At 45.3% G+C, this 288,358-nt stretch overlaps 3 protein-coding genes, 1 non-coding gene and 1 pseudogene across 4 annotated transcripts; 3 read left to right on the top strand and 2 right to left on the bottom strand.

Moving 5' to 3' along the window:
• The first annotated feature begins 29,352 nt into the window (after positions 1-29,352).
• Positions 29,353-69,959, top strand: SOX30 (SRY-box transcription factor 30). Its single transcript, XM_075543176.1, has 5 exons — positions 29,353-30,364; positions 32,355-32,594; positions 34,252-34,431; positions 40,850-41,342; positions 69,578-69,959. Exons 1-5 carry the CDS (start codon positions 29,353-29,355, stop codon positions 69,957-69,959), a joined length of 2,307 nt encoding a protein of 768 aa, XP_075399291.1.
• A 17,409-nt stretch (positions 69,960-87,368) lies between these two features.
• Positions 87,369-87,502, bottom strand: LOC142441564 (small nucleolar RNA SNORA22). The gene has a single exon (XR_012782933.1). It is a non-coding gene; the product is annotated as a small nucleolar RNA SNORA22 (small nucleolar RNA).
• A 25,536-nt stretch (positions 87,503-113,038) lies between these two features.
• Positions 113,039-231,599, top strand: ADAM19 (ADAM metallopeptidase domain 19). The gene is made up of 23 exons (XM_075541894.1): positions 113,039-113,245; positions 118,731-118,816; positions 127,395-127,465; positions 159,693-159,771; positions 173,760-173,836; positions 184,402-184,594; positions 185,433-185,498; positions 191,010-191,081; positions 194,639-194,805; positions 196,667-196,751; positions 197,976-198,115; positions 200,160-200,337; positions 203,460-203,549; positions 208,504-208,699; positions 211,093-211,201; positions 213,089-213,293; positions 214,920-214,997; positions 215,128-215,236; positions 216,241-216,388; positions 217,827-217,911; positions 218,223-218,450; positions 226,420-226,572; positions 227,500-231,599. The coding sequence occupies exons 1-23, from the start codon at positions 113,149-113,151 to the stop codon at positions 227,551-227,553; spliced, it is 2,766 nt and encodes a 921-aa protein (XP_075398009.1). The 5' UTR covers positions 113,039-113,148; the 3' UTR covers positions 227,554-231,599.
• LOC142438905 (proline-rich nuclear receptor coactivator 1 pseudogene) lies at positions 120,963-122,191 on the top strand (annotated as a pseudogene).
• A 10,304-nt stretch (positions 231,600-241,903) lies between the features above and the next one.
• NIPAL4 (NIPA like domain containing 4) lies at positions 241,904-255,641 on the bottom strand. Its single transcript, XM_075541890.1, has 6 exons — positions 255,345-255,641; positions 252,317-252,556; positions 248,498-248,554; positions 247,218-247,308; positions 244,977-245,137; positions 241,904-244,258 (listed from the first exon to the last, which is right to left on the bottom strand). Exons 1-6 carry the CDS (start codon positions 255,379-255,381, stop codon positions 243,624-243,626), a joined length of 1,221 nt encoding a protein of 406 aa, XP_075398005.1. The 5' UTR covers positions 255,382-255,641; the 3' UTR covers positions 241,904-243,623.
• Positions 255,642-288,358: the final 32,717 nt, after the last annotated feature.

The following is a 288,358-nucleotide window of genomic DNA, read 5'->3' as shown; positions in this document are numbered from 1 at the left end:
TTCTGGGTATATGCCCAGTAGGGGGATTGCTGGGTCATATGGTAACTCTATTTCCATCTGTTTTAGTTATCGCCAGATTGATTTCCATAGTGGCTGTACGTACTTACAGTCCCACCAGCAGTGGATGAGAGTTCCTGTCTCCCCACAGCCCCTCCAACACTTGTTGCTTTCTGATTTTTTGAATTGGGCTACCTTTGAGGGTGTCAGGTGGTACCTCATTGTTGTTTTAATTTGCATTTCTCTTATGGCTAAAGATCGGGAACATTTTCTCATATGTTTGTTGGCCATTCGGGTTTCTGTCCCTGTAAAATTTCTGTTCAAGTCCTTTTCCCACCTTTCAAGTGGGCTACTGGTTTTTTTCTTTTTGGAAGCTATCAGAGTATTGTAGATTTTAGTAATAAGACCTTTGTCTGATGTGTCATTGCTAAAGATGTTTTCCAAGTCTGTGGACTCTCTTATTACTCTCTTGGTGAATTCTTTAGATGTACACAAGTGATTTATCTTCAGTATATCCCATTTGTCAATTTGTGCCTCCTCTGTTTGTGTCCTTCCCTATTTCTGATAGCCTGTGTATTCCCTGCGCCAAAGTTCTCAAGTTGGTCCCAATTCCCTCATTGATGGCCCTAATAGTTTGGGGTTTAACTTCAAGGTCTGTGATCTACCTTGAGTTTATTCTTGTGCATGGAGTGAGATAAGGGTCTCGCTTCATTTTTCTGCATATTGATATCCATTTTTTCCAGCACCACTTGTTAAAGAGGGCATCGGCTTCCCATTTGATATTTTTGGGGCCCTTGTCAAAGATCAGCTGTGTGTATGCTGATGCTTTTATTTCTGGGTTTTCAATTCTTTTCCATTGGTCTGAGTATCTGTCATTGTACCAATACCATGCAGTTTTGAGAACTGCGGCTGCATAGTATGTGCCAAAGTCAGGTAAAGCAAGCCCTCCCACGGTGTCCTTTTCTTGAGGAGTTCTCTGCTAATTCTGGGCTTCTTCCCTCTCCATATCAAGTTGGTAATCAGTTTTTCCATTTCTTTGAAGAAAGATGATGGTAATTGTATCGGGATAGCATTAAACTTATATAGTGCTTTTGGCAGAACTGACATCTTAACTATATTAAGTCTCCCAATCCAAGCGCATGGAATATTCTTCCATTTGTTGAGGTCACTCTTGGTTTCTTGTAATAGTGTTCTATAGTTTTCCCTATATAGAGCTTTTGTTTTTTCAGTCAGGTGTATCCCTACATATTTCAATTTGTGTTTGGCTATTGTGAAGGGTACCACCTTTTTGATCTCCTCTTCTATGGTCTTATCTGATGTGTATAATAGTCCAATGGACTTCTGTTTGTTGATCTTGTATCCTGCCACTCTGCCAAACTCCTCTATTGCTTCCAGTACTCCCCTTGTGGAACTTCTGGGATTTTCCATATATAAAATCATGTCATCGGCAAATAACGATATTTTCACCTCTTCCTTCCCCAGATGAATACCTTTGATGTCACTTCTTTGCCTTATGCTGTTAGCTAAAACCTCCAGCACGATATTAAATAGGAGTGAAGACAAGGGGCATCCTTGTCTGGTCCCCCTTTTCAGTGGGATTGTGTTAGTCTTTTCTCCATTGACTACGACTTTGGCTGTTGGTTTTTCATATATAGCTTGTATTGTCTTGAGGAACTTTCCTTCCATTCCTATCTTCGCTAGTGTCTTAAACAGGAATTGGTGTTGAATGTCGTCGAATGCTTTTTCTGCATCTATTGATATTATCATGTGATTCTTATACTTTTTCATGTCAATGTGACGAATAATACTAATGGTCTTTCGTATGTTGAACCATCCCTGCATCCCTGGTATGAATCCCACTTGGTCATGGTGAATTATTTGTTTTATATACTTTTGTATTCTGTTGGCTAGTATTTTGTTAAGGATTTTTGCATCGATGTTCATTAGGGATACTGGTCTGTAGTTCTGGATTCTTGTGGGATCCTTGCCCGGTTTGGGTATCAGAGTTATACTAGCTTCATAGAAGTAGTTTGGGAGTTTGCCATCTTTTTCTATGTTCTGGAAAAGTTTGTGTAGGATTGGTATTAGTTCTTCCCTGAATGCTTGGTAGAATACTCCAGGGTAGCCATCTGGTCCAGGGGATATTTTTGTTGGTAATCCCTTGATAACCTTTTCTATTTCTTCTATTGCTATGGGTCTGTTGAGATCCTTGATGTCTGCCGAGGATAGTCTAGGGAGAGATTGTTTTTCCAGGAATTTGTCCATGTCTTCCAAATTGTTGAATTCATTGGAGTACAATCCTTCATAGTATTGTGTAACTATCCTTTTGATTTCATTAGGGTCTGTTGTAATATCCCCTCTTTCATCCTTTATTCTTGCTATTGAGATTTGTTCCCTCCTTTCTTTGGTTAGGTTTGCCAATGGTCTATCGATCCTGTTTATCCTTTCAAAGAACCAACTTTTAGCGATATTAATTTTTTCCATAGTTTTTTTATTTTCCCTCTCCTGAATCTCAGCCCTGATTTTTATAATTTCTTCTCTTTTGCTATTAGTAGGGTTGTCCTGCTGACTCTGCTCTAGTTTTTGTAAATTTTGTGTCAGCATATCCATCATGAGTCTCTCTTCCTTTCTTAGGTGTGCTTGTATTGCTATGAACCTTCCTCTGATGACTGCCTTTGCTGTGTCCCACAAGTTTTGGTACGTCCTGTGCTCATTTTTGTTAGTTTCTAGAAATTTCCTGATTTCGTCTCTGATCTGCACCAGTATGCAATCCTTTTGCAGTAGAGAGTTATTCATCCTCCAATTATTTGTTCTTATTTTCTTTGTCTTCCTTTTGTTGATTTCCAGTCTTATGGCACAGTGGTCAGAGAGAGAGGTCTGTATTATTTCAATGTGCTTAAATTTATGTAGATTTGCCTTATGCCCCAGCATGTGGTCTATCTTCGAATATGTGCCATGGGGACTTGAAAAGAATGTGAAATTTTTTATATTTGGATGAAAAGCTCTGTAAATATCTATTAGGTCAGATTGTCTAATTGTGGAGTTTAGCTCTCTAGTCTCCTTGCTGAGTTTCTTTCCCTGTTATCTATCTTTCTCAGTGAGTGGTGTGTTGAAGTCGCCCACTATAATTGTCAAGTCTGTGATTTCTTTCTTAATCTTTTGGAGTGTTGGGTTGACATATTGAGCTGGTCTCTCATTCGGGGAATATATGTTTACAATGCTTAGTGGTTCATTGTCTATCATTCCCTTGAACATTATATAGTGTCCCTCCTTATGTCTTTTTATGGTTTGCACTTTGAGGTCAATTTTATCCGAGATAAGGATTGCAACCCCTGCTTTTTTTGTATTGCTGTTTGCTTGGTAGGTCCTTCTCCAGCCTTTGATTCTCAGCCTATTTTTGTCTGTAGCCTTGAGATGTGTCTCCTGTAGGCAGCAAATTGATGGGTTGTGTTTTCTAAGCCATTCTGCTAGTCTCAGTCTTTTAATGCCAGCGTTCAGGCCATTGATATTCAGGGTTATTATCTCCATGTGCGGACTCTGTGATGCCATTTTATACCTTTTGTGTTGGGAGTTTTCCTACTTTCCTTTCTCATTAGTGTGTGTTTTGTGTGTGTATCATTCTTGACTTCTTTCCATCCTTGAGCCATTGCTATCTTGGGGTCTGTTTTCTCTTTGTTGTGCTCTGGGTGAGGTTGTTTTTTGTGTTGGTCTCTTATTTGTGCTTGGTGAGTGTTGTTCTTCTGCCCATACTGAGTCGGCGAGGATCTTTTGTAAGGCTGGGTTTGTTGTAATGTATTTTTTGAGTTTTTCCTTGTCTGGGAAGACTTTTACTTCTCCATCAATCTTGATCGATAATTTGGCTGGGTAGAGTATTCTTGGATTTGCGTTGTTTTCTTTCAATTTTTGGAATATGTTACTCCACTCTCTCCTTTTTTTCATAGTTTCTGCTGATAGGTCTGAGCATAACCTTATGTGGGAACCTTTATATGTGATTGCTTGCTTTTCCCTAGCTGCTCTCATGATTTTCTCCTTTTCCTCAGAGTTGGATAGTTTAACTATTATGTGCCTTGGTGATTTCTTCTTGGGGTCCCGTCGTGCTGGTGTTCTTTCAGCCTCCTGGATGGTTGCTTTGTTTTCATTCATTAGGCTGGGGAAGTTTTCCTCCAAGAATTCTCTCGCTATTGTTGCAGATGACTTCTTTGTTGTGTCTTCCTCCGGTAGGTCAATAATTCTAATGTTGCTCCGCTTCATAGCATCACACATAGCTCTTAGGTTTTCTTCTGCTTCTCTGATGCTCTTATTAGATTTTTGTTCACGTTTATTAAAGTCTGCTTGGCTGTCCACCAAGACACTGATGCGGTTCTCTGATTCCTCCAATCGATTCTCAAGGAACATGATTCTGCTATTGTTTTTCATAATCTCCTCCTTAAGCTCCTGTATTTCCCTTTGGTGTATGTCTTTTATCTCCTCTATCATTTCATCCTTTTTCTGTATTGTTTCCCTCATATCCTGCATGGCTTCAAGCAGCATTCTGAGAGTTCCTTTGTATGGTATCTCAATGTCTGCTTCTTCTATGTATGTTGCTATGTTCAGCACATCTTCTGCCTTTGTCTTTTGTTTCTCCTGTTTTTTCGTTGAGGTCGTTGGGGCTGATGGCTGTTTGCGTTGAATTGTTTTTGAGGGACCAGGTGCCATTTTCTAGTCTCTCTCTGGAAGACTTATAGGAATGCTTCTTCGAACTGCCTACAGCTGATTTTGCTACGGGATTAACCTACCACTTTTTCCTGTGGTTTCCCTATCACGGGAGTGCCCCAGATGGCAGGTCGACTGCCTGCCCCAGTGTTGCAGAGGCTGGGCTGAAGTTCCTGCTATTGGTTTGAATATTGATAAGTGTTGGCTGAGCTGCCTTATGTCCCCAGGTACACAGGCAGGAACTCCCTGGTGAGAAGTCTGAGGAGTATCCCCTGGAGAGCAAGCAGGCCTTACCCTAGCCTTGGGCTATCTATGCAGGGTGGAGCTCACCTAGCTGGGAGTAACCCAGGCGCAAATGCCCTAGGGCAATGGGAGTGCCCCGTAAGTCCGCAATGGAGTGTGAGAGAGCAGGGCAGGAACAACAGGGGGAGAAAAATTAAAAAGTGAGACTAGACTGTGCAGGGGTACAGGGAAGCGAGGGAAGCAAAAGAAACTATGTAGCTGAGTCCCACTCCCTGCCTGTGGACCTGCTAGAGCTTACTCCCTGCGCCAATCCCCAGCGGTAGTCCGCAGCTAAGCCCCAAGAAGAGTCGCAAGAAAGCTGCTGAGCAGCCCCCAGAGAAGTGGGGGGACAGAGAGCAGTGATGTTAACAGACGCCGCAGTGTAGCTGAAGCTTGATCCCTGCCTATGGAGCTGTGGGGGTTTGGGTTTAGTCCCTGCTCAGACCACGCGGCGCGGCTGTGGCTGTGCCTTGAAAAAGCCCCTGCGCAGCCCTCCAAGGCTGTGTGGGAATATAGAGCAGAGACACGAACAGAAGCAACATTGTAGCTGAACCCCGATCCCTGCCAGTGGAGCCGCAAGCGTCCTGTCCCTGCCCTGAGGCAGGTAGGGGGAAACTGTGGCTGTGCTGAGACCAAGCCCTTCTACAGGCTCCAAATGATCCGGCTTGGGCAGATCCAGCAGCTGGGCTAGGATCGAGCCCCAGCCGGCTTCCACCGAGGTAAGCCAAAAGCCCCCAGCCCCTCAAAACCCCGTGGATCTGTGCCTTCTTATCTTTATGATGCACCTCCTGCGATCCAGTGGCGTTGAATTTCACTCTGAGCAACTCTCCTGGGCTGGATTCTGCGGAGTCCCTCTGGTATGTGTCACTCCGTCATCATCTTCCCGGAAGTCTCCCATAAAATTATTTTTGTTGCTACTTCATAACTGTAAGTTTCCTACTGTTATGAATCATAATGTAAATATCTGATAGGCAGGATGTATTTTCATTGTTACAAATTGAACATAATTAAAGCATAGTGATTAATTACATAAACAGTATGTAATTATATATTGTGAAATATTTATTTCTAATTACAAATAAATGAAATTTTGTCTTGAAGCATGGTGTCCCATGGGTAACAGTCTTCATGCCGGGTACTTGTATGTGGGCATATCTGTGACACACAGTTTGAGAACCACTGCACTAGACTATGGCAAGGAAACTGAGCTACAGAGCAAAAGGAGCAGCGCTGAGCCTGGGACTGTGAGATAGAGCAATAGACCAGTTTCTTAGTCCGTGGAGGCAGAGGCCAAGGAACCACATAATTAAGAGGCTGAGTACCAGACAGAGACTTGATTGCTAGCTGAGAAGAGGTGTTGCTGTGGATTAATAAATGTACCTTTATTGTTTACTGGTCCTGAGTTGTGGTAACCTATTAACTTCCTTAATAAATCACTATAATTGGACATATTCTCTGTGAATTCTGTGGCCAGTGCAACAAATTACTGGCTGATAAATAGTTTGGTGCCTCAAATGTTGACTTGTTTCTGGGTACATTTGACCTGCTAATACCATAAAAGGCACCAATTTCCCTCTACTACGTATCTTTGAGATGCATAACATATGCTACAGGCCACTCTTCACTCTGCTCACTCATAAAAAAGTCAGGATATTTTAATGTATTGTTAGCTAACCTGAGACAGAGGACATGCATGCTGGCTTTATTTAAAGTACTTTGTGTTGGTTGAGGTCAAATTATATTTCACATGGTGTCTTTGATCCAAAGACATATTTGAACAGTGCAAATTACATAAACTTGGAAGTTTCCCAAGGATAATTTTATTAGTAACTGAATAGCAGGCAGTCCAATTTGTTATCTTAAAAGGGGACCAACAATACGAGGTACTGTACAGTCAATAAGGAGCCATGGAGATGTAGTGGGTTATGTGTTTGCCTGCTAACCACAAGCACAGCTATTCTAGCCCACTGGTTACTTTTTGTAAGAAAACGACGGGCTTTTCTACTCCCATAAAGATTAACAGTCTCAGAAACCCAAAGGAGTAATTCTATTCCATTTTATAGGGTCGCTATGGGTCATAATCTACTGACTGGTATTGAGTTTGGTAAAATAAACAGAGATTCAAATATTCTGAAACCCAAAATGGGTCTGTCAAGAGTTCAAACTTATTTATTAATATTAAAATGTTCCAGTCTTCTTATAAAGTAGCACAAATTCTCCACCAGTACACAAAAACTCTTAAAGTTAGAATTTTTCTTATCAAGAGGCTTAGAGTCAACCTTACCTCTGATACATTTAACATGAATTATCCATTGACTTCCATATATTAAAATGTTCTGAAATGTTTTTTGCAGAATTTGAAGAAGAAAAATTCAGATCTTCAAAATATTTATGAAACTCACTATGAAATCTTAAATTTCCAACACTCTGAATTGCCCTCAGAGTTTCCATATACCGTATATACTTGTCAAGGCACCTAATTTTACCATAAAATCTGCATTAAAATGTGGTGAAAAACTCGGCTTATACATGAGTATATACTGTATGTGCCTTTTCAATTTTATTTTTAAATTTTCCCTCATCTAAAGCTGTGTCTTGGCTTTACAGTATCCATTTTGTAGTCTCTGTATATACTACACAGCTTCCTGTACCACAAAGAAAAACTCACTGTCATTTAATTGATTTTAACTTATATAGTGTGGCCCAACAGGACAAAGAAGAATTTCCCCATGGGTTTCCAAACCTTTAAAGGCTACATAATGGCTGACTGGTTGATTTAAATCACTAACCTTATGTTGCAGCTCAATGTGCAACCAACTAGCCACCATGGGTCCAAATCCAGCCTCCTTTGTAAACCCTTCAATACCTAATTCCTTTTCAAATACTCCTTACCTTTTTTTGTCTTATTCCTGTAATTTGTAAATCTGAATTCTTTTCATATTTGAAACTAGAATGATAAATTAATAATCAGTATAGCTTAATAGCTAAAATATACAATTCCATGTTCAATACTCTAAAGCTGATGTGGTTTATCCAATGAAGTTTTCTGAATGGACACCCAAAGAACCCCAGGAAGAGGTCTAAAAACCAAGAAAACAAATTGTTACCAGGCTGTGTTATTGAACTCAGCATAGAAGTAGAGTACCAGGGGAGGAATGATTGATTTAAGAATAGATAAAGAAGGATGGAGCATGGAGGCAGGTCTGACCCCTACTTCTTGGTAGGAAGGAAACCAAAGGAGGTCAGACACAACCTCTTATACGGTTTATTGCAGGCTTATTACATTGATTGTTGCAGGGTTTTCTAATGTTGAACCATCTTGCATACCTGGTATGAATCCCATTTGATCATGATGTATTTTGCTTGTTTGTTTAATTTGGTTGGATTCTATTGGCTAGTGTTTTGTAGAGAACTCTTGCATCTATGTTCTGGAGAGTTGATGGTAAGTTTCTATTCTGGTCATGTTTTTGCCTAGTTTGGTGTCAGGGTTATGTTTGCTTCATAAAATGAGTTTGAGAGTTTGTTGTGCTTTTCAATATTCTGGAACAGTTTGTATAGAACTGGTGTCAAGTGTTCTCTCAATGTTTGCTGAAGTTCTCCAGTAATGCCATCTTATCCTAGGCATTTTGTTTGTTGGGCAGTTTTTGATGATCTATCTTTTCATTTGTTATGAGTCTCCTGAGGTTTTCTATTGCAGTCTATGTTAATTTAGGTAGGTAGTGGGTTTCTAAACATTTGTCTATTTCTTTTAGGTCTTCAAATTTATTGGATTATAGTATTTCATAATATTGTTACTATCTTTTCTAATTTCACTTGGTTTTGTTGTGGTGTCCTCTATTTAATTTCTTATTCTTGATATCGGCATCTTTTTCTTTTCCTTTAAGTTTACCATTGCTTTGCTGATTTTGTAAATTCTTTCAAAGGACCAACTTCTTCATTTGATGACCTTTCTACTGTTTTGCTGTTTTCAAATTTAATTTTAACAGCTTTCAATTTTATTTCTTATCTTAAGGGGGGGCAAAATTTTAATTTGTGGCTCTTGTTCTAACTGTTGAAGATATTAGGTTAATGCATTGATTTTTGTCTCTCTTGTTTTTTTGATGTGTGCATTGTTGCTATGTTTGCCTTTGACTACTGATTTTACCATGCCCAAAGGTTTTGGTATGTTGTATTTTGATTCTCATTTGTTTCAATGAATTTTAAAATTTTAATTCCATTATTCATTAATTACCCAGTAGTTTTAAAGCTGTGTTCCCCACCCCTGTTCTTTCTATTGTTGATTTCAAATTGTAGTCTGGAAAAATGGCTTATAATAATGACATTTCAGGAGGGGGGCAAGATGGTGACCAGGTAGGTAGCTCATGCCTGGGGCTCTATTGGAGATCAGTGAGTGGGGAGATCTGGGGGATAAGTAGGGGTTTTGAGGCTGTCTGTCCATCCCTGCAACAGCCCAGAGCAATTCTCTGAACCAGAAGCTGACTTCAACCCCATCGCCTGTACTCCCTGGGGACTCCCAAGTACCCAAGTGCACCAGCTGCCTCTTTTGCAGCACTCCAGCAGCCACCCTGCCTCAGCGTTCCTCGCAGACCCTCCAGCCTGCCCCCCACAAGAGGTTCCCACTGTACTTCGATGCTTCTCACAGACCCACCAGCCTGCCCTCCCCCCACTGCAAGGTTCCCACTCCATCGTGATGCTCCTGGCCTGCCAGGCGTCAGTCTCAAGTCCAGCAGAAGCTCAAGCCTGTGGGGCTCTCCCACTGCATTCTTCCTTCTTCCTTTTCTCGGTGCAATCCCCCATGCCCCCAAGCAGTGGAGCTGTGCACTAACAGAAGTAGCTGGGCCCTCCTTCCCACTAGCCATCCTGTCTGAAGTGGCCCTAGCCAGGAACAGACCACAAAACCCACACCTTGTCCCCATCCCCAAACTCCATGACTCCATGCCTGGGTCAACACTTTCCTTCACACCACAGAGTGCACAGCTGCCAACAGTCCCTTTGGAGGGTTGAGGGTGGCTGGAGCACAAAGCATAGGATAAGGTGAGAGGGAAACCCCAGCCGGACAAAGGTGAAATGCAACCTCTCAAGGCAGTTGTCAACAGGCAGCCTGCCGAAGTACCAACACCAACCTCCCAGAGAGAGAGAGCCCAGGGCTCTGTGACTCCTGGGAAATGGCACCTAGTTCCAATAAATCGACAAAAAAGCAACAAACTGCTTCCATAGCTTCAACAAGTATGGGATATAAAAAGACTTTTACCCAGGTTTGTCTTCCCCAAAGAAATGCCAAACATTAGAGACTGTTTGCCAACATATAGTTGGTGGTCAGATGCTTAATTATTCTCCCTGAAGGCATTCAGCCATCAGACTACCATCTGGGTCACTGTAGGTGGGGCACACACCCTACTGATAAGGATAGTAATTGTTTCCACAGAGAGCCAGAGAAGTGGTCAAACCTGCTCTATGACATCCAGTTAGGCTGCCATCCTGAATCTAGGATCTGCCCATCTTGTCACGTGTACCCCAATCCCTCCCCTTCCTATTGCGTGTATACCCCTATTGTCCCCCTCTCATTATTGTATTGCCTATATATAGTACAACCCCTTCCTGTGACGTATGTCTTTACCTATAATTTAGGGAGCTTGGATACCCCCAAAGGTACATAAGCCTTGGTTAGAAATAAACAGCTCTCGCTCTCCCGTCCTTTCTCCCCCGGTTCCTTTTCCCCTAGTGAATCTCTCCCCTGTTCCCTCTCCCCCTGTCCTTCCCTGCCCTCTCGTTGGCTCCTGCAATTTCCACTTTCCACATCCTCACATGGACCACCGAGCAGGGCTGAGGTGACCATGCTACCATGAGATGTGTCTGACTTCTTTATTTAATTCTCTCTTCTATCTCTCTTATTCTCTATGATTTTATTATAATATTTACTTATTATCACTGTACAATTGTGCCTTCTGGGCCTGTGATGATTTGTTAGGGTCTGACTTTCCTGACACAACAAAAAGAGAAACAAAATCCATTATCAGTGGACGACTTGGACCTAATGGCAATCATAGAAAAGGCAGACGTTGACCTCCCACAGAAAGAAATCTTCCAAATGTGGGTTAAAATCATACAGGATTTCAGTGAAACAGTACAGAAAAAGGATGAAATGATAGTGGAGATCAAGGCCATACACCCAGGGAAATACATGTGCTAAAGGGGAGAGATAACAAAAACTAATAGCAAATTCATGGAATTTGCCCACCAACTGAAAGAGGCATCAGTGACCTAGAGGACTGCTAAGCAGACATTGATAAATTTGAAAAAAGTCAAATAAGTCCATCAGAGAAGCTGAAGAAAACCTCAGAGCTATGTCTAATGCTACGAAGAGGAACATCAAAATAATTTGATTACCGTAGGATAACACAACAAAGAAATCAACATCCAAAATAGCGATGGACTTTTTTGAGGAAAACTGATCCAGCTTAATGAATGAAAACCAGGCAACCATCCAAGGAGGTTGAAAGAACACCAACTACACTAAATTCCAAGAAAAAGTCACTAAGACATATAATTGTTAAACTGTCCAACTGTGAGGAAAAGGAGAAAATCATGAGAGCATCTAGGGAAAAAGAAGCAGTCACATATAAAGGCAAGCAGATAAGAATATGCTTAGACTTATTAGCAGACACTGTGAAGAAAAGAGGTGTTGTAACATATTCTAAAACTGAAAATAACACAAACCTAAGAATACTCTATCCAGCCAAATTATCTATCAAAGTTGATGGTGCTATATTTTATTGTGCCAGCCTGGCCGATAAACACAAGTAGGATTACCTGAAGGGCAGAGGGATAAATGGCTCGGTGAGCCTCACCTTGGTTGTTCTGTGCTTCAGTTTAAAGGGGTACACTACCTGTGGGATGCTTAGCCTGTGGACTGTGTCACTGTAAGTTGAGGTCCCTTTAAGCCCACACGATTGGAATGTTCATCTCTGGAGCTGGGGAGAGACAGTTGATGACAGTTGGGGACCTGCCTTGCAGTTTGCTGCCTGGGTATATATAGCCCAACTCTCTCTACAGAAGGGGACTAGCACCTGGCAGCTCTCAAAACCTGAAGGACTGCTAGTGTCTCACTGCTTTATAATTTAACTGTTAATTTCTTGTATTATCTATCTGTATATTATTTAATGGTTTATTTCTCAAATTATATATCTATCTTTATAAATATATTTGTATATAATTACTAGCAATCTGGTTTGTCTCTCTAGAGAACCCTGTCTAATACATTTTTGTACCAGGAGTGCTTCTAGAGAAATAAACTATAAATATGGATTTCTTAAATTGGTTTTCCAACCTATTTAGTCTTGAAGGGGATACATCTACTACCCGTACTAATCCATGGTGTGAAATAGCAAAGATAATACCTAAAGTAGCACCTAAAGTCGATGACGTGCTGAATAAAGGAGATGCTCTAGGCAATCGTACATTTGATATTTTCCAGGAGTTTTGTGATAATGACAAGTATAGGGAAGCTGCTTGGCTGGTCCTTCGTACAATGGAAAGTATTATTAAGGAGAGGGATGATCTCAGAGCCTCAAAAGCACGCCTCAGGTGCAGACTAACAGATTTGAAAACTTCCATCTGGGCTACAAAGGAGAGCCTTCTCTCCTCTAGTAAAAGAGCTGACATTGCTGAGAACCAGGTCCTGAGTCTCATTATATGAGTGGCTGAATTACAAAGGCAGCTGAATTGCAGATCTAGAGTAGTGTCTGAAACCAAAGTAAGGGCATTAATTGGGAAAAGTTGGGACCCTGAAACATTGGCATGGGAACATATGGGCTGATAATCCAGAGGAAGAGGATATTGAGCCCTTAGAAACACCTGAGCAGATTAACCAAACTATTCAAGTTGATATGCCAGGTGGGGCTGCATCAGTAGCATTACCTGAGGAAGATGCCTCACAAGATATTGCTGAGAACACTCAGGAAACACCCTCACCACCCATTATTTCCACTAGACCTGTCACTAAAATTAAGTCTCAGAAACCTCCTAAAGGTGAGGTTGAGAGGATTATCCATGAAGAAGTGCGCTACACACATAAAGACCTGCTCGAGTTCTCAAATACGTACAAGCAAAAGCCTGGAGAATACCCCTGGGAATGGTTACTCAGGGTGTGGGATACTGGTGCACGAAATGTAATATTAGACCGGTCTGAGTTTCTGGATATGGGACCCCTAAGCACAGACTCTTCTTTCAATGTCTCTGCGAGACAGGCTAAAAAAGGATCTAAGTCTTTATTTGGTTGGTTCAATGAAGCATGGACTGCCAGATGGCCTAGATTAGACCAACTTGAAGTACCTGACCTACCTTGGTACACTGTAGAGGAAGGCATCCAGAAGCTTAGAGAAATTGGTATGTTAGAATGGATCTATCAAGATATTCCCATAGATCCAAAATGGGGGTATCCTAAAGACATACCCTTTACCACAACCATAAGGAACAAGTTTGTGAAGTGGGCCCCAGCATCTCTTAAGACTCCTGTAATTGCTATTCTATGTGCACCAGGATTAACAGTGGGCACTGCCCTAAGCGAACTCCGACATTTGCCCACAATGGGGCTGATTGGTCCCCGTGATGATAGGGGCAGGTGTCAGCACTGAATCAACAGAGACAGGGTGGGCATGGTTATAATAGACAACAGGTTTTCAATAATAATCAAAGCAACCTGTCTCATGTGGAATTATGGCATTGTCTACTTAGCCACGGTGTCCCTAGGAATGAAATAGATGGGAAGCCTACTAAATATTTACATGACCTGTACAGGCAAAAGAATGGTAAATCAGGTGAACAGCAGAATAGACAGTCACGATCGCTCAATCAATTCCCAGACCTGAGCCAGTTTACAGACCCACAACCCCTTGAATGAAGGGGAGGCCGGGTCCCTTGTAAGGAGGATCCTGCTACATCACTGAAGGTTTATACTGTTAGTCTTTCTTCTAGCCTTCCCCAAAGGGACCTGCGGCCTTTCACAAGAGTGACTGTTCATTGGGGGAAAGGAAATAATCAAACTTTTCGGGGATTACTAGACACCGGCTCAGAACTGACACTAATTCCAGGAGACCCAAAATGTTTCGAAGGCCCACCAATCAGAGTGGGGGCTTATGGAGGTCAAGTTAGTTATCAATGGAGTTTTAGCTCAAGTACGCCTCACTGTGGGTCCAGTGGGCCCCCGGACCCATCCCATGGTTATTTCCCCAGTTCCAGAATGCATCATTGGAATAGACATACTTAGTAACTGGCAGAACCCCCATATCGGATCCCTAAAATGTGGAATAAGGGCTATCATGGTAGGAAAGGCCAAGTGGACACCATTAGAATTGCCATTACCTAGGAAAACAGTAAACCAAAAGCAATACCGCATTCCTGGAGGGATTGCAGAGATTAGTGCCACCATCAAAGACTTGAAAGATGCAGGGGTGGTGATTCCTACTACATCCCCATTTAATTCACCGATTTTGCCTGTAAAGAAGACAGATGGATCCTGGAGAATGACAGTGGATTATTGTAAACTTAACCAGGTGGTGACTCCAATTGCAGCTGCTGTACCAGATGTGATTACATTGCTTGAGCAAATTAATACTTCTCCTGGTACATGGTAGGCAGCTATTGATCTGGCTAATGCCTTCTTCTCCATACCAGTCTCAAAGGGCCACCAGAAGCAGTTTGGCTTCACCTGGCAGGGGCAACAATATACTTTCACAACTCTCCCCCAGGGGTACATCAACTCTTCTGCCCTGTGCCATAATTTAGTCCGAAGGGCCCTTGACCACCTGTCTATTCCACAAAATGTCACACTGGTCCATTATATTGATGACATTATGCTGATTGGACCCACTAAGGAGGATGTATCAAAGACTCTAGATTCATTGGTACAATATCTGCGTACAAGGGGTTGGGAAATTAACCCAACAAAGATTCAGATACCCTCAACATCAGTAAAATTTCTAGGGGTCCAGTGGTATGGGGCATGTTGAGATATTCCTACTAAAGTGAATGATAAGCTATTACATTTAGCTCCCCCAACGACTAAAAAGGAGGCACAATGCCTAGTGGGCCTCTTCGGATTTTGGAGGCAACATATTCCTCACTTGGGTGTTCTACTTCGACCTATTTATCAAGTGACACGAAAAGCCTCCATTTTTGAGTGGGGCCCAGAACAAGAAAAGGCTCTTCAACAAGTTCAGGCTGCCGTGCAAGCTGCTTTGCCACTGGGACCATATGATCCAGCTGACTCAATGGTAGGAGAGGTGTCAGTTGTAGATAAAGATGCAGTGTGGAGTCTTTGGCAGACCCCTATTGGCGAATCACAGCGTAGACCATTGGGATTTTGGAGTAAAGTCTTGCCATCCTCTGCAAACAACTACTCCCCCTTTGAAAAACAGCTGTTGGCCTGTTACTGGGCCTTGGTGGAGACTGAACGCCTCACCATGGGCCACCAAGTCACCATGAGGCCTGAATTACCTATCATGACCTGGGTATTGTCTGACCCACGGAATCATAAAGTTGGACGTGCACAGCAACACTCCATTGTTAAATGGAACTGGTATATATGAGATCGGGCCAAAGCTGGACCTGAAGGAACAAGTAAGATGCATGAAGAAGTGGCCCAAATGCCAACAGTCTCCACTCCTGTCACATTGCCTCCTTTCTCCCAGTGTGCACCTATGGCCTCCTGGGGAGTTCCTTACCATACTTTAAGTGAAGACCAAAAAAGTCATGCTTGGTTTATGGATGGCTCTGCACGATATGCAGGTGCCACTTGCAAGTAGACAGCAGCAGCACTACAGCCCCTTTCTGGGATCTCCCTAAAGGACAGTGGTGAAGGGAAATCTTCCCAATGGGCAGAACTTTGAGCAGTGCACCTGGCCATTCAGTTTGCATATAAGGAAAAATGGCCAGATGTGAGATTATATACTGATTCATGGGCTGTGGCTAATGGCTTGGCTGGATGGTCAGGGAACTGGAAGGACCATGATTGGAAAATTGGTGACAAGGAGGTGTGGGGAAGAGGTATGTGGATAGACCTCTCTGAATGGGCCAAGAAAGTAAAGTTAATTGTATCTCACATGAATGCTCACCAAAGGGTTACCTCTGAAGAGGAGGACTTTAATAAGCAAGTGGATAAATGACACGCACTGTGGAGACTGGTTCTCCTCTTTCCTCTGCCATTCCTGTTATCGCCCAATGGGCACGTGAACAAAGTGGACATGGCGGCAGGGATGGAGGTTATGCATGGGCACAGCAACATGGACTTCCTCTTGGCCACTGCCACTGCTGAGTGTCCCATTTGCCAGCAACAGAAACCAACATTAAGTCCAAGATATGGGACAATTCCTCGGGGAGATCAACCAGCAACTTGGTGGCAGGTTGATTACATAGGACCACTTCCATCATGGAGGGGACAGCGTTTTGTTCTTACTGGAATAGACACCTACTCTGGATATGGATTTGCCTTCCCTGCACGTGATGCTTCTGCCAAAACTACTATTCGTGGACTTACAGAATGCCTCATCCACTGGCATGGCATCCCACATAGCACTGCTTTAGATCAAGGAACTCACTTTACAGCAAATACAGTGCGGCAATGGGCCCATTCCCATGGAATCCACTGGTCGTATCATGTTCCTCATCATCCTGAAGCTCCCGGCTTGATAGAACGATGGAATGGGCTCCTAAAGACACAATTACAGCGCCAACTAGGTGGCAACAACTTGCGGGGCTGGGGCAATGTTCTCCAGGAAGCTGTATATGCTCTAAACCAGCAGCTAATATATGGTGCTGTGTCCCCGATAGCCAGAATTCATAGGTCCAGGAACCAAGGGGTGGAAGCTGGAGTGGCACCACTCACTATTACTCCTAGTGATCCCCTTGCAGCATTTTTGCTTCCTGTCCCAGCAACCCTGTGTTCCTCAGGCCTGGAGGTCCTGGTCCCGAAGAAAGGAACTCTACCACCTGGAAACACAGCACGGATTCCACTGAACTGGCAGCTGAGAATGCCCCCTGGGCACTTTGGACTTCTCATGCCTTTGGATCAACAGGTCAGGAAGAGTGTCACCATACTAAGTGGTGTGACTGATCCTGATTACCAAGGAGAAATTGGACTGGTACTACATAATGGAGGTAAAGAAGAATATGTCTGGAATCCAGGAGATCCCATAGGCCGACTCTTAGTGTTACCATGCCCTGTTATTAATGTAAATGGTAAGTTGCAGCAACCCAATCCTAACAGGACTTATAATGACCCAGACCCCTCAGGAATGAAGGTCTGGGTCACCCCATCAGGCCAAAAACCACAGCCAGCTGAGGTGCTTGCTGAGGGCAAAGGTAATACAGAATGGGTAGCAGTAGAAGGCAGTTCTACCTATCAATTACGACCACGTGATCAATTGCAAAAGCGAGGCTTGTAATTGTCAATGCATTTTCTTTGTATGTGATTATTGTGTATATTTTCTTTGTTCAAGTATGTTATATCAGATATAATTTGACTCAGTGTGTTTTCATTTATATGTATGATAGATGATTGATAAGTATAAGTGTGATTTCATTAATATCTGGAAATTATATAAGCATGTATTGGTAAAGAATTGTGTACAGGTGCCAGGCTGGCAAGAGGTGGATTGCTGTAGTTTATTGTGCCAGTCTGGCCAATAAACACAAGTAGGATTAACTGAAGGGCAGAGGGATAAATGGCTCGGTGAGCCTCACCTTGGTTGTTCTGTGCTTCAGTTTAAAGGGGTACACTACCTGTGGAATGCCTAGCCTGTGGACTGTGTCTCTGTAAGTTGAGGTCCTTTTAAGTCCACATGATTGGAATGTTCATCTCTGGAGCTGGGGACTGACAGTTGATGACACTTGGGGACCTGCCTTGCTGTTTGCCGCCTGGGTATATATAGCCCAGCTCTCTCTACAGAAGGGGACTGGCACCTGGCAGCTCTCAAAACCTGAAGGACTGCTAGTGTCTCACTGCTTTATAATTTAACTGTTAATTTCTTGTATTATCTATCTGTATATTATTTAATGGTTTACTTCTCAAATTATGTATCTATCTTTATAAATATATTTATATATAATTACTAGCAATCTGGTTTGTCTCTCTAAAGAACCCTGTCCAATACAGATGGAGAAGTGAGAGTCTTTCAGGACAAAGAAAAACTCAAGGAATATGTTAAAAGAAACCCAGCACTACAAAAGAGCCTTGCCTGCCCAGTATAGGCAGAGGAACAACACTCACCAAGCACAAATAAGAGACCACCACACAGAACAACTCCACCCAGATAGCAACAAAGGGAAAACAGCCAAGATAACAATGGCTTAACAAAAGAAGGCAGGCAAGAATGAACCACACACACACTCATACACAGCCCATGGATAAGAAATGGAGGTAGGAAAACACCCAACACAAAAGGTGTATAATGGCATCACAGAGTCCACAGATAGATGTAATAACCCTGAATATGAAATAAATTCAGGCCTTAAGATACAGAGGCTAGCAGACTGGTTTAGAGTACACAAACTCTTGATCTGCTGCCTCCAGGAGACACATCTCAAGATTACAGACAAAAATAGGATGAAAATCAAAGGCTGGAGAAAAATACAACAAGCAAATAGCAACTAAAAAAAAAAAGCTGGGGTTGCAATGCTAATTACAGTTAAAATTGATCTCAAAGTGTAAACCATAAAAAGAAATAAGGAGGGACACTATATAATGCTCAAGGGAACCATAGACCAAGAACCACTAAGCAATTTAAGTATGTACTTCCCTAACAATAGACCCATGGAATAGGTCAATTAAAATGTTCCAAAAGAGGAACAAATAAATCACAGGCTCAACAATTATAATAGGTGACTTTAATACACTACTCTGAGAAAGGTAGATCTCAGGGAAAGAAACTCGACAAAGAGGCTACAGATCTAAACACTACAATTAGACATTTTGAACGGATAGATATTTACAGAGCTCTCCACCCAAATACAAGCCCACATGGCACATATTCAAAGATAGACCATATGTTGGAGATAAGTCGAATCTGCATAAATTTAAGCACATTGATATAATACAGGCCACTATCTCTGACCACTGTGCCATACAGCTAAAAAATCAACCAAAGGGAGATGAAGAAAACAAGAGCAAACGATTGGAGGATGAATAACTATTGCAAAAGGAGTGCCTACTGGCCCAGATCAGAAATGAAATGAGACAATTTCCAGAAACCAATGAGAATGAGGACATGACTGAGATAGTTAGTTTATTGTGCCAGCGTGGCCGATAAACACAAATGGGATATCAATTGAAGGGTAGAGAGATAAATGGTTCGGCGAGCCCCGCCTTTCTTGTCTCTCGCTCTATCTTTATAAATATATATATTTATTGATGATAATTATATATATATAGAATTAACAGCAATCTGGTTTTATTTCTCTAGAGAACCCTGTCTAACACATTGACTCACTCGCAATACCAAATTATATACAGAGAGATAGATATATAATACAGGAAATGAACAGTAAAATTATAAAGCTGTACAAATGGCTCGGCGCAACTCACTCCGGTGAGAGAGTTGTGAGACACTGGCAGTCCTTCAAGTCTTGAGGGCCACCAGATAGTCCTCTGTAGAGAGAGCTAGGCTATCCCAGCATCGGCAGTAAACAGCCAGGCAGGTCACCAACTGTCAGCCAGGTCATCAACTGTCAGTCCCCAGCTCAAGAGATGTAAATTTCAATTGTGTAGTCTTAAAGGGACCTCAACTTACAGCGACACAGTCCACAGACTAGGCGTCCCACAGGTAGTGTAGCCTGTAAATTGAGGCACAGAAAAAGCAAGGCAGCCACACACTGGTCCAATGATCAAAGAACAAGAGACAAGAAAGACGAGGCTCACTGAGCCATTTATCTGTCTACCCTTCAGTTAATCCCACATGTGTTTATCGGCCAGGCTGGCACAATAAACTATTTCAATGACGTATCAAAATTTATGAGACACAGCAAAGACAGTTTATCAAGGGAAGTTTCATACCAATACATGCACCCATGAAAAAGGAAAAGAGACTTCTGATTATATGCTGACACAAAATCCGCAGCAACTAAAATAGAGTCAATAGGACAATCCTACTAATAGAAAAAAAAGAAAAGAAATAATAAAAATCAGGGCTGAGATTAAGGAGCGGGATAATAAACTATGTAAAAAAATTAATGCTAAAAGTTGGTTCTTTGAGAGGATAAACTGAATCGACAGACCACTGCCAAAACGAACCAAATAAAGGGAGGAATAAATTTCAATAGCAAGGATGGGGGGTGAAAGAGGGCACATTACAATGGATCCTAATGAAATAAAAAGGATAATTACACAGTACTATGAAGGACTGTACTCCAATGAATACAACTTGGAAGACATGGACAGATTCTTGGAAAAACAATCCCTCCCTAGATTATTTCATATGGATGTCAGGAATCTCAACAGATCCATAGCAATAGGTGAAACAGACAAGGTTATCAAAGGATTACCAGCAGAAAAATCTCCTGGACTAGATGGCTTCAAAGGAGAATTTTACTAAGCATTCAGTGAAGAATTGACTCTAATCCTACAAAAACTGTTCCAGAACATAGAAAAAGATGGCTAACCCCCGAACTCTATGAAACTAGTATAACTCCAATACCTAAACTGGGAAAGGTTCCACAAGAATTGAGAACTACAGACCAATTTCCCTAATGAACATCGATGCAAAAATCCTTAACAAATACTGGCCAACAGAATACAAAAGTATATAAAACAAATAATTCACCATGACCAAGTGGGATTCATACCAGAGATGCTGGGATGGTTCAACATAATAAAAGACCATTAGTATCATTTGCCACCTTGACATGAAAAAGGATAAGAACCACATGATAGTATCAATAGATGCAGAAAAAGCATTCGACAACATCCAACACTAATTCCTGTTTAAGACATTCAAGAAGATAGGAACAGAAGGAAAATTCCTCAATATTACACAAGCAATATATGAAAAGCCAACAGCCAATGTGGTAGTAAGTGGAGAAAAGACAAAAATAATCCCTCTGAAAGAGGGGACCAGACAAGGGTGGCCTTTGTCCTCACTCCTATTGTAACATCTTATTGGAGGTCCTAGCTAACAATATAATGCAAAGAAAAGACACCAAAGGTATTCATCTCAGGAAGGAAGTGATTAAACTGATTATTCAAAGATGATATGATTTTATATATGCAAAAGCTCCACAAGGGGAGTGATAGAAGCAATAAAGCAGTGATTCACACCCTGGGGGGGGGGTGTCGAAAAACCCTTTATAGGGATCGCCCATATTTCTGATGGTCTTGGGAACCAAGACACTGCTCCTGTATCTGTCTCCAGGCAGATCCGCCCACATGCAGATACACCCATATATGGGGTCACCACAACATGAGAAACTGTACAAAAGGGTCACAGCATTAGGAAGGTTGAGAACCACTGCGATAGAGGAATATGGCAGAGTGGCAGGATACAAGACCTATAGACAGAAGTATTAGACTGCATTATACATTGGGCAAAACCACATAAGAGGGGATCAAAAAGGTAGTACCCTTCACAATAAACAGGCACAAATTAAAATATCTAGGGATATACCTTACTGAAAAACCTAAAGATATGTATGAGGAAAACTACAGAACACTATTAAAAAACCAAGAGTGACCTCAACAAATAGAAGGATATCCCATGCTCATGGATCAGAAGATTCAATATATTAAAGATGTCAGTTCTACCAAAAGCAGTATATAAGTTCAATGCTATCCTGATACAAATACCATCATCTTTCTTCAAAGAATTGTAAAAATGATTACCAATTTCATATGGGGAGGGAAGAAACCTAGCAGAGAACACAGTTGGAAGGCTTGCTTTACCTGACTTTAGCACTGATTATACAGTCACAGTGGTCAAAACAGTGGTATTGGTATAATGATAGATACTCAGACCAATGGAAAAGAACCGAAAACCCAGAAATAAAATTAACAGCATACCAACAACTGATCTTTGATAAGGGCCCAAAATATATCAATTGGGAAGATGTGCCCTTCAATATGTGGTGCTGAGAAAAATAGAAATATACCTGCAGAAAAAATGAATCAAGACCCTTACCTCACTCCATGCACAAGAATAAACAAGGTGGATCATAGATATAGAGGTAAAACCCCAAACTATTAGGACCATCAATGATGGAATTGGAACAAACCTGAGAACTTTGACTCAGGAAATACAAAGGCTATCAGAAATAGGGAAGGACACAAACACAGAGGAGGCACAAACTGACAAGTGGGATATACTGAAGGTAAAACACTTGTGTACATTGAATGAATTCACCAAGCGAGTAAAAAGAGCCCACAAACTGGGAAGACATCTTTAGCAATGACACATCAGACAAAGGCCTCATTACGAAAAGCTGCAATACTCTGCTAGCTTACAACAAGACAAAATACCAATTGTCCACTGAGGAGATGGGCAAAGGACCTGAACAGAAGTATCACAAGGACAGAAATCCAAATGGCCAATAAACTTAGGACAAAATGTCCCTGATCTTTATCCATAAGAGAAATGCAAATTAAAACAACTATGTGATACCACCTAACACCCTCAAAGACAGCCCAATTCAAAAAACCAGAAAGTAAGTAATGCTGTGGAGAGATAGGAACTTTTGTCCACTGCTGGTGGACCTGTAGGTATATAGAGCCATTATGGAAATTGATTTGGTGATATCTAAAACAGAGGGAAATTGAGATACCATACGACCCAACAGTCCCCCTACTGGGCATATACCCAAAAGAGACAAGAAACAAACCACAGCCAGACATTTGTGCTCCAGTGTTCATTGTGGCACAGTTCACAATTGCAAGGAGTTGTAAACAACCCAAATTAGGGGAGTGGGGCAACAAACCCAGTGACAAGAGAAGAATAAGTGATATAAAACTGATGGCAAGGAGGGCATAGGATGCTTGGAGGAGCTTGATCAAAGGCAATGTAGCTGAGAGGAATTACCAGAACCTGAATGAAGGTCGAACATAATACTGGGATGGGAGAAAAGCAAAAGGAAATAGAGTAAAGAACTGGGAGGCAAATGGGAATTTATAGAAGTCTAAATACAAGCATGCATACATGTAAATACACTAATGTACAATGATAGGAATAGAGCTATGTACATATATTTATTATAAAGTATTACAGTAGCAGATAGACATTGGGCCTCCACTCAAGTACTCCCTCAACGCAATAACAATTTGTTCTACTAACATGGCACTTTGTGATGTTCTCCTTCCCTGACATGATCACTAAAGACAAAATGAGTGCATAAGTAAATATGGTGAAGAAGGCTAATGGTGCCTGGCTATCAAAAGATATAGTGTCTGGAGTTGTAAAGATGGAAGGTAAACAAGCTGCCATCTAGTTTAGAAGCAACAAAGACCACATGGAAGATGCACACCAGTCTTTGTAATCATGCGTTGCCAATGAGATCACGTCTCAGGCATCAAAGAAAAAACCCAAAACAAAACAAAAAGCATTATCAATGGGAATGAGGGGGAGGGCAGAGTAGAAACCCAAAGCCCATCAGTAGTCAATTGGACACCCAGTCAGAATGGCCACAAGGAAGAGAAGAGCCACTCAGGGTGCAGTATAGTACCAATGAAATACACAACCCTCCTCTAGTTCTTAAATGCCCCCCCCCAACTATCATGACCCCAATTCTATCTTACAAATCTGACTAGACCAGAACATGTATACTGGTACAGATACGAGCTCGCAACACAGGGAATCCAGAGCAGATAAACCCCTCAGGCCCAATAAGGGGAGCAGCGATACTAGGAGGTAAAGTGTAGGTATCGGGTAGTAAGGGGGAACCAATCACAATGATCGACGCAAAACCCCCATTCCAGTGGGATGAACAGAAGAAAAGCGGGTGAAATGAGACAGCAGTCAGTATAAGACATGAAAAAATAGTAACAATAATTTATAAATTATTAAGGGGGCATGGGGGAGGGAGGAGGGGAAATGAGAGTTGATGCCAGGGCCTCAAGTAGAAAGAAAATGTCTTGAAAAAGATGATGACAACATACGTACAGATGTGTTTGACAAAATGGATATGTATGAATTGTGATAAGAGCTGTAAGAGCCCCCAGTAAAATGAAATAAATCATGACATTTCCTAATTTATTTAGGTTTGCTTTGTGGCCTTCACATTTGATCTATTCTGAGGCATTAGCCACTGAAAACCTTATGAATATTAGTAAATCTGTAAGTAGTTATTATTACTGTTTTATTGCTAGACTGATTGTGTATTACGGTTCTCTAAAGAAGGAAAACCAGGACACTTATGTGTATATGTGTGTGTGTGTGTGTGTTACAAAGTCTATTCTGAACTTGAACAAAGGGGTGTAGTCTAGCCTGTCAATCAAGTCATAGCCAAGAGACCTCTATGTGGGCATGGCCTTCTCCTAAGGATTCTGGGAACTCCTGTCTTCCTCCCTGGAGGCAGGACCCTCTCTCTGCTTTCCCTTTCCTGCTGCTGAGACACTCAGAGAGCAGGAGGAGACAGATGGAGACCTGTGCCAGCACTGAGATACTCCCTCTGCCACTGAATCCACAAGACCTTCTTTCTACCCACTGGCCTGCGATTTTCCTGCATTCGGCATCATTGTACGTGTTGTGTGATACTAACGAGGAATTTAGTATCAGACTAGTATCTGACATATGGGCTAATATCAAACTTATGGACAAGATCTGAGCTGGACTGGGATGTTTTCTCAATATACAATTGCTCTTTTATATAAAGCTCTTTCTTAAACATATGAGTGTCTATGAATTTTTTCTTAACCCAGAGTAATATATATATATATAGTTTATATCGCAAAAAATATATAACAGCAAATGACACCACACAGCAGTACACAGAGGCCAGTCCAACTCAGTTTTGTGGGTCAGTTACTATACTGAAGGCCCTTCTAACTCATGACCACTAGCCCAAGGCCAAGGCAGCAGAGGCTAGTAGCGCAGCATGGCTAAGCAGGTGGTGGTAGAGCATCACAGTGTAGCAATGCAAAGTGGCAGGCTGGAAATGCGGTGTCTGGTGGTGGCAAGATGAGCAGAGTGAACCCATGGGCAGCAGACACAGCAGGGTGGGACAGTATTGCCGCGTGGAACAATGACACGGTCCATGAGTTGCCTTGGCCAGGTGGAGCAGAGCACTGCACAGCCCACAAGTAACACAGCCCACATGAGGAGGCAGGGTAGCTAGATCAGGCAGGATGCTGGCCCGACCATCAGGGAGTGTGAGAGAGGCACTGGCCTCCAGATAGCCATTTATTTCAGTTGCATCTCCAATGAGGTCATCAAGCTGCAACCTGACAGGCTAAACTCCACCCATATCTTCTTACAGGTACCATGTTGGCACAAAACCGCTCCCTAACTATCACAGATGGTATTGATTCATTTTTTCATTCAAAAAGTATTTATTGAATGCCTGCTCTATGGCATGTTGATGGCTTAATATTGGAGAGTCATTGATGAACAAAATACAAACAGTTCTGTCCTCAAGGAGTTTATAATCAAGTAGAGGAGGCAGTAGACTTATCACACACAGAGAAGTATATCATTGTCTTGAGGGACACTAACGTCAACAGACATAACATAGTTCACAAAGACAATGTTCCACATTCTACTTTGGTGGGTGGCATCTGGGACCTTACACTCTTCCAAGATGCAACTGTTAGTCTCTCCCTGTTTGAGGGAAATAAGAATGAAGAAAATAGAAAGATAAATGGAGATAATTAGTCCAGTGGACTGATGGACCAATAAACACCAGTCTCTACAACCCTGAGACCAGAAGAACTAGATTTGACCCAGCAGCCACTACCAACTATTCTGAAACTAGAAGGTCTTGGATAGAGAGGGAGAAAAACATGGACCCGAACTAGCAACTGCTTAAAAAGACCAGGATTCCTGGCTGGAATAAAGACGTGTGATCTCCTAGACCAATGCCCTTAGTCACACTTCATGTCTGTAACTGAACTCACCCCCATGGCTCAATTTAGAGTCAAACAAAAGACAAGCCTATAAGGGGAACAATAACATGTATAACATTTTATAATCATGTATAATCAACCACTTAATATAAAGAGAGCAGCATTTACCCAAGGACAAAGTTCAGAAATGTTATTAAAGAAGTGATGGTATATTAAAGGGATTTCAATGACATTGAACAAAATATGTATGAATTTGTGAATGTAAAACTGATGATCTCCTCTGTGAACCTTCACTCACTTCACAATAAAAATTATCGAACAGAGAAGCACATATTTACAAATTTTGGTAAGTACTTTAGGAGAAGTTAGGGAGGTATACACATTGCAGTGCATGAAATTATTTAACATGGCTCTTTTAGTCAGTCTCTTTAACTCTCACGAAATAACATTTTTCCTGATGGCTTGAGTAGGAGAACATGGAGGAAGATACTCATAAAATTTGGTTTTCAGTGACTGTTAACAGGGTTACTTTTGATTGTTATCCTGAAGAATATAAATTGAGCCACCTCAGAAGCAGAAAGTGGGACTCTCAGTACCAGCAAGAGAGAAAGCTAGGAGTGAAACGGCATCCTTTTGCTTCCAAAGAACCCTGCACACTGAGCCTTCTTTATCCACGAGGAAGAGGTAATATGCTGTAACACTGGAGGAGCGGGAGAGGAGCAGCAGCACCACAGCTAAGAGCAGAGCATGGAAAGCAGTGGACTTCTCAGCCCAGAGAGCAAATAAAATCCGAGTATCTTCAGGCAGGAGGCTGGCTTGTGGAGTAGGATACCTCTAGGCACTTAAGTGGGGGAGCTAGGCTTGCTTACCCACAATACTAAAGCTGAGTACCTTCGGACTGAGGCTTATGACATATGGCATACTCTTTGGACATTTATTGGCTGCCCCAAAAGAGCATTGGAGCGAAGTATTGGCTGATGAGCTGTGTGACTGAAAGGACAAAAGAAGGCTGCCTCTGGGCACAGTTGAGAAGAGGCTGTTCTGTATGACTAAATATATCCTATGATAGTTGGGTTTTGTGTCAACTTGGCTTGTCCAGAATTCTCAATGGTCCTACTATGTAACCTAATAATGTATGCCTAGCAATTTCAGGGAGCCCAAGCTGTGACCTAACAGTGTAGGTAATTCCATGATTGGATCCACAGTGGGTAGGAAAATGGTTTTAAGAGGATTAGGGAGGAGTACAACTTCCTTATTCTGGTCCTTGCCCTCATGCAACTGAAAAGAAGTCTCCTTGAGGCTGTGGCATACTACTACTTAAGCAGTCTCTGGGGAAAGGCTTGGTTCTTCTGGTTGGTATAGACCTTGCATTTCTCATTGACCTCAGGTTTTTGGGACTTGAAACAATGGCTCACCATATTGCCTACCTCCCTTTGGGAGCAATCAGTGCCTTGTCATATTGCCTACTGGCCTTGGATTAAGGTAACCCTGCCATGAATTTGACATTGGATTCATCTGCCTCTGCCTTTACCAGCCTATGGCATTCAAACTGCTTTCTGGTTTATCAACCACAATAGCTACATGAGTCAGGAAAAGACTCCAGGTCAACATCTGACCCACAGGATTGAACCAGTTTGGATTTAACTGCTTTTATAACTGTGTGAGACTCTTTCTCAATACCTATCTATCTATCTAGATAGATGCTACTATTTTTGTCTCTAGACAAAAAATGCAAGCCTAATAGAAACCCCACAATCATGAGAATTGTCTATACATTCTATGTAGTCACTGGGATGAATGATCAAACCTAGCTGAAAAGTGAGTTCTATGGTAGGGATAATTAGTGTCAGAATTGATAGGAAGGTTGCCTTGTATGTCATGTCAGATCACTCATCAAAATTTTGGGCAGATGATGCTGATGATGGTGATTTTTCTTCTCTGTTGTGCTGCTGGAGGAGGTTAGATAAGACATCCAGACAGTCTTTTACACAAGTGAACCAGACTTGATCTGATTTTTAAAGTAGATGACTGTTGAGTTGCAATTTGGAAAATGAGGCATTGTCAAAGAGAAGGGAGTCCTGATGATGCAGTGGGGTAAGAGTTGGTTCACACCCACCAGCCCCCCCTGCTGGAGAAAGATGAGGCAGTATGCTTTCATAAAGATGTACAGCCTCAGCAATATTATGGGTCAGTTCTATTCTGAGAGTGTTGCTATAAAAAAAGAATCAACTCAATGGCAGTGGGCAAATTAAGGAGACAAAAAGAGAGGTGTAGTGCTCCAGGCGTTTTCAAGGCCCTATGATAGGTAAGGGAATGAAGCAAGCCATTGTGGCTCAAGCAAAGAGAGTCATAGGTAGATTACTAAGTCTGGGTGGCAGGTATGGTGCATGTAACTCAGGACTTGATAAGCTTTGCTATAGTTTTAGACTTTTATCATGGGGTCACTGGGAGACATGGGAATATTTAAGACAATCAATATGGCATGACCTACGGTTTTTTTTAAACATCATTGGCAATTAGGACCATAGGGGCACAATGATAAAAAGGAAAATATTTATAGGGCTACAGCAGTACCTGGCAAAAGATGGGGAAGGCTTAAAAGAGGGAGGCAGTGATAGAGACTCAAATAAGGAAGAATTTAGGATGTACTCGGAAGTAGAGTCTACAGGACCTGGTGATTTAAGCTTAGCTAGCACAGTACCTATGAATCCGCATAGACTTGATGGTAGAGTTGGGTTTTTGTTTTTAGCACAGGAGCGACACAAGGTCAACTATATTCCCAACAAGATGGACCAATGACATTTAAGAAATTTCCCCTTCATCGCTGACAAAGGTCCAAAGGTCCCAGTGGTGTGAACTACCAATAGTATTTTCTGTGGCCCAGCGCACCTGTTCAAACCCAGGTTCCCCAGCCCTCTCCCAGCAGGTAAGTGGCTTGGAATCCTCACAGTTTCCTGGCAACGCCATTGTGGGGCTCTGTGGGCGGGGGAGGGGTAACTAAGGGCAACTGCCAGAAGAGAACTCCGGAAGAGAGGGAGAGTCAGAGGAGAAAATGGGCAACACGTGCTGTAGCCCCAGCCACCGTGGGTGATTCGAGGGCCTGGCTCGAGGCGACAGCTGAGGGCGGGTGGGACAGGAGAGCGCGCCTGTGATTGGTGGGCTGGAGATACTTGGGCCGTTGTGATTGGGCGCGGCCAGGACCCAGGGCAGCATTTTGAACCGCCTAGGGTTCTGGGTAGCAAAAGCCTTGGAAGGATCTTAACTGAAAGGGGGAGGGGAAAGTCGCCAACAAACGGCTGAGCTCACAATCTGGGCCGACACCAGGCCGGGTGTCCCCTCCCCCCACCATGGAGAGAGCAAGGCCTGAGCCCCTGCCTTCACAGCGCCAACTGCCGCGGGCGACCCTGCCACGCCCGTTGCGCCCCACTCCGTCCTTGCTGCCCGTAGAGGGGGCCTCCTTTCGGGCAGCAGCCGTCGAGGCGCCTCCGTCGCCACCCACCTCGTGCGAGGCCGCCATTGCGACCTTGGCCTCGTCGTGCGGGGAGGCCCCAGCATCGGGCATACCGCCCGTGGCACGGCGGCTGCTGCAGGTGAAACCGGACCAAGTGTTTTTGCTGCCTCCAGCGTCACCACTGCCCCAGGCCCGAGACGAAGCGGTTGCCGCCCCTTCCGCGCAGGCGCGACTTCTGCAGTTGAGGCCAGAGTTGCTGCTGCTGCCCCCGCCGCCGCCCGCGTCCGATGGCGCCCCCTGCAGGCCGGACGCGCACCTAGCGCAGCCCCGAGCGCTGCACGTCAAGGCGGAGAAGCCGGAGCCCAGACTGGGCTCGGAGCCGTCCGTGGGGCCCCGCAGAGCCGTCGAGACCGGTCCCAGGGCTTCTAGAGTGGCCAAAGTGGAAGGACCCGGGCCAGCCCTCGACAGCCGCCGAGGGGAAGAGAAAAAGGTCAAGTTGGAGGCAAAAGAGGTCATGAAGGACCTAGGGATTGGTGGTGAAGGCAAAGGCCTGGTGACTCTCCGAGAAGGGGTCATCAAAACCGAGGAGCCCGAGAGACTCCGTGAGGACTGCAGGCTCAGTGCAGAGCCCGAGCACAATGACTTGATCCACGGCAGCAAGGAGGTCATCCTAGCCCAGCCGGCCAGTGCCTTTGGTCCCCACCAACAAGATCTCAGGATCCCTTTGACCCTCCACACCGTCCTCCCTGGGGCCCGGATTCAGTTTCAGGGACCTCCACCGTCAGAGCTGATACGCTTGACCAAGGTCCCCCTGACCTCAGTGCCTATTAAAATGCAGTCCTTACTGGAGCCTTCTGTAAAAATTGAAACTAAAGATGTCCCGCTCACGGTGCTTCCCTCAGATGCAGGTATTAGACGGCAGGGCCTTCTGGTTTTCCTATCTTCATCTGTGTTGCCCCATAGCTGACATGTCAGCAGTTCTGAAGTCTAAAAACTAGACAACTAAACTCCTGGAACTGATTCTTTTCAGGGCAAAGGCTGCACCGGTATCACTTCTAACTGGCTTGTACCCAAAACTCTGAACATTACAAGGCTGGGATCTGACTGAGTATATACACAAAAATGGAAATATTCTTGCTAAATAACACAAAGCCTTAGGTATATATGCTACAACGATTTCATAGGAAAATATTGTCTTAGTGTAGCTTAGAATTTGTATCAAGAAACAGGAAAGTTAATATTAATTATAGGAGTTATTCATCTCTAAATTGAACAATAATCACTTTTATAGAATAGAACCTGATTAAATATAGTACTTTAATATTTTAAAGCCCCAAAGTTAGATATTGAACATGAAATTGCTATAATAAGCTGGAAAAAATCTTTTTAAAAAACTGACTATAGTTACAGCAGTAACAACTACAAATAGATTTTTTTTTTATTCCTGTCCAGTCTTTCCAAAGATGTTCTTAGCTAATTCTTATTTTTAGATTAGTTCAGACAGAACTAATTCACAGTGCCTTGGAATACCTTGGAAAGTCATAATAATCAACAGTCCCTATTAACTTTTATATCGTGTTTGGTCTTGTTTTATAGTTATAGAGTTCTTTCCATTCCTTTGCTTTTGTCTTTGGTTTTAAGCTTTTTCATTTTCTAAAGGAAAGAATGGGAATGCGTGGATTATACTAATGTCATTCTTTGCACTGTAACCAAAGTTATGTATCCAGTAACTCTACAATCGATCCCAGGTAGTGCACTGGTGAAGGTTTTCAGCTGCTAACTGGGGAGTCAGTGGTTCAAATCTCCCAGCCCCTCAAAAGGAGAAAGAAAAGTAGTATCTGTTCCCAAACATATTAGCAGCTGTACTCTATTCTACAGGCTCCCTATGCATCAGAGTCATAATCAATAGCAGTGCGAACTTGATAATGAACATAGACTAGGAAGTTTACAGACAATTTTTGTTGATGAAATGCAAAAAGATGGGAATTTAGCCACCTTATTGTAAATTCAGCAGCCTCTGTGACTCTAAACAAGTCATGTTCATTAATTTTTGTATTTTTTTCTATTAGCACATGAACCCCTCCTTGACAGGAGCTTCATCCTCACAGTGAAATACAACTAAGATAGTAAAATATTGTGCATATTTTTGCTAGAGTGGCATGTGAGTGAGTTTCTTTAGGCATTTAGGGACCCCTGGAGGCTCAGTGTTGGGCTAACAAAAGGGTCAACAGTTTGAATTCACCGAAAACTCTGTGGGAGAAAGATGAAGAAGTCTACTTCCATAAAGACTTGTAGCCTAGGAAACCCCTGGAAGAAATTCCACTCTGCCCTGTGGAGTGGCTATGAGTTGGAATGGCTTCTTCTACAGCCATAGATGGGTTAACTGCATACTAGGGAATCCTGGTGGCTCAGTGCTTAAGCTTTAGTTGCTAACCTAAAGGTACAGTGGTTCAAGCCTCTCAGCCAGACAGAAATATAAAGATAATGGTATTGGAAGACTTTGGGGCAGTTTTCCTCTGTTCTAAAGGGTAACTATGAGTCAGAATCGACAACTATTGGTTGAGTGGGGTTTAACTCATGCTAGGATTATAGCCATGGATAAGCCATAGTTCCTGTGCCATAGAAATAGAATATTTTAATGGGAAGTAAATAAAATGGTCACCATTTTTCAAAGTATTCTTACAACTTAAATAAAAAGTAATCCAGCAATGTACTGTGTCTTTGTTCAGTGCATTATTCTCTTGGAGAAAAAGGAGTCATTCTAAGCTACAGGTATTCTGGAATATTGGCAGTTCTCTTAAGATACTTTAAAAATAAACATGGATGGACATGCAGGTCACTCTAAAATTGTGTGTGAGTGTACCACATTAATTTAGTCTCTCAATTTTTGTCATGTAGGAATACCAGATACTCCCTTCAGTAAGGACAGAAATGGTCATGTGAAGCGACCCATGAACGCATTCATGGTTTGGGCAAGGATCCACCGGCCAGCACTAGCCAAGGCTAACCCAGCAGCCAACAATGCAGAAATCAGTGTCCAGCTCGGGTTAGAGTGGAACAAACTTAGTGAAGAACAAAAGAAACCCTATTATGATGAAGCACAAAAGATTAAAGAAAAGCACAGAGAGGAATTTCCTGGTAAAATAAACAAAGCCTTTTCCTAACTTCTTTTAAATTAGTGTATTTTGGTAAGGATTAGGTTGAGATTGAAAAGCAAAATACATCCTTTTCCCTCTATTCTGATATATGCATAGCGAGATGTATGGCTAACATTATAGTCATGATTGGATCAGTACTGAATATAAGTTCATAACTTAACAACAGACTATCTGGTCTCATTTATCAACGCATATGAACGAGTACAGTAATACTGTGGTTTTGATTAAATTTAGAGAGATCTAAAGGTAGTTAAGATAAAGTTCCAGAGATTTTGCTTAGCTCTACTTTCTGAGTTTCTGCTTTTACAGAATTAAGGGAATACATCTGAGTGTTTATATTGTTCATTTGGGTGGCTTAGGAAAGCTGAAATTTATTTCTAAGTCATAATTTTGCAAGCATTCTCAAAAATTTAGTGTTAAAATCATAGCAATAGAACAAAAAACCTGAAGTATACCCTAAAAGATAATGAGAATGCAGGAATGATCATGTTCCATTTAATAATGCATAGTTATCAGAACACAGTCCTGCCTTCTGATTGATATGTTATCCTCATTATGACATAGTTTTGAATAAGTCTAGTTCCTATGCACCAGGGAGGACACAGATTAGTAAACTTGGGTAAATAGAATGTACAGTATATGGCCAGAATTACTGTGAATGGTGGGGCAATAAGGAAAACATTCCCCTGAAATATGACAATAAGGTTCTAAGGAAGGGCAGATGCAGCAGCTCAGGGAACCAGGGAATCTTCTGGTTACACCATGGTGACAGCTGACCTTGCTCCATTCTTCTGCTCTTGAAAGAAAATTAATTGTAGACTTGGAAACTGCCAACTCTAAAAAAGTGACTTAACCAGTTTAAAAATTATTGACATATAAACCACCTACTATGCAGTTCAATAGTTTAAATATTAAAAGTTGTGCAGTTATTACCACAATACATTTTTAGAACATTTGCTTCCATCTTGTATTCTTATTACCAGCTCCTCGTTACTCAGAAAACTCCCCTGCTATTTCCCTAAGAACCTATTATTATAATTACTTTCTCTATAGATTTGCCTAACCTAGCATTCATGTAAAGAAAATTATACCAAAAAGAAATCCAACATCAAAACCAGAACAAACTTCAAACTAAAGCAGAAAATAATACTTTTTGAGTCCAACATAAAAATATGAGTGATGAGTCATTAGTGACCATTAATTGCATTGTAAGATGTAGATATAAGGAAGCAGGAAATGAACTATGTCTTAGGAAGGCATTGTTTCATGGGTAGAGCAACGGCTTTTAGATTCAAGCATACTGAAGCTAATGTTGATTTTACTACAGATTCAATATGTGTCTTGGAATATAAGAAAATTGGCCTTGCTCTCTTTTGAATTATGGATTAAGGTATTGGAAGTTGGCACTATATGGTTATGTATGTGACAGTGTGCAGTGAGGGGAGTCACGCATAGAAATTTCTATGCATGATTGGAGCTGGAAAATATACTTTAGACCAATGCTGTCTTCTTTTTCTTCTTCTTCTTTTTTTTTTTTAAGAATAATGAAGCTGAAGTACTTTGGATTTTAATGTGAAGTGAATTATTTAGAAGGAGTCTACATCTTTTAATTAAAAGTAGTTTGTCTTCTTCTATAGGTTGGGTTTATCAGCCTCGCCCAGGGAAGCGGAAACGCTTCCCTCTGAGTGTCTCCAACGTATTTTCTGGTACCACACAGAGCATCATCTCAACAAACCCTACAGCAATTTATCCTTATCGGTCACCTACCTACTCTGTGGTTATTCCCAGCCTACAGAATACCATCACTCATCCAGTTGGTGAGTTAGCTTTATTATAGACTTCTGCTTTTTTAATAGTTGTCTGGAATTTTTACTTCTGATGATGAAATGTTGCTTCTGTTAGAAAAGAATTTAAAGCCATAATGTTAATTTAAAAATAAATAAAAGACTATAGAGAAAGTGAGAAAATTAAATTGGCGAAGGAAAAGTTACAGTAGACAAAGTCTTTTCTTTGCAAGACTAGGAGTTATTTCATGTACAGGGTCACTGACCTTTAAAGCAAATCAGGATGAGCCCGTAGATTAGGCAGATAATGTATGAAGTGTCTGACGTAATTCAATAGGAAGTAGGTGTGTATTTTTGCTATCAACCCCAAAGGACTGGCTAATAGGGGTCAGGCGCAGCACTCACATCCTGGAACTAAGGAACAATGACTGACCTGTTAGGCTCATTCTCTTCCTGTTATAGAAAAACAATGAAGCTAATCTATTTTCTATCAACTCTTTCTTTGGTTCACTACACGGTCTTTTCCGAAATCTCTACTTTAAAGCATCCATGCATGTTTGGTGCTTTTAAGAGCCCCAATTGAGAAGCTAATGCTCTAACAAGGTATTAGAGTACTATTCATCATTGGTTTGTTCTTCCTGAGCCTATTTTAAACAACTGCTAAAAACAACAAACCGATTGCTGTCCCACTCACGTTAACCCCATGTGTTACCGTGTAGACGGCTCCATAGGGCTGTCTTCACCAAATTTTTTAGGAACCAGTTATCAGCCACTTCTTCCTGTACACTGCTTCCTGGATTCATGCGACCAATGTTTAGGTCTCTTCAAGTACAAACCATTGGTACCATATAGGGAGTTCTGAGGGCACAATGTTGGGCTGCTGACCCAAAGGTTGGTGGTTCGAATCCGCCACCTGTTGTGCAGGAGACAAGATGAGGCTTTTGTAAAGGTTTGCAGCTTCAGAAACCCTAGGAGCAGTTCTACTGTGTCCTGTCTCATCACTGCCATTTAGTCGATTCTGATTCATAGCGAACCTCTGGAACAGCAGTTCTCCACCTTCCTAATGCCATTCCCGTTTAATACCATTCCTCATTTTTTGGTGACCCTCAACTATAAAATTATTTTTGTGCTCTTTCATAACTGTAATTTTGCTACTGTTATGAACCATAATGTAAATGATGTATTTTCATGGTTACAAATTGAACATAATGAAAGCATAGTGATTAATCACAAAATAATATGTAATTATATATTGTGAAATATTTATTTCCTTTACAAAAAAAATAAGTTTTGTCTTGAAGCATGGTGTAGCATGGGTAACAGTCTTCACATCCAGTACTCATATGTGGGCGCATCTGCATGTGGTGGGACCCTCCTGGAGATGGACAGAGGAGCAGTGTCTCAGTTCCTAAGACCATGGGAAATATGTGTTTTCCGATGGTCTTAGGTGACCCCTGTGAAATGGTCATTCAATCCCCAAAGGGGTCGCAACCCACAGGTTGAGAAGCGCTGCTCTAGAACATGGCAAAACTGCACTTGTTGGTTTCTGAGATTGTAATTCTTCCTGAACCCACTGCTGATGAGTCGATTCCCACTTATAATGACCCTGTAGGCTAGAGTCCCTGTAAGCAGGAAATGACTCAACAGTAGTGAATTTTAGCCCCTTAGTTATCCCTGTGTTATTGGTTGCTCAGTGTCTTTGAGCCAATTGCAACTCCCTCTAACTCCTTGTTGTTGTTAGGTGCTGTGAAGTTGGTTCCAACTCATAGCAGCCCTATGAGTTGGAACGAAGCACCACCCAGTCCTGTGTCGTCATCACCACACTTGTCCTTGTGTTGGAGTCCATTGTCGCACTCAGTGTGTTAGTCCATCTTCTCAAGGGGCTTCCTGTTTTCACTGCCCTCTCACACTTCTTAAAATAATGTTTTGCCCTTATCATTTCTAAGGTACTTTCTGGTTGTGCTTCTAAGATAGATTTGTTTGTTTTGGCAGTCCATGGTACCTTCAACATTCTTCACCAGGAACATGATTCAAATACATAGATTCTTCTTCTGTCTTCCATATTCAATGTCCAACTTTCACATATATGGAGTAATTGAAAATACCATAATTGAAAATACCTCCAGACAGATCACTGTCAAATGTACTATTGCAACGGTTGTTGGATGATCTTCAGCCAAATTTTACTTGCATGTGATATCAGTGATATTGTTTTATGGTTTGAGCATTCTTTTGGGTCACCTTTCTTTGGAATGGATGCAAAAATGGCCAGGTAGTGGCCTTCCACATTTCCTGGTGTAGACGAGTGCATGAGTTTCCTTTCCTTCTTGTCTTTTTAGTGACCTTTTGACTTCTCGTGGATGCTATTCTTGATGTCCTCTCAGATCTCAGCAGAAAAAGCATTGTACTTCAAGATTGATTTTGAGATGTCTTTCTGGACAATGAATGTCAAGTCATTCTTCTTGATTGTGTTATTTCTGATATAGTAAATCACATGATTTTCTGATTCAAAATAGCCAAATACCAGTCCATTACTCACTAATCAACCTTTATGGATTCGGTATAACAACCTTTATCAATCTTTATGGATTCAGTTTCCTTTACCATGACTTCATTTTTCTAGATTCATCCATCACACATCCCAAGTTCAGATCATTAGCAGATTTTTGCAGCTGGTTTCTTAACTTTGAGTGGGTTCCTACCAGCAAATGAAGATCCCAAAGGATCCACTCCCACACGCTTCACCCTACTCATTCACCATGATCGACTCCACTCCAAAAAACCAGCTCCTTCTCAGTCACATTTTGTGTACCTTCGGACTCAAGGGCCCTGTGCTCCGGCACCATCTCATAATGTTCTGCTTCCATTCATAACTCTTTCAGTATCTGATGATGTTTCAGACATAGGCATTTTCAGGGACTACTTACTCTGAAGTGGGCAGCTGATTCCTCCTTCGTTGTCCTAATGTCTGGAAGCTCCTCTGAAACCTGTTCCCTTTGGGTGACCCTGCTGGCTTTTGAAACACCAGTGACATAGCTCCCAGCATCACAGCACCACCCAACCCCCCACAGTATGACACTGTGACACACTTGTGGTGGAGTGATGAGCTGTAGGTGCTGTCTTTCTAACTGCCTTTCAGTTGTCCATCTTTTGCTATCAGTTATCAACCAGTTCTGTTCTAGATATGAGGAGCCCTGGTGCTGTAGTGCTTACAGGTTGGACTGTGATCCTCAAGGTCAGAATTGACCTGATGACAGTGAGTTTGAGTTTAGTTCGGTGCTAGACACTAGGGATAAAAGAGTTACCTGTTCTCAAGCTGCCTATGTGAGGGTGGTGTGCTAGACATGCAAACAATTCCAAAGATTTACTCTGTTTCATGATGAGTATGACTGATTTACACCATACTGATGGAACATGAGGGAGAGAAATACTTTTGCTTGATATGATAAATTAGGAAAGATCCTGTAGTCTATGTAACCTCATTAGTAGAATCAAGCCAGTTTCCTTTAGATTTGACTTCTGTTTGCCTCAACTTCACTGGGTCAGAGGCCATCTAGAAACAGATGAATAAATCTCTTAATTCCCTACTTCTAGGGTTAGATGAGGCATTATCTGCTTTATCTAGAGAGAGGGAAGGAGGACAGAGTATTACCAGAGAAAGGCCCAGAGAAGATCCCCATTTCCTTCAGCTTCTATCAGATATTTTCAACCATAGAGTCTATTCTTAGACTATCTTCTTTCTTAACAGAAACCTAACTGCTTCTTAATAGAAGCCTAGACTGGATTATGACACACTTACATTAGTATTCTAGCATTGGTGTATCTGTTCTTTTAGTCACTCAACCAATTAATAAGTCTACTCACCTACCATATATACTCGAATATAAGCTGACCTGAGTATAAAGCGAGATACCTAATTATTACCTGGGAAACCAGAAAAACTGATTGACTTGAGTATAAGCCTAGGGTGGAAAATGCAGGAGCTATTGGTGAGTTTCAATAGTCAAAACAAATGAAAACAAAATTACTAAAAATTGAGACATCAGTGGGGTAATTATTTAAATATTTATTCTAAATAAAAAATATAAATAAAAGTACAAGTCATCCAACATTACTAAACCAGTAAAATAAGTGGAAAATAGGCTCAACAAAAACAATAAGGTATCAACAATGATTCCTTAAGAGTACTATTCCCTGAGCTCAATCAGCAACCAAGCTAAAATGTAGAGTTAAAATCCTTCAAAACTGGATTCCTCATCATCATCCGTATCCCAATGCAGAGCTTCAGCTGGTGTGAGGTCATCATAGACGCTGTCCTCACTGAGATCGCTGTCATCACCATCACTGCTGTCATTTTCATACAAAGCGCAGTCTTCACTGCCATCCATAGCATTACTAATACTACATTTCTGGAAGGCACGTCACACCATGTCTTCTGCAATGTCTCCCATGCATCTCGAACCCACTTTGCTATTAACTCTATGTCAGGCTTCATGAGATCTCCTCCTTTTGTTAGTTGGGCTTGACCAGATGTCTTCCATTCATGCCACATCCTTTGCACACGGTCTTTAAAAGCCTTATTCAAAGATACACCCAGAGGCTGCAGTATAGATATAAGCCCACCTGGAATAACAGCTAAAGTAACTTTACTAGATTTTGCCAATTTTTTTATATCATCCGATAGGTGGGCTCTGAACATATCCCAAACAAGTAACGATGGCTTTTTCTTTACGGCTGCTCCTGGTCGTCGGTTCCAAATTTCTTCCAGCCATTTTTTTGTTCCATCTTCATCCATCCAGCCTTTAACATGTGCACGTACAGTAATTATTGGTGGGAAATTGATATTTTTAGGCAAGATCTTTCTTTTAAAAATAATGACAGGGCACAGCTTAGTTCCATTAGGCAAACATGATAGAACAACTGTAAAGTGTTTTTTTTTCATTTCCTGTGGTTTTGAGAAAAATGTTTTTTTCTCCTAAACTTGCCACAGTTCTGTTGCTTGGAAGATCAAAAGTCATGTCAGCTTCATCCATATTCCCAGTATCTGCCAGGTCATAATTATAAATCCTTCTTAGTTTTATAAAAAATACTGGAATGACATAATTTTTACATCAAGGTTTTGTGGAAATTCTGGGAAATCTTTGTTCTTTGTCTCAAACATAGTAGGGCAAACCTATTCATGAAGCGAGTACACCATCCTGTTGACACAGCAAATTTTTCAATGCCAGGTGCTTTATATTTGTCATCCTTAGCCAATTGTAGAGCACGTATGCGGATTCCCATGCGTGTTACGCAGTAACCATTTTGACGACACTCCGTAACCCATTTATGCAATTCACTCTCTAGAGCCCCATAAAAAGACATTAAACCACGATGAGCTTTTTTAACTTTTGGAATCTGTTCCAAGTCAGCCTTCATTTTCCGCTACTCCCTCACTTGCTTTACGTCAACACAGAATCCCCTACTTGTGATACTGTTATTGCTCTCTTCTGCTCTTGATACAACCTTCATTTTGAAACCAGCCTCATATGACCGGTGTTTTTTGTTTTGGTTCAAGAGTATCCATTTCTAATAGAATTAAAAAACAAGACTTTGAAAAAGAGCTTTCATGGTAATGCCCCCCACCCCACCCCCATGATGTGTTAGCCTGGAGGAGAAGGGGGGAGTCTGTGTGGGCGGGGGAGGGGGGGATGCAGGATGTGAATTAACACAGAGACCACAGGGGAGCCACAGACACATCCTTAGCTGGCGGAAGAAAGTCACTACTGGGCGCTTCTGCAAATTGGAGCCGCATAGGATGGCTCTGATTGGTTAGATGTGCGAAAACAAACATTCAAAGCCCTGCAGTGTCAGCAGGGCTTTGAATCACCGGCAAGATAATAGGCACTCATCCAGTTACCTGGGGGACCCAGGGAGCTGTTATACCTCTCTGGGGTACCACTGACCCATGTATAAGCCGAACCCCAGTTTTTCAGCACATTTTTTGTGCTGAAAAACTTGGCTTATACATGAGTATATACGGTATTTATTTTCCAAAAAATACTTGTTGATGACCTATTTTATGCAGGTGACTTAAACCCAATGGGACAATTCCACTCCACTCTACTAGCTCTCTTGCAGTCAGAATTGACTTGGCAGCAAGAGGGATATTGGGCCAGGCAGAATTTTGTGCCCTGGGATTTATCAGTGATCAGAACATGATACTTGTACTCTAACTGACAAAGAGAAACAGAAATAAATACATAAATGAGATAAGGCGAGCTTGTTATAAATATTATAAACAAATAGAGTACTAATAAACAGGGAAATAAATAGAATGATTGGATGTAGTGAAGCTGTTAGATAAGCTTATTAGTGGAGACCTCTGACTACCATTTATTAAATTCTACTAACAAATAAAAACATGGTGTGACTCAAATAGTGGCTGATCCATTCTGTCTTATTTCTAAAGGTGAAACGACACCTGCCACCCAGCTACCTACACCTGCAGTCCAGCGCCCAAGCCCCATCACACTTTTCCAGCCCAGTGTCTCCAGTACTGCCCAGGTGGCCGTCCAGACTCCAAGCCTGCCCCTCCGCCCAGCTCTCCCAGCCCAGCGCTTTGCGGGGCCCTCCCAGACAGACACTCATGGGCTGCATTCTGAAGCCAGTCGGTCTGTGAAGAGACCCACCCCTGTCTCTCTGGAGAGCACCACCAGGATCCCAACCAGCGCGAGTACTGCCCATGTCAGATTTGCAACCTCAACCATCCAGCCACCCAAGGAGTATCCTAGCGTTTCCTCTTGTCCCAGAAGTGCTCCAATTCCTCAGACTCCGCCCATTCCACATTCGCACGTCTACCAACCCACTCCCCTGGGCCACCCAGCCACACTGTTTGGGACATCACCGCGATTCTCTTTTCATCACCCCTACTTCTTACCTGGACCACACTACTTCCCATCAAGGTAAAAAAAATGAACAACTTTTTTCCTCTTCTCTGGAAATACAAATATGATTTTTATTTTTTTAAAATTCTCTCAAGGCATCTCTCTTTCACAGAAAAGACTTTTCAGTCAAATTTAGTGGCTGAATAGTTAACCCGAATAAATGTAGTGGGCTAGAATAAATGTAAGGCGCTAGAGAGAGTACCTGTCCCATCTCAATGCCACTACTACATAGCTCCAGGCAACTGTTGCCACCCGAGAACACATGCGCAAATGCTGTCTGCTCTGGTTTTTCATGACAGGGTCTGGAGGTCATTTACTCAGATTTCCTTATTGTGTGGAGCTGTGCTTCTCAAGCCTTAATGTGCATAGGAATTGCTTAGAATCTCGTGAAGATGCAGATTCTGATCAGCTCATCTATTAATGTGTAGTAGACCTGATAGTTCAGCATTTCTCAGAAGTTCCCAATGGGGGCCGGTCCTGCTGGATCATGAGCTACAGTCTCGACAACGACAGCGAAGGCATTGAGGAGGGCCTTTGCTATAAGGGGGGTTAACAACTCTGATGTTGTTTTCCCTCTCGGCGCTTTTCTTAGCAGACCAGAACGCTTCCCATGGAAATTTCCAATAAAGGAATTGATTTTCATGAGGAGTATCTAGGGAAAACAAACTTGTCACTTTTCATTTTGTGGGGGTGATTAACATTTAACTTGAACGTATCCTGATGAGTGATATTGATCTCAACTTTCTGATTGCCGTTGAATATGTAGACAGATATGTCCTGTGTTGAGACCAGAGTACTAAATGTGTAGGCTAAATAAATTTTCTATTTTTACTTATTTGGAAACTAAAACTACTCCCCACCCATTCCTCAAAGGAAAGGTCTTTTGAGGGCTACATTATATCGATGTGATTTATAATAGGGTTTCAAGCCTTTATTTCAGAGTTGGAGGAAACGGGATGAAGGAATCAGCTCAGGATGACAGGAGATATTGCTGTCTGGTCTCTTTGCGTTTTCACTGTTGGTGCTTTAAGTGTCACCGTTCTGAGGGTGCACCAGGTGACACGATCTGAGGGAGGGACACCAAGATGACTGTCTATATTATTTCTTGCAGTGTTTCAGCAGAAAAGTAATATATTTAATCAAAATATCCTCAAAATTAATCATAACAAAAACTTTTTGTAAGACCAGTTTACATATGTCATTGTACTTACAACACTAAAACTCCATATGAATATGATTTTTGTGTGCTCCACTCAATGGAACACACATTACTTCCCAATTAGAATGGTGCTTTGACTCATGTGGTTTCGTTGGCGTGCATTAAAAGCATGTGCAGTTGTTTTATTGCTGCTAGCGTTTATATAGTCACTGGTTTTGTCAAATTTCAGATGTTTTAGATACAATATTGTGGCAATTAGTATTTGTGATCCTATATAAATAATTTTAGGAGCGAGCATAAAGTAGTAATTAAAGAACAAGAGGAAAAATTAAGGCTTCCACTCCCCCACTAACCATAATGTAACTAATGTTGTAATTCGATGTAGAAAGATTTTACAGACAATTTTGTTGTTAGCATTCCTAAAGTCTAAGAAATATTATGCTAGACCAGCTTATAACTCTATTTGTCATCAATTCAAATGGATGATAAACATTACTAAGGATTCTGTATGATCTGGTGTGGGATTAGGTCCGTGGGAGTGAGGCGATGACACCCTGAGGTGCTAGCCCCCAGATGACATCAACTGTAGTGACATTGTTGGCTTCTGTTTCTCTTTAGTGACTTTCAGTTTTTAAGTTCAAGGGATCAAACCTCAAAAGAATCCAAATCTAGAGATTGATGATCTATCCTCACTTGTATTTGCTAGGATCTAGAATCTTGTATTAGAATTTTAGAAAATGTATGGTATTTTCCGTAGTTAAGAAGAGTGCTAAGAAAATTGAATAACTCCTGAAGACTTGACTTTAGTTCGACAAACTAAAATGATGAATAATTTGTTGTCTGTGTCACATAACTCATTTATAATAAAGGGAAACCAAACCAAACCGACTGCCGTTGAGTGATTCTGAAATGATAGTGGTCCTATGAGACAGGATCTTTATGAAAGAGACCGCTCTCTCTTTTCTCGTAAAGTGTCTGGTAGTTTCCAACCAGCAACCTTTGGGTTTTTAGCACGACACTTACTCACCTGTGGGGGTTACCCACGAGGGCTTCTTTCAGGGAAGGTTTAAATCGCTTACGGCCAGGAAAGAGTGTGTTCTACAATAGCACTCTAGTTGTCATTTTGTTTATTATTATTACTTCTAATGTTTTCAGAGTGAGACATTTCTATATGCGATTTGAATAACAATTCTGTGACCTGGGTATAATACCCTCTGTTTTCTGAGATAAACCGAGACACGAACAAGTAGCTGGCAGAGTGAGGATGAAGATTTAGCTTTGCTTGCTTTTGAATTTCATGTTTGTTTCTCACTGGATCAGTCACTGTCAACATAACAGCTCCTCTTGATCAGTGGCTGTTCGTTGCTAACAAAGAATCATGGAAAATACATGTACTTTTCAGGAAAAGCTCATGTACTCAAGTGGACTTTGGGGCAGGTAATATGTACTTACATATTACTGTTATTGCGAGATATCTTTGAGCCAGTTCCAACTCATAGCAGCCCTGTATCTACAGCATAAGGAAGCACTCTCCAGTCTTGTGCCATCCTCATAATTGTTTTTTTAGTCCATTATTGTAGCCCCTGTGTTATTCCAATAAGTGGACCTTCTTTGTTATCGCCGACTATTTTACCAAGCATGATGTCATACTTCAGGAGGAGGTCTCACCTGATAACATGTCCAAAGTTTGTGATGAGACAGTGTCTCAGCATCCTTGCTTCTGTAGAGCATTCTTCCTCTAAGACAGATTTGTCCGTTCTTCTGGAAATCCTTGCTATATTTATTATTCTTTATCAGTGTCATAATTTTAATGCATCAGCACTCGTTTCATTTTCCTTGTTCATTGCCAGCTTCAAATGCATATGAGGCGATGGAAAATACCTAAGTCATGGACATCTCAGTCTTCTTTGCTCTTCAACAATTTCAATAGGTATAGTGCAGCAGATTTGACCCGTGTAAAATATCCTTTTATTTCTTGACTGCTGCTCCCATGGGCGTTCAATGTGGACCCAAGTAAAAATGACATCCTTGACATCATCCATTGTTTCTGGATTTATCATGATGTTGTTTATTAGTCCAGTTCTGAGGATTTTTTTTGTTGTCTTTACATTGAGTTGTAATCCACACTGAGAGTTGTATTCTTTGAACATTTTTGTAGATTCTTCTAGTCTTCTTCACTTTCAGCCAGCAAGATTGTATGAACTGCCATCAATGGTTGTTAATGAGTCATCCTCCAATCCTCCAGCTACATTCTTCTTCACATGTTGTCTAGATTCTCAGATTATTTGTTCATCATACAACCCTGATGCATACCTTTTCTGAATGTAAGCTGTACAAGATCATATTGTTCTTTTCAGAAGACTGCTTCTTCATGTGTGCAGGTATTGCATGAGTAAAATCAAATGTTCTGGAATACCCATTCTTCACCATGTTATCCTTAAACTGCCATGAGCTACACAGCCTTTTTGTAGTCCATCAGCTAAGGTACATCTGACATTGGCACTGACAATCTTTATGCCACATCCTCTTCTGAAGACAGCTTGAACTTCGGCAGCTCCCTGTCAAGGTAATGCGGCAACTGCTTCTGTATCTTCTGCAAACTTTTACTTGCATGTGATATTGTTCAATAATTTCTGTATTTTGTTGGGTCACTTTTTTTTAAGAATGGGCACAGATATTCATCTTTTCCAGTCAGTCAGGTAATTGCCTTCCAAATTTCATGGCATATATGAATAAGTGCTTCCAGTGTTAACAGTCCCTTGTTGAAGTACCTCAATTGCCATTTTGTCAAGTCCTAGAGCTTGGTTTTGGCCCAATATCTTGAACTTCTTCCTTCAATACTGTTGGTTCTTGATCTTATAACCTCCTAAAAGTGGTTGAACATTGACTCACAGAGTATGTCATTTATAAGCAGTCAGCTACATGGAGTTCTCCAAAGCAAGAATGCAAGTCTTTTCTATAATACTACTGTCCCACTGCTTTTCTGGTTTCTATCTGTATGTGCCTGATGATCATTTCCCTACAGAAATGGATAATGCTTATTTAAGTATTTTTCAGTAAAACCTAGTGTAGCTAAATGACAAAATTAATTAAATTAATTCATCTATTTTTTCTATTGTGTCTTCTCACAGCCGATAATGGAATCTCCTGCGAAGAATATTTATTTATTCTTCAACTTAATTAATTCATGTGTGGAACTATTTAACAGGTTTAATAAGATAATTGTAATGTACATTTGATATCTATGATACACACATATTTTAGAATCAAGGCAGTTCCGTAGGTTCATCAAAGCGTTATTTTATAAAACAGGTGGACACTCAGAAGTGCTGATTCCTGTGTCTGAGAACTGACATCTTGCATTCATATCTGCAGCATCTCTGAACTCTGCCTGTTGAAACTCTCTTTTTAGGCAATCAGCTCATTAAAGCCATTGTCATATTCTTCTCCCACTTTTCCCCTGTACAGCCCTGCTGGCATAACAGCTGGGCTGCTAACTGCAAGTTCAGCAACTTGAAACCACCAGCTGCTCCACGGGAGAAGGATGGGGCTTTGTGCCTGTAAACGGTTACAGTCTTGGAAACTCACAAGGGCAGTTTTACTCTGTCCTATAGGCTTGCTGTGAGTCAGTATTGACTTTGGTTTCCTTCCTCCTGGAGCTCATTCTTGCAATATATTTAGACTTTCATATTCAAAGAAGATCTCTAGGATCTTCATTCTGTTGATCACTGAATAAAATATTTAAAGAATTTCTTGTAATTAGGGACATAAAAAGAATATAAAAGGCAAACGGAGATGTATTACCTGGAAATACCTAGAAAATACAATCAAATATAACTTCTGTAGTAGGGAAGGAAGGCCAAGAACTCCTGAATTTGTTGGGATATAGTCTTTTAGTTGTGTGAAGCAAACAAAGGATCACTGCATGATTTAAAATCAGGAAAGATGTGCAACAAGGTTGTATCCTCTCACCATATTCATTCAACCTGGACGCTGATCAAATCATCAGAGAAGCTGGATTGTATTAAGAGAAATGTGGCATCAGTGTTGGAGGAAGGCTTATTAACAACTTGAGGAATGTAGATGTCACAACCTTGCTTGCTGAAAGTGAGGTGCACTTGGAGCACTTGCTGATGAAGATCAAGGATGGCAGCCTTCAGTATGGGTTACGACTCAATGTAAAGAAGACCACAGTCCTCACAACTGGATCAATAAGTAATATCATGATCAATGGAGAAAAGATTGAAGGTGGTGTCAAGGCTTTTACCTTGCGTGGATCCACAATCGCTGTTCATGGAAGCAGCAGTCAAGAGATCAAAAGATGTGTTGCATTAGGTAAACTTGCTGCACAAGACCTCTTTATAGAGTATTGAAAAGCAAGTTACTTTGAGGACCTGACTCATGCCGCAATATTTTCTTTCTGTTGCCTCCTATGCATGTGAAGGTTGGATATTGAACAAGGGAGACCACAGAAGAATTGGTGCATTTGCATTGTGGTGCTGTAGAATAATATGGAAAATACCATGGACTGTTGAAAGCACAACCCGATCTGTATTAGAAGAAGTACACCCAGAGTAATCCCATATTTTCAAGGGAGACCAGTCTCTGAAGAAGGGCATCATGCTTGGTAAAGCAGAGGGCGAGAGGAGGAGAGGAAGGCCCTTGAGGAAACGGATGGACACTGTGGCTGCAACAATGGGCTCAGGCATAGGAACAATGGTCCAGATGGTGCAGCACCGATGGAATAGTTTCACACGGCTATATATGGGGTTGCTATCCATCGTAGCACCTAACCACAAGTCTTATAGTTATAAAATACTAGGCAAACAGATCACATGTTTAAAATAAGTCTTCTTAAACTCTGGACAGTTTCTTATTGAAGTTATAGAACCTCCCCCTCATAATGATGGGCAGCTCTCTATGAACCAGGGGCCTTCAAAACATTTATGGGAAAAGAGTAACTTTTATTTCCACTTTCCCATGGGCTTTTGGAAGTCTCCTCAAATATAAACATTAAACTTTCACAAATGGGAGAAGTAAGTTATAGTCCCCTAAACATGATAAATTGAGATAATATGGAATATACTTTCTGTTATAAATAGAACATTGAATTTTAAAATATGTACATGGAGCTAAACTACCCAGAAAGAAAAATAAATCACTGTGTACCAAAATGACCAATAAGCTAAAAGTTTGTTGCAGTGTCCGTATGGTTGTCTTTCAGATTTAGAAATAGACTCAGTGCTCATAAACTTTGGTTTCAATGCCTAAGTAAGGACAGGAGATGAAGTCTTGACCCTTTTAAGGTTTGCTGGAAATTGAAACGAAAACCTTTCCATAAAGTTAGGACCCTGGAAGAACTATTCAGCCATGATGGGAGGAATAAAAATATTCTGCTACACACCCAGAGAAAGAGCAAAGAAAACCTTTTTTTTTTATCCAGGACGTTGGGAGTAAAATAAAAATCTTTCATTAGAAATAAAACCCCAAAGTTGTACCACATGCTGGGTTAGACTTTAAAAGCACCCTATCATCTTGACACAGAAATTCACAAGCTGAGAGGTATTAACATAAATGGTGCTTGGAATGCTGATCACCCACGTCTACTATCTAAGACCAATTAGGAGTTCCAAAAGGATAAAGTTGACATTAATTATAATCTTTCAAAATATAAGGAATATGACAAAAGGGTACATTAAAAACAAGAATCAACACTGTCTATAAACAGGAGGAATTAATCTCCCTCCAATTTGAGAAAATTGAAAATGAAAAACGAGACTTAAAATCATGAAAGAGAACTTCTGTTCCAACCAAGATACAGTAATAGGGGCTGGCTTTGCCCTCCCATTTGAAACAAGCAAACCCAAAACAAAAAAACAAGAAATCCCTATGAAGCAAGGTTTTTAAGACATTGGACATTGAACAGCGGATAGCGATACCCGAAAAACTATGAGTGAATGAGGTGAGCCTTATAATTTGGCTAAATTACTGACGTGAGAGAGTTTGCAGGACATGGAGCAGAAAGGAGGAATTCAGGCAGAATGTGGCAGACTCTTTGAGTTAAGGAGATAGAGTTTTCAGGATATGATCTTGGGGAGTACAGAGCTGTACACAGAACTAGAGATCTGCACATTGCTCCCTTGACTATTCAGCTGAATCAGTGCATGATGGTGAGGAAACTGCCCAAAGGTAATGGAAAGAATCACTAGAAAGGATTAGCGGTGATGATAATCTAGCATTATCATTGGACTTTCCCCTGTGCCTGCTCCCTTCAACCATACTGAAAATCCTTCATGGGACATTGAGTGGAGTATTCAGAAAGGTCTTGCTTTACATCACCATAGACTAGATTCTTCATTACCATGTTAAAAACAAAAGAAAACAAAACACTTAAAAAGCAAGCCCTGAATGGATCAAATAACTACATTGCCTAACAAAACTGGAAGAGCTGGTGTAAAATTGGTCTCAGCTCTTCCATGAATGCTTGGTAAAATTCTGTGAAGCCTTCTGAGCCAGGTCTTATTTCAGTTGTTCCTTGATAACCTTATCTATTACTTCTCTTGCTATGGGCCTTTTCAGGTTCTTGACATCTATATGGGATAATTTGGGGAAGGTTTGATTTTCTAAGTTATTAGCCCATGTCTTCCAGGTTGTTGTATTCATTGGAGTACAAACATTTGCAGTACTGTGCAATTAATCTTTTAATTTCATTATGATCCATTATAATTTCCCGTTTCATCCTTCATCCTGGATATTGATGTCTGCTCCTTTCTGCTTTGGGTTAGGTTTGCCAATGGTCTGTCGATTCTGTTCATTCTTTTGAATAACCAGTTTTTTACTGCATTGATTTTTTGCAATGTTTTCTTATTTTCCCAATTGTTTATCCCCACTGTAATTTTTATTATTTCTTTTCTTTTGCTATTAGAGGGATAATTCTGTTGACTCTATTCTAATTCCTGGAGGTTTTGTGATAGATTATCAAGTATAAGTCACTCTTCCTTTTTCATATGTGGATTTATCACTATCAAACATCCTCTGACTACTTTGATGTATCACACAGGTTTGGGTATTTATATTCTCATTCTCATTACTTAAAAAAAATTGTTTTATCGGGAGCTCTTACAGCTCTTATCACAATCCATACATATATCTATTGTGTCAAATACATATGTTACCATCATCATTTTCAAAACATTTTTTTCTACTTGAGCCCTTGGTATCAGTTCCTAATTTTTTCACTCCCTCCACCACTCTCCATCCCTCATGAGCCCTTACCTGTTCCCTTCCCTCTTGGTATTGCTACTCTCATTATTGGTCCTGAGGGGTTTATCTTTCCTGGATACCCTGGTTTGTGAGCTCTTACCTGTACCAGTATACATACTCAGGTCTAGCCAGATTTATAGAATAGAATTAGAGTCATGATACTGCAGGGTAGGGGTGGGGTAAAGGAAGCATTAAAGACCTAGAGGAAAGTTGTGTGATTCATTGGTGGAATACTGTACCCTGACAGGCTCATTTCTTCCTTGTGACCCTTCTGTAAGAGTATGTCCAAGATTTGCGTCTCAACTCTGCCTTCCCCCTCATTCACATTGATATAATTTTTTGTGTGGGGTTGTTGATGCCCAATACCAGGTCCCATCAACACCTCATGATAACACAGGCTGGTGCGCTTCTTCCATGTGGGCTTTGTTGCTTCTCAGCTAGGTGGCAGCTTGTTTCTCTTCAAGTCTTTAAGACCGTAGATGCTATACCTTTTGATAGCCGGGCACCATAAGCTTTCTTCACCATATTTGCTTATGCACGCATTTTTGTCTCCAGCGATTGAGTCAGGGAAGGTGAACATCATCAGTGTGCCAGGTTATTAGAGCAAAGTATTCTTGTGTTGAATGAGTACTTGAATGGAGGCCCAATGTCTGTCTGCTGCCTTGATATTTAACAAATAAATATATGTACATAGATCTATTTCCCTGTCATTATATATATAAGTTCATTTACATATGTACCTGCCTGTATTTAGACCTCTATAAATGTCTTTTGCCTCCTAGTTTTTTCCTCTATTTCCTTTTACTTTTCTCTTGTCCCATTATTATGTTTGGCCTTCATTTGGGTTTTGGTAATTTCTCTCGGCTACATTACCCTTGATGAAGGTCCCCAGGCATCCTATGCCCTCCTCACCATCAATTTTAGATCACTTGTTCCCTTGTTCTGAGTTTGTTGGCACCCCTCAACCCCTTCTCCCCCTCCCCCTCCCTTGTGGCCCCCCAGAACCATCAGTCCCATTGTTTTCTCCTCTGGATTGTTTATCCCACCTATCTTATTTAGGTAGACATGACAGCAAGAAGCAGAAAAACATGACAAAGCAAAATATAACAACAACAACAAGAAAAACCCAACAGCACAAAAAGAAAAGCCTATTAATAATTGCAGGTCTGTCTGTTGACCTTTATGAGTATTTTCCAGTCGAGTCTGATGGGGTGCCATACCTTGGCCCCAAAGTCTATTTTTGGTATTCCCCGGGGACTTCATTACTTTGCTCCCAATGCTGCTCTGTTGTACATTGTTAGTGTTTCTCCTCGGTGTGGTGGGCTCAAATCAGGCACAGTTCCCACACTGTGTCTCCAATTTTTTCCCCTGTAGAGCTATGGCTTAGTGAGGGATGTCATGTCTCATGGTGGGGCCAGCCCTATGGTCCTCCCTGTGCATTGGCTGTTCCAAGCCAAAATATCATCCTCGGGGCTTGGTGGGCTGGGATGTGTTCCACTCTCTTTCCTTCCCTTTTCATTTGTTCCTGATCATAAGCACTTCTTTCTCTGAATTGCAACTTCAGTGCTGTCCCCTGAAGTGCAATCGTCTGTGGTGGTGGGGCCACATAGTTGGGATTGGAGCCCCTAACCCCCCAGACCTCTCTGTTGGTTCCCTTCTTCATGCCAGGAGGTTGTATTCATGTCTTGGCACACTGGATTGAAGCCTGGTCCTTCTCTCACACTCCTCTAAATAATACCATCCTCTTGGGTGGGTTATTGCCCCATTCCCCCAGTATCCCCCTGTCTTTATTTTCCCAATTTTTTTTTAGTTGGCTGCCATATATATATACCTGGATTGGTTTGGGCCCCTGCAATAGAACCCAGACCTCACCCTAGGAATGTATGTATGTATATAGTAGCTTTCCCCCTATTCCCCTTTTGCATTTTAAAGCTTACCTCAGTGGACTCATGTTGTTCTTGCCCTTTTTTACTTGACTTACTTCACTTAGCATAATTTCCTCCAGTACTTCCCATGCAGCAAAATGTGTCATGTGTTCATCACTGCTTTTTACAGATACATAGTACTCCACTGTATGTATATACTACAGTTTTTTAATCCACTCATCGTTGATGGAAATTTGCGTTGTTTCCAAATACTTGTGATTGTGAACTGTGCTGCCATGAACATTGGAGCACAGAAGTCTGCCCTTGGTTTGTTTCTTGCCTCTTCTGGGTATATGCCTAGTAGGAGGATTGCTGGGTCATATAGTATCTCAATTTCCATATGTTTTATGTATCGCTATATTGATTTCCATAATGGCTATTCATACCTACAGGTCCACCAGCAGTGGACTAGAGTTCCTATATTGCCATAGCCCCTCCAACACTTGCTACTTTTTGGGTTTTTGAATCGGGCTTTTGTTGAGGGTGTTAGGTAGAATCTCATAGCTGTTTTCATTTGCATTTCTCTTATAGCTAATGATTGAGAACATTTTCTCATATGTTTATTTTTCTTACTTGGCATAGTATTGTAGATTTTATTAATTAAGGCCTTTTTCTGATGTCTCATTGCTAAGATGTTTTCCCAGTCTGTGGACTCTCTTATTACTCTCCTTGCGCATTCTTTTGATGTACACAGGTGTTTTATCTTTAGTATATCCCACTCATCAATCTGTGCCTCCTCTGTGTTTGTGTCATTCCCTATTTCCAATAGCGTATGTATTCCCTGAGCCAAAGTTCTCAAGTTTGTCCAAACTCTCTCATTGATGGCCCTAATAGTTTGGGGTTTTACCTCTAGGTCTAAGATCTACCTTGAGTTTATTCTTATGCATGGAGTGAGGTAAGGATCTTGCTTCATTTTTCTGCAAGTAGATATTCATTTTTTTCTAGCACCACTTGTTGAAGAGAGAATATGCTTCCCATTTGATATTTCTTGGGCCCTTATTGAAGACGAGTTGTCAGTATGCTTATGATTTTATTTCTAGGTTTTAAGTTTTTTCCCCATTGGTCTGAGTATCTATCATTATACCAATACCACACTCTTTTGACCATTGTGGCTATATATTAGGTGCTAAAGTCAGGTAAAACAAATTCTCCCATTTTGCCCTTTTTCATGAGGAGTTCTCTGCTAATTCTGGGCTTTTCCCTCTCCATATGAAATTGGTATTGGATTTTTCCAATTTTTTGAAGAAAGATGATGCTATTTGAATTGGATTGCATCGAACTTATATAGTGCCTTGGGCAGAGCTGACATCTTTACTATATTGAGTTTTCCAATCCATGAGCGTGGGATATTCTACAATTTGCTAAGGTTCTTATAATAGTTCTGTAGTTTTGTCTGATGTATATAGCAGTCCAATAGATTTCTGTTTATCTTGTATCTTGCCACATCACCATATTCCTCTATCACTTCCAGCACTCCCCTTGTGGAACTTTTGGGATTTTCCATGTGTAAAATCATATAATCTGAAAATAATGATAGTTTCACCTCTTCCTTCCACACAGATGAATAATACTATTGATGTCTTTTCTTTGCCTTATATTGTTAGCTAGGATCTCCAGTACGATTTTAAATAAGAGTGGGGACAAGGGGCATCCTTGTCTGGTCCCTTTTTTCAGAGGGATTGTTTTAGTCTTTTATCCATTGACTACTACATTGGGTGTTAGTTTTTCATAAATAGCTTTACATTATAGTGAGGAATTTTTCTTCCATTCCTATCTTCCTGGGTGTCTTAAACAGGAATGGGTGTAAGATGTTGTTGAATGCTTTTTTTCACATCTATCAATATCATCATGTGGTTCTTATAACTTTCCATGTCAATATGGTGAATAATACTAATAATCTTTCATATGTTGAACTATCCCTGCATCCCAGGTATGAATCCCACTTGGTCATGGTGAATTATTTGTTTTATTTATTTTTGTATTCTATTGATCAGTATATTCTTAAAGATTTTTTTCATTGATATTCATTAGGGATATTGGCATGTAGTTATCAATTCTTGTGGGATCCTTGCCCGCTTTAGGTATCAGAGTTATATTAATTTCATCTCTGATCTGGGCCAGTACCCACTTTTTTTGCACTAGAGAATTATTCATCCTCCAATTATTTCCCCTTCTTGTCTTCTTGATACATTTGTCATTTTCTAGCCTTATGGCATAATAGTTGGAGAAAAAGCTCTATATGATCTCAAAGTGCTTGAATTTACACAGATTTGACTTGTGTCCCAGAATGTGGTCTATCTTTCAGTATGTGCCATGTGGGCTTGAAAATAATGATTTCTTTTGCATTTGGCTGGAGATCTCTGTAAATATCAGGACAAGTCATCTAATTGTAATGTTTAGATCTGTAGCTGCCTTGTTAGGCTTCTTTCCTTGTGATCTATCTTTCTCAGAGAATAGTATATTAAAGTTACATACTTTAATTATTGAACCTATGATTTCTTTTTTCATCTTTTGGAGTATTTGATTGACAAATTTGACGGGTCTCTCATTGGGTGCAAATATATTTATTATGCTCACTGTTTCTTGGTCTACTGTTCCCTTCAGCATTATATAGTGCCCCACCTTATCTCTTGTTATGGCTTGCATCTTGAGATCAATCTTGTCTGAGGTTAAGTTTGCAGCTCCCACTTTTAAAAATTGCTATTTGCTTGGTGTGTTTTTCTCCAGACTTTGATTCTCAGTCTATTTTTGTCTCTTGTAGGCAGCAGATGGAGGGGTTGTGTTTTCTAAACATGTCAGCTAGCCTCTGCCTTTTAATGCCTGAGATCAGCCCATTGATATTCAGGGTAATTAGATCCATCTGTGAACTCTGTGATGTCATCTTGTACCTTTTGTGTTGAGTTTTCTCCTACCTCCCTTTCTTATCCATGCATTGTGTGTATGTGTGTGTGTGTGTTTTCCATGCATTACTTCTTTCCACCATTGAGCCAATGCTATTTTGGGGACTGCTTTTTCTTTGTTAACTTCTGGGTGGAGTTGTTCTATGTGGCAGTCACTAATTTGTGCTTGGTGAGTGTTGTTCTTCTGCCCATAGTGGTTCTGAAATGATATTTTGTAGGGCTGGGCTTCTTTTACCTCATTGTTTGAGTTTTCCCTTATCTAGGAAGACTCTTACTTCTCCATCTAGCCTGATAGATCATTTGAGTGGAGGGAGTATTCTTGGCTTTGCATTATTTACTTCAATTTTTGGAAAATGTTACTCCATAGTGTTCGCTGATTGGTCTAGGTATATCCTAATTTGGGTGCTTTTATAGATGACAGCATTTTTTCCCTTAGCTGATATTAAGATTTTTCTCCTTTACCTCAAAGTTGGATCATTTAATTATTATATGCCTTAGTTACTTCTTCTTGGGAATTGAGTCTAGCTGGTGTCCTTTCATCCTCCTGAATGGATGCCTAGTTTTCATTTATTAAGCTGGGCAAGTTTGCCTCTTAGAATTCCCCATTTTTGCCATTGACTTCTTCATTTTGTCTTGTTCCAGTAATCCAATTATTCTGATATTGTTGCTCTTCATAGCATCAGACATAGCTCTTAGACTGTGGTTCTCAACCTTCCTAATGTGACGACCCTTTAATACAGTTAGTTCCTCATGTTGTGGTGACCCCCAACTATAAAACTATTTTCATTGATACTTCATAACTTTAATTTTTTACTGTTATGAATCATAATGTAAATATCTGATATTCATGATGTATTTTCATTGTTACAAATTGAACATAATTAAAGCATAGTGATTGATCACAAAACAATATGTAATTATATATTGTGAAATATTTATTTCTAATTACATATAAATGAAATTTTGTTTTGAAACATGGTGTAGCATGGGTAAGTCTTCACGTGGGGTACTTATATGTGGGCGTATCTGTATGTGGGTGGACTCGTCTTGAGACAGATAGAGGAGTGGTGTCTCAATAACTAAAACCATGGGAAATATGTGTTTTCTGATGGTCGTAGGTGAACCCTGTGAAAGGGTCATTCGATCCCAAAAGGAGTCACGACTCACAAATTGAGAACTGCTACTCTAAGTTTTCTTCAGCTTCTCTGATTATTTTATTTTACTTTTTGTCCCATTTACTAAAGTCTACCTGGTTGTCCTCTAGGTCCCTGATGAGATTCTCTGCCTCCTCCAGTCAGTTGGTGACATCTGTGAATTTGCTACTGGTTTTTGTTATCTTATCCCTTAGGTGTTGTATTTACTTTGATGTGTGGCCCTCAACCCCACAAACATTTAATACTTTTTCTGTATTGCTTCCCTCATATCCTGCATGACTCCAAGTAGCATTCTGATGATTTATTTCTGTGTCAGGTCAATTTCTACCTCTTCTATGACTGCCATTATGTTTAGGTCATCCTCCGACATTGAATTTTTTCCTCTTGAGGCTGTTGAGGTAGCTTTCTGTTTCTGTGTCAATTTAGAGGAACTAATTGCCATTTTCCTGGGAGTCAAGGAGCCCTGGACTCTCTCTTTGAGAGGTTGTTATTGATGCTTCTGAAGACTTCCTATAGCCAATTGCCCTGAGGGCTTGCATTTCACCTTTGTCCCACTGGGATTTACCTCTCCGCCTCGCCTATTGGGAATCTTGTTTAGAGGGTAGGCTGTGTGGCTCTTTCAGTAAACAGACTCTGAGATCAGCCTGTCTCATACTCCAGCAACCTTTCACTGTAGGGCTGTTTGTGGCTTTGTATTCAGCTCAGAGAGTGGGGATGGGACAGTGATGCGGGTCCCTTACTCTCAGCTAGTGGCAGCTGCATCTGGGAGTTGCAGGGAACTCCAGGCAGAACAGAGATATGGTAGGACAGAAAGTGGTGTCTTTGAGGAGGGATCCACTAATGGATAATGGGAGTACCCTGTTTGGGTTATGAAAACATGGCTACAGGAGCCTCTGCTGGATCACTGACACTCAGGAAGCTGTGGCCATCTGAGATGCAGTGGTCTGCAGCCATGCAGCGTCTGGTGCTAGACTACTTCCTGGGGGTGTAGGAGAATTAACTAACTGTCTAATGAATTAGCCGACATCTTCAGAACCGCCAGATCTCCCAACTCACCAATCTCCACAGAACTCCTAGCGTGAGCTGCCTACCTGGTCACTATTTTGCCCCATCCTCCTTATTAGTTTCTGAAAACTAACTTTCTAATTTGGACCATTACCCACTCATTTTGAAGAAGAATGTTACTCATCCTCCATGTATTTGCCCTTGCTTGGGGGCTTTCTTTTGTTGGTTTCCAGCGTTATGATGTAGTGGTTAGAGAAGGAAGTCTGAGTGACTTTTATATGTTTTAGTTTACTGAAGCTTGTCTAGTGTCCCTCGCATGTGGTCTATTTTCAAATATATGCCATGTGCACTTGAAAACAATGTATATATTTTTTGCATTTGGTTGGAGAGGTCTAAATATGTCTATCAGGTCGAGTTGTCTAATTGTAGAATTTAGTTCTGACTCTCTTTATTGAGCTTCTTTCTCAGAGAGAGGTGTATAGACATCACTAACTATGATTGTTAAACCTATGATTTCCTTTTTCATCTTTTGAAGGATTTGATTGATGTATTTCATGGGTCTGCATATTTATTATGCTCACTGTTCTTGATCTACTGATCCCTTGAGCATTATATAGTGCCCATGTTTATCTCTTGTTATATCCTGCACCTTGTGATCAATTTGTCAAACATTAGGATTGCTACTCCTGCTTTTTTTTAATTGCCAATTACTTGGTATACTTTTTGGCAGTCTTAGATTCTCACCTTGGGTGTGTCTGTGAGCTTAAGATATGTCCCTTTTAGACCACGCATTGATGGATTTTGTTACCTAATCTAGTCTGTTACCCTTTGTATTTTAATGGGTGAATTCAGACCATTTACATTCAAAGTTATTACACCCATCTGTATATTATTTGCTGTCATCTCATTCCTTTTGTGTTGGGTACTTTTCCTCCCTCCCTCCATGGCTATGTGTTGTGTGGGGGGGGCAGGTGGATGGGGATTCATTTTTGCCTTCTCACCATTGGGTCAATAACATTGTTTGTTTGTTTGTTTTCAGTGCATTGACCTCTGGATAGTGTTGTGCTAGTGGTGATCTCATGTTTATGCTCCGTTCATGTTAGTTTTCTGTCTGAAATGAGTTGGCAAGAATTTTTTGTACTGCTGGGTTTTCTTTTAACGTATGTTTTGAAATTTTCCTTGTCCAGGAAGACACTTATCTCTCCATCTATTGTGATGAATAGTTTGGCAGGATAAAAATTCATGGGTTGATGTTGTTCTCTTTCAGGTTCTGAAAGAGAAATTTCTCTCCATTCTACTCCACTCTCTCCTCTTCTTGATGTCTGTTTATAAGTTTGGCATACTTTTGCTTGAGTACCCTATAGGTGACTAGTTTTCTTTAGCTGCTATTTTGATTTTCTCCTTCTCCTCAATGTTGGATAATTTTGGCTATTATATGCCTTGAGGTAGTCTTATTGGGTTTAATACATTGGGGTCTTCTGTGCTTCCTGGATGATTTTCTGGTTCTTATTCATTAAATTGGGGAGGTTTTTTTCCCCAGGAATTCCTGACATATTTTTGCTGTGGATTTCTTCATTATGTCTTGGTCTGGAATCTCAATTATTTGAACATTGCTCCTCTACATACCATCACTCATTGTTCATAGGTATTCTTCAACTTCTTTAATTATCTTGTTGGATTGACTTTCTCATTTGTTGAAATCTAGTTGGCTGTCATTGAGCTCACTGATATGGTTCTTCACCTCTTCTAGCCTGTTGGTGAGGTCTCTTACTTTATTTTTTATTTTGTTGCCTCATCCCTTATTTCTTTTAAAAAATCATTTTATTGGGGCTCATGTAACTCTTATCACAATCCATACATACATCAATTGTGTAAAGCACACTTATACATTCACTTCCATCATCATTCTCAAAATTCTCTTTCCACTTGGGTTCCTGGAATCAGCTCCTCATTTTCCTTTTTCCCATCCCAATCCCAATCACTCCCCGCTCCCCCCTCCCTCATGAATCCTCAATAATTTATAAATTATTATTTTATCTTATCTTAAACTGCCTGGCGTCTCCCTTTACCCACTTTTCTGTTGCCCACCACCCAGAGAGGAGGTTATATGTAGATCCTTGTGATTGGTTCCCTCTTTCTACCCCCCCCCCTCTTCCCTCCTGGTATCGCCACTCTCACCACTGGTCCTGAGGGGTTCACCTGTCCTGGATTCCCTGTCTTTCCAATTCACATGTGTACCACTGTGCATCCTCTGGTCTAACCAGGTTTGCAAAGTAGAATTGGGATCATGATAGTTAGGGAGAGGAAGCGTTTAAGAACTAGAAGGTTGTGAGTTTCATTATTGCTACACTGAACCCTGAGTGACTCATCTCTTCCCCATGACCCTTCTGCAAGGGCATGTCCAGTTGTCTACAGATGAGCATTGGGTTCCCATCATGCTCTCCCCTCATTCATGATGATATGATTCCGCCCCCCCACCCCCCTTTTGGTGCTTGAAATCTGGTCCTCTTGTCCCTTCATTATCACACATGTTGGTGTGCTGCTTCTGTGTGGGCTTTGTTGCTTCTGGACTTGATGGCCGCTTGTTTACTTTCAAGCCTTTAAAATCCCTGACGCTATATCTCTCAATAGCTGTCACCATCAGCCTTCTTCACAACACTTACTTATGCACACATTTGTCTTCAGCATTTAAGGGGGGGAGGTGATCACACAACAATGGTTTTTGTCCTTTGGTGTCTGCTACCTGATCCCTTCAACACCTCATGCATGTTCACACAGACTTGTGTGCTTCTTCTCTGTGGGCTTTGTTGCTTCTGAGCTAGAGGGCCGCTTGTTTGCCTTCAAGCCTTTAAGATCCCAATCTTTTGATAGCCAGGCACCATCTGCTTTCTTCACCACATTTGCTTATGCACACGTCTGTCTTCAGCGATCATGTCGGGAAGGTGGGTATAATGAAATGAACATTTAGTTGATCAAGGTGCTCTTGTATTGAGAGAATGTGTGAGAGGAGGCCCAATGTCCACATGCTACACTACTACTAAACTTATAAATATATGGACATAGGTCTATTTCCCCCATAATCATAAATATATTTACATATATACATGTCTATATTTAGGCTTCTTTGTATGCCCTGTGCCTCTTACTCCTTTCCTCTATTTCCTTACACTTTCCTTCTGTCCCACTACCATGTTGAGCCTTCACTCTGGTTTCAGTAGGTCCTCTGTTACCTTGCCCTTGGTCACTCCCTACCAGTTCTCCCATCACCTCCCTCCACTGGTTTTGAACCACTCCTTGTTCCCTCGTCCCTGGGTTGGCCAACACCTCCTCCCTTCCCCTACCTCCCACATTGTCATGTCCCTCTGGGACCATTGATCCCATTATTTTCTTCTCAGATTATTTGTCCAAACTATCTTATCTAGGTGGACCTGCAGATATAGTAATATGTGGATAAAAATCCGGATAGCTTTGACAGCACCAAAGTGGCACATAAGAACATGGCAGCAACACTAACAAGCTAACAAACACAAAAGCCACTGGCATACAAATTTTAAAAGAAGAGAGAAACACAAAAAATAAAACAGACAGGAAAAAAGGAAAGAAAAAAAGCCTGTTAGTAGTTTAAGGTCTGTTTGTTGACCTTTAGGAGTGTTTTCTGGATGATTCTGATGGGGTGTCACATCCTGGCCCCAAAGTCCATCCTTTATCCTCCTTTGGGGCCTCCTTGCTCTGCTTCCCATGCCGCTCCATTACACGCCCCCAGTATTTTGCCTCAGTGTGGTAGGGTCAGCTCAGTTGTGCATCCCACACTGTGTCTCCAGTGATGTCCGTGTAAGGTTATGGGTCAGTGCTGGATGTCACATCTTGCCGTGGGGCCGGCTATATGATCCTCTCTACATTGGGCCCTCCAAGCAGGGCTATCGTCCTCTGAGCTTGGTGGGCCCAGGTTTGCTCCGCTCCGTTCTTCCTCCTACCGTTGCTTCAGCTTTCTCCTGGGTGTGGTGTGGTAGGTCAATTCCTTTCCCACAGCAGACGATCTATTTCACTTTTTGTGGCACTCCCTTCCATGGTGTCGGGCTAATTCTGGTTAAGTCTGGTGTATGGCCCATTCACTTTGTGGATTCCTCCATGCATTACATTGCCCTACTCGTTTGGCGTGTCATGGTGGGGTCTGTGGGGACACAACCAATACTCTCCCCCTGGGTGGGTTAGTGCCCTGTTCCCTCTGTGCCATCAACTCAGTTTCTCCCCACCCTGCTTCTTCCTCTACCTGCCCCCCCTTCTCCTTCTTTATGTTGGACACTCATGGACCTCCCTAGGTGTGGCCTGCTCTCCCCCCAACTATCTATGATTCTACCTGTTTATTGCAAGATAGGTGTTTATTCTTCTATTCCTGGCATGCTGATAGTACTTACCTCAGGGGACTCATGTTATACCTCTCCTTTTGAGTTTGGCTTACCTCGCTTAACATGATTCCTTCCAGCTCTTCCCATGAAACGACATGTTTTGTGTGATTGTCCATGCTTTTCAGTGTTGCATAATACTCCATTGTGTGGATGTAAGCCAGAGCTTACTGATTGACTCATCAATAGATGAAAACTTAGGCTGTTTCCAAGTCTTTGCAATTGTGAATTGTGCCACAATAAACATTGGAGCGCAGATGACTGGTCGTGTTTTATTTGTTGCTTCCACTAAGTATATGCCCAGTAGAGGGATGACTGGGTCATAAGGTAGATCAATTTCCATTTTCTTTAAGTATCTCCAGATTGATTTCCACAGTGGCTGTACAAATCTACACGACCACCAGCAGTGGAGGAGAGTTCCTATTTCACCACGGTCCTTCCAACACTTGTTGCTCTCTGATTTGCTTATCTGGGCTAGCCTCAGGGGTGTTGTTAGGTGGTATCTCATGGTTGTTTTGATTTGCATTTCTCTTATGGCTAATGACCTGGAACACTTTCTCATATGCTTATCGGCCATATGGGTCTCCTCCCTAGTGAAAGTTCTTTTCAGTTCTTTTGCCCATTTCCTTGGGGGGTTAACTGTTTTCCTCTTTTTTCAGGTCATGATGGTGTCATGAGAAAAAGCAGCATGAGATAAAAGATATATATATCTTATAAATATATATATATTTATTTTTAAAATAAATATATATTTAATTTTTCCCCTCCAAATTCTAGAGATACCTAATAGAAGGCTGAGGTGGGCGAGGCCTCGCTGCTGCCATGGGACGTGGTGCTGATCTGGGCTCCGGAGCCTTGCTATGTGGGTGGGGGGGAATGCTCTTCAGATCAGCAAGCCCTCCCAGGTACCTGCAGGCCTGTAGAGTTGAGCCTGCGGGGAGAGGTGGGAGAAGTCCCACATGGGCGAGCCTCATGCACCGGCCGGAAAAAACTGGGGCCACAATGGGTGCTCAGGGAGGCACAGGCCACAGCGCCCGCCTCATATGCCGGCTGGTAAATGCTGGACCAGGTTTAGACGCTGGCGCTGGGGACCCTGCTGGGCGCAGTGGCGAGAGCCGGCGGGAGCACACAGCTCCCTAGCAGGCAGGCGCTTATCACTTAAACCGTGGGCCCTGTGAGCGGTGCAGGTTCCTCAGCGACGTGGTCTTAGCTGGGCCGGACAGCGGCGGCTCTGGCGGGAAACAGCGGGCAATAGCGCCTGCCCTCCACCCTGGCAGGAATGTGTCCTGGCAGGCTCAGAGCTCAGAGCCGCCAACCGCTGGAATCCCCGCAGTGAACAGGGAGGGCAAAGCCGCTCCAGCGGGAGCTCAGTGTTACACCGGGCGCTGTCAGCACTGGAAGGGACGCCCCGTGACAGGCAGGTCTAGCGTTCTGGGCCACGGAAATGGGTCTCCACAGTCACGCAGGCCAGCCTGAAGTGGCTCCGGCGGAAACGCAGTGTTGGGGATAGAAGGGGGATGGGCTCCGGCTGCAGCGGGAAGTGTGCAGTGCAGGTTCCCAGCGGGTAGTGGAGTGGGAGCTAATGTGAGAGGGGTGGGCAGCCGGCAAGTGGGGTGCCGGTGGAGAAGTCCCAGAAAGCAGTGAGGGTGGATGGCCCCCATCGGGGTTGCCCAGTCAGCCCCCAGTAGATTGCAGGTAGTTACAGGGTCTTGGATGAGTGGAGGGAGGGACGCGAGCCCAGGGGCAGAACGCTGCCATGTGGGGAGAGGGTAACTGCGGGCAAGGGAAGCCTCTCTCCTAGTGGGGTTCTGCGAGTGGGCAGCTGCTGTAGGGGGTCCCACTGCTATGCGTGTTCACCAGAGCAGGCAAGCGACTCCGGGCACAGTGTCCGGGTCTGGGGATGGAGTAGGGCTATAGTTAGTCATGGCTGCAGAGGCGGCAGCTTCATGACCCGAGATGTCCCACGAATCGGGACCTGGATCACTGAGGCCATGGCTCAGGACAAATGCGTGGTGTGGGGGTGGGATGCTGTCCCAGAGGGATATTTCATTCACTAGACTCCTACCACTCGGCTACCTGGACACCAAACCCGCCTTGTTCAAAAGAGTATGAGGGTCCCCTGGTCCACCATCATCCCAGAAGTCTCATTCCTTAATTCTTGTATTTCCCTTCAGTATATGAACTTTATCTTTTTTATTATTTCATAATTTTTTTTACATCAGGTCTCTCACATCCTGTATGACTCTAAGGAGCACTCTTAATATTTCTCTGGTGTTCTGCTTCTTCTATGGGCAACGTTAGATTGAGGTCTTCCTCTGGCATTGCCTTTTGTTTCTCTTGCTTTCTTGTTGCGGTTGCTACTATGATGGAGCTTGGTGTCACTTTCCCAGTAGTCCAGGAGCCCCGAGTTAGCTCTGAAAAACTAGTCAGAATGATTCTAAAGGCTACCTGTGGTTGACTGTGCTGAATGGATAAGGTTGCTGCTTTCTCTCACTAGGGTTTACTCTCTCCCTGGACAGCCAGGATTACCTATTATGGAGGGCAGACTGGGTGGTCCTCTTAGGCAGCGCACACAGGGCAGTTTGGGCCAATTGCAAAGGAAGCCACAATGGCATGACAGCCTGTGTCTGTGGAGAACCCAGAGACAGCCTGCAGGGGCTGTAGGCAGTAGGCTAGCCACAGGTGATGGCCAAGCTGGGGGGAGCTGCAATGACGGGTTGGACTTGCTGGACCGAGGAGCCATGGGGTTGTGGTGGGCCAGTAGTGGAGTTTTGGGGCCAGGGTGGGGTGGAAAGGGTGATTGTGGTGGCAGTGGTGTGGGGTCCTGCAGTAACGGAAGCAGTAACAGGGGCACAGTGGTAGGGAGTACTTCAAAATCAGGTGGTGGTGCTGGCAGCAGTGGAGCACCATGAAAGGTGGGCAGGGTCCCAGCAATAGTGCCAAGGCACTGTGGTGTTGGTGGTACAGGCTTGGATAGCCTGGGCACCAGGCCACAAGGCCCCAGACCTCCACAGTGCATGCTGGGCACAGGTCACATTAGTGCTACAGGGACGTTGTCAACTAAGAGCTCTGAAATGCTGTGAATGTTAATGATAGGTCCAGGGAACCCCTCACCCCGCAACCCTTCAAGTCCCCAATCTCAACGATCGCCACAGAGCTCCCATGTGGCCCCTTTTACCTCAGTGTCATCTTGCCAGAAGTCTCCTTAAAGCCATTTCTATTTAGCTTGTCATCCCCTGCACAGTAGACCAAGGATTGTCTGATTCAAAATGACCAATATAATTTCATTTTGACAAGTTGGTATTTTTATTGATTCATACTTTGTGTATTCCATGTTTTCATTACTAATGGGTAGTTACTGTTCTAATTTTTAATTATGCCACATCATCAAATGAAGGTCTCAAAACTTTACCCTATCAACATCATTTGTATTGATAACTACTTTGAGGAGACAGCTGTTTTTCATTGAATTTTAAGTGCTTTTCTACCTCAGGGGCCCATCTTTCAGCACTATACTTGACAGTGTTCCACTGTGATCCATAAGTTTTTCAGTACTAATTTTTACAGGTATTACTGCCAGTTCCTCCTTCTTCCTAGTCTGTCTTAGTTTTGAAGTATTCTCATCATGAGTGACCCTGTTGGTGTTTATTATATGGGTGAAATAATTCTGAGCATTATAGCAACAAGCAAATCACCACAGTACAACAAACTGATAAGTAGTACATATTCCCATGCTTCACTTTAAATAATGAATAAATCATAATGAATCCAATAATCCACCCAATAAAGGAATAAAAGAGTAGTAAGGAAATAGGAAGTGTAAAAAAAATATACCTAACATGTTAGAGACTCATAGAGAACACTACCCAACAACAACAACAACAACAACAGAATACACTTTTTTCTCAAGTACACATGGAACACTAGCTAAGATAAACCATATGTGAGGTCACAGACTAAGTACTTGTAAATTTAAAAAAAAAGAACTCATATAAAGCTTTCTCTCCAATAATAGTGGAATGAAACTAGAAATCTGTAGCAGAAGGAAAAGTGAGAAGTCCCCAAATATATGTAAATTAACACACTCTTAAATGTGTTAATTAACCAATTAGTAACCTTAAATTACCAATGAGTCAGAAAAGAAACCACAATGGAAATAAGAAAATACCTTGAGATGAACAAAAATAAAACATGGAAAAATAGGCAGTAGGGAAAAGAATGCTCAAATTGACTACATCTGTGGGAAGAGACGGTGGAGAGGCTTAATATCAGTAGTTAAAACCAGGCCAGGGCTGACTGTGAAACAGAATATCAATTGCTCATGTGTAAGTTCAGGTTCAAGTTGATGAAAATTAAAACAAGTCCACAAAAGTCAAAATACAACCTTGTGTATATCCCTCCTGAATTTTGAAAACATCTCAAGAATAGGTTTAACTCATTCAGCACTAATGACAGAAGATTTAATAAGCTGTGGAATGACATTTAGAACATAACATACAAAGAAAACAAAATATCATTAAAAAGACAAGAAAGAAAGAAAAAGATCTACAAATTGCTTTTAATGGTAGAGTAGCCAAAGCAAATGGAAGAAATGATGAAATCAAAGTACTGTACAGAAAATTTCAAAGAGCAGCTTGAGAAGACAAAGTAAAATATTATATTGAAATGTGCAAAGACCTCGAGTTAGAAAATGAAAAAGGAAGAAACACACTGTGTTAGTCTGGGTTGACTAGAGCAACAAATTCATACACACTTATATGTGTATAAAATAGCAATTGAATATTAAGAAAACTTCCCTGCCCAGTCCAGATTAAGTCCATAAATCCGATGTTAGCCCATATGTCGGATACCAGTCTATAAATTCCTCTTCAGACTCACACAACACATGCAATGACACCAAATGCAGGAAGATCAAATCTTGTGCATCCAGTGGCAGTGGTAGCTCCTCCAGCTCCATGCCTCTGGCTCCCTTAGCGTAGCTCCATGTGGCTTGTCAACAGAAATGTTTCCTGGGAGAGTGTGTGTCCCACCTCCAGGGAGGAAGAAGAATTTCGCAGAATCCTCAGGAGAAGGCCATTCCTACACAGAGGCATGATTGGCTATGACCCGATTGACAGACTAGACTCCACCCCTTCGCTAAAGTTGACGGGAGATTATGTAACTGCTACACACACTAAGCATATCTTAAGCTGAAAGAAACGAAGAAGACATTCAAGCCTCAAGTTACAATACTGAACCAAAAAAAGCAAACTCACTGCCGTTGCATCAATGCTGACTCATAACGACCTCCTGTGAATTTCTGAGACTGTAACTGTGGGAGTAGAAAGCCCAGTCTTTCTCTTGTGGAGCTGTTGGTAGTTTTGAATTGCCGACTACACGGATTATAGCCCAACTCGTAACCACGACAGCACCAGGGCTCCTACAATATTGAATGATAGGTAAAATATTTAATAATGTGTGGACCTTCAAAAGAAGATGGAGGGACTATCACTCTGATAGGTAGGTTTATTGTGCCAACCTGGCCAATAGGAGCATGTAGGATTAATCAAGTCGCAATTTGATTGGTCGCAAAGAGATAAAGGGCTCTGCAAGGCGCACCTCACTTTCTCTTGCGCTCTGGTGATCAGTGTGCGCTGAAGTGTGAGTGCTGCTGCTGCAGCTAGTTCTCTGCCTCAACCTGTGATCTACACAACCAGAGGGCCAGGCCAATCCGTGGATCCTGCTGATAGAGCTGAAGGCTCCTTCAAGAGCGGCTTCCCCAAGCTGGTGGTGACATTCAAATTATCCCCATCCCCCCCTTTTTTTTAACCAGGTGGGTACACATTTTTTCCTGTTGTCTTTAATAACCTTTGTAGCATTTTGTTTTCTGGATCAATGTGCCCCAGCTTGCTGCGTACATTTTCTATGCCAGCCTTGAGTAGGTATCCCAGACCTCGACCATGCTACCAGAAACCCTTGTTCTTCTTCATGGAGGTCTTATGTAGAAACCACAGTGTGAAAAAAAGGGTGCTTATTGTTTCTGAATTAACATGGTATCCTTATTTTTTGTTGGATTGTATTAGGAAATATGAATTTTCTTAAAAACAGAAAAGTATGCATTTATATTGATGTTTACAATAATTTTTAATTGCTTTTAATTTTTTCCAGTCAGTATCTTTTCCTTCAATCTAAAAATTTGAGTTCCTAATGATAGCATAATTACTTCCTAGTTTTATCCTTCTATACATAATTTGACATATGTGTGTATGTGTGTGTGTGTGTGTGTGTATGAGGAGCTTTTGTGGCACAGTGACTTACACGTGGGCTGCTGTCTGCAAGGTCAGCAGTTCAAGTCTACCATTTGCTTCATGGGAGACAGATGAGACCTTCTACTCCCAGGAAGAGTGAGTCTCAGAACCCACAGGAGCAGTCCTCTGCCCTGTAGTGTCACTATGAGTCTGAATCAACCCTATGGCAGTGTTGCTGTTTTGTTTTGTCCTGGTGTGTGTGTTTGTGTGTAGAAATAGAACAGTTTTAAAACAACTTTCTCTGTAGTTTCAAAGCAGCAATATAAGTAGCAATAAAACAACTGAAGCTTAAGATTTGTTAATGCTTCTTTTCTCTTTAGTCTATATCTTACCAAACATCAAACTTATTGCCATTGAGTTGATTCTGAATCATAGCAACACTGATCTTACCAGGAAGATAAATAATAATACTAGACTTAAATTATCTTGAAATAATTATTTTCTGCAAAGTTAAGCCTTGATTTAAACTTAGATTCATTTGTCTATATTGGCTTTCAATTTCAAATTTGTTTTGTAATCATATAAAATAGTTACCTGATTCCAATTCCAAGTCACAACACTAGGCATTTTTACAAGAGAAGCTGATATTCCTGTCTCCTTCCTGCTTGTTAGCTGTCTCATTTTTATTAGCCATCTTCATTAAAATTTGTTCTATCTTTGCATTCTTTTTAAAAATAAAAGTCAAATGTACATGTACGAATTATGTCTATGAAATCAAACTTCATGTAAGACATTGAAATGCTGCTCTTAATCCTCAAAGTTCTCTCATCCTTTCCTGGCTTCTTCCTGACAGACTTGTGAAGTTGACAGAACAGGCAAATTTTTTCCTATTGAGTATAAGGATCCAAAGCAGATAAATAAAGATTTACTCAAAATTACCATATGGAATAGGGTGTTGCAATGATGTGTGCACACTGAGCTGCTAAGTGAAAGCTCAGTCAGTTAGTGGGTTTGACTGACTGGCCTTTCACTTAGCAGCCATGAACAAATTCCTATGCACACTGCACATATCTTATTTTGAAGTAAAAAACAAAACGGGGCAAAAAAACCCGGCGACCTGGATAAATATCCCCTGCTGGCCACATGTGGCCCACGGGCCGTGGTTTGAGGACCCAGGATCTAGGACACCCTGTGAATCAGTTCTCCTCTGTCCTATAGGGTTGCTATGAGTCGGGATTAACTTAATGGAAATGGGTTTTGTTATGTTTTCTATATTTTTACAAAGTAATTTTAATGACTGAATTAGGATGTGGCAGTAGGAAGACCAACTTGGGAAATGTTGCCTCCCACTTCTGATATTTAACATAAGCAAGGTAGAGCAAAAGATTGGGAAATGGGACACGAAGCTTCTCAGGACCTCTCATATCCCCATGTTTGGGATCATGCTGTATTCTCTGATCATTTTGTTTTAAAGGGAAGGAACTAGAATTGATTTATTTTTCCTTTTCCTTTAATGTGAGTGTGTGGAATGTATATCCAGCTTGGGAGGGTTTTGATAGTGACTATGGTCATTATGTCATGTTATCTGTCACTAGATGGAGTCCATGAGCACAGGGTAGAATTTCTCCATACTGTTAGGAATTCCTGTTTTGTGCCTTTGAAAGGGAGCATAATGCCCCTTTTCTTTTTAAAAAATATTTGATAAATGGCAGAATCTTTGGATTTTATTATTATATATATAACCATTATATATAAATATATATATATATATAGCTCTTATGATTCAGTGATGAAAGCACTAAGCTGCTAACCACAAAGATGGTTTGGACCTGCCAGCCGCTCCACAGGAGAAAGCTGCGGCCTTGGGAACCTTGTGGGGAAGTTCGACGTTGTCCTACAGGTTTGCTGTAAGGTGGAATTGACTCAATAGCCATGAGTGTGTAGGTTTGTACAACAGTAAAAATCATCTATTTAAATTTTTCAAATTCCTGCCTTCCAAAATAAAACTTTTAGAAATGAACCTTGACACCACAGTTTAATATAAGTTTTAATCTTTCTGGTAGTAAGATCGTTTTAACTTACTTTATTTTTGAATACCAGATTAAAAATTAAGAACTTTGCAGGCCCCAAAGAGCAATACTTTTCTCCATTCTGTCTGCATGCAAGGCAGGTGGACAAGGTGTGATCTAATTCCACTTTTATTTCTTTCTGTTGCAGCACATGTCCTTATAGTCGGCCTCCCTTTGGCTATGGAAATTTTCCGAGTTCAATGCCAGAATGCCTAGGTTACTATGAAGACAGGTACCAAAAGCATGAGGCCATGTTTTCAGCTTTAAATAGAGACTACCCTTTTAGAGACTACCCTGATGAGCGTGCACACTGTGAAAACGCTCGGAGCTGTGAGAGCATGGACGGGCCCTCCTACTATAACAGCCACAGCCACAACGGGGAGGAGTACTTGACCCCCATGCCTCCGCTGGACATCGGCACCTTGGAGAACGTCTTCCCTGCCCCAGCGTCCACTCCCCCGAGCATCCAGCAAGTTAATGTCACTGACAGTGATGAGGAGGAAGAAGAAAAAGTGCTCAGGAATTTATAATTTTTTTAAATATGCAAAAATGCACAGAAATAAACATTTCTTAAAATATATTTTGGGTCACTTGGTGTGAGAACAAGAAAGGAAAGCAAACAACAACACAAAAGCCTAGAATGCTGTGACTAAGATTTCAGTCATGATTTGAAGAATCGAGAACAACAACCATTTTGATTTTTGTAAAGTTTTGACGAGTGAAACCGGAGCCCTAGTGTTTCATCATAGTAATACTTACTAGATGACGTCTATTTTTCATGGCTGAATTTTGCATCAACTTATCTTTATAATTATTTTGTAACTTGCAAAATACCAGATTCTCACAATTGTGCGCGCAGGGTAAAGGCGTGTATACATAACTGGCTTGACAAGTGTGGTTTGTGTTTTATCTCAGGATAAAATTAGTAATTTTTCTTATATGATTTTTGTTCAGTGTTTATGTAATACTTAGGGATGTTGTCAGTTTTATGTTACACTTTGAAATTATTTTGATAACTCTTAGTAGTGAACAGGAATGCAGTTACTAAATTTAATTTACACGGATAACCAATTAGAAGTGGCAAATGTATTTTCGTGACACCTGGGTAATGCCTTCTGACATTAGTAATTTCTGTTCCCGAAGAATTTTCATCATTTTTTTCTGGATACATTTTTTTTCCATTTGGTATACATTGTTCTATTTTTGTTAAAATTAAATAAACATAGATGCAATGGTCCTTGTTGCATGTTTTCTGTTGGGGCATAGACATAAACAAAATGAGCTTTGTTCATCTGTGGATGTTTCCATACCACAGGCAGATGTTCATTTTTATCTAATAGCCTCCAGAATTGGCCAAGTCTTATGAGCATACATGACGCTTAAAGCTATCAACGAAGATGTGGGGCACAGATTTGATGTCATTGCCAAATCTTTACAGGTGTGTACCTGTGACTTAAGCACTCCCCAAACAGAAGAGTGCTTCCACATTGGGCTCAAGCAGTTGTCTTTTAAAATCACGGAGTTTATTTGAGAGTACACGGAATTGATTTATTTCACAATGGCAGCAAAACAACACACCCCTACTTGTGATGTAACCTCTTAATAAGTGCCCACTTTTAACTGGGCAAGACCTCGTCAGCACTGGATCAGGACCAGGACCATCACAGGGGATCATGGTAAAAGATAAGTGTGCAAGGTAGAAGAAAGTCAATTGATGATGGGAAATAGCCACAAACCAACATAGTTTTACCTCGATGATCTGTATGTACAGTTGATGGAGATTGGGATCTTGTTACTCAAAATTGCTTGGGAAATTGTAGTATATGAAAACTTGTACAAACTTCTAGATTTTTCCTTTGTTAAACCTGTGTTTGCTCCTAAAACAAAGGTTGCTATGTAATACATTTCACCAGCCCTACACTTCCTGTAACTAACATTTCCTCTTCCCAATAAACATTTATTTTTTCCTATCTTACAGTATTGCTCTGGGCAACGTCATTTCTATATGGTTAAAAAGCAAAGTGGATTTCTTGGTTGATAGAGATCAATCACATTGACACGTTTTGTTTTTTACACATTTGATTTCTATACCATCAAAGAGAAATATATTGGATAATTCCAACCATTTTACCCCATCTCATTTTAATACTTTGGTGACTAAACTGAGTTTTGGTACAGACCTTATTATTATAGATCAATTGGGAAAATCCCTGTGTAAGTCAGTAAAATTATATACAAATATAGCATAGTTCAGGGCTCTTCAATTACCTTTCTTCAGACTGTAGCCTGATTTCTTTTTCACTCTTTTTTTCATGACTGGTCAATTTCTTTAGAACTGGGATCAGAAACCAGTTCTTATTGTTTACAGATCCACAGATAATGTGGGTTAAAACCATGGGTAGCTCTTATTTAAAACAAACCAAACCTACTACCATCAAGTCATTTCTGACTCATAATGGGTTTCCAAGACTATAACTCTTCACTGGTGTAAACAGCCTTATCTTTCTCACTCAGAGTTTGTGGAAGCCCAAAGCATAAGCATCATGCCGCCAAGGTTCCATCAGCTCTCACTTAGGGCAGTATAAGCCTACCTAGCTATGAATACCTGTACTGTTCATTTATAGCTCTTCAAACTATAATCTATCTCGCTAAGTCATCAAGGTGAAATGTTTGAAACTACAAGTGCTTGCTTATAAATCTCAATTGCTTTGCTTGTTCTCCTTACAAACTAGAAGTAATGATGTGTATTAAGAATAGCCTCCTTTCAAAGAGTATTGGAATGTCAATATGGTTGAATGACATTCCAGGTGTTCTAAGATTAGAACAAAGTTGTTCTGTCTTTAAAAAAATAAAATAAAACACTTCTCACTGCAAATAGGCTGAAAAGAGCTTTCAAGTAGCTGAATTGTCCAATTATGAAAGGTAGGAATAGTATTTCTCTAAGTGTCTTGGTTAGAACCCAACCCTGTTAAGCATTCTGGCAAAAACTAGTCAAATTAGTTTGAGAAACACATGCCATATCCCTACCACAGATGGGGTCAGTGCCCCCTGTCGTCATAAAACTTGAGTCTTAAAGAAACGTCTTGAACTCTGTTTATCCCAGACTTCCCCAAATTTAGCCACCTTAAGACAGACATCCCCTTTATTGTTTCCACATGTTGACAATATATTATCACTGCATAGAACACACCGTGTTAGGCTGGGTTCTCTAGAGAGATAAAACCAGGAGGCTTATGATAATATATATAAAAGGATAGGTTTATACAATGAGAACGAATATAATGGCGAATTAGTCCATACAACAGTACAGAGGGCTCAGTTCAACTAACTTTTGTGGAACAGTTAATATACTGAAGGTCCTCCAACTCATGTAGGCTGCTGGCCCAAGGTCAAAGAAGCAGACTTCAGAGTCTACCTTAGGCAAGACTGGCTGGCAGAGTCAGCCAGCAGGCAGCAGACAGCAGGGTGGAGCAGCAATAGACAGGACTGTAAAGCAGACCCAGATGGGTTCTCGAGCTCTAGTGATGTACGCACAGTAACCTGATCCACCAGCAGAATGGTGAAGCAGGACTTGAAGGAGCCTCAAGGTCTAGTGGTGCACAGCAAAGCTACAGGATCCACGGGTTGGCTTGACCCACAGGTAGTGCAGCACATTGTTGAGGCAAAGAACTAGCTCAAGCAGCAGCACTCTGGTCCGATCACCAGAGAGAGTGAGAAACAGGCAGCTGGCTTCAGAAAGTCTCCAATCAAGCTGATACCTGATTAAACTCTGCCCACATGTTTCTGTGGGTGCCTAGGTGGCACAATAAACCTATCACATACTTTGGGAAAATCCCAGTTATAATTGGTGGTTTGGGTTTTTAAATTGCTGATTTCACTGATGGTTTTCTGCATTAGTCACCTTAAATCCTTTACTACAAAAAGGTAGTGGATAAAAACTTTTTTTTTGCTTTGAAGAATGGGAAAATTTCAAGTAAGTCAACTGTCTTTTTAATGTACATGAATACTGCACCCCAAATTCAAGTGGGAAAATATACTAAATTGCTACTTATCTTTTTTTTTTTACAGTGTAAACCACTTGTCAGTTTGATTATTCTGAGCCTAAAGTACTAACTACTTCTGAAAGGTTGGAACTGATTTCGAAATGAAATTTTGGGGATTTTGAGAACTACTTGCAATATTTCAGTTTCAAAGAAGCCTACTTTCACTGTGGACAGGGAAGTTCTGAACATTCTGTTCTTCATTTCGAAACTGTGCTAAGCAGCATAAGGTTTTGTAGCTTTCTGAATCACCTTAGTAAGTTTGAGGGTTAAAGGGAATTTCCCAAACCATCACAATTAAAAGACATTTAAGAAATGGAGCATAGAAGTCCCTTGGTACCATACATCATTGCGGATTGGGCTACTAACCGATACGTTTGGGATCCAGACCCATCCAGAGGTGATCTGCCTCTAAAAAGTCACTGCCTTTATAATAACCCCATGGAACAGCTCTGCTCTGCACACAAGCAGCCGCAGTCAACTGGATGTCAACAACAAAGCCACGTGTAGAAGGCGGTACTGGCTATCTAATTGCATCTGATGAAAAACTCCACATCTTCTTGACAGATTTCTTCCTGTGGCCTGTTTCTCTCCTCTGAGGAGCGTTACACACAGAGATGCATAAAGAACGCCACTACGTTATGCAGGCTCTTTGGAAAAGTGGAGAGACAAAGGAGGACTCCTTGTTGCACTTAATATTCAGCTCAGGAAAATGTCATTAAAATACAAGTTTTATACTTTTCACAAGAAGGTCTTTAAAGGGTCAAGTGTTTGCTTGTGTTACCTACCATCTCACAGAACACACGTTGGAAAAGCCTAATAATGTTGTCGTTGGTGACTGATGTTTAAACGGTTGGCTTCTCTCTATGGAGGCTGACAGCCCCTCCTGAAGAAGCTTTCTCTTTTTTTTTTCCTGTGGCGTGCTGTCTATTTCAAGCTGAATATGATTACACAGGTCATACATCCCGGCGGCTTAGTGGTTACGTTTTGGGCTGCAATTGGAAAGGTCAGCAGTTTGAAACCATCAGCTACTCTGTGGATGAAAGATGGACCTTTCTACACCCATAAACAGTTTACAGTCTCAAAACCTCCCAGGGGCAGCCCTACCCTATTCCATAGAGTACAAGCCAGCATTTACTTGATGGCAATGAGTTTGTTGTTGTGGCTTGGAAGCAATGGAAAGATGTCAGGTGACCAACCGTTTTGCTTTCATTAGGCTGGAGAGGCACGGAGGTTCCCAGGGCAGGAAACCTTTCATGCTAAAACCATGAAAGTGCTGTGCACAGGAAACCAGCTAGCCTAATGAGCAAAATGTATATTGAATCATCTAGAGCACCAGTCTTTGCAGATCATGCTATCTATGGATAGAATTCAAAGTTGCCACACTTTGTTCCTGAAGGCAAATTGCCGCAAAACGGTTCGGCCTTGTAGAAAGGCACGAGAAAAGGGAGTGGGTGGGGGGGTGTGAGAAGAGAACCGGCGCTACTTCGCTGTCAGTACTTAGCACGCTCCACGTTTGCCTGCAAGACCACGAGAGAGATGACCAGAGCTGTGCTCTTTCCAGTCGCATTTCGCTTTAAAAGCCAGGGAGATAGAGCGCATTTGCTAACTTAGAGTCTTTGTTTTTTTTAAAATCCTTTTATTGGAGGCTCGTACAACTCATCACAATCCATACATATCCATTGTGGCAAGCACATTTGTACATTTGTTTCCCTCATCATTCTCAAAACAATCACTTTCTACTTGAGCCCTTGGTATCAGCTCCTCATTTCGTCCCCGCTCTCCCCGCTTCCCCCTCCCTCATGAACCCTTGATAATTTATCAATTATTTTGTCATTTCTTACACTGTCTGATGTCTCCCTTCTCCCACTTCTCTGCTGTCCATCCCTCAGGTAGGAGGTTATATGTGGATCCTTGTGATCCATTCCCCCTTTCTCCCTCGCCTTCCCTCCACCCTCCCGGTATCGCCACACTCACCACTGGTCCTGAAGAGTTCATCTGTCGTGGATTCCCTGTGTTTCCAGTTCCTGTCTGTACCAGTGTATAACCTCTGGTTGGTCTAGTCAGATTTGTAAGGTAGAATTGGGTCATGGTAGGGGGAGGGAGGAAGCATTCAAGAACTACAGGAAAATTGTATGTTTCATCGTCGCTGCACTGCACCCTGACTGGTTTGTCTCCTTCCTATGACCCTTCTGCAAGGGGATGTCCAATTGCCCACAGATGGGCCCTGGGTCCCCACTCCACCCTCCTACTGTGAGGCTTTCTATTGTGTTACCTTTCTTTGATATGGGCGCCAATATGGATCTCTTACAGTCAGTTAACCAAGTAGCTATTTTCACGTTTTCTGGCACCGATGAGTGAGTGCTTCCAGTGCTTCATCAGCTTGTTGAAACATTTCCATTAGTGTTCCATCCATTCCTGGAGCCTGGTTCTTAGCCAATGCCTTCAGTGTAGCTTGAATGTCTTCCTTCAGCACTGTTGGTTCTAGCTGCCACCTGAAATGGTAGAGTGCCCACGAGTTCCTTTTGGGACAGTGGCTCTGTATTAACAACAGAATGATCAAACTTTAGAACAATGTTATTGATATAACATTCCAGTAAAATTTTGTTTAAGACCATCTAACCTTGGTTGCATCAGTACATTCACAAGGAGTTGCCGAAAATCCAGGCTGGATTCAGAAGAGGATGTGGAACAAGGGATATCATTGTTGATGTCAAATGGATCTTGGCTCAAAGCAGAGAATAACAGAAAAATGACTATTTGTGCTCCGTTATGTCAAGTCATTCAACTGTGTGGACCATAACAGACTGTAGATAACCTTGAAAAGATTTTAAATTCCAGAACACTTTATTGTACACATGATGAACTTGTACTTGGATCAATCAGTTGCTTGAACAGAACAAGGCAATGATGAATGGTTTAAAATCAGGAAAGATGTGCATCAGGGTTTTTTTTTCCCTTATCTTTTAAAAATTTTTATTGGGGGCTCAATTGTGTAAAGGACATTTTTGTACATCGTCGCCCTCAACATTCCCAAAACTTTTGCGCTTCACTTAAGCTGTTGGCATCAGCTCCTAATTTTCCACCCTCCCTCCCTGCTCTCCTCACTCCCTCAGGAACCCTTGATCATTTATAAATGATTTTTTTGTCATATCTTGCACTGTCCGAAGTCTCCCTTCACCCACTTTTCTATTGTTCATCACCCAGGGAGGAGGTTATATGTAGATCCTTCTGATCGATTCCCTTTCCACACCACCCTCCCGGCATCGCCACTCTCACCACTGGTCCTGAAGGGATCATCTATCCTGGACTCCCTGTGTTCCCATTTCCTATCGGTATCAGTGTACATCCTCTTGTATAGCCAGATTTGTAAGGTAGAAATGGGATCATGATAGTGGGAGGAAACATTTAGGAACTAGAGGAAAGTTGTATGTTTCATCATTGCTATACTGCACCCTGGCTGGCTCGTCTCCTCCCCGTGACCCTTCTGTAAGGGGATGTCCAGTTGCCATCAGATGCATCTTGGGTCCCCAATTTGCACAACCCCTCATTCACAATGATTTGATTTTTTTGTTCTCTGATGCCTGATATCTGATCCCTTCGACACCTCATGATCACACAGGCTGGTGTGCTTCTTCCATGTGGGCTTTGTTGCTTCTGTGCTAGATGGCTGCTTGATGTTTTGTTTTCTTTTGTTGTTTTGTTTGGCTCTGTCTTGTTTTTGTGCATGTTATTATCTCCGCAGGTCTGTCTAAATAAGATAGGTTGGGTGAACAATATGGAGGAGAAAACAACGGGACCGATGGTTCCTGGGGACATGGGAGAGGGGGAGGTGGTGGGGAAAGGAAGTGGTGTTAACAGACTCAGGGACAAGGGAACAACAAGTGAATCAAAATTGGTGGTGAGGAGGGTGCAGGAGGCCTGGTAGGGCATGATTAAGGGCAAGGTGACTGAGGGGAATTACTGAAACCCAAATGAAGGCTGAGCATGATGGTGGGACAAGAGGAAAGTGAAAGGAAATAGAAGAAAGAGCTGGGAGGCAAAGGATATTTATAGAGGTCTAAATAAAGACATGTACATATGCAAATACATTTATATATGAGAGGGGAAATAGATCTATGTGCATATATTTTTAAGTTTAGTATTAAGGTAGCAGATGGACATTGGGCCTCCACTCAAGTACTCCCTTAAAGCAAGAATACTTTTTTCTATTAAACTGGCATTCCATGATGCTCACCTTCCTGACACGATCGCTGAAGACAAATGGGTGCATAAGCCAATGTGGTGAAGAAACCTGATGGTGCCCAGCTATCAAAAGATATAGCATCTGGGGTCTTAAAGTCTTGAAGGTAAACAAGTGACCATCTAGCTCAGAAGCAACAAAGCCCACATGGGAGAAGCACACTAGCCTGTGTGACCGCCAGGTTTCGAAGGGATCAGTTATCAGGCATGAAAGAACAAAAAATCGTATCATTGTGTGCTCACCTCCCCGATATGACCACTGAAGACAAAAGGGTGCATAAACAAGTGTGGTGAAGAAAGCTGATGGTGCCCGGCTATCAAAAGATACAGCATCTGGGGTCTTAAAAGCTTGAAGGCATCAGGGTTTTATATTTTCATCATACTTATTTAATCTGTATGCTGAGCAAGTAATAAGAGAAGCTTCACCATATGAAGAATAACACAGAACCAGGACTGGAGAAAGTTTCATTAGCAACCTATAATATTCAGATGACATAATCTTACTGAATGTGAAGAGGACATGCGCTGCTTACTGATAAGGATCAAAGACTACAACCTTAAGTATGAATTATATCTCAACATAAAGAAAAAATACTCCAAAGTAGACCAATAAGCAATCATGATAAACAGAGAAAAGATTGAAGTTGTCCAGGATTCTATTTTACTTAGATCAGTACACATGCAAGCAGCAGTCAGGTAATCAAATTTCATATTGCATTTGGCGAATTTGCTTCCAAAGACCTCTTTAAAATGTTAAAGAGCAAAGATGTCACTATGAGGACTAAGGAACACCTGACTCAAGTCAAGGTATTTTTAGTCATTCGTATGCATGTGAAAACTGGACAATGAATAAGGAAGACCAGAGAAAAATCAATGCATTTGAATTATTGAAAAAAAAAACATGGACTGCCTGAAGAACAAAAAAATCTGTTTGGGGAGAAATCCAGTCAAATGGCTCTTTAGAAGTAAGCATGGTGAAGCTTTGGGTCATGTAGCTTGAAAATAGTATCAGAAGAGATGACATATCATTCTTGGTAAAGTAGATAGTCTGGGGCAGGTAGAAGGAAGATCATCAATGAGATAAATTGACACCATGCTGCAACAATGGATTAAAACACAGGAACATTATGAGAATGGCGTAGGACCAAGCAGTGTTATGTTCTATTGTCCATGGGGTCCCCAACATTCAGAACTGACTGGATGGTACCAAACAGCACTACCACCATAATCACAACACACATAAAACTTGGTATACACACATTTGTGCATTTCCTCAATATTTTATCAGGAGCTGTTTTTTAATATTTGACAGCTTCATAACTAACCACCCTTCATGTTTGCATAGTGCCACTTCAGCCTACTATGCCATAAATAATCACCTGAGTTAGAACTTTAGCTTCTGCCAACTTGATTTCAGGAATATATCCTAGGAAATCTGAAGAGCGAGGTCTCTTTAAGCAGCCATATTCAGTGATGTGAAGGTTTTGCTACCTCAATTGGGCTGAGGGCAGTTTAGGTCTGAGCAGTGAGTGGTTAGGGTAAAGAGGCTCCTTGTAAGGAGTAGAAGGTCACAATCTGAAGGGTCATGAACAGCACGAGGAAAGAAGAGTGTGGTGTCTGTCTTCCTGGAGAGTCTTTGATTTGTGACTTTCCCTGCCTATTTGCCACTTTCATATCTCAGCTTAAAGACCTGCCATTTGGCTTCCATAATGAGTTCCCTATAATTTATAGTAAGAGATTCTTAGATTTTTAGCTAGGTACCTGCATGCTCTGAATAAAGACTTCACATCCCATGTTTTGCAGCAGGTGTGGTCAAGTACCTAAGTCGTAGACTATAAGATACCAATGAATGTATCTTATGAAACTTCCAGGATATTCCTTTGTTCGTTTGCTCTTCTTATTGGCTGGGATGTGGATGTGATACTGAAATCCGAGCAGCCACCTTGGACCACCAGCTGGAGGCCTTATGGTAAGGATAGTAGCACAATAAAGGAGGAGGAGCCCAAATGATCACCCCAGCTTCAGAGGGACCACCTGTGGACTTTTATATGATAAATAAGTGCCATCTACTTTAACCCACCGGAATATTGTATTTTCTGCCACTTGCAGCACACCAAATCCCGAATTCCCCCTCAGAAAGTTTTCTCTGACCCTCAACAACCTAATTGCTTTTACCTGCTTTTATATTCCTGCTTTAAATGCACTTTTGCGCATTTCCCCTACTAGATTCTAAGCTTCTTGAGGGCTAACCTAAAAAACTAGAAAAATATAGTGTATTGGACAGGGTTCTCTAGAGAGACAAACCAGATTGCTAGTAATTATATATAAATATATTTATAAAGATAGATATATAATTCAAGAAATGAACCGTTAAATTATATACAGATAGATAATACAAGAAATTAACAGTTAAATTTTAAAGCAGTGAGACACTAGCAGTCCTTCAAGGCTTGAGAGCTGCCAGGTGCCAGTCCCCTTGTGTAGAGAGAGCTGGGCTATATATACCCAGGCAGCAAACAGCAAGGCAGGTCCCCAAGTGTCATCAACTGTCAGTCCCCAGCTCCAGAGATGAACATTCCAATCGTGTGGGCTTAAAGGGACCTCAACTTACAGCGACACAGTCCACAGGCTAGGTATCCCACAGGTAGTGTATCCCTTTAAACTGAGGCACAGAACAACCAAGGTGAGGCTCACCGAGCCATTTATCCCTCTGCCCTTCAGTTAATCCTACTTGTGTTTATCGGCCAGGCTGGCACAGTAAGCTACATCATGTAGATATGTTGGCCACAAGAGTAAGGGACACAGCTCTGTGGTCTTAGCCTCAGTAAAGAATGGAATTTGTTGGTGGGCTGACAAGCAGTGGTTCCCCTGTCTGGCTGCCCATAAGAATTACCAGGAAGAATAACAGGAGAAGGAGGAGGAGGAAGAGGAGGGAAGAGAGGAGGAGGAGGAAGAGGAAGGAAAAAAGGAAGAGGAGGAGGAGAAAGAAGGACTTTGTATCTTTGAGGATGGGAACTGGGGGTCTTTGAAATGCTCTGTAGTTGATTCTGAACCTTATCAGACAACAGTTCACAAAATGGTATTTGGGTGTCATGAAATAGAATTAGGGTTTCTCATTAATACCTCCCATCTTTCCTCTCTGTTTCTTTTCCATTAAAGTTAAGAGTTTGATGTTGTTCCAAGGTCAGGTCTGAGGCAAGTTCAGATTCCTCTTTAATTTGAGAGTGACTCACAAGCTGTCATTGAGAGGGCTGGGATTATACTCATAATAAATAGAAACAGAAATAATTTTATTTCTGTAACTAGCTTGTTTGTTTTCTTGTTTATTTTTGCTCCACCAACTCCCACTGTAAGAAGTCTTTCTTGATGTCCTAAAATGCATTACATCCTCAAGAACTATTTATTGAATTAAGTAATCAATAGAAGTGATGAAAATCTACAATGTGTTGAGCTCCTACATTGAACACCTATAATGTGTCGGTGTCTTATATGATTATCTCATTTGGCTGTGACTTTAGGACTACAAATAAGTGTTATCAGCTTATTTGATCAATGAAAATAACGAAAATCTGAGAGAGGTGAAGTAATTGACTCAAGGTCATCAAGCAAATGAATGGAAGAATTGAGAACTAAACCCAAGTCTGTCTGCCTCAAATGTGGCATTCTTCATGGTCCACCACATCACTACTACTGATGGAAAATCTTGAGATCAGATCTGCGTCAACTATAATCTCAGATTGGCTCCTTTCTTCAATTAGATGTGGGTGTACTGATTGGAACCATAGCTAGTTTAGAATGAAAGAAAATATGAAAGGTTCAAAGTTAAAGGTGGTATAAATACTTTCTGAAATTTGCAACTCCCTGTGAGAGCATAAGGGAAGACCCTTGCTGACATGGATTGACACAATGGCTGCAACAATGAGCTCAAACAACCACATAGAGGATGGTGTAGGACCAGGCAGTAGTTTGTTCTTCTGTGCATAGGGTCTTTTTGAGTTGGAACCAACTCAACAGCATGTAACAACAGCATCAGAGCATAAAAGCAGCCCGGGGGTGTTGTAGGTTAGATATTAGGGCTGCTAACCATGTGGTCAATGGTTCAAATGCACTAGCCATTCCTCTGGAGAAAAATGAGAATATCTGTTCCTGTGAAGATTTCTGGTCTTGGAAAGTAAATTCTGGGCTGTAACTGAAAGGTTGGCTGTTCAAATCTGCAGCTCCACAGAAGAAACACCTGGGAATCGACTTCCATAGAGATTATAGCCAAGAAAACCCATGAGTTGCTGAGAGTTAGGATTTACATGACAGCACTCAACAACAACAGGGTATCAATAGCCATCAAAAAGTACTAATCTAGAGCACCATTTGAATTGCTTATATACATATATTATCATAATTAATCAAACCCTTATTATCAGAATGTAAGTTGTTTCTGATGTTCATTATAACATGCTGATAACCCAAGCCAGTTTCATTTTTCTTTAGAACAAATTCCTGTAAGTGCACTCAAAGCCAGAGTTGAAAGGATATGCATTTTTGAGAAGTTCTAAGAAGTTAAAATTTCCACCAATCACAATGAATGGCACATAAACACACACCCCCACCTAGGGGGAAGAACAACAGAAACCAGAGGGGAAGTGAGACAGTGGTCGGTGTGGGATTTGAAAATAATTAACAATCTTCAATCTATCAAGGGGCCACGAGGGTTGGCGGTGGGGAGGAGTGAGGGAAAAAAAGAGGAGCAGATCCCAAGTGCTCAATGGAAAGTAAATGTCTAGAAAAGAATGATGGAATCTATGTATGAACATGTCGGATACAATTGATGTCTGGTTTGTAACAAGAATTGTAAGAGCCCCCAATAAAATTGTTACCAAAAAAGAAGTTAAAATTTCAAATGACTTTTCTTGGCTAGGTCTAACGTGAACAGTTTTGAGGATTGGTGGGGGGGTGATGTCTCTCCCTAGACAGGTTGTTTTGGCTTCAGATTTTTATTTGCTGCTTCAGCAAACAAGGCCTTGGGTGGTACAAACTACATGCTCAGCACCTAATACAAGGTTGGTGGCACCCAACTCCCCGTAGAGGCATCCCCAATAGAAGGCTAGTATTCCACCTCTCAAAAAACTAGTCACTGAAAAGCCCATGAAGTGTCAGTCTACTCCACAAACATGGAGTTTGGGCTGGGAGTCAGAATCAATCAGCAGCAAGTGGTGCTTTAGATCTGCAAGCAGTGTCCATCGAATCTGGGATCCATGGTGGGAGGCCAGGCTACAGGAGGCTGAATAGTCCCTTTGGTTTGCTCCCTTACCAGGCTTATTATAATGCCTGGGTTCTGGGAAAGCTGACCTTTCTCCACATGGTGTCTTGCTTGCCAACATGAGCCTCTCAAGGTGCCAGTGCAGTAGGCTAGCCTAAAACTCCTTGGTGTCGGTTTACCTGACTCTCTCTGGGATACGGTTAGCACCAGAGGGTGACGTTGCTCCCTTTCCATTCTGGTCTATGGGAGAAGGGAGGGGGCAAAAGCTTACCTGACCCCAGCCTGGGAGGGATGCTCTGTGGGCTTCCTGTGGTCTGAGGAGATGGACCAGAACCTAATGAACACAAATTCACTGCCCACGTGCAGAGCATCTCGCGGAGAAGCAATGCACCCAAGCTGGTGATTTTAAGGAACTGGGCAGAAGCAGCTTGGTGCGAAGGCTCTACTCTCCTGATGATTAAGCAGAACCACATATTGCAGGGAGTGGGCAGAAGTTGGAGTAGAACCCAAAACTGATAAAGAAACTGACTACAAGCAGTAATGATACTAGAGGCTAATGATTCAGAACACCAAAGTCTGTTGTCCGAAGAAGAAACCCGAAGCCAGTTTTTGTAACAGTCTGGCTTTATTCAGCCTTTCAAACCTGGATGGAGCACAACCCCCATCAAAAACACGTTTCAACAAGCCGGCCACTGTCCATCAGATGCCCAGGCCTTGACGGTTCAGTACTGGCCACCAGCCAAAGGCAAATTGAGAGCTCCAAGTCATCCATCATGCTTTAGCCACACATGAGGCGAATGCCCTGTCTCTTAAAAGCACACAAAGGGCCATTTAAGTAGGAAAGTCCCACCAAATTCTGCGGAAACACGCACCCCACATTCGGATCATCTTTCTGAATGACAACTTGGTTTGGAAGGCACAGCTGTTGTTGCGATCCCTGGACACAGCCTGCTGTTCTCAGTGGAAGCCAGGGCAGATTAGCGTGGTTAATTTGAGAGGCAGCAAAACCCTCCTGGCTGCCCCTTCCTTCAAATAGGCACGCTGCAGGGAGCCAGATGCTGGTTTTCACCCACTGCAAGAGACAAAGCTGGCTTTTGGTCGAACTGATTGTCTGGCTGTAGGAACTCTTCTCTGGGGCTTGGTTTCATTGAGTCAAAAATAAGAATCAGTTCTGCCTCTTGCTGGAAAGCTCCCTAGAGAATCAGCCCATAGCATTTCTGCTTCCTGGAATGGTCATGACTAGGAGAAGTGGACTTCACTGAATCACCCTGCAGAAATGCGCCTTTTAGAGAGTTCCATGAAACATGAGACACAGACCAAGGCCAAAGCCAGGATCAGGTTTTCGTCTCCAACAGCTGTGCTTTTCCAATTGTTGCAGGTTGAAGGAGTTCAGCAACAGCTGCAGATTTAGTCCTTGTTCTTGGGATAAGAGGTTGTCCATAGGTACATATACCATCCAGATATAACCACCAGGCTATTTTTACCTTCAGTGAATCCCAAGTGGCTGTATTCTGCGAAGATGGAAAACCACGGCATCACTGAAATAAGTCCATGGAATTCTGAACCCCTGCAACTTTCCAAATTCAGATCAATATTTTTGCTAAAGATGCCTCAGAGTCGTAGCAGTGCAGGAGATTTTAGGGTTAACAGGTACTTCCTCCCGTTTGAAAGTTCGCTTCAGAAGGTCAGGGAGGAAGTGGAAGCCCCTCGGTGCGATGGAGTGGCGCCAAGACTGCGTCAGTGCACTGAAACATAGGACAGGGTCGTGCATTGCTCTGCTGTACAAAGGTTGTCCTGATTTGGAACCTACTTGATGGCACCCAACAACGATGACGACATAATCACAACACGTATAACTTTTATTTTATGACAGACCTATATTACGCCTGTTTTCATTTGCGAAAGAAACTTGAAGATCTTTACCTGAACAAGGAGGAGAAGGAGGAGGAGGAAGAGGAGGAGGAGGAGGAGGAGGAGGAGGAGGAGGAGGAGGAGGAGGAGGAGGAGGAGAGAAAAACAACACCAGAGTTCTATATTTGTTTTTCAGCAAGCCATTTAAAGAGGGAGCTTGTATTCCGAGCCAGAGTGGTGTGTGGCCACACTGTCCCCTGGGAACGACACTCAGCATTTCTCTATCAAACCACTACAGTTATGAACGGAGTCTGTGAATACTGAATGCCATTGCTATTTTAGGTATTTAGTTGTGTTTTGTTTATTTTGTTTCCTTTAGGCATTATATGGTATGATTTGATAGGATATTTGGGAGGGATGTCTAGAGATACTAAAAAAAGCCCCATGTACATTAATGGTAATTGCTTCTTCTTTTTATGCTGTTTGGAGTTACAAAAATTTCATAGGAATGCTCTACTTTTGGAAAGTAGGGGAAACTTGTATCGTTTAGAAACATCATGATCTCCTTCTGCCATTATTCTTGTGTCCGTAGTAGGCATTGTTAATTGATCACAGAGCTCTTCTCTCAGAGCCTACACATTAACCCATTGGCTTCTTTCTTCCATATAGTCGAACAACAAAGCAACTGATCAGGTTGTCCTTGAGTTGCTTGCAACTTGTGATGGCTCTCACTCTGTGTGTCAGAACAGATCTCTCCTCCCTAGGGTTTTGCAAGGCTGATTTTCCACAAGGATCACCAGGCCTTTCTTCCCAGGTGTCTGTGGGTGGTTCAGAATTGTCACTCTCTAGGTTAGAAGGAGCGCGCTTAACCATGGGTGCCACTGGGGCCTCCGCATAGAGTCCATCATTTTGTATATAGATTGAATAATTGATCATCGTCTTTCTGTTGGGATAAACATGAGCAACTCTTAAGGGAGGAACTAAAAATGGGCTAGAAATGCATGGCCCTCCTGGTCAGTCCTGACTCAAATAGCCCAAAGGATTTCAGCAATGTTAAGCCAGGCTTGAGGGTACGACCTGAGGTGATATTTTTATTAAGAATTTCTTATGACTGGGAACTCAAAGAAGGAAATGTGATTACACTCATATAAAAATAAAGCCATCTAAGATTATCAATGGCATTTTCTTTTTATAGTATTTGCTGCTAATAATAGCACCCAACTACTCAACCCAACTTTTCAGCTTTTTAAAAGAACAGTGTTTTTAAGAGTCTGAACTTCTGTGCCTACTGGATTTATTCCATCCAGTGCTTTCTGTAGCTTCCCTGTTGGGAGGTTAAAGAGGCTCTGTGCGTTGCTCAGGACCTGCTGAGGGCCCCCTAGCAGCAGCTGAGAGAGAACAGCGGAGAGGGGCTGAACTCCCAGGGAGTGAGGCCTGGCATGTGAGGCAGGTGGAGGAGAGAGGCCAAGAACTTTTTTCTGGCGAAATCAGAACCTAGTCTGATGATCAGGTCTAGGTTTTAGGTGTGTGTGTGTGTGTGTGTGTGTGTGTGTGTGTGTGTGTGTGTGTGTTGAGGGGAGGTGGGTGGGGAGGTAGGGGGTGGGGAATGGGCTCCCTTCTCCATAGGATTGTTGTCCTAGTTTTTTTAAAATTAAAAAAAATATTTTATTAGGGGCTCATACAACTCTTATCACAATCTATACATATACATCCATCAATTGTGTCCTGGTTTTTAAATGAAATATAACAGAAATACCACCCTAGGTGGCTTCAATAAAGAGAGTTTGTATTTTATTCTCTCACAATTTAGGGTGCCAGGAGCCCAAATTCCAGAGCTCTCTGGGAAGCAAGAGTTGAGCATAAGATCAATGTGTGAGATGCGATTAAGTCATGAGTTGGTAGCATCAAACCTGAAGCCAAAAGGCAATCTGTAAAGGACCAGCAGTGACTGGCTTTTTATGAGAAAACCCAGAAGTAAAATAAACTAATTTCTAATTGACCTAAACATTTACTATTGATATAGTGTCTGAATCTCATTGGGTAACGTGATTTACAGGAAGCTAGGGTTAAGTTTTGGAAAAGATGAATCTTAGGGACCTTGTCCACAAGACCACCATTGCAATGTTGTCAGCCACAGGCCCCATTTTGCTGTCATGAAACAGCACCCTTGTCCTTGACTCTGCTTCTCTGGAGCCCTTCCCAGCATTGCTTGGTGATCCCCTGTGGCATCTATCTTTCCTCATTCAGGCTTCCGTGCTTCTGTGGCAAATCGACTCTTTTTACATTTCAGTGTCCCAAGTTCCAAAGCTTCCTTTTAAGCATAAACATTTGAGATACTTATAGTAACCACCTGCTTTCAGTGCACATACAGTTCAACACATTTTGGCAAAAGGGGGTGCTCACATACCCATCACATAAGCAAGATTTAAAATATTTCTATCACTCTAGAAAGTTCTCTCCTGCCCCTTCCAGCCAATCCACTCTCACTATCCTGTCCTCTGACAACATTCAACTCCTAGAAATTCTGTTTTATATTTCTGTTCTTATTTTTTTAAGGTGCTGGCCTCTTAAATGCATTCAAAAGGATGAATGCACCTTTCTACGCAGAGAAAAAGAACAGGCCTTGCTTTAGCACAGCGTCAAAGCCAAGAGGACTGTAAAGCAAGCTCGGGTGTTCACTTGGCAATGGAAATGCCTTGTTCACCTTAAAGTCATAGAGTAGATGGTATCTTGTTTCTGATCTCTTTTGCTCTGCTAGCTACTATTGTTTGAATGTAGTACAATCCGTCCAACCATGTGAGTTGCTGCTAAGTTTGTTATTATGAATAAAATTGCTATGAAGATTCAGGTGCACATCTATTTGGGGGTACATATATTCATACTTCTATGCGTCAAATTGCTGGATCATAGGAGAAATGTATGTTTCACTTCAAAAGCAACTGCCAAAGGGGGATGTCTGCAGGTTCTGTGTGGTTCACACCTTCACAACATTCGGTATTGTCAGTCTTCTCGAGTTTAGTCATTCTCAGTGATGGAAAGTGATGTCTTGTTGTGGTTCTCATTTGCATCTCTTGCTAAGTGATCGTGTTGTGCATTTTAATGTGCTCATTGGTGAGTGCTATGCCATCTTCTTGGGACAGTGTGATCAAATGTCTGGTCCGTTTTTAATGGGTCGCTGTCCTCCTAGTACATCTCAAGAGAGTTTTTTCTGGCAACAACTCTGATATTTGTGTTGCAACTGTTTTCTTCCAGACCAGTGGTTCTCAACCTGTGGGTGGCCACCCCTTTGGGTGGAGAACCGCTGTTCTAGACCCTGGCTTGCATTTTCAGTGTCTTAGGAATAACTTTTAAAGTAATTTTTTATTTTGATGTGCTGAATTTTTAATAGTTTTATTGACATATAGTTCACATATCATTTACTTCAATAGTTCAGTTATATTAAAGAGAATTATATAATCATCACTACAATCAATTCTAGAGCATTTTCTTTCTTCTTGTACTTATTGTTATTAACTCCCCATTGTCCCTCCAACCTCCTCTCCCTTATGCCCAATAAACTATTAATCCAGTTAGTGTCTCTATAGAGTTGCCTATGTGGGGGGTCTCATATACTGGAAAACATACCCAAAAACCCAAAACCCCAACAACAATAACAAAATAAACCAGTGGAAAGCAACAGGAAATATTACAAACTAGAACAAATTCTAAATGGGTTACAAAGGAGATGAAATGATAAGGCATTACTTTGTAACCTAACTCCATCTGCCTTCATCCGGGTTGCAGTGCTCTCTGGCTGATAGCAAGGAGAGTCACGTCTCTTAATTAAGGGCCAGCGGGTTCACTGGAGGCTGAAACCAGGACAGTGGGTTCAGGGCTTTTACTGGCATCCATGGCCTTCTGCAAACTGGGTGTTCTCAATTTAAGCTCTGATATCATGTCCTTCTTTGTATTTGGATTTTATTACTTATAATCCTTGTATCACATAGACTGCTGTGTTTCTTCAGGTGGATTTACCTGGTGCCGCATATAGATGGCTACTTGTTTTAGGACAAGCTTTTAAGACCCCAGATGCTATTCTTTTTTATAGCCAGGCACCATCTGCTTTCTTCACCACACTTTGATGAGACCAGTTTTTTGTAGTTGTTGTTGTTCAAAGAAGTATGTTGTTTAACTTTTAGACTCTGAAGCGATGAATTGACATAGTAGCTGCAACGATTACGTTCACATATAGCAACAATTGTGAGAATAGTACAGGACTAGGCAGTGCTTTGTTCTATTGTACACAGAGTTGCTGTGAGTTCAAATAGACTTTATGGTATCGAACAACAACAATATATTTCTGATGTAGTGACTCTTTCGACACTGTGAAGTTTCTTTGTCTTTTTTTAAAATCATTTTATTGGTGGCTCATACAACTCTTATCACAATCCATCCATCCATCCATCCATCCATCCATCCATCCATCCATCCATCCATCCATTGTGTCAAGCACTTTTTTACATTTGTTGCCATCATCATTCTCAAAACATTTGCTTTCTACATGAGCCCTTGGTATCAGCTGAGGCCAAATTTTTATCAACTTTTCTCTTACAGTTTATATTTTAATGTACATTCTTCATCATATCTTTGCCTACACTAGTGGTTCTCAACCTGTGCGTCGTGACCCCTTTGGGGGTTGAACAACCTTTCACAGGGGTCGCCCAATTCATCAAAGTAGCAAAATTACAGTTCTGAAGTAGCAACAAAAATAATTTTATGCTTTGGGGAGGGGGGGAGTCACCACAACATGAGGAACTGTGTTAAAGGGTCACGGCATTAGGAAGGTTGAGAACCACTAGACTACACCAAGGATGCCCATATTTTTTTCCTAGAAGTTTTGTACTTTAATCTCTACAATCTATTTAAACTTAATCTTTTGTGTATTTTAAATTTATTTTTCTTGGGGGGGTTAATTAATTAATTAAAATTTATTATTATTTGGGATTTAATATATATATCATATAATTCCAAATGTTAACCATGTCAAGGAGCATGTACAATTGCTACCACAATCAGTTTCCAAACATTATTTTTCTTCCTGGACTCCTTGACACCATCTCCCTTTTACCCCACCTCCACCACTGTGCTCCCTGCCCCTAAACCCCTTATTCTACTTGCTGTCCCTCTAGGCTCATTGATCCTGGGTTTCATGTACGAATAAATGGGAAAGCACATAACATAGCTTCAAGAGGGTGACCTCCATTGCCATCCATACCTGTGAGATACACTCTAATATGAACAAACAAAAATCAAAGAAAACAATACAAACCAAAAATATAGAAAAATTTGGAAACCACATCAGGTCCAGCTCGCATCATAGGGCAGAACTACTGACAAAGTTTTAACTGTTCAGGTCAGATTTATGTCTTTGATCTTCTACATTCCTTTCTCCCAAGCACTCTGTTTAGTGATCAGGTTCTTCCCTTCTAAGTTTTATACAGGTGGAGTGCTCCAGAAGTTTGTTTCCTGAGTAGTTCTCCAAATGAATCTTGGGCTCCCACTGTCATCCATCGCCGTTTGCACACTGGATTCTTCGGGTTATAGGAATTCCAATCCTTCAGTGACTGATGATAGTGGGCTTCTTCCATGTGGATTTAGTTGACAACCCACTTAGTAAATGGCTGCTTGTTTGAAGACAAGCCTTTAAGATCTCAGATACTATTAATCATTCTCCAAGGATGCTTTTCCTTCATAGACTTCTGACATCATTTCTCCATCCCTCGATGTCTCCCCCTTCCTCTGAAACCCTTGTTATATTTGCTCTCTCTAGAGGGTCAATGTCCCTGGGTTTCATGTATTGAAAAACAGAAACAAATAACACAGTTGCAAGAGGGTGACCCTAGAGGCAATGCACCTCTGAGATACACCCTCATATGAACAAGCATAAGCACAATATAACAAAATGACCATCACAGAATTTCCAGAATAATACGTATCTTAATACAGCATACAAGGGCATCGATGTAGCAAGACCTTGGTAAAGCTGTCTTCTGCTTCCTCAGACACCATGCATTTTCTGGCCCAAGTCCTCAGGTTGCAAGTGTATCTGAGGTACAGTCTAGTGCACCCAGTGGAGTTCCCCTATGGGTCTCAGCAATGCAGACTCTGCAGCATGCCATGCATCCTGAAGATCCAGGATTCAGTGTCCCAGCATTCCATGGCCCCTGGGTTTCTGGGATACGCCCAGATGCCCTAGGTCAATACTGCCTACCTGCTGCATGCCACTAAAGACCCTCTCAACCTAATGTTCCCCAAAGCATCCTCAGTCTCTTGCCCCCCTCCACCTGAAGGTGAGTCCCCCTCCCCTCCCCTCCCCTCAACAGACATGCATCTGTGTTGCCCCAAACTTAACCGTTCCCTCTCCCCTCAGTAGACCTCATCTCTCTGACAGGGCCCCTCTCTCTCTGGGGAACCTCACCCCAGATCCACATGGCTACCCCTCAGCAAGCAGCATCCCTCCTCCCCCATCCATTTGATGGAAGCTGTCCTGAGGTGCCCTCCAGTCAAGTGTCGCACACTATACTTACCTGGAGCAGTTGATGGGTGGTTCATTGGCACTGTCCAGCTCTTTACCAGGTTGCTTGGTCCTCAGCTAGAAGACTAAATGGCTTGCAAGCTTGAGCTTGTGTCCATTCTGCTACTTGTCCCTGCCCAGTGCACTCCTATAGCATTTGTACTTCTGTGCTAGGCTGGCTCCATTCAGCACAATGTCTACCAGATCCTTCCGTGACTTGAGGGGTTTCATTGCTGTTCTTTACTGACGTGTAGTGTTCCATTGTGTGTGTGCCACAGATTTTTTATCCACTCTTCCACTGATGGGAATTAGACTGCTTCCAGCCATTGTGAACTGTGTTGTGATGAACATGGGGGAACAAACATCGTTTGTGATCTGTTACTTATTTCTTTTGGGTATACACCCGCATTGGTTTTGCCAGTTCAACTGCCATCTGTTTTACGTATCGCCATATCACCTCTGTTGTGGCTGTACAGATTGACCAGTCCACCAGCAATGGATAAGAGTTCCTACCTCACCACACCCTCTCCAACATTTCTTTTTCTTTTTCTTTAATTGGGCTACAGTGATGGGCATTGGATGGTATTTCGTGGTTGTTTTGATTTACATTTCCTGGGTGGTTAATGACTGGGAACATTTCCTCCTGTGTTTATTAGTCACTCGAGTGTCATCCATTGTGAACTGTCTGTTCAGGTCTTTTGCCCACCTTCTCAGAGGGCTGTTAGTTTTTTGTTTCTCCTATTGTAGGCTTGTAAAACTCTGTAGATTTTAGTAATTAGTTCTTTGTCTGTTATGTCATAACTAAATATCTTTTCCCAGTAGGTGGGCTCTCTTTTTACTCTTTTAACAAAGTCTTTTGATGTATACAGTGTTTCCTTTTTAGCAGATTCCATTTATCTAGTTTATCTTCCATGGAGTGTTTCCTTTGTTCTTTCTGAGAGCCCATGTATTCCCTGCACGAGGGCTCCTAGCTTTGTCCCTGTTTTCTCACTGCTGATCCTGATAGCTTTGGGTTTTACATTGACGTCTTTGTTCCACCTTGAGTTTGTTTTTGTGCAGAGAGTGAGATATGGGTCTTGTTTCCTTTTTCTGCAGGTGGATATTCAATTTTTCCAGCACCATTTATTGAAGAGGGCATCTGCTTCTCAATTAATGCATTTTGGACCTTTGTCAAAAAAAACAGTTGTCTGTATACAGATGTTTTTATTTCTGGTTTTCTGTCCTGATCCACTGGTCCGAGTACCTATCATTACGCCAGGACCAGGCTGTTTGACAACTGTGGCTGTGTAGCAGGTTTTGAGATCGGGTAGTGCAAGACCACCTACTTTGTTTTTCTTCTTGAGGTGTTCTTTGCCAATCCTAGACTTCTTCTCTTTCCATATGAAGTTAGCAATCCATTTTTCCATTTCTTTGAGGAATGATGCTGGAATTTGTTTTCCTATAGATATTCAATTGTTGCAATTTTGTGTATCAAAATATTTTTCTCATTAAATTATATAGGTCCCTGTGTACAATATCAGCTGCCCATATATGTGAGTGCTTATTTCTAGTTCAGGAACTCACTTGGCCAAGCTTCATGGTCTTAGTCAAAAATTATCCTGGAGGAGACTCCATTTATTTACCTGTAGAACAGATAATGATCTTTACTTTTAGGGTACCCCCCTCCAAGGAATAAATATATTTAAGAGATTCTGTTGTGAGATTGGCACACAGTAGGTCTTATATAACTATAGACTTCTGTTATTTCTATTCTTAATACTAACATCAAATATATTTATAAAGCCATCTTCCATTTGAAAAGCATTTTAAAACACAAAGGACTTTTAAAAGTTCATAGGGAAAAATGCTTTCCAAGACAATGGAATTTTCCCACAAACTTCTTGAACCCCTCGTATCTCATTTTAATCTTCCATGTCAAGCTATATGGCTCCTGAGAGAGAACAGCAAAGTAGTTGCCCTTGCACATAACACATGCTCAGTTGCGGTTTTAGGCAGAATTCTAATTTCCTGATGGGCAGACATTGGACTGTGCTCATCTTTGAATTCTTTTCCAGGACTTCACACCCAGCAGCACACAGTCAGTGTTCGGTGGGAGTGTGATTTCATTAATGGTCAAGAATTTACTCAAATTCTTCTTTAGTCACTTCTTCTTTTTTTCCCTCCAACATCCCTTTCCCTCGGCAGATTGCTCATCTCATGATCAGCCCACCTACTCTGGCTGGCTGGCTTTGCTTCCCCCTGGTGTTCCCGACACCCACAGACCCACGATGTTTAAGGCCAGACTCATCAGCAGTGTTTGCGTCAAAACCCTTTGATTGTATGAAGCAGAACCCCACTCAGATAAACTCAAAAGCAGTGTTTACTGAAAGGCTACAAAGGATATCTCATACAACCCAAGTATGTGGGAAAACAGGCAGGACTTGCAGGAACGTTTGCATATGAATTGAGTGACCAAGGAGAGCTTGGTAGAATGATAGCACTTGAAACTAAGTCTTTCTGAGTTTAAGAGTGTGAAGATGTGTCAGGTGGAACGACTTGAATAAAAAGCCAGGAGCTAGGAATGTGCAAAGTCATTCTCAAATACTGTTTGGTCCTGTGAGATTATATTACAATCCAGCTCCTACTGTCAACTGGGTTGTGCACATGAGCTTGATTTTGTATTTCCTTATACCAGAATAAAATAGTAATAAGGCTCACCACCACCACTACTACTTATGATTTTCCACTTAAGATGGATCAGGCACTGTGCTCAATTCTTTTCCATATTTTGTTTTTCTATTTGAAAGAGCAACTTGGAAATGTTACCGCGGAGGAATGACAGGCTCAGGAAAGCATGCTGCTGAGCTGCCTGAAGTGATCATTGAAAGACTGCAGGGAAGAGGCTGGCTTTCCTGGCCTCAATGTCCTTTAACCTTGAGCCCCACTCCCTCTTCAGAACGTGGCTTTAATTCTCGATTTGCTTATCAAATTGTTGGAAATTTCTCTACAGTTATCTGTAACTATCCAACCCTAGTGCAATCGTCCACTACCCATTTTTAGGGATGACTTTGTCCATCATGAAGATTTCTGGCTCTTTAAAAAAGGCAGGAAATCATTATTTGCTCTGACAAGCCTTCTTCAAACGGGATCTTAATCCTTAAACCGAGCAGGCGTATTGACATTGGGAGGAAGTCATTGCTCAGATCCAGTTACTATTGCTAATTTCAAGGCAAACTGCTCCTTTTAACTTGTTTCCTTGGCATGGCTTTTTACTTAGAGAACTTTGGTTTCAGAGACTGCCTGGGCAGGGTTTTGCTGCTGATACTGATCAATGAAGCTTCCAGAGGCAGGGAGGAAATGATGAGCTTAAGAGGTCCCAGGAGACCCTCCCTGAGCCAGATGCACTTCCAGGAGATCTACAGAACTGGCTCTTTATCTGTGTGCCCGTGGCTGTTACTATTTCTAATTTTAAATCCATGTCTCCACCCAGGGCCAAAGACTAGCTCGTCCATTTACCAGGAGCATATGGTAGTGCTGTGGAGGAAGTGTTGGGCTGCTAGTTACGAGGTCGGTAGTTTAAGCCTATCAGCTGTTCGATGGATGAAAGGTGAGTGTGTGCTCACGCACATAAAGATTTACAGTTTCGGGAAACCTAATGAGTTGTTCTACCTTGTCCTTGTCAGGTTGCTGTGAGTCAGAAGTGGTTTGATGGCAGTGAGTTTGGGTAGTTTGATTTGGTCCACTACTCCACTCTCTTTGAGACGGTCCCCTCATCTTATTGAAATCGCTCACGGTTGGTATCGGAGGATGTGGGCTATGAAGCAGGACTTCGGCGCTGGAAGTAATCTGAATCATTGAGACACAATATTCAGGGCGCCGCCCACTGCACACATTAAATTCCCTGCCTCCTCTACTCTCAGCTCACCTCCCACAGCCTGCTCTGGCCATTCAGCTCCCATTCAGGACTTCGCTCATTCCAGTTGTCATACGTGAACGAGTATAACCACTCTTATTGGGGGTTTTAAGACTGTGCCCTGTCAGAAGCAGATTGTCAGAGATTTCTTCTGAAATTCCAATGAGTGGGTTTGCACTGCCCACCTTTTGATGTGAAGTCTTGCATGTAACCATCGGCACCACTCTGAAACGGCTCTTGTCTAACATACAGAACACAGATGCAGCTCTGATTGGTTGCTAACAGCAATTCTTTGACTTTGTTTAGCACGTTGCAGCTTGCAAGGCTTTTTGGATTTGTTTATCTGTTCATCAGTACTGTGGGGAGCTCAACACGGAAAAAATGTCATACGAGATAGAAAATGTTGTACGAGAGGTTATCATAATAAAAGCAAAACCTCATCGTCCCTATCATCACAGATTGGCAGTCGGGCTGTTCGTTATGATCAATTAGAGGGGCATAAGATCAATGTCACAGGTTAAAGTGAGCATTTAAGAACTATAGTTGAGTAGAGCATTATCATAGCACATCACAATACAATAGGGTAAGTATGGTTTGATGAAACATTGTTTTCAGTTGCATTTCGGTAAAATGGGTTTCTCACTGAGGCTCTTTCTCAGAACCATGTGAAAACACTGGGTGGTGGGTGGCTCTTCTGTGGGGCCACTAGAAGCTGGGATTGACTCAATGGCTGTGTGTTTGTGTGTGTGTTCCTGGCTATTGTGAAAGAGTCCTTAGACCTGTTCTCCTCACAGTCACTGCAGCGTCCTTGGAGTCTGGGGTAGCAAACAGCAACCTTTATTACTACCATTGCTTCACTAGCGTTTGTCAGGCACTCTGTTGAGAAAGCAAAGGCAGGCAAAGCCTACCTGTACTGTCTTTCAGTCCTTCCATGCCTCCCCACCACATTCCAGATGACCACACAGCACCTTAGGCTAACAGAGGCCACTTCTGATCTGCTTTCTGGCTATTTCTTTGATTCCTTCCCATTTGGTCACCACTCCCTCCCCCCTCCCTCAAATGCTCTCCTGACCCCAGTTCCTTGGAAACATGACCTCACTTTGTAACCTTCTGTTTGAGTGCCGATTCCTCATTCAGCCTTCCTCATTTGCAGCCTTGATCCAACACTCCCTCGGGCAAAACTGACTGCTTCAAGCTTGGCCTCCCACAGCACTAAGCACATCCTTCTCGGAGCTAGCTCTGAAGTCTATCCTTTGGAGGGTGGTTTCCAGATAAAGTCCTTTCTCATTTCCCTTCCAATCATGACACCCTTTTTGCTTCAAGAAGACTTTCTACTCTCTGTGCTCCTGCCAGGTAGTGCTAATGATGCCTCATAGTCCTGGCCCAGAGCCCATGTCGTTAGGTGCCTCCAAGTCTGTTTCAACTCATTGTGACCCCAACAACAACAGAAGGAACCATGCTCCGCCTGTCCTGTGCCATCCTCACAAGCATTGGTCACTTGGAGTCCCTGGTTGCAGCAAAGATTTCAATCCATGCCGTTGACGGTCTTCCATTTTATCACTGACCCTCTACCAAGAAATGTTACCCCTTGTGATAACATTCCCAAAGTTTATGAGAAGATGGCCTCCTGCTCCATGCCCAGATTCTGATGAGCACGATGAAGTATTTTGGAATTCCCCTTCTTCTTAATGCTAGCCACAGGTTTTTGTATTTTTTATTTAGTGATCCACATAGTTGAATATCTCTGCAGTCATTTCTTTTTCCTTCTTTCTTTTAAGATCATATCATTGGGGCGCTTGCAGCTCTTACAACAGTTCACCCATCAATTGTATCAAACACATTTGTATATAAGTTGCCATCATCATTTTCTAAACATTTACTTTCTACTTGAGCCCTTGGTATCAGTTCCCCATTTTCCCCTCACATAGTCATTTCTAAGGAACATTCTCGTTGTACTTCTTCCAAAACAGATTTGTTTGTTCATCTGGCCGCCTATGCTATTTTCACTATTCTTCACCAGCACCATAGTTCAAATGCATGAATTCTCCTTCACTTTTCCTTCTTCACTGTCTTTCACATGCATGTGAAATGATTGGAAATACCATGGTGTGGGTCAAACGTACCTCAGTCCTCCAAGTGCTACCATTGCCCTTCAATACTTTAGAAGGGTCTTACGCAAAAGACTTGTCTTGTACAGAAGATCAAAGGCAATGTGCCATTTGATCTCTTGACTGCTGCTTCCATGAGCATTGGCGGTGGATCCAAGCAAGACAGATTCTTTGACGACTTCAAACAATCTTTCTCCATTTATCATGGTGTTACCTATTGGTCCAGATGTGAGGGTTTGGGTCTTCTTTATAGCAAGTTGGAATCCATAATGTAGACTCTGGTCCTTGATCTTCATCAGGAAGTGCTCCAAGTCTTCCTCATTTTAAATAAGCAAGTCTGTGTCATCCGTATGCCCCAAGTTTTTAACTAGTCTTCCTCCAACCGTGATGCCATGTTCTTCTTCAGGATACATCTTCTCAGATTATTTGCTCAACATACAGATTGAATAAATATGGTGAAAAGATACAACCTTGGTACATCCCTTTCTTGATTTTACACCACGTAATGTCCCTTTGTTCTATTCAAATGACTGCCTCTTAGACAATGACCAGGTTTTTGATGATCATGATGAAGTGTTCTGGAATTCCCATTGTTCTCAATGCTATCCACAGTTTGTCATGACCCACAGAGTCGAATGCCTTTGCACAGTCAACAAAGTACATGTACACAGCAGCTGCCATACCCTGGCTAGTCTAAAGGGCTCAAGGATCTCACATAACCCAAGCAAGGCCAGTCATAGCGTATGAGCTAGTCTTTTCCCATTTTGCATTAAGATGGTGTGAGTTGGGTTTCTAAGTAAACTGCCTCTAACTTTAAAGTATCTTTTTTGTGTACAAACTGTATCCTTCTGCCATGCTAAACATTCCTTCAAGATAAGGACTATTCTTTGAATTTAAATGTATGTGTGTGTGTATGCATTTGTGTGTTTGTGTGTACAAAAGTAATGATTTTCTTTGTAGGTCATGCCTTTGTGGGAAATTTGTTCACAATGTCTTTGTTGAAAAATTTTAAGGAAGTCACACAAAAATTGTTAAATGTCCAAATCCCCCCCTCTCTTGAACTATGGAACAATATCATTGATATCCTGCAAAATTTTGCCTACGACATCCAGCAATGGTGGCAGCAGCACATTGACTGTTGGGAAGTGCCAGAAGTTCAGGCCAGATTTGGAAGAGGATGTGGAACAAGGGATTGATTGGTGATGTCAGATGGATCTTGGTTCAAAGCAGTGAATAACAGAAAAAATGTTTACTTGTGTTCCATTGACTATGCAAAGGCGTTCAACTGTGTGGTCCATAACAAACTGTGGATGACCCCGAGAAGAATGGGGATTCCAGAAAGCTTCATTGTCCACATGAGGAACTTGTGCATGAACACAGAGGCAGTTGTGGGAACAGAACTAGGGAATATTGCATGGTTTAAAATAAGGAAAAATGTGTGCCAGGGATGTATCCTCTCATCAAACCTGTTCAATATATATGCTGAATACAAATTATCAGGGAAGCTGGATTATATGAAGAAGAATGTGGCACCAGGACTGCAAGAAGGCTTATGAACAACCTGAGATATACAGATGACACGACTTTGCTTGGTGAAAGTGAGAAGGACTTGAAACACTTGCTGATGAAGATCAAGGATTGTACCCTTCAGAATGGATTACAACTCAGTGGACAGAAGGCTAAAATCCTCACAAGTGGACCAATAGGCAACATCACGATAAACGAAGAAAAGGTTGTAGGATTTTGTCTTGCTTGACTCCGTCATTTATTCTCATGGAAGCAGAAGACAAGATCAAAAGACATATTGCATTGGGTTAATCTGCTGCACAAGACCTCCTCAGAGTATTGAAGAGCTGAGATGTTACTTTGAGGATTAAGGTGTTCCTGATCCAAGCCATGGTATTCTCCATTGCCTCATATTCATGTGAAAAAAAATTGGACATTGAATGAGGAAGACCAAGGAATAATGGATGTATTTGAATTGTGGTTCAGGAGAAGACTATTGAAAGTGCCATGGACTGCTAAAAGGATAAACTAATCTGTATTGGAAGAAGTAAGGTTGGAATGCTCCTTAGAGGCAAGGATGGCAAGAATTCATCTTACATACTTTGGACATATTGTCGGGAGAGACCTGTCCCTGGAGAAAGACAATGAGTTTGGTAAAGTGGACAGGTGGCGATAAAAAGGATGGTCCTTAAGGAGGTGGATTGACACAGTGGCTGCAAGAATGGGCTGAGGCACAGGAACAAGTGTGAGGATGGCACAGGGCCGTGCAGTGTTTCCTTCTGTTGTGCATTCAGTCACAATGGGTCAGAGCCAACTCACTGGAACATACTACCAGCAGTAACAACAACAACAAAAAAGTATCAGAGCAACCTCCAAAAACTCAGCTTTGACAAAACAAGATGTGATCAAAGAGAATGTAGTGTGATGCCAACTCACTGCCATCAAGTAGATTGTGACTCAAAGTGACCCTATAGGACAGTGCTCTGTTGGTCTCCAAGACAGTAACTCTTTATGGGAGTAGAAAGCCTCATCTTTCTCCCAGGAGCAGCTGGTAGTTTTGAACTGGTAACCTTGAAGCTATTGGTCCAACATGCATGTATCCCCTTATGCCACAAGGGCTCTAGCATGACACATTTATTATTAGAACTGTGAACTTTCTCGAACTAATAACTCACTTGATTCCCAAAAGATGTCACTCTGCTTCCCTCAAAGTTGGTCAGTGCCCACAGCACCCTGTGAGTCTTCTAGTCACTCAGGGTGACAATGTGTAGCTTGGAACTGATGGCCACATGGAAAAACCATCTTGACTACTATCTCACAGAATAAGCAGAAATTCACTTCAGATGAACTGTCGATCTAAATATCAAAGGAGAAGGTGTGCCCACCTTTGTGATCTTGGAACAGGCAAAGACTTCTTAAACAGGACTCAGAAGGTACTAACTATTCAATTCAGTTGCATAAATCTGACTTTATTAGTATTTAGAGCTTCTCTCCATAAAGAGAGTGAAGAGGCTTCCCACTAAATGGACGAGGAGCCCTCTTTACAAAGATGATGCTAAAGGCAGAGTAGGAAGCTTCTGTTCTTCCTCAAACTGAAGCCAAAGCAGAAGAGGGAAAGGTCAAGAAGGACATGATGAAAGACATCCAGAGCCACGCACACACACACACTCATCTACACGTCACCCGCCTTCCGGTGGCTCAAGGCACTGAGGCTAAGAAGAGCCATCTAAGGCGAAACACGCTTGACCATTATGGCCTTTTAAATTTCCCCCGTAACAAGTGAGTCAATCCTGAAGAAGATCAAAGATAACAACACACTTGTGTTTCCTGTGGATGCCAAGGCCCACAAGCCCTTGAAAATCAAGCTGTGAAGAAGTTCTTCGACACTGACGTAGCCACGGTCAACATCTTAATTAGGCCTGAAAGAGAGAAGGCAGATGTGTTTGTGTTCGATTGGCTCCTGAATACGATGCGTTAGATATCGCACAACAACTCATCTAAGATGAGTCCGGCTGACTAATTCTAATATGAACTTTTCCAGTACAAACTAAAAGGAAGAGGATATTTGTATTCATATTTCCACCCAAGAGCTGGTAGCCAGAATATTTAAAGAGCTTCTGCAAATCAATAAGAAAAAGGAAGGAATGTAGTTCTTTGAAAATGAGCAGCTGATATCAGGGGCTCAAGGAGAAAGCAACTGTTTTGAGACTGATGATGGCAACAAATGTACAAATGTGCTTGACACAATGGATGGATGGATGGTGATAAGAATTGTATGAGCCCCAATAAAATGATTAAAAAAAGAAAATGGGAGATATCCAATGACCAGTAAACATTGCTTTTCAATCTCATGAATCAGCAGGGAAATGCAAATTAAAACCACCAGGGTTTCTGAGACTATAAATCTTTACAAGAGCAGCCACTCCGAGGGAGAAAAATCAGACTGTCTGCTCCTGTAAAGATTTACAGTCCTTACTGGTATGGCCACTCTTTGAAACTGTGCATTAATTTGAATATATATTATACTTCAACACAAAGTTGGAAAAACAAACAAAAAAACCCAAATAACACTGTGATGAGACTCTGGGTAGATATATCTTTGTACAAATCCCTGATTTATTCTTCTGACTAAATTCCTCAGGGTGAAATTTCTGGGTCAAATAATTTGAAGGTTTTACAATTTTCCATATGTGTTGACATTTGAGCATTGTTTGTTATTGTTGTTGTGTTAGGTGCCATTGAGCCAGTTCCGACCCACAGCGACCCTCTGTGATAGGTTTCAGCCCAGCTGACAGAGACTGCTTTCACTGATTGTTGTCGCCCGTGCCTAGCACTGTGTAGCACTCAACGTGTGTGTGGAATGGATGACTACGTGAATAAAGGAATGCCTTCTCTCAGTCCTTGAATGAGCCCAGACCTTGCACGCCTGTGAGCAATTGCTGCCCAAGTAACCCTGAGCTGACAGAACACATGCCTAACAGAAGAGCCGCCCCGACCATATTGCTTAAAGTATTCTTCCTTCCTGATGATTTTTCTTTTTTGTGGGGGGTGGGGTGTGCAATCATGCTCCCCTTGTTTTTCCGACTTGTTGCTTCCTTGTTACCATGGACCCACTGCCCTTTAAAGCTTCTCTCTTTTTAAAAAACTGTTTTGTTGACATTTAGTTTGCATGAAATCATGCGACACAATGGTTTAAATATGTCAAAAAGAATCAGACAGTCACCAGCACACAGATTCTCTTTCTTAGTCCCTCTTGTGTGTGAACCTCAGTGCATTGTTGCTGTGAGGTGTTAGCGAGGCTGTGCAGACTCCCGGGGACAGAATGAAACCACGGTCCTGCACATCCTCACGGTTCCTGATAAGGTGGAGGCCATTGTTGTGGCCAATATGTCAATTCATTTTGTTTAGGGCGTTCCTCCTTTCCGCTGCCCCTCTACCTTCTCCACCTTCCTCTAACCGTGACCCTTTCAGACAGTTCCTCATGTTGTGATGACGCCCCAACCATAAAATTATTTTCGTTGCTACTTCATAACTGTTATTTTCGTTGCGACTGTTATGAATCGGGTGGTGACCTTCTCATCTCCAGATTGCTAAAGAGTGGGGGAGAGGCAATTTCAGAATCAGAAACCATCTTGTCCTGAAGACAAGACAATGACATTTTATACAATATTTCACTTTAATGCTACCACAGTCCAGAGAAAGGGAGGTGAGTCCCCCAAGGTCATGGGCAAAGCTTGAACAAGGAGCCAAGTTGGAAATCTAAAGTGCTGCGTGTGCAAGGTGCTGAGTACAGTGGCTGCCGGTGAGTTCCTGGTCTCTGACCTACCTCTGCAGACCAGTGAGAAACGTGTTCTTTGTCACTTACCTTTGTTGAGTCAACTCTGAGTTCATCAGGTTGAGGGAGGATTAGGGGACGGATGAAAACGGAAGCATTGGAGATAGACATAGAATCTTTAAACCGATCAAGGAAACTGCACCAGCAGATTCAGTTTAGGATTAGGGTTAAGAAGTAAGCAGATGTTCTGTGAACTCCACCCTAAGCTGCTTACAAAGGACAGACTTCCACCTAACTGGTAAATAAATCGCACAAGGCAAAGGCATTCAGAAACATCTACCAAATACTGCCCAATTAAAAATGGCAACCAAGGTTCAAGAGAGCACTTACTCTGAGCTGGCCGCACTTAGCTGTCAGCTGCCTGAGTTAAGTTAATGGCTGCACATACCCAGGGAAGAGAGCTGAGTCCCTGAAGCGGGTTGAGTGGTAAAATGGGGTGGTGGGTAAGCAAATAAGTAACCCAGGTGATCTTGAGCCTAAGTGTGCTTTTCTGGGTCACATGGGGACTCATTAGACTGCTAACTGCAAACTCAGCCATCCAAGCCTACAAGGGATGCCATCTGCAGTCCACAAAGATCTACAGCAGTGGTTCTCAACCGTGCTCATGCTGCGACCCTTTAATACAGGTGCTTATGTTGTGGTGACCCCCCCCCCCGAACCATAAAATTATTTTCATTGCTACATGATAACTGAAATTTTGCTACTGCTATGAATCATAATGTAAATATTGGATAACAGGATGTATTTTCATTGTTACAAATTGAACATAATTGAAGCATAGTGATATATTTATTTCTAATTACAAATAAATGAAATTTTGTCTTGAAGCATGGTGTATGTAGCAAAGGTAACAGTTTTTTTTAATCATTTTATTGGGTGCTCATACAACTGTTATCACAATCCATATATACATGCATTGTGTCAAGCACATTTGTACATTTGTTGCCATCATCATTCTCAAAATATTTTCTTTCTAATTGAGCCCTTGGTATCAGCTCCTCATTTAATCCCCACCTTCACGAACTCTTGATCATTTATAAATTTTTATTATTTTGTCATGTCTTACACTATCCAATGTCTACTTTCACCTACTATTTTGTTGTCCATCCCCCTTGGAGGGGATTATATGTAGATCCTTGTGATTACTTTCCTCTTTCTACCCCACTTTCCGCTTCCCCTCCTGGTAACACTACTCTCATTATTGGTCCCGAGGCATCCTGGATTCCCTGTGTTTCCAGTTCTTATCTCTACCAGTATATATCCTCTAGTCTAGCCAGATTTGTAAGGTGGAATTGGGATCAAAATAGTCGGCGAGAAGAAGCATTAAAGAACTAGAGGAAAGTTGTGTGTTTCATCATGGCTATACTGGACCCTGACTGGCTCATCTCCTCCCGGTGACCCTTCTGTAAGGGGATGTCCTGTTGCCTACAGATAGGCTTTGGGTCTCCACTCCGCACTCCCCCTCATTCACAATGATATGATTTTTTGTTCTTTGATGGCTGATACCTGATCCCATCGACACCTTGTGAGCACACATGCTGGTGTGCTTCTTCCATGTGGGCTTTGTTGCTTCTCAGATAGATGGCCACTTGTTTATCTTAAGCCTTTAAGGCCCAGACACTATATCTTTTGATAGCCAAGCACCATTAGCTTTCTTCACTACATTTGCTTATGCACCCACTTCGTCTTCAGTGATTGTATTGGGAAGGTGAGCGTCATAGAGTGCTAGTTTAATAGAACAAAATGTTCTTGCATTGAGGAAGTACTTGAGTAGAGGCCCAATGTCCATCTACAACCTTAATACCAAACCTATAAGTATATGCATAGATCTATTTCCCCATCATCATATGTAAATATGTTCACATATGTACATGCCCATATTTAGATCTCTGTAAATGCCCTTTGCCTCCTAGTTATTTCCTCTATTTCCTGCCTCCTAGGTCTTTCCTCTATTTCCTTTTGTCCCACTATTATGCTCAGTCTTCATTTGAGTTTCAGTAATTCTTCTAGGTTACATTGCCCTCATCAAGCCCTCTCAGGCCTCCAACACCCTCCTCACCATCAATTTGGGATCACCTATTGTTCCCTTGCCCCTGGCTTTGTCAACACCCACTTCCTTTCCCCCACCTCCCCATCTCCCATGCCACCTGAGGTAACAATCTTACTATGATCACAGTAAACTGCATTGCTTCATTTTATGCGTAAAAAAGCCAATGTCTGTGCGAAGTTTGCAATAAGATAGCTTCATTCTCACCAGATCAGCATATCTGCATGTGGGCGGACCTGCCTGGAGATGGAGAGAGGAGCAGTGACTCGGTTCATAAGACCATGGGAAATGTGTTTTCTGATGGTCATAGTCTCCCCCTGTGAAAGGGTCATTTGACTCCCAAAGATGTGGAAACCACAGGTTGAGAACTGCTCTCCATTCTCTGGATTCTGCAGCCTCAGAAACCCAAATGCAGTGGTTCTGTTTTGTCCTGGAGGGTCAGTATGAGTTGGGATTGCCTTGGTGGCAGTGGGTGGGCTATGAACTGCTGTCTTGGATGCCCAGAGCCTTGTCCAACTCAAGGGAAACACAGATTTGCTTGATCTACTGTTTACTATTCTTTGTTACTTAGGGTCCCTGGCATTTTAGTTAGATGTTAACTTGTAGAAAAACAAAAACATGCAAAGGATTCTCTTTTTTTCCATAGGGCGACAGATGATTTCTATCTGGCAGGAGATACTGGGTGACTGAGAGTTGTGAACTGTCTACTGACTAAATGTTGGAGGTTCAATTCCACCAAGAGGTGACTTGGAAGAAAGACTACTTAGTTATCTACTTTCAAAAGGTCACAGCCATGAAAACTCTGGGAAGAGGGGGCTGTCAGGAGGCTATGTCACCTTGGCGGCACTGGTTTTGGAGAGGATAACCTGAAAGAAGGGTTATTTCTTGAAGTCATTTACCAGCCTCTGGCCTAACTTCAACAGTCATAATTTTGACACCCACCCACTTGCCTGTGTCCCTTTTTTTTTTTAAAGCCCGCCTTGTCAGCCTGCTTGTTCTCTTATGATAAATAAAATTTGACAAACGCTCACCTATTTGTTTGATCATTGTCCCTTTAACATTCTGAGAGTTATTATTGTGACTAACACAGCTAAGTGAAATTATTTTCAAGCACGGAGTTGACTAATTTTGGCCCACAGTGCACACTAACTTATGACCACTGACGACGGCTGTCTGCCTGCCCTCTTAATCACAGCGGAAATGTCCTTGTCTATCCGCTTCTCATCGTCTTCACCTCATCTCCCACTGCCTCCCACTGCTCCCATGGAGATAGCTGCCTTCTCCAAACACCGGGGCACTTCCCATTTCTGCGCCTTTGCTTGTGTGGACTTCCCTACTTCAAGGCTCAGCTCGAGGCCTCTTTTTCAAGCAGTCTTCCGTAATCTGTATTTATTACCAAATATGCCCCTCTTTTTGGAACTTCCTCAGCTTCTAGCTCCCATTCCGGGAATTTTTTTTTCCCCTTCTCTTTCTTCTGTCTGCCATTTGTAAAATCAACTTTTACTTTCTCTACAATGCTTTTCAAACTTTAACTTGGACACAAACCATCTTGTTCCAAGGTAGGTTCTGGTGGAACTTGGATTCTGTATTTCTAACTCACGCTCAGGTAGTGCTGGTGCTGTTGGTCCAAAGGCCACACTTTGGCTCCTGAGCCAAAGAAGGCAGGGCCACTTGCATAGATACCTCCTTATGTTCAGTATCGGTCACGATGCTTTGCATACATCAATTGCATATTTCTGAATTCCCAGTGGCAAACACGTTACCCCTCTGGAATGGACACCACTGCCACCACCACACCTGTCCCACCCACCACAGGAGAAAACACCCACTTCAGGATTCTATCTTTATTTCTCCTCTTTTCTCTTTTCCTTGGGATTTTGTCCCAGCTGTGTGACCTTGGTGAAGTCACTTCAGAATGCCAGCTTCCTCCTCTGGGACATGGGTCACTAACATCTAGCTTTTTTTTTTTAATTAAAAAATCATTTTATTGGAGCCTCTTACAGCTCTTATAACAATCCATACATCAACTATATCAAGCATTTCTTTTTAAAAAAACATTTTATTAGGGGCTCATACAACTCTTATCATAACCCATACATATACATACATCAATTGTATAATATCTAGCTTTTTGAAAGGATCAAATAAGATACGATATGTGGAACTTCTTGGCCAAATTGCCCAGCTCTGGAAAAGGTTTGAGTAATCCCTGGATCCCAATGAGGTGTCTACAGGCTTTATCAGGACAGGAAAACAGCCCTAGTGGAGGGTGGGGAGGCTTGTAGTTGCAGAAGGGAAGCAACTGCAGGAGATTTCTGGCTTCTGTGCTGCACTTTGCACCGTTATCACTGCTCACAAAAGGTTTCTCTCCAGGTCAAGTTGGAACAAACAGGTAGAGCTGTCTCTTTACCACCTGGCTGAGGGGCACCACCTGGTGGTAAGACCAAAACATTCATCACCATTGAACCAAGTCTAAGTCATAGTGACTCTGTGGGGCAGAGTAAAACTGCCCTTTTGGATTTCCAAATTATCCATTTTTATTAAAACTTTTCTTTTTAATATATGGAGAGAAAGCCTCATCTTTCTCCAGTGGAGCAGCTGGTGAACTTGGACTGTCGCCCTTTGAGTTAGCAGCCCATCCCATAATCTATTACGCCACCAGGCAGTCAGATGCAAGTGTTTCTAAAGCCCCAAGCCCAAACCCCAACCCACTGCCATTGAGGTGACTCTGACCCACAGGAACTCTGGACAAAGACCTGCTCCAGAGGGTTTCCAAGACGAAATCTTCACAGGAACAGAGACCTTCATCGCTCTCTCATGGAAGGGCTGGTGGGTTTGAACTGCCAACCTTGCAGTTAGCTGTCCAACCCTATTCAGTTCACATTCCAGAGCTGTCGATGAAGTGGATTTGGTAGTAGGGGTGGTGATGGGTGGGTGGGGTGGCTATTTGGCTGATGGGAAGTTTGAATTTTTGCTATCCTCAAGCCCACAATCCCTTCAACTTCTGTTCATCTCTGGTAATGTCTGAGTAGCACAGTTGTTAGAGACAGTGGCTTTAGATTTCCTCACATTTCAGTTTGAATGCAGGCGTGGTCTCCTCCTATCTGGCTGCTTCCATACCAAGTGCACAAGCTGCTCTTACTCTTCCACTAGCCTCAGATGCCTCCGCAGGAAGTAAGAATCCCAGCAGTATGCCCCTTGCAGAGGGGCCAGGCATGATTTATCTTCTAAACCACACACCAAGGAACCTTGGTGGTGTTGACAGAGGGTTAGTTTGTCTGGTGTTAGCCACAAAGTTGACAGTTCACACCCAGCAGCCACTTTCTCGAGAAAGATGCAGCTGCCAGCTCCCCTAACAATCACACATCAGGAAACTTGATGACACTCTGTAATTGGTCATCTAGTTGGGTTGCCAGCTCCTATCTCTTCCTTTCTCTCAGCGCCCCTCCTCATACCCTAATTGCTATAATATAGATCTTGTCTTAGTCATCTTTGTGCTTGTAGATTCTAGAAATACCAAGCACATAATAGGTGCTCAATAAATACCTGCTGAGCAATTCCAAGGGTGTGAGGGGTTCCCGCTGGGGTCTCCAGGAGGAATTTGCTGCTTCCACGGATAGTCAGAGGTGGAATGGGAGTGGGGAACCAAAAATCAACATTAAAATGTCAAACATAATCAAGAGACTTGCGAAAAAGACTTTCTTTAGGCTTTAGTTTCTTTTCTCCAAATGGATCCTCACCTGGCTGCCTCAAGAGCAATTTGAAGAGGAAATTGTTGGAAAACGACACCTCTATTAGCCAGCTGCTGTTGGGTCCAGTCCGCTTCATGGTGATTCCACGTGTGTCTGAGTAGGACGGGGTTTCATGGCCGTGGCCTTTCGTAAGTAGGTGCCAACTTTCCTTTTGATGTGTCTCTGTGGAATTCAGCTTTGGAGTTAGCAGCCAAGCATGCACCTTCGCCACTCGCACGGATCAAATGAGCAGCCAAGGGTTCAGAGCAAGCGGAGCTCTCCAACAGCTCTGAGGGAAATGCAAACGGGCAGTCACTTGTTGCAGTGTCTTATAACGTTCAATACACACTTATCCGTAAGAAGCAGACATTCCGAACCTAACCATTGACCTTTGATGCTCCTACAAAAAGCTGTACACAGGGTTTATTCATGATTATGCAAAATTGGAAACACCAAATGTCCTTCAACTGGTGAGTGGATAAATTTACGGTGGGAAGCCTGCACAACGGACTCATTCTCAGTCTTGAAAAGTTACAAACTGTTGATGCCGCAACAACCAGGTTCAGTAGTAAATGCATATTTCCAAGCAAAAGAAACCAGGTTCAACAGGCTGCATTCTGCATAATTCCATGTATACGGCATTCTGCAAAAGACAGAATTATAGAGATAGAAAACAGATCAGTGGTTGTCAGGAATTGGGGGTGATGTTGCAAGAGCCAGGAGGAGAGATTTGGGGGTGATCTTGTTTGTGGTATGGTTATTTGACTGCCTGTGTTGGTCAAAACATGGGAAATGTTAATGTAGGTATATATATATATCTGTTTTTTTTCCCTCAAGAGTTAGTTGCTCAGAAAATTATTTACAAAGCAAAGTGGTCACTGAACCAGCATTGATTCAATAGAAGGTGCCAACTAAGATCATTTTTCAATGCTTGGTTTGGAAGTTTGTGTCCTACCAAGCCAGGTGAGATGCTGATTATTAATTATTTAATTGATAATTTATTTCCCTAAACATATATTGTGCCTTCCAACTGCTGGAGGCAGGGAGAGGTCTGGAAATGAGGAAAAAGCATTGTCCAGTTTGTGTTCTCAGGGGTTCACAATCTAGTAAGGAGGGGAAGAAAAACAAAGGATAACATAATCATTATCTTTGATAATAATTAAACAATCAATGAATAATTAGATTCTTCAAACATCACCTCATGGAAAGTATTAGCTAAGTATTATGGATCACCCATGCTGGTAGTTATTAGCAGCAGAACAAGGGAAATAATATTTATTGACTTTTATTGACTGCTTACTACGGGAGAGGTTCTATTCTAAGCACATTAAATACACATTAACCCGCTTAAGTCAAGGGAAAAACATCACAAAACAGTTCCTTAATTAAGCTAAGGTCACGTAGCTGATTAAGGTCAGAATAGAGCAAGATAGCCACATGTTGCCTTAATAACATACTGTCATGAAAGAGGAACAGTAAGGAGACCTGGTGACGCTGTCAGGTAAGTGTTGGGCTGCTAACCACAAGGTCCATGGTTCAAACCTACCAGTTGCTCCCTGCGAGAGAAGATGAGGCTGTCTCCTCCTGTAAAGATCCCGTAGCCTCAGAAACCCTATCCAGGGTCACTGTGGGTCAGAATCAGCTCGGGGGCAGTGGGTTTGGTTTTAGAGAGGAGCAAACAGTGGGACCTGCCTCACTAGAACTCCTGAATCCGAAATTGGTGCTCTAGCTCTGCCTCCATTTTTCTAACAAATCTGTCCCACATCTGGAGTGGTCAACCCTGCAGAACTGCCTAAGGCACCAGGAGAAACTATTTTTCTTTTGGGGCCCCTTGTCTATGCTTGCCACATACCCATTCTCCATTACCAAACGAATACATGATAATTGTAGAGAATGGAAGAAACAAAAACAGATCTAAAGCAGAAATCTCCACTAAAGCCTACTAAAACAACCACCACCACCAAACCTCCCTTATCCCAAATCTCACCATCCAGAGGTCACTACTGCTAACATTCTAACTCATTTCCTCTGGCCTTTTAAAAATCTTATTTACATCGCTGAGATCATACTGCAAATGTAATGTGGAACCAGGGTTTATTTTTCTTCTCCTTTCTTCCTATTTTAGAACATAAGCTCTTTTTACATATCACTTTAAACGACTGCAAAAAAAAATAATCCATCACACGGGCTCTCCATAATTGATTTAGCTGCGCCTTCACAGTTGGATATTTAGATTGTTTCCCATTTTCACTACTATAAATAACACCACTGTGGACATGCTAGTCCATAAATCTCTGAGCACACTGCAGATTTTTTTCCTCAAAATTATTTTTTAGGACAGTTTCCCAGAAATAGAATTTCTAGTTTAAATGCCATGGATTAAAAAAAAATAAGATTATGCAGAGATGTCGTATTATTCTTTGTAAATAACACATGCATTCTTTACAAACAAGTGGAAATGCTTCCAGGGTGGACCAAAAGCTGCGTCTATGTCTGTTCTTGTGTGTATGTGTAGATTAGGAGGGAATGGGTGGAGGAAACAGGTTTGGGGATTTTTTTTACTGGGGGGCTATTTGTTAATGAAATATTGATCGACTGAATGCCAGCACATGCAAGTGAATCTCAGGTAGGGAGTTTGTATGCCTTTCACAAGTAAGCTCTTTCCTAGAGTCAGTTCGATGTGTTCCCTCGGCAGCTCCGCCTTGGCGCAGCACTTGCACTGCCATTCTCCACACAGCTCCTCACAGATCCTGCTGAGATGGGGCTGGGGTAGCCATTACCCTTCCCAGTTCATTCATCAGAAACAGAGAGAAGTGGCTTAAGCCATCACAGAGCTAATTGGAAAGAATGCTGGGAGTCGAATTCTTATCTCATGGCTCCAGAACATACGACGCGATCCTTAAATACAGCAATGGCAAGAAACATATTTCCCCCTCACCACACAGGAACTCTGATGGCACTGTGGTAACTCATTGGGCTGCAATCCATGAGGTCAGCAGTTCAAGGCCCCATCTGCCCCATGAGAGAAAGATGAGGCTTTCTATTGTCTTGAAAACTCACAAAGGCAGGTCTACCCTTTTCTAGAGGGTTATTATGAGTTGGCATCTACTCAATGGCAGTGAGTTTGGGTTTTGGTATGAGTACCCAATGATTTTGACAGGTCTACCATTCTTTGGGATGCCTTGTCCTGTCAACACACATCTTTTTTATTTATTTATCATCTATCTATCTATCTATCTATTTAACACAACTCTTACTTAGTTAGGCAAATTTGAATTTGAAGAAAGAGGTTTAGTGACAGGAACAGAGAATAAGAAGTCTGGAATCTTGGGTGCCGAGACAAAGGTGTGTCAAAAATTTCTAAGGGATATGTCAAGCCGCAAGCTATTTCTCTCTGATGATCAGTTTCTCCATCTACAAGAGGTATGCTGGAGCAGCCTCTGGAGTTCTGCGAATGCGGGCTTGACTCCAGGATCGGTGCCATCTTGCGCACGTCACTTATCTGGTCTCAGCTTTAGTAGTGCAGTGGCTGTCTGCAAGGTCCACACTTGTAAACCCAGCCACTCTTTGGAGAAGCGAGATGGAGTACTGTACTCTTGCAAACAGTTCAGGCTCAGACTCAGGTAAACAGTCACTGCCATGCGTCAATCCTGACTCCCAATTGTCTCCAAAGGACAAAGTAGAACTATCTCTGAGATCCAAACGTGATTCAGTTCAGTCCATTGCCATTCAGTGGATTCTAACTCATAGTGACCCGGTAGGCAGCCTAAAGGACAAACTGCCTGTGTGAATTTCCAAGGCGATATAACTCTTTACAGGAGTGACAGAAAGCCTCATCTTTCCCCAGCGGAGCAGCTGCTGGTTTCAAAATACTGACCTCGCTGAGATGAGCATCCTCATCCACCAGGGCATCTCGATCAGTGATAGTCATCATGATTGTTTTCTGGTCCCTCTCCCTCCATTTCCTTTCGAAGGCCTCGCTCCCAGGCCTCCCAATGTTTTCCACTAACAGTCCAAGAGCTTTCACAACCAGGCGTTTGTCAGCGCCATTTCCTCTGCCTGGTGCTTGGTTCCCCTCTGGGACTCCTGGCCTTCACCAGCCCCTCCTCCCGGCTGAAGGAATGGCCCCTCCATTTGTGTCCGCCTTAAAAAAAAAAAAAAGGCAGCCCTGATATCTCTTAGCCCATTGTGCCTCACATTACAACACTGTCATTTCTGCTACCAAGGGTGGCGGCCTCTGAGAATGAGTACTGCGTCTCCCAAGGCATCTGCACCCAGTGGACAAAGTATACTGGCCCTTGTGCAGAGGGGTCCAATCGAACCCCTAGAAGGCTCAGTTCCCCGCTTCTCCCTTGGCCGCGCATAAGCAACCTACTTCCCCCACTACACCGCCCCCCACCACAGCTTTAGGGACTCAGTCTGCGTCCCCCCAGCACAGCCCCGAGCTGAACCAGCACAACTCCCTAGGAGTCTTGCTGTCCCCGCCTCTGTCCTCATCCCTTCCCCCTTTCCCTCCGCTGCGTCCGCCCTGAAGGCGGAGCCTGGCGGTCCAGGGATAGGGATCCTGGTGAAGAGGAGCTGGCCGAGGGGGGGTTCTCGGCTGGGGCCAGTCATGGTCAAGGTTGTGTGAGTGCGGAGTACGAGAGGGCTCGCTGCCAACATGTCCGGGGGCTTTGGCGCTGCCCAGTTTTGCCTACTTGCTTTGGCTTTGCCTCTGTTCCCGCCGCTGGCTGCGCACATGCAAGGATGGGCCAGAAGTAAGTGGCGGCCGCCGGGGGTGGGCAGGCGGGTGGGCTGGGTGAGGCGAGGGCTCGGGGCCCTTCCTGCGCGCCCGGCGCCCGGGGTACGGCCTGGCAACTCCGCCGGGCCTGCGTCCCCGCTGGCCCCTTTGTCCCCGCGCTTTGCGCCCCAGGAACCGGCCTCCCCCTGGTTGGCATCCCCCTCTCACTTTCCTCTGTTTTGTTGTTGTGTTTTGGTTTTAAGCCCGCTCCGTCTTCTTCTCCAGCTGCCCTTTCCAGTCTCACGGTCCCACATCACTCAGCCTCTCGGAATCGCTCGCTGTCTCTCTCCGTCTCTCCCTCCTAGCGCCTCTTTCTTTGTCTTCTTTTCTGTCTCTTCTCTTCTAGGGACGAGGTCAGACTGTTCCCCAGCGCTCCTGCCGCCAGACCCAACTGTCCTCTGAACTCTCATTCTGAAAGGGAAACTGAGGCACAGGGCGCTCCCAGCGAGTTCGTGAAAGCTCTAGCTTCCAGGGGAGCCGGGGTCGCCTTGAAAGGGCAGGGAGTCCCTGATGGCAGCGCAGGCACTTTCTCTGTGGTCCGCACTCTGGGAGACGACTCAGTGAGGTAGAGCCGCTGTGGGAAATCTGGACCGCCATGGAAAGAGTTCAATGAGATGACCCGTATCCCCCAAGTCCACATTTGCTGCTAATCTTTGTTGTTGTTGTTTGGATCCGCCTCTCTAATCTTTGCGTGTTCCTATTCATGTATATTGACACCATTGGAACCATGCCACGCATGCTGTTTAGTATTTTTGCATTTCGCATTATCTTGTGGGTATTTTTCACCTTAAATTCTCCCAAAATGTGATCTTAATGGTTTTATAAATGCCACCAGGAGTGCTCTTTTATTCTCCTATCAAATGAAAACGTGGCAAAGACATTCAGCTCATCAACGAGTCAAGGAGCAGGCTAGTTCAAGGAACAGGGTTTTACAGACAGGAAGAAAGAACTGAGATCCTACGACAAGAATACAGAAAAAGTGATAAAGGCCCAGCGAGTGTGTATGTGGGGTGGGGTGGGGTGGGGGAGCAACTCCCTCACAGCTCTCCTGCTGTTTTTCTGGTTGTTACTTTCTGTAAAGCCCCCTGAGACTCAGGAGTAGCGCTCCCTTAGGGTTCTCCAGGCTGGGGCCTGTTGGAAGAAGATTGCCAGGATGCCAAGCTGCCAATGGGTGGATTCAAACAGCGAAAGTCTCTACAAATAGTCAAGCTTTTCACGTCTTGTTTAACCAGTAAGCTCACCCAGGGCCCCTTTTATCTTTCTGCTGTTCTGACAGAAGTCCACACCAACATAGAGCTTCAAAGAGCTCTTCAGGTGTTGTAGTGGGAATGTGCTGGGCTGCTGACCACAAGGGCGGGCGGCAGGTTTAGTCTGAGAAACCCACAGGGGCACTTCTCGTTGGAAACAACTTGATAGCAGTGAGTTTGGTCTGAGTTTTGAACATGTGACTTCATGGGGACTGGGCGTTCTCAGGGACTAGTACATTCTCCATGCCTTTTGCCTTATTTGCAAGTTTGAAGATGTTTTTTCCTTACAATGTAACGTGCTTATCGCACCTTTAGATTCCTGTGAATATTTTGCACACTTAAGTATCATTAGACTTCTTTAAAAATTCTGTTAAATATAATTCCCTTTTGCCTAAAAAAATTGGCCTGCATTAGTGTCACCAGGGCAGAGACTATGCCTGTCTTCCCCCCCCCCCCCATGAATATTAAACGCCATCAGCCTGTCATACTCTTAGAGAATGTTTTGTCACCCATATTTCAGATACCAACAGGGTCACCCATGGTGAACCCATTTTGTTGGTGCTTCCAGATGACAAAGAAAGGCTTGGTAATCTGAAAATTTACCTCAAAAGAGAACATTGTTTGACTCACTCGCTCTGGATAGATCATCATCAGGAGGAATCAATTGCTAGAGGAGGATGTTGTGTTTGGTGAAATGAGACCCAGGGAGGTGGATGGGCCCAATAGTTGCCAAGATGGACTCCCCGTTGGCAATCATGGGGGTGACTTGGGACCAGGTAGTATTTCATTCTGCTGTTTTTCTGTTTCAAAATAGCTACCCACCTCTAGGGCAGTGAGCTTGGACTTCATGGGATCTACCTTTAACACAGTACTTGAAAAAAATCAGAATCCCACTACCTTCCTCTCAGGATCGTAAATATGAAGCAGAAACAGGTGTGGGCAAAGAGGAATGGGTTTGGGTTTTACTTCTTCAATGAGAGGGAGGGATGCCATTTGAGAGAGATTGCCCTGCGACAGGCAGTTTGGGACTTTATAGACATTTTTGTTCTGATGTCAGATCCTTGTTCACCAAACAGCTCACATTCTAGCTTGCATGCGTGCTACATTGACGTTAATTTATTGAAAAACTACTTAAAAATACATATCAAAGCAGTGGTTCTGGTTTTAGGGTTGTAACCAGGTTTAACCCACTCCCAGTAAACTTGACAGGACTATAGAAAGACAATTTTTTAAAAAGAGAGAGAGACATGTGTGTGGAAATTAGGAGGTAAATTAAAAAGTACTGATAAGAGGGTTCCAGTTCATTAATACATGGGTTTATTCCAAATAAAACATGTTTAAACACAACTCTGTGATAGGTGGTTGGCTGAAGACTAGCTCTCTCAGTAAAATGCTTGTCTTGGTCTGGCTAGAGTGCCTTCAGTACAAAGAGTCCTCTTTGTTGCATGGGGGAAAATACAATTTTGAGGTAAAGGGTAATATAGAATTTTTAACAAAACTCAAGTAGACATCTTCCCAAATCACCAAAAGTTTGCAACAAGTTTATGGGAATGTTTGCCCTACATACATCAGCTGTTTTAAATGGATCAAGAGTTGTAAGGAAGACCAGGCAGACCTCAGCGATGAGCCAAGAGAAGCAAGATGGGAAATTCAACGATCAAAAGAACTGGCGGAATCCAGAGGTGGGTGGAGAGTCATCGCGTTATCATTGGTGCAGTAGCTCTAAGCTGGGCTCTCCTTTTTAATTTTAAGCAAACATCTTGGCCTCAGCAAGCTCTTGGCTCAGTGGGTCCAAAAGTGCTGGCCAAAGAAAAGCCCACTCAAAGAGCTGGTCTTTTATCCATCTTTCAGCCAGGCAGAAGAGAGTGAAGGTGCCTTTATGGAATGGCTGGCAAAGGGGAGTCTTGGATTTACCAACTCAGAGAGCACAAGGCCATCACAGCATTGGCTCGGCGGGGCTATTGTGGAATAACCACATGCGAGAGGGAACGGTCATGGCAGAAGCTTATGGGAACTGTTTTTTGGATTCCAGGAGAGTAATCTTTAAAGATTCTCTCAAAGGACGCAGGATGGTCATGGAGACTGATTATGAAGAAATTTTTAAGAAAATTGAAAACTGGTGGGGAAAAGGATATGGAAGTTTCCCCCAGAATGTTTTTGTCATCACTATGCATGGTTCACTCTTAATTGTAACTTTAAAAATTACTTGAGAGTCATAAATATATTTTTACAAACCAATGGAATCACCATGATTTGAATAATACCCTTGGACATTTTTTCAGTTTTACTTCGGAGCCATGCGTACATATTGGAAGAGCCCCATATAGCTCAAGAGCTGCAGTTTGCCAACCCCCATGGTAGAGGAACAAGGAACAAGGGCCGGGCTACAAGAATTTCACTGGGAACCCTAATCTGATTGCCCTGCAGTCCTGATCTTGTCTCTGCAGAGGACTTTTTGTTTCCCATACTCAAAGGACTTTGAAAGGGAACACCATGCCCAAACTGCCATTCAACACGGCTTAAATCAAAGAGCATGGACTTTTTAAGCGGAAGAGTATAGAGATGGAAATCCTGCCTTCAAACTTTACTGCATCTAAATGGAGAATATGGAGCCTTGGTAGAGTGGTTATTGGTTGGGCTGCTAACTGTGCATCAGCAGTTCAAATCCACCAACTGCTCCTGAGAAGAAAGATAGGGCTTTACACTCCCATAAAGAATTACAGTCTCCTAGACTTAAAAGGGCAGTTCTGTCTTAGTCATTGTGGACTCGATGACACAGAGTTGGGAGATTTTGAAGATGACAGAAATGATGAGAAATAGTTGCTTCACATATGTTTGCTTCATAAAGGCTGTTATGGCTGTGCAGCGATATTTTTGACTTCTCATTGCCATTGAGTCGTGACTCATAGTGACACTAGGACAGGGTAGTGGATTTCTGAGACTGTCACTCGATGGGTGTGGAAAGCCCGTCTCTCTCCCTTTCTAATTGCTGACCTTGGGGATTGCTGCCCAGTGTACCCACAAAACCAGGAGGGCTCCTCTGCGGGGACACGTGCACACTCGCTATTTCCGTGCCTTCCAGTCATGTCATTGATGATTAACACTGTCTCCTTTTTGACACATGAAGCAGGCTCAGTGGGAACCCGGCCCATGGGCGGACCTTTAAAATCCCCCCGAGCACACCCACAGGCCTCCATGTTGCGGTCTCTGCTGTGGCCTGCAGGAATCTCACGTGGGCACTTGCAGATGTCTGGTTTGCCTTCCTGCTTCTGCTCCAAACTGCAGCGATCTTTGTAAAACCCAAGACGGAGCACACCTTTTGCTCTGTTTGCAACCTCCAGTGTCTTCCAGGTCTGTTAGGATAAAATGCAGATTCCTTTGGTGAAATACAAGGCCCCGTGTGGTATCAGGTCCTGGGTTGCCTTTCTGACCCCATCTACTAACTTGCCTCATCATTTGATTCCCAGCAGATTTCTGGTCAATGCCCCTCATGTGCTAGCACCACCCACTTGCATACTCCCCTGAGCCAAAATGATCTAACACACCAAGACCGACTAGGAACAAAGACCTGGCAATCTACTTCTGAGAATCAGCCAGTGAAAACCCATAGATCACGGGGCTGGTGCAGGACCAGGCGGAGTTTTGGTCTATCATGCTTATGGTTGTCAGGAGTTGGGGTCAACTTCATGGCAGCTAAGAGCTACCTCAGACTTGCCCTAGTTCCCTCAACAGGCCACGTCCACTTCTGTTCAGGCAGGGCCACCACATTTGTGGGCCCCCCACCTAGAGCACTCAATCCCCAGATCTCTTGTCCCTTCTGATCTTAGTTACCCACGTTTTCTCTGACTATACTTTCTAAATAGCTACCCTTCTCCCTCTATTCTCTTTATTCCATGATTCTGTTTTATTGTCCTCAAGGCACTTGGCACTATCTGAGAAAATGGGTTGATTGTTTTATTAGCCCCACCAGAAGGTAAAGTTCCTGAGTGCTGTTTACCCCCTTCTCCCTATTTGCCTCAGTATTACCCCATACCTTGGAGACTGGCCCATAATAGGTGCCACCAACCACTTAGTCTTTCCAGGCACCCAGCAGATCTTCTAGAGTCCCAGTGTGGAATCCTTCCCACTTGGTAGTGCTTGTCCTAGCAAATGCATGCTTGGCTTCGGTAGGAAGTGGACGGCTGAGATCCCAGTGCTGTGCCTTTGTGTTGGCAGGAGGAAGAGAGGAAGGTAGCCCCCAGCAGGAGCATGAAACGATAATACCGCAGTGGAAGACTACAGAGAACTTCCGGAGAGAAAAGGTAAGGCTCAAACTCTCATCTTCTGCTGTTGGGGTAGGAAGCTTGGGGCCATCGACTCACCTTTCCTGGAAGCCCAGTCAGTCTAGTAGTTATGTTTGGCCTCCTCTGTCCGCTCTGAGAATTTTTTGAGTCCCAGGTGGGATTTTCCTTCCTTATGTGACAAACTTCTAGGGCATTTTCCAGTGCTATGATCTGGGAAACATTTATTAAGGAAAATAAATCACATTGATGCTGACACAAGCAAAATGCAAATGTGATGGCGGTACACAGTCGTCTACCATCAATTGAAATGGATTAAATATTGTAATTGTTATTTTTGCTCTGCATAATGCAGGCTTCAATTTCTTGATGGGATAATGCACTTAGAGCAATGACTATTCAAACCATATTTAATTTTTTTCCTTTATCAGAGGCAGGGTAAGGAGCTGATACTGGGAAATGTAGCATGAAGTGCAATAGGCTGCTTGGACCAGGATATGAGTAGAAAGCGCAGGGTTCTTCACAGGAATCGGGAAACAGACAAAAGATTACCGAATTCTTGTAGACTGGATCTGTGCACATAGGCTATTCTTTGCAGTTTGGGCTTCTGTCCCTCAAGTGACGAATGCATAAGCTGGGGAGGAACTGTAGGATGGGGCGATGTGTACCAGTAATCACTTCTGTGACCTTTCTCCCAAGCCCCCTTTTTTCCTAGGCTTCCTCCTTTTGAACTTTCTTTTTTTTTCCATCTCTGAACCGTGGCTTACAGGGACTAAGAAGTGAGAGAGCTGGAGTGGAGGGTGGCTCCTAGTTCAAAAGCTCTGTGATTCATTAGGCAACACCTTGGAGCAAGATGGCAGGGGAAGCACAAGGTGAGAGCTGTCAGGACAGTCCTCAGCGTGGTTCTCGAGTCTGGAATGCCAAGAAAAAAATGTCTGCCATGTACATATGTAAATATATTTATGATTATGGGGGAAATAGACCTACGTGCATATATTTATAGGTTCAGCAGTAGGGTAGCAGGTGGACATTGGGCCTCCTCACGCACACTTCCTCAATACAATAGCACCTTGCCCAGCTAAACGGTCATTCCATGATATCCACCTTCCCGACATGATCACTGAAGACAGACGTGTGTATAAGCAAATGTGGTAAAGAAAGCTGATGGTGCCCGGTTAAGAAAGCTGATGGTGCCCGGTTATATAGCGTCTGGGGTCTTAAAAGCTTGAAGGCAAACAAGCGGCCATCTAGCTCGGAAGCAACAAAGCCCACAGAGAAGCACACAGCCTAAGCGAATTAAAGGTGTTGAACGGACACCAGGTAGCAGACACCAAGGAACAAAAACCATCATTGTGTGATCACCTTCCTCACATAAATGCTGAAGATGAATGTGTGCATAAGCAAGTGTGGTGAAGAAGGCTGATGGTGCCCGGCTATTGAGAGATACAGTGTCCGGGGACTTAAAGGATTGAAAGTAAACAAGCGGCCATCTAACCCAGAAGCAACAAAGCCCACATGGAAGCAGCACACCAACATGTGTGACTGTGAAGGGCAGAGGGGACCAGATCTCAAACAACAAAGGCGGGGGGGGGGGGGGGGGGGGGGGGGGGAGGGGGCGGAAATCACATCACCGTGAATGAGGGGGAGCGCGTGATGGGGACCCAATGCCCATCTGTAGACAGCTGGACATCCCTTGCAGAGGGATGATGCAGTGGGGAGGAGATGAGTCACTCAGGGGTCAGTGTAGCAACAGTGAAACTCAAAACCTGCCTTTAGTTCTTGAACGCTTCCTCCCCTCCCAATTATCATAATCCCAATTCTACCTTGAGGACCTGGTTAGACCAGAGGATGCACAGCGGTGCAGTAGGGATCTGGAAACACAGGTAATCTAGGACAGATGAACCCCTCAGGACCAGCGGTGGGAGTGGCAACACTGGAAAGGAATGGGGTTATAGAAAGGGAGAACTGATCTTGGGGATCTATGTGTAACTTCCTCTCTGGGAGATGGGCAATGGGAAGGTGGGTGAGGGGAGATCCCGGGCAGTGTAAGATAAGGTAAAATAATTATTTATAAACTATTAAGGGGGAAGGGGGAAGGGGGGAGTGGGGAGGGAGGGGGAGGGCGAGGGAAAAAAAGGAAACCGAGCTGATTCCAGGAACCCAAGTGGAAGGTGAATTTTGAGAATGACGAGGGCAACGAATGTATAAGGGTGCTTTACTCAATTGATGTATGTATGGATTGTGATAAGAGTTGTATGAGCCCCAATAAAAAGATTTATTAAATTAAAAGAAAAAGAAAAAAATGTCCGCAACTCTTGAAGATGAAGCTCGCCTCCCAGCGCTATGACCCTCGTCTCCGTCCCGCAGCGGGAGCCGCTAGTCCTGGGCGGCCGCCTTGCGCCTTTGGGCTTCCCCTCCCACGGCTACTTCGGGGCCCTGCCGCTGGTCACCACGGGCCCCGCCGCCTGTCCCCCGATCCCGGACCCCCGGGCACTGCCCCCGACCCTCTTCCCTCCCTCATTTCTACGGAGGAGATGGTCCCTGCGTCACTCCTCAGCCTCGCGCTCCAGCTTCTCTGACCACCTGCAGCCTCGCCGCGGCGGGGGGCACCCCACGGGCGGCGCCGAAGAAGCGGCGCAAGAAGAAGGTGCGGGCCAGCTCGTCGGGACAACTGCCCAGCCGCTTCCACCAGCACCAGCAGCACCGGCCGAGTCTGGAGGACGCGCGCAGCCCCGTGGGCGGCCAGGGCGGCGCGCACGAGGGCGCGGGCCCCGCCCCGGCCCCTAGGGACGGAACCTGGACTGACAGACGGAACGAGCTCTGTCCTTGGGCCGCTGCGGCCCGCAGCACCCGGCCAACCTTCGCTCAGGAAAGAGGTTTCAAAATCAAAGATGGGAAAATCGGAGAAAATTGTCCGTCCCCACGGCCAGCTTGTTCACGGCATACACTTGTATGAACAACCAAAGACAGACAGAAAAGCAAATACAACTCGCCACTAACCAAGATCACCTCTGCAAGAAGAAATGAAAATAACTTCTGGCAGAATTCTTCCGTTTCATCTGATACAACTCCGAAGCCAGAAAAAAAAGTCTTTTAAAAATACTGAGAACATTAAAAATATGCATTTGAAGAAAGCACTCCTAAGTGAAGTGAGCCAAAAGGAAAATTATGCTGGAGCAGTTTCGTGATCCACCTTCACCTAGCGTTCTCCCAAAACCTCCAAGCCACTGGATGGGAAGCACTGTTGAAAATTCCAACCCAAATAGGGAGCTGATGGCAGTACACTTGAAAACTCTCTTAAAAGTTCCAAGATATGACAAAATAACAATGTATAAATTACCAAGGGCACATGAGGGAGGGGGGAGTGGGAGGGAGGGGAAAAAAAAGAGGACCTGATGCAAAGGGCTTAAGTGGAGAGCAAATGCTTTGAGAATGATTGGGGCAGGGAATGTGCGGATGTGCTTTATGCAATTGATGTATGTATAGGTATGGATTGTGGTAAGAGTTGTATGAGCCCGTAATAAAATGTAAAAAAAGAAAATAGAAAGAAAAAAAAGAAAATGATTAGGGCAAAGAATGTACAGATGTGCTTTATACAATTGATATATGTATATGTATGGATTGTGATAAGAGTTGTATGAGCCCCTAATAAAATGTTTTAAAAAAAACTCAAAAAGAAACCCATTTGGTGCAGGGGTTTAAACATCTGGATGCTAACTGCAATTTGGTGCTAGAAACCCACCACACCACTCCCCAGGACAAAGATGAAGCTGGCTGCTCCCATAAAGATGCGCAGCCTTGGAAATCCCGGTGTGTTTTCCTACACTGTCCTGCAGAGTCACTCTGAATCAGAAGTCTCAACGAATGAGAAGGTGGCTATAGAGTAGAATCAGCAGGTTTATTGGGTAATAGGGACTGCAGGACACAGGGTACTAGCAATTTCAGAAACCTAGGGATTTGGGTGGAGACACTGGGTGAGGCCAATGTGACTTGAACCTGGCTACCACTAAACCAGCGTGAACCACTGTGAAAAAAAAAAAAAAAGATTTCCTGGGAGGCTGAGGGGGAAGGTGGGAAGGTATGGTGGAACTGATATCAAAAAGTACAAAAAGGAAGAAAATGTTTTGAGATGGATTGTGGTAGTGATTGTACACACTTCTTGATATGACTGAACTATTGAATGCTATGATGTATGAATTATGTCCTAATTGAATGGTTTGGAAAAAAGAAAAAAAAAAGTTCAAACTTAAGAGTATAAATTACCAAGGGCACATGAGGGAGAGGGGAGAGGGGAGGGAGGGGAAAAATAAAAAAGAGGACCTGATGCAAAGGGCTTAAGTGGAGAGCGAATGCTTTGAGAATGATTGAGGCGGGGAATGTATGAATGTGCTTTATACAATTGATGTATGTATATGTATGGACTGTGAAAAGAGTTGTATGAGCCCCTAATAAATTGTTTAAAAAAATCACTTGGGGGAGAAAAAAAAAAGAGTTCTGATTTAAGTATGTATCGAAAGCATTTTTTCACAAACCTGATCTGGACAGTTTCAAAGAAAATCAGTACCAAAATGGAAATATACCTTGATGCCATATACAAGTGAAAAAGATGAGTTTAAAAATTGCATAAGCTTGTATTATATTTTATACTTTATAAATATTGTATACCATGTATTATGTGTATATTGTTCATACTTGAGAGGTACATTATAGTTTTGTTATGAAAGTATGTATTTTGCCCTGCCCTAATGGGTAGATGTTTTGTATATATAAATGGAAAAATTTTAAGTGTGTGCTAAGGCACATGGAAGACCAATTTATTTGCACAAGGTACTGAGATTTTTTTTTCAAGAAACAGCTGTCTAATTTCAAGGTGAAGATCTAAATGTGAACAACTTACTAATGCACTACTGAAATTTTCAATCTGTGGCACAATCATTGTGAACATAGAACCCTATGTTTCTCTAAATTAATTTCTGCCTTCTAATCTGTAATTACTGGAACACTTACCATTTTTACCAAACTTAATTTGTTTTTATTTATATGCATTATTCAAACTTAAAATATCTTTAATTTGAATGCCAACAAAATTGGTTGTAATCAAATTTTCAAATAATAATAATTTGCCCCCCCCCCCCCTTTTAACACATTAATGGATGGCTATCTTCCTAGAGCAGGTTATTTTTGGAAAAAAAATCAGAGATCTTGTATATTTCAGCCTATCCGTTATTGCCCAAGGAATGGATCTATCTGATGTTTTTTTTATAGATGGGGGCTACTGGGCATCCTCAGGAAGGGCCTGAGAGACCAAGTGCAGCCAGTTCCTGTTTTTGTTCCTGCCCATTGTCTGCCCAGACCATGGGTTCTTGTCCTCCTGCAATTGAGAGCACCAAGTCTGGCATCCTTAATATCTGCTGAATTCAACAGACGAATGGACGCCAGAGAGTTAACAGTAGAATCTGTGTTTCATGTGGGGCTCTTCTTTGCATTTATGTGATTCATTCATTCGTTTATCAAATATTAAGTCAACATTCCCTGTATACTAGCTTTTGTATGAGATAATAAGGGAAGGCAGGCGCATTCGATCAATTTCCAGTCCCGTCGAGTCCTGAAGCAGAAGAAAGATGGAGCTGTCTGCTCCCACATAGTTTTACAGTCTTAGACACCCAAGGGGGCTCTTCTCCTCTGTCCCATAGTGCCACTATTGAGTCAGAATCGACTCAATGGCAGTGGGCGGTGGGTGGACTTATATACTGTACCTGGTGGTGCAATAAACTAAGTGCTGGGATCCAAATGTAGAGTTTAGTGGTGTGAATCTTCCAGCCACTTCTAGGGAGGAAAATGAGGCAGTCTGTTTTTATAAAGAAGTACAGCCTTGGAAGCCCTGTAGATCTGTTTCACTCTGTACTCTGTGGTCACTGAGGCAGAATTGACTCGATGGCAGTAGTAGGTAGGTTCGGAGCTGAAGATCTGCTTAATTGACCCATAAGGAGAAAGGACATTTAACCCAACCAACCAAATAAGGAACCTGGTGGTATAGTGTGTTGTGTGTTGGGCTGCTAACTGCAAGGTCAAAACTACCTGCCACTATGAGGGAGAACAATGAGGCTACCTACTCTCATAAAGATAGATAGACGCGGAATCCCAGGCGCCGGTTCTTCCCTGCTTTATCCCAGGCGCCGGTTCTTCATGTGTGTGGTCACAGTCACCCACCTACATAGGGATAAGGGACTTGCCACTGTGGCTTTGTTACCATGTTCTCTTTCTCACATGCCATGTGGGTCTGTGTCCCTGGGGCTTAACACGATTGAGCAGAGTGCCTTCTGAACACCCCATGGAAAGTACCTTCCAGAATAGGCGTTGAAGCAGGGAAGTGAATCTTTTAGTGAAACTTATTGGGCAAACAACTCTCTACCCCCTGCCCTAGGGGTTTGAAGTATTCCTTCTTAAGACGAGGTAGGAAGATGAACTAGGCAATGGCCATCATTGCCCAAGAACTGTGGTTAAGACAGTCGGGTCCTAGAGTCCTCGGTGGCTTGAAATGCTCTGCACTTCTCCTCCGAATGCTAATCAGAAGTGGGGTTTGCAGCAAGTCAGAAGGGAGATGGGTTTGGCAGAGGCAAGCCCCACTGAAAGGTAGCCAAGTAGGTAACCCACTTTCTCAGACACATCAGGCTAAGCTGTGAGGTCGGCTTGAACTGGAGGCTTTTGTGGACTAAAGGTTTTATAGTTTCTTGATCTCAAGTCATAAAACTCATACGTATAACCCGCCCCAAGTGATCGAACTTGTTTTAAATATGTTTGTGGTGCTGAGGACAATCTGGAGTTTTTCCTTTTTTAAAAGCTTAACAGTCCTAAGTTGACATCGATGAAGCTTATTAGGATAATACTTTTCTTTTTTTATTCATTTTTCTAATTTGGTTGGAATTTACTGTAATACATAGGTAAAAATGGATAAAAGCCAATTTCTAAAAACATATACTCAATTATAAAAACATGGACCAATACGAAAAAGGAAAGAAAATTAACTCATGATCCCGCTGCCTCAAGAGAACTGTGCTAACACTTTGGTGCACTTTTCCTCTGCCTTTTTCCTTTTCCCAAATTGCACCCCACCACCCCCAGCACAGAGTCAATGTCGACTCACAGCAACCTTGTGTGACAGCGCAGAATTGCTCCAAAGCGTTTCCAGACCTAGCAGACAGCCTCACTTTTCTCCCTTGGAATGGATGGTGGGTTTGAACCACCAACCTTGTGTTTACTAGCCCAATGTGTAACCCCATTGAGCCTCCGGGGCTTCTTTCCAAAAGCCTATTTATATAAAATATGTAAAATACACAGGATTATGTTTTGAAACTCTGTGCTTCGTATTTATTATATACACTTTCTCAAGAATTTTAGTTATTCAAAGTTACCCATTTTTAATGACTATTTAGAGTTCTGTCATATGGACGAATTGTTATTTATTTAACCATTCTGCTATTTTGGGATATTTAGAGTGCTTCCAAGTTTTCATTATTGTAAATAATGAGCACCCTTGTGTATACGCTTTTGCCTGAGCTTCTGCTTGTTCCCTTTGGCTTTACGTTACCGGGTCAAAGAGTGCAAACATTTTAAAGTGGTGGGTCCTTTTCCTAAGAGTTTGCACCCATTTCAGTTCTCCCTGGTTAGCTGTGGCAGCACCTGCTTTATCTGATGCTCTGCTGCATTGTGCTTTGTGGTTGTTTCTTGTTTTACAAAAGCATGACCATCTTTGTTTTTTAGAGGCAGGGAGGCAGGGGCTGGATGCACGCCATGCTTCTCCTGCCGATGGCTGCTTGGTTGACACCTCGCATAACCTATTCTGAGGATGTAGCCACTTTGGCCAGCCGGTCCTCTCTTGCATGTAAAATGTTTCTTGAGCCCTTCGTTTGAGATGTTCTGTGTTGTTTCCTCTGAAAGAGTTGGGGGTTTTCCAAGCCAGGGAGGAAATAAAATAAGGTCACGATGCAGAGACAAGAGCCTGTGATTTTATGAGACCAGAGCTAAACATGTCCAGGCAGGGAGATAAATGCTTTATGTGCATTATCCATTTACTGCTCCCGAGATCTCTAAGGTTGACCATTATCATTCTCTCGGCATTATACAGGAGAAAGACGGGGCTTTCAACTCCCGGAAACAGTATAGTCTCAGAAACTCCCTGTCGTGTAGGGTCACTGTGAGGTGGCTATGGCTCAATGGCAGTGAGTTTTCGTTGTTGTTCTGGACTATAAACCAGGAGACCAAGATGTTGGGAGTTTCCATCAGAACCTGGAGTTCCAGGAGTTCAGCCTCGGACTCCACACAACACTGATTGTCTAAGAGCATGGTTTCCCTTCATCAGACTGGCAGGCAGACAGACGGACAGACAGACAGACAGACACGCACTGTATATCATCCCTGAGCTTCTTTCCTTTGTCTTCCAGGAGAGGCCAGGTCGGGGAAAGGGGAGCTGGCTGGCTGGGCTTCATGTTTGGGCTGGAAACGCAGCTGACTCTTTCTCGCCCATTTCCTGGGGCCAGCGTCAGCACTGTGCCTTGACCCTACTGGGTGGGGACTGACCTTTTTTCCCTCTGATTTCTAGCACCCTCGTAAGGCTGAGCTCAGAGTGATGGCGGAGGGGAGAGAACTGCTCCTGGACCTGGAGAAGAATGAGTAAGTGGATTCCTCCTTTGTCTAAAATGAACAATGAACTGCTGTGGTCTCATGTCAAATGCCGGATGCAGGTGTCACTTTTGTGGAAGGAAGCAGTTTGCAGAGTGACCCTAATTTCGGTGTCCTTGGGCTTAGGGGAGGAGCATTTTGCAAAAACACTGTCTCTTGGATTGCTGGTGAAATTAGCATGTAGCATCATAAGAAATTTCCTTCAGCTGTGTTTCTAGAACCTTAGAACTTCCTCAGGCCTGCAGGGCTAATTGTGTGTGTGTGTGTGTGTGTGTGTGTGTGTGTGTGTGTGTGAGAGAGAGAGAGAGAGAGAGAGAGAGAGAGAAAGAGAGAGAGAGAGAGAGAGAGAGAGAGAGAGAGAGAGAGAGAGAGAGAGGAAATTAAGGGAGGGATGGACTGAGGCAGCTGGGCAGCTGTCTTCCTAGCTGCATGGTAGTGAAGGGGGTGAGAGGCAAATCACTCTGAAGAGAGAGACCAGGCAGAGTGTGTTGGGGTTTGGAACCCCGGACCTGGGCTGCTCCATTTGTCTTGGGTTAGCTGGCTGGGAGACTCCATCACTAAGAACATTGTCAGCAGTCTCCTGATTGCTGGGCCTGTTTCCTCCTCTTTCCTAACCGCGTTCGTCTTGGGTGGCAGCCTGGCTCCAATGTGTGCCCGCACTGATTCGCCACCAGGCACCGCTGTACCTTGATTCCCATTACTGAGCAGGTGTGCAGGCACAGCGCATGGCTACCTCGGTTTCTTGTTCTGGAGTTGCTCCCAATTTGTTTGGCCTCTGAAGGTCCCTTTGTCCTGGCCAGGGGGACTCTGAAGTCCTTTGGTATTCCCCCCCCCCCCACCCTCTCCCATGGTCCTACTTTCCTCTGGCTACACAGACATCACAGATAAGGCTTTTGTGGCTTGGAGAGCCGCCCGTCTCCTCTTGACAGCTTCGGGAACCTCTGGAAGCAGATGAGTAATAGAATACATCACTGCCAGGAAAGGGATGCATGAGAGCCTCTCCATATCCAGAAGGGATGGAATGGCTGCACGGCTGGGCTGGGAAGAGAGCATATAAATTACTCCAAATTTGGGCTTTTCAGACACTTGCAAAGGAGAGTGGGCGTGTCTTCAGTGTGTCAGGGCAACTCAAGAGTATGTACAGGAATGATCTTCATCTGTGCCTTCCCTCTGCTTCCGGTATGTGACTGCCAGATAGCTGGGGCGTGCTGTCTGTCCTCGGCTGGCTGGTCTCCTCCTGTGAGGAGCGCCAGCCCAGCAATCTACTCCACCTTCCCTGGAACAGACCTGACCAGCTGGATCCCCAGATGGTGTCGGCTGTCCTAGCCCCAATTCTCTCCGGGGGCTGCCTTTCTCTCATCCGAAGAGGGGCTGTTTTTGACAGCTGCCCAGGGCCTCCTTCCGTTTCTCCTGGCCCCAGCCCTGTCCTATGTGCAGCCAATGACCCTTAAATTTCCTTAGGTTTCCTAAGTGGTGGTGCTGATAAAACCAAGCAACCAACCAACCAATTGCCATCAAGTTGACTCTGACTCATAAAGACTCTATAGAACTGTCTGAGGCTGTACATCTTCACTGGAGTAGAAACACTCATCTTTTTCCTGCCGAGAGGAACAAGAGTGGGGTTGAACTGCTGACCTTGTGATTAGCAGGCCAGCACATAACAACCCTTTTGCATCCCCAGGGCCCCAGTGTTGATACTGTGGGCAAATCCTGCAGGAATTGGGCAGACCAGATAGCATGCCTCAGACTTGAGTTGTGATCCCTGCCTCTTAGTTTGGAAACTTTGTAAGCATTTCTCAGGAGTTAAACTGAAGATCGCTCACATCGGAGGCATCTCTCATGTGAAGATGTAGATAGACATTGTGACTCAGAGGGGCAAACAGCTCAGGCATCACTGTGGGTGAGAGACTTGAGTTGGAGATTCCAGACGGACTTTGAAAGAAAGGCCTGTGGCGGCTTTAAAGAGGCAGCCATTGGGAACCCAGTGGAGTACAGGTCTTGTCAGAGCTGAAGCCACAAGTGGTGTAAGGCCACCCAGCACGTCTGTCACAGAGCTGGGACCAAGATCCTCTGTGCTTGTGACCGGGTATGAGATCACAGAGACCCACAATAGCTGTGGGGCGTTGAGCAGCTAGAGGAATCTTCTGGAATTTGGCCGATCTGCAGGGAAAAGGTGTGCTGATTCGTAAACGAAAGGTGTGCTTTCATAAAGGAAAGGTCTGCTTCGTACGGATTCACAGCCCTGGGAGCCGTATACTGCTCCTTCCTAGAGCGTCAGAATAGCATCGCAATGAGTCAGAATGGGTTTGGTTCGGCGTTCTGTCTGTAAAGGGAGGTTAGCAGCGCTAACCTCTTGGGTGGCATGGGGTGGGTGCACGCTGAGAGCGGGCGCTGTGGAGATGCGGAGGTTTCTGACAAGAACGGTGGGTGCGGATCTGTTGTCTGCAGCTCTGCATGGCGAGCAGTGCGGAGCTGGAAGTGGCTCCTGGCCTTGCTCTCCGGGTTGTCAGGAGGCAGGAGGCTTCACAGAAATGGAAGCGGCAGAGCCAAGCAAGATGACCTCATCAGGTATCCCCTGGGGGATGGCTTCCTGCTATTTTCATCCAAATTGGGCTTTTTGTTTTTGGACATGTGTTACCAAGCGGAACTCCAACTGCACACGACTTCCTAGTGTGTTTATTTCCCAAAGCCTCTCATTCATGATACGTGGGAGACCAGATGCCAAACAGCGTGGGGGAGGGAAGATCCTTTCTTGAGTTTTCAGATGGTTGTGTTCAAGTTGTAATACTCCCATGGTACTTGGGGGAGGGAGCTAGGCTCAGCTCTGAGTGATTTTCCAGGCTCTGGTTGTCATCTCCTGGATGGGTTCGTGGACCCTTCTTTCATCTAGGGTACTGCACCAGGGAGGACAGAGCTGCCAGTCAAACAGTTCTGGCTTTGTAGAAGGGGTCCTGGAGGCACAGTAGGTTAGGTGTAGGGTTACTAGGCACAAGATCAGAGGTTCAAACCTGCCAGCTGCTACTTGAGAGAAGTGAGGCCGTCTCCCACTGTAAAGATTTACCAGCTTGAAAATTCTAAGGAGCCGTTCTGTAGGGTCACTCTGAGTTGGAATTGCCTTGTTGGCAGCAAACCTTGCTAGGGCTTCTACTGTGGAGTGGGGAGGTGCAGACAGTAAATAAACAAAGGGCATGGTGTGTCAGATGACAAAGGTGGTGGAAGTGAGGCAGGGAGGGATGCTAGGAACCCAGAGGAAATCATCCAGAGGAAAACTGCAAGCAAGCAGTGTGCCTAAAAACCACACCGAACTGCTAAACCCACGTCTTGGAAGGAAGGGGCAGGTTGAGCGCACTACCCTCGATTTACAGGTGTATTCCAGCAAACCTAGGTGCCAAGCATGCTCGGTCAAAATGCCCACAGGTCAGGCAGAGAAGAGGGGCTGCCCGCCAAAGACCACTGCAAGCGTTTGAGACATCTGCTTAGAAATCCTGCCCTCTGGTCCCAGAGGCCCTAGCACGCAGAAGCTATCTTGGAGAACAACTGCTGTGTCCCCTTTTAACACAGCCCCACCTACTCCAGGGACCCTCCCCCCCATTTTAACCAATGTGTATCCATTCGCTTCCACCTTTTGGGAAGCTAAAACATCCTGAACCCTCCCCCCACCCCCTAATTCTGAAGCGATGTGGGCAGGGACATTGTCAGGCCCTTCTTGGCGCCACCAGCTGGCTCTCCTCTCCAGCCACAAGTCGCTCACGTGGAGACTCCGTGCCTGTGCTGGTCTTTCTTGGGCGGTAGAAGCCAAGAACCCTCCTTTGTAGGGTTGGCTGGGCTTCCCCCAGCGACAGAAGATACAGAGGGTGTGGGGGAAGTGCCCTTTTGGAAAGGTAGTTAGGGAAGGCTTTGGGGGTGGGTGGCAACCTGAAGGAGATGAAGGAGGGAGGTATGAGGCGCCTCTGGAGATGGCAATTCCAAGGAGAGCGAACAGCCCCGTGCAAAGACCCTAGTAGCTTAGGAAGGGTCCTGCCTTCCATCCGATTCTCAGGCCTCCCAGGAGCTGTGGGGGAGGGCTTCGAGACTCTGAGGGCCGGGAGAGGACAACTCTCATTTCTCTTTCAGCATCCTGAGGTGTCTGGCCTTCTCCTTATCAAATCAAAGTCTGTGTGCTAATGCACAGCCCAGAATAGCAGTGAGCAGGCCCTTAATGGAATTCACACATGGAGAGATTGCCAAGAATGGCCAGGACGGAGCAGCACAGGGGACGGGCAAGCTGAGCTTCGGCTCCTCCTGCAGCGATGCCTCCTCCCTCCCCGCCCCCCGCTCCCCCACACACTGTGTCTTAGTTTTGTAGCAGGGCAGCCTTTTTTTTTCTTGTTTTTCCCTCCTGCTGTGAAGCTACTTGCAATGAGCGGACAACATTTTCTTGAGACATTGAGTAACATCGTAGGGAGAATCTGAGCACAGTGTTCATGTCGTACAGTCCTGAGTTCCAGTCCTGACTGCCCCTTGCTCGCTGCTTGCCTTCTTCACTTCTCAGTTTTCTCCTCGGGGCCAATCACGATGGTCATTTGGAGGATGCACTGAGAGCGGAGGCATACAAAGCGCCTCGCATTGTGCCTGGTTTGTATACTATTCTCAGTGGATGGCAACAATAATTTCTCATTCGTCATGTTTTAATTACACAAGCAATCCGGGCTTATTGTAAGACATGTAACAGCCCCAAGGAGAATATGCTCTGAATTGGTAGCCACACCTGGACTTGTTTATGTGTAGAGAACACACACAAGAGCATTCACTCTCCTTTTTAAAAATTTTTATTACTGATCATTTCATTGGGGGTTCTTACAGATTTTTTAAATCGTTGTATTAGGGGCTCATACAACTCTGATCACAATCCATACATACATCAGTTGTGTAAAGCACATCTGTACATTCATTGCCCTCGTCATTCTCAAAACATTTGCTCTCCACTTAAGCCCCTGGCATCAGCTCCTCATTTTCCCCCTCCCTCCCCGATCCCCTCTCCCTCATGAACCCTTGATAATTTATAAATTATTATTTTGTCATATCTTCCCCTGTCCGACGTCTCCCTTCACCCACTTTTCTGTTGTCCGCCCTCCAGGGAGAGGTCACATGTAGATCCTTGTAATTGGTTCCCCCTTTCCAACCCACTCACCCTCTACCCTCCCGGTATCGCCACTCTCACCACTGGTCCTGAAGGGATCATCCGTGCTGGATTCCCTGCGTTTCTAGTTCCTATCTGTACCAGTGTACATCCTCTGGTTTAGCCATATTTGTAAGGTAGAATTGGGATCATGATAGTGGGGAAGGAGGAAGCATTTAGGAACTAGAGGAAAGTTGTATGTTTCATCGTTGCTACATCGCACCCTGACTGGCCCGTCTCCTCCCTGAGACTCTTCTATAAGGGGATGTCCTATGGCCTACAAATGGGCTTTGGGTCTCCACTCTGCACTCCCCCCCTCATTCACTATGATATGATTTTGTTCTGATGATGCCTGATACCTGATCCCTTCAACACCTCGTGATCACACAGGTTGGTGTGCTTGCTTCTTCCATGTGGGCTTTGGGGGCTTTGTTGCTTCTGTGCTAGATGGCTGCTTGTTTACCTTCAAGCCTTTAGATCCCGGATACTATATCTTTTGATAGCCGGGCACCATCAGCTTTCTTCGCCACATTTGCTTATGCACCCACTTGTCTTCAGCAATTGTATCATGGAGGTGAGCACACCATGATATGATTTTTTGTTCTTTGATGCCTGATAACTGATCCCTTCGGTACCTTGTGATCACACAGGCTGGTGTGCTTCTTCCATGTGGGCTTTGTTGCTTCTGAGCTGGATGGCCGCTTGTTTACCTTCAAGCCTTTAAGACCCCAGATGCTATATCTTTTGATAGCCGGGCACCATCAGCTTTCTTTACCATATTTGCTTATTCACCTGCTTTGTCTTCAGTGGTTGTGTCAGGAAGGTGAGCATCATAGAGTGCCAATTTAATAGAAGAAAGTATTCTTGCATTGAGGGAGTACTTGAGTCGAGGCCCAATGTCCTTCTGGTACCTTAATACTAAACCTATATTATATACACATAGATCTATTTCCCCATCCTCATATATAAATATATTTGCATAGGTACATGCTTTTATCTAGACCTCTATAAAAGCCCTTTGCCTCCTAGCGCTTTCCTCTATTTCCTTTGACTTTCCTCTTGTCCCATTATCATGCTCAGTCTTAATTTGGGTTTCAGTAATTCCTCTTGGTTACATTACCCTTGATCATGCCCTACCAGGCCTCCTACACCCTCCTCACCACCAATTTGGATCACTTGTTGTTCCCTTGTCCCTGGGTTTATTAGCATCACTACCTTTCCCCCAACCACCCCCTCTCCCATGTCCTCCCGGAACTGTTGGTCCCATTGTTTTCTCTTCCAGATTGTTAATCCAGCATATTTTATTTAGACAGACCTGGGCTCTTACAGCTCTTATAACAATTCATAAATCAATTTTATCAAGCACCCTTGTATATATGTTGCCATCATCATTTTAAAAACTTTTTCTTTCTACTTTAGTCCTTGGTATCAGCTCCTCTTTTTTCCACTCTCTCTCCCACCCTCCCACCCTTTAGAATACTTGAACAATTATATATTATTGTTATTTTTGTAACTTATGTCATCCGCCGTCTCCCTCACTCACATTTCTGTTATGAGTCCCCCTGGGTGGGTGTTATATATCTATCACTGTAATCAGTTCCCTGTTTCTCACCCCCCCAACCTCCTCCTACCTTCATGGCGTCCCTACTCCTACTACTGTTCCTGAGGGAGTGATCTTTCCTTGACTCCGTGTGTTGAGAGCAGAGCATTCTCTTCTTGTTGTTTTTTTTTTCCTTCAAATCATTTTATTGGAGGCTCATACAACTCTTATCACAATCCATACATCCATCCATTGTTTCAAGCACATCTGTACATTTGTTGCCATCATCATTCTCAAAACATTTGCTTTCTCCTTGAGCCCTTGGTATCAGCTCCTTATTTCCCCCCTCCCTCCTCATCTCCCCCTTCCTCATGAACACTTGATAATTTAGAAATTATTGTTATTTTGTCATATCTTACACTTTCTGATGCCTCCCTTCACCTATTTTTTTGGTTGTCTGACCCCTAGGGAGGGGGTTACATGTAGATCCTTGTAGTCAGTTTCCTCTTTCTACCCCACCTTCCCTTGTCCCTCCCGGTTTTACCAGTGGTCCTAAGGGGTTCATTTGTCCAGGATTCCCTGTGTTTCCACTACCTATCTGTACCAGTGTACATCCTCTGGTTTAGCCGGATTTGTAAGGTAGAACTGGGATCATGATAGTGGTGGGGGAGAAAGCATTTAAGAACTAGAGGAAAGTTGTATGCTTTATCGTTGCTACACTGCACCCTGACTGACTCTTCTCCTCCCCATGACCCTTCCGTAAGGGGATGCCCAGTTGTCTACAGATGGGTTTTGGGTCCTCTCCACACTCCCCCTCATTCACAATGATAGGATTTTTGGTTCTTTGATGAGCATTCTCTTTATTCGCATTCATATATACACTAATTTGTAGGCACTGGGCCGTAGCTCATGTTGGTAACAACATAGTTGATAAACACTGATTAACTGCACCTTTTCACTGTATTTGGCAGTGGCAGAGGGGAGCCTGTGCTTTTGATTGAGGCAGTGTGATACAGTGAGGAGGGCACTGAGCTCGGAGGCAAACCGTATGGAGTTCATAAACAAGCCACTCGCTTCTCCTGGACCAAAATGTTCTTATCTGTCCAATGGGGATTTTGACCCAGTTGGACTCTAAGAGCCCTTTCTCTGTTATTTATAGAACTCTGTGTAGGCAGAAAAATGGAATAAAACAAAACAAAAAGTCCTTACTGAGTTGTCTTATTTAAAGTTATCAACTTTATCTCTTTATAGTCCTATTTATCCTTCAGAATGGTGACACAGAACCCACAGAGAAAATTCATGACTAAAGGGTTTATTAAGGAAGTGACTAAATTGTAATGGCATTGGACTGGGCCATCAGGATGTGCCGCAAAGTTCTTCCAGGTCTGCTAATAAAGGTCCTAATGGACACCCTCCTCCAGTAAGCCTCCGCCCGAAGGCACTCAGCTCACTTCTGTGGCTCAGCAAGCCCAGTTTCCCCAATTAAGTGCTCAGAGGCACCTCACTCAGTAACCAACCTTCTGCACAAAAGCACTCAGTTTTATTAGTTCTGTGCGTTGGGAAGTCCATCACTCGGTACCACGCTCTGGCTCCTGGCTCTTCTGCCTCTCCTCTGGGTCTAGGGAGGTTCCCTGCACAAGGATCCCAGGTACACAGCATGCCTTCCACTTCTGGCTCTTGCTGATAGTAAGAATCCCTCCTTCTGCTTCTCTGAGGTCTCATGTTCTACAAAGCAGTGAATCCTACTACAATTACTCACAGGCAAATCCTATTAGTATCTTCACACACCTTCTTACCAGACCCAGGCAGGGCAAGGTCATTTGATGGGCCTTGGAAACGTTGGCTAGAAGAACCACTTTACATAATTCCCTGCTCCTGCAGATGCCTGATGCTCTCCTCCCTGGAGATTCAGGGAAATGGCTGCCGGCACAAGGAATGCTGTGAGCTGCTAGCTCTGGACACACTGGCTCAGACAACATAACACCGGAGATGGGAGATGACAGGGCAGAAATTGTAGGTTGCTATTTCTACCACCCCAGTTTTGTGGAGGCATAACTCCACCGTCATTTTCCCCTCTATGTAATTTGCTGCATGCTTTGAGGACTGCCTCTTTAGCTCATGAGTCACACATGACCATAAACCGTTTGCTGTAATCAACTGAAATCTGCCTTAACGATGGATATCGAGGGAGATGGCATCTCTGAGTGCCCTGGCTCCCTCTCCTTCCCCTTCTTCACTCATGCCTAAGAGCTGATGACCCAGCACCCAGGAGTCTCTGGGGACTGCGTGGTAGAACACAGGATGCCTGGCTACTCAAAAGGCACCTTCAACAGCAAAGGAGAAGCTGTACGGGCACTCTGCCCAGAGGACCTTTGGCCGCATGCTTTTCTCTGCTAGTCCCTTAAGCAGCCCTGGTGCCCTCATCTCCTCACCATCCCATCTTTCCTCAAGTCCAAAGAATGATAAGATTTAGACTTTGACTCGAGAAAGGACAAGGAGCCCCTTGGTCTTGGCCCCAGTCATTGTACTCCCTCCCGGGGAGCTAAAGATAGATCCTGTTTGAGAGATATTTTTTTTTTGTAGAAAAGTAATTCATAAGAATGGGTATTTGTTTTGTTTTCTGTGTATTATATTTGCTTCAGAACCTCCTGGGACGTAGTCATTGTCAAGGAAGAATTTGAGTATTTCGAGGTTGACTGGTTATCATATCACTACTTTTGACTGTAATCTCTTCATATAGAGTAGAACCCTGCTCCACTAAGTTTTCAGAAGCTGATATTTTGGCCATCCATGGCCAGGATGTCCCCCGAGGAACTCCCGACCCTTTGATTGGCAGCTGAGCACACTGTTTGGACCGTGCGGGGAATCCACCCCAGAGAAAGGGCTTTGCTGTGGTTGCCCTAGAAGTTAGTCTGCTACCTGGAAAATTTGCAGTGGTTGTTTGCTCGTGGAACTGCTTCCTCCTGACAATACGTCCGCCTGATGTGAGACCCCTCACGTCTAAGGAGCATTCTTACTTCACTTGTTCTAAGACAGATTGGTTCGTGCCACTGTCAGCCTCCGATCCAGGGAATGTTCTTTATCAACATCCTAACGCCAAGGCATCACCGGGCCATCCAGCAGCCTTCTTGGTCCTTGTCCCACTTTCACTCGCATGGGAAGCCAGGGAAAGCACCTGGCACAAGTTGGGGGCACCGTAGATTTTTTACGTGACAGCTTTGCTCATTAACACTTTAAAAAGGGAGTTTACAGCATGCTTCTCCAATGCATGTGCTGTTTGACTTTAACGCCATGGGCAGGGATCGTGGATCCAAGCAGGCTGGAATCCGTGACATTCTCACCACCTCTTATTCTGTTCTGGTGCAAATAGAGACTGTGATGCCCTGTTGCAAGATGTGGTCAGCCGAACGGTGAGATTTCCGGAGAATGTATGATCACATGCTTAACACAGGGTTTACAACCTGGTGAAACCAAACCCCAAATCACAAAACACTTTCATCGGTTGGCTCGGGCTCATAGTGACTCTGTGCAGGGTTGCTGAGTAGGTACACCATCGGCAGCAATGCTTTCTACCAGGATGTGTATGTGGTTCTTGTGGCTTCCTGAAGGGTTAGGGTAACAAGAGAGAGCCACACACTGAGAAATAGGCTGCACAAGGACTGCCTTTCGAGCATCTCCTCATTTCACCATCTGTTCCCTGCTGCTCGTCTCCCCTCAGGAACCTTCTGGTAGAGGCGCACTAGGCATGATAGATATCAGTCATAATGTCAGAAGCCAATAATCGTGACAATAGTATGCACACAGCAGCGGCTTGGTATATTCCACACTTCCATGGTCTTGACATCGTCCACAACAGCTTGTGTGGTGTGGGTACCCGCAATCCCCCTACTTGGACATGAGGGTCCTGAGGCAGACTGTGGCTTGGTCCAGGGAAGATCCCCACTTGACTGCAGAGCCCCCAGGCTCTTTGTTTCCCGCCAACAACGTTTCCCCGAGAGATTCAGTGACACCGACTAGGCCCACAGGATGTGCAGCCGTTGGTATGGACTGTTTGTTGCTCAGGGACACTCCCCACGGCAGGCTCACAGTGTGCCAGAGGATGCTCGCACTCCGCTGTGCTCCCCGCGGGGACAGATGAACAGGTCTTTCTATCGTGGAGCATCTACAAGGGTCCCAACCACCAGCCTTTCAGTCAGCGGTCTCGCAACCACGGCCACTATCCTTCCCTGAACAGGAACTCAGTGCCTTCTTAGGGAATGACTTCCCCACAGTCTTCCGTCCCACTTAAGTGACTCCGTACCAAGGCTCAGAAATAAGGGGTCCTTCTTCATGCACCAGTTGGGTTTGGGGATGGGCACGGAGTGGGAAATGTCCCATCTTTGGGAGTGTGATGGGGAAGCAAGGAGCCCTGGGAGTGCCGCCATGATACACAGAGCTGCTCACGGAAGGGCAGTGCTTAGGGCCCACCAGCCAAAGGGCCAGGTTCATGGCCACAGCAGAGGCTTGCCTCTCACATGCCCTATTCTTAGCTAGTATGCTTTGAACTCTGCTTTTAAAAAAGAATAATTTTTTTATTGCGATTGGGGTGAAAGCTTAAAAAGCAAAGTGGCTTCCACTGGACAGTTCAGACACATTTTGAGACTGGTTGCAGTGCCCGCAATGTGTCAGCACTCTTCCGGCTCCGCTTTGTCTTTCCTGTTTCCCTTCCTCTCCTTTCCTGTCCCTTCCTGCCTTGTGAGCTCGATCCCTGGACAAAGGCTGCCCTTTGGATGTTATATGGTTGGCTGTCCCAGGGAGTGTGGACCGCTCTGATGTGACTGGTCACCTTATAGACCATCCGTTGTTTGGCTGAAAGGTAAGCTCTGGGGACAAGGTAGATTCCAGGCTTGGAAGAAGTCTGAGGAACATGGTCTTAGGAGTTCTGCCAGTCTCGGACAGACAAATGAGCTTTGTGTAGTCTTTGAAGTGTGGTTCCACATGTTTCGCCCACTCATCCAGAATCATATGTTGTGCTCCCTTTCAGGAGCGGTCAGTAGGGATAGCCAGGCACCATCCACTTCTTCTGGTCTCAGGTTTGGAGCTGGGGTTTGCATCATCCATTAGGCCATTGGACTAATTGTTTTCTTGTGCCTTCCATTTTCATCACCCCTCACCCTCGTGGTACCTTAGATCACCGCTCAGGAGCTTTGAAGACTCCTGTTGGATTTCTTCTTAGATGGATTTGGGCATTGTTTTGGCAGTTCATGCCACAGTCACTAATTCTTCACCAGTGCCATGGTTCAGATGTGTCAGTTCTTCAGCTTACCTGTTTTTGACCAGCTTTTCTGTGCATGTGAGACCACTGAAGAGACCACATCCCCAGTCAGCCAGGCACATCTTTGTCACCAAAGTGAGATCATTGCTTTTTAAAACTTCTTACCTGCTGCAGTGATAGGTGGATGGTGGGGCCTGTAGGTTCTGGCACTTGGGGTCGCATTGGCGTCATGACTCTATAGGGCAGAGTAGAACTGCCCACTCAGGTTCCAAAAGCTGACATCCTTTTGGAAGCAGACTACTGCCACATGGCTCTCTTGTGGAGCAGCTGAAGGGTTTGAACTGCTGGTTTTTCAGTCAGCAGTCAGGTGTTGACCTCCTGTGCCACCAGGCCTTCATCCCGATGACTCTACTCTGCCTCGGGTACTGCTTAGAATTTCATCTCAGTGTCGCGTAGTGTAGGTGTGTAGTGTGATTTGAAATTCAGGGTACGCCAGAGAGGCGCACCCTGGCAGTGTGAGTTTAGGCACGTCACTTTGACTTTGGGACCCTTGTTTGCCTCTTCTACATGACGGGTTAATAATAGGAATGAGCTCCGGATATTGTGTGGACTCAGTGTATGTAAAGGACTCAGGACCAGCACCCAGTGCGAGCGCTATCAACAGCTGCTATTATTTGATTTTTGCTGGGTCTAGAAAACACATTTAGGAATGAAGTAAGAGGGAATTCCCCTGAGTTGGTTTCCAAATATAATTAAGAAACGCTGACCTTCCAAACCATTGGCCAGGCAGGAAGTTCACTTCTGGCCTCCCGTGATGCCCAGTTTGACCTAACTGTATCTCATGAATACAGCTTTGCCGCCTGTTCCAGTTGGCCAAACTGGAACTCTTTTCTGTGGCTGTGAAATCAGGCCCTGGTCACTCCCTGGCAAGGCCCTGAACTCTCTGATAAGGAGGGTCGGGAATTTATTCACCGGTTCCTGCTCTATCTCCTTCCACGGTCCCACTGCCAGGCTGCCTGCTCAGCAGGAAGGATGTATATGGCTTCTTTTGTTTCAAGTTTATTTCTCCTGACTGCCCTTCGGCAGGGTGCCCAGGCTAGAATGAATGGGAGGAAGCTGTCAACTGCCAGGCTGGCCTTGAATGGACCCTGGTGGATTTGGAAAAGGCAGGCGCTGATTCTTGAGTTTGAAGACTGGTCTATTACTATCTTGAGCTTGTTTCTATCAGGCTGTTTACCTAAAGAATCAATAGCTTTAGCTAGCATCCCATTAGCATTTGCCACAAATTGAAACTTTTACATACTTTTTTTAAACCTCACGTAGAGGAGCAGAGAAACTGAGGAAGGCCCTCAACAAGGTGGATTGGCATGGTGGCTGTTGCCATGGGCTCCAACATAGGAACAATTGTGGGGATGATGCAGGAGTGGGCAGTGTTTCCTTCTGTTTGTTGTACATGTGAATCAAAACCAACTCGATGACACCTAACAACAACAATATTTGCCAAGGGAGGTGTGTTAGTCTGGGTAGACTAGAGAAACAAATCCATAGAAACACATATATGAACAAGAAAAAGCTTTATATGTAAGAGCAACTGAATATTGAGAAAATATCCCAGCCCAGTCCAGATCAAGTCTCTAAGTCCAATATTAGCACATATACCCGATACCAATCTATAAATTCCTCTTCAGATTCATGAAACACATGCAATGATGTCAAATGCAGGAATGACACAGGCTAGTGGGTGTAAAGTCTTGTGGATCCAGTGATGTTGTAAGCATCTGGCGCTGGCAGGGGTCTCCACGTGGCTCCTCCAGCTTAGAGCACTAGTGTAGTTTCATGTGTCTTGTCAGCTGCAGTGTCTCCCAGGGAGTGAGCAGAGAGAGAGATTGTCTCCCACCTCCAAGGAGGAATATCGGAGTTCCCAGAATCCTCAGGAGAAGGCCATGCCCACACAGAGGCCTTTTTGACTATGACCTGGTTGACAGCCTAGACCCCAACCCCTTCACTCTGAATCCTCAAATTGACACCAGATTATGTAACTACCACAGTAGGTGAAAAGGATCAAGTGTTCAACTAGTAGCCAAAAGGTTGAAGGTTCATATCTACTCAGGGACCCCTCAGAAGGAAGACTGGGCGATCTGCTCCTGAAATGCCACAGCCTTGGAAACTCTCTGTAGCAGTTCTACCCAGACATTCAGGGGTTAACCTAAGTTAGAATCGACTTGACAGTAGCAATTTTTGTTATTGTTTGTTTCTTATATTTATTTTCCCAAGTGGGGCCCTACCATACCCTCTGTGTTATAAATAACCTGTTTATCACTGGGAATCATCAAAACATTTTTAAAATTTACATAAGAACTTCATACAGTGCTTGGAAGTTTTCATAATAAATGTTAGAAAAAATATGAGTCATCATTTGAAAATAAGTAAGATCATACTACATATTCTCTAATTCATCTTTGATCTTCTAAATTAGAACATTCATCAACCTACTTTATTTTTAAAAAAAGAAGGCTTAGGAGTTCATTGAATGGATGAACCATAGTTTGTTTATTTAATCTCCTCATTGATGGCCATTTAGGTTTCCAGTTTCTTACATCACAGATAATGTTGGGGGCATCACCTTGCACATAATCTTCAAGCACATCAAGAAGCCTTTTTGTAGGATTTTTGCTTAGATGTAGAGCTGCAAGGACACGGTTTTCTGATTTTGACCTTCCCCAGAGGCTGCCCCAGTTTGCCCCTGTACAGCAGAGGGGCTTTATTATGGTGACACATCCGTGTAAATCTTTATTGTTATTATTTAATGGCCGTATGAGGTTAACTTGGATGTGTTGGTCATAATTAAGTATTAAATTTTCTTATGGTGAAAAATTAGCAAGCTTGTGCTGAAGAAGAGAGAATAAAATAATGAATCATCAGGTAACCACCATTAAGATTCAATAATCAGGTTTGCAGTGTCTACCCTGATATACTTGGGTAGGTGGTTATCAAAGATCATCCCCTAGATGGGAGTCACTGGGCCAAGGCGAACTGGCATGTAGCTGGGGATATGTAAAGGCAAATTGTCCTTGGCGTCTCTAGAGTTTTCCCTTCCAGCAATCCGGGTGGACGACTGTCTTTGCACACTCTCACCAATTAGTTAATTTCTGAATTTGGACTGCCTTTTCACACCCAAACTCTTGATTTTCAGCTTTAACCACACACCCCACAAACAAACAAACAAACTCACTGCCATCCAGTGAATTCCAACTTATAGTAACCTTACAGAGAAGGTAGAACTGTCCCTGTGAGTATCTAAAACTATTATTCTTGATTAGAATAGAAAGCCTCATCGTTCTCTGATGAAGTGGTTGGTGGTTTCCAACCGCTGACCTTGTGGGTAGCAGCCCAATGTGTAACCACTACACCACATAATCAGTCTGTCTCTATAGACTTAGCTGTTCTAGATGTTCACAGAAATGGGATTGTGCTCCTGCAATTTGTGCTCTTTTGTGACCGACTGGCATCTTTCACCAACTGGCATATTCGAGGTTCCTTCATGTTGGAGCAAGTGCATTGTCCGCACTGTCCTTTTCCCTTGCTGTATTGACACAGTGACTGTCGTATTTACCCCATTGTATGGCTACGCCCTGTTGTATTGACCCATGCTTCAGCTGATGAGCTAACTGCCTTCTAAGCCAGAGCGGACTAGTCTGTTTCATAAATTCATTTTCAAAGGCTAGTGCTTGAGCACCTCTATAGCTCTGTGGTAAGTGCTGTCAGAGGCAGGTGTGGAAACCTAATGTGTTAGCTGCCCAACACAGTCAATGAGAGAGAAGTCGCACAAACAGCATAACCCAAGGCAGAATTTAAAATGGGCCCCATCGGGTTGAAAGTAAAATGTGGGAGTTGGGACTGGAGAGAGAGCAGAGAGATGAGAGAGTTTCTGATGGGGATGCAGGGAAGGGTGCCCCGGGGAGGGTTAAGTAGAACTCCATCATGTAGGATGAGGGGAAGCTTTTGAGGAGGGAGTAGATGGGAGATGGGAGAATGAGGAAGGAATTCAGACTGAGAAAATAATATATAGCCATTTGGTCTGGACCAAGGAGAACCAAAAGTGTGGTGTTAATCAACTCTGTGGATTTCCGAATTCCATGCTAGCCAAGTCATTTGATTTCAGAAACCGGATGCATGGCGATAGAGGGAGGGATTACTCATCTCTTCACAACTGCACTGCCAGAGAATTTGGGGGGTGTATGTGTGGAAGGGTGTGTGTGTCAGAGCTCAACTTCAATGCTCCATGTTGACTTTCAGTTGAACTTTCTCTTGCTTCAGGCGAAACCACGTGGTTGGGGAGGTAGGTGGTGGTACTTCTAGGGAAGAGTAGAGGGTACTTTCTATGCCTTGGATGAGAACAAGCTCTTCCTCCTGGCTTTCCCCAAATGAAGAAATGTTCAAGAAGAGCTGAGTAGATGGAACCTGGGGACGGCCAGAGACAGCACCAGGCAGAGATGGTTTCTTCCAGCTTTGGCAGGAGAGACCAAGGTCTCCTGAGGAGCTGGGCAGGGGCTGGGGTGGGGGGAATGTGGAATGGGAGGGAAGGGACTAGTAGGCTCTTGAATTTGGTAAACCCCTGCAAGTTCCACTTCTGTACTCAGCAGACACCTGGCATCCATTGTCTTTTCAGTGTAGCTCAGAGGAGGTGATTGGGTTCTTCAGCCTGGCTTCTTAGAACGTGGAGCACGTTTCCTATGACAGCCAACCTTTTTGCCTTGGCAATGAAGCATGACTGTTGTAGGGGGAAATCTCTGGGAGAAAGCGGCCAATTCAGGGGCCTATGGGCAGGCTTTGACCTGAGAACAAAGCCACTTTTACACTTGGCTGGATATATTTTGATGTTAAGGAAATCAGATTTACTCTTTCTCTGTTTATAACTTGAGTAACACCTAAAGCTATTTGGCTGAACCTTTGGGTCCTAGTGGAGTGGAATTCTGGGCAACTGGAGCAGAGGGTAGGCTCTGAAGGAGCAGGCAGAAGGGGCCTCCTGTGTGTGAGACTTGATGCTGGGCGGCCAACTGAGGTGTCTCATCTTTCTTTCCTTCTCTTCCCTCTTCCGACAAACATTGAGGCTACCAACTATGTGATAGGCACTGGACTAGGTCTTACGTGTTCCCAGGTGGGCACCGTGGACCCAAACAGATGTGCCGTCTCTCATCAAAGTTTAGCAGAGGAGACAACGGCACAGGAAAATGTGGGGCAAGCAGGCTGGACCTAGGTCAAACCCTGGAGTGGGTGGAGGAGGCAGCCCAGGTTGGGGTTCTGTGACAGCCTTTAGGAGGAAGTCAAGTCACTCATGATGGAGGGAGCAGTTGGTGGAAAGGAGAAGGTACACAATGTGCTTCCCCTCTGCCCTCCACAAAAGGAGGAACACACACTTTGTCCCAAGTAGAAGGGCCAAAGGCCGAATTGCCAGCCTCGTTTGTAAATGAAAATAACCCCTCATGTTCTGAGGGTGTGTGAGGAAGGAAAGGCTGAGGGAGGAGGCTGGAGAGGTAGCTGAGTCCTTGAAGAGGCTTGGTGGCCTCCTTCCCACGTGTGAGCGCTTGCTTTTAGGGCAACGGGGAGTTAATGAAGGGTATTTGAAAAGCCAGGCAGTGGCATTCAAAGTGCGTTGGAGAAGGATCATTGGACAGAAATGGCCCTTGTTTCTTGGTGTCACAAACAAAACACCTTTCAAAAAGCTCGATTAGAAGCTGGGTGAGATGGCGTGATCTAATTCAGGAAGAGGCAGATGAGGGGAAGGGAGCGGCATTCAGAGAAACTGATGGGCTAGCATCTCCAAGACGGGAGATGGGTTGAACATGAGGCAGGGGAAGAGGATGGAATCAAAGGCCAACCTGGGGCTCTGGGCTCCAGCACTAACTCGCAAGTGGGTTCATCCTTAGCTTGTGGCCAGGCCTGTTCCAGCCTTGGCACTTCTCTTCTCCGGTGGTTAGTTTCTTGGTTGCATGGAGATAACCCTCTTGTGCTCTAACTTTGCAGGATCCTGGTGGGGCCTGCTGATGGAATCCATGTGTCCCGTACTCTTCCTATCGTCCTCCCGGCCCTGCCAGAAGAAAAACCTGTCTGTATTCTGTCTCTCTCTGATTTGGGCCGCTTACATGGTCTTTCCTCCTTATCTGAAATTCTGAACACTTGACCTCTCCAGAACTGGGGAAACCTCTGTCCATTCCTACAGCTGAGGCCTCCTGGGGCCACTGAGGGGGTGGGGTGGGGCGGGTAGAGTTGTGGGGAGGGTTGAGTTCTCAAGCTGGCTTTTATTGAAAACAATGATATTATTGAATGGGCGGAGCTGACCCAGACCTTCCTCAGCCCGTTGAAGGAGAAACAGGGTCGGAATGACATCAGTCCACTGTGGCTCTTGGCCAGCCTTTTCTGAAGTTCCCATGTACTTCACCAGCTTCTTCTCCCTGCCGTCTCGGGGTTTCTCCCCCCGAGGTGTCAAGTTTTCGGAGAACTGGCAGCCTCCACGTTTTCTCCTCTTGCATCAGCCTCCCGGACAGAGGTCCAGATGGGCCAAGGGTCTACAATGGCTGCATTGTGTGAGAGTGGGATTCTTTTTCCAAGGCTCCCTGTCCAGGGATGAGAGGGGGCAAGTTGTGGAAAAGGATTCCTTTGGTTAAAGGTCAACCTGCTAGGGAAGGGGGTGACCTGTGTGTTCTAGACGTTCTTGGTCTGTTCAATGACCGAGTCTGGATTTCGGATGTGGGTAAGTAAGTAGATAAAGGTAAACTGGTCTCTCAGACTTGTGGTGGTTGGAGACTAGCTTTGGAAAGGGGATCAGCAACATTAAGGACGTCCCCTTCGTTCTGGAGTCCTTGGGAGTCCCTCTTAGTTAATATCAAAACGTTGGATGTTCAAGACCCAGAGGTGTTTCAGAAAATAGGCCTGGCCATCTCTTTCAGAAAAACCAGCTTCTGACATAGGTGGGATTGACATGGGTCAGAATTAATTATTGGGCAACTAGTACTGACACCGCAATCCTTGTTTCCTCATGGCCCCTCCTCTTAGTGCATGTGCACTCTCACACACATGCCTCCTGTGCAGCCCCGTGTAGGCAGTTTGCTGCCGGGAAATGAGTACCATTTCTAATATGCCACAGCTCCAGCTAGGAAAAGGAGGAAGGTGGACTGTAAGATGGTGACTTGCCTTCCAGGGAGTGGGCGACGCACCTGCCACCTGTGTGGTTTGTTAGCATTTGCAAAATGCTCTCATGGCAGGCAGTGTGGTCGATCTCAGAACACTGGCTCATCTCCGAGCACAGGGTTTAGCACCTGCTTGGCCTCAGTAAACATCTGTGGAGTGAGAGCGTGGGCTTGCAGCTGCAGAGCTGTGGCTCAGAGGAGGCACTTACAGTACCCTGAGCAAGGACTCTGTGCTGATAGATGATGAAATCACGGAGCAGGAACTTGGGCTCTCTGATGCCCGAAATTCGTGTCATGTAGTGCTGTTGCGGTCACACTTCCCAATGAAAATGTGCCAATGTCCTTCCCCTTTGTCTTCTTGTGGTGTCTGAATGGTGCAACACTCTCTGCCACTGGTGTCCCGTTTACTTAAATGGGTACCGAGTGAAGTGTAGCTGCCCAAGTGTGCGTAAATCGTTTTTCTGCTTGGGCCACTGTTCTTTCTCTGCACAAGTCAAGGGGGCTGGTGAGCAGAACCAGTTGTTCTCAATTCCAAGGGGGCCTCACGTGGGTCAGATGCAAAATTGTTGCAGGATAGCTGGTCTAATCGCCCGCATTACCGACCCTTTCTGCCCCACCCCCCCACCAACCACCGTGCTCCCCAGGCTCTTATTCTGGTTATTGTCTCTGTAGATTCACCAAGCTTGGGTTTCATGTGCTGAAAACACAGCAAGGTACATATCAGAGAGTCAAGAACACTACCAACCATAACAAAATCCAACAGAGATAAGCCTCAATCAGTGGGATTCTAGCAGGAGAGGGAGAGTGCTGGCTGGGAGACAGTATCTGACTGCCATTGTCCTCACTGTGCCGTCTATGATAGTTGATCTCCACACTATGGCTATTTCTTCACGTCTCTTCCCAAGGGCACTTCTCCTCAGATGGCTATCTGTTCATCTGGTAAGCCCCACAGTCAAGTCATTTATATGATTATTGGAGCAGCTGTGGTCAGGCACTATTTTCTCTTTTTTATTTTTCTTGTTAAGAGTGAAGATAAATAAATAAATAAATAAGATTTTTTTTTTTAAGTGAAGATAATGCCCTACTTCCTTGAACTGTTCTTACCAAACATAGTCAATGCCCATAATGAGTTAGTCAAGACACTGCAAGAGAAGTCCATGAACTCTTCTTGAGGTCTGAGAGCCCCTCACATCCTTTCCCTTAGCCAGTGCATCTTCCATACAGCCACCATCCCGTCCACCAGTGGAGCCGGTGTGTGAGTGCCACTGTGACGTGGAACAGGCTTCGGCGTGGCTTCTAGGCGAAGGCAGATTGGGAAGGCAGTGCTGGTGGCCTGCTTCTGAAAATCAGCCTGTGAAAAGCCGTAGGATCGTGACCGTCCATTCTGCAGTGGATTGTGGGGACGGCGCCGGAATGGGCAGCATTCAGTTCCTTAACATGTCTCTTCCACCTAGGCTGCCTGGGCCCAAGAAGAAGACCTTATTTGTGTAAGAGATTACTCATCTCTGTAGAGACAGCCAAGAGGGAGCCACAAAGAGGATTAAATAAAGAGCCCACTGGTCCAAGGAATAAACAGCCCTCATCCAAACATCCTCTGGTATATAACGCAAAAGCCAAACACAGAACCAGGAGCAGGCGAGAGGGATGCCAGGTCTTTGAAGGTCTGGGAGATGAGGTACTGGTGAAAATGAGTGTTGACTTAATGCATTGTTCAAACACTTCCTTAATAGAAGGTTAAAGAAAACATACAAAGTGGATCGGGCTGTTTGCCAGGCTCATGCGTGGCACCATCTTGTTTGTAATGCACCTTCTGAAGCTGGCTTTCTGGCACGAAGAATGCTTTCTCAAGAGGATCTTTGGGGAGAAAGCCCCAGTTCTTTACATCAGGAAGGACCTTTACATTCTCCCTCCCTTGGTCTCCCTGGTCGCCCAGAAGGGAATACCTCTGCTTCTGTGTTCTGGATATATCTATCCCGAATTTGGTGGTCAGGCCACGCCTTTGGTATGTTGGTGGTTTGTTTCCATTCCTCTGGAGTTAATGAGCTCTGGTGTGGAAATCGTGAAACAGCTCAATTCTCCCCCTTCCTTTCTTTTTCTTTGAAAACAGAGGAGAAGAACAGCAAAAACAAACAAAACAAAACAACGACAAACAAACAGCCTCACCCAGTTCTTACTGACTTTATTATGTGGCCCCAAACGTGGGCCAGCAAGGGCCATTGCCTTACAACAGCGTTGTTGCTTTTCAAAAACACTTTTTAATGCTTGCCGATTGGTCCTAGGCACCAGTAACCACTTCTATTAGCTAGAAAGGAGCACAGGCTGAGTAACTTGTGGCTTGCACAGTCCCACCCTGGTCATTAAATATTATTAATATAGACATTTCCCAATATACAAAAAAGGAGAGAAAGCAGAAGTTTGAGCTCTGGTGCCCATTATGCAGATCTAACATGTATAAAGATGAATGTTGTCAAGGATTTCAGTTTACTTGGATCCACAATCAATGCTCATGGAGACAGCAGTCATGAAATCAAACAACGTAGTGCACTGGGCAAATCCATTGCACGAGACACCTTTACAGTGTTGAAAAGCAAAGGTGTCACTTATGACTAAGGTGAAAATACCAAACTGTGGCATTTTCTATTGCCTCATATGCATGTGCAAATTGGATATGGGATAAGACAGACCCCAGAAGGAGTGGCGCATTTGAATTATGAGGTTGGATATTTGAAGTATGGTGGACTTCCAGCAGAACAAACAAATCCACCTCTGAGGAAGTGCAACCAGAATGCTCGTTTGGAGCGAGGATATTGAGACTGCATCTCCTATACTTTGAACATGTTCTCAGGAGAGACCAAGCCCTAGAGAAAGAGCATCATGCTTAGCAAAGTAGAGGGACAGAAGGAAAGAGGAAGCCGCTCCATAAGATGGATTGATGCAGTGGGCATAGCAATGGGCTCAAACATACCAACCATTGTGAAAATGGGGGAGGACTTGGCAGGGTTTTGTTCTGTTGTGAATAAGATTCCCATGAGCAAGAACTAACTACCCAGTGAATTAATGGATTTGTAAAATAACCAGTGGCAAAAATAAATGTTGAGATGATTGCTAGAGTAGATAGCACCTGGCTAATGATATCCTAAGAAAATCCTCCGAAAACCAATAAGACTCCGACTCCTGGTGAACGCATGTGTACGCATAGTCCTCATGCAAACTGCTCCCTGGAGTTTTCAGCGTACGATTTTTTAGAAATACATCAATGGGATTCTCTTCCAAGGTGCCTTGGGTCAACTCATACCACTAACCTATCACTAACCTATTGATTGGTTAACGGTGATTGGGGATAATCTTTTCTGTTGGACCAACAATAATTTGAATATCTCTTGTAGCTCGCTAGTTTTCATAAGCTCACACCTAATTCTTACTGTGTTGTATAAGTGTTGCCCTCATGAATGAAAAACTGCAAGTCTCACAAAGTTACGTTGCTCCCTAGAGCCTGAAGAACCTTACACAGGCTTCTTAGAAGCTAAGAGGTTGACAAGTTCCCTTGTTTGACATTAAAAAGAGCCATGATGACCTTTTGCCCTATTTCCAGTATATGCAAGGTCAGTTACGTAGACAGCAATGGAGCTGGTACTCAAAAGCAAACCATTCTGAGTCTAATCGTTCCCTAAGTGCTAGGCTCATGTCATTTTTTAGAATTTTAGGGGGTGATTATCCAGAAATGGTATAATAAATAGATAAACGAATGAATGAATAAATAAATAAAATTGTGTTAGAGTTGATGGAGCCTGACAAGTATAACCTGGAAAAACAATTAAAAATACAGATTTCTGAGTCCTTCCCAAGAGAATAAGATTCTCAGTAGGGCTTGGGAAGGGACCTGGGATTTCATGTTTTCCTAGGCTTTCCGGGCGTTCTGTTAAGTGTCAGAGGTGGGAGCGGAGTTGCCAACACCATGAAGGATGTGAGCAAGAAATGAAAGATGTTGAGTTGTTGTGGGATGGAGAGCTTCCAGGTAACAAACATAAGAGGGAGCAGCAAAATTATGGACCCCCAGTCCCCATATGCCACCAGGTACACATGCCTGAGGACTCTTAAAAGTGAATCTCAGGATGAGTCAACAGTGAATGTATCAGCTGCACACAGAATCTACCCAGAGGCTCCTTGAAGAAATGCCTGGCGGCGTGATTCTGAAGGAGGAGCCTGTGGAGCACAGTTCTATGAGCCTCAAGATCCATATGACGCCCGAGGGAGTGCAGTTCTATTCTGACACCGTGGGGTCTCCATGAGTCAGAATCCACACGATGACAACCGATCAGCACTTTTTGAAGAACAAGATGGAGTGAGATTAGGGCAGTGGGGGCAGCAGGGTGGGGGTCAGTAATGTAACTATCGGGATGAGGTCCCTAATGCTTGCTCATGCTGGGCAGTCTGAATAAGGTAATGTCCACATATTTTGGAAATTATTGGCAGCCTCTCTCTACTACCTATTTATTTGAAGCAGGAGAAGAAGGGTTGAGTTCAGGGGATTGAAACGGTCAAGGATTTCCTTTTACTTGGATCCACAATCAATGCTCCTGGAAGCAGCAGTCAAGAAAACAAAGAAAGTATCGCATTGGGCAAATCTGCTGCAAAAGACCTCTATGCAATGTTGACAAACAAAGATGTCACCGTGAGGACTGAAGTGCCCTGACTCAAGCCACAATACTTTCAGCCACCTCATGTGCATGTGAGAGTGGGGCAATGAATAAGGAAGTCCGCAGAAGACTTGGTGCAACCGCATTCTGGCATTGGTGAAGAAAACGGAAACTTCCACATATTGCGCGAAGAACGTAGGAGCCCTGCGTTGCTGTGGGTGAGGTGTTGTTCCTATAAAGAGTTACAGTCTCTGAAACCTTTTACAGGGTCACCGTGAGTTGAAATTGACTTGATGACAGAGCGTTTTCAGGCCAGAAGAACAAATAAATCTGTTTTGAGAGAAGTAAAGTCAGGAGGTTCCTTGACAGTGAAAATGGTGAAATTTCATCACCACTACGTTGGACAAGTTATGAGGCGGGACCAGTTTCTGGAGAAGATTGTTCAAACAGATCTTTGGGCCCAGTCCCTCGTTTCAGCCTGATTTAATAGGTCTAGGGTGGGGACCTGACAATTTACATTTTAAGCTAGATCCTAGGCCATGGGTAAGGAGCCCTGGCGGCTCCGTGAGTTTGGTGGTGGTTGGAGTGCTAGCCCTTGGTAAAATTGGCAGTCCAAACCCACCAGCTGCTTTTAGGAGAAAGATAAGGCTGTTTCCTCCCATACAGATTTACAGTCCAGGAAACCTATAAAGCAGTGATTCTCACCCATCCTAACGCCATGAGACCCTTTAATAGAGCTCCTCATGTGGTGGCCCCCCAACCATACAATTCTTTTTGTTGCTATTTCATAACTGTACTTTTGCTACTGTTATGAATCTGGTGACCCCTGTGATAGGGTTGACTCCCAGAGGGGTCGCGACCCACAGGTTGAGAACCACTGCTGTAGCGCGTCACCCGTAAGTTGGAATCGGTTTGATGGCAGTGGATTTGGCTTGGGCTGAGGAAGGAGTCCTGGTGACACAGCAGTGAAGTACTTGTTTGAAAATAGGTTGACAGTTTGAACATGCCAGTTCTGCGGAGAAAAGACCTGGTGGGTTCAAACTGTTGTAGGAAGGTTCAGAGGGCAGAGTGAGCCTAGTGGGTGTGATAGGCAGTTTGGGGTTCAAAGTAAGAGTAGCTGGACTCAGGAACTCTGTCCCTGGCAGTGTTCAAGCAAATGCTGAATGCCCACAGGGCAGATTCCTGTACTAGGCAGAAAGTTTGTTCACTCATTCTTACTTTTTTTTTTCATTTACTCTCTCACGTGCACTGCTTGTTGCTAGAATCTCCGGATGGTGCAAAGAGTTAATGCACCTTTGTGGTAGTTATAGAATCTGTTGTCAATTTAAGAGGATTAAGAGTGAAGGGGCAGGGTTTAGCCTGTCAATCAGGTGGCAGCTTGACTTTATTTGGAGGTGCTGAGGAGAAAAAGAGCTCGCTGGAGGTGGGAGACACACACACTCCCTGGGTGACATCCCTGTTGACAAGCCACATGGAGACAGGCTGATGGCAGCCAGAGTCTGGAGCTGGAGAAGCCACGTGGAGACTCCTGCCAGTGCTGAGATGCTTCCAATGCCACTGGATCCACAAGATTTCCCATCCACTGGCCTGTGATCTTCCTGCATTCAGCATCATCGAATGTGTTTTGTGAGTCTGAAGAGGACTTTTTGGATTGGTATTGGACAGTTTGGGGTTTGAGCTAATATCGAACTTACAGACTTGATCTGGACTGGGCTGAGATGTTTTCTCAATATTCAATTGCTCTTGTATATACAACTCTTTCCTATACATAAATGAGACTCCCTGGGTTTGTTTCTCTAGTCTGCCTGGAATAACACAATCTTGTTCACAAAAAAGGTTGGAGGTTTTCCACCAACTCCTATTGTTTATGTAGATAGTGTCCTCCAGTCACTTAAGAGTTAATCTGTATGAGTCAACATTTCATGTTTTACTGTCAGAAAAGCTGGCCTATACATGTATAGTTTCCTTTTCTCAGAAGTGTTTTAAATTATATACTGTTGGTTCAATTAATCACATTATCAATAGAATTACCTTATGCCCCAGGGAGATGGTTTATAATCTTTTCTGTCATAAATTGATAATGATATCTCTAAAGTGAACCCGAAACATATGTAATGGTAGATATGTGAAGGGATTTGGGGCTCGGACTTAATTTTAGCCTCAGTCCAAGAACTTGAGTTCATATGACATGGCTCTACTTGATGTTCACCCACTTGAAGAGATCACTGAAGTTAAGGGTGCATAGCAAAGTTCAGTCAATAAACCAGATGGTGCCTGGCTGTAAGAAAGAATTGTATCTGGGATCTTACAAGCTTGTCTTATTACAAGCAGCCATCTGAGTGAGGTGTTAACTAAGTCCACATGAAAGAAGCCTGTGTGATCCAAGGATTGTAAATAATAAAATCAAGATCCGAAAGAGGGAATGGTATCAGAGCTTAAATTATGAACACCCAGTTTGCAGAAGACTGTGGATGCCAGGGAAAATCCATTTTCAAGGGCCTCATGCGGATTAAGCCTCCAGATGATGTCTCTGACCTTAGTTGAGGGTTCTGAATAGCCTTGCTGTCAGATAGAGAGCACTGTGAGGTCGATAATAGCAGATGGAGCCAGGTAAAATGAAATACCTTATCGCTTGATCTCTCGTTTGACCCATTTTAAAGTTGTTTCAGGTTTTAAAATTTTCTGCTTTCTTTTTGATTGAAGTTTTTTTCTCTTTTGTCTAGTCATTGTTCTTGGGGGAGGAGGTGTTTGTTTGTTCATTTCCTCCAATCTTGATGCCACAATCTTCTTCATACAATACAGCTTCTCTGATGATTTGTTCTGCATACAGATTAAGAAAGAATGGTGAGAAGATACACCCCTGACGTACCCTTTAGCTCATTTTAAACCATGCAGAATTCTCTTGTTCTGTTTGCGCGGCTACCTCCTGTGCCTGAAGCTCCACATCCATACAATGAAGTGTTATGGGATTCCCATTGTTCCCGTGCTTATCTATTGTTTGCTATGATTCTCACAGTCAAATGCCTTGACATAGTCAATAAAACATAAGTATGCTTATTTCTGGCATTCTCTGCTCTGAGTCAAGATCCATCTAACATGAGCAATGATAACCCTTGTTCGACATCCTCTTCTGAATTCATTCTAAATCTCTGGAAGCTCCCTGACAGTGTACTGCTGTAACAGCTGTTGGATGGTCTTCAGCAAAATTTTACTTGCATGTGATATTGTTTTATAGTTTGAGCATTCTGTCGAGTCACCTTTCTTTGGAATAGGAACAGATAGCCAGTCCATTAGCCCAGTACCTGTACTGGAAATTTTCTTGTATAGATGAGGAAGTCCGTCTAGTGCGTCATTAGTTTGTTGAAACATTTCAGTTGGAGTCAATCAATTCCTGGAGTCCTGTTTTTGGCTCATACTTTCAGTGTAGCTTGAACGTCTTCCTTCTGAGCCATTGGTTCTTCTGCATGGACTTCCTCCTGAAACGATGAAGTGTAGACCAGTTCTTTTCTGATACAATGATTTTGTGTATTGTTTTCATCTTCTTTTTAAAAATTGTTTTATTAGGGGTTCATTCTTTTGATGCTTCTTGCATCATTCAATATTTTGTCCATAACATTTTTGGCATTTCAACTCAATGTTTGATTTTTTTCTCAAGTTCTTTCAGTTTCAGAATGAGGTGGGGAGTGCAGAGTGGAGACCCAAAGCCCATTTGTAGGCCATAGGACATTCCCTTACAGAAGGGTCTCAAGCCTATTTGTAGGCCATTGGACATCCCCTTACAGAAGAGTCTCAGGGAGGAGACGGGCCAGTCAGGGTGTGATGTAGCCACAATGAAACATACAACTTTCTTCTAGTTCCTAACTGCTTCCTCCTCCCCCACTATCATGATCCCAATTCTACCTTACAAATCTGGCTACACCAGAGGATGTACACTGGTACAAATAGGAACTGGAAACACAAAGAATCCAGGACAGATGATCACTTCAGGACCACTGGTGGGAGTGGCGATACGGGAGGGTAGAAGAAGAGTGGGTTGGAAAGGGGGTCCGATTACAAGGATCTACATGTAACCCTCTCCCTGGGGGACGGACATCAGAAAAGTGGATGAAGGGAGATGTCGGAAAGGCAAGATATGACAAAATAATAATTTCTAAATTATCAAGGGTTCATAAGGGAGGGGGTAGCAGCAAGGGAGGGGAAAATGAGGAGCTGATGGCAGGGGCTTAGGTGGAGAGCAAATGTTTTGAGAATGATGAGGGCAATGAATGTACAGATGTGCTTTACACAATTGATGTATGTCTGGTTTGTGATAAGAGTTGCATGAGCCCCTAATAAAATGATAAAAAAGAAAACAGATGTTCAGCCCTGGAGACCCTGTGTAGTGAGGGTCTGTGAGTCAGAGTTAACGTCCTGGCGGTTAGTGAGAGAGTTTTCTGTGAAGGAGCCCTGGGGCACAGTAGGGTATGCGTTGAGCTGCTCACTGAAAGGCCAGCAGTTGGAACCCACGGTCACTCCAGTCACGATGGCGAGGCTCTCTGTCCACCTAGAAAGTCAAAGTCTCGGAAACCCTCAGGGCTGGTTCGACTCTGTCTTATCAGGTTGCTTTGGGGTCTCTGTGAATCACAGTTGATTTGATGGCAGTGGGTGGAGTTTGGTTTGATTTCAGAACGGAGACTGGGAATTCTGTAACAATAAGGGTCTGAATGAGAAGCTATAGCGTTCTTATCCTTTTGAGGACATCTGAGTGAGAGCTGACAAGGAGATAGACCACCCATGGCTATATTTGGATTGTCTCTTTGTAGTGTCGCAATGTAACAGGGGGCATATTTTCCCTCTAAGGCTCAGAAGTGTCTGAGAATGTATTCTCCAGTAGTGCAGTTCCTTTTGGGAAATTCACTGTTTTCCACAGGCACATTCACAGGCTGAACTGCTAAATTTTATTCCTGATCAGTCGTCTATCACATAGTCCAAGCAGAAGAAAGCAGATTGTAGGAAGTGGGTGGCAGGATTAAATTAAATTGCTTTTTATTATCCCTCTCAAATGACTCACTGGACAATGGATGACTGGAGAGAGTTAAAAGGAACAGATACATTTCATATGCTTTTCTGTGTTCTTCCATCAATACTTGGTAGAGTCAAAAATGATAATCATTCACTGTATTGAGCTCCACCTTCAATGTATTGTGTAAAAACAATAAGCCTGTCAAATCGGTGTATGAGGGGGTACACCCCCCAAAAAAAATGGAAAAAAAAAGCTCCTCTGGGCAGAGCTTTTATTTTTTATTTATTTAAAAAAACCATTTTATTAAGGACTCATACAACTCTTAACACAATCCATACATACATCAATTGTGTAAAGCACATCTATACATTCTTTGCCCTCATCATTGTCAAAGCATTTGCTCTCCACTTAAGCCCTTTGCATCAGGTCCTCTTTTTTCCCCCTCCCTCCCCGCTCCCCACTCCCTCATGAGCCCTTGCAATTATACATTATTATTTTGTCATATCTTGCCCTGTCCAACACCTCCCTTCACCCCCTTTTCTGTTGTCAGTCCCCCAGGAGGAGGTCACAATTAGATCCTTGTAATCGGTTCCCTCTTTCCAACCCACTCACCCTCTACCCTCCCAGTATCGCCCCTCACACCCCTGGTCCTGAAGGGATCATCTTCCCTAGATTGCCTGTGCCTCCAGCTCCTATCTACACCAGTGTACATTCTTGGGCAGAGCTTTTAAAGTACACATTTCTCCCACTAGGCAAGTATCTACCTCCGCTCTGAGTTAGTGCACCCAGTGGTGTCACCTGGGAAGGTTCTCTCTGGTCAAGCAGTTTCGCTTGAATTTTTTTGTGATGGCTGATTTAAGAGAGAAGTGTACAGCTGTGAAATTTTGTTTCCTGCTCGGGAAAAGTGCCACAGAAATGGTTGTGATGTTGAACACAGCTTACAAGGACAGCGCTATGGGAAAACTCTCAAGTGTACAAGTGTTTTTCTCATTTAAAAAAAGGTGAAATGTCCATTGATGACAAACCTTGTCCTGGACATCTGTCAATTTCCTGAACAGATGAAATTGTCACTCGTAGTGCATTTGGAGTTTGTTCCATCAGGTTAGACTGTTAACCAAGCTTTCTGTTTAGAGGTTCTGAAAAGATGGCATAACAATGTGTGACAAAAAGGCCTGATTTTTTTTTAAATCCCTGATTTGTGGCAGATGGGGGACTGGTTTTGCCACCACAACAGTGTACCTGTTCATGCAGCCATCTCAGTGTGCCAGTTTTTGGCAAAAAACAGCATGCCTCTTTTGCCCCATAGACCTTACTCACCTAACCTCACTCAGTGCGACTTCTTTTTGTTTCCTCTGATGAAGAGGGACATGAAAGGACAGCAATTTGACAAGGTAGAAGAGTGAAGAAAATAAATGAGGGAGGTGTTGTCGGCCATCCAAACAGATGAGTTTGAAAAATGTTTCCAAGGATGGAATCACAGATTTAACAGATGTATTCACACTGTTCTGGAGAGTACTTTGAAGGTGATAAGGTTGTTTTGTTTAAAAAAATTAAAAACATAGCTTTGGGGAAAAATCCAGTTTTGCGGGGGGAGGGTACCCCCTCGTATTTCTCTCTCTCTCTCTTTTTTCCCCAAACTAGGAAACAGAGGTTCAGAGAGGTAACTTGCTCATGGCCAGAGATAGCAAATGTCAGAGCTGAAATTAATGCCTCCGTCTCTCTGACTCCAGACCACACTTAAGCTTTTAGTATGCTGAACTACTCATTAACTCATCCATCCAGTGATTAGTCAATTGGTTCTTGCACGCAACCAATGTCAAGCCTCTTTCTCTGGTGATGCTCACCAACAAACGGGCGTGTCCTTCCTCAGATCCTCATTAGATGCTAAAGAGAGATAAAAGGGCCGGAAGATCAAATCAGGTCCCTTAGCCACTGACACACATTTTCCTCATGATTGAGAACCGCTTTACACAAGCTGCGTTTTATGCTTTGCTTTATTTCCACAGTTTCCAGCTGGGTTTCCTTTCTTTTTTTGTTGAAGGCTTGACAGATTACACGAGATGATTCCTGTGGCCTGTTTCTTCTGGCTGCACTCCGGGTTGGGGGTCAGGAATCTAAGAGTCAGGATCCCTGAGCCAAGAGCTGAGGGCTGCTAGAAGGAGGGTCTCTTTCAACTGACCCGCTCTTCCTGGGACATGGCTTCTCTTCCAAAACCTGGCCTCCATTTTCTTTTTCAGATCAGTTGTAAATTAGTTTTTAAGCTTTCAAATTAAATTCATGATCATTAGGGAAAAATTCGAGTGATTCCATGAAATGGACATTTTCTTTAATCCCTGAGAGAAACACCGTTATGGATGAGCATTTGTTACTCTGATGGTTTTTAATGCATGTTTTCTTGTATGCCATTATTATGTTTTCATCAGAATGGACTTTTATCACGTAAACTGTACTGTCTGTATCTGATTCCATTTAATTAATTTATTTATTTTATTTTTTCTGATTCCATTTAGACACCTTTCCACATCAGTACAAGCACACCCACACTCTTCTTTGACATCAAAGCTGGCTTTTAATGGTGCCTTCCATTAGAACCCTCTTGCCCCCTTGACTGACTTTCTCTAGGTCTGTTTTGTTTTTAATGTGGCGGAGTTGTTTGGGGCATTGTTTTATTAATTTCTTTTGTCGTTTTACTGTCAAGAGAAATTATAGGAACCTTATTTTGTATTGCCTTGTCTTTGGTGAGGGATTCTTAATTCAACTAAAAAGGTTCTTGGGAAAGAGAGAAAGCAGTGTTCTGCTTTAACAGCGGGGGTTTTACGGAGAGAGTAATGTACAGAATGATCACTTACAGGCAACCTGAACTCCCAAGTCTCTGAAAGAACAGGCAAAGGCAGTTCTAGGAGGCCGTGTGGCAGGGACAGAGGAGCAAACGAATCTGTTTCATCTGCTCAGCCCTTGCTACGTTAATTCATTGACTTGACTTAGATCATGGGCCCCCCTTGGCCAGGACCAGATAGAATACCTTGATTGACAGTCCTACCACACTAATTGTAACAAGGAATGGTTTCTCCCTTTAAAAAAATTAGTGGGGTGTACTAAGAATTGGTGTACTGACTCTATGCTGATAAATCACTTAAGGTATGCAATGGAGTTCGTGAATCTGGAACATTATGCACAGGTTTGCATCTGTTTCTCCCCAGGACGAAGAACGTGTTAGGAACCATTACTTTAGTCCTGACTACTTCATCTGGTCATTGCCTGAACTAAAGGATGCTATCAATGGATACCCAACTAATAACAAATGCCTCCCTCTTGTTCTATTTGGTCCTCGGCCCGGTTTCTGGGTGGGTTTGTCTGGTTCAGTTAAAGTCACTGACTGCTGTTAGGGGAGGTTTGGGGTCACCAACCAAAGATACAAATGTCACCTTTGTTCTTTGCAGGGACCTGTTTGCTTCAACCTACACAGAAACCCACTATAGCCCAAGTGGAATCCCTCAAACTACCAGGCTGAAGTCTGAGGTAAGTTCAATCTCTGTTCAACACCTGCCCTATCCAGTTGTCATTTGACAAGGGATGACTCTGGTGAAGCCAGGAGTCCTTGCTTCCCCTAATGATACAAGGTTCATGTTCCTCACTTTATGTTAATTAATTAAAAAACAAAAAAGCAGCTGTCACCAAGTCCATGCTGACTCGTGGTGATCCCAGGTGTGTCAGAGTGGGATTTTGTCCTGTAGGGTTGTCAATGGCTGGTCCTCAGAAATAGGTTGCCAGGTATTTCTTCTGAGGTGCCTCTGGCCATGCAAGTGAACTCTTTGGACCATCTAGGAACACCTAATGTTACTTATCCACATTAAAAAAATCATTTTATTCAGGCTCATACAACTCTTACCACAATCCACACATACATCAGTTGTGTAAAGCACACCTATACATTCGCCGCCCCCATCATTCTCAAAACACTTGCTTTCCTCTTGGGCTCCTGTAATCAGCTCCTCATTTTTTCTTTTTCTTTTTGCTTACCCACATTTTAACAAAATCTTAAGTGAAAGAAATGATTTCCCCAAAACCCTGTCACCCCACTTGATCACATGTCTTTATCTCCTCTCTGTGGGTGAGCTTTCCATAGTTATAGCCCTTGCACATACACTTTGTTGTCTGCCTTTCAAATGTTAAAAGTTTCTTATTGTAGTATACTATTGTATCCTGTACTTCCATTTTCCATGAGCTTTTGAAAGCCTCTTCATGTACATAAAATTCACTATTTTAGCCATTTTTAAGCAGCAACATTATTACCCTTTATACTCGAGTATAAGCCGACCCGAGTATCAGCCAAGGCACATAGTTTTACCACAAATACTGCATCAAAAATGTTCTGAAAAACTCAGCTTATATATGAGTATATACGGCACATTCATAACATTGTACGAGCACCATTTCCAGAATTTCTCATTACCCCAAACAGATGCTTAGTACCTATTAAGCAATAACTCCCCACTTCGCCCTGCCTCTGGTAACTGCTAATTGTAGCTTGATTTTTAAAAGTGATGGTAAGTTATCAAGTTTGTTTGTTTGCGTTTCTGTTTTACTGCTGTCTTCATTCCCTCCCCCACAGTGGTTTTGAGGAGAGACGTTTGCACAAATATCCCTCCTTAAGAAAAGGACTTTTCAATTGGTTTTTCAGTTTGTCTTTGCCACACGCCCCTAATGGGCATTTAAAGGCGTGAATCATCCATATTTCATGGTTTGCTAGCTTTTCGTGTGGAGTTTGTAGGTAGGATCAGAGCAGTGATTCTCAACCAGGAGTGATATTACACACACACACACACACACACACACACACACACACAGCACGTAGCTTTGTCTAAAGACATTTTCGATGGTCACAAAGGGGGGTGGGAGCATTACTGGCATCTAGAGGGCAGAGAGCAAGGGTGCTGTGGGACTCTCACAGAGGATCACGCAGCCCAGAGTGGCCTTCATAGAGCATCTCAGCTGCTAAGGAAGGGGAAGGAGAAGGAAATAAAAGCTGGACTCTGGAGAGAACAGCAGTAGCCTTGTGCCTCTGGGGCCAAGCATTATGGACTTTAGTGACATGGGGACCTGGACAATGTGATGTGGAGGACAGCAGTGGGCTCTCTGTCCCCATGTTCACTCAGAATCAGACTCCCCCATGGCCCCTTGTGTAAAATACCGCTGCAGGAGTGCAAGAATGTCTAGCGAGACAGAGCCGGTGACAACCATTATCATTCATTAGGAGTCCCCAGTGAAGCAGGTAATTGAGCATTCCATCACCAGCTGAAAGGCGGGAGGTTTGAACGCACCCAGGGGTTCCTCTGAAGGCCCAGAGATTTGCTGCTGAAAGGTCCACAGCCTTTCAGAAATCTCTGGTCAACGGCTCAACCCTGAAAAAGCAGAGTCTCCACTTTCCTGAATCTACTCAGTGGCAACTAATGACAATGACAACTGTCAGTTTATCAGATCACTCCTGAGGGAGGCAAAGCACCCAGGACAGTTACCTGTTGATGGGAGTGGCCTGGGCAAGCAGTGATCCTGCTGCTCTGCAGGAGAAAGGTGAGGCGGTCAGCTCCCTGAAAGATTTAAAGTCTGGGAAGCCCTATGTAGGGTCACTATGAATCACAGTGGACCCAATGGCAGTAAGTTTTTAAGAAATGCTAGCGCGGTGACTAGGTGACTGGGGGGCTATTCTGGATAGTTGGAGGGATCAAGTATTGAAGGGCGAGAGGAATAGAGAAATGAGGACGATTTGCTGTGAAGACTGCCCTTGATGAGGTCCAGCTAAGGATAAGGAGTTGGCAGTGTGGGCAGCAGGCACGTTAGTAATTCCTTCTCCCCAGCCTCTGGAAATCTACAGTTCCCACAATGCCCTGTTCCCTGGGGGATGGGCACAGTCATGCTTAGAAAGCTCCTAGCCTCGAAGACATCAAAATTGCTCTCTTCTGAGTATGGCTCCTGCCCCTTCTGTACCCCAGAGCTCAAGAATGGGTCTCAGTCCACCAGTTTGCCATGAGCTCATGCTTCCTGCTGTGAAGCGCCCGGGGTGGCACCCTCAGGCCCAGGGAGCTGAGATGGAATGTTGTGACCTCAGGACTCAGATAATTTCCTTTTTCTTTGTGTTTTTGCCCCAGGCAGGCCTTTAAGAAGCAGGAATATGAGAAAGAGCTTCCCCTCCTCACTAGCATCCTCTTCCTTCTGGAAGGCCCTGCTGACTGAAGCCCATAGAGCCAAAATCAAAAGTCCGAATTCTGTTGGGTCACTTGCATTTCACAACAGCTGGCCCCATCTGTGCCAGAGAAGAACTGTGCTCCATAAAGTTTTCAAGGCTGCTCCCATTTTGAGTTAGATGGCCAGGTCTTTCGCACCTCTGAGAGACTTTGATCTGTTAGTCTTACCACTAGTCATCAAGCGCGTCATTGTCTGTACCACCCAAAACCTTGAACCATGAGACAACTCATCATTTCCTTTTCCCCTTTCTTAGCTATCTGGTGCCACTATAATAGGTATGCCACAGTGAGAGCCTCCACGAGCAGACCTTTATTCCTCGTGGTTTAGGCGGAGAGATGTCGGGACTCCGAGCATGGGCTCTTGGGGAATGCTTGCTTGATTGGCACTGGAGGAAGGTCCAGAGAGCTTCAACTTCTGCTTCCATGGTTCTTGGAGAGCTTCGCGTGTTTTAGCATTTTCTGACCCCACCTCCACCTCTCCCCACTTGTTTCATCTCTTTTTATATCTCAAGAGTTGCAAAATATAGCTTACACCAGCCCTGCCTTACTAATATAACAAAGGCAACCTATTCCCAAATGGGATTAATCCCTAGGCATAGTGGTTAGGATGCTCAACACATATTTCGGGGGAGCATAATGCAGCCCTCAGGAGCCCTGGTGGCATTAGTGGGTGACATGTTGCTCTGCTACCTGCAAAGCCAGCAGCTGGAGCCCTCCAGCTGCTCCTTGGGAGAAAGATGAGATTCTCGGCTCCTGTACAGATTTACAGCCTTGGAAACCAACAAAAGCAGTTTCCCTCTGTCTTACATGGCCACTGTGAGTCAGAATTGACTTCAGGGCAATGAGTTTTATGTTTCTAATTCAAAGCCTAAGAGTCCGTTACTGGATTCTTGTGATCTCTCCACCCAGTCCCATGTGACTCCCAGACAGCGCTCTTCTCTGGAAACTAACTTGAAGAGAAATGGGAATGCAATAAACCATTGAGCTGTGCTGGACCCAAGCTTTGAGGCCTGCACTCTCTTCCCAAACGTGGCCTGGGTCATCGGACATTCTGGGAACCTTATCAAGCCCCATCAGCCAGTCCTTTAGGCTGTAGCCTAATCGGGGTCAGGACATTGGGGGAATGGGCTGTGAATGAGGTCCAATAAAAAGAGTTACAGGGCTTGGGGTCTGAAGACCAGGTCTGTAGTCTTGGCTTGTCCCAGCTATGTGACCTGAAGCAACTCTTTTGACCACACTGGTATTGGATAACTTTTCTGATAATTGGATATGCTAATATTTGGCTCTCAGGGCCCTGGAAGGATAAGATGAATTATTCATTTTTATGGGAATTTGAATTATGAGCTTGTCCAACCTCACATTTTACAGATGAGGAAACTGAGAGGAGCAGAAGAAAAGCAGCCCCTGGGGGAGGGAGCATTAGGACTGAGTGCGATGATATACTTATAGCTCTTTTAAAAAATGGCTTAACTATCTAAGCGTTTGATATGTGAATACTCTATTAAGAAAACTGAGGCGGGGAAAAGAAAGAAAGAAACAAACAAACCAACCAGACTTGATCAATGGTGACCATGGGTGAAGGAAGAAGAGAGCTTGCTTAGGGGGCATTGAGTTTATGTTAATGGTGGCGAAATAATTTGGAAATAATGGTCATACAACACAAAGGGTATATAATCAGTGGCACTGAATTATACACGTATAAGTTGTTGAATTTGAGAATATTTTATGGTGTCTATTTTTTCCACAAATAAAAAAATTATTTACAAATAACAGTGAATACAAGGAAGTAGAAGATGTTTTCAATCTGATTGTGGTCATGATTGTACAACTCTTCTGGATATGGTTTAACTAATGAAGTGTATGATATGTGGATGAAGTGCCAAGAAAACTGTGAAAGAAAGAAAGACAAGCAGCCTGCGTAAATTCAGATTGCCCATCGGTGGCCAAGCTCAGACTGGAGTTGACTAAAGTCTCAGATACTTTGGTGGTACTGTGTGGAGGAGAGCAGCACAGCGGGATGTAGAAACAAGGAAAGGGAGGTGAGATGTGGGTTCAAGTCCTATCAGTGTTTGCATCTGCCCACCCCCTTTCCGTGAGCCTCAATTTATTCATCGTAAGTTAGATTGATATTGCTTCCTGTCCTGAGGGACTCCTGGTGCATCAACATTGACCTGCTAACTGCAAGGTCAGCAGTTCAAATGCACCAACTACTCTGAGGGAGAAAAATGAAGCAATCTACTCCCATAAAGATTTATAACCTTGAAAATTCTATATAGGGTCGCTATGAGTTGGAATCGACTCAGTGGCGGGGAGGGAGGTATTTTTGGTTACTGGAGACCATTGAGGGGTCACAAATGGTTTGTTGTCAGCTACTGGCTAAAAGGTTGGGGGTTCACAACCACCCAGTGGCACTGCAGGAATAGGCCTAGAGATCAATTTCCATAGATTGTAGTCCAGACAATGCTGTCCTACAGTGAAGCCCAAAGGGATCCCTTGAGTTGGGACCCACTCACAGCAGCAGAGGATTGGAACCCATCGCCCTGGAGTCCCAGCACAATGCTGGCCCGCTGAGAGTAGTGCAGAGCCTGGAGTCTGGAGTTGAAGTGTGGCATGAACTCGCGCATGATAGAAAACTGCAATTATTGAACTTCTCCTTTGAAAAATGGCAATGGTAATATCTACCTCATAAGACTGTGGTCGGATTATAAAAATATCATCCGTGCATGCTTTGAACAAGTCAACCGAGCTGCACAGACCTCATAACAGTGAATGGCCGGTCATCAAATGTGATAATGTACATGGGAGTTCTTTGCAAAGCATGTTGTGGAAACCAGTTGCTGTGCTATTTTGGAGAGCGCCAGGCTTTGATGAACGTTAGCAGCATTCCAAAGACAGAAGTGTACAGGGGTTCCTCATACCTGATATAGTTAAAGTTTATTGTGCCAACCTGGCCGATAAACACATGTGGGATTAATTTAAGGGCAGAGAGATTAATGGCTCGGTGAGCCTCACCTTTCCAGTGCTCGGGTCTCTTGCTTTGTGATGATCGGACCAGGGTGCAGCTGCCTAAGCCAGTTCCCTGCTTCAAGTGGCAAGGCTCACTTCCTGCAAGACGTCCCCAAAGAGAAGCTTCATGGACCTACCTCGATGCAGCCCTGATTGCTGGAGCAGCCGTGTGGAGACTCCTGCCAACGCTTAGATGCTTACATGTTCACTGATTCGACTTTCTTCCTGAAGTTGGCATCATAGTGTGTGTTTTGTGTAATGAAGGAGGACTTTGTGGATTGGTGTCAGACAAATGGGTTAATGTTGGTCTTGTGGATTTGGGCAGCACTGGGTTGGGATGTTTTCTTGATGTGCACTTAACCTTTATATAAAACTCTCTCTTAAACCTATGAGTTTCTATGGGTTTGTTTCTCTAAAGTACCCAGACTAATGCAATACCTATGCTTGGATTTGATTTCTGTGCATCTGTGAGGTTGTAGGATTTTCCTAACCCTTCATTCTCCCAACTTCTTTGAGCACTATTTACCCTATGTTATCCTGTCTTCCCTCCTCAGGAGAACTGGCCTCCTCTTCACCTCTGAATGGCTTTGGAGTTCCTGCCCCCCAACCCCCAGCTGAGTTCCAGGGACCAGATTCGTAACTTCAGGTCCCAGAGCCCAGCAGTGAGTGGAGAAGCCAGGTGCTGGCTGGCCCTGACAGCAGGGCACTCCTGGCTGGTTGACACATTTGGTCTGCTCACCTTTTGTCATAGGTGCTGGGTGTAAAGGTGAAACTGAGGTTCAGGGAGACAGACAGGATAAGGGAGAGCAGAAACAAAAATAGCTTTACTGGGGGAGCTCCCAGATGAGGTTCTGTGACCTAGGCCAACAGATCATGGAAGTCTTGCACAGTAGCCAGGGACTCAAGGTTTTTAAAGGGTGGTGAGGAATATATGGCAATTTTGGCAATTAGCATATGGGGTCTGGAAATTCCAAGAATTGCTTGTCAACTCCGTGCTGCTTTCTTCAAACCTGGAACATCTGTTTTCACTGGTATCTTATCTGATGCCGTCTGCTGGTGAATCCTGGGGACGTGCAGGGAAGCACATGCAGGGCCCTGACCTGCTTCTGCTTAGTCCAAACATTCCAGCCTTTGTAGTGATAAAGGGGCATCAATATCTGATCTGACTACTTCCTGCCAATATGGGGCACCAGGGAGAGGGTTATGGGCGGGAGAGGGTTATAGACCAGCATTAGAATGTAGGGAGCTGTAAGGATGTAACAAGACTTGGTTAGCAGTTAGATTGGGTGTCTTTCATTCGCTCTTGAAGGAACTTAAAAGGACAAGGAGTTAAAAGTAACAGCAAGCAAATTATTACCAGGGGTCCTACCCAGAGGCATGACCCAGGACATAATGGGGTTTGGAATTAGTAGGTGGTTACTGTGTTGCCCCCGTGATGACTTTTGATTTCTTTGGCCATGGTGTTTAACACTTTAACATTTTCCTCGACCCCTCCTGACTAATATAATAACAACACTTCTTCCTGGAAACATGCATGTACTTTCTTTTTCAGTTGTTAACAGATCTAATGCATGGCGGTTCTGAAGGGTTACCTGTTCCAGGGATGTAAGCTGTCACTTTAAGGAGGTGAGAGACTCTGAGGTGGAGTTCATGACCAGCTGTGGTTGTTTTGTTAAAGTTTTGTGTTTGGAACATGCTGCACTCTAATGTTCTACTAGAAATGTTTGTTGCTGCCAGGGAGGAGGTAAAACTAAGGTTTACTAGGACAGGTAGGAATACAGGTATGCTTTGCCTTAATAGCCCCAATTTATTATCATGATAACAGCGCTCTTGAGCTTGTTGCTGCAGGGAGGCTAGAGACTGGGATGGATGAGGAATGCTACTCTTCTCGACCTTTGGGTGGGAAAAACTATGCTGTTCAGCTGAAGTTGGTGGTTGGAGGGCTTTTATGACCCGGCTTCTATCTAAAGCAGACCCTGAGTGGTGGGGGTGAGGCATAGGTCTAAAAAGATAGCCGAGGAACGAGATAACTGTGCTTTTGAGGGAGAGAGAAATTAAGGAGTTGGGAATTACTGTGTGTATGGGGAAAACAGTTTAGTTAATGAGGCACAGGTCCTGGACCAAGCAATAAGTACTTTTTGGTTTCTTTACTTGAAGCAACGCGGTCAGGTGAAAGAAGGGAAAGGAGCAGAGGTGCTATGAGACCAGAAGTAAGGTGTAAGGAGGCCCTTAACTTGTTTAAAGTATCTCTTCCTAACAGAGGGACCGTGTACAAAGGGATTAAAAGGGAGGAATGAGTAAAGGACCAGTACAGCGGGGCAGGTAGACTTGCCATCACTGTCCATGACTGAGATTGAGGAAGGACTGCTTAGCCCTGAAAATGAGGGTCGCTCAGAAAAGGCAGCTTCTGTGTAAGAAGGAAATATGCTCACCTGATACCTTGAGCAATACCCTGGGCTTGGCGAGGGTGATGGGGTCCAATCAGGGTCTCCTCAGCCTTTGGCCAATCCCAGTAGGGCCAATGGTGGGTCAGGAATTGGAAGGACAGTCTCCCTGCGAGGAGACGCAAAGGCCTGTCGCTTTTCAAAGGACAGTCAGACTTCTAGTGTCCCCTTGGACTGCACGCTGGACAGGGTTTGGTTGGAGCTGTAGGTCTGGGGGCACTTTTGAAACTATTATCCTTCTCCGCACTTGAAGCAGACGCCAGGTGACGGTTGTTGTTCCCATACAATCTTTGCGCCACGCTGCCCCTCTGGGGCCTCGGGGGATCTCTGGCTGCAGGGCTGCTACTAAGGTTTGGGTTTGAAAATTTACTTTCTGCCAGAACCAGGCTTAACGGGTTTGACTCTGCCTGCTTCTCACGGCTGTTAAACACCTTGAATACCATATTCACTAAATCTCGGACCGGGGTTTGAGGGCCTTTCAGGTTAAAGCATTAGTTAAGCGGCTTAAAAGGGCAGCTGGACTTTTGTCAGGCTTTTGAGTGATCTTAAGTTTATTAAAATTGATTCCTATATGGGAAATGGCCTGAAGCCCAGCCAGGACACACTGAAGCATTTTTATCACAGTGGGCACGTCTGTCCCTACCTGCTTGATTGTTAATTTGATAACTCTAACCAGGTTTTTCTCTGGGAACCGCTTAGATCAAGATTGGTTAAATGAACCCGGTCGGAGTGCTGTTAAGAAAAATGCATCCCCTATTATTTGCAATTAGGGTAGAGGAAAGGATGACAAAACTATCTTGCCAGCACAAATTACAAGCTTGTGTATGGGTTGTGATAAAAATTGTATGAGCCCTTAATAAAATGATTAAAAAATTATAAGCTTGAGTTAAATATCAAAACTCCTTAATAAAAGTGGTGGGATCATTAGAAAGGAGCCTAAATGCTTTTCAATCTGAGATAAATCCGAGAGAGAAAGGAACATGAATCGGGCCACTCTCTCTGTCCCGGCCACTTTCTGGATCAGACAGAGCAGAGGGGGGTGAATTCTGTGATTGCCGTGTGCTTGCTAACTGACAAGGTGAGTGCAGACTCAGGTTCTTCCAGCCAGGCAGGTAGATCGGGTGAAGAGGATGTGGGGGGATCCGGGTGGCCAGAATAGGGAGAGCGATGAGTAGGAGGGGAGACAAGGTGTTCAGACAGGCCTAAAACGGTAGACACCAGAGGGGGATTCAGAATCAGGAAGAGAGGAGGAATTTTCTTTAGTCTATAGGACTTGGGAGGGGAGCAGGAAATACAGAGAAAGGGATGGGAGTGCAGAGAAAAGGTGCCCTGGACGTACAGAACCTCAGACTATTTGTGAGTTCACTGGCAGAAATTGTCGCGCTTTCAGAGGATATAGGACATTGAAATCAAAAGTGCGGCAGGCAATGCGCTACTTCCCTATCTGGGAGAGGTCTATCAGAGACTGTGGGTGTTGGCTCAGAGGAGGATGAGCAGGGAGGGAGCCCAGAAGGGGAGAGATAGAGATAGAGAGAAAGAGAGAGACTGACTCCAGGGAGTCTGAAAGGTCTGCTTCGGGGAGGGGAGGGGTGTCGGGGGTACAGTCTCCTCAGCCTTGGGGAGTTGAGGGGATAGTGGAGGGAGGTGATGGTGAGGGGTACCCAGAATATGGAGGAGGCCTTACTGGGAGTGCAGACAAGAAGTCAGGGGGTTTGGAGAAAGATGAGAAGGGAGTAAGTACTGTCAGAGGCCTGATTAAGAAAGTGTTTATCTAAGAGAATTTGAGCAGGGTGACAGGTAGTAGAGAGGGACGGGAGCAAAGAAAGAAAAAGGCGTGAACTTATGGGACTTCTGACCACTTGTGAGTTTGCTGACAAAAATTGTTGAGGTCATGGAGGATGTTAAAATCGAGAGGTCCATTTTCTGGCTAGCATGACTCATTGTCCGATTGGTATTGAGGCCAAACCTGGTTATAGAAAAAGACCAGGCATTTAAGGCAGCGATCAAGAGCTAAACTCAATTCTGTAAGGTTGGCCAGTAGGCACCCCAAAGGACTGTTCTTAGTGGGCTAGGACAGAAGACTTCCCATTGTGTCTCAATCTTTAGGGGGACGGACAGAAGGGAAGGGCGTCCCCTGGTTCCCATTCTCATCCATCAGTCAGAAAGTGATCCAGTAACCCTGAGGGTGTCCCGATCAGAGTTAGGGAATCAAGGGAGAGTCCTGGATTCCCGGCACAGGAAGGTTCCCTGACACCGATCTGCGGCTTTGTCCAGCAGACAGGGACCTTGGATCAGAGCGAGACACAATGGAAGCCGAGGAGGAGGAGGAGGAGGAGGAGGAGGAGTGGGGCCTGGTTTTATGGCCAGTAAAATGGAGGTTGGTCAGGCCTTTGTTCAGAGTGAGAGGAAGGAGAAGCAGAACAGTTTAGAGAAAGCACTGCAGAGCTGCAAATACAAAACACACAAACAGGTAGAAAAGGCTCAGACACACCCTCTGCATTCCAGTCCAGGCAGAAGGTACAGTGACTGGTTGGCCTAATGCTAGGAGTCTTGTTATCTGCAGGAATCCAAGGAGATAAACACAAAAGGCTGGAGGCCACATGAAAGAAGATAGACACAGAGAAAAGATGGATATGAGAAACTGACCTTATCGTTGCACCCCTTTCATGGAAAGGCAGTTATTTCCAGCTCCTCTTAGTACTAGAGTAGCAGAATAAACCCTGCAGCGGCACCCTGGAAAAACAGGGACCCTAAGTTCCCATATGAGTTTGCTGGTCTTCAATGTCCAGAAAGACAAACAAGACAGAATGAACACACACAGAGAGATACCGACTAGAAGTTGCTCATTCAGACAGGATCCAGAGGCTTGATAGGAAAGGAGGGGTGGGCTACGTCCCAGCTGAAGCAGGGCTGGGACCGCAGAGAGCCCTTGTCCATACTTCTCCTGGGTTTGGGGCACCAAGTGTAAAGGTGAAGCTGAGGTACAGGGAGATGTACAGACGTAACTGACAGGACAAGGGAGAGCAGAAACAGAAATAGCTTGATTAGGAGGAGCTCCTGGATGAGGTTCCGTGACCTAGGCCAGCAGGTCAGGGAAATCGTGCTCAGCAGCCGGGGCTCGGGGCTCGGGTTTTTAACGGGTGGTGAGGAATATATGGCAATTATGGAAATGAGCATATGGGATCTGGAAACTCTGAGAATTGCTTGTCAACTCCATGCTACTTTCTTCAAACCTGGAACATCTTATCTGATGTTTCACAGGTTATCTTATCTGATTCCGGCTGCTGCTGAAATCCAGGACCTCGACCTGCTTCAGCTTAGTCCAAACACTGGGGATGTGCCCTGGCCTGGGCAGAGTGGGAGAAACTTCCTATATTTTGCTCTGAAGGTTCGAGTGTGACTTAAGTGAAGTCCTGGAGCAGTTGATGCAGAGGGACACACACGGTAGTGTCCCTCTGATCCGTGCGCTAGGCTGGACTGAAGAGCTGCTCACCAGAAGATGAAAGGCCACCGGTGGTCCATAGAATGGCTGTGAGCTGAGTGCCAGCCTGGCCTGGATGGCTCAGATGGGCAGGATGTAGAATTGATGTAGCCAGGGCCACCTTGCGACTCCAGACTACCTTTGACGATGGAGCCTCAAATCTTGGTTAGATCACCTCTCATGTGTATTGCCTGCTGCTTTGGGCCTGGCACACCCACTAGCTCCTTTTTGTATAGGCGGCTTACAACTGTCCTGCCAGGTAGGGGCTGTAGAGCCAGAAGGTCAAAGAGGCTGGGAAACTGTTACACAGCGCGCAGGCAACGGGAGCTTGGCTGTAAACCCAAGCCTGGCCGGTGCCAAAATGCAGGGATTTAATTATTTGGCTGTATTGATGCAGAGAGCTGGGAATGAGTGGAGCCAGAGAAGATAGAGAACAGGGTTAGTGGTCTCCTGGGTCACATCCCTGCTGCTGGGGACAGAGCACAGCAGGCCAGCATGGCTCGCTTGGACTGTCCCGTAGGCAAAGGCAGGAACATTTAGAACGGACCTTTTTCAGGCGTGAGGGGGCAAAGAGGAAGTGTCTGTATCTGCAATTATATTGTTTGTATTCTTCTTAAGACCTTTCCAGAACCCGACTCCCCTGGAAGGCAGAGGGGGGCAGGGGCGGTCAGGCAAGCTAATGGGAGATTGCCTCTCTCTGTCAGACCAGCTTGCTTCTCGTGGCCTATTTGGGAAGAAGCTTGTAGCAATGTGTCTCTTGTTGTTACATGTCAGTTTGCCTGGGACAGTCCTGGGTTCCCTATTTGCCTGAGGCAGCATTTTAACACTCTCAACAGTGTCCTGGTTTGTATCAGAAAGTGCTTTGGTTGCTCTATTTATAACACTCAGCCCACACCTCAACTTTGATTTCAAGTCTCTCTTGACGGTGTTTAATTATATCTTTTCATTACTGACTGGCTTTCACAGCCACAAGCCGCCTGGGTAAGCTGCTCCTTGTGGCATCTCCAGGGCCTGGCACATTGTGCTTTTCAACAGAGGTCTACTGGGATGCAGGAAGCCAGCCTGAGAAGAGCAGAGGGCCGCGAGGCAGGGGCTAGAGAGCAGCTGTCAGGCCTGGACTTCGCTACTGAATTAAGTGTGTCCAGGTGTGGAGGGTTTAGGGGAGGAAGATCATGGGCTGGCCAAGAGGTGGGGTTAGCTATTAGAGTGTCTGTACAAATGACCACAACACTTGTAGTCCAAACAAACACAAAAAAACCACACAAATGAAATGTGTTTGCTCACAGTTCTGGAGACTAGAAGTCCAAAATCAAGATGTTGACAGGGTCATGCTCCCTCTTGCCTCTTGCTAGCATGTGGTGTCTGTCAGCAATTCTTGGCCAGTGACAGCAGCATGTCTCTGCCTCTATCTTCCCCTTGCCTTTTCTTTGTGAGTGTCTTTCTATGTCTCCTCCTTTCCTGATGAGGACTAGCCAGTAGAGTTAGAGTTCTTCATTCCGATCCAGTATGACCTCATCTTCACTTAATGACATCTACAAAGGCCTTGGTCCCAAATAAGTTCACTTTGTGATGTTCTGGGTGGACATGAATTTGGGGAGAGACATTATTTTACGGGGCTCCGCAGAAGAGGTGGGGTGTCTTTGGGGAGCCGTCGAGCCTCACGATCAGCCCTGGGCCACGAAAGGAGCTCTGAATGAGAATCTGAGAAGCCTGTTGCAGTGAGAACAGTTGACTGCTCCCTTTGCGTCTTTGCATCTCACCTCTGCCTCCCATCTGCCCAGGGGGATGCTGGCCACTGCCCTGGCCGGCCCACCCTGCAGGATCAGTGTGAGAATCAAAATGCTGGCCTGGAAACCTCTTTGCAGATTGTGACATGATGTCAGGTTCAGGAAGATGTGAAATGAATCATCTAAGGAGCCCTGGTGGCTCAGTGGTTAAGCATTCAAACTGCTGACAGAATTTGGTGGCTCGAATCTGCGTGAGAAAGATGTGACCATCTACGTCCGTAGTTATTTCCCCCTCTCGGGCAGTTCTGGAGCCCAAGGGGCACCATCTGGTAAGCACTGGATTGGTACCAAAGTTGGTGGTTCAAACCTACCAGCTGCTGCACTGAAGAAAGATGAGACTTTCTCCTCCCATATTTAGGGTTCTGTGTATTCCTGGAGAGCCCTGTCTGGGGTTCTTTTGAGTCAAAAGCAACTAAATGGCAATAGTTTGATTGGTTAGGTTTCGTTGGTTTGTTTTTGGTCTGAATCACGTGTGCATTTCAGAAGAGGTCAACGTCACCTTGCTCATTACTGCTTGTCACCCTGACCACCCCTTTCTCCTTGCTAGGACCACTGCTTTTACCACGGGACAGTGAGGAAGGCGGAAGCATCCAGCGTCACGCTCAGCTCCTGCCGCGGGATTAGGTAAGAGAGCGCCGCGGAAGAGTGCCTGGCACTGCCCCCCAGAAACGTCTGGGACAAGTAGGTTGGCCGTGGGCATGAGCCTTGGGAAGGAGGCTGCAGCTTGTGCATGCACACCAGCTCTGGAAAGGGCTGGGGCTGGGAGGAACTGGGGGTGGTGGGGAGCATAGATATCCCACACATTCACAGGGGCTGAGCTTTCAGTTTATTGAGGAACTTGAGCTTGATGAGCTTGACCTTTCTCATGTCCCCTTCTCTCTTCTGTGGTGGACTCCCAGCCCCTGAAGTCCGAGAAACAGGAGAGGCAGAATATCCATTACCCAAACAGAAGGTCAATGAGATGGCTTTTGGGGTGACTGTTCATTCTTTCTCATTGCCATCGAGTCAATTCTCACCCATGTTGGTGAAGTGGTTACTCATTGGGCTGCTACCCAAAAGGCCGGTAGTTCAAAACTACAAGCCGCTCCATAGAAGCCTAGGCTTTCTACTTGTGTAAAGAGTTACAGCCTCAGAAGCCCACGGGAGCAGTTCTGCTTGGCCCTGGAGGGTCACTGTAGGTCACGACTGACTCAACGGCAGTGAGTTTTAGATGTTTCTTGATCCAGAGTACTTTGAGGGTTGACTTTGTAGTTTACCAGTTAGGTGACCTCCCCATCCCCCCATGCTCAAATGTGGATTACAAATAAGGAAGGAGCCCTGGGGGTGCAGTGGTGACGTGCTCAGTCACTAGTCAGGAAGTGAGCAGTGCAAAGCCACTGGCTGCTCTGTGAGAGAACGATGAGGCCAGCTGCTTCTGTACAGGTTTGCAGCCTGGGAAACACTAGGGGCAGGTCCACACCGCCCTGTATGGTCTGGTGGCTCTGCATCGGCATGGACTCCGTGGCAGTGGAGGGGTGTAAGGACTCCGTGTGTTGATAGACACAGCACGTTCAGGACTGTGCTGGTGCAGGGCCAGCCTCCAGACTCTGGTGTCTCGAGGTTTGGGCTGCGCGTGGGCAGCATTGGAATCCTGGGGCTTGTTCTGGATGAGGAACCTCAGGGTCCCTCCCAGACCCAGACCAAGCCGCCAGATGGTTCCAGGTGCATGCTCAAGATCCTATTGAGGATATGGACACTCCTTGAGAACATAAGTGACATCTCAAATATGTGTTTCTTGCCCCCAACTTTCCCCCACTGCCTTGCTTATATAGGATCTTGTACTGCATGCTGAATTAATTGGCATTCTTCATTGATACGCCTTCCCATTTCTCCTCCTTTTTTTTTTAAACCAGTTGTTGTCAAGTCAATTCTTGACCATTGATCACAACCCTCCATGTGTCCCAGGAGCACTGTGCTCCATAGAACTGTCAGCAGCTGGTTTTTAGAAGTAGATTACGGGGCCTACCTTCCAACGCACTTCTAGGTGGACCTGAACCACCAACGTTCCAGCGAGGAGCCAAGCAATTGACTGTTTGACCACCCAGAATGTTATCCAGTGCGCTGGAAAACCTGGCTCTCTGGGAACAATCAAACAAACTTGGTTTGTGATATCTACCAAGATGCTGGTAGAAATAGTCCTACACTGACCAATTGTCAGTAACCAACGTGACACAATGCTTGGGTAGCAAAGGAGCCGCAGATCCTCAACAAGAAGGACTGACACTGCGGCTGCAGCACTGGACTCACACACAGGAACAGCTGTGAGCATGGGGCGGGCCTGGGTGGCGTTTCGTTCTGCTGTACACACGGTCCCCAGGAGTCAGAACCGACTTGGCATCTAACAGCATCTAGTAGAGATCATGTGACATCACTCAAGGAGAAGGTGATATGCATGAGTGGTGCTGTGAAGCGACTCTATACCCTTGTCATTATCAGTGGATGGATGCATTCGGTAATTCCATTCACTCAACAAAATAACACGACGAGTCTCTGATATATAAAGGAGCTCTGGTGGCCCTGTGGGTTAGGCGTTGCACTGCTAACCACAGTGTTGGCAGTTCAAAACCACTAACTGCTTTGAGAGAGAAAGATGAGGTTGGCTTCACCCACCAATTACAGAGTGGTAATCCTATCAGCTACATTGAGTTGGAATTAAATTGCTGGCAGTGTTTTGTTTTTTAAAGTGTAGACCCAATCCTTTCTAAGGTGGAGGAAAGACACATTGAGAAGCTACTGAACCCTCAGCTTTCATGTCTGTGAAATAGCTGCCCATAATAGGGCTGGTAGAGATGATTGCTTACATGTTTTGTGAACATGACCATGCTCTGCAAACATAAGGGATTGGAAGCGAAGCCCTGCCTTGGAAGGCACTTACCCAGGCTGCAGTGGGAGGGTTTCTGATGTGGCAGGCCCCACGTGTCTGTTTATAAATTGAGCCACGTCTCTTCTGTAAAGTTTCTGTGGTGAGTCGACCGGGGGGATTAGGCAGGAAGCAGGCTTTGGCAGGAAGTGATAACAGAGTGATCCCAAATCCCTTGCTCAGATGACCTGATTGAGCCAAGTCAACTGCTCTTCCAGTGACATTTTCAGACCCAGCCACCACCACCTGCAGTCTGCGAATAAACAATGCCCGTACATTCCACCGAGAAGGAACTGGAACACACAGGTGTGACCTGCTTCTGTCCGCCTCTCCCCTGTCCCCATGGTCTGGGGAAGTGTGGACTTGGCTCGGCCTCTTGTAAATCACTCCAGCAACTGGGCTGACCAGGAGCCAGCCATGTGTTTCTCTTTTGCATGCTTTGCTCTGGGGCAGTGGGGTGGGTCCCCTGCTTACTTTCCCAGCCTTCTCACTGCACACCTTAAAAAACCAAGGATGTCTGTCGGCCGGGCTGATTTAGGAGCTGAAGGTGCCTGCCAGATGGCTCTGTTCCGACCCTGGAGAAGTAGCAGCTGCGGCAGCAGCAGTCTTGAAACCCACATACCCCCAAGTTGCCTCCCAAGCCTCGTAAGCCGATGCTGCAATGGAAAATCTCCATAGCAATTGTTCGCATGTTGGACGTGATTGGAGGAAATAGATACTGTATACAAGTGGGACCTTCAGGCTAATGATACCAATACAGAAGAATGCAGCTTGAGCCTCTCGATGGCTCCGGGCTCCCTCTTCTCTCCGCTATTTGGGCTAGTTTCACAGGATGTTGTGCGCAGAACTTACATGCACACAGGACCGCAGTGTACAAGGAAGCCCCACTCCCTTTCTCATCTCACATTCCCCCTTCCCCACAGGCAAACACCGTTACCGGTTTCTTCTGTATGTTTCTAGAAATATGCTTTGCAGAAAGAGAGAGAGAAAGAGAACATAATTATGCCACATGGTGGTTTTAATTCTTTTTCAGGCCACAGACTCCTTTGAAAATTCGGTAGAAGCTAGGAAGGCTAATCGATACTGTGGCATGCCACTTCATTGAGGAGGGCACATGTCCAGCTCCCCTGTCTGCCACCCCCACCTGCCTGAGCTTACTTACATTAAGAACTTCTTCCTCTAAATGATTACGCAATTTCTTAGGTGCACAAATAATTGTAAACTAACACAGGGTCACTGTGAATCAGAATAGACTCACCCATGACTAACAACAACAACAACGCACTGCACAGATGTAAGGAGCAATTTTTTGTGGCGTCATCTTGACAGAACTGGGTTGCAGTGTCCTTGATTAAACCTGGGGATTCTGAGAAACTCTGTGTGTGTGTGTGTGTGTGTGTGTGTGTGTGTGTGTGTGCCGAAGAGTAGAAAGAATGTTGTGCTAAAAGTCACTGCTGTAAACTTCATTCGTATCTTTTATTTTTAGAGAAAACATTTATTTGAAAAATATCGTGACATAATGATATTTTTCACACAAAATACTGAATACAGGTTTGTGATTGCACATGCAGATAGTGTTGGTACAAAATTAAAAAGTGAAAGATCTTTATCGTGTCCTCATCCTTCCAACCAGACCTTCTCTCCATCTGGACTCCCACTTGCATGTCTATGTGTGATGTGTGTGTGTGTGTGTGATGTGTGTGTGTGTGTAGGGGGTGTTACCTGATTGAAAGATGGAATTGTGTTGTGACTTTTTTTCAAATGAGATTAACTTATATATACTGTTCTGTAACCATTTTCTCACTTAATATCATGTCTTAGCTGCACGTAGATCTATCTCATTCTTTTAATAGCTTTATGGTCTATCTTATGGATGAGCATCTGTCAAGCTTGATTCTATAGAAAGTCTTTCAAAGCTATATAGTAAATCATGCATGATGATATATTTGATAGATCACCTTGGTAGTTTAGCGACTCCGTCCTTGAGAAACACAAGCTGACACCCACTGTGGTCAATCCCTGGACTCAGATTCTGCGAGGTAAAAAAGGGGACTGTGCAAGTGAGACAAAGCAGGAGAGAGAGGGAGGAAGCATGGTGGTCTGGGATGAGATTCTGCTCCACACCTCCTGGTTGTGTGAGCTCAAAGTTGTCCTCTCCTCAGCCAGGGGGTCCCTTGTCTTTGCTTTGACCAGACAGTGCCCCCATGGACTCTAGCAGCCCCTGGGGTGGGGTGAGGACTGGAGTCGGGACTCCATCCTGGAATGACAAGCTTGGATGGACAGTAGGGGACCTAGGACCTGCTCCCGGCTCTGATGGCCGGTTCCAGGAGGAGGCTCCTTTCCTTCTGCGCATACTGAATGCTGCCTGTGTGTCAGGCACTGCGTGGGTGAAGCCTTAGGAGGAAAGCATGAACAGTTAAAATCGAGATTCTAAAGTCAGACAAAGCCTGACAGTTTACTTTACCTCCCCCGATCCAGTTTTTTCACTTGTAAAATAGGAACACCAATATTAGCATGGCTGGTGGATTTCAAAGGAGCTCTGGTGGGGATGTGGGTTAGGTATTGGGCTGTTAGTCTTGAGGCCAGTGGTTCAAACCCGAGAGAAAAATGAGACCGTCTGCTCTCATGAACATGTACAGTTTGGGGAACCTTTTAGAGGTCCACTAAGTGTTGGACTCAACTTGATGGTCATGGGCTGGCTTGGATTGCCTTGGGTGGATTTAAAGTAGGTGATGAGGGAGACTCTGTTGGAGCAGGGACTTGACTTGGATCGTATGTCCTGTTATTGGCACACAGTAGGTTCTCAATAAATACTTGTTAAATAGCTACTGAATGTAAACCTTGGCACTGCACTTGAGGTATAATGCACAACCAATATCGTTGTTGTTGTTAGGTGCCGTGAGGTTGATTTTTGAGCTGCCCCATGGGGTTTTCTAGGCTGCAAGCTTCCTGAGAGCAGATGGCTGGGGTTTCTCCCATGAGCTGCTGACTGGGTCGGAACCACCATCCTTTTCGTTAGCAGTGGCTTGTTGCACTGCTCCACCAGCAGGTCCATGTGGCCACTACTGTTATTTTACAGGGTCCCTCTGATTCTTAGTAAGCATGAGCCATGGCTCATGTTTTGTTTAGTTTTCCCCGAGTCAGCCAGTGATCCCAGTGCTCATAGCAACTCTGCGGGGGGTGGGCACATGACCTGTGCTTCATGCAGGAGACAAGTACGTTAACTTACCACACAGCCGGGAAGCAGCAGAAACACCGTGTGCATCCACATGTGGATCTTCATTGTGGGAGCCTGTGCTTTACCACTGTACCCCGGGGCCCCATTGGGCATGTACCCCACCCCGCCACCCCTGCAGCGCACTGCCTGTATGCCTCTTTTCTGTCAAGTTTACTGACACCTTTTTTTATGTGGCTGCAGGTGGGTGGGAGGGAAGGAGTGTAACCGGGCAATTGCCTCCTAGAGCAGCTCTGAGGTAGGGATCCTGTATGACTTTTCCAGGGTTTAGCTCAGAATTGGCAAATTTCCACGAAGCAGTTCTTGCTTGTTTCCTTGGAGGCCAAGGCCACCGGGTGAGTCCTTCAGTCATTCAGAGGTTAACCAGGCATCACCTGCTATTGTCCTGGCTTGCCAGCTTGCTTCTGTACAATTTCACTTGTATGCCACTCATAATGATGAGGACTAGGCATGTACAATCCCGGGTTCCTGCCTGTGCCCTGGGCTGAGTTCTGCCTCTGCCAGGGCTCGTGCTTAGCAAACTAGATCAGCTGAGGCTCTGAGAAGGAGAAAGTACGGTAGGTGCTCAGTGGAGGGGAGGAATGGGTGGGTGGTGGTGATGGCGGTGGGAGTCTCAGATTCTACCACCATGCAAGCTGGGGTTCATGGTCAAGTGCTGGGGCTTGCACTCTCACGCAGGGTGTGAGATCACAGTTGGTCCAGACAGGGAATTACAAGGGGCCCTGGGAATAGGAGTGGTAGGGTGAATACAGAATTCCAGAAGGCCTTCAGTGTCCCACACTTGTGTCCATCAAATTGCAATCTACCAACTCCCTGACAATTGCAGGAACATATGAAGAGGCAAGAAGCCTGGTTACCCAGTGAGTTAAATGGTGGAATGCTAACCTAAAGGCCAGCAGTTCAAATCCACCAACTGCTTCAATGGGAAAATGATGAGGCCATATGCTTCCATAGAGATTTTCCGACTCAGAAACGATGAAGCAGTTCTGCTCTGTCTTATAAGATCGATTTCAGTTGGAATTGTTTTCATGACAATTGTTTCAAGAGGCAGGGCTGCTGCCAACCTCAGGCTCCAAGTCCCTGTCCCCGGTCGTGGCTGTGCGGTGTGGCACTTATTAACAACGTAGAACCCAAGTGTCCTGAGCGGGGCCTGGGGATGTGTGTTGTTAATGCATTCTGTAGAGTATTCTTGTAGGTTAGCTATCCCTGGGAGCTGGGATCTTAGAGGTGGCTGACCCATAGGTTTAGGACTGCCTGATTGGTTTTCTCGGGCTGTCATAACACAATATGATACCACAAATTGGGTGGGTTAGCAGTAAACCTTTATTGTCATACAGTTCTGAAGGCCGGGGATTGGAGACCAGGGCATCCGCCATGTCGAGCCCTTCCTCTGCGCCCCATCTCTCTCTGTGTGTCCACTGACGGCACCGATAGCACAGGATGTAACACGGCGGTGCCCACAGTCTTGCAGACTTTCCACCTTTGGCCCCAGATTACCTGTGAGATCTTGTTAGTAAGAAGCTTAGGTGATGTGACCGTTTTTGATCAGCCTCTAAATTAAAGGTTAACAGTTTGAACCCATCCAGTGACTCTGTGGGAAAACAAGGCCTGGAAAATTACTTCCATAAAGATTGCAGCCCTTGGTAATTTATACATCGTTGTTTTGTCATATCTTGCCCTATCCGGAGTCTCCCTTCCCCCCTTCTCTGCTGTCCCTCTCCCAGGGAAGAGGTCACATGTGGATCCTTCTAATCAGTTCCCCCTTTCCAACCCACTCACCCTCCACTCTCCCAGCATCGTCCCTCACACCCTTGGTCCTGAAGGTATCATCCACCCTGGATTCCCTGTACCTCCAACCCTCATATGCACCAGTGTACAGCCTCTGTCCTATCCAGCCCTGCAAGGTAGAATTCGGATCATGGTAGTTGCGGGGAGGAAGCATCCAGGATCCGGGGGAAAGCTGTGTTCTTCATCGATACTACCTCACACCCTAATTAACCCATCTCCTCTCCTAAACCCCTCTATGAGGGGATCTCCATTGGTCGACACTTGGGCCTTGGGTCTCCACTTAAATTACCAAGGGCATATGAGGGAGGGGGGAATGGGGAGGGAGGGGGGGGAAAAAAAGAGGACCTGATGCAAGGGGCTTAAGTGGAGAGCAAATGCCTTGAGAATGATTGGGGCAGGGAATGTATGGATGTGCTTTATACAATTGATGTATGTATATGTATGGATTGTGGTAAGAGTTGTATGAGTCCCTAATAAAATGTAAAAGAAGAAAAGAGAAAAAAATGATTAGGGCAAAGACTGTACAGATGTGCTTTATACAATTGATGTATGTATATGTATGAACTGTGAAAAGAATTATATGAGCCCCAATAAATTGTTAAAATAAAAAAAATAAATAAAAATTGAAAACATGAAAAAAAAAAAAGATCGCAGCCAAGAGAACCCTATGGAGTCATTCTCCAAAGTAACCCGGATGTCACTATCCATGAGTCAGGGACCAATGTGAGGGCAGAATGAATAACGTGATGTTCACTATTTGCTGTGCGACAGACTTGGGCCTTTTTGTCCTATTTGACCACAGAGGTTGTTTAAGTGAACCCTAATCAACTACACCCTTTGGCACTAAACTGGAACTCTCGCGACTTCACTCCGGAACTTTCCACTCGCTGGGTGTTTTCTCTAGAACCTCAGCTGGAGCACCCAGAACCATTGGCTGCTTTGTGGTCAAGCCCTGTTTCCAACCTTGCTAGCCATCAGGGGAAACTGGCATGATGGGAGGGGACTTGGTCAGCTGAGAGGAGAATATAGCGTGGAACAGGATGCCCACCTCTCTGCTCCTTTCTGTCTGAACCAGGGAGTGGATGTGACCCTTGGCTTCTGTCCCACTCCCACCCGCAGCTGCACGGCAGCAGCTTGGGCATCTGCCATGGGGCTGGACAGGGACTGCTGCGTCAGCCGGGATGAGGCAGCCGGGAAGCCGGCGGGTTCCTGGCATCCAAATGAGATTAGCCAGGGAAGGACTGCTGCTGCTGAGAGCTGGCGCTGTCTTTCCTGAGAGCAATGCAGGCCATTCCCATAGAGCAGAGCCTGGGCGGAGGGGTCCCCAGGGCCTGGAGTCGGGGTGGAAGCTAAACCCAGCCAACCTCATAAGAGCGAGGTCCTGGCACTGAGGGGGATGAAGACTGGATGAGAGATGCTTTTGCTTATGAACTTCCTAAGGGGGTGCCCGCTGAGGGTGTGGTGCCCAAAGAATGCTGCTAGGATGTATCCTCCCTCCGAGCCTTGAGTCCACTTTCTTGCCGAAGCATTCATCTTTTAGTGGACCCAAGAGGGCAGATACTTGCTCCAGGACCTCGGCTCACCCTCCCATCGATTATTTATGCTAGTGATGAATAATGAACTAGTACGTGCTTCTTGCCAAGCCCAGAGAAGTCGTCAGAATCTTTGCCTCCTACCCATCAGGGTGGTGCGACCCTGCTGCTCTAAGCAGGCCTGGTGACCTGCCTCCTTACAGATGAAAGAGCAGTTCTACTCTTTAACGTGCATGCATTAGAATCAACTTGAGGGAAAGGTTTCTTTCGTTTTGTTGGTAAACAGTAGGATGATTTATTCCCATGTTTGGATTCTAAGCAAGCTGGGAGCAGCTCCTTTGACCATCTGAAGCAGGAGTCTACCCCGACCAGCAGCAGGGGTTCAGTGAATGTTTGTGGAGAGAATGGCTGCCCTGGCCTGGCTGTGAATTCCCTGAGGGCAGTAATTGCTTCTAACACAGTCAGGGTTCAGTGAATGAATGAATAAAATGAACAACAACCACCTCGTTCCTGAGCCCTGCACGGGGATCTTAACCAGGGGGACATGCAGTCACGCATGCCTGGTTGTGCATGGCACTTCACCCAAGCGCTGCCTGATTGTCTTGGTGAAGTTGGGACTGGCAGAAATGCACCAGGCTAGCTCTGACTTCTGGGCCCAAGGTTTTAGAGTGAATCATTCCAAGAGTCCTGTTAAATTAGCAACTTATCCTTTCGCTTACGCAGATGAAGACACTGAGGCAGGGGGATTTAAGAGGTTTGTTGAGCACATGAGAGTTTCGTGCTGGAGCTAAGATAGGAATGTCGGTCTTATTGTTCCCAGACAGTCACTGTTTGTACTTGGTTGCTGTGCTGCCTGTCGAGTCTGAGTCTACGCTTTAACCAGACCAGCCACGCTTGGGTCTGGGAAGCTTTTTGTCACACAGACTCAAGCAAACTGTACACGTGTGAGCTGTTCCGGTGCACCCTGTGTAGGGTCTTTGAGTTTCTCTAGTCCAGAGGTCCCTATACCGGACTCCAGGGAGGAGCTTACCAAAAATACTAACCCATTTTCCCATGGTGTCCGAGAGCACTGTGCTCCACAAGGGTTCCAAGGACGATTTTTCCAAGGGACCTGTGCGCGTACTCCAGCTGCAAGCCCTTTGGTTCGCAGGTGTGTTCCCCGTTCCCACCGTCTGGGATGTCTGTGGTTATCTGTGTTGCTGTGTGCTGCCAAGTGGGAGTTAGACTCAGGGACAGAGTAGAACTGCCCCATAGAGACCTCTTCTTGCTGGAAGAGGACATCCTGCTTGGAAAAGGTCAGGGGACAATAGGGAGACCTTCAGGGAGATGGAGGGACCCCGCGGTTGCAACATTAAGCTCCGATACAGCAACCATAGGGAGGCTGGCACAGGGCCAGGCAGTGTTTGGTTCTGTTGTGCACAGTGGCTATGAGTCAGTGCTGCGTGCTTGCCTCTGGTGGAGAGGATCACTGAGTGAGAACCCATTTGACGGCACCTAGCCATCACAGCAGCCTTTGGGGGAACAGCTCACCAGGTCGTCTCCTGCAGAGCTGCTGAGTGGGTTTGAACTGCCAGCCAGCTGAGCACTTCACGGTGGCCTACCAGGGCTCCTTTAATGTGAAGCACCAATCATTGAAGCCTATGATGTCATTTTGCATATGGGGAGCTAAGATCCATGGAAGGGCTTTTCCCGGGCCATCATCTCTGACCAGAGATGTTCTGCTTCCCATCAACAGAGGACTGATTATGGTGAACAGAAACCTCAGCTACGTCATTGAGCCTGTCCCTGACAGCGACGAGTGGCACCTTATTTACAGATCCGAACACCTCAAGCTGCCCTCAGGGAACTGTGGTTTTCAGCATTCCTTGCCCACTGCCGGAGACCGGGTTCTTCCGTGTACAAACCAGACCAAGAAGCAGCCACGCAGGGTGAGTTTCAGGGCGCTCAGTGCAAGCGACAACCTGGGAAGAGGCTTGTCCCCTCCAAGGACTCTTACTTTGGAGCCGAGAGATTTCACAAATGAAAGAACGCAGTTAAGAAGGAAGTAATTCTTTTCTCTTCCTCTAAAGTGGTTCTCAACCTTCCTAAAGCCACTACCCTTTCATACAGTTCCTCATGTTGTGGTTACCCCCCCAACCATAAAATTATTTTCGTTGCTACTTCGTCGCTGTAATTTTGCTACTGTTATGCATTGGGCGACCCCTGTGAAAGGGTCATTTGACAAGGGTCATTTGACCCACAGGTTGAGAACCGCTGCTCTAAATGATTATGGAGTGTGAGATTCACTAGTTAATAGAATGCATGTATTTTGGAAACACCGCCACATTGAACGGGCGCAGAGGTGCTGATTTCAGAAGATGAAGGTGTGAGGAAGTGGGTATGCTGCTTCTTTGGCAATAGCCACTTAGCCACATGCACCAGCACGGTTCATTTGTTGTACTGAAAAGAGACGTGTGCGGTTTAAATCGTCTTTGGGAACTTGATTGTCAAAATGCTCCCTCAAATTATGATGGCCTTTGGTTGGCTCGAATGAGCCAGCCCTGGGCTTATTGTGTTTTGAGAACAAAGGTGTGGGTCCAGCGGTAGTAATCCAGATGCCCTCTGAAGGTCCGGAGAGGGTCGGTGGTGACGGCAGCCAGGGCTGCCCTTCGTGAGCATGTGCAAAGTGTGAAAGCAAGTCCACTGCTCACTCACGAGCGCCCGGGTTGTGGAATTGTGCTACGTTCACCATTTCTACTGTTCTGATCTCTGATATTTTTCCCTTAGATGAAAAGGGAAGATTTACACTCCACGAAGTATGTGGAACTTTACCTGGTGGCGGATTTTGCAGAGGTAAGGGGGAGGAATGGGCTTCAGCAGAAAGCGTGCTCTCTTGGTAGCTCCCGTTACAGGCTTTCAACTCCTTTCAACAAAAATGACTTTGTACGCATCCTTCTAGGGCTCCTCATTAATTTTGACCTGATATCTGATCCAGGACTCGTTCTGCCACTTTGAACGTGGGGGCTGGGTGGAAGGGCGGGTCAGAGTGCAGTTATCTGAATTAATATGTCTCACACTGGATTTGAAGACCTTTAGTTTCAGGGATTCTAGTTAGGGGCGGTTGGGGGGTGTCTATGAATTCTCTATAGAAACTTCCACATGTTGTGTTTTCACGGCAAAGACGATTGAATCTGAATTCCGTTTTCTTGCCCACATGTGGGTCCATGTTTATATTCATGTCGATGCCAAATGAGGAGCTAAAGCAGTAGTTTCTCAAAATGGGCCGCAAATGGAAGTCAGCATCAGAATTTGGAAACTTGGGGAAAATGCAAATTCTGAATCCAGGAGAGGGGTCCAACAAGCAGTGCTCGAATGAGTCCTTTGGGTGATGGCAATGCAAGGTCAAGTTTGAGAACTCTCAGCGTACAGGACTAGTGTTGCAACCTTGAATTCCATATTCTTCCAATTAGACAGCCCTTGAGGGGATTTGCATTCTAAGATTTTGTGAAGTCACCTCATCACTCATTTTTTCAGTTCACTCATGCACCAGCGGGTTCTTGGTCTTCTGTTACACTTCAAGCATGGAGCTAGAGCTCTGACTCAGACTGATGAGGCCTGACATCATAGAGTTTATAGTAGCTGCAAGAAACCATAGTCCCCAGTGTGATGACAGCATGTGACGGTGCATGTCATTTGGGGGTAGGGGGCACTAAGATTTGGGACACCAGAGGAACAGAATATGAGGCAGAGCTGTTTAAGTTGACATAAAGATTGGCTTCAGCCCCACACCCCCCAGCCCTGGATGCCCCACATTTCCCCTCCAATTCTCACTGCATGCAGCCCCTTGGCTAAGCTCACCTTCTGCCACTGTGGTGGCATGGAGAGCTGAGTCCTCTTGGGGTTCTAAGCTGGTGCCTGCTTGCCCAGGGCTCCCTTTAGGAAACAACCCACCAGCAGCCAGCCTTGTCTTGTATCCATCCAAATAAGGTCCCGTATGGACTCGAGTATAAGCAGACCCGGATATCAGCCGAGGCACCTAATTTTACCACAAAAACTGCATAAAAATGTGCAAAAAGCAGCTTATACACAACTATATATGGTAGTTACCAGCTACCTTCCCCCACCAAAAAAAAAAAAAACCAAAACAAACCCACTGCCATCCAGTCGGTTCTGACTCTTAGCAACTCGATGTGGGGCATCAAAGGCTGTAAATCTTTCTCCTGAAGTGGGTTTGAACTGCTTGCCACATGATTAGCAGCACAGTGCCTAACCGACAACACCACCAGGGATCTCATTCTAAGGGCCCTGCTTTGTCTGGGAAGAGCACTGTTGGCTAAGGGTTCCACGTGAACCAAAAGGTTGACTGCTGGAACTTGCTCAGTGCCTGTGCAGGGGGAAAGAGCTAGTGGTGTACTTCCTTGGAGACCACAACCTAGACACAGCTGGGAGACAGTTCCTCTCTGTCACACGACATTGCTATGAATCAGGAATCGTTTGCACGACACCCAACTACCTCAACCCAGTCTGCAAGCACAAGGCACCAGTCCTGGGTAGCAAGCAGTGCCCAAGCTCATGTCAGAGGCCTGCCTTGCACACTGACGGCAGGAAATAGTTCTCAGCTGACTTCCAGGACAAGGAGCAATAAGTGGGCACAGAAGTGGAGGTGAAGGGCATTCCAGAAGAGAAGAGTTTAGCATTTCAATTGATATCAGGACTGGTTTTTCCAGCAACCTTGTGCTCCCCTCTCCCCAGTTTTTTCTTTCTTTCTTCCTTTCTCCTCTCCAAAGACTGCTGGGTGGAAAGCATAGGGGAGTGGTCCAGAGAGCAAAACCCTAGCTCGCAAGCAAAGGCTCCCCAGCTTTGGGAAAAGGTCCCCCCAGCCGTGTGTCCAGCCTGTGACCCTGTGTGACATGACCACCTCTGTGAGAAGGTGGCTGGACAAAAGCTGAGTCTCTCTGGCTCTGAGACACTTTGCAGTTTCCGTTTTGTATGAAAGATGATCTGCCACAGCCTCTTGTTTCCAGCCCCCACAAGCCCATGTCAAAAGAAAGCTCCTGTGAGCCCCCCTTGGTCAGCAGAGAGCCCTACAGCTGCTGGAGTGAGGTGGGGCTCTCCACGCCTTTGGCCCAGTGGGGTCTTGGAGCAGGGCATAAGCCCACGGGGTGTGCGTCCCCAGTAGCTGGAGAAGCGAGGGCAGGCCAGAAGTTCAGCGTTCTATCTCTTGATCTCCAGGGTCATGGCAACCTACCATAAAGAACAGTGTCCACACAAGGTGTTTTCAGCCCTGTGCTGTTGCCGACAGCCCAGTGGCTCCTGGCCTGCCCTGGCTGGTGTGGAGCCCAGCACTGGAGCTCTTGCCTCCCAGGCATTGCCAGTGTGGGTCCCACCAGACACCATGCAGCCCCAGTGAACCCCCTCAGACGGGCTGGCTTATCTGGCTCTGGCACTCCTTTGCCAAAGGCGGTGAGTGATTCATTTGAGGGGTTCTAAGAGGCCAGGCTGAGCTCTGGGGCTCAGGGAAGTCTCCACACACCCTCTCCCACACACCCTCTCCCACACACCCTCAATGTCTGCCTGACAAGGAGTTAATCTCCGAGGAGGGGCATGCTGGGAAGGGAGGCTTATCTGTGATTTACAACCTGGTGCTGAGGCAGGCCAGGCTTGTCCTGGGCTCTGCCCTCAGAGCAGGGAATAGAACAGAGAGGGAAGGAGGCCCAGCGTGTTGCCTGGAGTGAGTTGTCCCAGTTGAGAAAGCTCCTCACTGCTGGCCTCCAGTGGGAGCTTCTGATTGGCTCGCAGCCTGGGGTCCCTTCCGTGCCCCTGCGTCTCCTGGGGAAAGCGAGCTCGTGGGGATGGCACCGGATACCTTAGTCTCTCTCGTGGGTTTCAGAATACCCATGCGAGAGCTCGCGTACGAGAAATGCCTTGGTCCTGCCAAAGCCTGGCATGTGATCCAAGTGAGTTTTATAAAGGTTAGAAACGGCACAAATGTGCGGGGCTGTGGCCCTGGCCCCTCAGCCTGCAGCCTGGCCCTGCTGAACTGTGTGTCAGCCGCGGGGAGAGAGTCCCCATGAGAGAAAACTTCTGACTTTTCAGAAGCCCGCTGGCAGGCGTGGCTGGCACTACTGCTGAATTAAGCCCACCTGGCCTAGATGGAGTCCCACCCAGGTTTACCAGCTTCCTGTCTCAAAGACCTGATCTTGTGCAAGCCCTCCAGCCGTCAACAGCTTTCAGCTTCCTGTAATGGGGGAGGGAGGCTTTGGCATGTAGAGGACAACTCTTAGTTCTGCCTCTAGCTACCTCACGGATAGCTAGCTGTACAGACAGCAAGCAGAAGACTTTCAGAACACCCCCAGAATGGGAGGGACTCGGAGCCTCACCTTTCTACTCCCATGCGTCAGACCAGTTGGACAAATAGTGACTACTAGCCAGATCCAGCCTACATTCTGTTTTCATAAATAAAGTTTTATTAGAACAAGCCATGTCCATTGGTTTATGTGTTGCCCAGGGCAAGGTTTCCAACATATTCGGTGCTGACTCCCCCTGTAGGTGGTCCTGGACAAACAAGACAGTATGTCCCTTAAACAATGGCCGGCATTACCGGACAGTTGTTGGAATATAAGGCTCGTCTACGAGGGAGCTTCACAAAGTTCATGGGGGAAGTTCCATTTGTTTTGTTCCCTTGTTTTATGAACTTTTTGATGCTTTTTCCTATTTTGAAGATGTGGACCTCTCACCCTGATATTACAATATTTCCTATGTGAATGGAAATGCTGGGACACTTTCTGTGAAGGGAGATCGATTTAGAAATGGGATGGGCCTATGACGAGACACTTCAGGGCTAACCCCTTGGGGGGACTGAAGTCACCGGGCTCTGCATTTAATTTAACTTGGTAGAAAGCAAGAGTGAAGGTGAGATTCTTTTCAAACTCAGGATGGTGTTTCCAGGAAGCCTAGGAAAATCCCAAAGCAGGGAGAGAATGGGGAAACTGTGTCTATCTTCCCAGGCAGGGCTGGGACACAGCCCATCTAAACAAATATCCCAGGGTGTTTTAGTTGGCTGTCCTTGTGTTTGGCCTGGATATTCTTGTAGGATGGGGCGAGGAAGGAAGCGTGAAGGGTTCTGATTGAAGTGGCCTGTGCAGTATGGATGCAACCTAAGTGGGTTCACAGATTCCCTATAACAATGGTCATCGGTGTGCGTTGACATGTCAGTTGTAACATATGTTACCTTTCCACTGTGGTGCTAATGACTGGATCGTTGTAGAGGGAAGAGATCGCAGTCCTTTGAGGCTGCATTGACCAGCATGAGACATTCAAACGGAAATGACCTTTCACTGTTACACTGCCAGTAGACCTCTTAATCAAACCTTAATCAAGTCTCAGAATTCTCACCGCAGAAGCACAAGCAGGCAAGGCCAGTTGATCTGTGTGCCATGCGAAGCTGAAGCCTCCCAGCCGTTGTCGCCAAGATCTTTGCCGGCACCCGTTGTGTCATTTCCACGCTGCCCGTTGTGGTTGTTTCTGTGCGTGTTTTCTCAACAGGGTTTCCTAGCCCATCTGAAATTGCATACTCTTTAATTACAGGATCCATCCGTTGTTGTTTCTGGTCCTCTCTCTGTTTTCATTGCAGTCCAAGATCTCTCAAAATTTGTTATCCTACCTAGTGCCAAGCACAATGCTTTGCACACAGCAGGGGTCAGCAACTCTTTGACCAGTATTGATTGTCCTGCACAATGAGATCTATACGTGACTTCCTGTGGGAGTGATGACCAAGACAAAGATCAGGGAGTCCCTCTTCTAAGCCCGGAAGGAGTTTGTGAGAGACTTAACACATTAGAAGATAAGAGAACAAAATGTACTTCAAGGGGATGAGAAAGATATTTCAATTCATGCACAATTGTTGCATGCCTACTTTGGGCTCAAACTGAGTCCTGGTGGTTTAGTGGCTAAGGGTTGAGTTGCTAACCACAAGATCAGCAGTTCAAAACCACCAGCTGCTCCACAAGAGAAAGATGAAGTTTTCTACTCCCGTAAAGAGTTACCACTTCAGAAATCCACAGGGAATAGTTCTATTCTGCCCGAGAGGATCATTAGGAGTTGGTGTTGACTTGAATGCAGTGAGTTCCTTCCATGTAGTTTACTGTGTCTCTACTGAGTGAGGAGCTGGGAATCTTGAGATGCAAGAGACCCAGGCTTTGCCCTTCCAGAGTGGAAACTGTTGCCTGGAAGATCGTTGTATAAAATGTCTGATTTCAGAAGCTAAAAGAAATGAATTATTCAAAGATGGAGCACATATGGGGCACAGGAAAGGTTGGTGGGAGAGGTTCTGGGATCTCACCAGGCTTTGCTTGTTCCCTTTAGTTTCAGAAGAACCGACTAGACCATGAAGCCACCAAACACAAACTCATAGAGATCGCCAATTATGTTGATAAGGTAAGACCAGATCTGTATTTGTGGGAGAGATGCCAGCCCCTCAGAGAGGCTACAGAACAGGAGATTGCGTGACCCCTGAGCTACTCTCCGCCAGACTAACCTCCGCAGCCAGTTTCTGAACGAGAATGAGGGATGACACGAAGGAGGCTCTGGAAGAACCTTCACAACGCTCTGGACTGTGCTGCTCTGAGGCAAGGACCTCGTCTTTGGGTTGCAAAGTTTTTGTTGGCTTTGTTAGGTAACTTGTGAGATTGAGTTGGCCTCAACCAGTCGCTTTCTATATATTTTTTTCTGATGGACTCCTTTTTTAAGATGAAATCTTATGCTAGTGGCTGATAGAGAGATGAGACCCCAGAGCGCTGGCCTTCCGACTCCTTCCCCTCACCCCTGAGGTGGCTCCTGAAGGAACTAGGACATGGTGGAGCCCATTTTTAAAAAATCATGACTTTTAAAATTCTTTACGGTCCCTTCTAGGGATAAAGTTCAAGAATGCTGGGATTCGGGAGGGAATTGAGATAGGTCAGGGGTGGGTAGGTCATCATGCTTGGTAAAGTACTGGGCCAGTGAAAAAGAGGAAGACCTTCGACAAGATGGGTGAAAACAGTGGCTGCAGGCATGGGTTCAAACGTATGACCCATTGAGAGGGTGGCACAGGACTGGCACCCTGTTTCATTCTGTTGTACCCAGGGTCAGAGCTGACTCAACAGCACCTAACAAGACCAATGGGATGGAAGAGGTCTGCCGCCGCAGAGTAAAGAAGTGGTTGAGGCCAGCCTGCATGGTCTCTATCTGTGAAACAGCTCTGAAATGATTTACTTCCTCTTAGGAAGCTGGATGATAACATTTTTCATCCAGGCTCTTGTCCAACACGCTCTTAGGAAATAGCCAAGTACTTCAGTTTTACTAGAGCAGGCTGGTTTAGGACTTGGAGATATTGGTGTTGTAGTGCAGAATGCAGACAAACAGGTAGCCTAGAATGAAAATGATCTCTTGACATCGTCAGGGTGTAGTGTAAAATAGTGGGTTTTCACATTCATGGAATTGTAAGTGTCTCTAAGGATTTGATACAATTACTGTGCAATTTCAGAGCATTTCTAGAACTCCCTGAGTCTGGGCCTGCTAGGGAGATGCCTGGATTCCAAGTCTAAAGGGGAAGTCATGTTTTCCGAGAGACGAAATGAATGGGTCTAAAGATTCTTGGGTGAAGTCTCTGAAGCTATTGGTTGGGAGACTCAGTGCTTTAGCTGGTTTTGGAAACGCAGCTCAGTGTCAAGTGACAGTCAGACACTGACATTTTCAGTAAGAAAAGACTCTTGGGACACAGTCCCTTGGGGACCTTATTCTCGCTTCTCTGTCTAGCTTTCAACTTATTCAACAACAGCATTGGTGTGACACTATAACCCAAACATTCTCAGCATCTGGGAAAACACGAAAGCTTGTTTCCCTGGTGACTGTCCAGGGGGAAAATCCTGCTGCCAGCAAAATAGCACCTATTGTTCTCGAGATCCAACAGGTGTGAGACTTGGCCGGGGTCTCCCCTTTGTGAACTTTCCAGCTGGTCTGGGTGACAGACTCAAGGATGCTGATGAAACATGGAGGGAGAAGAGAGGCACCCCTTGCATGGAGCCACCTGCCTTGCTGGGAAGCAGTCTTGGTTTTCGCTCCAGCTGCTAGTTTCTCCCCTTTAGAGCAAAGGAATCGGGAGAAAGAGGAGGGTTTCTCTTCCTGTTAAGTGTTCCAGTCTCGGAAACCCACAGGCTCAGTGCTCCCTTGCTTGTCGGGTTGCTAGGAGTCAGAATGAACTTGATGGCAGTGAGTTTGCCCCAGAAGTTTGTGGAGAGTGCAGGAGACACACCTGTTTCTCTCAGAGTTGTGATCCCGCAACTCGAGTGGAATTATTATTGAACTAAAACTGGAATGAACTACACTAATTTCATGACTCAATCAAAAATATTTTTCCTGAACTGTTTCCTAGTGAAGCAAGTTCAAGTTGGGATCTGAACCCTTTTATCTAGAACGATTGACCTGAAATGAAACAGGAACCCAACAATCGCCTGTGACATGAACTGGTTCTCTGCCTCCCTAAGTCTGGGGCCCATCTTTGACCATAACTTCTCAGAGCAAGTTGATTTGGGCTGGGGGGATCAATACCTCCGCCCTTAAATTGTGTAGTGTCATGAGTGGGCTTTGAGTTCATGTAATCTGGACCTTTATCTTGGCTCCACTAACTTCGTGCTGAGATTTTGGGCACCTTATTGAGCTTCTCTGTACCTCTGTGCTTAGCGCCCTGGAAGTGCTTGATAAACATTGGTGTTGTGCTTATTATTCTTAACTGGGCAGCAGGTGCCCATTTTGGATTAAAATAGTAGTATCTCTGTTCACGTGACCTGTTGCCATGGTTAGCATCTCACCGTAAGCTAGTCAAAGGATCCCTTGTGGTTGTAGCTTCATGCTCTATGGCTTAGCTTTAAAGAGAACCCTGTTCCTGTTTATCAGCATATGAGATGAAAGGCCCCCTGTCATAAGGCTTGACTATAGCTCGAGTCTTAACGAGCCAGGCAGTTAGATCGCACAGATAGCACTTCAGCATCTCTGGGCTGGAAAGAACCCAGATGACTGTCCAGGACCTTTGTCACTCTGATGCTTGAAACTCCCTTCTGGTATTCTTGGCCAAATCTGAATATCTCTAATGGTGGGGAAGGAACGTTTTGAGAGGAAGCATGTCCTCTCACTTGTATCTGTATACCATTGCTCCCGAAATGAATGGGAGACTCTCTGCAATAAAACATTCGCATGTATTTGGGTATACTGGTTCAATGCATACTAGTCAGCAATTTAGCAACGTCTCTTCAGTGGCATCGGTTACACTTGCCACGGTATGGCAGTGTCCTCATTATGTCTGTCTGGTTGTTCTCTTTCCATTATTCTAGCTTCCCTGCATTTTCTGCCCTTTTCATTTTTGCTTTAGGGTTGACTGGTCTCACAGAGATGCTTTTGCTCTTTTCAAGGGGTACAGTACTCATAGGTGAAACTCTATGTTATGAGCTAGTCTGTTATTGACCTGCAAGATGATCACTGGGAGTTGAGTCAGTTCAAACTTTAGAGGGTCCCTCAGGGTGATAGTCTCCGAGTTCCTCTAGCCTCTCCTGGTCCACTAAGTCTCTGCGTTGTTGTTTTTTTTAATTGTTTAAGAATTTGAGCTTTGCTCTACAATGATCTCCCATTCTACCTGGGACCACCTATTGTGCTCCTGGCTAGAATGGTCAGTCGTGGGCTCTGCTCTTTTGCAAGGACAAGTAGTGGATCAGGACCTGCTCTACTCCAGCAGTATCATGTTACCCTAACTGGTAACATCTTCAAAGACCCCATTTACCAATGAGATCACAGCCACAGATGCCAGGGCTTAAGGCACAGGTCTATCTGTAACACTCCAAGGGCCTGGAGGTTCATGGGAAAGAGAAATCTCGATCTGTGCTCCAAGCTCTGGGGCTCAAAGGAGGCTCAAGAATTCCAGGTGGTGCTGACAGATCATGTGTCTTTTCTCTCGGTGCTTTCAGTTCTACCGTACCTTCAACATCCGGATTGCCCTCGTAGGCTTGGAAGTATGGACCCATGGAAATATGTGTGAAGTTTCCGCGAATCCATATTCCACCCTCTGGTCATTTTTGAGCTGGAGACGCAAGCTATTCATCCAGAAGAAACATGACAACGCCCAGTTAATCACGTAGGTAGCCCTTGCCCTAGGTGTTGTGGTGGTGAGTGGTGCACAGCAAATCGCTAATCTCTGTCTGCAGTACAGGTGTTCAACATTGCCTTCCTCATTCCCTGAGGATAAGGATTGGTGCCTGACCATCTTGATACTGTGTTCCAGACATTCAGTGTTTGTCATACCTGTGCTCTGTGTCTAGCCTACCCTGGAAAAGGCTTTTAAAACCTAACAGATAACAAGCCCAAGAAGTGTTCACAACCTAGATGGGTAGATTAGCCTGGGGTGTGTTCAGAGGATCTGAAACCATTGAGTACGTGTTTTGAAATGGGCTGCTTTGATACAGACTTTGTGAGAGACTGGTTTTGATCTTTGTGGCTCTCTGATCTGGAACACGAGCAGCCATCCCCAACACAAGCTCAAGAAAGAGGCCTCCTTATGTCGTCCAGGAGCTCAGGGCGGAGTGTCTTAGAGAGTTCTAGTAGGAGGTTGTGCCAGAGCTCTCTGTTGGCTGCGCGGAAGACACCGGTAAGGGGTTGTATTAGATGTTCTTCTCTCTGGAGGGGGTTAGTGGAGAGAACAGCCCTTGATAGGGGCCCTAGGGGGACATGAAGTTTTCCTGAGGGCGATCATTTGCTATTTATTAGTGTTGTTGCCACGGGTATTTTGAAAGAGTTAAACAAAAGGCACATATGATATAAAATCATTTTTCTTCTGTTCCTGAAATATATTGCCAAATAGTCACAGTTTGTCTTTGTTCACCATTGAAGAGGAGCCGAGGAAAGTAGCAGGCAGAAACCTGGACGATGTGCCGTTACCTCATGTGATACATGAACCTAGGAAGAGACTTGGGGTACCAACACATTTGACATGAGCTCCCAGAAGTACATGGCGCCCTGTTTGGGGCAAGAGTAGGACCACAAAACAGGTTCATAAAAGAGCCAGTAGGGCTTCAAATAGACTTGCATGTCGGTTGCAAATGCCTTCGCAGCATGTTCTTCTAAAGGGCAGTTGCCTTGAATTCAGGAGACGTGGATTAATCACCCATTGTGTCTCATTGTATGCTAGTCTCAGTCCCCTCAAAGCACACAGACTCGACTCTCAAAGATTCCTAGATAAGAAGACAAACATGAAAACACAAGAATATCACATAATGAATGTTCACATGGATCCTTAAGTTAAATCGCATATTTGTGGCAGCCAGGAAAACACCAGTATTTTAATTATCCCGCCCTCCCAACCCTGGCTACTTACAGCTGAGAGAGGGATGTTTTCAGTAAGTGGGGTAGGAGAGGAGGTTTGTTGGCAGTTGGCAGATTAGGGTTGCAATAGAAAAACAGAAGCAGAAATATCTCATTCTTGCCCACAGCTGCACTTTGTGAGGTTCCTGATGGGACACATCTGTTTCCTTGGGTCTAGCATTATGTGGGGATGAGGCATCTCTCTCTCACACACACACGCACACACAACCGGGGACACTGGCATGGAACGTGGCAGCTGCTGGAAGTGACCATGATTCACTTCAGATTGTGAGCTGTGTGCCCCCCACCAGCTCCTCCGTCTGACCTTTTCCTGTTTCACAGGAATGGGAGGCAGGTTTGCCGGCCCTTCCCATTTCCTGCCAGGCTTTGGGAACACTCGCGAGAAAATGGCTCTTTCCCCCTCTCTCTGCTTCCCTGCAAGAGTGTGGAGGCGGTGAGCGGTGTGGTGATCTGGATGTTGTCAAGGTCACCTGGGTGGCAGGGTCTCCTCACGTGGGAATGTTCTGGAAGGCCTGTAGGACTGAGGAGCACCAGCTGCCCACTTGCTCTGAGGCACAAAGAACAGCCCTGTCAGCCTCCAGTAGGGTCACTCCCTCTCCTCTCCCCTCCTTCCGCAGGGGCGTGCCCTTCCACGGCACCACCATCGGGCTGGCCCCGCTCCTGGCCATGTGCTCTGTGTACCAGTCGGGAGGTATCAACATGGTGAGTCTCAGCCAGCATGCTACTGTGGCACAAGGTGACAAAATGCCCTCACAAGGCAGATCATCTTGCATAAAGCCAGTCAATACTTATTAATACGGGGGGGGGGGGGGTAAAAATCTTGGACACAAAGCCAGCCAGTTTCTTGAAATGGAACCATTAAGAGTCTAAGGGCTGCCATTCCCCAGGAGAGAGTTTTCATTCATTATAGTTTATCCTCGATTTTCAAGCTCAGATAAGCACCCTGAAGCCATTAGATGAAGACATCGATAAATCTCTCCTATGTACCAAACCAGAGGCTGGGGAATCGCAGGATAATAGAGATGACAGTGTTTTTGTTTCAAATATTAAAGTCATGCTTAGGAGTTACTGTCTTCTTCTGAGATTCCCTCTGCCTTGAGGGGATGCTATGAGTCTTCATTTCTAGCCTATAAGTCACTGTCAAGGTGGCCTGGTTTCCATCTGTTGGTCCATCCCTCCACCTAGCTAGTGTTTACTATCAAATGAGTAGTTAGTGACAAGTGTAGCTTAGGCGTCGCAAGCACAGGTTCAAGAGTCAGAATCCAGTAGATTCTGATAGCAAATATGGTTTGGGGGCAAGTGAATGTATTTCCTCCATTGTAAAATAGAAACAGGAATTTAACAATTTATCATTTGAGGGTTAGAATGAGAATTATCATGTAAGAAACACATCAAGGTGTTTAGGAAATCTATTCTTGCTGCTTCCATTCTATGCTGCTCTGTTCTACCTTTTTCTTCCTCCAATTTCTGAACTTTTGTTTGTTTTTGTTAAGCACCAGGCACCGTGCTAGGTGCTGGGCCTGGCCTGCATCTTCTATCACAGGCTCTCTGAGAAAGCCCTGGGCCAGAAGCATTGGCTGTTTGGCTTGTGTGGTATTTCCAGGGCCCGCTCTCTTATATCCTGAAGAGCTCCATGTTAAGAAGAAGAGAGGGACAATCACACTCCATCATGCATTCAGAACATATTCATCGATTAGGGACTCTGTGGGTGGGTTAGATGTGTCTCCAGCCTCCAGGAACTCAGGCCTTTGGCTTCCTAATTAACACTCCTGGTGGATTAGATCCTCCTGCGCACAGCTGGTGTGGAATGCCTCCTTGCTGGGCCTCCCATGGAGCCTGTGGCCCGCAGCAGTGCTTGGAGAAGGAACCAGCCAGGAGGTGGATGGTGGGGGTCACTCCCTTGTCATGCACTTTCTCTCTGAGCAGGACCACTCTGAGAATGCCATTGGCGTGGCTTCCACCGTGGCCCATGAGATGGGCCACAACTTTGGCATGAGCCACGACACTGAGGAGTGCTGCTCGACCAGCGCAGCCGATGGTGGTTGCATCATGGCCGCTGCCACCGGGTGAGTCAAGCCGAAGACGCCCAGAGGATGGGGACGGGCGGATGGGCAGGCCGGCAGACGGGCGGATGGGCGCAGTCTAACCAATATGACTCAGGGTTCCTCCCAGCTGGAGTCACTCGTATTCTTTTGATGGGGCCTTGGGAACGAAATGTGGTTTTTACAACAAAGAAATTGGATGAGGACTGAGGAGTCAGGTGTGAGGACCAGGCACTGGGCCCTTAAGATATTTTATTTCGGTCTAAAAACCTTTGGCTGTAAAATTAGCTTGAATGCATGTAAAATTAGCTTATTTTCTTATATTTTTTCATAAATATTTAATGAGGACCCTTAACATTTTTTACAGGAAAAATATTGATAAAAAAGCATGTCCACTCCACGTTTTCTACATGTTCAGTTTAACGAGCGTGGGCACCTTCTTTGCACTGTCTCGCCCTTCCAGCTCTCCCATATTTCAGCCCCGTCACTTTGCCTTTCTGCCCCCTAGATGCCTCCTGGGTTTCGGAGTCACTGCTGCCCATTTGATCTCAGGTGCCCTCAAAGGGGCAGGGTTGACAGCCCCTTTGATGACTTGCTGTCCAGATTCCTAATGAATTCCAAATCCCACTGCTCCCAGGAGGCAAACATTCCTTGCTAGTTGAGATAAAGGGTTGTTTAGTTCACAGATGACTTCAAAGCTGAAGGATTAGCTCTGGGTTACCTCAGTCTCAATGGTTCCAGTAAGTCTAGTTTCTGTTAGAAGCTCTGGTCCACTGCTCTCCTCCTTTTTTTAAAAAAAAATCAAGATCCATCTATTGGACCAGATGAGGCATCTTTTTGATAACAGCCACCTTGATGCTGATGGAGCCCAGACTTGGTGGGAAGCCTGATGGGCCTCCAGAACAAAGAGAAGGGAGGAGGGCATCCTTACACCCCCACACTGCCTTCGTCCTGAGGAAGGACAAGGCAGATGCATCATCTCTTCTATGACCATGAGGAATTTTTTAAAACCAGAATATTGAAAGACAAATTCTGGCCTTTGTTCTAAAGACTTATATCCTCGTACAGAGTACTCGGTTCTTCAAGATTTGAGGGGGAGATTTCCCGGGGGGAGTGTATGTTCTCCCTACCCCAAACCCTTCTTAACTGACTGCCACTGAGTCAGGTCTGACTCACGGCCACCTTATAGGACAGGGTAGACCCATCCCAGTGAGCTTCCACTGTTTGGGGGAGTAGAGAGCCCTGTCTGTCTCCCATGGAGCAGCTGGTGGTTTAAACGACTGAGCGCAGCCCAGCTCATAATGACTACACCACCACGGTTTGTTAAAGCCTGCCAATGGCTTTTAGAGAATGCATTTCCCCGTCTCCAAGAGGAAGTGCAGCTTTATTGGAAACCCAGTGCTTTTCCATCCCTTCTTGTCCGGGACACACCAAGAATGACGTTATCCACGCAAGCTCCATGGGCCATTTCTGTACCAACACATAGTTAATCTGAGCTTGTGGTGACTCCGAGCTCACCCCTTTTACTTCCAATCCAAAAATATATCTGAAGACAAATGATTGAGTGTTCTCTTAATTACAATTTCAATTGGTTTCTAATGTAAGTAATTTAGGGGTCAGGTCACCAGCCTGTGACTTTGGCTTTTTGTCTTGGTGCTGTCTCCTATGAAAATGGCCACCTAATAGCACCTTCAGGAAAGATTCAAGCTGATTTGAGAACAAGTATTTTATTCATTAGTTTAAGCCTTAAGAGACCTTTTGAAATACACTTGTAACACTTTTCTTATTGCAGTTTTTTCATACAAAGAGTAGAATTGGCTACTTTTAATCCTCAAATATTGCTCCTCCATGCAGAGTGAGGGGGCAGGAAGCATCTAGCTGGTGAATAGTTTCTCATTAAGGATGAAGGCGTTCTAAGCTAGCGTGTCGGTGATCGTTCTAATGGGGTGCAATGTCCGGCATGGACTGTGGGGCTGCAGTCCAGGAAGAAATATCGCCTTCCCAGGGAGCAGGATTGATAGTGATCCAGACTCCCAACGAATGAATTCCAAACCTCGTTCCCTTCCAGGCATCCCTTTCCCAGAGTGTTCAATTGGTGCAACAGGAAGGAACTGGAAAGGTATCTGCAGTCAGGTGGTGGGATGTGTCTCTCCAACATGCCAGACACCAGGACGCTGTACGGAGGTCGGAGGTGTGGAAATGGCTACCTGGAAGAAGGGGAGGAATGTGACTGTGGGGAGGAAGAGGTAAGCCAGCATGGTGGGGTAGTGGGAGGGGAAGGGCAGTCCTCTCAGAACTCAAGATCGAGAGAAAGCAGCAGTTTAGAGGTTCCTTAAAAAGTTGACCCTGGGTGCCCGGCTATCAAAAGAGATAGTGACTGGGGTCTTAAAGACTTTAAGATAAATAAGCGGCCATCTAACAGATGGCTCAGAAGCAACAAAGCCCACATGGAAGAACACACCAGCCTGGGTGATCGAGTGGTCCTGAAGAGATCAGTTACCAGGCATCAAAGAACAAAAAATCATATCATTGGCTGCACACCTCCATGATACGATCGCCGAAGACAAATGGGTGCATAAGCAAAGAAAGCTGATGGTGCCCGGCTATCAAAAGAGATAATGTCTGGGGTCTTAAAGGCTTGAAGGTGAACAAGTGGCCATCTAGCTCAGAAGCAATAAAGCCCACATGGAAGAAGCACACCAGCCGGTGCGATCACGAGGTGCCAAAGGGACCAAGTATAAGGCATCATGCAAAAAATAAAAAAGAATATATGTGTGTGTGTGTCTATACCATAGTGAATGAAGGGGGAAGTGCAGAGTGGAGACCCAAGGCCCAAGTGTCGAGCACTGGAGATCCCCTCACAGAGGGGTTTAGGAGAGGAGACGGGTCAGTCAGGGTGCGATGTAGTACCGATGAAGAACACAGCTTTCCCCCAGATCCTGGATGCTTCCTCCCCCCAACTACCATGATCCGAATTCTACCTTGCAGGACTGGATAGAGCAAAGGTTGTACACTGGTGCATATAGGAGCTGGAGGCACAGGGAATCCAGGGTGGATGATACCTTCAGGACCAGGGATGTGAGGGGCGAGGCTGGGAGAGTGGAGGGTGAGTAGGTTGGAAAGGGGGAACTGATTACAAGGATCCACATGTGACCTCCTCCCTGGGAGATGGACGGCAGAGAAGGGGGGGAAGGGAGACTCCAGATAGGGCAAGATATGACAAAAATAACAATCTGTGGATTATCAAGGGCTCTTGAGGGAGGGGGGAGCAGGGAGGGAGGGGAAAAAAAAAGAGGACCTGATGCAGAGGGCTTAAGTGGAGAGCAAATGCTTTGAGAGTGATTTTAGGGCAAAGAATGTACGGATGTGCTTTATACAATTGATGTATGTATATGTGTGGATTGTGATAAGAGTTGTATGAGCCCCTAATAAAATGTTTAAAAAACAAGTTAACCCTGGGACTGCCGACTGACCCCCAATTCCATCTTCAGTATACTACTCAGGACGCCTGAAAGCAGCTGCGTGCACAGCCATATGCACATGGTGTTTACTGCAGCACGAAGGGTGGGAATAACCTGAGTGCCATCGGTGGATGAGTGAAAGAACACACTGGGATGAGTACACATAACGGAGTCCTATTCTGTGACCAAGGGAAATGAAGGCTCACGCATGCACCAGGATGCAGGAACCCCGAACACCTCACATTCAATGAAATACGTCCGTCACGAAGGACAGCTATTATGTGATCTCACGTATATGAAATAACAAGAGCAGACAGGTGCATCGAGGCCAGAGTTTATTAGTTGTCCCCGGGGTGGGAGAGGGCAGCCAGGAGTTAAGAAGCAGTGAGTTTCTGGGTGTGGTGATGGGGCCTTTGGCAGTGGTTATGAGTGATGGTTATACAACATGATTAATGTGCTTGATACCACTAACCTGTACATTCAGAAAAGGTGGAGTCATAAGACAGTTGAAAAATGCCAAGATAAAAATTAAAAATGGAGAAAATACTAACCGGAGAGGGAGGAGGAAAGAGGCACACAGACACGCAAGAGCTATGGGAAGATTCTCAATCACAGGTGTTCGTTCCTTCCTCATGGTTGTCCAAGACTCCCTCACAAGTGGGATGTGAAGAGGCCGCCTGAGGCATGGGCCATTCCCTGTCGGGGCCTGGCACCGTTTGTGTCCACAGTCAGAATGGAGTTCTCTCTGGAGTGCCTGGGTCTCACCAGGAATGCCAATCGTGGCGGCATGTTGGCGGCCTCTTCCAAAGTGGAGCTATCGACAGACTCCTGGCCCGCTTCCCCCCACCCCCCACCCCGACTGCCCTGACTTGTTCTGGTGGCCGCAACGCTGGATAGAGGGACTTAACCCTGGGCCCAAAATAACGAGCTTGGACTTTGAAGCCAGGGGAAGAGATGCTTGAAAGAGGCTGTTGGAAATGCTGTCACATCTGGAAAGGACTCCAATGCGGAAGAAGGAGTGGGCCTGTTCCTGTCTAAGCACTTTCCTTCTGACCTCCCTGCAATGCTTAACAGTAGCTCGGGACAGTCGTTTTGAGTAGAGGCACATTTTTGGAAGAAAGCAGAACTGCATAGTTTCATTACTTTGGTTTGAAAGACGAGAACATATATTTTAATATGTGGATAGCAATTTGGGGAAGAATACAGAAGTATCACTTAACTAGGGGGTGCAATTTAAAGTCCTTATTTGTGGAAAAAAAGATGGTTTGATTTTATAAGGGTAGTTGATAACTAGTTGTATAACTCTGTTTTGATTTTTTTAACCCCGTCCTGTAACTTGCATAATATAAAAGAATCAGTAGAAGACACTACTACCCACCACCATGAGTGCTGGTAGGCCCTTCAGAGAGGAGGGACTGTATGAGCATGGAGGGGTATGTTGAATGGAGGAGAAGTCTGAAAGTGGGCTCAGCAAGGTGACTTCTCCTGGGAGCAGTTATGCAAATAGTCAAACCATCTTTGAAAGCTAAAACCTGTATAAGGCAGACACCTGTCAGTGCAGGGAAGTCCAGATATGTTCCACAAAAGGAAAGTGAGGCCAGTGACAAGACTGCAAGCAGTAAACAGGTGAGACCTGGAAAACCAGGTAGCCCTGTCAAGTTCTGGCTCTCACAGATTCACTGTGTGCCGGGCGTAGTGTGCTGTCTTGGGTACCAGGGGCGAGTGTGTGTGTGTGTGTGTGTGTGTGTGTGTGTGTGTGTGTTTTTCCTGGGCTTTAGGGATGTTTGGGGCAGGGGTGGTGAAATGTAGGAGGTGGATGAAGGCTCACCCCTCTGCCTCCCTGTCTGGCACACCACCACGCCTCCCCCCCGGCCCTGCTCACACCCCAACTTTGCTGCCTCCCACAGGAATGTAACAACCCCTGCTGCAATGCTTCCAACTGCACCCTGAGGGACGGGGCGGAGTGTGCCCACGGCGCTTGCTGTCACCAGTGTAAGGTAAGGCATTTCCCTCCTTGCCCTGATTTCTGACCTGACGGCAGACTGCTCTGCTGGGATAAAGGGGTGGGGGCGGGGTTTCAATGTCTGGTCTCAGGGTAGGACGGTACTACGTGTTAGAAACTGGAGCTAGGCAGCCCCTTTGGACAAAGTCCATTATTGTCTATACTGAGCCTCAGGAGTCCCTGGGTGATGCAGTCACCCTGCTCTGCTGCTAACCACAAGGCTGAAGGTTCAAGTCTATCAGAAGTACCTTGGAAGCAAGGCCTGGTGATCTATTTCTGAAAACCACCCATTAGAAGCATAGTTCTACTGTGGCATACCTGGGTCACCAGGAGTCACAATCGATTCAACAGCAGCTGCTTTGGCTGGTGGTGTCTCAGGGGCCTCACTGGGTTTAAACCACCTGCTGGAGATGGGAGAGTGTTTCAGAGTATGTGTCCTGGGAGCGTAGGCTCGATTTAATTTGGAGCTAATAAATATCGTTACCATAGTTTTGATTGATATCAATGGACCTCTAGTTACTGTGATGAATATTTTATATATATTTCTAATCACCACAGAAGCACCATGAAATATGTATTATTATCCTCACTTTAAGATGAGAAAATTCTGACTGAGAGAGGATACTTGACTTATCCAGGATTACCCAATCCAGAAGGGTTACAGAGTCCAACTTTCTGAACCAGAAAACAAGCCAACAAACAAATGAAACAAAAACAAACAAACTAAAGGCAGGAAAACACAAACCCACAAAAACAAAAAGGTAACACATTGTCAATCATCCCCCTGGAGTATGAGGCCATTGCACTGACAGCATTATCAGTTTCTCCCGAGCCCCAGCACTTGGGACACGGTTGACATGAGGAGTCTGTGCAGGTGCAAATCCACCATGAAGCACAGCTCATGAGTCATTGTCTTGCACAGTTCAACCTCCACTCCTTTGAGCTCTGCTTGCCCTAAGCCTGGGGACTGAGGCTGGTGGGAAGGGGGGGTGGGGGCGAGAGGGCAGACTGCTTGCATTCATTTTTCTAAGTGCAGATTCCTGCCCCACAGATCAAAGTCTGTCATGTCACTGCGAGGGGGGCATCAAGGTACTAACTGTATGGTGATTCTGGGTCCCTTTCCACTGGACACCCACCAAGCTAGGGTCGCATGGACCTCCCCAACGTCCAATGACCGCCATTTCCACAGCCCTGATGTGGCCGCTCTCTGCTTTCTCTCCCATCTGAGTATCTCAGTCCTCAGCCCAAGCGTGCAGGAAACTTTGAGGTAGGGTCCAGGTCATTCAGCCAGGCCTCTGTTAAGTCATTCTGATGCAGACCTTGCAGAACCCAGGTTTCTCTGAATGGAGAGCCCACACCCTTAAATGGAGCCAGAAGACATAGTATATTCTGACTAAAATGACTATAGGCTCCCAGTCTCAGAAGCTTCAGAAATGCTGAAGAAGACAAAGTAATGGAGAGACTCTGTCCAGTGTTTTTAGAATGAGCCATTTAAGCTACAATTATTAGTCTTTCTCTGTCTAGAAGAAAGAAGAGTGAAGAAATTGAATAGGCAATGTATTGATGAGCACATCAACATCAGTCTCTATGACCCCGAAGCCAGAAGAACTAGATGATGCCCGGCTACCTTTACGAACTGCTCTTCAAGGGATCGCATTCCAAGATCCCAGATAGAGTGGGAGAATAACGTGAAAGAAAATTCAAAACCCACTCTCTCTCTCTCTCTCACTCTCACTCTCACTCACTCTCTCACACTCTCATACTCTCACTCACTCTCTCTCGCTCTCTCGCTCTCTCACTCTCTCACTCTCTCTCTCTCTCATTCCTTGATCATCAGATCAAGGAACACCTCCATTTGCAAGCTACATCACCTGTGGGACACCTAACCTGTGGACTGTGTAACTGTAACTTAAAAAAAAAAAAAAGAAAGAAAACTCAAAACCCTAAGAAAAGACCAAGCCTTACTTATTGGACAGAGACTAGTGGGATGCCCCACACCACCACCCAGAGACCGTGGCCCGTAGTCACCCTCCAGGTCTGGCAATAAATTCACCCCATTTTCAGCAAAGCCACATAGACAGGTCGGTAAGAAAAGCAATAGTAAGTAGGTACACACACCTTAGAATACCCACCCGTTTGAGATCAAAAGGGTGCAATTCTGTGGGTTCTGAGGGTTCTAAGAGGGTTCTAATAGAAGGAGCCGTAGAAACAGGAAACAGAGAAGCGGGTTAAGCCCTGTTACATCTTGAGGCTTGCAATCAGTGGTGTGAACAGGTTGTCTAAATTGTTACGTGGAAAACTCATCTACTCTGTAAACCTCCACCCAATTCACAATAAAAATATTTTTTAAAATAAAAAAATACAACAATCAGATATCACACCCCAGTATTAACAGCAAAACTTAAAGAAAAGAACACATAAAAGCAGAATGGCCGGGGAGCAGAGAGACGCAGCCCTGCTACCATGCTGCTGGGAGTAGACAAGGGCGCAGCCACTGTGCAGGGACAGTCCAGTGAAAGGACTGACCGAAGCCTTTTCTAAATGAAATCAGGCCTTCAGTTGCTTAAACCATGGGCCCAAAGGCTGATTTCTCTGGTAAAGATGATAGATTTGGGAAACAGTAAGATGGTAGTAAAACATATGAAGAAAAGAACCAGTCAGACAACTCTCACTTCTTTTCCGAGTAGAAACACCAGCCCCAATTTTCAGTGATAATCCAGAACCTTCCATAATAGAGTTATCACTGCAATAGCAAAGTGCCCATCTCATCCTGCTCATCTTTATTTTCAGAATGCATTTGTATGCTTTGTGTATTTTTAAATATATGTAGTAAAATATACCTGTAAACTTTTATGTAATGCTTCCAACTCCTAAAGCCAAATAAGGGACAGGTTCATAAAGAGAGATAACAGAAGGCTATAGGAGAACTAAACCAAATCAAACAGCACCCCTCTTATCCTCCCCCACCCCTCTCATCCTCCCCACCCCTCTTATCCTCCCCCACCCCTCTTATCCTCCCCCACCCCTCTCATCCTCCCCCACCCCTCTCATCCTCCCCCACCCCTCTCATCCTCCCCCACCCCTCTCATCCTCCCCCACCCCTCTCATCCTCCCCCACCCCTCTCATCCTCCCCCACCCCTCTTATTCTCCCCCACCCCTCTTATCCTCCCCCACCCCCAAGGTATTCTAGGTAGGCCTGAGTTGTCCGCAGCGAACCCCACTGTAAGTCGGGAACAACTTGTGCTTATGTAATATGCCATGTGATAGGATAGACTGTGTGCGTATAGAGAGGTATATAGTTGTATGTACATATCTGGGTATGGTGTCTGCTTTCTAAAATCTAAAACGACTGAAACCCACTTGGCTCCAAAGTCTTGGTGAAAGGGCTGCAGACCCATGCTTCACCTCCCATTTCCCGAGCATGCCTATGTGCCAAGTACTCTCTGAGGGTGTTGGTCCAACTCGCTTTTGCCTTGGGAAAAAGAACCCGAGAGAGCAGCATTGCTCTGCTTAGCAGATGAGGACACTGAGGCCCACCGAGGTTAAAGGAGCTGCCTAGGCCCCACCACTGGCTACGACTGGCTCCAGGCTGGCTCTTCTTCCCTTCACCCTGCACCTGGGTGGTGGCTTTGCTTCCTGCCATTTCCGCTAACACACACCACTCGTTCCCACGTGCACGGTTCATCAGGCTGAACCGCAGATGTCCTCTCTGCTGGGAGGCCCCGCAGGGGGCCAGGGGAGGGGCTCTGCTCTTGAGGTGGTCTTTCTTGCCGGGGTTAGGGAACTCCTTTGACTCAGGCTGGGCCTGGGGTTTGCCCAGGGAGGTTGTGTTGGTTGGGTCATCTTGTCTCCAACCAAGGCCTCAGAGTGAGCATGGAGATCCCCTGTCTTCCTCGGCCCCAGAGGCTCTAGTTAAGTCTCAGAATGGGTTTCCTAGAGAGAAGAATGTAGAAACCCTTAGGGCCTGAGCGCTTCCAGTCCAACTTTAGTGATGTGACTTTGGGCAACTTGCTCACCATTCATAGCCTAAATGCTTCAGCTGTCACATAAGACTGTGAATGAGATGGAGGCCTAGTGGTACAAGGGTTAAGCACCTGGCTGCTTGGTTTCTTAGTTTGAAAGAAAGACCTGGTGGTCTGCTTCCCAAAGATCCCTGACTGGAAACCCCCCCTGCCATGAAGGGTCACTGTGAGCCAGAATTAATTCAATGGCAGATGGCAACCACTGTTTAAACCAGTAGGAGAAAGATGAGGCTTCCTTCTCCCGTAAAGAATGACGGGCTCAGAAACCCACAGGAGCAGCTCTACGCTGCCTCCCAGGGTCACCATGAGTCAGCAGGGACTCTGTGGTGGGGCGTTTTATTGCTGGTCAAGTGCTTGGTAAAATACAAGCGTATGCACGCTAACTAATGGGTGCCTCTGGATATATTTGTAGACGAAGTCCAAAGGTGAATGTGGATGTGGAACTGCATGTGTGGATGGCCCTGTGTGTTTGCATGTGGGCATTTACATATGCTCGCGTGTACGGAGTAGTGAGCCTGATTCTGCCACTCTACTAACCGTGAGCCTCAGGTTGCCTCATCTGTAAAACAGGAATGATTGTGTTCATAACATGTTTTGCAAACTAATTAAGTGATATTGTGCTGGTCACTTCGTAAAATAGCTTTTATTACCAAAACACATAGAAAACTACGTGTTTTCTATCTCCTCTATGATTGATGGGAAGAGGAAATTAGTTATCATTTGTGCAAACACCTGGAACACTAGTCGTTACTATAAACATGAGAAAATTGAATGCTGGAGCTAATGGGTCTTGTGAAAAGCGCTATGAACTCATGCTGATGGGGACTGCTGATCCACAACAGTGCTGTCATCATGAGCCCTTTGCTGGGGATTGACTGTACTTCGAGGGATTGACCATATTTCTCCCCCCTCCTGCCCACCCTCAGCTGGTAGCCCCCGGTACCCTGTGTCGACAGCAGGAACGGCAGTGCGACCTTCCGGAGTTCTGCACGGGCAAGTCACCCCACTGCCCCACCAACTTCTATCAGATGGATGGTACGCCTTGTGAGGGCGGCCAGGCCTACTGCTACAATGGCATGTGCCTCACCTACCAGGATCAGTGCCAGCAGCTGTGGGGCCCTGGTAAGGAAGTCTCCCCTGGGATCTACACTTCCTCCCATCCCAGGACTTCCCGATGCACCTCTTCTCTTCATGTGTGCAGGGTAGCTCCGAATGTGGTCTTCAACATGGCACTCCCAAGATGCCACCCTTGTCGTCCCTTTGACTCAGGCTAGGTGTTCAGTGAGGGCCAGTGGGCAGTGTGTTTTCCAATTCCCTGATGCTTTAAATTCTCGACGTGGATCAATGGAGAAGGCTAGTCCAACCAGAAAATGGACAGGGAGTGGAGATAGAAAAGGAAATCCCAATGTCCCACAGACTGTGAAAATATATTTAACCTTACTCATTTTAAGGGATAGGAGCTGTCATCTATCAGATTGGCAAAGACTGAAACATTGGATGTTGTTTGATAATCTAATGTTGAAGTGGTGTGGGAAAACACACAGGTGCAACTCCTATGGAAAGCCACCTGGGGTATCAGAATTTCAAGGACATGTATCATTAGCCCTATCAACCCCACTCCTTAGGATACTGTACTTTCATATATACCTGTACATGAAGATATGGCCTTCGGAACGTTCATTGCAGTGTTGCTGATATTGGCAGTACCAACTATACTTCCTTTGGTAGGGGACCAATGAGATTAACTGTGGTACATCTACGCAGTGGAGCACTAGACAGCTGAGTAAAAGGAGGCTGCTCTATGGGTGCTGAATTAAATCAGCACTCATCAAAGTGTTGATTGAAAACTGCGTGGCAGAGAGTATGGCTATGTTCTCAGTCTTTGTTAGGCAGGTTTTCTCTAGAAGATGCACAAGAAATGGCTATTGCTGGTGACTTCTTCAGGATGTAGAGGAATAGAAACTGGATGCCTCGGAAGTGAAATTGAAGATAGCTGTTTTATGCCTTTGAGAGTGTGTGCATGTATTACTTATTTATCAAAGTCCTGAAATGGAGTCACGACCTGTGTTCTCCTGGTGGCTTTGTTATGAGGGCAATGTTAGCCTCAGAGAATGAATGCAGAAGGAAGTGCTTGCTGCCTCCCCTTCGCTGTTTCGGAAAAGCTTGAGAAGGATTGAAGTCACCTGCTCTGTACATCCCCGGTTGACTTTCTTGGGAAGCCAGCCAGCCTGGGACTTTTCTTTTGTTGAGGTGTTTGATTCCTGAGTCGATCTCTTCTTTCATGTCATTCCTTCTTACTCTTTCTTCGTAAGTCCACGGAGGAAGGAAGTTCATGTGTTTCTAGCAGCATGTCCATTTCCTTTCCTGATCTAATGTGGTGCCATGGGATTGTTCATGATCTTGTCGTATGGTCCTTTTCATCCTTGTAGGCGATTGTGATGTCCAAATGATCTCCAGTAGAGAATAGGCTTAGCCTAAAACGCGCACAGACAGGAACCCTCAACAAAGTAGTGTGCCGTGCTGATGGGAGCTGGTGGCTCTCAGGAGGCTTGGGTGAGGAGGTGGGAGTGGAGTCATCTGATAGGCTTTCATGAAGAAGTGGCTGAGTATTCTCCCCTGCCCCTCCCCCCCAAGCCTTCTAAACTTCCAAGATTTTACTAATAACATAAGGGTAAGTAAAAAAAATTGCTATATAATCATAGAAACTTTCATTAAGGAAAAACATCAAAATAGGAAGCTCTTCTTTCCGAACATGCCCTTCATCTGGGTCTGTACGCGTCTGAAGGTACTGCTTCCAGCTCTCCAGCCTTTTCTTGAAGAACTCTGATCTACGCCACATCACACCGGCTTAAGAATTCTTGAGGGACTAAAATTGTATTTCTTTACAATATTCGCTGAGGTTGTGGAACACACACACAAAAAAGTCTTCAGGGTCAAGATCAGGGCTGTAGGGCGGGCTGGGGTGAGGTTCCCCAAGCTGTCCTAGGACAGCCCTTGCTACCCTCAGAACATAGCCAATGCACTGTCACGATGGAAAGAAGCTTGTTGGCATGATTTCCCTGCCTTTATCCTCACCGCGGCAGCTTTCAGTTTACATGAAACTTCTTCATAATAAGCTCCCATGGTTGTGTCATGTCTCCGAAGAAAATTTATCCATATTAGCCCTTTGGAGTCCCCCGAACGGGCACCATAACCTTCTGTCCTGAATTCTCTACTTTGAATGTCCCCTGGCGCAGCAGATCCTCTTGAAAGCCGCTGTTTTGATTGGACTTTTTGCTGAAGGCACTGTAGCGATACCAAGATAAGTGAGGACTCACCTCACGGTAACGAGCCCAGGACAGCTGAGAGGACGTGTCTGCAGCTGTTCATTGCTCACAGGATGTGTTTAAACGTGGTTTGCTTGGAATAATTCCATGACATATGAACTGGGACCCTAGTCGCCCTATGTTTTACTTCTCAGAGCTTGCCCTGAAGTTGGCCGATCTACTTGATAAATGTGTCTCCTTCCTCCTCAGGAGCCCGGCCTGCCCCTGACCTCTGCTTCGAGAAGGTGAACGTGGCAGGAGATACTTTTGGGAACTGTGGGAAGGACAGGCATGGCGAATACAGGAAGTGCAGCGAGAGGTGAGGAGCACAGCGCGGAGCCTGCGCCAGGAGGCATCCCCGAAGAGTCTCTGATCCGACCGTCCCACTTCTGCCCGTTTCAGTAGCTAGGCTGGCCCAGTGCTGGCCTGGAAGTTCTGAAGTCCCTTTTCCAGGCCTCGGGCTTGACAATGCACCATTTGGTCCTCGGGACATACGGGGGGAAGACGTGGATGGCAATGCTTAGAAAGCTGGCTGACTTCCCTTGGAGACTTGTGTACAGTAAAGGATTGGCCCTCAGTTTTTCAGGTTGCTAATTATACCTTCATCTGACTAGCCCAAGTCATTTACTCATTTGTTGAATTAGCCATGCATCTACCCCCCCAGTATCTATTGAGGGCTTCTTTGGGGCCAGATCACGCGCTGTGCAGAGATGAGGGAGATCAAGACGCGCCTCTGCTTTCTTGGAGCATTTCACTGTCCACATGGCATGTCCGTGGTAAAAGAGAGCTACAATCTCCTCGGGCTGCCTGAACAAGCCACTTCCACTCACAGGGTGGCTTAAAGCAACGGACATTTACTCTGCCCTCACACTTACGGAAGGTGGGAGTCTAAATTTAGAGAACAACAGGAAAACTCTAGGAGGAGAAAAAATCTTTTCTTATCTCGTCTAGCTTTTGGTTAATCCCAGACTCCTGGAAGTGCAACTGCAATCTCTGCCCTGCTTTCCTACGGCTATCATCCTTCTCTGTCTGTCTGCCTCTCTGCCCCTTTTCGCCTCTGTTGATAAGGATACCAGTCCTTTTGGATCAGGGCCCACCCAGCCCGTGTATGTCCTTTGTGTACTAATTATATCTACAAAGATTCTGTTTCCAAATAAGGTCGCCTTCACAGATACCGGGGGTGAGGTATTTATTTAAGATATCTTTTAGGGGGAACAAAAAGGAACCCATAACAGCCACTTAACCCAGGCGCTCTGAGTCAGGGATCTTTTCCCAAAGGAGATTATGCCTAAGAGGTGATCTGGAGAAATGCAGATGGCTAGGGTGGGAAGGGTGTGCATGCATGGGAGAGTGTTGCAGGCAGAGATGTGCACACGGATGTGCATGAGAACAACTGGCAGAGGAGGAACTGATAGCAGCTGGATACAGTTCCATCACAGTGCTGGGCTGCAGTAGCGAGGGGCCTGCTGAGGAATGAGCCTGGGAATTAAACAGGGACCAGATCATGAGAATCCTTAGATGCATGAACATAGGAATGTGGGCTTTGTCTTGAGAACAGTGTGGACATGAGATGCTAGTGGGGCAAGAGGGCATCCCTGTGTTGTCATGAGCAAGTGTGTGCTCAACTATTAAGTTCGGATGGGTGGTTTGAACCTTCTTGGCAGTGCTGCATAGTAAACGCGTGGTGATTTTCTTCCATGAAGATTACCAGCAAGAAAGCCGAGGGAGCAAGTCTACTCCTTGAGTCAGAACTGGCTCGATGGCAGTGGTTCACTATTGTTGGTGTTTAGGGGCAGGCGTGGAAGATCAGTTACCTGTGAAGCAGGTAATAAAGGAGAGTTTAGGGAATTAGAGTTGATGTCTATGAGGGAGAATTGCAGGCCTTGAATGGCTTTGAAGCCAAAGATGAGGTGGAAGAGGGAGTTGGGGATGGGGCTTTTGTCTGGAGCACCTGGCTGAGTGGCACCTCGCTCAGGTGGGGTGGCTTTCTCTGGTGAAGGGAGGACTCTCTAAGGCTCGGTTCTGGCCTCGGTCTGCTTGAGGACAGGAGCCCTGAACCCTCCCCTGATCTTGTCCCATGGGATCCACTATCCTGACTTTTGCTGTTCTAGTCAGGGGCACTGAAGCTCTTTTGTGCCCCAGCACTCCCTGCCGGCTGCTAATTCTACGCTGATGCCATTGCCCGCCCTCCCTTATCTTGACCCAGGGATTCCAAGTGTGGCAAGATTCAGTGCCAGAGTCCGGAAACCCGACCCCTGAAGTCCAACGCAGTACCCATTGACACTACCATCACTATCAACGGGAGGCAGATCTATTGCCGGGGCACCCACGTCTACCGAAGACCTGAGGAGGAGGGTGACATGCTGGACCCTGGCCTGGTGATGACTGGGACCAAGTGCGGCAACAACCACGTGAGTGCCACCTTTGGCTACTTCCCTCAGGCCTGGGCCCCCTAGTGGAGGGGCTCAGAGTGTGGGCTCTGAAGGGAGGGGGCCAGGGTTCAAATCCACCTCTCAGAGCCTTAGTGATAGGCACCCACTCCATGACCAAAAATGGGGGGAAAGCCCAGTTGCTGTCCAGTTGATGCCAACTCATGGCAGTGCCACTGTGCCAGAGCCGAACTGAGCTCTAGTGTTCCCATGGCCTTTCGTCCACTGGATCTCTGAGGGGGTGGATCTGTCCAGGCATCTCAGAGGGGGTGGGGGCGGGGTGGGCCGAGGGGGGATTCCAATGGCCAACTTTGCGGTTATCAAGTGAATATGTTACCTGTTTGTACTAGTCAGGGACTGCACTCCCTAGAGTTCTTACAAGTACTGAGCAATGTAATCCATAAAGCACACAGAGGGACTAGCTCTTGTCAATTTCATCCTCATCATTAAGTGGGCGTCCGGGAACCGTGGGCAAAGGATGACACCCGTCCACGCATTGAGGGGAGCCACCACACAGTCAGCAGCTCAAACCCACCAGCTGTTCCTCGGGCGCTCCTACAAAGAATGACAGCCTCAGAGACACCCAGGGAACAATCAGCCCTGTCCTATAGGGCCTCTGTGGGTCAGAATTGCCTTGATGGCAGCCAGTGGTTGCCCTTTTCTTATGTAGACATGAGCTGCTGGCCAAACAGTTGGTGGCTTGAAACCACCAGCCACTCCATGGGAGAAAGGTAAGGCTGTCTGCTCCTGTCGGAAACTCTAAGGAGCAGTTCTGTTCCACCCCATAGGACCAACGCAGAGCTGGCTTCCCCTCGACGGCCGTGGGTTTGATCTCATGGGGTTGACTGTGAAGATAGTATCATACCCAGCATAGAGCCTGCTGTTGGCATCCACATCATTGTTCATCTAATAGTAACATCCAGTTCACTGCCATCAGCCAATTTTGACTTAGGACCCCTATAGGACAGAGTATAACTGCCCTTTGGGTTTCCGAGGCTGCAAATCTTTATGGGAGCAGAGAGCCTCCATCTCTCCAGGGCTGGTAGGTTAGAACCGGCAACCTCGTGGTTAACATTAGTATATATTCAGCTTATAAATAATACTGTATAACATAATGACACATAGGAGCCCTGGTGGCTTAGTGGGCTACATTTTGGGCTGCTGACTGCAAGGTCAGCAGTTTAAAACCACCAGCCACTCCAGAGGGAAAGAGGAGACTTTCTAATCCTACAGCGATTTCTAGTCTCAGAAACCCCCAGGCACAGCAAGACTCTGCCCCAGGGGGTGGCTCAAAGTTGCAATCAGCTCTGTGGCACAGTTTGTTTTATTGTTTGTTATATGACAGGTACTGTTTTTAAAATGCATGAGTTGTGCCCCTCCCCATTCCCTCATCTCCTTGCTAGCTACCAAAGTAAAGCCAGAATTTAGATAGCTGCTGCCCTGTCCTTAGATTTGTAGGTTGTTTTCAGTTTTCCTTGCTGGGAACTTACCTTGACGTGGCTGCCTTTCCTGTGTCTCCTTCCTGTGGTCTAAGTTTTAGACCCAGGGCGTCTGGTGCCCAACCAGAGTCCCTTACTTGCACTGATGGCTCGGCTTCTCTTGCTGCAGATTTGCTTTGAGGGGCAGTGCATGAACACCTCCTTCTTTGAAACCGAAGGCTGCGGGAAGAAGTGCAACGGCCATGGGGTAGGTGTGGCCAGCTGGCTCCTCCGGCGGTGGACTGGCAGTGGGCCATGGAGAAGGCCCAGGGAGTGGGTGGGGATTCTCAGAAGTGTGAGGCTTTGCTGACCTTGACTCAGCCCTGTCCTCGCCCTAGGTCTGCAACAACAACCAGAACTGCCACTGCGCTCATGGCTGGTCCCCGCCCTTCTGTGACACCCCAGGCATGGGGGGCAGCATCGACAGTGGGCCCATGCCCCCCAAGGGTGAGTGCTGGCCTGCTGCGGAGTGCCCATGCTGAGGCTGGCTTACTGTCCTGATGATGGAAACCAAGGGACAGAGAGGCAGAGTGAGAGGGAGGGAGGGAGGACTGGGGACGCCGAGGCCAGTAGCCTGGAGTGCGGGCTCTGAGCTCAGCTGCTCTCCTGCCCTTCCCTCTGCAGGGGGGTGGGGAGGGAGGGAGCCTGTGGGTAGAGTGAAAGATAGGAGAACCTGTAGGATGTTGGGAAAGCCCATTACTTTGGGGGGGCTTATCCTCTGAGTCTTCAAGCTCATCATGAATCTGGGGCACATTGTGGTGACTTAGGTTCCCTGGGGTGAGGATCTAGAGATGCAGAAGAAAAGGTTCAGAGGTTTTTAATGGAAACCTCAGAGGGTCCAGCCCATGGTTTCATATATATATATAATGCATATGTATTAATAGTAGCAAAAACATTTAATAAATATAAACTATTTCTAGCAATAACCACCTCTCCTACACATCACCATATGTAACAGGTAAAAGTAGTGTTTCACTGGGAGAAATCTATTTTTCATTCTGAAATTTGCAGTTTGAGAGCAGTCAGGTGCTTGTGATGACGAAGGTAGAAATGTGGGTTGTCTGCCAGCAGTTCTAGTCGGAGAGCTGTGTTATGCGTATGTGCTTCCTGATGTACACTTAGGCTGAAAATGAGTGGCAACCGATAATGGTTTACCCGACAGGCATCCTCTTCAGTGAGGGGGACGTGGCTGGAGAAGCGATGGTCATGGTTCTGTACAAAGCAAGCCACCTTGTTTATTTATGCCTGCACTACTGGTTTCCCACTGGTCCCTACTGTGTGTGTATGTGTGTTGCTACTATTTTAAAGTTAAAAATAAACAACACAAATTCAATGCAAATCAAGCCTTTGCAGAGGAATCAGGGATGCCTAGTTTGAGCTCCATTGCTCTGGCTCGGGGAGTTTCTGAATCCAGGGGAATTTCTGACCTCGTTTCGGGTTGTTCCCGGTAGGTGTTGGCTCTGTGATAGCGGGAGTGTTGGCAGCCAGCTTGGTGCTGGTGTTCCTGATCGTGATGTACTACTGCTGCCGCAAGCAGAACAGCAAGCTGGGACAGCTCAAGCTGTCGGCCCTACCATTCAAGTTGAGACAACACTTCAGGTAGGCAGAGTATGGTGAAGGGCTCGGGGGCCACTGGTGGGCCATAAAGCCCTCTGTGATGCATTCAAAGATAGCTGCATGTGGGTCTCATGCCGGGAAGGCAAATGGAAGGTGGGCACTGCCTCCTTTCTGCCAGCTTCAGGTCCGGGACAGGAGCCCTGCTGGCGGGGTAGGTGGAGCGCTGGGTTGCCGACCTCAAGTGCGACACTGCAGCAGTTTCTCCGCAGGAGAAAGAGGAGGCTGTTTGCTCCCATGAAGATTACAGTCTAGAAAACCCAAGGAGGGCAGTTTACGCCTGCCCTCCCAGGTCACTGTGAGTTGGAGTCAACTTAATGGCAGTGGGTTTAGTTTTTTATTTTATTTGTTGGGGTCATGACCATGGCAGACATTACTAGTTGTTGTTGTTTAATGTTATTGTTGAGGCTATACACAGCAAAACACTTACCACTGCAACGGTTCCTACATGTACAATGTACATGCTCAGGGATACCATACATGAGTTTTATAAATTCATACAGACCCCAAATCTGTTCTACATTTTCCCCTTTTAGATCAGGATTCTTCTAGAGAATCCTCCATTGATGAAGTGTTCATAACAGTAACTGGACAGGAAGATACCCCTCTCAGTCATTGAGTCCGTTTTGATTCGAAGTGGCCCTCTCGCACACGATGGAGCTGCCCCTTTGCATTTCTGAAACCATAGCTCTGTAGGGGTGTAGAAAGCCTCATCTTCTCCCTTAGAGCAGCTCGTGGTTTTTGAACTGCTGGCTTTGCAATTAGCAGCTCAGTGGGTAGCCCACTACATCACGGGACCTGGTAACTTCAGAATCTCCCTCAGCTGAATACTTCCAACTACTTCAAGATGGCATTTGATGAATCTCTTTGCCATCCGCTTCCTATTTGCTCCCAATTTTCAAGATCCTGGGAAACCAGGGCAGTCTGCCATGTTGTCTAATTTAGTTCATAATGGTGGTTGGACCTCACTGAAGAAAAGGCTAACCTGAAAAACCACGTTCATTTCTTTGGCTGTTAAGGCTGGATACTCTCCAAGTCTCCAATAACCCGTGTTTTGGAGAGAAGGTTAAACCCTAGGCCTTTGGAGATTTATTCCTGAGTGGCCTGAGTAATGACTGCCTCAGTGGTATTGATGGTTGGTATATCCTGAGAAGAGAAGGGTCTTAAATGGTGGCGAGAAAATGCTGCAGAAAGCTCTGCTTTGCTTGGGCCACATTTCCTCTTTGGGAGTTCTCAATTGGCCACTCAGGTCTCCATACCTAAGAAGCTGGGTGTCGAGGAGACCAATTCCCATCCCTTCTAGAATTGGGCAGTGCCATTTTCTGGGGAGAAATCCAGCTGCTTGTTGCTATACTCGGATCAGAATGAACTCAGCCACCAACACTTTGTAACCATCCTCCACACCCCCAATTCTTATTTCTAGTTGCCCCTTCAGGGGGTCTCAGAGCAGCGGAAGTGGCCATGCCAACCCAACCTTCAAGTTGCAGACCCCCCAGAGTAAGCGAAAGGTAAGGCTCATGCCCCGTGGCACTTGGTTCCCTGCCCCTCGGCCTCCAGGATCTGCGGGGTTTTCCTCACAGCCCTTACTCCGCTCTTGGCTTGGTAGCCACAGCTATTTCACAGGAGAGGAAACTGTCCCGTGGTTCTGATATCTCTTAGTGACTTTGAAGGTTGGTCTGACCTTGGAAATATTGTAGGGATTTAACAGGCCACCCTGCCTTCTGACCATCCTGGTCACCTCAAGGGTGGGGGGAACCCCTGCTTTTTTTAAGGTCATTGAGGAATCCTGTTTTGGTTGTTCCTTGTCTTATGCTTACAGGTGACCTACACCCCCGAGATCCCAAGGCAAGTCCTCCAGCCTCCTCCTCCGAGACCTCCTCCAGACTACCTGCTGGGGGGGTCTCCACCTGCATCCCTGCCGGCATACCTCAGCAGGACTGTTAGGAGCAGCCCAGGAGCCAGGCCTCAAATCGAGAAGAAGGAGTCATTTCGGAGGCTTCCCCCGAGCCGGCCAGCACCTCCCGCACCCAATCACCTCCTCTCCCAGGTGTGGGCTCTCAGTAGTGTGACTGTGAAGGGCACTGGCCGATGGAATATCACTGGCTGGGAAAACAAAACTTGTCTTTCCTTCATTCTGGTGGATCTAAGGACACACAGTGCCATGGCCATGGAGGGAAATGTGCGCACACACACTCACCCCCTGGCACCCTCTTCCAAACCTTGGTGGGATCTCTCCCTGCTTGGCCTGTTTTAGGACAAGCAGTTCCCCACCTTCCACCCCTAGGTAATCTGCAGTGCCCTGTGCTCTCCTTCCCCCCACCCCTTGGTGTTCGCTAATGCGGCTGCATGTGCCTGAGACACCCTCCCCTCTGCATGGCCTGCTCCAGTTCACCTTCATAGCTCCTTCCTCCGAGGAGCCCTCTGTGACCCAAGCCTGAGTTTGGCATCCCTAACCTTTCACTAAGGAGCCTTTGTGGCACCGTGGGTGGAGTGTTGGGCCCATCCCTGCAAAAGGCAATTGGCTCAAATCCACCAGACATTCGGCAGGAAGGCTCTGTGCTCTGGTGAATCTCCAGAAGTCCTCGTGGCAGTTCTAACCTGCTCGGTTTGGAATAGACTTGATGGCGGTGGGGGTGAGGGGGGGGTGTTATACTTCAGAGAAGTCATCTGTCACAGTGGCACTTGCTGCTCTCCACAAGTTCAAAAGTCTTCTGGAGGAAGGCACCCTTGCTGCTCTGTTCTGAGGAGGTGTGAGAGAGGCCCAGGCTGCGCCCCCACCTCTCTGCCTACGGGTACCAGAGCCACCCTCCCCAGCAGCCTGCTCACTCAGCATGCATATGCTCTGCCAGCACCACCTGTATCCTCTGGTGGAAGTCCCCCAAGGCAGACACAGGTGTTTCTAGGATGTGACTGGGTGGGGCCTTCCTGAGCTGAACCTGGGTGTTGGATTGGGCCCCTCAGAGTCCTCGTGGGGTTTCTCTTCTGGGACTTGGTTCCCAGGTGCTCCTGGGTTTCTAGGTGTCTTGGATGCTAAGCACTGAGGGTTCGGTTCCCTGGGTCCGCGCACCTGGGGGTGGGTAGCTGGGAAACTCAATGAGGAAAGAGAGCAGGATGAGTGAGAAGCAAGGGAGAGAGAAAGGGAAAAGAGGAGGGAGGAGGAGGAAGAGGGAAGAGAAGATGGAGAGGGATGGGAGAAAGCAAGGGTGCAGGAGGATCACAGGTGCAGCAGGAGGGAGAATGCCCGAGTGGGGGAGGGAAGGAACGCTGTCTGCCCAGATCCTGATTCCTAAAAGTAAAACACATTGGAGGCTTATTCAAAGAAGGTGGGGCCAGATTCACCCTGGCTAGTCCCGAGATCCCGAGCCCTGATGGGGTTGGCAGGGAAAGCCAGAATCCAGCTGGTACGGGAGACCCGGCAGGTGCCATACCTGACCCTCTCCCACTCTCTCGGGTTGCTGGCAGGAGTCCAGCACGCAGGAGGACTTCCTTTGACCAGTGACAGTGTCTCAAAACAGATGCCAATCTTGGCCTTTCTGGATTCTGGGGCTCAGACAGGGGTGTATCCATGCCGGGCAATGGGAAGCAAATGTCCCGAATGGAGATTCCTTTTTGAAAGCCCTTTCACAAAATGAATTATTGTTTTCATTCTCTCTCTTTTTACCGTTTTATTGACATAATTCACATACTATACATTTCAGTGATTGAAACATATTAAAAAGAGTGTATAATCATCACCATGGTCAATTTTAGAACATTTCTTCATTCATGTACACATTATTAGCACCCCATTTCCCCCAGTGATCACTTCATGAGAGTCAGTGCTGAGTAGGGCCATGACACAAGAACAAATTGTCCCTAGATTAGGGCTTACAATTAAGTGTGAGTTCAAAAGTCCTTTCATATAGCTATAGTTGATATATGTCCCTGGACCACTTTAGAGATATCACTACCTTTATATTGGGGAATATTGTAAATCAGCCTCCCGTGGCATATGACAATTCTATTGATAGGATCACTTATTTGGCCTATGGTATAGAATGTAAGAGACTGTTTTGAAAAGGAAAGTTCCAGGGCAGCTTTGTACATGAAAACACATGGATTGTTGACTTGTATAGATTAAAAACTCAAGTGACTAGACATTATCTACCCAAACAAGGAGGGGTGGGCCACATTCATTTTATTGACAAAAAGTAACCCAGAACTCACCCAAGATCACCTAGGTTGTAAGCAAGGGGGCCCAGACTTGACCTCAAAACCGACACCAACTTCCTAGCCAGTTCCAGGGTACAGTCAAGTGAGAGCACCCCACCCTGGAGGCATTCACAATTGAGAACAATCTAGACAGCCAACCAGACCTGGGTTCCCCTCACAGCTGGGTGACATGGGTCATCCTGGAACTTAGCAACTTAGCAAGTCCTTTAGTTCTTCCCGTAAGCACACACTGAGCACCTACTATGGACAGGCAATGGCGTGTGAAAGAACTGGGTCTCCACCTCCTGGTGCTTCACCCTACCAGAGGAGACACTCAGATACATGCGGTGATGGCGGCAGTAAGGACCATGTTGGTGAGCATAATGAGGGGACTTGGCCTAACCTGGAAAACCCAAGAAGCCATCCCCAAGGAAGTGGGCTCTGCTGTGACTTGCTGGTTGAGCAGGAGGTAGCCAAGTCCTAGCCCAGGGGGCCTGCAAGTTGAGGCTCCGGAATGGGAGGGCAAAGAAACGTAAAGGTTAGCTTAGCAAGAACCGAAGGAACTATGGGATGAACCTGGAGAGCCACAACTGCTTCACTCGGGGCCCAGGTTGGGAATTCGGTCTGCACGCATGGGAAAGGGGAGTGGTGGGCAGTGGTGACTGATCAGATTTGCCATTTACTAGGGTTTGGCTACGTTTTGGGCTACGTAAGGGAGGAAGGAGGCGTAGTGCTTGGGAGGGACCCTAAGTGTTCTGGGGCTGCTAACCTTGTATTTTTTTGACTTGGGTGAGGGTTAAATAAGTATATTCCCCTTGTGATAATTTCTGTAGTTGTATATTTGTGAGTTGTTCACCTTTCTATATGTATATTATACCTTTATTTTATTTTTTTCGTTTTCTCTTGATGTTAAAACAAAATGAAAGGCTCGCTCTATATGCGTTCCTGGTTACAGGGTGCGCCTCTACACTCGTTAGATCAGAGTAGGGCTGGCAGAGGTGATGGAGGGAAACAGGAGAGAGATCTGCTCCAGAGAAAGTAGACATGACTTGGAAACAATTGGGAGTCCTTAGCTGGTTTAAAGGAGCCTTGCTGGTGTAGTGGTTACAAGTTGGTATGTGATCCACCGTGTCAGCAGTGTGAAACCATCAGCAGCTCCGTAGAAGAAAGACTGGGCTCTCTGCTCCCAGAAACAGTTGTGTAGTCACACAGAAGGTCACTATGAGTCAGCATTGAATGGGTGACAGTGAGTTTGGTTTGGTTCTGGTTAGATCAGTGGTTCTCAACCTTCCTAATGCCACGACCCTTTAATACAGTTGTGATGACACAGCCCTCCCCCCCACCATAAAATTGTTTTCGTTGCTACTTTATCACTATCATTTTGCTACTGTTATGAATCAGGTGACCCCTGTGAAAGGGGCGTTTGACCGCCAAAGGGGTTGAGACCCACAGGTTGAGAACCGCTGGGTTAGATGGTTCAAATATTTCACTACTAACTAGTAGGTTGGAGGTTTGAGTCTATCCAGAGGCACTTGGAAGAAAGGCCTGGCAGTCTGCCTCCACAAAACCAGCTGCTGAAAATTGTATGGAGCACACAGTGTTGCTTGGACACTTGGCGTTGACTCCATGGCCACTGGTTTGGGGGCGGCCCGTTAAAACTGGGTTGTCAAGGAGTGGCTCTGGTGTCTGACTGCAATCCGAATGGTGAAGGGGGTGGAGGGGCAGCTCCCTGAGGAAGGGAGTCCTGGGGTGGGCGAGAGCGGATCTCTGGAGACTGGTGCCTGTGTGGTCCCTGGCCAGATGAGACAGGGCTATGCTAGGACACTTCTTTGGGGGGCCAAGTGTTCTCCCAGCTGCTTAGGCACCAATGCCCAGATGACACCCCCGTCCCGATTGCTCATTTCGCTCATCAGCAGTGGAGAGAGCACAGCATTTCCAGCTGCACTCTGACATCTGTGCCCAGCTGCTTCTCCCCGAAGGTCTCTGTCCTGCCTCTGATCCCTCTGATTTGGAGGTTGTCCTGAACTGCCCTGCAGGGAGCGGGTGGAGCAGCACAACAACGCTTTTGTCACAGGATTTGCTGCTCTGCTCTGTGCCTTGGTGTCTGCATTCAGTTTCTGAAGACCCAGAAGCTTCTGGTGGAAAATCCAGCTTCCCTGACTCTCCCCTGCCCTTTCTGCAGACTTGCTTGTTAGACTTTTTTTTTTCTTTTAAACATTTTATTAGGGGCTCATACAACTCTTATCACAATCCATACATATATCAATTGTATAAAGCACATCTGTACATTCTTTGCCCTCATCATTTTCAAAGCATTTGCTCTCCACTTAAGCCCTTTGCATCAGGTCCTCTTTTTCCCTTCCCTCCCCACTCCCCCTCCCTCATGAGGCCTTGATAATTTATAGATTATTATTTTGTCGTATCTTGCCCTGTCTGACGTCTCCCTTCTCCCCTTTCTCTGTTGTCCATCTCCCAGGGAGGAGGTCACATGTGGATCCTTGTAATCGGTTCCCTCTTTCCAACCCACTCACCCTCCACTCTCCTAGTATCGCCCCTCACCCCCCTGGATGCTTGTTAGTGACCTGCTTGGAAAGGAGAACAAGCTCAAGGGGAGCAGGCACTGGAGCTCCCACCTGAGGGATTGGCTTTGCGCCCAAAGCCAACCAGTTTGTGGATTTATGGGGAGGATCATCCATTCTGTCCTATCTCATTCTTTTTCTTCTTCTTCTTCTTTGTTTTTGTTTTTTTTTTGGTCAGCCACAAAAAGAAAAGCATTCGCATTCTATGAAATCTAGCTAGCTCAGAAACTCATCTGTCTGTCTGTCTGTAATGCTAATCTCAATACTAATTTGTATGATGGCATAGTAGTTATGAGTTGGGGTGCTAACTGCGAGGTCAGCAGTTTGAAGCCATCAGCCATCCACGGGAGAAAGGGCTTCCTACTCCTGTAAGGAGTTAGAATCGACCCAGGGTCAGTTCTGCCCTGTCCTATAGGGTTGCTATGTGCCGGCATTGACCTGACAGCTGTGTTTTGTTTGCTTGTATCTTGGAGGCTTTGCTGGGGAAGCTTGAGATGTACAAGGAGGCTGTATTTGTCTGGGTACTTTTGAGAAACAAACCTACAGAAACTCATGTATAAGAGAGAGTATATAAAGATTAAGTGCACATCAAGAAAACATCCCAACCCAGTGCTGCCCAAGCCCACAAGTCTAACATTAACCCATTAACCCATATGTCCAACACCAATCCACAATGTCCTCCTCCAGCTCACAAAACAGACAAAAAGACGCCGACTGCAGGAGGAAAGCCGAGTCAGTGAGTGTGCAAGCATCTCAGTGCTGGCAGGGGTCTCCACATGGCTTCTCCAACACCTAGGGTTGCATCGGGATAGGCCCATGTGGCTTCTCCTCAGGAATGTCTTGCAGAAAGTGAGCCTTGTCAACTAAAGCAGGGAATTGACAAAGGCAGCTAGCTGCACCCTGGTCTGACCATCAGAAAGCAAGCAACCCAAGAACTAGAAAGGTGAGGCTCACTCAGCCATTTATCCCTCCACCCTTCAATTAACCCTAAATGTGTTTATTGGCCAGGTTGGCACAATAAACTAACTACCTCAGAGGCCTTGGGAAGTGCATGGAAAATTGGGATGAAAAGATAATGGAACTTTTGGAAGCTCTATCATATTAGTGACCTGTCCTTAAACAGTTAACTTCATAAATAAGTAGGTTTTATAGAATGTGGGAAGGAGAGTGTCATCGTAGGGGGTAGCGTGGAGCAGAATGAATGGGGCTGGGACTGGCCCATGTCACGCTGGCAGTGGTTGTCATTGTGAGGGCGGTAGTCAAGGAAGGCTGCATGGAGAAGGCAACACAGTTTGTGAAGGTGGGAAGGAGAGTACCCTGTTAATTGTGCCTCTTGTAGGGGGTCTCTGAAGAGTGGAAATCTGTGTCTTTGGGTTTTATTTGTTTTCTATCTTTGCACAGGTAGCACACAAATGGCTTTTGCTAAAATATTGAATGTTTACCTAGTTGAGCCCCTTCCCACTCATACCCTCTTCCTGTCCCCTCTCCAGAAGTCACCTCAGTTATCAATTTGGTCTTAGCCTTCCTGACATTCTTGTATTTAGTGTGTGTGCATGTGTGTTGTGACCTGTTTTACATAAACTGGCTTCCCTCACAGCCTGTGATCTAGCTTGCTCTGTGCACCTAACAACCCATCTCGAACCTTCCTCCAATGTCAATCTACCTTGTTCCTTTTTATATCCTTCCCCACAGTTCCCTGATGTCTCAGTAGGTGGAAAACGTGGATGTTTATACTACTTAGTGCTGTAAGGAACGCCTTCATATTGTTATTTCTGTGCACATGTGCCGACTCCTCCAGTGCAGACAGTAGGAAGTGAAGTTATTCAAAGAAACATCATTCCTAATTTGAATAAATCCTGCTAAGTTGCTCTCCCCTCTTCGGAGTATTTACACACATCACACACACACACACACACACACACACACACACACACGTTTTAATGGGAACCGATGGGCATCACTGTGTGGAACAGGTGATTATGTGCTTGGATGCTAACTCAAAATATGGAGTTAATAAAGTCCACCCAGGGGAGCCTCAGAAGAAAGGCCTGGTGGTCTTCCTCCACCAAAGCAGCCATTACAAAGTCTGCAGCAGAACGTGATGTATTATTCACAACCACAAAGTAGAGCGACTGCTGAGATTGCTTCCGCATAGCCAAACACCTCTGCTTGGGCTCTTTGGCTGGGATGATTCGGGTTACGTTTTTGAGGCATCCCAGTTAACTGGCCTCGGCAGTTCAGTGCTTCTGCTCGCCCTCCGGAGTTTCCGGATATGTGGTCACTGTGTGGTTCCTGAGCCCTTAAGAGTTTGTTAGCTACTTGCCAAGGCACTAGGACCCCTGGTGGCATAGTGTTACTCAATGGGCTGCGAACCACGAGCCAGAAGTTGCAAGCGACCAGCCGCTCTGTGGGAGAAAGACAAGAGCACAGTCTCAGAAACCCACAGGGGTAGTTTGCCCTATCCTGTAGCGTCACTATGAGTCAGCACAGACCTGATGGCAAGGAACTGATCCATAGCACCAGCACTGGTCTCCGCTTCCCTGCAGCCACAGAGGAGGAAGCAGGGTCGGACCTGGCCCTGTGACTGATAGCTTCCGGGAGCAACTGCTCCCTTCGCCATGACTCCAGAAGAATTCCCTGGTGCCCAGCTACCGTGATGTAACATTCTGATCAGCGGTTCTGTAGAAGATCCTGATGAAAAGGGGAGGGGGTGTAGAAAAGAAGCCAGGGGGCCTGGATGAACTCCTGAGATGTACACTTGCAAACTTCAATCAAAAACATATCTCCTGGAGTCTCCTAGAACCAAACCATGGTTTAGCTTAAGCAGTTTAAAAATGTCCCTGTTGGCATTATGCCCTTTTAAGAACGACCTATGGGGATCGACGTGACAGCCCACCCACTGCTATGCAGTGATTCCAACTCATAGTCACTCGAAAGATGAGGTCATAATCCCAGGGGCCAGTCAGCGACCGAGAGTAAGAATGGTTGCGTACCTCTCAAGCATGTAGTCACTGATGCCACGGAATTATACATGTGGAAACGGTTGAGCTGGCGTCTGTTTTTCTGCACACATTCTCAGCAACAGCACAAGAACCTTTGAATAAAAAAATCCTCTGATACACGCACATGCGGTCACCGAGTTTCCTCAGGGACAATTGGTAATGGTATATCATTGGTAGATCGAGAACATTTTCTTTGGCATGGGCCCCCCTGGGCTCCGAGTAAGGCCTGTTCCTTTCTCTGCAGAGTCTCGCTCGACCTCAGCCGCCCCAGAAGGCCCTGCCGGCTAACCCAGTGCCAGGCCGCAAGGCCTTCCCAAGGCAAGGCGATACCTGCATTCTGCAACCCCCTACTGCTGGCCCTCATCTGCTCAGGCCGCTGGCAACACCGCCCCCAAAGGTGAGTACCCGGGAAAGCCTGCTGCGTCCCAGGGTCTCCGTGCGGGGAGGATGTGGTTGAGGGTGCACTACCACGTGCCTAGCATGCCCGGAAACCCAATTGGCTTGCCCTTCAATTAGTCCAGGCACTTCTGGTTTCATGAGGAGCCTAAGCTCTGGAGATGGACATATGGGGCTTCCAACCTCAGCCTGCACCTGACCAGCTGAGTGACCCCAAGCCAGTCACACTAAAGCAGGGGTCCTCAAACTTTTTAAACAGGGGGCCAGTTCACTGTCCCTCAGACCCGTTGGAAGGCTTGACTCGTTTTTTTTTTTAAATACTATAAACAAATACCTATGCACACTGGGCATATCTTATTTTGAAGTAAAAAAACAAATGGGGCAAAAACACTCAGCGGGCTGGATAAAGGTCCTTGGTGGGCCGCATGATGCCCGGGGGCCATAGTTTGAGGACGCCTGCTCTAAAGACTCCTCAACTGTAAAAGTGCCATAAGGGACAGCAGTAACCAGTCCCTTAAGGTTGCTTTGAAGGCGTAGTCAGTTCACGTACATAACTGCCAGGCACATGGGCAGAGCAAATGGCCACTCTTCGTACTTCTTCTCTAACTGGCTTCTTGTCAGGTTGCCAGTCCTGCGGGGAGGGTAGAAAGGGGATGAGGTGGGTAGGAACGGGATGCGGTGAGGAAGCTGGTTGACTGACCTGTCTTACCATAAGGCACCAGGAAATAACCGTGGCAGGAGGGAGGCAGGATTCTTCTGCTGCTGGTGAGAATGCCACCACCTCTCACTAAAGACCTGCCACGATCGTCCGTCTCTCTTCGGGACGGATGTGCCCATCCATCCTCCTCCCAACCCACTGAAAGTGCGGGCTCAGGAGCCCAAGTGCACTTGACTGATGTTTCTTTCCCTCCCCCTCTTCTTCCTGCAGTTTCCGGAATACAGGTCACAGAGGGTTGGAGAAATGACGCCCTCCCAAGTCTAGACCTGGGCAGGGGCTCTCCCCTTTCCTCCAGGAGTCCCCAGGGCCCACGGCATCTGGAAGAAGCCTGCCCAGCCATCCCTGCACTCTTCCCCCCTCCTCCTGGAACTGCCCCTCTCTGAAAGCTCCTGGATTCAGCTCCTCCCAAAGCCCCGCGGGACCACTGCCGATGGAATCGAAGGGTGGTTTTGTGCAATATACAGTACCGGTTGAAAGGGGGACGCACAGGGCAACGAATGGCATTGTCTCCCTTCAGCTGTCCCCTCGACCCAGAGGTGATGTGTCCAGGATGTTCCTGGGAGAAACCAGGTCCCATGGGGAGGGCTTCCATGAGAGCTTTCTGTCGCTTCTGTTTTCCTGAAGGTCTCAGGCAGGACAGAAGCTGGATACATGTCCACTCCAAGAATGGAGGAAAGGGTCAGAGCAGCCACTGCTGGGGGCCCTACCCAGGTCTTGCTGGATGATCTGAGGCAACTGCTCCTGGCCACGTGGCTGCACGTGGACAGTCCACTCCCCAACCCCCCCCTCCCCCACCCCCCTGCCTTCCCTATATTCACACGGGTCACTCTGACTCAGACAGGTACTGTTTTATAAGGCGATGCAGACAGCAGGGGGAGCACCAGGCTTGGGCCTCCTCTGAGCCATTATGCCAAAGGTCGCAACTCTGTGATTCTCGTTTGCTCTGTGATTTTACTTCTGTGCTTCCATATCAAGTGCGCCGTGCTTTTGATTTCTTCCTTGTTCGCTAGACCGCTCTGATGTGTGCTGCTTTAGGGAAGAGACCCTCAGCCGTCCTAACTTACTGGTGACCTGGTGCTTGTGACCTCAAAGGGTCCCGCCTCAAGGCTTGGCCACCTGGACGTCCTGCATAGGATCCCGAGATTATTTGACTAGACTAGACTTCAGGCATGAGCATGGGGTTAGAGCTTTCTTTTTCAGTGTGTCTTGTGAGGGTGTGGGTCTTTCTCCCAACTCTGGAACCTAACTCTAGGTAGAGCCCACCAAGAAAGACAGCGGTGTAGTACAGAGAGCAGATGTCCTGGGAACCCCACCTATGAGAAGTCTCCCTAGTGGTCTGGTCCCTGACTTGAGGAGGGAACGGTGCCCTGGGAGGAGAGAGCAGAAAGCAGAGGGGTTGGGGGTGTTGGGGAGCCCTGAGGGAAAAACAGGAGTCAACATGGCCTCTGTCTTTTCTAGCAGAGCCTGACAAGGACTACCTACTGCCCCCTGCCCCGTCTCCCTTTTTGTCTTCCTTCTTCCCACTGTGAAATGAACCTCGCAGACAGGTCAGTGGGCTGGGAAAGAAGGTGTTTGCGTTGTGGAGGTTCTGCTGGGTAGAACAATTTCCACAAAGTAGCTGGTGGCGACGTGCCTTCACTGAGCACCTCTTCCATTCTCTGACATGGCAGGTGGCCCTGCACAGGGCTGCTGGCCTGAGAGCCTTCAGGAGCCTCCTCACCTGCGAGGAATTGCCTGCTCTGGGGACGTCAATGCAGGGGAGAAACTGAGCCTTTGGCTCCCTGGGCCCCACCCCTGGGCCTCTTTACCATTCCCTGTGCACAAGTGGTGCTTCTTAGGGGTTCTTGGGTTCACAGACAAGTGGGCATATGAGACATGCTCTGGGGACCCACATGAGGTACCTGAGGAAGATCCCAGGGCAGAGTTTCTCTGGAGACTTCCAGGTGCCTCTCTCCCTAACAAGGGCTGTGCCCTCCTCTCTGTACCCAATTTGCCCCATCTTTGCTGCCAGATGAAGCCGAGACACAGCCTCCCATGTAAACGGCCCCCCAGATGCCTCCAGGCTGGGGCCAGAGGCCTGTGGGTGCTTCTCCCTCAGCTCAGGGATGGCCATCTGCCAGGAACGGGGAACCACCACTGTGTGCTGCAGAGCTTTTGGAACCCCGAACCCCCTCTCCTGGAGCCGCACGGAAGAGCAACCAGAGTTGGCTTTTTGTCGTCTTCACGCACCTTCATTCCATAAAATTGTAATGTGAACTGGAAGATGGTAGGATTTTTTTAACCTCTTTTAGTTTGATAGAGATGGGAGCTTTGACATGCAGTTCTCCTGGCATGCCGTGTCCCTCCTGGCTCCGCCCAGGGAGCTGGGAATGGACAGTGTGGCGATTTTTACAGGAGCTTCCTGAGAGGGAGACCGGCTGTTCGATCACGCTCCTCCTTTCCCTCTTGTGCCCACTGGACTTTGTTTGACGTGTCAAATAAAACCATTCCGACTAGGTGAAAGGGAGGCTTTTCCAGAAAGTGTTATGACTTGGAGGAGAAAGGGAATATTATAACAGGGGTCGTCAGGGAGCCGGTTGCCACACGGAGGCACCTCACATCACAAGCTCTGCAAACTTCTCAATGCTCAGGCAGAAAATGGTTTTTTGTTTATAGGCAGGTAGCAAGGCTAGAGACAGCTGGGTCCAGGGAATTTTTGTGCTCAGAATTTGGTGAGGGAGGATGGTGGTGAGGCGGTGCTGTTGAAGACCGGATGGAACAATTTCACACAGACACACAGGGGGCACTATAAGACAGAATCGACCCAACTGTTGTTGACTTTTTAAGGGGGCCCTGGGGTCCTGGAGGTGTCGTGGTTACGTGCCTGACTACTAACCCTAAGGTCGGCAGCTCGAAACCACCAGCCACTCCTCTGGAGAAAGATGGGGCTGTCTACTCCCGTAAACGGTCCCAGAGTCTCCCAGGGGCAGCTCTGTTCTGTCCCAAAAGGTCGCTAACAGTTGGCATCAACGCAATGACTGTGAGTTGGGTTTGGGTGGTTTTGGTGTTATGCATCAGGCTGCAAGGTCAGCACATTGAACCCAAGATGCGCTGTCTGCGCCAGTAAAGAGCTACAGCTTCGGTACCCTGACCTGTAGCCTCGCTACGAGTCAGTGACTGGGCAGCAGTGAGTGAGTGAGACGCGGAGGGTGTTGGGGTTGAGGTTGGGTTTGGGTTTGCTGTCCGAACTCCTGGGCTCTGCAGGGAGGAGGGGAGCTTAACTAAAGTTAAGTCTGTTAACAAGCAGTTTGTGCTGATAGAGATGTTGTAAAACTTAAAAAAAAAAAAAAACAGTTTTGTGGCCCAGGGATGTATTCTTTAGGCGTCTTGGAGCCACGTTTCTGAAATGTCGAGCTCGGGTTGGATCACCTCTCTCCTGCCCAGTCTCCGAGAGTTCTAGCGGAGGCACACTGGCCTGCTTGCCATGGAGTCTGTCTTACTGTGAACGAGCACACCACCCTGATGGTCCAGTACTATTCTCTCTGCTGCGAACCTGAAAGGTTGCCAGGGTTAAGCCCACCTCGGGGCTCCTCAGGAGGAAGACCTGGCTATCTTTCCTAAAAATTTAAACCTAGGAAACCCTGTAGGGCAGGTCTAGTTGGTCACGCGGGACCTGGGAGCAAAAATCAACTCAGCAGTCCCCAACACCACCAAAGAAAAGCAACCACATCAAATCACCTCCCTGCCCAGGTGACGAGAGACCTGCGGGGGTGGAGCATTCGCCCTGCTTCACTGGTCCCCTCCCTGTTTGCCAAGCTCCTTCTTCTCCCAGGAATCCTCTGTGAACGGGAGGAAGTCTCCTTCCTTAGGTCTGCATTTGATTTTTTGTTTTTTCAAAGAGCGGGGTACATGACTTGTGTTTTTAAATTTGGGGGCTTTTAGTTCTAAAGGCGGTGATTGTGCACATGTGTACATGACAGCCTGCTGGGCACCAGGAAACCGGGGAAGGGGTGTGACAACTGGAAAGGTGCCCCCACCCCTAGGGAAGCCGGGGAGGGAGAGGGCTTGCCGAACTCAAGCCCACACCACCCAAGTAACTCCTGTGTCCCCTACCCCCACCTTGCATACATCTGTCTGGGATCCAGGGCATTGTGCATTTGTCTTGATCTGGGAGATTCTTCACAGAAAACAGCTTCTTCTCTCTCGTCCACTTATTAATTGTTTACAATGATCTTTGTACATCTATGCAAAATACTTGAATGGGCCATTGTGCCTTCCCCCGCCTCCCTCAGTTTGTATTTAATTAAAATAAATTGTCATTTGAGATATTACCTAGTTTGGCTCTTGCTCTCTTTAATGCTCCACCATTGAGGCTGGTGGACCCTTGACATGTAGCCTCCTCTTTAGAAGGAAGACATTCCCACCGAGCCCATCTGTCCAGTATCTAAGGACGGATCTTTGGAAGGTGTGCCTGGGTGAGGCACATAGTTCATGTACTCAACTGCTACCTGAAACGTTGGAGGTTCAAGTCCACCCAGACACATTTCAGAAGAAAGAGCTGGTGTGCAGCCATCGCAAGTCCTACAGCACACAGGTCTACTCTCTCCCATGTGGGGTCTACATCCTACATGAGAGAGAGTCCTCTGCAGCTTGACCCCTGAGTCCTCTGCAGCTTGACCCCACCGGGACTGGGCGTTGGTGTCAGTGCTGTGGAGATGGCTGTGTACAACAAACAAAAAAACCCTGCGTACAGCAAAATGAAGCACCACCTGGTCCTGGGCCATCCTCACAATTGTTCTTAATGTGTGGGTCCTTGTTGCAGCTACAAGGTCATGCCATCTTCTGGAGGGCCTTCCTTTCTTTTCGCTGCCCCTCTACCAACCATGATTCCATTCTCCAGGAACTGGTCTCTCCTGTCAGCAGGTCCAAAGTACCTAAGACAAAGTCTTGCCATCCTTGCCTCTAAGAAGAATTCTGGCTGTACTTCTTCCAAGACAGATAGTTTTGTCCTTTTAGCAATGGTATTTTCAATATGATTCTCCAGCACTATAATTCAAATGCATAGACTTTTTTTCAACCTTCCTTATTCAATGCCCACCTTTCATATGCATGTGAGGCAATTAAAAATACCATGGCTTGACTCAGGCACACCTTAGTGCTGAAAGTAAACTCACTTTTCAACACTTTAAAGAGTTCTTCTGCAGAAGATTTACCCAATGTAACACATCATTTGATTTTCACTGCTGCTTCTGTACACATTGATTGTGGATCCTAGCAAGATGAAATTCTTCACAATTTCAATGTATTCTCCATTTATCATGATGTCTGTGTTAGTCTAGGTTGCCTAGAGAAAAAAAATTAATAGACATGTGTGTATAAGAAAGAGCTTTATATATGAGAACAATTGAATATTGAGAAAACATCCCATCCCAGTCCAGATCAAGTCGATAAGTCTGATATTAGCCCATATGTCCGATGCCAATCTATAAATTCCTCTTCAGACTCACACAACACATGCAATGACACCAAATACAGGAAGATCACAGATCAGTGAGTGGAAAGTCTTGCGGATCCAGGGGTGATGGAAGTATATCAGAGCTGTCATGGGTCTCCATGTAGCTCCTCCAGTTCCAGGACTCTAGCATAGCTCCATGTGTCTTGTCATCAGGAAGACAAAGCAGAGAGTCTGTGTGTCCCACCTCCAGCGAGCTATTTATCTCCAAAGCGCCTCCAAAACAAGCTGAGACCCGATTACCAGGCTAAACTCCACCCTTTCCTTGCATTGAGTTGGTATTCCCATGGACGATCGCAATCCTTGGTCTTCACCAGTAATTGCTTCAAGTTTGTTCATCTGCACATCGCAGGTTGTTAATGAGCCTTCCTCCAATCCTGATGCCATGTTCTTCATATGGTTTGTTTTCTCTGATTATTTGCTCAGTACAGAGATTGAATAAGTATGGCGAGAGGATACAACCCTGACACACAAATTTCTTGGGAAGCCATAAGAAAAAACGAAACTAAGCCCATCATTATAGTGACCCTGTAGACTAGAGTGGAGTAGTCCCTTAGGTTCTCCATGACTGTAAACTTCATCAGAGCAGATGGCCGTATGGAGTGGCTGGTGGGTTCGAATCAACAATCTTTCAGGAGCTACATGGCGAAGCGCTAGGCACCGGATTCTCTGAAGTCCTAGAAAAGCCCCATGGCTTTTCCATCACCAGTAGAGGGGGCTCTTTCTCTTTGTACCTGAACACAGGTGAGTCCTCATTTAAATAGACCTTAGCTTTTTAAAGGCACAGTGATCATGGCAGTTACTGGTGAGTTTTCTAACCCTGCATGATTGGGTTGACCAGCAATCTGATACCCTCTGTTCACCTTTTCCTCTTAATGATGGGGATCATGGACCTGTGCTGTAAAAAAAAAAAAAAAAGACTTCTTACTGTTTGGGGGACTGGGTGCAGGTCAGGGATCACTGAAGTTTCTGACAAAAGAACCCCCAGGTAATAACACAGCTTTCACTTATTTCATACGTGGCAGTTAAAAAGCATGCCACCCTGTTATCCTTGTTTGATGCTGTTTGGGGGTACAAAAGAGACCCCCCAATCTCAAATATAATAAGTCTAAAGCAAAACAAGATCAAGACATATCACCCAGATGAGGGAGACCATTAGCATGAGGTCATAATGGCACCCAAACGACTTACAGCCACACTGCTGGGTTAACAAGTCGTGGGACACATAGAAACTGTCACAAATTCATGATTGATGGCAGAGCAATACATAACAGTGACAGGTGGACTTAGCAGAAATGGGCACGTAACCATGCTCAGGACAGGTACATTGTGTTAGACAGAAGAGCTTACATGATTGGTCCTGGGCCTTCTCACCAAGGCACAAAGGGCACAACCAGCAGAGCATGATTCCAGACCGTGTAGGCCGCCGTCGGGGAGTGGACACACCCAGACAAGCCCCTAAAGGACACTGCCCTTTCCAGGGATTCAGTGGGGACTTACTAGATGGGAGGGCTCCGCAAATGAACTGTAGGTTTTCAGTGTCGTCCATAGATACCTGCAATGGGGTGCTTAGAATCTTATTGCCAATACGAGGCCCAGCTCAATTCAGAGGGTTTTTTTAATGGAATAATATTTAGTATACTAAATGCCACAGTACGATATTGTGGCACTGGTTTGTGTGTTGCTGGATGCTCTCTCACTGGGAGTTCAAATCCCAGCCATATGACCCAAAGTGAGCAGGTTTCGGCAGAACACCCAGATGAACAACAGACTATGAGAGAGAGATAGGCTGTCTATTCCCGAGCAGTTCGCCAATGAAAACCTTACAGACACCATCGTAGAACTGACAGACACTGACAACCTTATGAACAGAATCAGAGCCTTGTCGGAGAGAGTGCCAAAAGAGGAGCCCCTCCGGTCCAAAGGCGGTCCCAATAGGACTGAGGAAGAGCTGCTTTCTCAAAGCAGAGTCGACCAGAATGACGCACATGGAGTAAAACCTGCAGGAGCACAACCTTCAAGGTCTCCATTTACTGGTGGGTCACAACTCCAAATGTGCAAGGCAAAAAGGCGGAGAGCATCAGTTAATGATTAGAATATAGAATGTCTGGGGTATGAATCTAGGAAAGTTGTAAAAAAAAATGGAATGGAACGTAATGCCTAGGATTGACATTCTAGGCATACTCATATGTGAGCTGAGATGGACCGTTGTTGGCCATTGTGAATTTTAAAAATCGTATTGTTTACTACACCAGGAATGACAGATTCAAGAGAAATAATGTCACCCTCATCATCAAAAGGGACATTTCAATGTCTATCTTGAGGAACCATGCTGCCTGTGATAGGATATCTAGCCCCAAATCTATAGTCAATACAATATACCTGTACTTCAAATTTATGCACCAACCACCACAGCCAGTGATGCAGAAATTGAAGGATTCTACCAACATCTTCAGTCTGAAATGACCAAACACGGAATCAAGATGCATTGATAATTACTGGTGATTAGAAAATGCAAATGGTGGAAACAAACAGTAAGGAACAATGGTTGGTGTTGGGAGCCGATAGCCATTAAGGCCCTAGTTTCAGCCACGTAGCCGAAACTTGGCTACTTTGTTTCCTGCCTAACCTGCTCCATGCTATGTGCGCAGCACGGGCAGTTGCAAGAGTCGACCTTCGTTGCCATTGGTTAAAATACCGAACACCCATTGGACTACAGACATACCATATTAGGAACATAACGAAATTGATGGTTCATCTGGTAAGCCTTAATTAGCATGCGAACGTCATCACGGACGTCTTTGAGAACTGTTGCACGCCCTTTTTACCTTATTAGGAACATGTAGCCGATTGGTTGTTACACAGTATGCTTCATTAGAATATGTGCCTCCCACTTCCTACCTGCAGCTGATTGGCTAACGTTATGCTTCATTGTAATACACATATTGTATTGGATGCTATGCAGTATGCCTCATTAGAATATACACCTCCTAGTTCCTCTTTAATGTAAATATATATCCCGAGTTTTGATGAAATAAACAGGCTTGATCAGCACTTGTCTTGCTCCATGTCTCTGGGTCTTTCTTCCATCCAGGTTTGCCGTCCCTTCGGGTCACCGCGTGAGGGTCTCGCTGGACGAGACCCCCACAGGTTGGAAAATATGATCTTGGCAATAAAAACTAAGTGGGAGATCTCATGACAGAATTTTGCAAGACCAAAACAGCTTGTTCATAACAAATACCTTTTATTCGATAACACAAAAGGTGTACTATACACATGGGATTCTCCAGATGGAATACCCAGAAATAAGTTTGACTATATCTGTGGGAAGAGGTGGTAGAGAAGCTCAATATTAAGATCTAAAATCAGACCAGGAGATGGCTGTGAATTTTCTCACATATTACTTGAGGTTGAAGTTGAAGAAAATGAAAACCAATCAACTAGAGCAAAGGCATGACCTTGAGAATATTCCACCTGAATTTTGAGAACATCTCAAGAACAGATGTGATACATTGAACACTAATGACAGAAGACCTGTTGAGCTGTGGAATGGCATTAAGAACATCACAAGTGAAGAAAAAGGTCATTAGAGACCAAAAAAAAGATCAAATTGGATGTCAGAAGAGACTGAAACGTTTAAAAATCAAGACTAGCTAAGGCACATGGAAGAAATAATGAAGTCGACTAGCTGAATAGAAAATTTCAAAGGCAACTTGAAAAGACAAAACATTAGAGTATAATGTGAAAAGATATAGTTAGAAAACCAAAAAGGAACATGTTCAGCATACCTTATTCTGAAATCACCCAGGAAATATTCAAACATCCAGGTACAAATGAAAAAATTCTCTGTGCAAAATATTGAATGCTACAGGAAGCCTCAAAAGAATATGGAAAGATACACAGAGACATTGTATCAAAAAGAAAGCGGGCGGGGGTGGGGGTGGGAGTGGGGGGGAACTGATTACAGGAATCTACATATAGCCTCCTCCCTGGGGGAGGGACAGCAGAGAAGAGGGCAAGGGGAGACTCAGACAGTGTAATAGATGACAAAATAATAATAATATATGAATGATGAAGGGTTCACGAGGTGGGGGGAGTGGGGAGGGAGGGGGAACATGAGCAGCAGATATTAAGGGCTCAAGTAGAAGGCAAATGTTTTGAGAATGATGATGGCAACAAATGTACATATGTTCTTGACACAATGGATGGATGAATTGTGATAAGAATTGTACGAACCCCCAATAAAATGATTAAAAGAAAAAATAAGAACTAGTCTCCAGAGGGAGTGAAGATGGCGTCCAGGTAGAATCACCTGGCCCGCATGCCTGTTGCTCAACTAGAAAATTAAGAGGTAAGGAGGCCAATACTTGGAGGCTGGGTGCTAAAAATAGATTCCGTGTACTAGGGTCTGGTTCAGACCTCACCCTGTGATTTTTACCCATGAAGCAACTCGAGAACTCACTGGATCACTGCGTCTGTCCGCAGGCTCTGTTAAACCTCTGCCAGGTCCAGCAGGATAGCGTCTGCCTTCCCTTCCTGCGCCCAAAATACGAGACCTGCAGTGAGCAGTAATTTCCCCAGGCTGCTGTCTAAAAATGGTCATAATCCCAGGCCCCCAGAGAGCCTCTGAGAAGTAGCTAGAAAACCTCACACCAGAGTTCCCCTCTCTGTTTTCCTCCCTGCTCCTGCAGTCCAGGAATGGAGGGAGTATATCGGTCACCCCCCTCCCCTCTCTCCCCAGATCCACACCTGCCAATGTGGGTAATGATAGATAATTCGGTAACAATTTGCAGCAATTGGAGAGCTGCTGGGATATTTTCTGTGTCAGAACCCAGTTCCCCAGAGCACACTGGTAGGTGTGCAGGATACAGACAAGAGAGACACGGGAGTGCAGCCGGAGTTGGAATTGATTGCAGGGTAGTAGGTGGGTACATAGGTAGGTGGGCTTCTGCTACTTTTGTTGTATGGTTATCTTATTCACTTTCACAAAAACCCTGGAAGCTGGCTCTGATTGTTTTTTTCTTGAGGGCTGGGGCAAGGCTAAGAATACTAAGAACATCAAAATACAAATATGTTGGCAACTGAAAGATTTCTTTATTAAATCAGTCCCCACTCAGACACCTCTGCCTACTTAACACTCTTATCTCCCTCTGCCACTTTGTGCCCTCTGTTGGCATGCTTCTGGCCTGACCAGTTGTTCAGTAGCCTAATACACACAGTGAGCTTGGATTACCTAAGTTCAATTCCCAACTCGGCTCCATGCTATACGTGTGAGCCTGGGAAAGTTCCAGAAGTCTGTACAACTGAGGTTGCCATCTACCTCAAAAATGTTGTAATAACTCATGGGATGCTCTATGTGAAAGCACCCAATGATGTTTGACAGAGGTCCCGTGCTCAGAAACGTGACTACATTCGATTTCTAGTTGATCTGCTTAAGATGCCAAGGTTCTGTCAGGATCTGCTTTAGCCAGTTATGCATCAGCCAGTCTTTGGGAGAAAGATGAGGTTTTCCCCTTTCCATAAAGATCGACAACCTTGGAAACCCAAAGGGGCAGGTATGCTCTGTTCTACAGAGTCACTGTAATAAAGCAACTCGATGGTAGCATGTTGGTGAGTTTGGATTGAGGTCTGGTCCCGAAGAGAGTATGAAAATGGAACGACCATTTGGAACAATATTGATCCTTCTTCAATAGCTACCTTCAAAAGGTCATCTTTGTCCTCGACACAGATGGTAAGCAGTAAATAAAAACCAACTCTCTGGAGCCTATATACAGACAGGGGAAACACAGGTCAAAAGAAAATGAATATGCACTATTTATTGTATTAAGATATGTATTATTCTGGCAGACTTGGGTCTGACACTGTCAGCGACCATTATTTTAAGTTTACCTGATCGCCAACTCCCATTGTTGGTGCCAATAGCTTCCAGCCAAATAAGGATTTATTCTTTACAGGCGACTAATCCATGTTTTGTATTTTTTAGTCTACACTTGTTCAATCTCCAATAAGTGTTTTAAAGTTACTACTATGAGTTAGTCAATGACACCATAAACAGACGGTCCTTATACTCCATGGAGATGATCAATAAGAATTTCTACCATAAATTAATAAGGATGTTTCTACGGTGAACCAGAGGCAGATAAAAAACATGGAAGAAGCACACCTGCCTGTGTGACCACGAGGTGTAGAAGGGACCAGGTATCAGGCATTAAAGAACAAAAAATCCTATCAGTGTGTTCCCATCTTCCCAATATGATCACTGAAGACAAATGTGTGCATAAGAACATGTGGTGAAGAAAGCTGATGGTGCCCGGCTATCAAAAGATATAGCGTTTGGGGTCTTAAAGGTTTGAAGATAAACAAGCAGCCATCTAGCTCAGAAGCAACAAAGCCCACATGGAAGAAGCACACCAGCATGTGTGCCCATGAGGTGTCGAAGGGATCAAGTATTAGGCTTCAAAGAACAAAAAATCATATCATTGTAAATGAGGGGGAATGCAGAGTGGAAACCCAAAGCCCATCTGTAGGCAACTGGACATCCCCTTACAGAAGGGTCATGGGGAGGAGACGAGCCAGTCAGGGTGCATGGTAGCAACGATGGAACATACAACTTTCCTCTAGTTCTTAAAATCTTCCTCTCCCCCACTATCATGATCCCAATTGTACCTTACAAATCTGGCTAGACCAGAGGATGTACACTGGTACAGATAGGAACTGGAAACACAGGGAATCCAGGACAATGATCCCTTCATGACCAGTGGTGAGAGTGGTGATACATGGAGGGTGGAGGGAAGGTGAGGTAGAAAGGGGGAAACCAATTACAAGGATCTACATATAGCCCCCTCTCTGGGGGATGGGCAACAGAAAAGTGGGTGAAGGGAGGCATGTAGGATATGACAAAATAATAATTTATAAATTATCAAGGGTTCATGAGGGAGGGGGAGCTAAAAGTGAGGAGCTGATGCCAGGAGCTTAGGTGGAGAATAAATGTTTTGAGAATGATGATGGCAACAAATGTACAAATGTGCTTGACACAATGGATGGATGTATGGATTGTGATAAGAGTTGTACAAGCCCCCAATAAAATGACTTAAAAAACAAACAAAGATTCAGGAATGGATTTTGGGTTCATACGAAATCCTAGTTCCAAACTAAGAACAATTAGTTTTTATGATATGGACCTGCTGGACATTCACCCTCATGAAAGAAATATGAGTGCTATAGCAAAGTGTGGTGAAGAAATTAGATGGTGCCCAGCTATCAGAAGGATTACCGTCTGAGATCTTAAAGGCTTGTTTTCAAACAAGCAGCCATCTAAATGAGATGTCAATTAAGCCCACATGGAAGAAACACACCAATATCCATGATCCAAGGATTGTAAATTATATAATGCAAATTCGAAGGAGAGAATAGTGTCCGAACGAATACTGTGATAATCTGATGTGCAGAAGGCTATGGATGCCAGACGAAGCCCAGAATTCATTTGCAGGATCTACACAGGGAATAAGCCTCCTATGATTTCCCTCTTACCACGATTGAGGGATGGGAATAACCTGGTTATCAGATAGAAAGTATTGGAGAGAAGACTATGGAGGATTAAAATAATAAATCAGACTTGAATGGTTAAATTCCAAATGTAGCCCTTCGAATACACTTTGTGCTTGAACTAGATCATATGATTTCCTGTACTTTTTTTTCATATTGGAGTTTATCTTTTGTATTCCGTCATTGTGGGTGGCCTTCTTGACTCTGTTATAAGTTTTTCTATGGTTTTCAGTATCTGAGTAGGTAAATCTATAGAGACAACAACTAGAATAAAGATTTCTCGGGGATATGGCAGTGGAGCTGGTGGGGTTAGGGAGCGCGCTGATATCCAGTTGAAGAAGGAAGGAAATGTTTTGGAACTGATGGTGGTAGTGTTGGACAGCACTGCTTGGTATGATTGAACCATGGAATGGTATGATGTCTGGCTTAGCTCTTAATAAAATGATTTTGGGGAAAAAATAAATTAACAAAGTAATACTAGATCACGCACTCGGCGACCAGCTTGGGCTTCTGGAGAGGCTCAGTGTGACCTGGTGGTTGAGAAAGTGGAAACGGCGCTTGGTGTGACTTTGAAGTTTCTGTCTGGGTGACATGGGGCAAACCACTTGACCTCTCTTTCCCTCAGGTATAAAAGTGTGTGGTGACACTCTCGAGTGAGAAGTCACGTGAAACACTAATGTTGTGCCTGGCACCTAGTGAGGACTTAGGGAGATGAAGGTTTTAATAGGGAATTAAGGTTTTCAACACACTTCATTCTAAAGAGAGCTCTCTCCGTTCTAGGAAGAAGCACTGCAGGACCCTTCCTGTAGCCAGGCTCCTTCAGGAAGTCCAGGGGAGGTGCAGTCTGTTGACATGGTTGACATCTAACTGAATGAGTGGACCCAGAGATGCCTGAAAAGGAAGGCCTGGCCACCTACTTCCAAAACACCAGCCATTGAAACCCCTATAGAGTACAGTTCTAACACGCACACAGAGGAACTCAATGGTAACTGGTTAACTGGTACACCCCTTCAGGGACCAAGGGACAAGTCGGTCAGCACCACACTACTATCTAATCACTGTGCTAGGCTGGGTTCTCTAGAGAAGCAAAGCGAGTGAAGCTTGTATGTGTTTGTAGGTAGAGAGATTTATATCAAGAAATGGCTTCCACAGTGGTAGAAATGGGTTAAATCCAGACCGGTTCAAGTTAGGCTTCTCCTGACTTGTGGAAGCTGATGCACAGGAAGCAGGAAGACGAAGCAGAGACAGCAGGGGGCACAGGCTGGTGGGTGCAGAGGTATTATGAATCCAAAGTCTGCTGAATGAATCCACTGTCTGCTGATGCCTCCTGGGAATCCATCATCTGCCGATGGCAGCAGGAGATGGAGGAACCAGATGCCAGATCCATCTTTGGCCCCAGGGGAGAGGGCCAAAGAGCATTCGGCTCTGTTCAGTCTCTCTTATACAAAAGGCCACACTTCCAAGGTGCTAACTGATTGATGTTTTGGGCATCGCCCTACCTTATCCAGGAGCGTGTAGTTGACACAATCCCCTACCCTCACAACCATTCTCTGCCTAAGGACGGCTAGGACACAGGCATCAGTAAACAGACTCTGAAGTCTTTATTCTTGATGCTGCAGACCGTACTCGGGTTCCTCGGCTTATTTCCATTCTCAAGGTCCAATGTATTGCACTGATTTTAGTTACTGACAAGAAATCCACATTGATTAAAAACTAAGGACTTTCCACTGGTGCTGCAAGGAGCCTCTCTGTTGGCTAACCCAGCCTCTGGAGCTCCAGGATCAGCAAGAGTTGGGTCTGAGCGTGGTCAAGCTTATGACAAGGGACACACAGGACACAATAAAGGGGAAACAAGTTGGGGGGGGGTGTTATGCGCCAACTAGAGAATCAAGTCTTTCCTCTTTCCAGCTAGCCTGGCTCCCTCAGTTCCCTTCCCAGTGGTCTTCACACCACCCCCACCCCCCACGCACAGCTAGAAAAAAGATGGGAAAGGAAGGGGAAATAAATAATCTCTCTCCAGCTACTTTTGCTTATTGGACGTCTCTGTCCACATGTGCAGAGACCAAAGGCTGTCCCCACAGCAGGTGGAGTTGGAGCAGTCATAGGAGGGAGCCTGGGCAGCTCATCAGTGATGATGGGGATTTGGTGGCAATCTGGCCCACAGCCAGAACACATCTTATGCCAAGCCTGCACCCCGCTTGGTCACTGAGGCTCAAAACTGATTCCATCCGCCAGACTGCTGACCAAAAAGTAGCCCAGAGCCTCGTGCCCAGATTCTTGGTTGGGCGCCAGAGCACACACAGCAGTTTGCCTTTGGTTTCCAGAGGGCCGGGGCCAGCTCACACTTCCTCTCCCCTCCCCAAATCATAGTTTGGTCTTACTGCTTGAGGGAAAAGAAGGCATATTTTGACAAATTCTAACTCAAGAGCCAAGCCATTTCTAAGAGCAGAGAAGTTCTGTTCTCTGTCCAGTGTGTGGCCAGCAGCTGGGCTGTGAAGCATCTTTTGTGGATTTGCGTCTGGGATGAAGGGCTCAGTGGCAGAGTCCTTGGGATGTCAAGAGTGAGAGAGGAGGGGTGGGGGTGGGGGGTGAGGATGAGGTGGACGGAAGCACAGATGCTGACTTGCAGGCTGGAGTCCTCGGGCAATGGGCAGCTTGGACTTTTTCCCTGAGACATCAGATGGCTTTCACAGTAAGGTCAGCTAAGGTCTTCCTCGTGTCTTGGAAGAGGATGTGGCAAAGGCAACAAGACAGTTATGAGTTGTTGCATCTCTCTCCGCTTTCGGTAGGGAGGCAAGCCACCCCCTCTCAGAGCATCTGGGTGTCATCTGCACCTCGTCCTTGGCTCCTTAGAAATCCTAAGGCACATGATTCGATCTCAACATGAGAATCGGTGTTAAGGAGTCCCCAACAACTAACATCTCAGGAAAGCGCTCAGACTGCTACATTCAACGGGTCACTTTCTGTCTTCTGCCCAACAATATAAGCCTCCAGAGATGGCACCATGGGCACGAGAAGGAAGGGAGGTCCGTAGGACCGACTGGCACCCGTGCAGAACAGGCTTATTTGGTCACTAAGGCTGTGTACCCAGACAATTTCTGGCACCCCACCTCACTGGATAGGGATTCTTCTCCTGGAAACAGTAATGAGGTATAAATAAAATTCTCAAGGGAAGATCGCCTGTTGGCAGCAGGCAATACACTCCCATTGGTAACAGGCTGAAAATTACCGGTGGTTCTGAGCTGGAAAGACCAGGCTGTATCATAGCCCCCAACCTCTCCCTCGTGTATTCCAAGTTTTAGGATTGGATTGTAAATACTTTGGGCTTCTCTTCTGGAGATGGGGTTCTGGAAAGTTCCATATTGTCCACAAGAACGTTCTTGTCTTCCAGCCTAATGACAGTGGGCTCTGGGGCAGGAACTGGGGTTGTGGTTGGGTTTTTGTGCATGTGGGGCAAGCTAGTCAAGTGGAAATCCAGATCCTTGAAAGCGTGGAGCATGAACACCCCCAGGATGATGGTGACAAAGCCAGAGAGGGTGCCTACAATGTCCACAGCCGACATGCTGTGCCACTCTTTGAAGAGGATGATGGAGGAGGTAACCACTGTAGACGTGAAGAACACGTAGTAGATAGGGAAGACCAGGGAGGTGTTGAAAATGTCCAGTGCCCTGTTGAGGAAATTGACCTGAGTGCTGAGTGAAATTGCCAGGATGAGGGACAGGATGTAGGGCAGGGGATGCCGCACAACTGGCAACCCTTGGAAGAAGTTCTTAATGGTGATGCCCAGACCCTTGACGGCAGACACAGAGAAGGCCCCGATCACAGAGCAGATAACGATGTAAACCAGGATATTCCTCTGCCCGTAACGTGGGGCCACGATGAAGATGAGGATGAGGCAGAACACCAGCATCAGCACAGCAAACACGATGTACCCTGCAGGAGAGGAGGCAGGAGACCATCTGAGTTGGGCCTACTGTGATTCTCACTCAAGCCCCAGGCTACGGCCACGAGTGGAGCATTCAGGGCATGGGCCCCAGAGTCAAACCCGGATTCCCCTTCTAACGTTATAACTTTGAAGCCAATTGGGAAGGTTTCCTCCTCCGTAAGATAGAATTAATAATTGGACCTTCCTCCCAGGGTAGTTTTTTAGAAATAAATGAGCTGTTGGGCATGAAAGATTTAAAATTGGACATAGCAAATAACCAACACTTCATAAATGGCATATCTATTGTACCACATATTATTGGTTCATCTATTATATGTTACATATTGTATAATAAATGGTACAGGCCAAGAAGCCTGTAATAAACAAAACCAAACTCACGACCATTGATTGAGTCAATGCCTACTCACAGAGACCCTATAGAATGCGGTAGAACTCTGTGACTTTCCGAGACTAGAACTCTTTATGTGACTAGAAAACCCTCTTTCTCCAGCAGAGCAGCGGGTGGTTTCTATCTGCTGACCTGGAGGATCACAGTCCAATGTATAACCACTATGTCACCAAGGTTCCTTGTAAGGTAGCCTTGTTAATACGGACCAGCCCACCAATTTTCTTTCGTGCTGCCTCTGCTCGGGAGCAGCAGAGCCCAGTCTGACCGTGCCCACGGTCCACCCAGCGCTTTGGTGCGCCCAGGTGCCTGAAGCTCACCAGTGTCTTTCATCTTGGAAGCCATCTCGATGACTGTGGTGACCTTCTCTTCCTCGGGGGCGTGTATCACCATCACGGTGCTGCCGGCGATGCAGATGACACAGCCCAGCTTCCCCAGTAGATTCAGAGTCTCCCCCAGGAAATATGAGGAGAGGACGGCACTGCAGGTGGAAATGGGGAGCGTGAGTCAACCAGGCGTGGCAGTCCCAGGGGCGGGATTCAGTACTCCCTCACGTGGAAGCTTTCCTACATCTCCATACATGTTTCACACAGAAAGTCCTGTGTGGGCCGGTTGCAGTGCGTGCTGGAGAACTAGAAATGGAGGTGGCTTTGGCCCACATTACACACTGGGAGTATCCTACAGCAGAAGACTTGGGAGAGCCTTTTTAAAGTATTTTGTCTAATTTCTCCTCTTGTCTGCTCAATGAACAGAACCTCTCTTTGACATTGCTGACAGGTTGCTTCCGCTTTACTGGGGAGGGAACTGTCCCCTTCAGAAAGCACGTTCATCGTGGTCGGATCATTATAATTAGAGACCGACAGAACTCTACTCAATGCCAGGGAGTCAACAGCGACCCCTAGCGACCACTTGCCATCACGTTGATGCCGATCCATGGTGACCCCATGCCTGTCTGAGTAGAACTGGTCTCCACAGAGTTTCCAGTGGCTGGATTTTCAGAAACAGAGCACCAGGCCTTTCTTCTGAGGCCTCTCTGCGTGGACGCAACCCTCCAACCTTCTTGTTAGCAACCACGCGTGGGCCCACCCAGGGCCTCCAGAGAAAAAAGATTCTATGTGATCATCTCTGCTCATTGTCTCCTGTGTGTTCATAAAGAACACATCGACTCCTTCCATTTGTTTATGTCGGTATGGACAACTGCACCGCCACGATGGTCATACTTCCAGGCGGGACGTCTCGAGGATCTATTATTAAGACATACTATGTTAGAAACTGGAAGACCTCTGGTGGCATAGTGGTCAAGCATTTAGATAGCTGCTGACTGGAAGGCTGGCAGTTCAAACCCAAGAGCTGCTCCACAGGAGCAAAATGAGACGATTTGCTCAAAGATTCGTCTTGGAAACTCTCTGGGACAGTTCGGCTCTATTCCGTGGGGTCATGACGCGTTGGAATGGACTCAACAGCAGAGCATTTTCAATAAGTACTACGAACTCTCATTTATTTTCTCACGAAGATCTCACGACTTTAAAGAAGTGAAAAAAACACTACCCCTATTTACTAGAAGAAAAATGGAATTTTAGAAAAGGTAAAATCAATTGGACGGGTCATACACCTGGTAAGTAGCAGGCCTTGAACTCAAGTTATATTTAGTTATAATCCCTACAGTCATTCCTCTTCACTTCACTGAAGTAGACTCTTATGATGTCCTGAATCATCTGCTTTCAGCCCACAGCCCCTTGCTGTTCCTCAGTGACAAAATGTTCTTTCCCCTCACACTCTCCAGGTGGCGGCGGCGGCGGTGGTGGGGCGGGGGGAATGCAGATAGGGAAATAGGGAATGCCAGGTATAGAAACTGGAGCATACTCTGGTTCTTTACCAAGGTGGCATTGTTTCAGGGCAAAGATCTGTGGGCTGGCCAGGGACCCAATTAAGTTGAAAAATCCTAGTTAAAGGCATAAGGAGAGATGAAATGGATGTCTAAGCTGCCTTGTCTGCGTTCCTCTAAAGCTACCAAAACCCTTTTCCCTACGATGCCTTGTTCAAGAGCATCTTGCAGCATTAACATGGGCAGAGATGATGGGCCAGAGAACTGAGTGCCTCTCCCACCTTCCCAGGGGTGGGGCCTTGTAAATTCATGAGATGTGTGATCGTGTTATCACAGCTACTTGAGATCAACTATGCCAATTGTGCAACAGTGAGTCGTGGCTTTGTTTGTCTCGCTGTGTCAGCTTTGCATGTTGAGTGGTCCTGAGATGGTAACACTAAACAGAGGATGTGGTTGGCCAGAATCCACCGGCATGCTCAGACTGGTTCCCAGGAGCTCTGGTGGTGCAGTGGGGGAGGCATGGCGCTGCTAATTGCAGCTGTGGTGGTTCAAGCACTCCAGCCATTCTGGGGAAGAATGATGAGGTTCTCTGGTTCTGTCAAGATTTTTACAGCCTCAGAACTCCTATGCATTGACCTTATGGCCGTGGGGTTCTGTGTGTGTGTGGGGGGCGGGCAGTCCCGGCTTCAACCCTCTGATAACAAGAACGAGCAGGAAAACGAGAGATGGTGATAACCTGATGAGGACACTCAACGCTCCCAGAGGTGTGACGACTGTTGCAGGAGCAAATGCATAGGCCCCAAAATTGGCGACTTCTCCAGCGGCCACTAGGAGGTGAGGGAGAAACGATGTTAGTGTGGGTCACGTGCACCAGCTTCAGCCCAGAAGGGGCTGGGTAGTGACTCCTTCATTCCATGTTTATTCCTTCACAGAACCCCAGACCCATAATCCTTACAGTCTTGGTCCCGATTCTGTCGCCCTGGGGGTCTAATCAGAGAGTCAAGCATAGCCTAATCTGCTCATATCTTTCCATTTTAGAGATGGGATCATGAAGACCCAGATTTCAATATCATGTGACAAGCCTGTAAGCAAAAGCCTTCTTGATCTTCAGGTGTCTTGGCTTCCAGTCCAGGGATATTTAAGTGTGTCTGATGGACTTGTCAGTGTTTTAGGCTGGCTCTCTCAGGTCAATTCTGGGAAATGCTAATTATCAAATAATAATAATAAGTTCAATGCATTCACACCAATTGGCCCACCAGCTCCTCTTTCCCAGGAGAACCCATGGACAGATGACTATGGTAACAGGTCTGACATTCTCAAGGTCCCAAAATCCTCTCCATTTGAGTTTCCAGTTTGAAAATCCCTTCAGGTGCTTGTTCTGTCTCTCTGCTCGGGGAGAAGTGTGGGTCTCCATTGTGACAGCAGGTGAGGGCCTGATAGCTCCCACTAACTGGATCCAAACCTGGTTTAGGGGATTACAGATGGAAAACTGGCCAATTCTTCATTTAAAAAAAATAATTGAGTTTGAAAACCAGAGAGGGAGGGTGGGAAGAGGAGAAAAACATGAGTGAGCAAATGTGGAAATAACCTTTGCTGTCAATCAGTTAGCTTCTAAATCAACCAGCCAATAGCCTGTGGGTAAGGAAGCTTTTTTAGGGGTTCCATCCTTGACCGTGTTGCTTAAAAATTCAGGAACATCCAACTAGGCCACTGCCTTGTTCATAGGATCTCTCTGGGCTCAAGGGAAATTGAGGGGAGCCAGCATGTCTATTAGCAGCTGTGTACACATTTTTCTGGGAGAGATGCTTCATACATGAAAGAAGACTGACTTTGAGTTGAGAAAGTGATCTGAGACGGGGCTCACATGTTCTGTCCACAAAGCCCCTCACGGTGGTTCCCAAGCCCGCTAAGCCTCAGCTCCACATTTTGCAGAGCAGAGACAGAGATGCCCCGTCCTTTCCTAGTTCCTCTTACTCTCCGTAAGTCACAGTCCTGAGCAGCAAAGAAGCCACTTACTGGTGAGAAAGCCAGCCCACCACATTCCATCCTTCAGGTAGCCGTAACCTCCATCCACTGAAGAAGGGAAAGGACACAGAGTTAGGATTTGGCCACACTTTCTTGGACCCCTTTCTGAACTCCACTTTCCCTCTCCAAACCCTTCAATGTGCCTTGATCTTAGACCCGAGACCTCTCTGGGGCGAGGTCATCCCTTCACCAGGTGTTCAGTTCCACCTGTATGACACTGCTGTGCTACGTCCTATCTGTGCCCCGGACCTCCCTGCTCTGCCTACATGTGTACATCCACCTGCTCCTTTGATGTCTCCTCCCAGCTCTCCTGGAGGGACCTCAAATGACACAGTCCTCGATGGAGCTCTTGATTTTAAATACCCTCCAGCTAACCCCTAGATAAAGCTGAGTAAATCTCACCGCCATGTACCTAGGTGCTTGTGCCAGATATATGAGGAAGTGACCTGTGACGCCCTCCGCTCTCCCACCCTCCACATCTAGTCCACCCTGTTGGTTCTGTCTCTCAAGGACATCCCGTGTGTGTCCTCTCTGCTGCCACCACGGTGTGCCAGCGCTCTGTCACCTCGGCCCTGCATTGAGGAGCAGTTTCTTCGTGGTGCCTCTGGCTGCTCCTGTCCTCTGAGAACCTTCCTCTGACTGCAGCTCGCGGTCTTTTGAGAATGGAGGTCCAATCATGCTGCTCTTCAGTTTACCGTTGGTGATAGCTCTTGGGATGATGACCGTCACATAGTCTCTCCTAGCCTGGACACGACTACATTTTCCTCCTCCCCTCATGCTACTCTTTCCCTTCTACTAGCACCCAGTGGCTCAGGCTTTCTTTCATTCTTCGAACATGATGAGCTCGTCTCTGCCTCAGGGCCTTTGTCCATGCCATTTCTTGGTGTGGAATACTCTTTTTCATACTTCTGCCTGAGACCTATAGTTACTTGACAGGCCTCTGCTTGAATGCTATTTCCTTTAAGATGCCCTTGTGTGGATTCTTTCCCTTTGGGGATGTCTTAATACTCAGTGCTTATTCTTCATTACACTAAAACAAAAAAAAGTTGCTCTTGAGTCAGTTCTGACCCAGGTGGCCCCACTGTCTGTCGGAAGAGAGCTGGGCCCCGTGGTGCTTTCAGTGATTGATGTTTGGAAATAGATCACTGGACCTTTCTTTCAAGGTGCCTGTGAGTGAATTTAAACCTCCACTTATAATTTGAAGTTATTTCCTGGCATTTCTCCGACAAAAATGACAGTGGCTTTGAACAGTTGACCTGGCGGTTAGCACTCCAACACATAACCAACCCACTGTGCCACCAGGGCTCCTACTGGTGATAGACAGATGGGTTTTAGATGGTCCCTGGAAAGCCCATAAATTAGAGGTCACTTGTTGAGAATGCCTTTAGAGCAAAGAGCTCTGAGAGTAAATACTTCATGACATGGAGGATGGGGAGGCCCTGGTGCTGCATGAAGTTGGTCAGACACAAAAGCCAAGGAAAGAAGCCAACTTTGATGGTTCCCCGGGGTGGGAGGGCCTGGAAGAGAAGAAGAAGCGAGAAGCTAAGGGACAGACAGGTGTTGACATGGGTTGATAATATACTGCAGGAGGGAGATGGTGGGGGGAAGAAAGCGAGGAAAGAGGACAAGCCAAGAGGCTCAATAAGCTGTTAAAGTGGCTGAACAAAAAAACAAAATGAAACAAAAAGGTGACTTGATTCACAATAAAATGTTCGAAAAAATAATAAAGAACAAACTCTGAGAGCATTTATTCTAAAGGGTGGAATGTCAGAAGCAAATTGGAGGAAGGAGTTGCTTTTCTGGCTGGAGAATCATACTTCTGTTTAGACTCCTTCTAGGGGGAGCTCGCTGAGCTCTCCCCCAGGCAGGAACAGGCATTTCCTTGGCATTTCGGAAGGTGAGGGTCTGGATTTTTGAACTCTTATCCACAAATGGGAAAGAGCAACAATAACCATTGTTATCCGACTCTGTTCTTGCCCCTCACATCTCACCACGTTAGAGAACAATTGCGTTCTAGACCTGGCTACCCAACTTTTTGCCGAGCCCTGTGCCTACATAAATATATTATTATGGAATCAATATTACTGCTGACTTTATGGCGCCTTGATGGTGTAGTGGTTATGTGTTGGGCTGAGACCTGAATGGCCGGCAGTTCAAAACCACCAGCTGCTCCATGGGAGAAAAATGGCTTTTCTACTCTCATAAACTGTTATAGTCTTAGAAACCCAGAGGGGGGTTGCCGTGAGTCAGCATTGACCGGATGGCAGCGCATGAGAGTTGAGACTGCTGACTTTGTGCCCAGTGTTTTTCTAAACAGGGTATATGTCTTCAGGACAACCCCTGGGGCTGGTACGATTCTCACGCACATTTTATGGACAAGGAAGTAGAGGAGCAGAAAGCAAACTTTCCTTGCCCAGAATCACATTACCAGGAATGGGGGAGCCAGAAAAGGCATCCCAGTAGCCTGATTCCAAAGCCTGGTATCCCACAAAAGCACATGTCTCAACTTGAATGCATGATCGTCCCTGAACCTGCTCCTCCTGCATTCTTCCTTTCAGAACAGAGCACAGTCATTTACCCAGTTGCTCAAGTCAGGGGCCTGAGTCATCCTTGGCTCCTGTATCTTCCCCTCCCCTTGCAGCCAGTCAACATCAGAGCTGCTTGGTTCTATCTTCAAACCATCTTCGGAATTCATCTCTCCTTTCCATTCCCACTGCCATTCCCCAAGTTCACCTCTGTCACCTCTGTCTCCCCATTGGTCTTCCAGTCTCCAGTCTTGTCCCTAAAACTTTTCTCTCGGCCCAGAAAACTTTTTAAAATCTGAGATTAGGTATCATCACTCCCCCGCCTAACACATTTCAATCATTTGCAATTACACTCAACCTCTGAGGTACCGTTTTTTAAGACCATTGATGATCTAGCCCCTACCTCATTTTTCACCTCTCCATGCTCCAACCATCCTGAGCAATGTTCAGTTTCTAGTATCACCCACGTTCTCACCCCTGAGCCTTGGCCCATGCTATTCCTTCTGCCTGGGTCTGCATTCACCTTGCTAGCTCCTTCCCATTTAGGTCTCAGCTTAGAGATCACCTCTTAAAGAAAACCTCCCTAATACCAAGTAAAACTTGGGCCTCACTGGCCGCACTAAGATGCACCCCTAGCATTCCTTTATTTCCCCTGTCTTAGCACTTAACTGACTAGGGAGCTCTTCTCTGTCTCTCACAGTCAACTACATGTACCACGAAGGCACCCAGCCCCCACGTCTCACATGGTACCTGGCCTCAGCTGGAACACAATACATGCTAATCGAATGAATGGGTATCTTGGACATGATTACTTTTCAAACATCGCTTCACAGATACATCTTATTTTTTAAACAACCAAGTCTCTTGTAGATAGAGAGTACAGATTCCTTCGTAGCGCCATTTGAGGAGGAGTTCACATGAGAATCTGACACTACTCTGGGTGGAGGCATGTCTCCCCTTCAAAGAAGAATGCGTGTGAAGCTGTGCCTTGCCAAAGGTGACACAGTGGGAGGAAGTAGAGCCAGGACTAGATCTGGAACTTCATATTCTTGAGCCTGGGCCCGTCCTTTGCCATCACCCCAATTAGTACTCCGTGAAATATTGGGAGCACTAAACCATTTCTCATCAAAGAATGATCGCCTGGCTTTCCGACAAGGTTGACAATGCAGCTCTGGGACCCATGTAAGGCCTGGCTTTCCAACGGCTCCCCCAGACCCCATGGAGGAAAGCTGCCTATGAGTTCAGCTGCCCGGTGTCCCATCCCTGCCCATTCTCAGGAGCTTACCAGCCCGAGTGGCTCCTGTGGCCACCAGTCGCATGAGGCCTTTCTTCTTGAGGATGACGCTACTGCCGATGAGGAAGCTGGACAGGAAGGCGAGCCCCAGGCCGATGTAGAAGCCATAGTTCTGTCTGACCCTCTCCTGCCAGCTGTGAAAGGTGACATTGCTGGGTACCTCTGGGCTGAGGTCACCCACAATCTGGCACAGGACTTGGTGGGAGGAGCAGTATGTGCTGATCAGGGAACCTGAATGGGAAGGCCAGGAGGAGGAAGTTACACCGGGGTCCTTGGCATCCCTTCAAAGGACTGTCTTGGTTAACTATGGATTTAGACCCCATGCTTGAGCTACTGCAGGGTCTCCCCGCCACTGGGCCCAACCTAAAAGAGGAGTTCACATTCTCAGAGTGTTAATCACACACCAGGGGCCTCAGATGCATAAGTATATCAAGTTCTTAGTCGCCTGCCAGGTAAGTGCCATCTTCAAGTCCTATGTGGAAGTAGAGGCATTGGGGCGTCAGTCAGGTGCTTTACCTAAGAATAAACTATGGCAGAGCCCGAACTCTAGCCTGGTGGACTCCAGAGCCCCATTGCTACACTGATGTCTAACAAGCTCTCAGGCAGCATGGGCTCCAACGACCTACCATCACAGGGCTTCCTCTCCGGCCTGAGCCTCCTTCTGGTCTTGGAGGGATCAGTATCCCTTCGACCTCCCCCCGAATTTGTCTTTGGTTTGTTCTCCGAGTCTAAGAGTCCCTAGGAGGCTCCATCCAGCCCCTTGTCCCAGAACCAGCCCACTGACTTATTCACTGACACACACCATCAGTCAGCCAGTTGCTATGGAGTTAACCCTGATTCATCACTGCCCATGGCTGTCACAGTGCTCAGTGGCTCCATGAGGTTTCCCATGGCTGCCTCTTCTGGAGCAAACCATCAGGACGCAGACCTCTAACCTTGCGCTAACAGCCGATCATGTCCATTGCTTTTACTACGCAGAGTCTCTGATACAAATACCAAGGATTTAGTCTCCAGGCAATATAGACAAACCTGGGCCCAAGGGGCTGTTTTTGTACTAGGTCACTGAATTTGTGTCGCTTCTTGAGAACACCCAATAATTCAATAATCCTCCCAGGTGGGGAAGCAGCCCACATGGTCCTCTGGTCCGACCTTTCCACGCAGATTCCTGCCCCATGTTATGAAGTAGGTGGAAGCAGCGTGGCGATGTGTTTACTTCACATAACCCGAGTTCAGTAACTTGCCTCAGCCTTCACTGATGGGGTGGTGACTCTAGAATTTGACCCCCAACTCAAATGATACCAAAGCCCATAAATTTAATCTCTTCACTCTGATAAAACAAACAGCAAGGGAGAGGGGGTGGCACTTGATCTGGTCCCCTGAGAGTTTTTCAAAAACACAAACTTGTGACCAACATTTAGAGAACTTGAGGTTTCCCATTGACATTCAGGTATGGAGCTACTACTCTTAAAAATGAAATAATCCTACTCTTAAAACGAAACAATCGGCTTCCCACCCTTTGTTTATTTGTTGGTTTGTTTTTTCAAGTCCCCCGAGTTCTGTGCTGGCTCTCTTCAAGTATTCTTGGTACATGCTCAGTCTCTGTAGGCATTAGACTTTGGGACCTCTGGTGGTGAAAGATCTTTTTCAAGCAGCGGTGTGTCTCCATGACCCATGCTCCTGTGCCGAGGATGTATGCCCAGAGTGTCAGGTCAGTCAGATTGGGCTGTGGCTCATCTGCAGGGCAGCATGGTGGCTCAGTGGGATAGAATACAGGCACTGCTGACTGGTCTCCATTACACAGGGGTACAGCCTTCAGAAAGCAGCAACTGTCAGCCTGTGATTTTCATCGGGGGAAACTGAGACTGTGGGAAGGGTGATAGTCGGACTTGAGGGTTGGGTCTAGAACACACCGGAGTGTATCCATGTGCCTTCTGCAGTGGGAGGAAATTTCCTTTCCCAAGACCATGTCACAATCCCGGGAGATGAGACAACAAGAAGTCATCTCCCTCCCTCATCAGACTTGTTTTACACTGCTCACTCCTGTTAGGCATCCTTGCCCAAGAGCTGAATCCGGGGAGTTGTCCTGCTCAGGAAATGAGCCAGTACTTTGGAAGATGTGAGCCAAGGAGGGCAGCTTTGAGAGGAAAGTCCTGTTCTCAAGCTCGGAAGGTGTGTCTCTAGCAGGTGGGCCCAAAGGCCTGCTGTAGACTTGGCTGCCACTGTGAGGCTGGGCATCCAAGGAGCTGACCACCACCCACAGTGTCAAGTTCATATCTGTGATGGGAAACAGAGCCAGGGAGGGCTAATCACAGAAGGCGATCCAATTCTAAATAGGGTGGCCATCGTCAGACTGGACCACTCTTGCTTGCTCTTCCACCATAAATCTGCTGGGTTTGGGGAGTGTGGATGGGTGAGGCTGAAAATGGCCTGTCTGGTTGGTCAGGAAACCAAAACTCCAATAAAACCAAACCCAACACCTAACAGACAGACCGGCGTTGAACGCATCATTAGAGACGGCAAGACGTTTGAGGCGGAAGGAGCTCACACTGTAATGACAAGATGCAGTGGGAACATGGCGTTCCCTCAAGGAAAAGGTTCCGCACAGAGCTAGGCACCATGCGGCGCCACCAACACCCGAACGTTTCAGAGCCTCGATTGGAGGGGCAGTGCCCAGCATGGACACAAGGAGACAGCCAGACTCGGACTGGTTCTGAAAGCTGACATAAAGGCACAAGCAGCTATGAAGAAGAGAACCCCAGCTCATCCCCCCCTCCCCCGCTCCCCCGCAGCCGGCTTGCAATGACCCAATTTCCCAGGGGTGGGAAAGGTGGGAAACCTCAGCTGGAGCCCTGGTCCTCCGGCCAGGCCTGGGAGCCAAGGAGGGGACACCTTGGGCTAACCTTCCTACGCTTCCTACGCTTCCTGGCAAGGAGCCCCCTCGGAGGGACAGGTGCCCAGGGCGGCGCGCACCGCGCCGAGGGGTCCCCGCCCGCTCCGGCTCCCGGCCGCCAGCACGCACCTTTCTCGCAGCTGGCATTGCTGGCCGACAGCTCCATGGGGCCCTGGGCGCGCGGGCCGACGTCGCCCCGGGCTCCCGCTCCGCAGCAGGTGGCAGCGACTTGTCCCCGCCGCGGCCGGCGCTCGAGAAGCCGCCTGGGTCAGAACCCCGGGGGAGGGGAGAATGACGCACCCCAGAAGGGGAGGGTCTCCGGGGAGGAGTCACTGGGCGTCTTGAGCAAATCTGGGGGACCCCGACCGGCGCTCAAGCTGGCGGTGGAAGGGCGCACGCCCTGGCCCGGCATGGAGTCTGCTGGGCTTCCCGCGACAGAGTCACGGCCCAGGACCCAGGGCAAATGGCGAGGGGGCGGGTCCCCTGGCGCCACCCCTGCCCCTCCCCAACGCCTGGACCAGCACCCAGTTCCCTCCACAGGGACAGCTCCGGGATGGCGGCAGAGGGGCCAATGTCCAAGTGAAGGGGAAAGTGGGAATGTGGGTTTGGAAGGGGGTACCCTGCTGTCATTTGGAGCTCTGTGGGACTAGAGGGTCGAGGCACCTAGCCACCCTCCCTCCTTTCTCCTCCTTCCCTCCCCCCACCTCCTTTTCTCTTCTCTTTATTCATTCCCCACAGAGCTGATCTAATGCTGGGAGACAGATAATGGAGTGACAGATACCTAAATCAAATCAAACTGCCCTGAAGTGAGGCGCGGGGACCATTGCTACTCCCATGTTACAGATGAGGGAAAACAACAGTGCATTTCAAGGCTTTAAAAAAAATCATTTTATTGGGGCTCAAACCACTCTTATCACAATCCACACATACATCAATTGTGTAAAGCACACATAAGCATTCGTTGCCCTCATCATTCTTAAAACTCACTTTCTGCTTGGGTTCCTGGAATCAGCTCATTTTCCTTTTTCCCCTCCCCCTCCCTTGCTGCTCCCCCTCCCTCAAGAACCCTTGATACTTTATAAATTATTTTATCTTATCTTAAACTGTCCGGTGTCTCCCTTCACCCACTTTTCTGTTGCCCATCCCCCAGGGAGGAGGTAATATGTAGATCCAAGGCTTTTCATTAGAAGATAAATGTAGACTCGCTGAAAGTTAAAAAATAGCACACAGAGTACCTGTACACCCTTCACTAGCTTTCCTCTAAGCCAGCATCTTCTAACACCTGTAGTTTACACACTGGGAAACTTGCCCCTAACTCCCGCAGCTAGTGCGTGAAAGAGGCAGGAGTTACCAGGGCTGTTCTGGCTCCCATGCTGGCCCTCCAAGCCAATAGCCTCCAAGGACTGTGGGTGGTCTTCTAACTCTGCCTCCAAAACCCCTCTAGGATTCTCCTAGAGAGTAGCTTCATCTAACTTGTTGGATTACATTAAACAATTCTCTTACCCTCCATCTATCGAACAAGTCCCTTCATCTGTCAATAAGATGACCCCTCCCAGCACCTTTTTTTTGTGTACGTGAGCTATCAGGAGGTCAGAGGAGAGATGTACCAGACAGAAGTTAGAATGGGAAGTCAAGAGAAGTCAAGGGCATAGTCCACAGGTCTTTAAGAGCACCTGGCATGGTCCTTGCATTGGAGGAATGTAGCACCTACGTTCTAGCGGAGGAAAGTTCTTTGAAGACTGGCATGGACTAGAACACAAAGATAAGAAAGAACTAGATGAAAAAAGGACTAGAGGATGTAGCTCAAGGAAATGATACTTCATGATGGAAAAGTGTATGCACCATGTTACTCGAGGGGAAGGATTTGACAAGATAGTTGAACTAGTCTTTCCCTCCCAAGCATGTCTATTGTTCCAGTCCACCTTCAGCTACAAAACAGTGTTGATATCAGGTACTGGCAGCTGTACAGTTTGAGAGAGCTTAGGAAAGGGGCATGACTAACTCATCTATGCCAGGAAATCTGGAAGACAGCTACTTGGCCAACTGGAAAAGATCTTTATTTGTACACATTCCAAAGAAAGGTGAACCAACAGACTGCTCAAACTATAGAAAAATATCACTGAAAAAACATGCCAGTAAAATTTTGCTGATGATTATCCAACAATGGTTGAAGCAGCATACTGACAGGGAGCTGCCAGGGGTTCAGGTTAGGTGTGGAACAAGCGATATCATCGCTGATGTCGAAGCAGAGAATACCAGAATAGTATTTACTTCGGCTTCACTGGCTATGCCCAATAGACCCTATTGGCTCTCACTGGTGGACCATAATGAACCCTGATAACCTTGACAAGAGTGGGACTTCCAGAACACTTCACTGTGCTCATTCAGAACATGTACATGGATCAAGAGGCAGTTGATTGAACAAGACAAGGGAATCCCTACTGCATGGTTTCAAATCAGGAAAGGTGTGTGTCAGGGCTGTATGCATCTATTTTCCATACCCATTCAAACTGTACACTGAGCAAATCGTCAGAGAAGTTGGATTATATGAAGAAACTGTAGCATCAGAATTGGAGGAAGACTTCTTAACAACTTTCAGTATGCAGATGACACAACCCTGCTTGTTGAAAGTGAGGATGATTTGAAGCACTTATTGATGAAGATCAAGGATGAAGATCAGTGTGGATTGCAACTCAATGTAAAGAAAACCCAAATCCTCACAACTGTACTGACTAATCGGCCACACATGATAAATGAATAAAACGTTGAAATTGTCTTGTTTGAATCCACTGTCAATGCTCATGGAAGCAGTCAAGAGATAAAAAAGATGAGTTGCTTTACGTAAATCTACTGCACCCTTTAGAATATGGAAAGGGAGCTACTTTGAGGACTAAAGTGTGCCTAACTCGAACGATGATATTTTCCATTGTCTCATAAGCATGTGAAAGTTGAACATTGAATAAGGAAGACCAAATAAGAATTGGTGCATTTGAATTGTAGTAATGAAGAGAAATATTGAAAATACCATAGAAAAGGACAAACCAATCTGTCTTGGAAGAAGTACAGCCAGAGTGCTCCTTAGAGGCAAAGATGGCAAGACTTAGACATGTTGTCAGGAGAGGCCAGTCCCGGGAGAAGAACATCATGCTTGCTAAAGTGGAGGGGCAGCGAAAAAGAGGAAGGCCCTCAAGGAGGTGGATTGGCACAGTGGCTGCCCCAATGGGCTCAGGCACAGAAACAATGTGAGGATGGAGCAGGACCGGCCATGTTTGATTCTGTTGAGCACAGAATCACTGAGGGTTGGAAGCCACTTGATGGCACCTAAGAACAATAGGAAAGAGGCTGGATACTTCCACCCCCAATCTTCAAGTTCAGATGGCTTTCAAGGATTTTATACCCCACGTCCAGTTAACATTTTAATGTGTGGAATGTTACTCATTTTTAATTTTCCTCCTCCCTGCAAGAATAATGCACTTTTCTCTCCTATAATAATAATGTGTATGTTTCTCCCCTGAAAGAATAATGTGTTGTAGTTCCACACCCTTGCTCCGCAGCATTTTCCCATTTGACCAGCTTAAACTAGTCCTAAAAGCAGGAGCAGATTAGACGCTTGGGACCGCAAGTAAACCCATGAGCGTTGAATACCAGGGTAGACTTGAACCTGAGGAATTAGCTGCCTGGAGCATGTGCATCACCCCTAATAAATGATGAGCCTACCCAGAAGCCTTTACCTTGGACTCCATTTTTGAACACCGGTTGCACATGTAACCAATTACCATAACCCCATTCATGGAGACCTGATTCCCATTACGTCCCACCTCTGTTCATGAATTTACATAATATCCTTTCCATTTAAACTCTCTTAAAAATATATCACTTTGTTCTATTAAATTGGCATTCCATGATGCACACCTTCCCCACATGATCGCTGAAGACAAAGCAGGTGCATAAGCAAATGGGGTGAAGAAAGCTAATGGTGCCTGGCTATCAAAAGTTATAGCATCTGAGTCTATAAAGGCTTGAAGGTAAACAAGCGGCCATCTAGCTCAGAAGCAACAAAGCCCACATGGAAGAAGCACACTAGCCTGTGTGACCATGAGGTGTCGAAGGGAACAGGTATCAGTCATCCAAGAATAAATAATCGTATCATTGTAAATGAGGGGAATGCAGATTGGGGACCCTAAGCCCATCTGTAGGCAACTGGACATCCCTTTACAGAAGGGTGGCAAGGAGGAGACGAGCCAGTCAGGGTGCAGTGTAGCAATGATGAAACATACAACTTCCACTAGTTCTTAAATGCTTCCTCCCCACCACTATCATGATCCTAATTCCACCTTACAAATCTGACTATACCAGAGGATTTACATTGGTACAGATAGCAACTGGAAACACATGGAATCCAAGACAGATGACCCCCTCAGGACCAGTGGTGAGAGTGGCAATAATGGAGGGTGGAGGGAAGGTGGGTAGAAAGGGGGAACTGATTATAAGGATCTACATATAACCTTCTCCCTGTGGGACGGACAACAGGGAAGTGGGTGAAAGGAGATGTTGGACAGTATAAGATATGACAAAATAATAATAATTTATAAATTATCAAGGGTTCATGAGGGACAGGGAGCGGGAAGGGAGGGGAAAATGAGGAGCTGATACCAAGGGCTCAAGTAGAAAGCACATGGTTTGAGAATGATGAGGGCACCAAATGTACAAATGTGCTTGACATACAATGGATGGATGTGTGGATTGTGATAAGAGTTGTATCAGCCCCCAATAAAATGATTAAAAAAACATCTCCTTTTCCCTTGTTTGTGTTATTTCAGGGCCCCTGCCATCTCTTCCTTTCAAGGCATTTCTGTTGCTAATGAATCATTTAGCTTGTGCAGTAAGCTGGGCACCCTGCCTCGTTATACTTGACTGGGCAAGGGGGAAAACCCGTCTGTGGGCACTCCTGCCACAGTTTCACAGACCTTCATCACACTCACACTCAGCTGCTTTTGTTCCAAAGGCTTGAGAGGCTGAGAGAGGTGGAGTGTGTTCTTGGAACCTGAGCTTTGTCAATCATAAGAGAGGATGCTTAGGATTATGTGTTGCCAGCACCAGAGCTGAGCCTGGATGCCGAGAAGCAGAAGCACATCAGACGTTTATAATACATTTTCACTTGTATGTACTTATGGTTCTCAAAGCCATTAAATTTTCAAGCCCCCCCAAAGGAGTCGCCTTTTTCCCAAGTCTAAGGACAGCCTAGTGTTTATGCTTTAGACAAGGATTTTAAGTTTCACTGAGAATTTCCTCTTTTAAGGCCGTGGGTTAAGATGAGGGGATCTGGGATGCCTATGAGACCTTCCACACCCTCTCTGGGCCTCAGGCTCCCCATCTGCTCTTGGAGGGGGAGGGGCCTCCAGGGCCCTCAGAAGCTAGTCCACAGGGCACATATAAAGAACCCCATTGAGTGGCAAGCTATTGGGCTTTGGTTCTGACAAAGCCCCATTCTCCCCAAGCTACAATAGCCCTGTCAGGCAGGTAGCAGGGCCTGGAGCATTGTCTCCCCAGAAAAGAACAGGGCTCACTGTCAGTCCCAGCCCTCCCCTGTTCAGAGAGGGTGGATAGCTTTGGAAGAGTCTGACCAGCCAGGGACTGTGAACCAGCCACCGATATTTTGGCCAGTTAGCCAGTTATTTAAGGATGAGTAAGAACGCAAACTTAACAAGCTCCACATATGAAAAATTTGACTTTTAAAAGCATGTGCTCAAATAATATCATGTTATAAAGCTGTACCGTCCAATTTGGCAGCCATCTGCCACATGTGGCTTGGATATGCCCATTAAAAAAGTCCCACCTATTTCCAAATGTTCCAAGCAATGGGCACAGAATGGCCCTCTGCTGAAAACTACTGGTATAGGTGTCATATTTCAAAGACTTAACTTTTTTTTAAAGGGATGGATCTCAGTAGGGGTTTGAGATAGTTCGGTTTTATTGTGCCAACCTGGCCCATAAACCCATGTCGAATTAATTAAAGGACAGAGAGATAATGACTCTGTGAGACTCACCTTACTTGTCCTCTGGTCTCTTGTTCTCTGATGGTCGGACCAGTGTGTGGCTGCCTTAGCTGGCAAGGCTCACTTCCTGGAAGACATCCCTGAGAAGAAGCCACATGGACCTACCCTGATGCAGCTCTGGGTCCTGGAGCAGCCATGTGGAGACCCCTGCCAGTGCTGAGATGCTTACATGCTCACTGATTCAGCTTTCCTCCCGTAGTCAGCGTCATTGCGTGTTTTGTGAGGTTGAGGAGGACTTTGTAGATCGATATCACACATATGGGCTAATGTTGAGCTTATGGGCTTGGATAGCATTGGGTTGGGATGCTTTCTTAATGTATACTTACCCTTTATATAAAACTCAGATATACATATGAGTTTCTGTGCATTTGTTTCTCTAGTCTACCCAGACTAACACAGGATTTTTGCCATATTGATAATATATGTGCAATGACAATCTCTGGGATACATCAGGAAAAATAAAATGTACACTGTAAATATACACTATTACTACAACTCACCTCACCTATTTATTTTTCTTTAATTTATTTTATTGTTTTGTTGCGAATATGTATAGCAGAACATACACCGATTCAAGAATTTCTGCAGGTACAATTCAGATGCACGGATTACCTTCTTTATAAAACAGAGGACTTGAAGAAATTGCTGATGCAGACCAAAGATTATAGTCTTCAGTGTGGGTTAAAACTCAATGTCAAGAAAACAAAACTGCCCAGCCAGACCAATAGAAACTACCAAGATAAATGGAGAAGACTTTTTGAGTGTCAAAGATTTCATTTTACTTGGATTGATAATCAACACTTAAGGAAAGACCAGTCAAGAAATCAAGTAACATAATGCACTGGGGCAAATCTCCTGCAAAAGATTGATTTAAAGTGTTAAAAACCAAAATTACCACTTTGAGGACCTTTTCCATCATCTTTGTATGTGAGAGTCAGACATTGAGTAAGAAAGGTGGGAGAAGAAGGGAGGCAGTGAAATGATGACGCTGGTGAACAATATTGAATATGCTATGAGATATCAGAGGAACAAATAAATCTATCTTGGAAAAAGCACAGCCAGAATGTTCCTTAGAAGCAAGGATGGTGAGACTTCATCTCACTGTACTTCGGACATGTTAAAAGAGGCAACTGATCTCTGGGGAAGGGTATCATTCTTGGTAGAGGGTCAGCAAAACCCAGGAAGACCCTCGGTGAGATGAACCGACACTGTGGCTGCAGTATGGGCTCAGGCATAGCAGCGATCGGGACGGCAGTGCTGACTGGTCGATGTTTCCTCATGGTCAACAGGTCATCATGAGTCGTGACCAGCTCAACAGCACCTAACAACGACAGCAAGCAATTTAAAAATTACACATATGGCTCACATCATATTTTGATTGGCTAGTGCTGTTATGGAAGAAGAAACAAGGCCCAGAGAAGGAAAATGACCACTGGAAGGACACAGAGCCACAAGGAGGCAGAATCGGAGCTCCCATCTGGGTTTCTACACTGGCACCCCAGCACAGACTCCGCTATGCGGCTGGAAATTTTTTTTTAAATCAATATATTTGATTTTGAACTCTTGGGTTTTTCCAGTGTGGTCTGGCTAAAAGAGCCCTTCGTGAGGACTAGAGAAGTCAGTAATAGTATCCACAGAAGGGCCCACTGTGTGCACGTACTTTAATGTTTGCAGCCGCCTGAGGAGCAGGTTCTGTTTTTAGCCCGTGTCTGATGAGCAATGAGGGTGCTCAAGAATCCCCAGCCTGTAAATCCAGGACCCCCAAACCAAACTCATGTCTACCCTTCGCAAGGTTACTAGTCCTAAGTCTAGTAACCCACTGTGCGAGGTACTTCCCTGTGTGGGAAAAGGATGGGCATGAGGTCATCTGGGTTCCTGCCCAGCCCTGCAGAGCCATTCTCTTGGGTGGGTGGAGGAAGGAGGGCATGGTGGTCACCTCCTTCAGGCTGACCTGGAATTGTGGGAATCTGGACAGTCAGCCTGTGGAGGCTGGTTCACCCTTTTTCTCCAGGTATGCCCTAGGCTGGCTGCTGTGCTCACACAGAGCTCTATTGTCATCAGAAAGGATACTTGAAATGGCCATTTGTATTTGCTCTGCTACTCAATTACAGGAGCACAGACTACTGGCCCCATGAGCTCCAGGCAGAGCGGTGAGATCCCTGGGCACCGGCACCCGTAAGGATATGAAACCAGCCACATGCCTTCTCGCTGTGCTCCGTGCTTCGACTACATGGATTCCTGGGGTCATCACAACCCCTTTCTCGGGGTCCCATTTATAGAGGAGGGGTGCTGAGGCACAGAGAAGTGAAATGACTTCCAAAGGGACACACAGCGTGCTGGTCGAGGCAATACTGCAGGCTGGCATTGTGCAGGGCCTCGCTCAACAAAGACACTGGTGCGGTGAGGCCCATCTCCTTTGCCTCCAGCTTCTTTGTGCTCCCCACCCCACCCCATGTACAGTGAAAATAAAGGATAGATCATGGGTTTGCAAAGCTTGCTTTTGGAGGGACAAGGAGTAGGCAGGAGAAAAAATTTTCTTCCAAACAGAAAGTTATGGAAGGGCAGCATACAAACTTGTTTAAAGAAGGGTCTCTTCATGGCTTTGGGGCAGGAGAACTCTTGCCCCTCAGCCCCCATGTTGTCCCTCGCTGCTGTTCCTTCCTCTCTCTCACTCCTGCAATATCACAGGCTGAGGGGGGCTGCCTGCTCTCTGGGCATACAACGTGCGTGCTGGCCATTCCACCTGTGAGCTGCCCCACAGAGTTGGTGTAGGGTCAGAAGATCATTAAAGACTGGGCGCGAGACTTCGTTGCCTGGGGGAACCTTAGAAGGAGGGATGCCCGCAAACTCAGAACCCTCTCAGCTCTCCTCTGGAATCCGGGGACACAGGCCCATTGTTGCCCCATGGGTAGGCAGAGCAGGCTGAGTCCTGGGAGAAAATTCTTACTCCCAGAAGTATGTGTAAAACTCCCAGGTGTTTTAGCTGCCAACCAGTGATTGACTCGCCTCCATCAAGACTTCTGAGTGCTTGAGAAATGTGACAATGTTGACCTGCTTGGAGCTGTATCTTGTACAATGGCACGGGAGAGCACAGAGCAGTCAGGCTGTAGGCAAGGATGCTCCGTGTACTTTAACCCAGAGTCTTTTTAAACCTGTGATTATGGAATTTTCTCTCCACATACTACCTACAGAACACACCTGGGAGGGAAGCAGATCCTGGTCCAGAAGAGGCCAGCTGAGGTGGGCTGTCCGATGTTCTACGGCTGTGAGTGGCTCATCCTTTGATAAATGGACCCCTACCCTCTCTTTGTTCACCGAGAGCCGGGGCAGAAAGGTGGCTAAAAGCGCTGGAGCAAGAAAAACTGGGGCACACCCCGTCTCTACCATTGTTTAGCCATGTCTCCTTGAGCAGGTTAGTTACATCCCTGGCTTTAATGTCCTCACCGTTAATGTGTGACTAGCCTCTCCATGGGAAAAAGACTGGGCTTTCGACTCTCCTAGAGTTAGTCTCAGAAACTCACAGGAGATTGCTTTGAGTCAGCATGGCCTTGATGGCAGTAAGTTTTTTGGTTAGAACACAGTATATAGTACTTATACTGTACTAATGTATAGATGAATATGCATATAGGCTAATAAATTAATATTCAATAAGCTATGATAAGCATTTGGAATAGCACCAAGTATGAAATAAGAAGGAATTCTCACTGTCCTTTGTGGAGTTTTGTTTAAAATCAGTGTCCTGTGTAATTAAAGTGAGTCTGATACAATCATTGTTCCCAGATGTTCTGCTTAGATGATAGCATGCTACCAACCAGAGCTGGAGAGAAGCCCAGGGTTGGCAGGTGACTCTCAGGAGGTCTGTTTTCTAGTCAAGGTTTCCAGAAACTTTACCTACTGACTCTGGAGTCAGGCTTCTTGGTGCTGGCAGACTAGACAACCCCTACATTCCTGCCTCCTCTCCCTGACTCTCGTCCAAGTTCTGAGGTATCTTCACAAGTCTGGACCAGTTGAGAAGGAAGAGCTAGGGTAAACTGCTAGGGTAAAGGAACATGATAGACGGGCCATCTGCTCTCGTGTCAGCCAGTCCTAGCATCAAATCCAGGCCCCGACACTTCCCTAAACCAAGCTCACTGCCATCAAGTCCCTCTTGGCACACAGCAATCAGATAGACAGGATAGCCCCTGTGGGTTTTCAAGACTGTCACACCTTACAGTAGCATACAGCCTCATCTTTCCCCCTCGAAGCAGCTAATGGCTGCGAACCACTGACCTTGTGGTTAGTAGCTCAATGTGCAGCACACTATGCCACCAGGGTACCCTTGGCAGTTCCTAGCTGGGTGAATTTTTTTCAATACCACTTAGCCTCTCTGAGCATCAGTTTCTCCATGTGTAACCAGGAGATAACGATGGTATCCACTTCACATGCTTGCCACCAGGAACCAGCCATTCCAATCACCGTTGAGTCAACCAGGACTTATGATGACTGCATGTGTGTCCATGTGGAGGTGTGCTCCATAGGATTTTCAAGGGCTTAGTTTTCAGACATAGATTGCCAGGCCTATTTTCCAAGGTGCCTCTGAGGGCCATTGAACTTTTAACCTTTTTGTAAGCAGTTGAGTGCCCCGGGGACTCCACAGTATAGTGATGTCGAATGTTTCCTGAGCGCTTAACATGTGCCAGACACCGCCCCCACCACCAGGGATAGCTGGTGTCCTAATGCACATGGTCTCCAAAATCAGAGTTAACTTTCTAGAAGAGGCACATGTGCTAATATAACAAATAACACATACATAAGCACAATGGTTAGGGAATAGACAGTGACTGAGGGATGACTTATATACAATGATTTGATGTCACTTCACTGAGGTGATGCTCTTTAAATGGAGATCTGCTTGTCAGCAAATGAAGCATGTGGCTATCGGGGGCATGTGTCTTCTAGGTAGGGGGAGTAGATAGTGTTCAGGTCCTGAGTGGAAGTAAGCTTGGACTGCTTGAGGGACAGGGAAACGTCCTTATGGTAAGAAGGGGAAAGCGGCACAAGGTAAAATCATCTACTCCGGGGTTCGTATGCAAGATAATTGAAAACACACACATACTCTAAAGTTGCACCCTGTACAAGAATATTCATATCAGCATTATTCATAATAGCCTAAAAGCAGAAACAATCAAGGTGTTCATCCACTGATGAACAAAATGTACTGCTAGGCACAGAATGGAATATTATTCAGCCAAACAAAATAAAAAAGGATTGAGGTCCTGCCACATGCAGCCACATGGCTGAACCCTGAAAACATCATACTAAATGGGTGCAGTCAGACCTCTGTTTAGAGGAAATGTCCGGGATAGGTGAGCCCAGGGAAGCAGAACATGGATTAATGATCTCCATGGGTGAAGGGGAGCCTGGGGAGGGCATGCAAGTGAGCTGAAGATTTCTTCCTGTGGGGGTAAAGGGGCTCTGGAATTAGTGGTGACAGTTTCACAATTCTGTCAGCATAATAGAAACCCCTGAATTCAACACTGTGGGGACTTTATGGTATGTAGTTATATGTCAATTAAAAAAATCAGCCATGTCTCAATATCTTTTTTCTTTTTAAAAACCATGCTGAAAAATTTGGCCAGAGGGACTACTTCTGCTGTTCCTGAGTGCAAAGGAGGGTCCCAGTTCTGGTGGTGTAGTGCTGGTGCATTGGGTTACCATATTCATGTTCGGTAGTTCAAAACCACCGGCAGCTCTGAAGGAGGAAGACTAAGCTTTCTGCTCCTGTGAACAGTTAGTCTTGGAAACTCACAGGGGGCACCAGGAGGCAGCATTTACTCCATGGCAGTGAGGCCACTGGCAGTGAGACTACACAGGGAGGAAAAGCAATTTGCCCAGAGCCACACATTCAAAGCAGCTAGGCTAGAGAGGCCATCTTTTTTTAAATTTCATACTTTTAAATTAATTTTTTTATTTTATAACATTTTATTAGGGACTCATACAACTCTTATCACAATCCATACACATACATACATCAATTGTATAAAGCACATCTGTACATTCTTTGCCCTAATCATTTTCAAAGCATTTGCTCTCCACTTAAGCCCTTTGCATCAAGTCCTCTTTTTGCCCCTTCCTCCCCGCTCCCCCCCTCCCTTATGAGCCCTTGATAATTTATAAATTTTTATTTTGTCATATCTTGCCTTATCCGGCGTCTCCCTTCACCCCCTTTTCTGTTGTCCATCCCCCAGGGAGGAGGTCACATGTAGACCTTTGTAATCGGTTCCCCCTTTCCAACCCACTCACCCTCTACCCTCCCAGTATCACCCCTCACATCCCTGGTCCTGAAGGTATCATCCACCCTGGATTCCCTGTGCCTCCAGCTCCTATCTGCACCAGTGTACAACCTCTGCTCTATCCAGGCTTGCAAGGTAGAATTTGGATCATGGTTGGGGGGGGGGGGGGGAAGGAAGCATTTAGGAACTGGAGGAAAGCTGTATTCTTCATTGGTGCTACATTGCACCCTGACTGACTCATCCCCTCCTGTAGACCCCTCTGTGAGGGGATCTCCAATGGCCGACAAATGGGTTTTGGGTCTCCACTCTGCACGTCCCCTTTCATTCACTATGGTAAGATTTTTTTTTGTTGATGCCTTATACCTGATCCCTTTGACACCTCGTGATCGCACAGGCTGGTATGCTTCTTCCATGTGGGCTTTGTTGCTTCTGAGCTAGATGGCCGCTTGTTCACCTTCAAGCCTTTAAGACCCCAGACACTTTCCCTTTTGATAGCCGGGCACCATCAGCTTTCTTTGCCACATTTGCTTATGCACCCGATTGTCCTCAGCAATCGGATCACGGAGGTGTGCACCCAATGATATGATTTTTTTGTTCTTTGATGCCTGATAACTGATTCCTTCGGAACCACGTGATCACACAGGCTGATGTGTTCTTCCATGTGGGCTTTGCTGCTTCCGAGCTAGATGGCCGCTTGTTTATCTTCAAGCCTTTAAGACCCCAGACAGTATATCTTTTGATAGCCGGGCACCATCAGCTTTCTTCACCACATTTGCTTGTTCACCTGCTTTGGCAGTTGTGTCGGGAGGGTGAGCATCATCGAAAGCCAATTTAATAGAAGAAAGTATTCATGCATTGAGGGAGCGCTTGAGTAGAGACCCAAGGTCCTTCTGCCACCTTAATACTAAACCTATAAATATAGGCACATAGATCTATTTCCCCATCCTCATATATATATTTGCATATGTACATGTCTTTGTCTAGACCTCTATAAATGCCCTTTGCCTCCTAGCTCTTTCCTATATTTCCCTTGACTTTCCTCCTGCCCCACTATCATGCTCTGTCCCCACCTGGGTTACAGCTATACCTCTTCTTTACGTTACCTTACCCTTGATCATTCCCTACCAGGCCTGCCACTCCCTCCTCACCACCAATTTGGATCCCATGTTATTCCCTTGTCCCTGAGTTTGTTAACACCACTTCCTTACCTGCCACCTCCCCCTATCCCAAGTCCCCCCAGAACTGTCAGTCCCATTGTTTTTCCTCCTGATAGTTCATCCAGCCTGTCTTATTTAGACAGACCTGTAGAGATAATAACATGCACAAAAACAAGACATAGGTATACAACAAAACAACAACAACAAACCACTGACAAAGAACACAACAAAATACATCAAGAAAGAAAAGCTTGTAGTTAGTTCAAGGACTGTTTGTTTGCCTTTAGGAGTGTTTTCCAGTCCAGTCTGTTGGGCCACCCCACCCTGGCCCCAAAGTCCACTTTCAGCATTCCCTGGGGACCTTGCCACTCCATTCCCTTGCTGTTCTGCTGCACTCCCCAGTGCTTTGCCTCGGTGTGGTGGGATCAGGTCAGGTGCAATTCCCACACTGTGTCTCCGGTGCTGTCCCCTGTAGCACCTTTGGTCACTGAGGGGTATCATTTCTCATAGTGGGGCCAGCCATGTTGTTCTCTCTGTGGACTGGCTGCTCTAATCAGGAACATCATCCTCACGGCCTGGTGGGCCAGGCTGTGCTCCACTCTCCCCTCCTCCCCCTCCATCTGCTCCCGTGTGCTCTGATCAGATATGTCCCTCTCCTGGAGCTGCAGAATCAATGTCATCTTTTGAAACAAATTCTTCTGGGGGAGGGGTAGGAATCCATTTAGCTTTTGGTACTGGGGCAAGCCCCCCAGACCTCTCCACTGGTTCCCTACTCCACGCTGGGATGTTGCATTCACACCTTGCCACACTAGGTTGAAGTCTGGTCCCTCTTTCCCTGTGGAGATATAAACAATACCCTCCCCCTGGGTGGGTTAGTGAGGCCATCTTTTTTTGTGAAGCATTCTCACAGCACAAGTAGCCCTGGTGATGTAGTCGTTGCATGGTGGGCTATGAACCGCGTGGTTAGTATTTGGAAACCACCAGCCTCTCTGTGGAGGAAAGGTGAGGCTTTCTATTCCCTTGGAGAGGTGCGGTCTTGGAACAAGCATACCATAGTTCTACACTGTCCTATAGGGTAGCCATGAGTCAGAACTGACTCGATGGCAGTGAGACATATAAAATTACATAATGTACAATAGATTTAATCTTATATGTAATATCCATCATATATAACATAATCACACGGTCTGTGATACCTACACCAGCGGCTCTCCCTCCGGAAGCGATGAATAGATCTTAGGCTTAGGGGTCTCAGTTTCCTGATTCTCTCCGCATGAGGCTTCCACTTGGTTTGCTGGCCTCCACTCCCCGAGATGTGTCCCTCTCCTCCACCTCATTGCCAGGAGCAAGACCATGCCTTGGCTGCTCATTAACTTTGGGCCAACTGTCACACTGGAAATTCTGGTCTGCAAGTCAGCTTTAGATGAGGGAGCCCAGGGGCATCCAAAACATGAGTTAAGGTTTCCACAGGGCCTGCCAGGTGCCGCAGGGGCCTATGACACCCCTCTCCCACCAGGCTTTCCACCCTGCCCGCCTGCCGAAACTACATAGCTCTGCCCACGTGGGCACTGCCATCAGCCGCCTCCGGATTGGCTGCTGGCCAAGCTGTTGGACCAATAAGAAGCCACTCCTTAATTTAGTGTACTAAAGATCAACTGGTGGTAATTATCAGCATTTTGCTCCCCGAGAAATATGCATGAGCTCTCCATTTCCAGCATTTCCAGAAAATGGCTCTTACTGCGTAATTAGACCTTTAGTCAAATTCTCAACATTATCAGGAGTGATGCTTGATGATATTTTAATGGCCTTGCAATCTAACAATTTGAGAAATTTTACAAATGATAGCCCAGGGGGCTGGGGATGGGGTGAGGTGCACACCTACCTACACACATCAGGGATTAAGTGTGGGACGATGTGGTGTGGTGGGTACTGAGCTGCCGAGGGAAAGGTGGAAGGTACGAATCCAGTGCTGTTCCCGGGAGAAAGATGAGGTTGTCTGTCTCCGTAAAGGTTCACAGACTTTAAAACTTGATGGCAGTGGGTTGGGCTGGGTTGAGTTGATGATTCTTGGTTTGGGGCCCAAGGAAGGGAGAGATAACCACTCCTACACTACTGAAGATACGTTTTTATTGGGGTGAGCCTTTATAGGAGAAAGGCACAAATGTTAAGTGTTTAGCTGTTATCAAGATAGACCATTTCCAGTGCTCAAATTACGCAAGGAAAGTTTTACCACATTTTTGAGTCATATTATATATATTACTGAGCCCTGTTTATGTGTTGAGCTGCTAGCCTCAAGGTTGGTTGTGGTCAGCAGTTCGAAGCTACAGGCTCCTCCCATAAAGAGTTACAGTCCTGGAAACACACAGGGGCTCTCCTACTCTGCCCTATGGGGTCACAGTGACAAGATTTTTGTTTGACAATATCAACTCTGAAGTGGAAGGGATGTTAGACTAGTCATTCACGTGATGACCTTTATGCAGGTTATTAGTAAAAGCAGCTTGCTGTTCGTGCTACAAACTGCACTGTAATGGAATGTGTCACCTACGCCTTCATGTGCATGTATAGCTCTGCCTACACAATTTGGGGGTTGGAATTTTGGAAGTTGACTCCCCCAAGGGGTTTTTGACAGGCTGAATCATGAAACAAACAAACAAACAAACCAATTGCTCTTACGTTGGTTCTGACTCGTGGCAACCCTGTGCAGGTCAAGAGAAGAACTATGCCCCAGAGGACTTCGAATGGCGTATTTTTTTCTTCTGAAGTGTTTCTACGTAGAGTCAAACTGCCTATGTTTTAGCCAATAGCTGAGCATTTTAATTATTTGCCCCACTAAGGAAGTTCAGGCTGAATATCAACTCTCCCAAACAGACATCTCCTAATTCCTGGGGGTGCTACTGGCACAGGGGCTAATGTGCTCAGCTGCTAACCCAGACATGTGTGGTTCTCAACTACCAGACTGTCAGGGAGAAAGGATCCTGGTAGACCACGAAGGACATTCTGCTCTATGAAGATTGTGGTAGTTACATAATCGGGTGTCAATTTGAGGATTCAGAGTGAAGGGGTGGGGTCCAGCCTGTCAATCAAACCCAATGAGGTCTTAGTGTGGGCATGACCTTCTCCTGAGGATTCTGGGAAGTCCTGAATTCTTCCTTTGAGGCGGGAGACATACTCTCTCTCATCTCCCTCCCGGAGAGACGCTTTAATGACAAGACACCTGGTGCTCTTCTCATAGTACCCGCACCCTGGGAGCTGGAGGAGCCACGTGGAGAATCCTGCCAGCACGTAGATGCTTCTACTGCCACTGGATCCACAAGACTTTGCACCCACTGGCCTGTGATCTTCCTGCATTCGGTATCATTTCATGTGTTTCATGAGTCTGAAGACTTTATACATTGGTATCAGACATATGAACTAATATTGGACTTATGGATTTAATTTGGACTGGGCTGGGATGTTTTCTCAATATTCAACTGCTCTTGTATATAAAGCTCTTTCTTATACACAAATGGGTGTCTATAAATTTGTTTCTCTAGTCTACCCGGACAAGCACACAGATGTAGAGAAGAAGCAGCAGGAAGGCAAGGAGCCCGGGAGAAGAGCCTGGCCTTGCCACCCCCAGTCCTATGAACAGTGGCCCCTTTCTCTGCAGGGCAGGAAAACAAATGGATCCGTGTCTATCTGAGGGTTGAGAAACCTAAGCCATTCAAGAGGCTAGGTGTTAAGAGCCCAGAAGATTTTCCTAAACTCCATCACCCCAAGGCAGTAGAGACTTCCAGTGGGCTTGCTGTCATCTCGGTTGGGGTAGGAAATGGGCACATGGGAGACTGTGTGTGCGCCCACACACACATGGTTATACTTGATGCACATAGGATGACAGATTGCTAACCACTCCCAGGATTAGCAAGCAATGTGGCAGGCTTCTGGTTCAAGTCCAGAGACCCAAGCTTGACAAGTCAGAGGCAGGGTCCAGACTCAGCAAAAGCAAACAATCTTTTGTCCGATGCTGATCTATATTGGAAGCAGATCACACCCTCAAGGAGACCTCATCATAGGGAATTACTAGGTCCTAACTGTCAAAATACTGAGTTCCTGGTCCAGACCATTTGACACAAGCCTTAACTCTCACAGAGACCCATTCATGGATCCCTGGTCTCAGACTTCTGCTCCTGAGAATTAATTTGGGGTTCCTCTTAGAGCTAGCATCCTCCATTTATCCGTTTGTCATACTACAATGGCTTGTGAGTTTCTGTGGTTTGGGAAGCTATGTCAATGGTATTTAAAATACCAGCAGAACCATTCGCGATGGAGCAGTTTCAGTAAAGCTTTCTGTCTAATACAAACTAGAAAGAAAGGTCTGGTTATCTGCTTCAAAACTTAGCTAATGAGACTCATAAATCACAACAGAACATGGTCCAACTCACTTCTCAGGAGAAATCACTGGAGTAGGACATCTTCTTAGGCCACCAAGGATAAGGGGGATCTTCAATGAGATGGATTTGCATAATAGTTTCAACAATGGACTTGAATATGCCAACAATAACGATGGTGACAGGGCAACATTTTGTTTTGCTTTATGAGAGTAAGTAAAAAAAGTATTGCTAATAGGATTCTGGTTCATATATGCATGAGTTTATTTATTATGTGTCTAAACATGTCTTTGACATTAATAGAGAGCCCAGGATACATTTTTCAATAATATATGTCTTAGTCTTGTTAGAGTGTGTTCAAAAAAGTCCAATCAAAGCAATGGATTATATATATCAGATATATTAATGGATTTTGAGCTCTCACTTAATCGTAACCCAAATCTAAGAGCAATTAATTCCTATGATGTGGCTCTGTTTGATAGCTGCCCTCATGAAGTGAAAAAAAAAAAAAAGCAGATGGTGCCTGACTATCAAAATGAAAAGTGGCTGGAGTCTTAAAGTTTTGTCTTATAACAAGCAGCCATCTAAGTGAGGTTCCAGCTAAGTCTACATGAAAGAAGCATGCCAGCCAGTATGATCGAAGGATTATTAATAATAAAATCCTTGATCTGGGATGGGGGACGTATTAGAGTTTAAAATGCAATCATGTGATTTGCAGAAGGCTATGGGTGACAGTGAAAGTCCCAGCTCCATTTACAGGGCCCCCATGGAGTAAGCCTCCATTGAGTTCCCTCAGTCCATTGACCAAAGATGTGAATAGTGTTGTCTTCAGACAGAGTGCGTTGGAAGGTGGATTACTGTAGATATGGTGAGGTGAAAATTGAACATCTTACCATTTGTTTCCCTTTTGCTCCATTTTAAACTAGCTCTACTTTTTATTATTTTCTGATTTCTTTTGGATTGAGGCTTTTCTGAGTTTTATTTTTTGGTTGCTGGGATTTTTTGGATCTCTTTTTCTTTACATGAAATTCAGGGTAGGTAAATATATAGAGACAGTAACTTAATACTGGTTTCTTAGGATTATGACAGGTGACTTTGGGAGGACATGGAAAGCTAATTGTAATGGATACAAGAATGAAAACAATGTTGTAAAACATATTGTGGTGATGAATGTACAACTCTTTTGAATATACATAAGCCATTGAATTGCATGGCATGCAAGTTATATGTCAATAAAACGGTTAAAGAAGCAAATAAACAAACAATTGCTTCCAAGGGGTTCTTCTGGGAAAGTTCAAGGAGAGAGGACAGCTCAGAAAGTCATGGTTTTGTTTTTTTTATATTAAGATTCCAAAGGGATCACCTCAAAGGCTAAAGGACTATCCTGGGGCCTAATTAGGAAAACATTTTAAGAAAATTGGAAATGGCATTAGTGAGAAAAAGACCATTAATGTGGTCCCGAAGAATGGTTTTCCATTATGACATTGCACCTGCTCATTTTTCAGGGTAGCCAGGACTGTCCAACAGGAATTTCCTGGAAAACTTTACCCCATCCACTCTACAATCCTGATCATGTGGCTGCAGATTTCTGTGTGTTTCCCAAATTCAAACACCATTTAAAAGAAACACAATTTTTTTTCGATGCAATTCTGATCCAAATTCCAGCACAATTTTTCAAAGAAATGGAAAAACTAATCAAATTTATATGGAAAGGAACTCAGGATAAATAATACACTACTAAGACACAAAGTAGGAGGACTTTGACTCACTTATTTAAAAAACGATTTATTATATGCCCATGGTAATCAAAACAGCTTGATATTAGTATAATGATAGATATGTCGACCACTGATTAGAACAGAGAACCCAGAAAAACAACCAAGCAACTACTGACCCTTGCTTGCTTTTTGATAAAAGATTAAAACACTTTAAGTGTGGAAGTAATAGTCTGAAAGTGAAAACTAAGTGATGTTGGAAAAATTGATCTTCCTGCAAAAGAATGACACAAAATCTATAGTTCACATCGTGTCCAAAAGTGAACTCTAGATGGATTAAGGTCCTAAATATAAACTTTAGCGCCATAAGGATCATCAATGAAAACATAGGGACAAACTTTAAGGGATCTAATGCAAGGCATAAATATACTACCAAATGGAATGCACCAAACGGTCACAAATATCCTACAAAACAGAACACACGTAACACACGTAAATTTACTACTCAACGGCATGCACATAAATATACTACCAAATGGAACGCACATAATGCACATAAATATACTACCAAATGGAACGCACCTAACGCACATAAATATAGTACCAAACGGAACACACATAATGCACATAAATATACTACAAAACGAACACACACTACAAAAGATCAAATGAGGCCAGGGCACTTCTAAAATTACAGCATTCATATACTTCAAAAAACTTCATCAAAAGAGTAAAGAGAGAACTCACAGATTGGGGAAATATTTGACAATATCAGATAAAGGGCTAATTTCAAAAAATCTATGGAAAACTATAACATCTTAAGAAAAATACAAATAACTAAATCAAAACAAGGCACAAGACGTGGATAGATAATTTACTAAAGATTACATGCAGGTGGCTGTGTTAGTCTGGGTACCTGTGTTAGACAGGGTTCTCTAGAGAGATAAAACCAGATTGCTGATAAATATATATATATAGAGAGAGAATATATATATATATATATAGAGAGAGAGAGAGAGAGAGATAAAGATAGATATATAATACACGAAATGAACAGTTAAATTATAAAGCAGTACAAATGACTCAGTGCAACTCACTCCCATGAGAGAGTTGTGAGACACTGGCAGTCCTTCAAGTCTTGAGGGCTGCCAGATAGTCCTCTGTAGAGAGAGCTAGGCTATCCCAGCACAGGCAACAAACAGCAAGGCAGGTCACCAACTGTCAGCCAGGTCACCAACAGTCAGTCCCCAGCTCAAGAAATGTAAATTCCAATCATGTGGTCTTAAAGGGACCTCAACTTACAGTGACATAGTCCACAGGCTAGGCGTCCCACAGGTAGTGTAGCCTGTAAATTGAGGCACAGAACAAGAAGGCAGCCGCACACTGGTCCAATGATCAAAGAGCGAGAGACAAGAAAGGCGAGGCTCATCCAGCCATTTATCTCTTCGCCCTTCAATTAATCCCACTTGTGTTTATTGGCCAGGCTGGCACAATAAACTAACTATCTCAGTACTTTAGAGAAACAAATCCACAGAAACTCATGTATAAGAGATAGTTTTATATAAAGGTTAAGTGTGCATCAGGAAAACATCTCAACAGTGCTGCCCAAGCCCACACATCCAAAATTAACCCATTAACTCATATGTCCAAGACCCATCCACAAAGTCCTCCTCCATTTCACAAAACAGACGCAAGTGAATGTGTAAGCATCTCAGCTCTGGCAGGGGTCTCCACATGGCTGCTGCAGCACCCAGGGCTGCATCAGGGTAGGTCCATGTAGCTTCTCCTCAGGGATGTCTTGCAGGAAGTGAGCCTTGCCAGCTAAAGCAGGGAACTGGCTAAGGCAGCTGCGCCCTGGTCCAACCATCAAAAAGCAAGAGACCCAAGAATTAGAAAGGCGAAGCTCGCTGAGCCATTTATCCCTCTGCCCTTCAATTATCCCCACTTGTGTTTATCAGCCAGGTTGGCACAATAAACTAGCTACCTCAGTGGCCAACAGTCATAGGAAAAAATTAGCCACAAGAGAAATAGAAATTAAAACAAAAATGAGACACCACCTCACATCAACACTCTTAACAAAATTAAAAAATAATGAAATGCTAGAAGGGATGTGGAGAGATTAGAGCGCTCATGCATTGTTGGTGGGACTGCAGAATTGTACAACCACTATGGTCAACAGTATGGCCCTGAAACACCTGCAAATACGCTTACCTTATGACCCTGCAATCGCTCTCTCAGTATACATCCTAAAGAAATAAACAACAAAATATGAACAGACACATGCAACTCTATGTTCATCACAGCAATTTCTATAACAGCAAAATGATGGAAACAATTAAAAACCCCAGATAAACAGATGCTGGGGCGTGCACACAATGGAATCTCACGCATTCTTACAAGACAAGGGGGATTCTCTCAAACACCTCAGAATACGGACACAATTGGACATTATGCTCAGCAAAGTTAGTCAATCACAGAAAGAGAAATATTTCATGACACCATTATTATAAAGGGAAAAAAAATTTTCACATCAAAGGAAAGACTTTGAAGACTGCCAAGGCCAAGATGAGGGAAGGGTCAGGGAGGCAAGGAGGGAGGAGGAGTGGAAAGGGGAAAACAAGAAGCAGGAAGAGGCAGAGGTGAAAAGACCACATACATGGGGCGTTTACTAGGACAGTCAGTGTTCTGATGAGCTGAGCACATATAGAATGTTTCTGAGAGGGTCATAGTCCACCAATAAAAGGGAGGAAAAGGAACACAATTTTAGTTTCTGAAGGATGATAAAACTGCCAAATGTTTTGACATGGCATAAATGAAAGACAGCAGACTTTGGGGGGGAAGTGTTAGAGAGATGGAGACACGGCCTTCAGATCTGTATAGACCTGAGTAAAGGACATACCAAGAAACAACAGCTTCATGTTTTGTTATTTTTGTTTAATAAAAATGTCTATGATTTTGTGGTAATACTTTTTAGTTTAACCTCATACCTAAGAGTCATAGGAGTAAGCATTGACTTACTAGCATATCTATGTCTATCTATTAATCAATCTATATCTATCTATCTATCTATCTATCTATCTATCTATCTATCTATCTAGTCCTAGGAGCTAAAGAGTTTACCAAGCAGTGCCTGCTGTGTAACCAGGACTTCCCTCTGGTTTTAGCAGCAACCTTTTCTGGTCTCCTGGCTTCCTATATTCTGCCATCATTGAGTTGGTTCCTTTATAGTCTAAAATTTTAGGTCCCTAAAACTTTGCAATTTTCTTAAAACTTCTTCCTAATTAGGCCCTGTGGAAGATAGTTTGGGACTGGAGAGGGTGTGTGGATGAGTAAGAGCTATAAAATAGTTGGGGAGCAGGGAGGGAGGGGAAAAAAGAGGACCTGATGCAAAGGGCTTAAGTGGAGAGCAAATGCTTTGAAAATGATGAGGGCAATGAATGTACAGATGTGCTTTACACAATTGATGTATGTATATGTATGGATTGTGGTAAGAGTTTTATGAGTCCCTAATAAAATGTTAAAAAAATAAACTTAACTGGGAAAACAAGAACAACAAAAATATATACTGTGTCTGGCCCTGGGGAGTCTTGAGTGGAAACCCAGGTGGTAGGGAAGGAAACAGGGCCCCAAGGTTTCTCCACAGAGACCAAAGGAATGGCCCCACTGGCCGTGCCCTCTTACCAGTATCAGAGCCAGTCCTTCCTCAGTGACCATAGCCAGCCGCTGTGACGTGAGATTACTTGGTAAGCACCTTCTATCCATAATCTTTGGAACTCCTTCCTACCCACGGCTTGGTGGGATCATGCATATAAAGCACTGAGGACTCCAAACTGGAGGATTGGTCAGTTCTGCCATGCTGCTGCATATAAGTGAGCCATCTCAGAAGCAAGAACAGACCAATTCAACAATCACCAAGAAAGAAGAGCTCCTAGTGGGACACGTGGGTGATCACTGCCTGAAGTGGCAGAGGCAGCAGAGGCGGCAGCACTGAGACATGAGCTAGAACAGTGGGCTTCCCAGTCCACAGAACAAGTAAAGCTCAGTCCCTTTGGGCAGAAGGCAAGCTTGCAAAGCTGGGTATCCTTTGGATATTTATCAGTGCTCAAGGAGCACGTGTTTAAGCAGGGTAGAAGCCAGAGGGCTATGTGGTTGAGAGGCGGAGGCTCAGAGAGAGATGAGCTTGCTGGCATGGCTGAGAAGTGGTGTTGCTCTAGACAAAAGGGCTGTATCCTTAGGAGACTTTCTGATGCTGACCTATGACGACTTGTTAATTTCCCGGACAAACTCCCGCAGCCATGAGCACTTTCTGTGCATTCTATGTGGCCATTGCAACAGACTATAAAATGAAGCAAAGAGGGTGAGTGCCTTAGGAGGAATGGTTGCTGCCAGCCTAGTTCAAACAACGATGGAGGGTGGAGGCACTCAGGTCTCTGACCCATAGGACTCATCCTTGGGGAGATGTGGAGATGCATTCTCCATCTCCTTTGTTTGTTAGAGGAGGTCAGAAGTGGCCCTCATGCCATTTCATCAAATCATGGAGTCCTTGCACCAGCCCCAGAAGTAGGCATGGTCATTGTTAGTATTTCTATTTTATAACTAAAGAAACAAATGGATGCTCAGAGAGATTTCAAACTTCCTGATTCGTGGGAGAGCTGAATTTCCAACAGCCCAGGTCTTACACGGTGATTCTCTTTGGCTGACACTCCTTCCTGAAGAGGGGCCTGAGATTACTAACATCAACAACAGCTGTCCCTCCAAGCCGCTCTCATCCCTACTCGATCCCTTTCCCGTGCTCGTCCCGGCTGCTCCTGCCTCCAGCTTCCTCTTTCTGCTGACCGCAGTCCTGCCTGTTGCTGTGGGTGAGAGCTGTCGGTGATTCTGACACTCATTCCGACTGGGCTCCATGAAGTTTTCAATGGCTGTGACTGCTATGGGTCGGTATCACCTCGATGGTGGTGAGTTTGGACCTTGGGGACGTAGATCACCAGGAGACGCTCGGTAGGTTTGAATCGCCGTCTTTGGGCTAGCCGTGGAGCAATCACCCATTTAGGTCATCTTATGCACATGGTTATGTATTATCGTAATCACGCTATGTATATAAGTAAATGTAACACGGTAATGATAACAATGCATTAGACTACATTATTATGCACTATAGTCCTCCCGTAACATTTAGAGTCCGCACAAGGAGCCCAGACAATGAGCCCTTCCTTTTCTCCTTACTTATCACAGCCGGTGTGTTCAGGTCGAATGTCCCAGCAGGAAGGGGCATTTTCTGTGCTATCTGAAAGCTGACAGGAAGCCTTAGTTTATGAAGACGGCAGTGGGCAGTGGTGATCAGGGAGCAGGCTGGGGCAAGTGTAAAGGTCCTGGGGGAAAGGGGAGCCTGGAAGTCTCCGAAAACTCACTGCCATCCAGTTGATGCTGACTCAGAGAGACCCTATAAGACAGGATAGAACTGCTTCATGATTTCCCGAGCCCTGTCTTTCTCCAGAGGAATGGCTGGTTTTGAACTGAAGACCTGGCAGATCACAGCCCAATGCAGAGCCAGTCCCCCACTAGGGCTCCTGGGAACTCCCAGAAGTACTGAAAAATCTTCCCTGTGCAGCACAGTTCCACTGTGACCCTATGAGGGCTCCGTGAGTCAGAGATACCCACCGGGAACTGGTCTGTGGCTGTTTTCTGAGCCCGGGTCCCTGTACAATGGGGCTGAAGCGGTGTGCATAGGAGGGACAAGAAGAGTGAATGAGGTGTGACCATGTGGTCATGGTGATGGGCTGAGTCCACACTGCACTGCCTTGAGTTCCCCCTTCCCTGATTGCAGTCGCACGTGAGCGCAACGAGCCTTCCTAGGCTCATTCCCAGGCTGGGCTCCTTCCAAAAAGTATTTTGAGAAACCCCATGCAGGGGCTCCTCGGTCTCCCGCTTTGCTGTCAGTGTGAAATGCCAGCAGGCAGAAATCTCCGTGTCTGCGTCTGACTGGTGAGAGGGGAGTGTAGAGGCCATGTATTTTTAGCCGTGAACGTCTCCCAACATATTTTCCCAGGGAAACCCTGCCCTTTCTCTATTCTGCCGGAAGCTCTGGGGCCAGTCAGCCAGGGAAGCATCTGGGATAGGGCAGGGAATTGGCCCAGAAGGGAACACAGGCAGAGGAAATCAGTAAATCAAACCAGATGGTTAAGTGGGGGCTGGTGTGAGGGCTGGGTAGTCTCATCCTTGCAAGGAGGGAGCAAATGTGTCCTCGCCCTTTCCCACTTTGGACTTTATTTTAGGGGAGCTGAGTGCAGGATCAGAGCCAGTCCCCTCCGAGACTTTGCAGGTCCTAGGGCCTGGTACCATCTACCATATGCCTCCAAATAATCTAAAGCTGTAAATTCTGCTAATGCACCTTTATAAGGTATGATCCGCTCTCCAGAATTGACAATAATGTGTTGGTAAAGTCATGGCAGTTTGGCATGAGAGTTGGCAAAAGTATCAAAGAGGAGTGAGATTAATTATCTTCGCATATTTCTGGATGTTCTATCATTGGGTGAGCGATGCTTGGGAGAATAAAATAAAGGAATTCGTGTATGTTGTTCAAAAATACACACACATTTCTTCTATGCATTTTATTTTTCTTACTTTCCTTTTACCCAAATCATTATGTGCTTGGAAAGGTTTTGGTAGGGTAAAGTGTGCTCTCAGTTAGTAAGTAATGCCATTTGTCTTCCTGATTCCAACTTACCAGTTATACTGACCCCGTTACTCCTCTCACTGTATCACCCATACAGTAATCCTCCCAGTGCAAGTCTCAGTCCCAGACACTATTCATGTCATTGTGTCTTTTTCTAAATTTTGCTTGTTGTTTTTTTTTTTTTTACTATTTTAGCATCGAATTAAAAAAATTAACTTTCAACCTAGACTGATTTTTATTTTTAAAAAAGATTGTTTTGTTAATTTTACCAAAAGCATTATTATGTTTAATTAATACCGATCTAAGTCCTGTTCAAGAAATTATGAATCAAGTTAGTCAAGATTCAGAAAGCAAACAATTGAAACTGTGTGTTCACCTGGCAGGGGGCCAGGCGGGACTGGGTGGGGTAGTGGGGGGGGGTTGCTGTGGGGGATGGGTCCGGGTCCTTCCAGGCTGGGCCTGAGGAGGTCCTCGTGGTCAGTCAGCACCCAGGTGCAAGCTGTCAAAGTTAGGTGGAGGGCTCGGTAGAAGGTTGCGCGCAGGGAGGCAACTGATGGAGCACAGGTGGGTCCCAGGGCAGGTGGGGCTGATGCCCGCTTGCAACCAGTTCCGCAGTGGAGCTCCGTCTGACCCGAGTAGCCGGATACTGTGGGTGTGGGCACACACTACTCCCGCCGAAGGGGGCTCCTGAGTGCCCCGTTGGACCTGTAAAATTCACCTGCGCCTGAGGCTGTCATACTTCAGCGCAGGGTCCTCACGGATGGGAGATTCGTGCAGCCTGAGCAGGTGATCAGGAGCCTGGTAGTGGGGCGGTGTGTGAACACAGTGCTGGCCTAGCCTCTGGCTGCCGGCAGGTAGACCCGGGCAACCCTCTGGTCAAGGGCCGAAAAATGATTTCTTCCTCCCTTTGGGCAGGTGGTTTGCAGAGCAGAGAAAGAATTCAGCTCCCAGAGGGGCTGCTTTAGAAACTTGTGGGTCTTCTGCTGCTGGGAACCAAACCACGACTTAATAAGAAAGGCAGTAGACAGTAAAAAAACAAAAAACAAACCACACTAAAATTACAGCCAGCAAGTGTAAAAATATCGGCATAGTGCATTTATGAATATCATGCATGGAGGGGCATGGTATGCAAAAACATATAGATGTGCATAAAATACTGCACAGGTCATTAAATATATTTCAAAAGAACCAATTTTAAATTCAACACTCAGCTCCATGTACTTGCCAAGGTAAAGAATTATCATCAGATGTGTGCCATTACATCCATACCTTTGTATCGAGGTCAAAAGGTATTGCTCTATAATCACAGATATCTTGATTCATCAAAACGATCAGAACGGGAAACTGGTTTCTCAACATGTACTCCATCTGGGTCTGTGCACTGCTGAAGACTGGGGTTCCATCGCTTCAGCCCTGCCCCGCGGAATCCTGCGCTTTCAAATGTCCCCCACATCAAAATGGAAGCTTGAAGAACTCACATGATGTTCCTTTGAAATGTTCTTTGGGATTGGGGAGCACAGAAGTCTGCAGGAGCAGGATGAGGGCAGTAGGATGGATGGGGCTAGGTTTCCCAGCGAAATTCTTACAGGACAGCCCTTGCTACCCTTGAGAAATGAGCAGATGAATTCTTCTGATAGGGAACACAAACCCCCCTTGACCTTTACTCACCCATGGAGTTTCCAATTTTCTTAAAACTCCTTGGTAATCATTTGATCTTCCTTGTCCTTTAAGAAAAATCTATCAAGAATACCCCTTTGGAATCTAAAAAACCTATTCATCATAGATAACCCTCTGAGCTGACCTATCTGCTTTGAAGGTCATTGGCCTAGCAGATCCCCTCAGAAACTAGTTGTGATCAGACTTTTAATTTTTTAATCAATAAGTCATTTTATTGGGGCTCTTACATATATTATAACAGCCTTTACATCAATTTTATTAAGCAGATATGTATAACTATTGCCATCAACAATGTCCACATATTCTCTTTCTTCAGCCCTTTGATCAGTTTTTCTTTTTTCCCACCCTCACTAAGCCTTAATATATTATGTATCGTTACTTATACATATCTTACACTGCCCTTCTATCCCTTCACCTATAATCCTGGTATTCATCCCCCTCGAGGGGGGTTATTTTGTCATCGCCATCAGTTCCCTCTTCCTCCTCTTCCCCGCATTCACTTCCCCTATCCTCCTGAAGTCATCACTCCCATTACTGTTTCTGGGAGATTTTTCTATCCTGAATTCTGTGAATTGAAAGTTCTCATTTATACCAATGTATGTACACCAGACTAGCTGGATTTGAGAGGCAGGACTGAGATCGTAATAGTGGGGGAAGCAAGGAATAAGGACTGTGTTATTCTGGGTAAACTAGAGAAACAAATCTCTAGAAACTGTTATAAGAGAGCGTTTTATATAAAAGGTAATTGTACATTAAGAAAGCATCCCAACCCAGTCCAGTCCAAGCCCATAAGTCCAATATTAGCCCATGTGTCTGATAATAATCTATAATGTCCTCTTCAGCTCATGAAACACATGAAATGGTGCCAAATGAAGGATGATCACAGACCAGTGGATAGAAAGTCTTTGGATCCAGTGATGGTGTAAGCATCTCAGCACTGGCAGAGGTCTCCATGTGGCTTCTCCAGCTTCCAGGGCTGTATCAGGGTAGGTCCATGTAGCTTCTCCTCAGGGATGTCTCACAAGGAGTCAGGAGAGAGAGAGAATCTCTCCCATCTCTAAGAAGGAAAATCTAGAAGTTCCCAGAATTCTCAGGAGAAGACCATGCCCCCACCGAGGTCTCATTGGCTATGACCTGATTAACAGATTAGACTCCACCCTTTCACTCTTAATCCTTTTAAGTCGCAAATTGATACCAGATTATGTAACTACCACAAGGACCTAGAGAAGTGTTGTGTGCTTCATCGGATTGGACCTTTTTGAAGGCTCCCTAACAAGATCCAGACAGTGTATTACTGAAAAGAGCTTTTCTTCAAGTACCCACTGAGACAGATTTAAATGCATTTTATTTACAATAAACCTGTGCATGCATGAACTGAAACCATAGTAGCAACACTCTTTTTTTACTTCTCTTTTATACAATTTTAATAGTAATCTGTGGAGAGCAATATTGTGCAACGCTCCCCAGCCATCGTGTGCATCTGTTGTGAACAATGCGTTAAATTATGACGGTCACCTGAATTATGACATAGAATGTGAAGAAAAGAAAGTGGATTTGGGGCTCTACTGGGAAATACTTTGCTATACTGAATGCAGTCATGAGGAGAGAAGACGTTGAAAAGCTAATTGATTTCTCTTTTTCTCACTTATGTGCCTCCCAAGCTCAATCCTCCTGATAGTCCAAGCAGTGTTTATCACTAACAGCAATGGAAACACAAGCCACAAGCTTCCATGGCATGTGGATGCAACAGTGTTTTTATCAAGAACATGATCAAGAGAAAAGGATAGAGGTTACATAGAGACCCGAATGGTTACTGGTTAGTCTGAGGCTGATGTGTGATTAGAGAATGCACTGAGCCAGCACTGAACTTCAGACCTGGAGGAACAGAAATGTCCAGGACTCTTGAATCAGTGTTTTTTGTACATTTTAACACTTAGGGCCCAGTGAAGCTTGGGGCTCAGGCAGTGGTGTCACTAGTCACCCACTACAGAATCTCATGGTGTCATCTCCCCACCCATGGGCCTCCTCTCATCCCAGACCAGGCAAATCCATAATAATGTTTATTATCAACTTTAATCATAGAATGATAAGCATTGTTATAAGACCTGTAAGAGCCCCAATAAGATGATTTATTAAAATAAATAAATAAAAAGTATAATAGTTACACATATAGTTGTAAATTGCCTACATGTATAATTATTTTGTAAAATCTTTCTATGTTGAATTACATTATTAGTGATAACATTGTTAATACCTGCATGGGTGTGTTATTTTTCTCCTTTTCCTTTAATTACTACCTCATTTTCAAAAAAAGCTATTGAAACAGGTGCACAGATGCTAATTAGTATGATTTCCTGTCTAAAGTAACATAAAGTTTGACACAGGAACAATTAAAAACATCAGCCACATTCTGTGATGCTCCTCTTCCAGACAAGATCGCTGAAGAAAAAAGGAGTGCATAAACAGAGGTGGTGAAGAAAGTTGATGGTGCCCGGCTATACAAAGACAACTTCTGGGGTCTTAAAGGCTTGAAGCTAAACAAGCGGCCATTGAGCAGGGAAGCAACAAAGCCCACATGAAAGGACACCAGCCTGTTTGATCATGAGGTGTCCACGGGATCAGGTATCAGGCATCAGAAGATCCAAAAAGAATCATATTGATGCAAACGAGGAGGGTCAGAGTGGAGACCCAAAGCCCATCTGTAGACAATTGGACATTCCCTCATAGAAGGGTCCGAAGGAAGGGAAAGCCAGCCATAGTGAAGTATAACACCGACGAAACACAACATTCCTCTAGTTCTTTAATGCTTCCCCCATCTCCCCAACTATTATGACCCCAGTTCTATCTTACAAATCTGGCTAGATCAGAGCATGTACACTGGTACAGATAAGAACGCTGGACACATACACCCCTCAGGAACAGTATCAGCAGTAGCCATACCATGAAGGTAGGGGGAAGGTAGAGTGAGAAGGGGGAGAAAGTGGTAGCCGATCACAATGATCAACATATAACCCCCACAGAAATGGGGGCAAAGGGAGACAGTGAACCATGTAAGATATGAATATAATTGTAATTTATGTGGTAGTTATATAATCATTTGTCAATTTGAGGATTGAGAATGTAGGGGTGGAGTCTAGCCTGTCAATCAGGTCATAGCCAATGAGGCCTCTGTGTGGGCGTGGCCTTCCCCTTAGGATTCTGGGGATTCTGGTATTTCCTCATTGGAGGTGGAAGATGCTCGGCTCACTCCCTGGGAGACGTTGCAGTTGACAAGACACATGGAACTACCTGAGCGGCCTGAGCCAGACAAGCCACATGGACGCAACCAGACCTCTGGAGCTTGAGAAGCCACAGAGAACCAACCCCCTGCCAGTGCTGAGATGCTTACAACGCCACTGGACCCAAAGACTTTCTACCCACTGGCTTCTGATCGTCCTGCATTTGGCTTCATTGCACGTGTTTCATGAGTCTGAAGAGGACTTTCTAGATTGGTATCAGACATATGGGCTAATCTCAGACTTATGGTCTTGGACTGGACTAGGTTGGGATGTTTTCTCAATGTTCAATTGCTCTTGCTTAGAAATCTCTTTCTTATACACATGTGTGTCCATGAATTTGCTTCTGTAGTCTACCCAGACTAACACCATTTACCAAGGGTTCACAAGGATGGCAGGGTGGGGGAGGGAAGGAACCAGGAGTTCGAGCAGAGAGAAGATGTTGATGGCAATATATGTACAAATGTGTTTGATACAATATGGTTGGTTTGTTATAAGGGCTGTAAGAACCCACAGTATGATTTATATTTAAAAAATAATCAAAGAGTGGGACTGGCATCTACTTAAAAAAACCCCCAAAAGACAAAAACAGCCGCCGCAATGTAAATAGTAGTGTGTGATTGTAGCTAGTGCAGACAAGGTCTTGCCATTGTAATGGGGTAATCGTGACGCCTGTGGCTGGAATTCATTAGCGGGTTTATAAAGTAAATTAGCATTGTTTTAGCTTTGTCACCATGCTGACATATGTAGGCTAGGATTTTTTAAAATGTTGTTATAATTAACTGCAGGCATATTTTTATAGAAGATAATATATTTCTGTCGAAGCACAAAAGAGGAATGGGCTATCTTTGTGCCACTCCCTGGCTGTCACTGGTGCCCCGCACACCTTCCTAGTGATGCCACAGGCTCGGGACAGAGGCATATTGATCCTGACGCCACGCTGGCAACGTTCAAGGCCATCTCCTGGTCAACATTTGATGTTGGCAGATTACGTCTTTTCAGTTTCTTGATCACTGTTCAGGTTTAGCACAGAAGCACCTGGAAGCTCTTGCATACAAGCCTCCGGGGTGATACCCTTCCCCTCTCCATCTTCCTCCAGCTGGACGAACTCACTCTGACCGCCACCAGAGCGCTGACCCCATACAGCACAGTGTTCCTTGCTTCGTGCTTTATGGACCCGACCCAACTTTGATTCCTTAGGAACCGGCAGCTGCACAAAGGCAGCAGTTCGAACCCACCAACTGCTTTGCGGAAGACAGGTGAAGCATTGCTCCAGGATGACAAAGGACAGCTCTCCTCTGTCCTGTGGGGTCTCTATGAGTCAGAATGGACTCAATGACAGGGAGACTTCTGGACAGTTGTTCTGAATATAGCACTTCCAGCATTGTTTCAAATGCCGACCAGGGAGCATGCTCAATAAATACTAGTGATTATTAGGTCCACGGTAGTCTTTGCTCTCTTCTTGCTCACTGTATTTATGTTTCTCTCTCCTACGGAATAAATGTTTTGGCTGCTAACAAAAGTCGCCGGTTCTAATTCACCAGACGCTCTCTGAGAGAAAGCTGGGCTAGTTTAGTCTCAGAAGTTCTATAGTGTTGGGTTGCGGACTAGATGGAGGTGGGGTTGGTTTTATTAATCCCACGAGTTCTTCTCAGTCGGTGATTACCATAAACGTTGACTCACTGCCATCAAACCCGACTCCTAGGGACCCAGTAGGACTGAGGAGAACTGTCCCATCGTGTCTCCGAGGTTGCCATCTCCACGGGAGCAGACTGCTGTCGCTTTCTCCCATGGACCAGCTGGTGCATTCAAATCACCCACCTTGCTGTTAACAGCCCAGCACTTAACTCCACGTACTACCAGTGATCCTTGATTGAAGCATAGAGTCTACAAAATCATGATTCTCAAAATCATGGCTTCCCAGTCTGCAGCCAATCCAGGTCCCCAGAGG

This window comes from Tenrec ecaudatus, chromosome 2 (assembly GCF_050624435.1).
Source record: "Tenrec ecaudatus isolate mTenEca1 chromosome 2, mTenEca1.hap1, whole genome shotgun sequence".
NCBI lineage: Eukaryota > Metazoa > Chordata > Mammalia > Afrosoricida > Tenrecidae > Tenrec > Tenrec ecaudatus.
This window is presented reverse-complemented; position numbering and strand designations above follow the sequence as displayed.

What these genes read in the sequence shown, in the direction of transcription:
- SOX30 (XM_075543176.1), top strand. Translation starts at nt 29,353, where the DNA reads ATGGAGAGAGCAAGGCCTGAGCCCCTGCCTTCACAGCGCCAACTGCCG. An exon ending in TACCATCACTCATCCAGTTG is followed by an intron (nt 34,432 to 40,849) that starts GTGAGTTAGCTT and finishes TTATTTCTAAAG; the next exon opens with GTGAAACGACACCTGCCACC. An exon ending in CCACACTACTTCCCATCAAG is followed by an intron (nt 41,343 to 69,577) that starts GTAAAAAAAATG and finishes TTTCTGTTGCAG; the next exon opens with CACATGTCCTTATAGTCGGC.
- ADAM19 (XM_075541894.1), top strand. Translation starts at nt 113,149, where the DNA reads ATGTCCGGGGGCTTTGGCGCTGCCCAGTTTTGCCTACTTGCTTTGGCT. An exon ending in TCGCCAATTATGTTGATAAG is followed by an intron (nt 191,082 to 194,638) that starts GTAAGACCAGAT and finishes CGGTGCTTTCAG; the next exon opens with TTCTACCGTACCTTCAACAT. An exon ending in AGAAGTGCAACGGCCATGGG is followed by an intron (nt 214,998 to 215,127) that starts GTAGGTGTGGCC and finishes TCCTCGCCCTAG; the next exon opens with GTCTGCAACAACAACCAGAA.
- NIPAL4 (XM_075541890.1), bottom strand. Translation starts at nt 255,381, where the DNA reads ATGGAGCTGTCGGCCAGCAATGCCAGCTGCGAGAAAG. An exon ending in CACAGGAGCCACTCGGGCTG is followed by an intron (nt 248,555 to 252,316) that starts GTAAGCTCCTGA and finishes TCCCTTCTTCAG; the next exon opens with TGGATGGAGGTTACGGCTAC. An exon ending in GTGGGCTGGCTTTCTCACCA is followed by an intron (nt 247,309 to 248,497) that starts GTAAGTGGCTTC and finishes CTCACCTCCTAG; the next exon opens with TGGCCGCTGGAGAAGTCGCC.